Source organism: Geotrypetes seraphini, chromosome 2, assembly GCF_902459505.1.
Source record: "Geotrypetes seraphini chromosome 2, aGeoSer1.1, whole genome shotgun sequence".
Lineage (NCBI taxonomy): Eukaryota > Metazoa > Chordata > Amphibia > Gymnophiona > Dermophiidae > Geotrypetes > Geotrypetes seraphini.
Window position 1 is genome coordinate 76,671,742 of NC_047085.1, and position 243,793 is coordinate 76,915,534.

General features: G+C 45.9%; 1 protein-coding gene across 5 annotated transcripts; it reads left to right on the forward strand.

The window, feature by feature from the left end:
- The first annotated feature begins 57,483 nt into the window (after positions 1 to 57,483).
- On the forward strand, positions 57,484 to 238,396 carry LOC117355126 (RNA-binding protein 12B-like). 5 transcript variants are annotated; one of them, XM_033933223.1, is made up of 3 exons: positions 57,484 to 57,502; positions 131,373 to 131,416; positions 160,592 to 163,016. In XM_033933223.1, exon 3 carries the CDS (start codon positions 160,617 to 160,619, stop codon positions 162,297 to 162,299), a length of 1,683 nt encoding a protein of 560 aa, XP_033789114.1. In that variant the 5' UTR covers positions 57,484 to 57,502; positions 131,373 to 131,416; positions 160,592 to 160,616; the 3' UTR covers positions 162,300 to 163,016. The 5 variants fall into 5 exon arrangements, 4 of the variants coding, with proteins under 4 accessions (XP_033789114.1, XP_033789112.1, XP_033789113.1 ...); XM_033933221.1 differs by lacking the exon at positions 57,484 to 57,502 and adding an exon at positions 57,886 to 57,959; XR_004538296.1 differs by lacking the exons at positions 57,484 to 57,502; positions 160,592 to 163,016 and adding exons at positions 57,887 to 57,959; positions 237,787 to 238,396.
- Positions 238,397 to 243,793: the final 5,397 nt, after the last annotated feature.

Here is a 243,793-nt window from a genome sequence, read left to right on the forward strand (position 1 = left end):
GGCTCCATCCACTTTTTCCTCCTGTCTTTGTGGCGTGCGCTCAGTTTCTTTTCCCCTGCACCCTGATATAAGCGTTATCCCAGGACAAGCGGGCAGCATATTCTCACATGGGTGATGTCACCAGAGCACCGGTACGGACCACTTTAAAAGTGCATTGCCACTTTTAAGACTATAGAAAGTTCACGATGGCCTGAACTGAGCTGTGCATGCATGAGTGCCTTCCCACCAGATGTAGGGCGTGTGGTCCCTCAGTTTCTTAGTTTCCGCGGCGCTAAGAAAACGCGTCTTTCAATGGCTGCTGAAATTTTTTCATTCATTGCCTTCATGCTCTCGCGGATTTCTGACTTTTCAGTCAGTTTTTCTTATTTGTTTTTTGTTAAAAAAAAAAAAAAAAGGACTAAATTTCTTTTCCCTTTTGCAGGTTCAACCCAGCAGGGCCTGTTCGTCCACCTTGGCCTCAGGGTTTGATTTAGCCGAGGCCGTTTTTCCATCAATGTGCTGGCCACAGACAGGTTTAAAAAAGTGTGGACGTTGTGCTCGGCCCATCTGTCACTGATCCACATCACTGGTGCTTCCAGTGCTTGGGCCCGAGCACCGTCCAGAAACGTACTCTCTTTCCTCCCTGCAGAAGAGAGCCCTTAAAAACTGCCTCAGCAAAAACTACTTTTGGTGTGAGCATCGAAGGAGACTTGACATCGATTTCAGCATCAGCAAAATCAACACCACAACTTTTGACATTGGGGGAGCACACCTCAGTGGGTAAGCCGGTTAAGAAGCCTTCCCCCCACCTCTGAGTCTCAGTTAAAGCAGCAGTGAGTCAAGTCCTGCTGACCTCAGACCTAAAAAGCACTCCGCTCCGATATCGGTGAGTGCCTTGACATTGGCCTCCTCATCGCCGGAGCGCAGAGCCACAAAAAAGCCGATGGTACCGGTGCTTACTCTTAAAGCAGCAGATTAAGGAATTGCTGCAAGAGGAATTAAGGGAACAGTTACAACTGCTGATGCCAACTATGCCTATGTCAACATCGACACCCCCCCTCTGTTGCCAGTCTGTTCTGAGCCCTCGACACAGTTAGCACCTGCACAGGAATCTCTATCGGTGCCACCACATCTCATGAAGGAACCGACACTGATGAGCCGCCGACACTGGTCCTCTGACGTCACCTGAAATGGTGTGGTCCGGGAAGGCCCTGAATAAATTAAAGCATCTTGAGCCCTCGACACCGACCCCAGACAATTCAGGATTCAGACCTATGGGGAGATTCTGAGCAAGAACCCAATTTATCTGAAGAGGAGGGTTCTTCAGAAGATGATTCTATTCGCCACTCTTCTCAAGAGGCTCCTGTTGTGTCTGAGAAATCATCTTTTTCCAGATTCAGGGAAATGTCTGAAACCTTAGCTAGTCCCATGGAAGCTGACTAAAAAATCTAAAGAGTTTTTAGATGCCTTGGACTATGATCAACCACCCAAGGAACTTCTGAAACTTCCCCTTCATGACATTCTGTGGGAAACTTTTTTTTTTTTTTTGTAAGAATCTGGAGACACCTCTTACCATTCCTATAGCTCCATGTAAGCTGTATTCTCTCTAAGGTAGTCCCTAGTCCCAGTTTTGACAAGCCACAGCTCCCCCATTAATATATCCTGGTGGAATCAACATTAAAGAAATCTTCAGGGTCCAGTGTGTATGCCTCTACCCGCTGGCAGAGAGGGCAACGCTATGGACCGATTTGGCAAAAGGTTATATCAGAACACAATGTTGGCTAACCGGTCCAGCAACTACACCTTTCATTTATCATTCTATCTGAATGATGCCACATTACAAAAATATCTACCTGAATGTAAGCTTCGGCCAATCTATTACAAAATTTATTTTCCTAAAGGCCAACACTCCCACCATCCCATTTCTGTTAGCTTGGAGGACACCCATGTGTGAGAATATACTGCCTGCTTGTCCTGGGATAAAGCATAGTTACTTACTGTAACGGGTGTTATCCAGGGACAGCAGGCAGATATTCTTATAACCCACCCATCTCCGAGGTCACGTGATGTGCTGAGCCGAGCGGGACGTGCCTTGCTCGTGCTCCGGGGCCCCGGGTCCCTTTGAACCTGTTCCGGTGATTTTCCAGGCTCGGATCTTACCTGCCCGGTCGGGGGAGTGCATGGACAGGTCTCCCCTTGTGTCTAGCCCGGCCATGAGCAGCAAATCGTGCCGTTCTACCAGAGACAGGGAGACCAGATCGGCGCGGCCGGACCTCAAGATGGCGGCGGGTGATTCCGGTTCCGCGCTCCCCTTGTCGGAGGCCCATATAGCTGCACTGTCTGCTTCGGTCGTGCGGGCCTTGGATTCCCGCTTTGACCAATTATCTGGTCAATTGACATCGTTGGAGACTCTTTTGGGGGAGACCACGCGGCGCACAGGCGAGCTGGAGCACCGGGTCTCACAGGTAGAGGATGCCCACTCTGCTTCTTCTGTGGATCTGGCGGCGATGCAGGCGCAATTAAAGCGGCAAGAGGACAAGCTGGAAGATCTTGAAAACCGCTCAAGAAGAGACAACTTGCGCATGATTGGCCTCCCGGAAACGGTTCCTGAGTCCCGCCTGCTCGCTGCTTTGGAGTCCTGGCTCCGGACGGAGTTCCCTCTCCCGGCTGGTGTGGGCCCTCTGCAACTTGATCGGGCGCACCGCCTGGGCCGGCGATTTGATGGCAGTGATCGAGCTCGGGTCACCATCTTTAAGATCCACAACTCAGCCGTGAAGGCTGAGTTGATGAAGCAATACCGGCAAAAGAGGAATACGCTGCAGTATGATGGAGTACCGGTTCGCCTGTTCCAAGATTACTCTCCGGCGCTGCAGGAGCGCAGGCGGCGCTTCTCCCGAGTGTGCTCAGCTTTGTTTGATCGGAAGCATCGATTTCAACTCCTCTACCCGGCGCAATTAAAAGTTTGGACTTCTACAGGATGGAAGGTTTATGCTACCGCAGAGGAGGCACAGCACTACCTGGATTCTCTACCGGGAGAAGCGGGACCCTCTTCGGCCACCTGAGTTCTGCAGCAGACTGGTTGATTGGTGCTATTCTCCCACATTTGAGTGGCTTTCCTCTGTTGGAGCTCTTGTTAGCCCCTTGGGCATTGTTCCAGATTACTTCCTTTTGGCCTTTTGGCCTCTTGGACTTGACTGTTCTTTGGCGCCCAGAGTTTGGGCTGGTTTTTAGCCCATTCTTGTTGTATTTTTTGCTTTTACTGCACCTGGTCACTCTGGAGGTGTGTGCCTGGATTTGCTGTTTTGTACTTTTCCTGTTTCTGTTTAGGGCATTTTTAGGTGTCCTTGGTAGGTGTGGATGTGTTTAAAGGGTAACAGGGTATTGTGTGAATGAGGGGGAGTTGGTTTCCTGCCTGAGTTGTGGGTCTGTTTCTTTTGGGGGGATAGACGTCTGTTTGTGGGAGCTTACTTTGTTTGGGGTGGACAAGTGAGAGTATTGCTGGGTATGTGTGCTGGGGGGGAGTGTTTGTGTGCCAGGGGGTTGATGTTTGTTCACTTTAGCATTGTGCCAGTGGGGTTGACCGTATTCTGATTGTTTGGATTGCACGCCCCTTGGGCAGCTTCTTGGTGCTCCTTTAGGCCAGCTGGCATTGGACTGTGTTACTCCCTGGGTTTGGGGGTTCTTTTGTTTCTTGATTTGCTCTCCTCTGGCTCCTTTGGAGTATGTGCTGGATGGATGGGATGTTCTGCTTGTCTATGATAGGGATGGGTTTGAGGGATTTGGGGCCCTACCTACATCTTTGTGACTCTATCTTTGTTCCACGAGTGTGGGACGAGGGTTTCTTTCTGGAAGGGTTCTTGGAGGGTTTGTTTCTGGGGGGTGGGGGGGGGTTTGGGGACCGGGGGGTGGGTTGGGGAGGGTGGGGCTTGGTATTTGGGGGTGGGGGGTCCTCCTTCACAGGGTTTGCCTCAATTTTGCTGTGCTCCTTTGCTTCATATGTGTTGCCTTGTTTTTCTTTGGTGGTCACTGCTACTCTGGGGGGGGCTGGGCCCTTGGGGTAGTGTTCTTTTGAATTCCTTTTTCTTTTCTTGCTTCTTTCCTGCCTTTCCGCTGTGAGTACCCCTTTTAGACTTACATCTTGGAACGTAGGGGGGATTACGTCGCCTGTTAAGAGATCTAAAATACTGGCAGCTCTACAGCGATATCATTCAGATATTGCATGTCTTCAAGAAACTAGACTAACCGATGCTGAACATCTTAAGTTGCGTCGGTCCTGGGTGGGAGAGGTGCATTTTGCTTCCTCATCGGGCCGTCATGGGGGCATTGCTGTGTTGGTCCGCAAGTCTTCTCCCATTGGTGTCCAGGTTCTGGATAAGGAGCCTGATGGCAGATCCCTGCTCTTACGTCTTACCTTGGGTGGGCGCTCGTATCTTTTGTTAGTGGTCTACGGCCCCAATTCTGGTGAATCAGCCTTCTTGCAGCGGTTGCTCCAACTTTGTTCTCGTTTCCCTGGTGATCCTCTATTTCTTCTGGGTGATTTTAACTTGGTCATGGCTCCTGATCAGGATAAATCCGGATCTCCTGTTTCTTCCTTGGGTTCTAAGGGTCACCTTCTGTCGGATTTTTGTGACTCTCTTTCGGTTGTAGACCCTTGGCGCCTCCTACATCCGGAAGTCCGTGATTACACTCATCTTTCTCGTGCCCATGGCTCTTGGTCTCGCTTGGATTATATTTTCTTGTCTTCCTCTTTGTTTCCTTCCGTTCAATCGGCTGAGATCGGACCTCTGTCTATATCGGATCATGCCCCTATATGGATAGATGTTTTCTTGGATTCTTCATACCTTCGAGCGTCGTTCTGGCGGTTTCCCTTTTATCTTGCACAGGACACTGAATTTCGTACCTTTTTGCAGGCCCAATGGGATGACTATTCCGAGAATAATGCTTCCCATTTGGATGATCCTATTTTGTTCTGGGAGGCTGGGAAGACGGTGATTCGAGGCCATATCATCTCTTTTTTGTGTGCCCGTTCCAAGCGTATTAATCAGGGGATTGTTACTCTCGAACGGGCCTTGCGCTTGGCGAAGCGGTCCTTTTCTCTTCACCCTTCCCAAGAGACTCGTGACTGTTATCTGTCTACCCAGGTGGCCTTGAACTCCCTCCTTCATTCCCGTTTCCAAAAATGTAAAGCTTTTTACCAGCATCGTTTTCATCGTTATGGGAATAAACCTGGCCGCCTCATGGCTCGTTTGGTTAACGCTAAGACTGGGAGGAAACCAATTTTGACTTTACGGACCGAGGGTGGTGGAGTGGTGTCCCAGACTTCTGCAGTCTCCGGGGTTTTATTTGATTTTTTTCGTCAGTTATATGACGCTCCGGAAGATGCTTCTTTGGAGATGGTGACAGACTATCTTCACTCTTCTGGGCTCCCTCGTTTGTCGGAGTCCTTGATTTCTTCGCTTAATAGTCCATTCCGGGCAGCTGAATTGGAATCAGCTATTAAATCACTTCGTTCTGATCGGGCGCCTGGCCCTGATGGGTTCTCAGGTGATTTCTATCGGATCCTTTCTCCTTCTCTTTCTGGACCCTTGTTGGCATATTTTAATGAAGCTGTTGCCCGGGGTTCGTTTCCGCGCTTTGCGAATGAGGCACTTATTACCTTACTCTTGAAGCCGGGTAAAGAAGCGGACTTGCCGGGGTCCTACCGCCCCATTTCTTTAATAAACGTTGACCTCAAGCTCTTTGCACGTATGCTGGCTGATCGTCTTGCTCCTCACTTACCACTGCTTATACATGAGGATCAGGTTGGCTTTGTTAGGGGCCGTCAGTCTGTACACAATGTCCGTAAGGTCCTTCTTGCTCTTGCCCAGTGCCAATCTCGCCAAATTCCGACCTTATTTGTTAGCCTAGATGCCTCCAAGGCGTTTGATAGTATTCATTGGTCGTTTATGTTTCGTACCTTGGAGTATGTGGGGCTCGGGGGATTCTTTTTAGATGCGATACGTTCCCTTTACTCTAATCCGCATGCCTCTTTGCTGGTTAATGGGACCCGCTCGGATTCTTTCCCTATTCTTCGTGGGACCCGACAGGGTTGCCCTCTTTCCCCTCTTCTGTTTCTTCTTTCTTTGGAACCCTTGTTATGCACTCTTCGGGGATTCGCGGAGGTTCGAGGTCTCTCGGTTGGCGATTTGGAACTTAAGACTCTGGCGTATGCGGATGATCTGTTCCTCATTCTCACCCACCCGGAAGATTCTCTCCCGGCAGCTCTGGATCTCATTTCTGAGTTTGGGTTTTATTCCGGGCTGTCTCTTAATTTGGATAAATCCATGGCCTTGCCTTTTCCGCCGGATTTGCGCACTTCCTGGAGGGGCGCGTTTCCTCTCCGTTGGGCTGGTGCCGCCTTAAGGTATCTAGGGGTTACGATTCCGTTAGATTTAGCTGATTTGTACAGGTTAAATGTCACGCCGCTGTTTCAAGCTTTACACAATAAGTTGCACCTCTGGGAATCTCTTCCTTTCTCGCTCTTGGGCCGGGTACACTTATATAACATGCTCTTGGTTCCCTGTTGGCTTTATGTGTTTCAAGTCCTTCCCCTTTATTTGACTTACCAAGATGAGCGTAGAATAGAGCGCCTGGTGCAAAAATTTCTTTGGGCGGGTAAGAGACCTCGTTTATCTTATAAGAGGGCGGCGACTCCCTGGTATAGAGGGGGTTTGGGCTTATTAAATCTTCGTTATTTGACGATTGGTTGTGGCATGCGACATATTAATGACCTCTTTCGGGGTACTTCAGCTTTCACTAACACTTCTCTAGAACTTTCTTGTTTTTCTTCTGCTCACTTTAGTGCCTATCTGCATTCTGTCCCTTCTCTTCTACCTGAATCTCTTTCTATGAAAGTATTGCATCGACCCTTGAAGAAGGTTTGGCGTTGGGTCTGTAAATTTCACACTCTTTCTTCCTCTGTCTCTCCCTTTCTACCTCTTCGCTTTAATGGTTCTTTTCTGCCTGGGATTGATGGGCCGAGCTTTGTTCGGTGGGAAGCAAAGGGCATTCACTATCTATTTCATTTGGTTAATGATGATGGTACACCTAAATCTTTTGCTCAATTGCGAACAGAATTTGATATTCCCCCTTCCGATTTTTTTGCTTACATGCAAATCCATCATTACATCTCTTCCTTACCTCCTAGTTCCTTACAAGCCTCGTGCCAGGAGTCGTTGTCTACGGCCTTTACCATTGGTTCGCAGGAGCCGGTCCCTCTCAGGTTCCATCATCGCCACTTGAAAGATGAATGCCCTTTGTTTGACCATTCTCGGCTGCGAGATGCTTGGTCTTGCGATCTTGCTGTAGACTTGCCTTCGGACATACTCCTGCAGGCTGTCCGACGTCTGCCAGCATTTCGAAAATATACCACCTTTTGGGAGCAACATTTTAAGTTGATTTTTCGTTTATTTATCTCTCCTAAAAGAGCTTATTTGGCTCATTTTCGTTTAACCGCTGCCTGCCTTCGTTGTCAGGCTCCGGAAGCCAGTTTGGGACACATGTTTTGGACTTGTCCTCAGGTACAGCATTTTTGGACAGCTATCTTTGCTTTTGTTGAGACTCTTTGGCATGTTAACATCCGTAGTTCCCCTTTGCTTTTGTTTGGGACTATTCCTCACTACTTTCCACGTTCCAAAGGGGTTGCAGCTTTCCTCAAGTGGTCTATCCTGATTGCTTTGAAATGCATCTTGCTGAAATGGCTGGAAGTTGAAGCTCCGGACTATTCCCTTTGGAGGAGCCGCATGATTGCTCTCTTGATGTGGGAGCGACGGGATGTGACTGATTTGTCCTCTCGTCAGGGCCGCATTTTCCAGGCTACTTGGGAACCCTTCTGGACTACTTTGACCCCTCTGGCTCGTAGCCGGATACTCAATTGAGGTCTTTTGTACTGATAATTCTGTGCTTACTTTTGTGTGGAGTTTATTCTTTCTGTACTTTTGGTAATTGGAAGGAGGACCCAGGGGTGGGATTGGGTGGGGGAGGGTGGCTTGGGTTGGGTGGTAGGGAGGGGGGCTATTTGGGGGGCATACTTTAAACTTTTTTGAGCTAGTCTTGCTCTTGTTGTAACATTCTGTTGTCTTTCATGATTGCTCAATAAAATATATTTGAACATAACCCACCCATCTCCCCGGGTTTGCTTCTTAGCTGACTTATCTTAACTGAGGGACCACCACGCCCTACGTCGGGTGGGAAGGCACTTGCGCATGCGCGATTTGGGCTATCGTGAACTTTCTAAAGTCTTAAAGTGGCGATGCACTTTTAAAGTGGTCTGTACCGGGGCTCCATCAGTGGCGTCTCCCATCTGTGAGAATATCTGCCAGCTGTCTCTGGATAACACCTGTTACGGTAAATAACTGTACTTTCTGGTCTCGGAGCAGTTTGACTCTCCGGAGGGTGCTCTTAACATTGCTGGAGCTATATCACACTCATATCAGCTGGCACAGAAGTGTTGACAGCTTTTGGGTCAGCCCAGATTGGATTCTTTGTGCAGGCACCAGTGAGAGTGCTGTATTGCTAATGGCTAAGCAGAACTGCCTTGTGGCCGTGGTCCTCTGGAAACTGACACAACTGCTTTAGGCATCCATACTGCTTCATGAGCTGTTAGGATGGGAGGACATAAGAGAAGTGGAAAGACAGTGGTCTAAGCTGAAAGGAACGATAAAAATGGCTACGGACCTTTATGTGAAAAAAATCAATAAAAACGAGAAAAAGGAAGCTGATATGGTTCTCCAACCTAGTGGCTGAGAAAATAAAGGCGAAAGAGTTGGCGTTCGTGAAATATAAAAAAAAACCAAGAAGAGGAGAGCAGAAAGGACTACAGGGTGAAACTGAAAGAAGTCAAGAGAGAGAGACGTCTGGCGAAAGCACAGGCAGAAGAACAAATGGCTAAAAATGTAAAAAAGGGAAACAAAAATTTTTTCTGATATATTAGTGAAAGGAGGAAGATGAAAAAATGGAATTGCTAGGCTAAAAGATGCTGGGAACCAATATGTGGAGAGTGATGAGGAGAAAGCAAATGTGCTTAACAAATTCTTCTGTTCTGTGTTCACAGAAGAAAATCCTGGAGAAGGACTGAGATTGTCTGGCAAAGTTACACGAGAAAATGGAGTAAATTCTGTGCCGTTCACGGAGGAGGGTATTTATGAGCAACTTGAAAACCTAAAGGTGGACAAAGCGATGGGACCAGACGGGATCCATCCCAGGATACTAAGGGAGCTCAGAGAGGTTCTGGCGAGTAAAGACTTGTTCAACAAATCTCTGGAGATGAGAGTGATTCCTGGGGATTGGAGGAGAGCGGATGTGGTCCCTATTCATAAAAGTGATCACAGGGATGAAGCAGGAAACTACAGGCCAGTGAGCCTCACTTCAGTTGTTGGAAAAATAATGGAAGTGTTGCTGAAAGAAAGGATAGTGTACTTCCTTGAATCTAATGGGTTACAGGATCCGAGGCAACATGGCTTTACAAAAGGTAAATCGTGCCAAACGAACCTGATTGAATTTTTTGATTGGGTGACCAGAGAGCTGGATCGAGGACATATGCTAGATGTAATTTATTTGGATTTCAGCAAAGCCTTTGATACAGTTCCTCATAGAAGGCTGTTGAACAAACTTGAAGGGCTGAAGTTAGGACCCAAAGTGGTGAACTGGGTCAGAAATTGGCTGTCGGACAGACGCCAGAGGGTGGTGGTTAATAGAAGTCACTCGAAGGAAGGAAAGGTGAGTAGTGGAGTCCCTCAGGGTTCGGTGCTCGGGCCAATCCTGTTCAATATGTTTGAGTGACATTGCTGAAGGGTTAGAAGGAAAAGTGTGCCTTTTTGCAGATGATACCAAGATTTGTAACAGAGGAGACACCGAAGAGGGAGTGGAAAATATGAAAAGATCTGCAAATGTTAGAGAAATGGTCTAATGCCTGGCAACTAAAATTCAATGCAGAATAATGCATTTGGGGATTAATAATCGGAAGGAACCTTATATGCTGGGAGGAGAGAAGCTGATATGCACGGACAGGGAGAGGGACCTTGGGGTGATAGTGTCCAAAGATCTAAAGGCGAATAAACAGTGTGACAAGGCAATGTCTGCTGCCAGAAGGATGCTGGGCTATATAAAGAGAGGCATAGTCAGTAGAAGGAAGGTGTTGATGCCCCTGTACAGGTCATTGGTAAGGCCCCACTTGAAGTATTGTGTTCAGTTTTGGAGACCGTATCTGGCGAAGGACGTAAGAAGACTTGAGGCGGTCCAGAAGAGGGCGACGAAAATGATAGGAGGCTTGCGCCAGAAGACGTATGAGGAGAGACTGGAAGCCCTGAATATGTATACCCTAGAGGAAAGAAGAGACAGGGGAGATATGATTCAGATGTTCAAATACTTGAAGGGTATTAACGAAGAACAAAATCTTTTCCAGAGAAAGGAAAATGGTAAAACCAGAGGGCATAATTTGAGGTTGAGGGGTGGTAGATTCAGGGGCAATGTTAGGAAATTCTACTTTACGGCCAGGGGGCGTGTTAGACCTCTGGAGGGGGTAAGGAGAACTGTTTGTTGTGAAAGCTCTGTAAATTTGATATCTGTGCCTATGATGGGTCTATGATGATGGGTCTATGATGAAGTTAAACTGAATGTATTGTGGTTGTAGGGAGGATGCTGTGTATGTTGAAGATGGTTGCTGCTGACCATTTTGTTTTCAATGTATTTTTGTATGGTTTAATTGTTTATAATGGTATTTATTATGTTTGTTCATTTGTCCTTCGCTTTGTATAAGGTGAATAATAAACTACAAAAAAATACAGAGGCACAATGATGCTAGGCCAAGGGATGCCCTTCTATGGATAGGGGGCAGGCTTCGGCATTTCTTCTCACCTAAATTCACATTACATCCTACCAGTGGGTCTTAGACATTATTCGGTCGAGCTGCAAACTGGAATTTGCCCTGCCTCTCATGGATTGGTTTGTGGACTCTCCTAAAGGTCGCATGGTCAGAGCGCTCAAGGTTCAAGCCACTGTTCAGTGTTTGCTGGATATTCAAGCTATAGAGCCAGTACCGCCCAAACACTTGGGCTCGGGCAGATACTCTATATACTTTATCGTGCCAAAGACGGGCTCTGAAGATTAGAGGCCTATTCTGGATCTTTAGCACCTGAATGCGGCTCTTGAGGTTCCACACTTTTGCATGGAGATTGTGCATTCAGTCATTGCAGCAGTGGCCCCAAGAGAGTTTCTTGCCTTTCTGGATCTCAGAGGCATACTTGCACATTCCTATTTTTCTAGACCACTGCATATTTTTGCGGTTTCATGTTCTGGAACAGCATTACCAATTCTTGGCTCTGCCTTTTTCAACTGGAAACCGCGCCCCAGACCTTCAACAAAGTGATTGTGGTTGTAGCTGCTTACCTGCAGAAAATGGGTCTCCAGGTTCACCCTTCCTTAGACAACTGGCTGATCAAAGCTCCCTTGTCCTAGGGACAGTAAAAGGTGGAGCAGGTGCTCCAGGTGCTGGAGGACTTGGGCTGGATTGTTGACTTCTGTAAGAGCAATCTGACACCCATGCAATCACTGGAATATCTGGGAGTCCTCTTCGATATGACTGCGAGCCACGTCTATCTACCAGAATCCCCCATGCAGAAACTGCCTAGATTTCTTCCTTTCTAGAGCAACTGGCTACTTCGGCATGCAAGTTCTGGGATCCATGGTTGCTATGGATGTGGTTCCTTGGGCAAGGACACATATATGTCCTTTTCAGCATGCTTTGCTCTCTTGCTGGGCTCCGCACAGGGATGCCTTACAGGCCTATCTTGATCACTGGAAACTCAAGCAGGCATGGACTGGTGGCTTCTCCCGCAATTGCTCCACAGGGGCATACTGCTACACATTACCTCCTGGATTGTAGTGATGACAGGTGCCAGCCTTAGGGGCTGGGGAGCCTACTGCAATCATTCTGTTCAGTGGTGGTGGATGCCCTCTCACCAGAAATGATTAATTAAGTTTCAAGTTTAAAGTTTATTAGCATTTTATGAATCGCCTATCGAAATATCTAGGCGATATACACTCTAAAAGCCACAGATAGTGGATTCACATATAATTTTGACAGATTAGACATATTACAGACAATTTAAAACAGTATAAAAATTTTAAGGAACAGTCAATACAATACATTTAAGGTCAAAGAATAACATGACTAGGCAGGAAAGAAGGGAAAAGTTACATCATTTTTATCTATTGAAATTTACATGAAAGGGAAAACACAATACGGGGCGAGGGGATTTGAAAAGTCCAATATTTGTAATAAAAAGTATAAAAATTATGTGTGTTATATCGTGTTCAAATGCATCTTGAAATAGAAATGTTTTTAAAAGTCTTTTAAATGTTTAAGTCTTTTTCTATTCTTATGTAATTTGGTAATGAGTTCCATAACGTGGGTGCCATAACGGAAAATATGTTGTTTCTTCTTATGCCAATAATTTTCAAGGAGGGGATAGATAATAAGTTCGAAGCCGATGATCGTAAAGAACGTACGGAATTGTATGGAATGATCATTTTAGAAATAAATTGCGGTTCATTGAAAGTCAAAGTTTTATGTACTAAGAGTATAATTTTGAAAGTAATACGGTGGGAAATGGATTAACTGGTTAGCTCTGATGTGATTGCATTAGACTTTGGAGGGCCAAGTGGTCAGTGTCTTCTCTGACACTGTGATGGCAGTAGTTTGTCAATCGCTAGGGAGGGACCAAAAGTACCCCACTTCTTTTTCTTTGAGTAGAATGTCATCTCCAAAAACTGATGGCAGCACATGTAGAGGGAGTCGTCAATGTTCAGGTAGATTTCCTCCGCAGCCAGACTGGATCCGGGCAAGTAGACTGTCCGCAGTAGTATTCCAAGCCATAATGTGGTGCTAGGGTCTGCTGTGCTTCAACTTCATGGCCACAGTGAGAAGAAAGTGGATTATTTATTCGGTCGAAGATCCAAGCACGGCAACGAGGGGTTGAACACTCTGGTGCAGATGTGGCCTCAGGAGATTTTCCTGTATGACTTTCCTCCTTGGCCAATGGTAGACCAGATCATTCAGCAGATTGCGGTTCATCCAAGCTGCGTCATTCTGGTGGATCCAGATTGGCCTCACAGACAGCAGTACGCAGATCTGATGCTTCTGCACAGGGGTTTCAGCCTTCGACTGAATGCCCATCCAGACCTACTCACTCAAGGTCTGGTCTGCATGGAGGATCCGGGTTCACTATATTCTTCCAGCAGGCTCTTGAGTACGTAGCCAAAAGATATTGTCCTATGGTTATCGATATTCTTCTTAAGTCTAAGAAATCATCCACAGTTTTAGGGTGAAAGATACCCTAAAAAAGGACTTGGAGGTAATAGTGGACAAGACAATGAAGCCGTCCGCACAGTGTGCAGCAGCCTGTAAGAAGGCGAATAGAATGCTGGGTATTATCAAGAAAGGTATTGCAACCAGAATGAAAGTAATCCTGCCGTTGTATTGGGCAATGGTGCGCCCGCATCTGGAGTACTGCTTCCAATATTGGTCGCTGTACCTTAAGAAGGATATGGCAATACTCGAGAGGGTAACAGAAAAGAGCAACGTGATTGATAAAGGGTATGGAAAACCTTTCATATGCTGAAAGATTAGAGAAACTAGGGCTCTTTTTCCCTGGAAAAAGCGGAGACTTAGAGGGGACATGATAGACACTTACAAGATCATGAAGGGCATAGAGAAAGTGGAGAGGGGACAGGTTCTTCAAACTTTTGAAACTACAAGAATGAGACAGCGTTCGGAAAAATTAAGAGGGGTCAGATTCAGAACCAATGCTAGAAAGTTCTTCTTCACCCAAAGGTTGGTGGACACCTGGAATGCGCTTCCAGAGGGTGTGATAGGAACAGAGTACGGTATCGGGGTTCAAGAGGGGATTAGATGATTTCCTGAAGGAAAAAGGGATAGAAGGGTTTAGATAGAGGATTACTATACAGGTCCTGGACCTGATGGGCCGCCGCGTGAGCAGACTGTTGGGCATGATGGAACTCTGGTCTGACCCAGCAGAGGTACTGCTTATGTTCTTATGCCTTCTAACACTGGTGCACCTTGGACCAGGTGGACCCTTGTTCAGCTTCAACTCTATGATGCTCGCCTTTCTTCAGGCTGGCCTGGATAATGGTTGCACTGTGGCATCTCTTCAGGTTCAGGTGGCCAGGCTCTCTTATGTTAGATTCTGGGATTGTTGGCCCTCATTGGTGTTTCATCCTGATGTCGCTAGATTTTTAAAGGGGGCTCTTCATGTCAGGCTGCTGGTTAAGCAACATTTCCCTTCCTGGGACTGTAACTGGTGCTGTCTAGCCTTACCAATGCTCCTTTTGAACCCCTTCAAGAGGTTTCTCTCTTGGACTTGATGCTTAGGACCATTTTTTTTTTTCTTGTTGCCATTACTTTGACGCAACGTGTGTCCAAACTACAGCCTCTTTACGGAGAACTGTTTCTCCTTATCTCGGAGACTGGGTTTTCCCTATGGACAGTTCCTTCCAGCCGAAGGTGGTTTCAGCTTTCCATGTTAATCAGGAAGTGCATTTGCCTGCCTTTCAGTCTACTGGGTCCAGGACACAAGATTGCCTGTTGAAGAAACTTATCTGTAGGTCACTAATGAGGTTCGTCTCTGACTATTTGTGCTGACTCATTGGTTAGACGGGGTGCTCCTGCTTCCAAGGCTAATTTACAGATGGATCTGTAGGGCCATTTTGTCAGCCTACATGCTTTCTGGGAAGCTGTTCTCTGTTTCTGTCAAGGCGCATTCTACCAGGAATGTGGCGGCTCCAGGGGCTGCAGCTGGAGCTGTCTCCTCTATGGTGATTTTCAGGGCAGCAACGTTGTCTTCTCTTCACACAATTGACAAGTTTTACAAAGTGGTTATGGCAGCAAGACAGGTTGGGGTCATTGGTCTTAAGGGTTGGCACAGCCTTTTGGGGACTCCTTTTGTAAGTCCCATCTGTCTAGAATGTCTCACCTATTGCACTGGAAAAATAGATTATGTACTTACCCTTGTCAGCTCTTTTCCAGTAAAGAGGTGAGTCATTCTACGCTCTCACCCAGTCTTTTCTGTGGCTGTCTACTGTTTCAGTTGGTTTATGCTTCTCCAAATTGATTCTTGGAAGTCTGTCAGCCCTTGGGGGTTGGGAGGAATACTGTACATATGTTTCAGTTTTATATGGTATGGTTCTGAGCTCCTTTTGTTGGCGGTTGAAATTACTGTCTGATTCTTGAGCAGAACCTGTTGCTACAAGTGTTTCTACTTCACGTGTATTGGATGGCTCTTGACTCTTGGCTACTTAGGTGGAGCTAAGGAACCCGGTGAAGTACAGCAGAGGCAAAGTGAAAAATCCGGAATGGATTCCTTCTGCAGATGCACACGGCTATAGGGATATCTGTCTAGAATGTCTCTACTGGAAAAGAGCTTACCAGGGTAAGTACATAATCCTTTTATAGAGAATCTTTGCTGGAATTTGAATTTATTAGATTGGATAATAGTTAATCATATTAAGCTTTTTCTTAGTTGACTTTGTACTTGTTAATTTTGAGTCTCCTTACTGTTGTCTGCTTCTCCATACAGTGCTCTAAAGAAGAGAGATGTTATACATTTGTAGGGGTTTATTTCTCTGAGTTATGTAACAAGAGATGTAACTTATGATTTAAATTTGAAAGGCTCAATAAACATTCAAAAAAAGGTTAAGTAGCAGTCACAGTACAAACCCTTGGAGACCCCCACTAGTTACCCTAGAGAATATTGATCATTTAACCCTACTTCCCATTTCCCTATCTTTTTAACCAATTTTTAATTCACAATGGAATTTCCCTATGCTTTCCCATGAGTTTCTAATTTCCTTAGATGTAGAACTTGTTCATTTGAGGAAAAGAGTATTTTAGAAACGAACTTACTAATTTGTTACACCATTGACATTTGCCAGATACAATTTGAATTAAAGATGTTTTTTAATTTAACATTTATGTATTAATTCTTCCTTTCCTCTTGATGACTGGGCCTCTGCAGAATCAAGCTGCACCCTTCTGTTCTATTATGATTTTGTAGTTCCACCCTATATCCTCACTTTCATGTCTCATCACACATTCACAACACTATTACACTTTATTAGAATATAAGCCATGTAGCAGTTCTTGCCCTTTGAGGGGGGGAGGGTACTAAACTTGGAAAGAGGGTAGACACTATTCCAAGTACTCCTTTGTTGAGAAAAAAAAGATGAGAAGTTTGCCCTGTCTTTGATCTGAGGACTTTGCATAAACATTAAACAGAAATGTATGTGTTCTTACACTCCTTGATAGCCAGTCCCCTTGTTGGATTAGTGGTATCGTCTTTGGACTTGTGATGCTTATACTCGCATGGATACACTTAATTCACAGGAAATGTCTAAGATTTGTCATAAGAAAACACCATTACCAATATTGTGTTCTGTCAGTAAGCCTCTCACCTGCTCCTTCCATAGCTACCTAAACTGGGATTACTTGGGTTCTCCTTTGGCTGGTGAAGTACATAGCTTGTGAGATAGCAGAAAGCTTAGTGCACTTAACATTCAGATACTGGGTGTTAATCATAAACTAGACCTGGTCTCATCTCAATACAATTGGAATTCAATGGGGCTTTATGAGCCATGACTTGAGCCAGTATTTTTAGAAAAAAAGCAAAGGAGTAAGGGTGTGACATTTTGTCTTCTGGCCAATGTAAAGTTTAATTAGGTCAAGACAATATGGAACTGTGTTTTGGTAGACATTCGCCTGCAGCACGAGTCTCAAATTATATCATGTAAAAATTTAAAACTCAATAAAAACTGCAAAACCAATTTGAAAATCTCTCACTGTTTCATACCTTGCCTTTGGTGTTGGAGGAAGTTTTTCTGATCCATGGTAAATGCTGAATTCTCAAAACTTGCTGGTAAAAATCCAGTGAGTCGACGGAGTGATTTTTATTTTATAGGTGATTCTTAGCATAATTGCATGGAAATTCTATGTACACTCTGAAGAATTGCTGGTAAAGAACAGGAGGAACTGTCCTGGCACAGTAACTGCAAAGCACAGCTCCTCCCTGCCCTGATAACTGAGCTGCAAGTCTCCCTGAATCCTGCTTCAGCTGATTAACTGGCAGAACATAAGAATTACCGCTGCTGGGTCAGACCAGTGGTCTATCGCGCCCAGTAGTCTGCTCACGCGGCGGACCCCAGGTTAAAGACCAGTTCCCCAACCGAGACCAGCCCTACCTGTTCCGGTTCAACAGGAACTTGTCCAACCTTGTCTTGAATCCCTGGAGGGTGTTTTCCCCTATAACAGATTCCGGAAGAGCATTCCAGTTCTCTTATCACTCTCTGGGTGACAAAGAACTTCCTTACATTTGTACGGAATCTATCCCCTTTTAACTTTTAGAGAGTGCCCTCTCGTTTTCTCTACCTTGGAGAGGGTGAACAACCTGTCTACTGAGTCTATTCCTTTCATTATCTTGAATGTTTCAATCATGTCCCCTCAGTCTCCTCTTTTCAAGGGAGAATAGGCCCAGCTTCTCTAATATCTCACTGTATGGCAGGGAGAGCAGGTGAAAAAAGTACACCACCACCCTGTACAAGATAGGCATAAGAAATGTCCACTCCTTGCTGCTGTTGGGGTCCATTTAAATTGAAAGACTAGAGATGCCACACCTGCCAGGATTCCTTGCCCCCTGACAATCTGCTTCCTATGTATCTTAAATTGAAAGAGGACAGGAGGGTTCCCACTGCCTCTTGCTGGTGTCCTCTACCCCCCCCCAAAAAAAAAAAAAATCAAGTTTCAAGTTTATTTATACATTTGATGAATCGCCTATTAAAATTACTAGGCGATGTACATAATCCAAGTTAAAAAACAGAAACTAACATATTAACAATATAATTACATAAAATACATACTTGAGGTGGGAGGAAAGAAATTAAAAAGTTACAATTTTGAGTTCGGTAAAAAAGGTAAAAACAAGAGGTAAGGGGTTAAAAAACCAAAGCACAGTTTAAGAAGTATCCCTAAAGCAAATAAAAATTTCAAGTATTAAAAGCATCATTAAATAAATAAGTTTTTAAAAGTTTTTTAAATCATGGCCTTAGGCCCCTCCCATTGCATCACAGGATGTAGAGGAAAAAAGGCCTAGCAAAAAAAACCCCGGATACTGTGAAAAACCAATTGGATATAATGACAACACTTTGGATGTATGAGACGTGTTCAGCGTCCGATTAAAAGTTTTGGTGGGAGACTTTACACCCTGAGGTAGCTGAATAGTGAAACGCTGGCCACTTTAGTGTACCGATCAATTAAGATAAGTTGAAATTTTCATCTATCTCGCAGTATAGACTTATTTTTCATTACATTTTGAAGCAGTGCAGTGTCTTTTTAAACTAAGGAGGTTTTTTTAGCGCCAGTGAGGTGAACGCTCTACTACCATTATTCCACTATTGTGGAGGTGGGAGGGCCCTTGTCTGAGGCTTTTTCCTCTGTTGAGAACTGACAAAAACCTGCACTTTGATTTCATTACACCATCAGACAATGTGCATTTGACCATTGTGAAAGTGTTGACAGGAAAGAAGGCCTGCCATTTTGAAAAGGTGGGTGGAGGAAGTAAACATCCATCCTGCTGTCCTTCAATTCCAAGGTATAGGGAGGGGGTGATGGATGATACCAGTGATAGGAGGGGAATGGACATCCCTCATGCCTCAGTTTAAAGGTACAGGGGTGGTGAGCATCCCTCCTACCAAATGGGGATAGCGCATCGAATGGCCCTGGGTGGATGTAGGAGGGAGGAATCGGCATTGGGGGGGGGGGGTTCAGCTGTCAAGTGCTCGGGCACTAACTGGAAAATAAAGCTACAACAGCTTAGATACTGCTGGCAAATTTTGCCCACAAATATGTCAATGACAGTGGAGAATCACCCAGTGATAAAGAATTGCCCAGAGTGGTCGTTTAAATATTTGACCTTGTACTACATTTGCATGGCAGTCAGGCTGCTAGGAAACTCGGAAAAGACAATGATGAGCCTTTAAGTTCAATTTATTTCATATACTGCAAATATAAAACCAGGGTTAAAATCTAAGCAGTTTACAATGTCATTAAAAAAGGAAAGGTAGGAATACAAACCACATGCAAATACAGATTGCAGTAGACATGCAAACTGCAGGAACATGAGGATAAGAATGGACTGGTTACATTAAATTCAGGAAAAAGGGAGAAGGGTAAAATGAGGTATAGGATTTAAAAAATCATTTTTTTAAATACCTGAATTATCATAAACTTGAATGTTTGAGAAAAATATGCCTTCACTTTAGCCTTAAATTTTGAAAACAAGCTCTTGGTGCAAAGATAGTAAGGTAAAGAATTCCAGAGTGTAGGTACCATAACTGAAAATGAAGAATTCCTATGAACATTGAGAAACAGTTGCCTGAAAGAAGGAACAGTTAATAACTTGTGAGGCTCAGAGTGTTCTTTGAGGCCAGTAAAATACTGAACAAAGGAGTTCCTGGAAAACCCAGGCAGGATCTCCCACAGTTCACAGTCATTTGCACGTGGGACAAAGCCGCGCTGACATTTGAGCCCAGACAATTGGGTGCAAGACTCTGCACCACTGGAAAAGTTAATTTTAAAGAGCTCTGATGGGGTGTGAGGGGGAAACCCCCCCCCCCCCAGTTTACTTAATAGTGTCGTTGGGGGGATTGGAACCCCCCATTATAGAGGAAACAAATTTTTCCTTTTTTTTTTTATTAAGGAAAAAGTTAAGTTTTCTATATAATGTGGGGGGTCGCACCCCCCATACACCCTCCAACGGCAGCGTGAACAGTATTAAGTAAAGTGGGGGATTCCTCCCACACCCCCCGTCAGAGCTCTTTAAAATTAACTTTACAGCGGTGTGCTGGAGTCTTGCGCGCAATTGTCTGGGCTGAAATGTCGGCGCAGCTTTGTCTGGCGCACTTTTGTCCCGTCACCATCTCCCACACTGCCAAATATGGAGATTTGGGTCTCATCGCTCCACACCTTACACTGCTCCATGGTTTAGCTGGCATACTGTAGCCCAGTTCAAACTTTTATGATGCTGAACTGTTGAAGGGGTTTTTCCTGGGAATTTTTGCTCGCAGGCTTGCTTTCACCAGTATCATGTCCCAGTCCAACACCCTTGTTTCAGCCAGTGACATTCATGTCAGCTAGGGTTACCACATTTTTCCACAGAAACTTGGACACATGGCCCTGCCTCATTCCACCTCCAGCCTTGTCTGGGGCTGCCTCCAGCCCCACCCCCTCAAAGCCTCATATTTTCTGACCTCTGGGCTGCATCTGGAGAGCCTTTGAGCATGTGTGGATGCATGCAACATCATCTGCACATGTTGGGAGGCCCTCCAGATGCAGCTGGGAGGTCGGGTCTTTCCAAAGCCTGGCAAACTACCGGGTGTTGGAAAGTCTGGTCTCCTGGACAGTCTGGGTTTTCCCAGATGCCTGGTAACCCTAATGTCAATGACAGTTCATTTCTGATGCGGTAGAACCATTCTCACTATTAGTCTGAGGTGTAACCTTTTTATCCTAGGACGGGTGGGCAATTCCAGTCCTTGAGAGCAGGAGCCAGGTCAGGTTTTCAGGATATCCACACTGAATATGTATGAGATGGATTTGCATGCACTGCCTCCTTGAGATGCAAATCTATCTCATGCTATTGTGGATATCCTGAAAACCTGACCTGGCTCCGGCTCTTGAGAACTGGAATTGCCTACCCCTGTCTAGGACAAGCAGGCAGATAATTCTCACATGTAGGTCACATCATCCACAGAGCCCCAGTATGGACATTTTAAAAATGCATCACCACTTTTAAGAAACTTAGAAAATTTCCGATAGCCCGCATGTACAAGTGCCTTCCCACCTGGCATACATGCATGGCTCCTCAGTTCTTAGTTTTACTCGGAGTTAAGTTGTATTTTTCAACATTCGTTGAATTTTTTTTTTTCCCTTGCCTTTCCACTTGTGTTTATTTCTTTGTTGATTTTGTTTATATATTTTAACTTTTTTAAAAAAGTTTTTTTCTTGAGCTGTCCGGTGGGTTTACCAGTGGGACCCTGCGTATCACCTTAGCCATCAAATTAAATTTAGCTGGGGTGGTCTTTCCATCTGTCACGGCCGCTGATAGGTTTAAAAAAGTTCAGCCAGTGTTCTCTCACTATTTCTCTTAAGGACCCTCACAGTTGATGCCTTTAGTGTCTGGGTCCGGAGCATCAGATACAAAACTGTGTGCGGTGTTCACTCTTCAAAAGCGCACCATAAAAAGTCATATCCTTCAACAGGAAAAGTTGTATGGTGTCAGCATGGAAGGAGAGACATCATCGACACTGTCAACATTGAAGGTACCGATGAGACAATCACTGACACCGCCCAATGCACTATCATCAACTCCAGTATCTCATGTCATTGCTCCATCTGGTAAGCCAGCTAAAAAGTCATCAGCTTCCCAGACGGGATTGCAGGCCACTAAAGCATCAAGTCCATTCATGCTGGTCAAGCGAAAACTCCTTAAGCGACTAGTTTCACCATGATGATAACTTCTGAGTCATCCTCTCTGGACTATGTTGCAGCACCAGTGGTACCAGCGAGCAAGCCAAAGGTACCAGTGCTAACTTTCCAACAGAGGCTTGATGCTTTGTTCCAGGAGCAGTTGACTCCTCTGGTACCGGCCCAGACAGAGTCTAACACAGCATGGCCTTCTGGTACGGTTAATGCTGTATCAACGCACCAAGATTCTCAACACTGGTCCATCCAGTTCTGCATTGAAGCATCACTCATCTAAACATTGTTCTACTTCCTCAAAGCATTAGTCTTTGTCGTCAAGACAGTCTAGTATACATGTGTCTTAAGGCACGCAGGCTGAATCTGGCCCACCTGGCTGGCCCATGGCAGTGCTCCCAAAATTCCCCTTCTCACAGCCCAGCATGCCTTCCCTCCTGCGCTGAGCCAATGTCACCATCACGTTGAAAAATCTGCCGGCCTCAGCAGCAATTCAACTATGTCTATGGCTCCCCTTCCTGCTTTCCATCTGCCATAGTCCACCCAGGCAGAAACAGGAAGTTGCACGTCATTGTAGACAGACCATGGCAGACGGAAAGCAGGAAGGGGAGCCATGGACAATGTTGCTGAATCACTTCCAAGGCCGGCAGATTTTTCAGCTTGAGGGCGACATAAGTCTGGCGCAGGAGAGAACACATGCTGGGCTGTAAGGAGAGGGACCATCGCGGGAGGGGAAGACATGCTGAGAGGGTCCGGCACAGCAGAGACATGCTGGGCTGTGACAACAGAGATGAAGGGAGAGAGGTTGGACCTGGAGTGGGGTGGAGGAAGACGGCGGACTGGAAGATGGTGAATGTTACACCGATATTCAAAAAAGGTTCGAGGGGAGACCCGGGAAACTACAGACCGGTGAATCTGACCTCGGTACCGGGAAAGATTGTAGAGGTGCTGATAAAGGACTGCATCATCACCTTGACGGACTTGGTCTGATAAGGGCCAGTCAGCACGGTTTCAGCAAAAGCAGATCTTGTTTAACAAACCTGCTGCACTTCTTTGAGGGAATAAACAGGCAGATAGACAAGGGAGACTCGTCGACATTGTATATCTGGACTTTCAGAAGGCATTCAACAAGGTTCTGCATGAACGACTACTTCGTAAAATTGTGAGCCATGGAATCGAGGGTGAAATACTCACATGGATTAAAAACTGGCTGGAGCATAGGAAACAGAGTGGGGGGTAAATGGACAATACTCGACTGGAAGAGCATCACCAGCGGAGTGCAGCAGGGCTCGGTGCTTGGACCCGTGCTCTTTAACATCTTTATAAATGATCTGGACATAGGTACAACAAGCGAGGTGATAAAATTTGCGAACGATACAAATTTATTCATAGTGAAGATGCAGGGGGATTGCAAAGATCTACAACATGACTTAATCGGGCTTGAGGAATGGGCATCGACATGGCAGATGAGGTTCAACGTGGACAAGTGTAGTAAAGTGATGCAGTCGGTAACAAAAATCTCATACACAAATACAGGATGTCCGGGGCGGTACTTGGAGAGACCTCCCAGGAAAGGGTCTTGAGAGTTCTGATCAACAAGTTGATGAAGCCATCTGCACAATTTGTGGTGGCGGTGAAAAGGGTGAACAGAATGCTAGGAATGATAAAGAAGGGGCTCATGAACAGATCAGAGGTTATCATGCCACTGTACTGGGCCATGGTGAGCCCTCACCTGGAGTACTGTGTACAGCACTGGTCGCCATATATGAAAAAGGATACAATACTACTCAAGAGTCCAGAGAAAAGTGACTAAGATGAATAAGGGGTTGGAGGAGCTGCTGTACAGTGAAAGATTAGAGAAACTGGGCCTCTTCTCGAACAGAGGAGATTGAGAGGGGACATGATCGAAACATTCAAGGTACTGAGTAGATAAGGGACAGGTTGTTCACCCTCTCCAAGGTAGGGAGAACGAGAGGGCACTCTCTAAAGTTGAAAGGGGATAGATTCCGTACAAATGTAAGGAAGTTCTTCACCCAGAGAGTGGTGGAAAACTGGAACACTCTTCTGGAGTCTGTCATAGGGGAAAACACCCTTCAGGGATTCAAGACATTTAGACAAGTTCCTGCTGAACAAGGACATATGCTGGTAAGGCTAGTCTCAATTAGGGTGCTGGTCTTTGACCAGAGGGCCGCCGTGTGAGCGGACTACTTGGCATGATGGACCAATGGTCTGACCCAGCAGTGGCAATTCTTATGAAAGAAATACTTGAAGGGAGAACTGTTGAGAAATGGAGAAATGGTGGACCTGGGGGGGGGGGGGGGGGGCAGGCAGAGGGGGGGGAAAGATGGGATGGGGCAGTTGGGAAGAGAAAGGGAGAGAAGTTGGATCTGGGGATGGAAGGGAGGGAGAAATGTTAGGTCTGGGGGTGGAAGGGAGAGAGATCTCTAAAAACAAAATGACCAAACAACAAAAGGTAGAAAAAAAAAATTTTATTTTCTATTTTGTGATTACAATAGGTCAGATTTGAAATGTGTATCCTGTCAGAGTTAGTGTTAGCAAGCGTGAACTAGGACCTAAAAGAGAGGAAAAGTCTTATTTATTTTGTTTATACCACAGAGCCAGCGTGGAGTTGGAGAGGTTGTATCCCTATACTTCTACTAAGACTAACTATTGTAATAAAAAATTTGGCCAGCGACATAGCCTATCTTTTAGATTTCGGCCCCTTATGTGATTTGAGTTTGACACCCCTGGTCTAGTAGGAGCTCATCCAAATCAAAACATGGTTCCACAAAAACATAAACATTCAACCTTCAACACTGGACCGGTACAAGAATCGTTCTCCTTCAGTTTTAGTGGATTCTGACCTACAGGACAATTCCAATCCAGAATCTTTTTCTACTAAGGAGGATTCCCCTGCTTTCAAGACTTTCACCTGGAAGGGCATCCTCTCCTATAAAGAAGTTTTAAATCACCCGCTTTATTCATCAGCTGGGAAAAGATCTTTCAGTGAAATTGGAGGCAGATTCTAAATACAGTGCAGAATTTTTAGAAACTTTGGACTATGAACATCCTCCTAAAGAGCTCCTTAAACTGCCTTTGCATGGCATCTTAAGAGAAAAAACCCTCTACAAAAACTGGGATCGCCTCTTTCTGTGCCTGTGGTTCCAAAGAAATTAGACTCTCTCTAAAATTTCCATTCCTAGGTTTGACAAACCCAATTACCTCATCAGTCTTTAGTGGTGGAGTCAACTCAAAAGAAGTCCACTCCATTCAAAGTCTATGCATTAATTCCACCTGACAGAGAGGGGAAGATTATGGACAGGTTTGGGTGCTGTCTATCAAAACTATGTTGGAAAACGGCCATAAATTAAAATTTTTATTTCCCCTGCTATCTGAAACATCTTATTAAACAATTTCCTGCATCTCAGAATCAGAAATATCACTTAAACAGGCTTCCAACAGCTTGTGTCTACTGTTACTCAGTTAAGGAAGTATTTGGATTGCTTAGCTTATGTTTTTGAGCTCACTTCCAGAGTCTCTTCCATGTTTGTGGCCATGAGAAGGTGTGGCTCAGAGTTTCTGATATGGATATTAAACCTTCAGGACCACTTAGTGAATGTTCCTGTCTGGGGGATGAGCTTTTTGGAAATTCTAGATACTGGAACTCAAAAGCCTAAATCCAAGCCCTCCACTTCCAAGCCATTCAGACCGTCTTATCAGAGACGATTTTTGGCAAAGTCCTCTGCTCTTCTTAGACCACAGAAGAAGCAGAAGCAACAGCATCCTCAAAAGTCTCAACCAACTGCTCCTGTTAAAGCTTCACTCTTTTTTGACCGCCTACTAGAGAGCATAGTTGCAATCCCACTGACTCAATCTCTTCCTCAGCCAATCGGGGGTCATCTCCAACTTTACATTCATCATTGGCAATTGATTACCTCCAACCTCTGGGTTCTACAGATCATTCGAGAGGCTTACTTTCTTCATTTCTCACCATCCTTCCAGATCATCCTTCAAATGAGTCTGCTTTCAATCAGCAACATTCCTCCCTTCTTCAAGAGATTGATTCACTTCTCTCAATGCCATCAAGAGAGTCCCTGTGGATCAACAAAACCGGAGGTTTTACTCCCACTTTTTTAATCCAGTAGACCGGAGGTCTCTGACCATTTTGGATCTCAGAGCCACCAACAAATTCCTTGTGAAGAAGTTTTGCATGATGTCTTTGGCCACTCTGTATCCCCTTTTGACTCAACAATTGGCTATGCTCTCTAGATATCAAGGAAGCCTACACTCGCATCCCAATTCACCTGGCTTACAGACAGTACCTCAGATTTCAAGTGAGTTCTCACCACTATCAATACAAGGTCCTACCTTTCAGCTTTGTGTCCTCTCCCAGTCTCTTTACCAGTAGGGGTGATTGGACAGAGTATGATATTGGGCTTCAAAAAGGGATTGGATGACTTCCTGAAGGAGAAGGGGATTGAAGGGTATAGATAGAGGGTTACTATACAGGATAATAAATGATTAGGGAATAAGAGGTTTAGGTAAAGGATCACTTACAGGTCTTGGACCTGGGGGGCCGCCACGGGAGCGGACTGCTGGGCATGATGGATCCCTGGTCTAACCCGGCAGAGGCAATGCTTATGTTCTTATATTTTTATGTGCCTGGTAGTGGAAGCGGCTCTGCAGTCTCAGAATCTTCAAATATTCCCTTGGACGACTGGCTCATCAAAGACCTTCTTCCCATGGTGACCTTCTGGTGACCAATTGGACCATACTGTTTCTTCAGAACTTTGGGTTCGAAAACAACTTTCCCAAGTCACAACTTCATCCATCTGATGCTTCAGTTCATTGGAGTTCTTCTCAACACTACTCAACAGGGCGTTTCTACCACAAGACCATCAAGAGGCTTTGCTTCACCTTTGCCATCAAATGACCCAGCTTCAGACAACATCGGCCAGGCGAATGATGGTCCTTATAGGTCACATGGCTTCCACAGTCCAAGTGACTCCTTTGGCGAGGCTTCATCTCAGGTCGTCTCAATGGGCTCTATCTTCACAGTGGACTCAAGCAACCAATCCACTCTCGCAGCACATTTCTGTCACTTCATCTCTTCGGTCGCTTCATTGGTGGATGATCTCTTCCAATCTATCCAGGGGTCTTCTTCTCCAGATGCCTCCTCCTCAAAAGACTCTGACAAGGATGCATCAATTTATGCTTGTGGGGCTCATCTGAATGGCCTTCAAACTTGGAGTCACTGGATATCCAGAGAGTGACAGTTCCATGTCAATCTGGAGCTCAGAGCGATGTATTATGCCCTCAAATCTTTTCAGCATCTTGTAGACAATCAAGTCCTCTTGCTTTGCACAGACAATCAAGTAGCCATGTACTCTATAAACAAGCAAGGAGGAATAGGTTCCCTTCTCTGCCCGAAACATCTTCCTCAAGGCAGTCTACATTCAAGGGAATAGAATTTCTTAGCAGACAAGCTCAGCAGAATTCTTCAACCTCATGAATGGATGCTCAATTCTGCAGCTCTCCATCCCATCTTTTGTCAATGGGAAACTACTCAAATAGATTTGTTTGCATCTCCCCACAACCACGAGTTGCCCCAATTTTGCTCCAGACTATACTCTCCCCATCATCTGGAGGCGGAGGCATTCCTTCTGGATTGGACACACAACTTTATGCCTTTCCACCCATTCCTCTCATTCAAAAGATGCTTGCCATGGTCAAGCAGGAATCGGCCACCATGATACTCATAGCTGCTCGGTGGCCAAGGCAGCCTTGATTCTCTCTTCTACTTTAACTCAGTATCAAGGAGCCAATACCTCTGTCAATTTTTCCTTCACTTCTCACACAGAGTTAAGGATCACTTCTGCACCCCAGCCTGCAGTCTCTGCACCTGACAGCTTGGAATCCTTGGGCTGTGTTTTACTGATCTTTGTTTGATTTGATATTAGAAGCTTCCAGAAAATCAGCCACTCAACAACATCAACAAAAGTGGTCATGCTTTTTGCCTGATGTCTTCTACATCATGATCTGAAATACATTGCAGTTTCACTAGTTTTGGATTGCCTTCTTCATTTATCTGATTCTGGTCTCAAATCTACATCTATCAGAGTCCATCTCGGTGCTATCACTGCCTTTCATCAACCAGTGGATGGTAAACCTCTCACTGTTCACCCATTGGTTTCCAGATTCATGAAAGGACTTTTCAATGTTATTTTTATTTATTTATAAATTTCAAATTAACAAATCAAGATAAATCTATGGCAAGAAAGGACTTTTCAATGTTAAAACACCTCTGAAGTCACCTCCAGTGGCATGGGATTCAATGTGGTTCTTGTTAAGTTGATGAAGCCTCCATTTGAACCAGTATCTAAGGCTCATCTCAAGTATATTACCTGGGAAGTTGTTTTCCTCATCTCTCTCACTTCTGCCAGAAGAATGAGTAAACTTCAAGCGCTAGTGGCGGACCCATGGTTTACAGTGTTCCACCATGACAAGGTTGTACTTCGAACCCATCCAAAGTTCTTACCAAAAGTTGTCACTGAATTTCATCTCAATCAATCGATTGTACTTCCAGTATGTTTTTCCTAAGCCTCATTGTCATCCAGGAGCAACAGCTCTTCACACTCTGGATTGCAAACGGGATTTGGCCTATTATCTCAACAGCATAAAGCCTCATAGAACATACTGCTCAACTTTTCATCTCCTTTGATCCTAATAAGTTGGGGCATCCTGTTTTCCAAGACAACGCTTTCCAACTGGTTGACTGCTTCCCTTTCTGTTATGCTCAGGCTCGGCTGCAACTGAAGAATCAGGTCCACAGCCCATAAAGTTAGAGCTATGGCAGCTTCAGTAGCATTCCTCCATTCTACTCCTATTGAGGAAATCTGCAAAGCTGCTACTTCATCCTCTGTTCATACATTCACCTCATTGTCTGGCATCTTTTTCCAGATGGAATGGGCACTTCAGCCAGCAGTCAGTATTACAAAAAAAATTTTTCCTAAAAGATCAACACTCCCACCATCCCTTTTTTTTGTTAGCTTGGAGGTCACACACATGTGAGAATATGCTGCCTGCTTGTCCTGGGATAAAGCACAGTTACTTACCATAACAGGTGTTGTCCAGGGACAGCAGGCAGATATTCTCACAACCCACCCACCCTGGTTGGCTTCTTAGCTGAGTTACTGAACTAAGGAGCCACGTGGGCTATTGGCAAACTTTCTAAGTGGTGATGCACTTAGGGGTAAATTCTCTATTAGTACGTCTAACATAGGCGTGGCTTTAGACGTCCGGCAAACGCAAGTGTCAATCAAACGGTACATAGGCGTGCGGTAGACGTCCCTATAACCTCTTCGCGCAAAATAGACGCAGGTTTTCTGAAACGTCATTAAGACGTCTCCAATGGACCCGTGATAGACGTGGGTATGGTTTGTTTTTGTTTTTTTTTTTGGATTATACTTTATTTATACTCTTTATTATCACTCATTCAGCATTGTAAGTATAGGATGATGAAAAAGATAACTAAAACACAGTATACCATTTTGTAAACTATATATTAGTTGATCTAGCAATATCAGTGAGGTAGGGAATGGCAGACAGAGAACACTGCTGTGTTGTATCGTTTTCCTCTAGGATATCAGAATTGTACAGTTTACCATTAATACAAGGAAAAAAAAATATGTTATGTTTCAAAGGAGAACTAGAAGATGAAAACGTACCGAGTGGGTGTTGAACTTACATTATCAGTATGGAAGGTGGGAACCGGTAGATGTATGCTACACAGAAAGCTGTACAGAAATGTCATACTCACCTCCTATTAGAAGTGGAAAGGATAGGACTTTGAACACCATAATAAACTTCGTTTAAGTTCCACAAAGACTGGCAGGAAGGCACCCTAAGTCGTCCAATAAGCTTTCTCTCGATTTCCCAGAGACATTATTTCAGAGAGGATAGTTTAGAAGTGATATCTTGCTCGAAAGAACACTCTCCTGGTCTTAAAACATTGCAACAATCAGCTCATTCTTCAGAACAAAGGTAAATCCCATTAACTTACACTGGCCCAACTTAGAAACAGAATCAAAACACAGATTAGACCTGAATGTGGCTTCTAGTTCACAGGAAGAGGAAGTAGCAAGCAGCACAATGCTGATCTCATTGTGACATCATCAAGGTGCACCTGGAAGGTAGATATGCCACAAGTAAAAGACAAGCCGGGAGTTGAACTCACAACCAACAGCTGATCAATATAGTGCCTTTACTCACTGACCTACATCTGTGTCTCTGGTTCCCCTGTCATAGCATACCTTAGTGATGTGCTAAAGTATACTCTACTTAGCTATCATATCACAGTCAGTTGAGGCAAAAGACTGGTAGCTCAATGGTGTAAAGCACCGTTGTCACGGATGCAACACCCATATTCTTAAGGACTGGTTCAATAAATGTAATACAGAGTCAAAATTATGCTGTTTATTTTATCAAACCCAAGCTCAACTTTGTGAAATGAGATGCGATAGGTGTATATCCTATATAATAAAACCCTAGCCGCGCATGCGCACATACCTGCGTGCTTCTGTGATCTCTGCTCTGTGATCAGTAGGTCTGTGGCCAGCAGGAGTGCAGATGCAGCAGCCAGGCGACTCCCCCCTCCCGCCCTCACTCACCACCAAAACCACCACCGCCAAAGCCTCCTCCTTCTGCCCAGCTGGGAGGAGGGCTCCGAGTCGCTGAAGACTGTCCCAGATCAGCTTACACAGTCCCTCAAAAATTAACCTTTTCATCTGAGGCGCGAGGCTGCGGTGACCTTCCTCCCCCGGCTCACTAAGGTTTCATCTTAAGAAATTCAAATGCATTGTTGAAAATGCAAGTGACTATTCTCTGTCATATCCTAGACACCCCTGCAACACCCCAACAACACACTCCTGCAGCATAATCAAGTAAAAGTTATAATCAAGTAAAAGACAAGCCAGGAGTCTCACAACCTATGGATGATTGGTACAGCGCGTTTACTCACTGAGCTACTTAACTGTAGCCCTAACCCTAACCATAAAGTAGCATCTGACGTCATAGAAGCCGTTAGAATTTTGAAATCGTTTTGGACTTTCATTGGGTGTTCTCAGATCAAATACACCTGTAGATACTTGCAATGATTACCCCTTGTCAAAGCTTGTACCTAAAGCCATTTCTGGAGACTCCCATTCCTAAATCCCCAACATAGCTCAGTGCTTAAAAGCACTGCATGTATCTTCCAAACGTCAGGGGTTCAAGTCCTGATTAAGGTTACCAAAGACATAATATTCTTTTTATTTTCCACCCACCCAAACATGCATAGCTAAGCTAAAATATGTGAACCTCACTTCCCAATCTTCATTTATTTAATTTATAACTTGTCATTGTGTTTGGGGGAGGTGAAGTTTCATTAGGTTTACATGGTAAGCTTCTAAGCGTTCTGCTATACTTTTTTGTATAACAGCGATATCGGCGTGCTTTAGGATGTAATCAACAGTGTTGATGTAGCGCGGAGCAGCCGCTGCAAGCACGCCCAAGCGGCACAAAAACTTCATCGCGTTTTTTTGCATTGTGATGTCATAGAATCACCCATTCTTCATACGCAGTTATTTCTCCTAAAGTGGCTGCCAGGAGACAGCCAAACTTCAGTACTGAGGACTTCAGGCTGCTGGCCAGGCTCTTTTGGTCCATGAGCACCACTTTTTTAGAGTGGCAGGCCATCGCAGGTCATACCTGCAGTTCAGGAACTCCTGGACCCGCTTGACCCGGCGGTATAACAGAAGAGCCTCATGTCCCAGGGAAGTAAGTATTCCAAGTCAGGCCCTCACAAATAATCATGTAATGATGATGGAAACCTGTCTCAATCAAATTGGTCATGTTATTGTGGGTAAATCTTGATTCCTTTTTTTTTTTTTTTTTAAATATCTTTATTCGTTTTTACATTATGCAAACAAGTGTACAATAATTCAAGTCATACTATACATTCTTCACTTGAAACTCTACATTCATTTTATACCATAAACTATCTCCCCTCCCTCCCTTTCCATATATTACCCCTCATAATGTCATAAAACCCACCCATCCCTCCTCCCCCCTACATATATTTAATGGGGATAAATATAATTATTTATTTATTATAATACTCAATTAATGGTCTCCACACCTCTTTAAATTTCTTATAATAACCTCTCTTGATTGCCAATGTTTTTTCCATTTCATACACCTGACAAACCGAACTCCACCAGAAACAATAATTCAATCCTCTATAGTCTTTCCAGTTATGTGTTATATGTTGGATGGCAACTCCTGTTAAAAATCATTAACAGTTTGTTATTATTTGATGAAATTTGACTTTTGGCCCTCATAGACATTCCAAACAAAACTGTGTCATATGATAGGGCCACAGGATTCTCTAACATACAATTTATTTGACCCCAGATCAATTTCCAAAAATTATTAATAAAAGGACAATAAAATAATAAATGATCTAGAGTTCCAGCCTCAAGATGACAATGCCAACATCTATTAGACTTGGAGCAATCCAATTTTTGTTAGCGAACTGGGGTCCAGAGTGCTCTATGCAACAGGAAAAACCATGTTTGCCTCATAGACGCAGACATTGTACATCTTATCCTCCAAGACCAAATACGTGGCCATTGAGATGCATTAATTTGATGCTTAATCTCAATGCTCCAAATATCTCTAAGTACAGTCCTTGGTTTTTTATTTAAATATCCAGATAATGTTTTATACCACTGTGCGGCCTGGTGACCCATAAAATCTGCCTGGAAGCATAAGAATTCTAGAGTAAAATGAGTATTTAAAGACTTCCATTCAGGGAACCCTGCCTGAATAGCCTGCTTCAATTGCAACCACTTATAACTTTGTTTTTTATTAAGTCCAAATTTATGTTGCAATTGTGAAAACTCCAGCAGCTTACCATCATTAATAACATCATCTAAAGTACGTATTCCTGCTTCAATCCAATCCTTCCAGACAATCATAAAACCGCCTATTTGTATCTTGGAGTTCAGCCATATATTTTGACAAGTAGATTTTTGAATAGTAATAGGAGTAAAAACTACAATTGTGCATAATAAATCTTTTACATTGAATACTGAAATTAAAGCACATCCCAAAGAAGCAGTAGTAGGATTTTAAATGACAAATTCAGCTCCTATAAGGCATCTATTCCATTCACAACATGCACACAACTAATTTTTGGGTCATGAACATCGCATTTGTAATAGAAAACATCTTGAAATCAACTTTGCCAAAGGAAAACAAATATATTAAAGTGCTGCTATGTCATTTCAAATACCTTCAACTTTCCTGTATCAATCTGCTGGTCTAGGGAGATAGTGGCATGACGTTTAAAGTGACAGCGTCAGTACCCTGACGTCAGGGGTTTCAAGCCACGCTGCTCCTTCTGACCAAACTAATTTATTGCCCCTGCTGCATGATTGTAAGCTCACCAGGACATGCTGTAATGTGGGGCAGTGCTGATAGGCTACAGCCTCAGCACCCTGGCATTGTGAGTTCAATCCCACACTCCTCCTTGTGATGCTGGCCATGTCACCTCACACCCCCCCCCCCCCACTGTCCCAGGTACAGTAGAGAGATAGCGATGCCTCCAGCACAGAAAGGGGAAAATGCTGGAGTACGTGAATACATTCATGTAAAACATGTGGCAGAAGTGGGTGGAGGCAGGCAGCAAAGCGGATAGGGGCTCTTGGAGGGCAGCGTACTCCATTTTTATGTGCTTATAGAGGTCAATACTTAAGTAAACATGTTATGCCACAGTGCTAGATGGCACTCATCATATCCCTCCCTCTCTGTTCTTTCTCTCTCTCTCTATTATACAGGTTGAGGATCTCAGGAAAAGGGGGGCGGCTGCTGAGGCGCCAGGAGCGGGCCTTCCTTGAGGGGGTGAGGGAGGAATTGCGCGCTGAAGCCGGTGAGTAATGAGTCCAGCGTGTGTTTCTTTGTGATCAGCCTACCAGAATAAATAGATGAAAATGCTTGAGTAGCTGTAAACCATTCTTAATCATAAAATCTGCAGTAAAGCTGCTATTGTGATATCATGTCACAATGGCGTTATGGTGTTCTACTTGCCTCACTTACTTACGCTACATTTTGATGTTTACAGTGGAGTAGGTGCTTTGCATCCTGTTATTAGCATTTGAAGAAAATAACGTAGTAAAGAATGTCATGTTCAAAAGTGTTGTGGACATATCTGACTGTATCCTATTTCTCTCTTGTCAAGCAGCAGCACAGGCACCCCCTCAGGAGGCCCCGCAACTAATGGAGGGAGCCCCACCCTGGTCCTTGGCGGAGGAAGAGGATAGGGAAGAGGAGGAGGAGGCCTGGCAACCCTCAGGACCACCCACACCGCCTGCCCCACCACTGCCCCCTGGACCTCCACCACTGCCCCCTGGACCTCCACCGCCTGCCCCACCACTGCCCCCTGGACCCCCACCGCCTGGCCCAGCACTACCTCCAGGACCACCACCGCCTGCCCCACCACTACCTCCAGGACCACCACCACCATCCCCTGTTGGACCTTCCCCTTCCCCCACCCATAGCCCTTCCCCTCACTCTCCTGCCCTTCCTGTTCCCATCCCATCCCCTTTCCTTGCTGTTCCCCCCCCAGGAGCAGCCCGACCAGCCTCAGGAGGGGGTGGTCAGGGAGATAGAGCCCTACTCTGCCCTCTTGGAAGAGGTGCAGGTATTGAGAGGGTGTGTTGAGAGGATGGAACATGCCCTCTTGTGGCTGGTAGCCGAAAGAGGGCATGGTGCCAGCAGCCATACACCCTCTCAATAACTGCACCTCTTCCGCCCCCCTCGCCTGAGGTAGCTCAAGCTGCTCTTGGGGGGCACCCACCCTCTTTCCCTGCATTATGTGTTATGTAAATAGTTATTTTGTTCAAAATTTTAAATTTTAAAAAAAGTTTTATTTGAATAAAAAATTTTTTTATAGTTTAAACTTTCCTGTGTGGTTTTAACCTTGTAGCATCAGCAGTTTAGTGGACAGAGTCCAAGGTAGATAGGGGTTCAGGAGGGACTGCTGAATGGGCCCTTTTCAATATAACAACAAGGTGACATATAGAAAGTTTGACAATCTTTATTGGGGTCTGTCATTCATTCTATTACCTGCTAGCCACTCTGATGTCAAATCATTGCAGAATCTAGGAAAGAAGCAAGTGAATGCAAGGGTATATGCAACTGTAGGTAGATGACGACATCCCAGCTATGATGTGCAAAGTAAGCCAGTCCCTGTTCCAAAGTAAATGGCTACATAAGGAAGAGAATATAAGTCACTGTGGTAGATTTGTTGTTGAGGAATAGGGTTACTGCTAGTAAGAGTTGGCTCCACACCAGGAGAATCCAAATGAGACATGTGGGTTTTTCTTCCTTTCACGGAAGGTGATGGAAGTAAAGGCCACATACTTCATCTATCCTCCTGGTTCTTGAGCTGCACTATTTTGGTTAAGCAGGTGTGGAAACCACAAAGATGCTCACAGCTGCACTGCTCTCAGTAATACAAAACTCCATCTGACAATACTGCAGTTGCCCTGTCTAAGACAGTGGTTCCCAACCCTGTCCTGGAGGAACACCAGGCCAATTGGGTTTTCAGGCTAGCCCTAATGAATATGCATGAAGCAAATTTGCATGCCTATCACTTCCATCATATGCAAATCTCTCTCATGCATATTCATTAGGGCTAGCCTGAAAACCCGATTGGCCTGGTGTTCCTCCAGGACAGGGTTGGGAATCACTGGTCTAAGACACCTGAAAACAGAAAAGAGGAGAAGCTGGTTTACACAAGGTTCACAAAACAGGGGGTTCAACCCCCAAGGTCCATATCTGTCCTCCCTTCCCTGAAGCAATGTGTTAACCTCATTTATGTTGAGCTGCTTAGATGTCACCGTGGTATAGTTGTTAAAGCAATAGCCTTAACTCGCTGATGGTGTGGGTTAATATCACCTGTAATCCTCCACTGCTACTGTTTAGAACTCATGTGAGGGAATAGACTAACTGAAAACAAAAAGTTTGTGTGCATATAACGGCAGGGATGTGTGCCATGGTGTTCTATGAGGCCAACATTATCAATTTACTATTGTTCCTGAAAGTCATCAAGGATACCTGTGTGAAGAGAACAGTAGAAGTGTGAAACATGTTAGCTTTGTGAACATTTATTTCACTCATCAGAAGAGTGACTCAAGTGAAGAATAGTAGAGTAAGCAAATAAAGGTTACCATATATCATTCTCACCTACAACTGTTTAGCTAGGTGCAAGCTGGTGTGCTGAGCTGCTCGTCTGGTCTCTCTCTGGCAAACACATAGGTGATGAGCAGAGTTAACCTGAAATGAAGAATAGAGAGAAACTGTTAATAAAGACCTATGTCTCCAAAATTAAACACAGAAGTTGTGGCAGAACACACACCTAGAAGTAACAGAGCTGCTAACATACCTTTAGACTCCTTATTAAAAATGGCAGCCATTAGGCACTCATTAGGAGTTTTCCACCTGAACCATGTACACTGATTGGATGTCCACTGAATGGCAGTGTTTCCCCCCTCCCCCAACACACCCAACCTATTTTTATCAATGAGTTAGTACACAGAACCATTCCTCACCTGATTTTTTACTTGCCTGTAATTTGATTCTACAAAGAATTAACTTTAGCTCTATGAGTAAACCCTCTCAGATGTGTGAACACATCCATTTTACTTACATATCCATTTTTCTACCAGAAAAATTTCTACCAGCATGGTCTTTATCAGTCTTATCAGTCATTTTTGTCAGCCCTGTGGAATGGAGAGTAGGAGATATCAGAAATAAAATAACTATTATAAACAATAGCACACAATGAAAGCCCATAAAGAGAAGTCAGTTTTTCTGGTTGGTTTCTTTAGTTCTATCATAAGGACACCTAAGTAGCTTACAAAATATCATTCTCACCTGGACTTACTATCTGAGCTGCTTCTAGAAAAGATAAAACAACATATAAGAATGACATGGAGCTTGTTAATGGCTCTGTGGAATAGAGAGAAATGGGAGGCAGAGATAGGAAAAAAAATGTAAAAGACTAAGGCAGAGTAAAGTCTCAAACATCTGCATAAGCAATAGGACAGAATAGAAAGGAAACACTACTCACCTGGACCTTCTTATACCCATGCACGCCTATGTAGCGTCTGACGTCAGTAGGGCGGGAAAACTTTCCCAATGCCTATTGGGCGCCGTTCGGGCGTGGTTGCTTATCCCGCTTCCTAACTACGCCCATCACACCTCATTGGCTGTCCTATGGGGGTGTGTTTGAACGTGTTCTACAAGTAGCCTGAAAAGATGGCTTCACCTTACAACATGGCTCCAAAACGGAAATCGAATTTCTTGCATGGAGAGTTGCAGATATGGAAAATGGAGGTGGGGCAGACCATGACATTATGAAAGCAGGGAGAGTGGTGGGTGTGGGCATATGTGTGTAACCTGGCCTGGCCCCTTCTTTTCCCTAACAATTGATTCCCCTTCACACTTAACACAAAACCTAAGTCCTCAACAATCCCTCACACCAACACCCAGAAAAATCCATAAACTAAAGAAATACAGATAATGGGGGTGGGGAGGAGTGTCAAAGGTAGAAGGGAGTATAAAGGAGAACAGCCAAGTCATAGCACAAAGTTTCATCATTGAGGAAACGGAACACCACAAATACCAACTCACATGAGGGGGTCCTACATAGGAAAAATGGCTGTGCCAAAGCTTTCTATATACTATGCACGCCTAATTAGCGGCTGACATCATAGGAACCGTTAGGATTCAAATCTAATTGGATGTGCATTGGATGTCGTTTTGCCATATACAGCTGTAGTGACGTTGTAGTCATTTCCTTCATATCTCTAAGCTTTGATACGAAGCTCTATGTTCTAAACAAAGTTACCTCTATAGCTCTATGCCTTAAGGCATTGCTTTTCATCTTCCATACATCAGGAGGTTCAAGTCTTGAGTAAGGTTAGCAAATAGTTTATATTCATTTCTCAGCCAGGACACCTGGTAACTCTTTAGCCTTGCCTTTACATATCAATATTTTGCTTCAGCTTTTATTATGTGCAGCCATTGTCTAATATTTAATGCAACCTGTTCTCTCTCATGCTGAACACCCTCCCCCACCAAAAACATCCCCCCCTAACTGGATCATTCTTCAACACCTGTCCAAGCCCTCTGAAGTTGATTTAACTCATAGCTGTTGGCCAATATTGCATCAAAAGAAATACATTCCTACTAGAATGGCTTGTAGTTAGGAGTAAATGAAAGTATCTCATGCACCTGTGGCTGCAGAATGCTGAGGAGAAACAGCAAATTCCACCACTTCTGAGAACTGTTAGGATGCAAGGAAACAAAAGTGAACAACAAACAGCACTGCAATCGGCTCTCTTTTGAAAGCAAAGAAAAAACAGCACATATTATCAGCACTTAAAAAGAGAATAAACAGATACACACCTTAACATTCAAGCTTCCCTCATTGCAAAATGGAGGTCTTCAGTTGCACAAAACTGACCTCATTGTGACCTCATCATTCTGCACCTTCAAAGTAGTATGCCACAATTAAAAGATGTGCTGGGTGTAGAACTCACAACCTCTGGATGTTAGGAGCACAGGCTGGCTCCTAACACATAGAGCTACAGCTGCTTCTACTTAGGTCCATCTCACCACCCTTTCATATCATACTTGACTGAGCTGTCTATGCTCATTAGCTATCATATCAGGATGAACTCAAATAAGTTTAAGCAAAGGAATGCCTAAAGATTTGGAAGGTTTTCAAGTAGAAAACAAATATCAAATATGTATTAAAGAATTGCAGCACAAATGACGCTGATCGGTAAGGGCAAAAAAACACCACTTTTCCGGTATGACGCCTAAACGGAACAGATTACTTACAGTCATATATCCATTAGTACAGTGCTTAGAATGAAGATTAGCGTGTGAGAAAAATGGAGCTTCACCTCACATGCATTCAAGCACACTTGGGAATATGGGTTTGGGGCTCAGTGAAAGCAGCGCTTTTAACCATTGAGCTACCACTCTTTTGTCTCAGCCTACTATGACATTATAGCTAAACTCCTTTTCCCTTAGCACTTCACTAAGATATGATATGACAAGGGAGCCAGAGACATTGGAGCAAAAGTTGCTGTAGCTCAGTGAGGAAAGGCACTCTCTACCAATCTTACGGGCTTTGAGGGTTCAAATCCCAGCCTGTATTTTACTTGTGGCATATCTACCTTCCAGGTGCACTTTGATGATGCTTTCCACTTCTTATAGGAGTTGAATATAACTGTACAACTTTGCTGTGTAGCAGAAAAATAAACTTTTCCCCCTTCCATGCTAAGAATTTGAGTTCAACTCATCTTATATTTCTCCTTTTAAACATGGCATACTTTGTTAGTTTATATCATGGTAAAGTATATATGAAATGGTGAAGAAACAATAATATACAACTGCAGTGTTTTGTATCACCAAACTGCTATAAGCACAAGAAAGCATTTGTAGCTCAACACGGTAATGCTCCTGTTCCGAGCTCTGACCTCTGAAACTCCCCAATTCAACTCCCACCTTTGCTCATTTTAATAAAGTCCTAGTTTTTTCCTATTAGCTCTTATAACAGGGTCTACATGGTGGACTTTGCCATTTGTAAGGTGCACATTTCCCTTTCCAGGCAAATCTATTTTCAACTTACCATGGCTCGGACATCCTAAGCAGTGATGAGAGCACATTAACCAGGCGATCCACAAATGTCATCTTGCTGTCGGAGGAAAGGTTTCCTCTCATCACTGCTTAGGATGTCCGAGCCATGGTAAGTTGAAAATAGGTTTGCCTGGAAAGGGAAATGTGCACCTTACAAATGGCAAAGTCCACCATGTAGACCCTGTTATAAGAGCTAATAGGAAAAAACTAGGACCTTATTAAAATGAGCAAAGGTGGGAGTCAAACCGGGGAGTTTCAGAGATCAGAACAGGAGCCTTACCGTGTTGACCTAGTAATGCTTTCTTGTGCTTATAGCAGTTTGGTGAGACAAAACACTGCAGTTGTATATTATTGTTTCTTCACCATTTCAGAAATGTATACTTTACCATGATAAAAACTAACAAAGTATGCCATGTTTAAAAGGAGAAATATAAGATGAGTTGAACTCAAATTCTTAGCATGGAAGGGGGAAAAGTTTATTTTTCTGCTACACAGCAAAGTTGTACAGTAATGTTATATTCAACTCCTATAAGAAGTGGAAAGCATCATCAAAGTGCACCTGGAAGGTAGATATGCCACAAGTAAAATACAGGCTGGGATTTGAACCCTCAAAGCCCGGAAGATTGGTAGAGAGTGCCTTTCCTCACTGAGCTACAGCTCCAATGCCTCTGGCTCCCTTGTCATATCATATCTTAGTGAAGTGCTAAGGGAAAAGGAGTTTAGCTATAATGTCATAGTAGGCTGAGATAAAAGAGTGGTAGCTCAATGGTTAAAAGCGCTGCTTTCACTGAGCCCCAAACCCATATTCCCAAGTGTGCTTGAATACATGTGAGGTGGAGCTCCATTTTTCTCACACGCTAATCTTCATTCTAAGCACTGTACTAATGCATATAGGACTGTAAGTAATCTGTTCCGTTTAGGCGTCATACCCGGAAAAGTGGTGTTTTCTTGCCCTTGCCGATCAGCGTCATTTGTGCTGCAATTCTTTAATACATAGTTGATATTTGTTTTCTACTTGAAAACCTTCCAAATCTTTAGGCATTCCTTTGGTTAAACTTATTTGAGTTCATCCTGATATGATCGCTAATGAGCATAGACAGCTCAGTCAAGTATGATATGGAAGGGTGGTGAGATGGACCTAAGTAGAAGCAGCTGTAGCTCTATGTGTTAGGAGCCTGTGCTCCTAACATCCAGAGGTTGTGAGTTCTACACCCAGCACATCTTTTAATTGTGGCATACTACTTTGAAGGTGCAGATTGATGAGGTCACAATGAGGCCAGTTTTGTGCAACTGAAGACCTCCATTTTGCAATGAGGGAAGCTGAATGTTAAGGTGTGTATCTGTTTATTCTCTTTTTAAGTGCTGATAATGTGTGCTGTTTTTTCTTTGCTTTCAAAAGAGAGCCGATTGCAGTGCTGTTTGTTGAGAAAAAAAAGGGGGTTGTAAAAAAAGCCATGTGTAAATTATATTATTGTTTGGGCAGAAATGTGGTTTGTTATCCATGCAATATAATGTGTTCCATTGTTATGGTGTCATTATATTTATTAGGACAGAGAAAAGATGAAAATTACCTATTCAAACTCACTTGGAATTATTGATGAAAAAACACAGCGGACGTCTGCCTCGCGTCTAACAAAGAGCCGCAATTACGATAGTTGAAACGGCATTGAAATCCAAGTTAGACCAGGGTTTCTTACGTCTACATAATACACGATATTTAGACGCAGTTGCTCGCTCAGGTAGCGCTCATCTAGTGTCCCCATTTGGCACGCCCACGGAACGCCCACGTCCAGAGCTGGAGACGGGACTATGCTTTCTATAGATGTCAGTCCGTCAACGTGTCGTTTATTTCCCAATTAACATTAATTAAGACCCTTAACTCCGTAATTATTCACTTACATCGGACGCCTAAAGCAAGCCTAAAATAAACGCAGTAATAGAGAATTTACCCCTTAGTGTCCATATTGGGGCTCCGTGGATGATGTCACCTACAAGTGAGAATATCTGCCTTCTGTCCCTGGATAACGCCTGTTACTGCAAGTAACTGTGCTTTCTGGCTTCTTCCAGCCTTGTTGTTTTTTGTTTTTGTTTTTTTAATGCTTCTAGTCTCTACCCCTGCCAGTGATACACCAATCTCCTGGTAATGGTAGCCTTTTCTTAAGTGCCCTCTTTTTGCATGAAAATCAAGTCTCCTGCAAAATTTAGCATACAACTAATTTTAGTGTATATAGACAATATTCATTTAATTTAATTAAATTACAATGAAAAATAGCTATTCAAATTTTCATATTGCACAATGGTCCTTTAGATCAGTGTTTTTCAACCTTTTTACACCCGTGGACCAGCAGAAATAAAAGATTTATTTTGTGGACCGGCACACTACTAGGACTAAAATTTAAAAACCCCTTTTCCGCCCCATCTCTGTGAGCTCGGTCACCACAGTAACTATAGAAAATAGACAAATATAGTGCAAAATATAGACAGCAGATATAAATTCTCAAAACTGACACATTTTGATCACTAAATTGAAAATAAAATCATTTTACCTACTTTCATGAGTCTCTAGTTGCGTTTCTTTCTGTCTGTGTATCCTTTCATTTCTTTCTTTCTGCACTCAGGCCCAACAATTGTCCATTTCAATTCCCTCCCTCTTTCCTTCCCATGTCCCTCTCATTGCCTTCCACACTTTGTCCCACCCCCGAAGCCAGCCTGTCTGCCTGTCTACCTCTTTCCCTCCCTTCCTGGCCAAAGCTAGCCTGCTTGCCTGACTACCTCCTTCCCTCCTTGCCGGCAAAAGAAAGCCTCCCTCCTTCCTTTCCCCTGCTCTTACCACCCTGTTGCTGCTGCTGCTAAACCCGACAGGAAATCTTCTTTCCGATGTCAATTCTGATGTCGGAGAGGACGTTCTGGGCTAGCCAGGCAGCGATTGGCTGGCCCAGATCGTCCTCCCCTGTTGGGTTTAGCAGCAATCTTGCTGGCCATCCGCGGACCGGCAGAAATTTCCTGCGGATCGGCGGTTGAAGAACAGTGCTTTAGACAACAACTACAAGCTGTGACAAAAGCAGCATCAAAGTGAAACATAACATATTATACTGTATGCACTCAAAATCTAAGCAATATGTATTAAAAGAAACACAACAGCTTGCTTACCTTTTTGATGTCAAATCACTAAGGCCCAGATTCTCTAAAAGTGCGTCCCGATTTTAGGCAGCTGTAGGCGTCCTACAGCTGTCTAATCAGCCAATCGGGATGCACGTTTTTTTAAAAAAAAATGCTCCCCAGGCCCGGGAGAGGCGTCCTATTCAGAATCGGCCTAAACTAAACCCCGATTCTGTAACCGGCGTCCATGTTACAGACGCGGGTTAGAGAATCGGGTTAGATTAGACACGGCCCGCTACACTTATCGCGGCAAGGGATCTCTCTGCCGCTATAAATATAGCGGGCCGTGGCCCCCTGACCGATCACTGGCAGGAGGGTGCCCAAACCCTCCTGCCCGAAGACGCACCCCCCTCCCCGACACTACCGACCGCCCCCCCCCCGACACTACCAAACGCCCCCCCCAACAATATCGGTCGCTGGCAGGAGGGTGCCCAATCCCTATTGCCCGAAGACGCACCCCCCCCCCGGCGCTAACAACCCCCACTCCACCAAACCTGTTCTTACAGATGGGTCTTGCACGTCGAGCAAGCAGGCACGCCTCGTCGAAATGAGGCGGGCCCGCCCCTTCCCGGCCCATCCCGCCGAAGCCTAAGGCCTGATTGGCCCAGGCTCTAGAAGCCTGGACCAATCAGACCTTAGGAATAGCGGGTCCGCCCATCCCTACTAAGTCTAAGGTCTGATTGGCCAATCAGGCCTTAGATTAAATGGGGATGGGCGGACCCGCTATGCCTAAGGCCTGATTGGTCCAGGCTTCTAGAGCCTGGGCCAATCAGGCCTTAGGCTTCGGCGGGATGGGCCGGGAAGGGGCGGGCCCGCCTCATTTCGACGAGGCGTGCCTGCTTGCTCGACGTGCAAGACCCATCTGTAAGAACAGGTTTGGTGGAGTGGGGGTTGTTAGCGCCGGGGGGAGGGGTGCGTCTTCGGGCAGGAGGGATTGGGCACCCTCCTGCCAGCGACCGATATTGTCGGGGGTGGATCGGTAATGTCGGGGGGGCGGTCGGTAATGTCGGGGAGGGGGGGGTGCGTCTTCGGGCAGGAGGGTTTGGGCACCCTCCTGCCAGTGATCGGTCAGGGGCCACGGCCCGCTATACTTATAGCGGCAGAGAGATCCCTTGCCGCGATAAGTATAGCGGCCGCGTTTACTTACAATGTAGACCAGCATTTTTCTGGCCTACATTTTTAAGCTTCTCATCTACTAGGGAGACGCGTAGGGCCGCCTAGGTTCAGCCTAAGGCCCGCCTAAGGCCCTTAGACGAGCTTAGGCATCTTGCGGGTCTCCCTAGGCTCCCGGAGGCGCCTTCAGGCCTGCCTGGGGAGCATTTTTTTTTTAAAAACGTGCATCCCGATTGGCTGATTAGACAGCTGTAGCACGCCTACAGCTGCCTAAAATCGGGACGCACTTTTAGAGAATCTGGGCCTAAGTTCCTAACCACAAAATAAAATTACTACACGAATATTACCAGTAATATTTATAAACAATCAAAAAATGTTTATAAACATATGTTGCGGGATTAAATACTTAACACAACTCCTACTAACCAATATAACTTTATGCCCTCTTTTTTTTTTTTTTTGTAAATAATTTTTATTGAGAAAGCAGTTAATACAAACAACAGAGTCCAGGCAATGGACCAAAGAACTGGTGCAGGGTTTGCCCACCTTGTGCTCCTGCACAATTGCAGCAACCAACAATTTATAACTCCATTACTTTTAACAAAAACTAGGGCTCATAATTGAAACGAAAATGTTTAAAAACCCACGTCATCCAAGTGCCAATAATGGAAACAGGTTTTTAGATGTATCTAAGAAACATGACGGCAGATAAAGACCAAATGGCCCATCTAGTCTGCCCATCCACAGTAACCATTATCTCTTTTTCTCCCCAAGAGATCCCACGTGCCTATCGCAGGCCCTTTTGAATTCAGACAGACTGTCTCCACCACCTCTTCCTGGAGACTGTTCCACGCATCTACCACCATTTCTGTAAAAAAGTATTTCCTAAGATTACTCTGGAGCCTCAAGGCTCCCCCCTATCGCCCACACTTTTCAATATCTATATCGCCTCCTTAGGTCACCTCCTACAAACAAAAACTAAACTTAACACACTACATTTACGCAGACGACATATCTATTCTAATCCCCCTAAACGACATCACAAAAGAAATTGTAGACAACCTCTCAAACATAATGACCGAAATCGATAAATGGACCACCAATTTCAAACTAAAACTAAACGCAGAGAAAACAAAAGTCTTTCTGGCTAGTCCTAATGACAAAATTACGAGAACATCGATAAAAATAAACAATCACGAATACCCAATATCCAAAAACATAAAAATACTCGGTATCACTCTAGACACACACCTAACTATGACTGACCACATAAACTCACTAGTGAAAAAATGTTTTTACACGCTATGGAAACTAAGGACCATAAAAAAATACTTTGACCCAACATCATTCAGGTTGCTGGTTCAGGCGCTGATCCTATCCATTCTTGACTACTGCAACATCATCTGGGCATCCCTCAAAAAACTGAGATTAATACAAAACACCGCTGTTCGCCTAATTTTCGGACTAAGAAAAAACGACCACATCAGCCCCTACTATAAAAAGCTGCACTGGCTTCCAATAGAAGCGCGAATACTATTCAAATTTGCTTGCACTTGTTTCAGGCAAGCCTGGGGACTAGCACCTTCATACCTGCAAACTCACTTCATCCTACACAACCCCACACGAGCAACCAGAAACAAAAACATCTTTGCATACCCAAAGATTACAGGCTGCAGATTCAAATCATTCCTGGATAGAACCTTTAAGTTCCAAGCGAACAGACAGCAAGTTTGGCTGTAAAACTACATAAACGAACCCAATCTGTCTTACAGTGCATTCCGCAAATCGATCAAAACCGCCCTATTCGCAAAATTCATTGACTAAAAGTGTCCCCTCCCTCACTAGGACTCCCCTCCCTGTAAACGCCTTTTCTTTCTCTCAAGAAGCTCCTCATATATTCAAGTATTCTCTACCCATAAAACTCCAATTCATATGTAAGTTCTAAAGCATTCAGGTATTCATTACCCATAGAACTCCAATTAGTACGTAAGTTTCCCATTTTGACTATTGTATTGTATTTAGACTCGTATGGTATTGTATTTAGATTTATTGTATTGTATTTAGACTCATTGTATTGTATTGCACTGTATTATACTTAGACTCATTGCATTGTATTGTATGTAGACTTATTGTATTGTATTAAGACCTTTTGTTATTCGCTGAATGTCCAGCCTTCTTATAATGTAAACCGCCTAGAAGTCGCCTGACTGTGGCGGTATAGAAAAATAAAGTTATTATTATTATTAACTTCATCCTATGCGTTCTCATTGCAGTTTCCTTTCAAATGAAAGAGACTCGACTCATGCACATTTATATTATGTAGGTATTTAAATGTATGCACATCTCTATGAACCTCCTTCCCTCCCTCCATGTACTTCTACACCAGGGTCCCCCCCCCCGAAGGCCTGCATCCCCTCTTTGAAGGCCAGGCCCCCCCAGTCTTAATTGCAGCAGCAAAGCAGCCTGCAGAGAGGATCGCTGCTACTGTAGCGATCCTTGCAGGCTGCCATTGGCCTCCACAGCTGTTGTTCCCGCTGCTGCAGTCCCGCCCCTCCTCTGACATCAGGGGCAGGATCTCGGCAGAGGGAACGACAGCTCCGGAGGCTGATGGCAACCTGCAAGGATCACTACAGTACCGGCGATCCTCTCTGCAGGTTGCTCTGCTGCTGTAATTAAGTAAATGTAACAGCGGGAGGCCAGGGGGGAAGCCGGAGGACAGTGACTGCTGCACTTCCCGACAGACCTTCCCCACTCACCCCCTAAAGCAGGAGCAGTAGCGGCTGGCCAGCAGGAGGCAGCGCTGCACTCTTGCTTTAGGGGGCGAGGGGGAGCTTCAGTCACCGAATCGGGAGGCTGATTAAAAAAAAAAGGCTGCATAAGGGATGATAGGGGCCATGCCAGGGAAACATATAATAGGCAGCAGTGATCAAAGGACTAGAGAGTTGCGTAGGGACAGAAATCCAACCCATCCCTGCCCGACCCTGCCAGGATCCCCTCCGTCCCCACACGTCCCTGTCAGGATCCTCTCCGTCCCCACCCATCCCCACAAGGAATTACCTCAATCCCCGCCCGTCCCCATAAAAAGCAGCAATTACTTCTGACAGGATATCAATTCCACAGTTTCTTTTGTGTATGTGCTGCTGTTTTCCTTGTGGAATCTCTTTGGTAGAACCCTTTTTTTGTTTTTTGTTCAGGTAATTAACTTATAAACCCCCTCTTTTACTAAGGCTGACGTGTCCATTATATTATATGGACGAACTCTGTTTCCAAAACCTTCCATTCCTGTGGGAGTCCCGTTGGCTAGAAGGGGGTCCCCATGGGAGTCCTGTGGGCCAGAGGGGGGGTCCCCGTGGGAGTCCTGTGGGTTAGAGGGGATTCCTGTGGGACCCGCAGGATTCCCACAATCCCCACTCCCGTGCAGACCTCTACAAAGGACAAGAGGCCTGAGTATATACCTGGCAAGAGGAATTCCAGACAAGACAATTGAGGCCATAACAGAATCCATCAAAAGGGAAGAGTGATCCAGCTTGCGTTCTGTAACATAGAAACATGATGACAGATAAAGGCCAAATGGCCCGTCTAGTCTGCCCATCCACAGTAACCATTATCTCTTTCTCTGAGAGATCCCAGGCCCTTTTGAATTCTGACACAGTCTCTGTCTCCACCACCTCTTCTGGGAGACTGTTCCATGCATATACCACCCTTTCTGTAAAAAAAAAGTATTTTCTTAGATTACTCCGGAGCCTATTGCCTCTTACCTTCATCCTATGCCATCTCATTGCAGAGTTTCCTTTCAAATTAGAGACTTGACTCATGCACATTTACATTATATAGGTATTTAAATGTCTCTATCATATTTCCCCTCTCCGCCTTTCCTCCAAAGTATACAGATTGAGATCTTTAAGACTGTCCCTATACGCCTTATGATGAAGACCACATACCATTTTAGTAGCCTTCCTCTGGACAGACTCCATGCTTTTTATATCTTTTTTGAAGGTTCGGCTTCCAGAATTGTACACAATACAGTATTCTAAATGAGGTCTCGCCAAAGTCTTCTGCAGGGACATCAATATCTCCTTTTACCTACTGGCCATAGCTCTCTCTATGCAACCTAGCATCCTTCTAGCTTTCGCAATCATCTTTTCAACCTGTTTGGCCACCTTAAGATCATTACATACAATCACACCCATGTCCCACTCTTCTGTTGTGCACATAAGCTCTTCACTCCCTAATCTATACCGTTCCCTCGGGTTTTTGCAGCCCAAATGCATGACCTTGCATTTCTTAGCATTAAATTTTAGTTACCAAATTTCAGACCATTCTTCAAGCTTCACCAGGCCTTTCTTCATGTTGTTCACACCATCCAGCATATCTACTCTATTGCAGTTTTTGGTATTATCTGCAAAGAAGCAAATCCTACCCGACAATCCTTCAGCAATATCGTTTATAAAAATATAAAAAAGAACAGGCCCAAAAACAGAACATTGAGGCACACCACTGGTAACATCCCTTTCCTCGGAGCAATCTCCATTGATCACTACCCTCTGTTGCCTTCCACTCAACCAGTTTTTGATCCAGCCCGTCACTTTGGGACCCATCCTGAGGGCACTCAGTTTATTTATTAGACATATGTGTGGAACACTGTCAAAGGCTTTGCTAAAATCTAAATACACCATATCCTCTATCCAATTCTCTGGTCACCCAATCAAAGAAATTGATCTGATTTGTCTGACAAGATCTACCTCTAGTAAATCCATGTTGCCTCCGGTCCTGTAATCCACAGGATTCCAGAAACTTGACCATTCTCTGTTTTTAAGTGTTTCCATTAATTTGCTTATCATAGAAGTCAGACATACTGGCCTGTAATTCCCCACTTCTTCCTTACTTCCATTTTTGTGGAGAGGGACCACATCCACCCTTCACCAGTCCTCTGGTACCAGTCCCGACTCTAGAGACTCGTTGAAAAGGTCAGTCAGGGAAGCTACCAGAACTTCCTAAGTTCTTCAGCACCTGCAGGATGTACACCATCCAGCCCCATTGCTTTGTCTAACTTTATTTTAGTTAGTTCCTCAAGAACACAACCCTCTGAAAATCAATCAGGGTCTATTACTCCTCCATCCCTATTCATGTTTGTCTTCTGCAGTCCCGCTCCTGGTGCTTCAGCCGTGAACACAGAACAGAAATATTTGTTAAGCAATTTGGCCTTTTCTTTATCAGCTTCTACATATTCCTCCCCTTCACCTTTGAGTCTCACAATTCCACTTTTGCACTTCTTCCTATCACTAATATATCTAAAAAAGTCTTGTCTCCCCGTTATACCGTTTCAGCTATTTTTTTCTTCCATTTGCATCTTTGTTTTCCTGACTGCAAGATGAGCCTCTCTTAACTTTTCCAGATATTTTTGCCTGTCTTCCTCTTTCTGCAATCTTTTGTAGTTTATGAAAGCTAACTTCTTATTCCTTACCTTCTCAGCTATTACTTTTGAGAACCAAAGTGGCCTTCTTTTCCTCTTACTTTTACATACTTGCTTCACAAAAAGGTTTGTTGCCCTTACAATCGCTCCTTTCAGTTTGTCCATCACACTTCCACTCCTTCTGTTGTACCAAGTCCAGTCAGAGCATGAAAAAGTAGAAATGTTGTGCTTATAGTTCCCTATGGGGGTTGAGCCACCTGTACAGTTGATGCAGTATGGGGCAGAAGGGTGTGAAAAAAGCATGTAACCTGGCACTATCATTTAGAGCAGGGGTGTCCAACCTGCGGCACGAGGGCCATGTGCGGCCCCGTGAAGTATTTTGTGCGGCCCCAGTCGAGGGCGATGCAGTGTTTTCCTCTGCTGCCCCCGGGTGTTTAGCATCTTGCTGGCTCCCTCCTCTGTCTTGCTGCATTGTTTGCGTGTTTGTGTGGACCCAGAAACATTTTTTTCGGCCAATGCGGCCCAGTGAAGCCAAAAGGTTGGACACCCCTGATTTAGAGAGTCCTGTGACCTAGTGTTGTCTGATTCAGGAAAAAAAATTTCGATTCGATTCAGCCTATTGAATCGATTTTTCGATTCGATTTTCCTGCCCAATTGGGTGTTTTTTCAAACATCCTGGTGGGTTTAATTTATAGTCTCTTCACCCACCCCACCCCCTATGCTCTCTCCTACCCATACTGGTGCTGTGATGTAAACAAAAAAGACTTTTTCTCTCTGTTAAATGCTAGCTCACGTTCGCTGTCTAATACCAGCTCTGGCAGGATACACATTTCAAATCTGACACATTGTAATCACAAAACAGAAAATAAAATTATTTTGTCCAACTTTTGTTGTCTGTCATTATTCAAATCAGATAACTCGCTTGCCAGGGTCTCCTGCCTATTTGTTATTTTCTTCTTTCTCTGTGCTAATCATCCATTTTCTATCTCTGTCTTCCCCTTCCATTTTCTTTCCCTCCCCCAGAGGTCTGGTATCTTTCCTTTTTTTCATCTCCATCCCTGCAGCTGCAGTGATGGACCCCACCATCCCCAGATCCACTATCTGTCCTTTTCTCAACTAACCTTTCATCAAGCATCTCTCCCTTCTTCCCCACCACCCCAGGGTCCACCAGCTCTCCTTTTCTCTTTCAAACTACCCTCCTATCCAGTATCTCTGTCCCCCCCCCCGCACCATTCCTTATGTCCAACTTCTCTCCTTTTCTGTTTCTTCCTCCCTAAATCCCATTGCCACCATCTCTCTCCCTCTCCTTTGTTTTAGACCCATTATTTCTTCCCTCCCCCCAATCCAGCATATGCATGTCTCTTTGAACCCCCCTTCCCTCCCTCTGTGTACTTCTACACCAGGGTCCCCTCCCCCCAAAGGCCTGCATGTTCCCCCTTCTTTGTAGTGCCCTCTGGCTTCCCCTCTGGCCTACAGTCTCTTGCACTACAAAATTCCAGACACAGGAGGGGATGACCACACAACAAACATGGGAGATAACACAGGAGCAGTAAAGGATACCGTAAAGGAAACTGTAAGGACAACCAAGAGTAGAAAGTCCATAAAGGTAACACGAAGGGAACTTAAATGCATGTATACAAATGCTAGAAGTCTAGGAAACAAAATGGGAGAACTAGAGACGATAGCAAGACATGAGAACATGGATATCATTGGCATAACAGAAACATGGTGGAATGAAGAAAACAAATGGGACACCGTACTGCAGGGATACAAACTATATAGAAGAGATCGAGTAGGGCAGAAAGGTGGAGGTATTGCCCTATATGTTCAGGAAGGAATAAAATCTGTTGAAGTGGCTACAACGGAAACAAAAGAGAAGCTAGAGTCCCTCTGGGTCAAGATTCCTGGCCAAAACAGCGCAGACACGAAAATTGGCCTTTATTATCGTCCCCCAGGACAGGCGGAGGAAACTGACTCAGAAATGATAGAGGAAATCAAACAAGAAAGCAAAACGGGCAATGTAATAATATTGGGAGACTTCAATTTCCCGAGGATAGACTGGAAACTAGGAACCTCCAACTGCGGCAAGGAGGCCAAGTTCTTGGAGGTGCTAGGGGATTGCTTCCTGGAACAATTGGTAAAGGAGCCGACAAGAGACAACGCCACCCTGGACTTGGTACTAAATGGCCTCACGGGACCGACAAAAGAAGTAGAAGTTACGGTACCGCTGGGGACGAGCGATCACAATGTGATCAACTTTAAGCTTGACATCGGGAATAGAAAACGTGCCAAAACCTTAACCAAAACCTTTAATTTTAAAAAGGGCAAATACGATCGCATGAGAGCCATGGTGAAACAACGACTCAAGAAAAAGGTGGACAAACTTGAAACGGTAGACCAGGCATGGTCCCTACTGAAAAATACTATCTCAGAAGCACAAAATCTCCACATTCCAAGGATCTCCAAAGAGGGGAGAACAAAAGGTAAGGGAGAACCGGCATGGCTTACCAGACAGGTGAGGGTAGCCATAAAAGAAAAGAAGGACTCTTTCAAAAAAATGGAAACACATGAAAACAACCAAAGCATGGAAAATACATAAAGATGATCAAAAGAAATGTCACAAGGCGGTGAGGGATGCCAAAAAGGACTATGAGGAAAAAATAGCGCAAGAAGCCAAAAACTTCAAACCCTTCTTTAGATACGTGAAAGGGAAAAAACCCGCAAAAGAGGCGGTGGGACCCCTGGACGACCAGGGAAGGAAAGGGTACATCAAGGAAGATAAACAAATTGCTGACAAACTAAATTCCTTCTTTGCGTCCGTCTTTACGGAGGAGGATACCGCTAAAATACCAGAAGCAGTGAAAGTGTTTAGTGGAGTAATAGAAGACAGCCTCACCACAGTTGAAGTGGAGTTGGACCAGATATACTACCAGATCGACAAACTTAAAAGTGACAAATCCCCTGGACCGGATGGAATTCACCCGAGAGTTTTAAAGGAATTGAAGGTTGAAATCGGAGAGCTATTGCAGAAACTTGCCAATCTGACAATCAGAACTGGACAGATACCAGAAGACTGGAAGATAGCGAATGTCACGCCAATTTTCAAAAAAGGATCGAGAGGGGAACCGGGCAACTACAGACCTGTGAGTCTTACGTCTGTCCCTGGAAAGATGGTTGAAGCACTGATCAAGGATAGCATAGTCCGGCACCTAGATACACACGACTTGATGAAACCCAGTCAACATGGGTTCAGGAAAGGGAAATCATGTTTGACGAATTTACTTCAATTTTTCGAGACCGTGAACAAGCAAATTGATAGTGGAATGCCGGTGGACATAATATATTTGGACTTCCAGAAAGCATTCGACAAAGTTCCACATGAAAGGCTTCTCAGGAAACTACAAAGCCATGGAATAGAGGGAGATATACAAAGGTGGATAGGCAAATGGTTGGAAAACAGAAAGCAGAGAGTGGGCATAAATGGAAAGTTCTCAGACTGGGAGAAAGTGACTAGTGGTGTGCCCCAGGGCTCCGTGCTTGGGCCGATCCTATTTAATATTTATATCAATGACCTGGAAGACGGAATATCCAGTGAGATCATTAAGTTTGCAGACGACACAAAGCTATGCCGGGCAATCAGATCGCAGGAGGATAGCGAGGAACTCCAGAGCGACTTGTATCAGTTAGAGAAATGGGCAGATGAATGGCAGATGAAGTTCAACGTGGAGAAATGCAAAGTAATGCATTTAGGTAGTAAGAATAAGGAATACGAGTATAGAATGTCAGGCGCAACTCTGGGTAAGAGCGAACAAGAAAAGGACCTGGGTGTACTGATAGATAGGACCCTGAAGCCGTCGGCACAATGCGCGGCAGCGGCAAAGAAAGCAAACAGAATGTTAGGCATGATAAAGAAAGGAATCACGAGTAGATCGGAGAAAGTCATAATACCGCTTTATAGAGCAATGGTCAGACCACACTTGGAATACTGTGTCCAACATTGGTCTCCCAACCTAAAGAAGGATATAAAACTGTTAGAGAGGGTGCAGAGACGAGCAACGAAGTTAATAAGAGGTATGGAGAACTTGGAATATGAGGAACGACTCAAGAAACTAGGACTGTTCTCCCTTGAGAAGAGAAGGCTGCGAGGGGACATGATCGAGACGTTCAAAATGCTGAAAGGCATCGATAAAATAGAGCAGGAAAATAAATTATTTACATTGTCCAACACGACACGGACAAGAGGACATGGTTTGAAGCTAAGGGGGGACAAGTCCAGGACAAATGTCAGGAAGTTCTGTTTTACGCAGCGAGTGGTAGACGCCTGGAATGCTCTCCCAAAGGAGGTTATCAAGGAATCCACTGTGCTGGGATTCAAAGGCAAATTAGATGCACATCTCCTTATGAGAGGCATAGAGGGATATGGGTGACTAAAACTACATCAGGTGTATACCTGACTGGGCCTCCGCGTGTGCGGATCGCCGGACTTGATGGACCATGGGTCTGATCCGGAGATGGCAGTTCTTATGTTCTTATGTTCTTATGTATGTGGCAGCTGCTGTATTCTGCACACTGCAAAACTCCAGAGGGACTGGTTTGAAACCACGAGCATAAGATGTGGACTGCGAAAATCATTTTATGGTCACTCCATCATTGTCTAGAAGTGAGGCGATCCCAAATACAATGAATATCTTGGTCAAAACCTGAAGTGGAAACAAGCAGTAGCCTTCCTTATGTTTCACAAAACCAGAAAAGGAAGCCAGGAAAGATCAACCTCATGCAATCCACAAGAGTAACTAAAGAAAGCATGGATTGTTTTTTGCATGATCCTACAACTTTGATTAAATCAGCGCATCAATGTAATTCCACTCTGGTTCTTGCAACCCACCTTTGTTTCCCAGCTGCTGTGGAATGAGGTTTGAACGGACCCTCCAGCACACATACACACTCTATCTGTCCCTCTCGAGAAAAAACTTACCCCCTCCCCATTAGGTGTCTTCCACCACCCACTCCCCTCTCTCCACAGAGTATGATTAAGCGATTAATCAAGAAACCTAATAAACTTGAAACTTGATGTATGTATATGTGTGTGTATATATTAACTGACGTACGCTTAGGTAGAGTTGACTACCTAAGTGTACGTTGGTTAAGCACATACTTCAGTTTAGTGGCGTACCTAGGGGGGGGGGGCGGATCGCCCCGGGTGCACGCCCCAAGGGGGTGCACAGGAGAGAGCTGAACGGGGAAGACGGGGGACCCGCAGGGTTAAATATAACTTGATCCGCGAGGCTTGTCTTCTGCTCCTACTGCCTTGCCGCTCACATATAGCCGATCGGAAGTCTTCACCGATGTCAGCGCTGACGTCGGAGGGGGGCTTAAGCAAAGTCTGCCCTCCGACGTCAGCGCTGACATCGGGAAAGACTTCTGGTCGGCTATGTGTGCGCAGCAGGACAGGCAGGAAATAGAAGACAAGCCTTGCGGCTCGAGCTCCATTTTGATGAGAAAGTTGCTAAGATGGGCTGGGAGGCAAACGCGGAACACAAAAGGGGGGAGGGAGTGCGTTTTGAACACAAGGCATGAACTTGGGAGAGAGGAAGGGAGAGAAAGAGATTCTGAGGTGGGGGTTGGAATGGGTTTTTGGACACAGAAGGCATGAACTTGGGAGAGAGGAAGGGAAGGAAAGAGATGCTGAGGTGGGGGAGGGAATGTGTTTTTGGACACAGAAGGCATGGACTTGGGAGAGAGGAAGGGAGGGAAAGAGATGGTTGTGTACACGGGGAATAGAAGAAAGGAGAATTTTTGGTCATAGGAAGAGAGTGAGGTACGGACAGTGGCATACCAAGGTGGGGGTGGGGGCGGTCCACCCCGGGTTTACGCCCCAAGGGGGTGCACAGCTGGCCACCTTCCAATGTTCTCCCTAGGCTGGCAAACTGTGTCTCTTTAGCCACTTGAGTGCCACCGCCGCCATCGGGAACAGGCCGGCGCCGAGTTCTCCCTGCTTTTCCCTGTGGGGCCGACCAACTCTCGCCACCCGCATCAATTCTGACGTCGGAGAGGACGTTCTGGGCCAGCCTATCCTCTCCGACGTTAGAATTGACATCGGGTGGCGAGAGTTGTCGGCCCCGCGGGGAAGAGAAGCAGGACGAACTCGGCGCCAGCCTGTTCCCGATGGTGGCAGTGGCAGCCTATTCCCCAGTGGCGGTGGCAGCATTTTCCCAATGGTGGTGGCATAGGGGAGGGCAGGGAGAAAGAAAGAAAGGGGGGGACAGGGAGCCAGAAAGAAAGAAAGGAGCAGGGTGAAACAAAGAAAAATGGGGCACGGAGAGAGAGAGAAAGACAGACATACAGAATGAAAGAGGGCATAGAGAGAGAAAGAAATAAGGGGGCAGGGTAAAACAAAGAAAGAAATGGGGCATGGAGAGAGAGAGAGAAAAACAGACATACAGAAAGAAAGGGGGTATGGAGAAAGAGAAAAAGAAAGAAGGGGGCAGGGTGAAACAAAGAAAAAGTTTGGGGAGAGAATGAGGTCTGGAGGAGAGGAAGCATACAGGAGGCTGAAAGAAGGGAAGAAATATTGGATGCACAGTCAGAAGAATAAAGTGCAACCAGAGACTGATGAAATTACCAAAGGTAGGAAAAATGATTTTATTTTCAATTTAGTGATCAAAATGTGTCCGTTTTGAGAGTTTATATATGCTGTCTATATTTTGCACTATGGCCCCCTTTTACTAAACCACAATAGTGTTTTTTAGCGCAGGGAGCCTATGAGCGTCGAGAGCAGCATGGGGCATTCAGCGCAGCTCCCTGCGCTAAAAACCGCTATCGCGGTTTAGTAAAAAGGGAGGGAGAATATTTGTCTATTTTTGTATAGTTGTTACTGAGGTGACATTGCATAAAGTCATCTGCCTTGACCTCTTTGAAAACCCGCGGAATATAAATGATAATTAACATTTTCTCTGTGTACAGCGTGCTTTGTGTTTTTAAAATTTTATTGTTGGTAGATCATTTTGACTTGGCCACAAAGGTAAGGGGGGGGAGGGAGGGGAGCTGCTGAAAGACATCTAGTAATCCTTGCAGGCTTTAGTGTACAGGGAATTATTTTTGTAAAATCATGTTTTGTTATGTGACTGGCATTATTTAGACTTTAATTTCTATGAATGAATAGAATGAAACTGATATAAAATTACTTGCTTGTTTTTATGTGTGTGCGCTGAAGGAAAGTGGAGAGAGAGTGGGCTGAGGATGTTGAAGGGAAATGGGGAAGAGAATGGGGAGAAGATGCTGATTTATAAATTGACAATTGTACAGAATATTGTTTCTTTTTATACTTTAATATAAACAATTCAAGGCTTGTGTGGATGGAATCAGGTGGTTTGCGGGGTTGGGGACCGAGCTTACGGGGATTAGTCCAATAAAATGGTATTTTTTAATTTCTCATTATTTGTTTTATTTTTATTTGTTAATTTGTAAAGTGGTGATTGTTATGTATTAGTTTTTGCATATTTACATCTACTGTCTTTATATTTTGCACTGTATTAGAGGACATGTTATTGTTTTTGTGGTGTTGCATTGTATCCAGGGTTTCTTTGCGGTTCAGTTTAACTTTTGTCTACATATTTCTATTTTTAGTTTGTGATTATTCCATATTGTGCGTGTATCTCTGTTCTGTGTGTATGAAAAGAACTTAGTTTTCAGTTGGCATTGACTACAGGATCAATTGACTGTGTGGGATCTGGCTTGTTTAGTTTTACAATGTATGTGTTGGTGTTCTAGTGCTCACTGCAGTGTTTAAGATGCTGCCTTTTCCTAGGTACACTCTTGTTGTGCCATATGTGGATTGTTACTAAAATTCATATTTTTCATATAGATGGGGGAGGGTGTCAAAAAATGATGGGCGGTGCCACATACCCTAGGTACGCCACTGCTTCAGTTATCCGCAGCCTTACCACCATGGTCCTGGTTTTTTTTTTTACATTAAACAATCAGCTTATGCGCACTGTGTGTGTGTATATATGTGTGGGTGAATTTATTTGCAACGCCCATAAAATTGCATAAACGAATGTTTCTGCTTTGAGCGGGGGAGACACAGGGAAGACAATTAAGACTACGGGGATGAAAAATGCACGCCACTGTGGGAACAGTGAAGAAATGGGAATAAAAATGTAGGGATGATGAGGGGATGGGGATGAATTTTTGTCCCCAGGTCACTCTCCTCAATATCTCTGAATCATCCCCACAAAATCTGTTCTTGTCCCATTCCTGCAAGCTCTGCCTTAATCAGACACACTGAACACTATGATTTTAAAGTGTTGGAAGCTTGTGCAGGAATGAGGCGGGGGCGGGGACGGGGCGGGGAAAATTTGTCCGTGTCATTCTCTAAAAACCCTTTAAGACAACTCCCCACCCCAAGTGGCAATTATAATACAGACTGCCTGTTGCCAGCTTTGTTCTGTTCCATTCTAGCCTTCAGCACCTACTCAACTTTTACCTCTCTAGAAACCCGTGAGGTTGGTTTTATTTATTTTTGCCTCTTACATATATGTCATAAACAAAAAGCTAATTCAGTTTGGTATTTACCATAGCGCATACATACATGGGTTTCCTGTTTGATTTTCGTAGGAAACAATATAGAAACCAGATCCACAAGCCAAAGCATTACAAGTAGCAACTCTGGTGATACATGTCATATTAAATCAGTTCAATAAAGGATAACAAATTACAAAACTGAAAACCATTTCTTATTTGAAGTTAGCACATAATAGTCAATAAGAAGCTCACTGTATATCTCTTCCTTGTTTCCCATTTACTATTTCATTCGTGCATAGAAAAATTAGAGGCGCTCCGAGCTAAATATAAAGCGCATGCGCCTTTCAAGCTTTTAAGTCGTTGGACTTCCTTTCTGCCAGCCGAGTTCCGCCATTTTTGATATTGGGTTTCTAGCGAGGAGAGTATTCTTTTGAAACTGTACGTGAGGCTGCTTGTAGTGATTCTTCTCATTCCTTACTTAATGCTAAGTCTTATACTTCTTATTAAATTTTGCCTGGGAATTTAAAGCCAGGGAGCTTGCGGCCTTCCGCAGGCGAAGCGGAGGCGGCGGCGGCGGTGGCGGTGGCGGTGGTGGTGGTGGTGTATTTCGGGGTGGAATTGAGCAAATATGGGCTTTCTGTTATTGGATGAAAAGTGTTTTATACTTGTGAAAGAATGGGCATCGATTATAGGGTATTGGGTTTTCTCGTGTTTTGTTGTAGAACGTAGTCTGCTTGTTTTCTCATTTAAAAAAAAAATGCGTTTTGAATAGGACGATTTTTTTTTTACTGTTATAAACTACTGAATAAAAAATGATTGTTGCTTAAAAACCCCTAAAAACCCCCAACAACAATTTAGGAATGCCTTCTTTGTTAGTCCATTTGAATATACTGAAGAAAAATAATGGTAATTAAAGCGGCCTTTCCCCTTTCCCTCTGGCTTGGTACAGCAGAGAAAAAAATTGGAGTGTACTGTAGCTTTTCACGCTTGATAATTTTGGTCTGCGAATTTTGTGGTTATTTTTTTATGATAGCCTGCTGTTATTACAAGAAATTGGGGATATTCATGGTCCTCTCCAGGGGAGCTTTCTTAGCTGCCTTGCATGATGATGGGATTTGTATGCAGAAAGTTGGGTCGTACTAACTGAATCATTAATGTTCTTGTTTTTCAGTGATGACTTCTATAATTGATGGTAGAGAATGACACGGGACAAATTTTCCCCGTCCCCTGCGAGTTGTTTTCCTATCCTTGCCCCATTTCTGCAAACTCCATCCTCATCTGCACAAGCCTCAAACATTTAAAATCATAAATATTTGAGGCTTGTGCAGTTAAGGTAGAGCTGACAGGAATGGCAACAAAACTCATGGGGACGGGACGGAGAAAATTTGTCTCCGTGTCATTCTCTAATGAGTCTAATTGATAGCGTGATCGAAGTTCTGTAATTTAGACAACTTTTATGATTGTCAACTACCGTAGTACAAAATAGTTGGTACTTGATAGCTAGTGAAAATAGGTTTTAATATTTATATTGTTAAAATTTAAAGGGATAGAAGGTTATTTGGAAAATCTCGTTAAAAATATTGTTTTAATAGTTCATACTAGACAAAAAAAGTTTGATTGTAGTATGGCCTGAGCAGTTAATTCCTGATGCTCTTCATTTAACTTAGCTGAGTCTTTAACACACAGATGGTGTGTCCTAAAATAAATGTTTCAAATTTTTATGCACCTTGTTATATGGAGGAGACTAACTATCTTGAAGTGTCTTGAGTTTTAAATGGTAAGGGTTTTTTTTTTTTTAAATTAATTTTTTCAAATCTGGGTTCTTTGTACTGCTAAGTAAAATTGTCCCCTTTTAACCAATATTGCTTATGTTTTAGTTTCAGAATTCACCTTTGCTTAGGGTGAAGAGAATAGTTCTGATTTGAGAGTGGGATAGGATGCTTCTCCAGGGATTATTCTGCAGTTACCCATGTTGAGATGAAATTTCTTGTATGTAAACGAGATGTTGAAATAGCAATAGGGATTATGTCTCCCTTACCCCACCTTTCTCTCCTTTTGCTTTGTTATATCTTGGACTCTGTCCTGGGACCTCTTCTTTTCTATTATTTAACTCAAACACAACCCCACATAGAACAAACGAACATGCTCAGCAACGCTAGAAGTGTTTGTGAAGTGGAGTTTTTTTGCCAAATGAAGCAGAACTGAGGCTTTTTTCTCCACTTATTTTGTTTTTTTGGTTTGTTTTGTTGTTCTCCTGCTGTGGTTGGCTGTATGAGTGTGTGTTAAGCCTTCTAGCGTTGCTGAGCATGTTCGTTTGTTCTATGTGGGGTTGTGTTTGAGTTAAATAATAGGTATAAATCACCCTTCTTTCCTTAGTTTATAATTTTAGTACCTCTTCTTTTCTCCCAGCTGCACTTCTTCACTTGTTGCTCTAATTTCCTTCCATAACTTCTGCTGATGACACGCAAATCTATCTCTAAGCCTGAAATTTCTACAGTAAGCCAGGCCTGCGTCTCGGCCTGTCTATCTGACATTGCTACATGGATGTCTTACCACTAACTAAAGTTAAACATGGCCAAGACTGAACTCCTTATTTTCTCTATTTCAGTGGATATCGCTCCCATCCTCCCTGTTTTGTTGGCTTGCAACCTTGAGGTCATCTTTGACTTGTCTTTGTCCTTTTTGCATATCCAACAAACGCAAAAACTTGTCGCTTCTTTCTATACAACGTTGCTAAAATCTGGAGTTTCCTTTCTGAGCACGCTGCCAAGACCATTATCCACGCTCTTGACACTTACCTGGATTACAACAACGTGCATCTTGCGGGTCTCCCGCTAATTCATCTCTTCCCCCTTCAATCTGTTCAGAATTCTGCTGCATGCCTCATATTCCACCAGTATCATGTTCATGTTATCACCTTCTCAAGTCGCTTCATTGACTCCTGTCCACTTCCACATACAGTTCAAACTCCTCTTGCTGACCTCCAAGTGTATTTCAGTGCAATGGCCATGTTCCATCTGCAGAAGGAATCTACTCTGGATTTTTTCTCCGACTCTCCTCTACTTCACTGGGGAACTCTACTGCCATCTGTAGTTTTTCCTTTTGTATGTGATCCTGAAGGTGTGTTTCTGTTTTGCTCTTCCCTTTTTTCTTATTTTCTTTAGTGTTTTTGGTTCCTTTTTGGGGTTTTCTTTGTGCTGGGTGCATTTTCTTCAGCTCCACCTTCATAGAAAAGTAGCAGACTCTGGTCTGCAGCTGACAGGCCAATCCCTGGTACCTGTTGACCAGCCTGCATTTGTTTCTTTGGAGTTCAGGTCTGTCACCGCTTTTTCCTCACCTACTTTTTAGCAGGGGTTCAAGTGCAGGCTGTCAGGCACCCTTAGGAGACTCAGCGGTGTATTGCAGGGTGCCATCTGCGTTTTTTGCCTCCACCCTTCCCTTAGCATTTGTCGATCCACGGGGGTGGAGGTATGGTCAGGCACCATGTCTGACTGGCAGCCCAAACATTAGCGTCGGAGGCCTGCCCAGCATGAGGCAGTGATTTCTGATTTCAGCTACTGTAAGAGTTGAGGCAGACTGCAGTACTTTTCCAGCACAGGTCACACTCAGTGAGTAAGGCTGTCACATCTTGTGAGGTGAATCAGGGTTCAATGTTTTAAAGGTTTCTGCATGTCCCCCTGTGTTCCCCAACCTGAAAAATCCTAAAATCACTGGTTTTAAATTTTGCTGACTGTGAAAAATATTGCGATTTTGGTGTGAATTTCTTAGCAGCAGTCAGCTTGGATTTTAGTGATCTTTTTTCTCAGTAGCTCTATGCACTTTCAAAACTCCAATATTTTGCCTCGGAACTTCTTGGGATGAGGTCCTTGGGCTTTTCTACTTCAAATCCTTGCCAAGATTGCACCAATTTAGCGTCTCCGGAGCGACCTTATGCCATGTGCTGTGTGGAGTGGGCAGGAGAGGTGGCAGTTCCATGCTTAACCTCTCCCCTTTCTTGAGCAGGTAAAAAAACTTGTGATTAGCCCTTTGGGGCGGCCATTTCTTATTCGGAGCTTGGTAAGGTTGAATGTTCTGTGGGAGAGGATGTGAACACACTGCAACCCAAGAAACGCAAGGTCAAGTCATCTAAGACTGACTCTACTCCCCAGGGACCTGATGCCTTCTCAGAATTTATGAAATATTTGTGAGCTGCTTTTCAGGATAGCCAAGCTTCACATGCGCAGTCCCGCTCTGCCTTGGACTTGTATCTCAGCGGTTTTGCATATTTAGGCACATCCTCTTCTCAGTCAGATGCTGTTCCTGAGTTAGCTGACCGTGACTTGGGTGATACTTTTATGATGATGATTATCAGTTTGCGGACCCCTTGTTTTCCGGGGATGCTTTTCCTGTGGCGGGGGACTTGGGACGGTATACTGGATTATTGGATCCTTCTTTGGCTTTCGAATCTGGGGACGATCCCACAGTTCTGTTTTTATTTAAGTCTGCTGCTTTGCCTGATCTCATTTTGGAGTCTCTGCAAGAGTTGACTTTAGTCGTTCAGCCTTATTTAGCCAGCTCTTTCTACCTCCTCTGTGGAGTGTGAGCTTAGTCCTACACTTTTCCCCGACATCCTGATACAGCATTATCCCAGGACAAGCAGGCAGCATATTCTCTACATGTGGGTGACGTCACCGACGGAGCCCCCTAGCGGACGTTTTCGCAAGCAGACTTGCTCGAAGACCTTCAGGCTTGCGATTGACCCGTGCATGCGCGCGTGCCCCTCCCACCCTGCCTAGTGCATGCGTCTCCTCAGCGTGTCCTCAGTTCAGTGTTTTCCGCGGAGCCAGAAGCACTGCTCCCTTACTTCGCGCGTTCTCTTTGTCCGTCTTGCACCGCAGCTTATTCCGTTTGTTTCCTTTGAGTCGCTGTACTCGCGTCTTTTATTTTCTTTATTTTCATTTTTTTCCGTACGTATAATTTTGACCAGGTTCCCGGTCTTCCTCAGGCGCGGCTTTCTTTTTCTTATGTCCCGGCCTTGTTTCGGCTTTAAAACTGCACTAAGTGGAACCGGGTTATCTCCATCACCGATCCTCATCGTTGGTGTGTGGAGTGCCTGGGTGCAGAGCACTGCGCTGAGTCGTGTCCCCGTTGTGTGACCTTGCAACCGCGGGCTCTTCGTCGGAGGGTGGCCAAGATTCTCCAACTCTTTGGCCCAATGGATCCTTCGGGACAGGCTTTGAGCTCGGCCTCGGCACCCTCGGTGGGTGTCTCGGCCTCAAAGTCTTCAGCCTCGAAGTCCCCGTCGGCCTCAAATGCTCTGGCCTTGGCCCCTCCTGCTACCCCGGCCTCGGGTAAGTCTCCACTTTCTTCCTCAGATGTGCCGGCAAAGAAGCCTTCCTCGGAGTAGAGAGTTGCGCAGGGACAGAAATCCCACTTGTCCCCACCCGTCCCCATGAGGAATCCCACCCGTCCCCGCGAGGAATCCCCTCTGTCCCCACCCGTCCCCGTGAGGAATCCCCTCTGTCCCCACCCGTCCCCGCGAGAACATAAGAAAAGCCTTCACCGGATCAGACCGAGGTCCATCCAGTCCGGTGATCCGCACACGCGGCGGCCCATTTAGGTGCTCCTGATTGGAGACCCAGATATACCGTAGCCTTCAATATGATTTGCAAGAAAGTGTGCATCCAACTTGCGCTTGAAACCCAGAACAGTAATCTCTGTCACAACATCCTCCGGGAGAGCATTCCAAATTCCCAGCACTCTCTGTGTGAAAAAGAACTTCCTGACATTCGTCCTGAACCTGCTGCCTCTCAGTTTCAGTCTGTGACCTCTTGTCCGTGTCACCTCCGAAAAAGTTAATAAAGCTTCTTCTTGGTCCATTTTATCAAATCCCTTTATTAATTTAAAAGTCTCTATTAGATCCCCTCTCAGTCTTCTCTGCTCGAGGGTAAACAGTCCCAATTTCATAAGGCGCACTTTGTAGCTCAAATTCTCCAATCCCTTGACAAGTTTCGTGGCTCTCCTCTGTACCCCCTCCAGCAGAGTTATATCTTTCTTGAAGTATGGAGACCAGTGTTGTACACAGTATTCCAATTGCGGTCTAACCATTGCTCTATAAAGTGGCATTATTACATCTTCCGATCTACTTGTGATCCCCTTCTTAATCATGCCCAACATCTGGTTTGCTTTCTTTGCAGCTGCCGCACATTGTGCCGAAGGCTTTAGGGTTCTGTCAATCAGTACCCCCAAATCCCTTTCTTGTTCGCATTTTGCTAATGTCGCCCCCAGCATCTTATATTCGTGTTCTTTGTTTTTTTTTCCTAGATGCATCACCTTGCATTTGTTTATGTTAAAATTCATCTGCCACTTTGATGCCCATGCTTCCAGCTTCTTCTGGAGTTCCTCGCAGTCCCTTTGAGAGTCAACCGCCCGACATAGTTTTGTATCGTCTGCAAACTTTATTATATTGCAAGTTGTTTCCTCTTCCAGATCGTTTATAAAAATATTGAACAAGATGGGCCCAAGAACCGAGCCCTGGGGCACGCCGCTAGTCACCCTCTCCCAGTCTGAGAATTTCCCATTTATGGTAACCCTCTGCTTTCTGTTCTCCAACCACTTGCCGATCCATCTGTGCACTTCTCCTCCTACTCCATGGCTTAGTAGTTTCTTCATAAGCCTTGCATGTGGAACCTTGTCAAACGCTTTCTGGAAGTCCAAGTAGACTATGTCCACTGACTCCCCCACTATCCACTTGTTTGTTTACTTTCTCAAAGAATTGTAGTAAATTTGTCAAACATGACTTCCCTTTCCTGAAACCGTGTTGACTAGCCCTTATTAGGCTGTGATCATCCAAATATTGTACTATGTTGTCTTTAATCAGTGTTTCAATTATCTTCCCAGGAACCGAAGTGAGGCTCACAGGTCGATAGTCTGTCCCCTCTGTCCCGCGAGGCGTCCCCGCCCGTCTTCCCCATGTCCTTTCAGCATCCTTTTCCCCCCAGTCTTCCCCATGTCCTTTCAGCATCCTTCTCCCCCCCATCTTCCCCATGTCCTTTCAGCATCCTCCTCTCCTCTCAGTTTTATCCATTTCCCTTAAGCGTCTTTTCCTCTCCACTCCACCTTTCCTCCCTTTCTCCCTCCCTGCCTCTTACTTTCGTGGCGCTTTCCCCCGACCGACCGACAACAGGCCTGGTCCGACAAACCTCCCTGCCCTGAATCCAGCTGCTGTAAGAAGGTAATTTAGATTCGCGGCTACAGGGCAGGGAGTTTTGTCGGACCGGGCCTGTTGTCGGGGGAAAGCGCCACAAAAGTAAGGGTATCTGGCTAGCTCTGCACCCCCCCTAAGGCTGCCCCGGGGCGGACCGCCCCCCCCCTTGGTACGCCAGTGCCTTGAGTTTTTCCTACCTGCCCTGCCGCAGCACACAGCCGACTGGAAGTCTTCCCGATGTTGGAGGGAGGGCTTTGCTTAAGCCCTCTCTCCGACATCAGCACTAACATCGTGGAAGACTTCCGGGTCGGCTGTGTGCTGCGGCAGGGCAGGTAGGGAAAGAAGACGAGCCTCACGGCTCGAGTGAATCCAACCCCGCAGGAACCCAACCCCGCAGGAACCCTGCGATCCTAGGGGGCGTCCCCGTGGGATTCCCGTGACCCAAAGGGGGAACCCGCGGGATTCCCGTCGTCCCCGTTCCCGTGCAGCTCTCTACCTCGGAGTCTCATGTCAGCGCTGCCTCATTGGCGTCTTTGAGACATCACTCTAAGCATGCCTCCTCACGTAGGGAATACTCTTACTCGAGGTCGCCCCCGAATGAGCGCACTGCTGCACCTCCGACCCACTTGCCTTTGGTCTCGATGTTCGAGGACATGCTTAAGGCTATTATTACCACACAGTTTTCCTTGGTGGTCAGCCGACTAGTCCCTACCTCGACGCCTTTGACCTCGGTCTCGACCCAGTCGCGGTTTGACCAGCCTGAGCGTCCTTGTCTTTCGAGGCTTTCCTCGTAAGACCCATCGGGTTCCCTCGAGCGAGTCGTCCTCCCCTGAGTCACCGGTGACTTTTCGGGGATCCAGGCCGGGGACAACATTTTCCCCTGCTACTGCAGCGAGGCTCGCCTCTTCTAAAATGCCCCAGGCTTCTCTGCCCTGTCGGGGCAGGTCTCTGCCCTCGAGACCCTCTCGACACACGCTTGTCCTCAAATTGGACTCTAATGTCTGTTCCCCTTCGAGGCGTTTACTGGCTACTCAAGGGCCTCCTTCAAAGCCATGTGGGGAATTTACCTATACCCTTTCTTCTCCGAGGCTTCCCCAGCGTTTCCTCGAACTCCGGGGTTTTCCCCAGTCCATCTGGCACAGGGCCGTTCCTCGACGCCCCTTACACGCCTTAGTCGAACCGCTTCGGTCTCCCGTTCATGGGACTCTGAGGCCCCAGCTTACTATTCAAAGGAAGTTTCTCCCTTGTTCTCGGCTGCTCCCCGATCTCGGTCGGAGTCTTCCCTGGAGGATGAGTCTTCTCGAACTTTCTCGTTTCATCTCTGACATGGGCAGAGCTCTGAACCTAGATCTTCAATCCGACTCCCGCTTTACTCAGGAATACCTGGCGGAATTGGGAGTTGACAACACGCCTCCCGTTACATCAGGTTCTCTGGCAGATGTTTCTCCTGAACCTGGAAACACCATATGCTGTTACGGCTATTCCCTCTAAGTTGGAGTCCCGTTACTGGACTGTCCCGGTAAAAGGATTTGAGAGTGCTCAGCTTTCCACCAGTCCTTGGTGGTTGAGTCTTCCTTGAAGAAATTGAACCCCTCGAGGGTTTACGCTGCTGTCCCTCCAGGCCAATCTGTTTTGCAACATCTATTCTCCTAAATTGCCAACTCTCCCTCCATCCCCTTTTTAGATAGCTTGGAGGTTTCCCACATGTAAACAATATGCTGCCTGCTTGTCCTGGGATAAAGCACTGTTACTTACCGTAACAGGTGTTAAACAGGGACAGCAGGCAGATATTCTTACAACCCACACACCTTCCCGTGGTTGGCTTCTTTGCTTGCTATCTGAACTGAGGACACGCTGAGGGGACGCATGCCCTAGGCAGGGCGGGAGGGGCACGCGCGCATACGAGGGCCAATTGCAAGCCTGAAGGTCTTCGAGCAAGTCTGCTTGCGAAAACATCCGCTAGGGGGCTCCGTTGGTGACGTCACCCACATGTAGAGAACATCTGCCTGCTGTCCCTGGATAACACCTGTTGCGGTAAGTAACTGTGCTTTCTGATCTTGGAGCAATGAGACTCTTTGGAATGCTCTCTCCTTGCTGCACTCTATGATATAGGAGTGCCAGCAGCTTTTTAGTCAGCCTAAAGTGAACTCTTTGGTTGCACAGGTGATTAAGTGCACCTCCTTTCCCAGTGAGGGTAGTGTGGTGCTCAAGGACATGCAGGACCGCCATGTGGATTAGGTTCTCAGGAGATTCTTTGAGGCAGGGGTTTTGGGAATCAAAACTGCCTCAGCAGCATCCTTTGTCACGTGTGCTTGTTTGTCCAGGCTGTATACTCTGAAGAGTGAGGCCGTGGAGCTACCTCCTCAGCATCGCTTGGCTGGAGTGGATTATGTTGCTGACGCTCTGTAAGACCTTATGCAGATCTCAGGTAAGGTGTCGGCGTATTTGATTTCTGCTTGCAGAATGCTCTGGATTAGGCAATAGGCCTGTGATTCCAACTCTAAGGCTACTTGCTAGGCTTCCTTTTAAAGGGCAATTGTTATTTGGCAAGGAGCCTGGATGATCTCGACTCTGCCTGATAGCAGACACAGACCCTCTAGAGAAGTGGTCTCAAACTTAAAGTCCACAGGCTGCAAGTTGCACACCAGGTACTATTTTGAGGCCCTCGGTATGTTACCATTGTTCTGGAACATTGCCCACCTCAAATGCTGTAACCTTACGCAAGTGCTTTCCTGCGTCTGTATGTAATTGTGAGGTGGAGTGGAGAGGGCAATCTCATACAGAGGCAGGAAAGTGCTTACAGGAGGTTACAGCAGTGGGCCGGGCAACATTCCAGAACGTAAGGTAACCATTGGAGGCAGTGCAGCTTGTGTGTGTGTGTACGTAATCTCGTGAACTCTTGCAAAATTCGGCACCTCTTCTGGCAGTGACTGCTTGATGTAAGATGATGGTTGTGCCAGTGCTGGAGGAGGTGAGAGCTGAAGGTGGTTGTGGATGTGATTACTGGACACTTAAGGCACAAGTTTTCCAGGCACAAGTTGGATATTGATTCTCCCCTCTACAAAAAAGCCTAGAGGACTACACCAAAATCTTGTCTTTTGCAGTTGATACTTTAGATTAGAATCTAAATCACAATTTTGCATGAGGTAAAACTCTTTTATAGTTTATAAATCTTTCCTTAATTGCTTCTGATAATTTCAGCTATACACAGCTGAAAGCAGTGCAACATATAGAAAGTGAAAAACCTGGGTGACGTCACTGACCAAGATGGAGGGTTAGGGACTTAGCTCTGACTCTCAGTAGCATATTGCCTTGTTTTTCCCACTGCTTTGCCCACATACTGAGTGCGTTGGAGAGCTGGGGGTGCACGACACCGAGCGCAGTTGAATCATGCCGTCCCTGAAGAAGATCTATAAGAGGAGACAGCTGGAGAAGGGAGGCCTCTGCAATGTGCAGGACCTCCAGCGTGTCCACGTGCGAGTCGGGAGACAGCGCTTCTGAGGACGAGTTGGAACCGGTAGCTTCCCCGTGGCTGTGGCGCACCGGATCGGCATCAGCTGTTACTAAAGCCGATTTACAGCAGTGGGCTTCTGACATCAAAAACGAGGTGACAGCTGTAAAGGGCAAAATCAAAGATGTGGTCAAGGAGATCCGGCAAGACTTTGCGGATCTGCTGGGCAGGGTGAAAGACGCCGAACGGCGGATTGGGGAGCAAGAGGAAGCAGTGCAAGTGATCACTGTCCAGATAGGTGCTGTCCAAAATGATCTCCTGGATTGTTGTGCGCGAGTGGAGGACCTGGAGAACAGGTCCCGGCGGAACAAAGTGCGGATCTGGGGAGTTCCGGAAACAGCGAAGTATGGGGACGCCATGGCTGTGGTGCAGGAGCTCTGTAAGTTTCTCTTTGCTGAAGAGGGGGAATCTGTCTCTGACCTAAGCACCCTGAAAGTGGCTAGGGCTCACCGTACGCTGGGTCAGAAGAAGGGGGATTTCCCTAGAGACATTATTGCATACATTCATCATTTTCAAGATAAAGATTGCCTGCTGAAGAAAGTGAGAGATCTGGGTGTTGGAAACATCTGAAAGTGGAGATATTCCAGGATCTCTCTGCTATCACCTTGCAGAAGCGGAAGGAGTTTCGGACGCTCTTGGATGAGCTGAAAAAGAAAAATTTGCGCTACTGCTGGCTTTTTCCATTTGGCCTTTTGGTGACTCTTAATGGGGAGCACAAGCGAGTGATGACAGTGGCGGAGCTGTGGGCATTACTTCAGAAGGAGGGCCTGGTGACACCGGGAGATCCTGTCCTAGGCAAATTATTGGCTCAGAAGTTGGAGTGCTATCAATGGAAGGTGGCACCACCATGGCGGAGAGGGCGGAATATTACATGACCGAAGGGGGCAGAGACAGAGACGAGCGCGGCAGCTTCACATGACACCTGAGCAGCTGGCTGAGACCTGTTCCTGTTTGTTTTGAAAGGGATCTGGACCTTGGTCGAGATCCCTAGCTGACATTGGGAGTGTGACTGGGGATTGGACAGTGGGGGGCTTTTAAATATGGGCAGAATGGATGTGGGGCAGGGAGGTATATTGGAGGTGACATTGGGAGGAAGTAGAGTCACTTGAAGCCATGGTGGAAGTTGGGTGCGAGGGTGTGTGGGACTGGTGGGGAAGATGGGGAGTTGGGGGGGCTGAGAGGGGGAGGGGATCTGATGTTGGGTATGTTTTCTCTGGTTACTGATGGGGGGGATAGTAAATTACGAGTGGGGAGCTTGAATGTTAAAGGGCTCAACATTCCTCGTAAACGTCGACTGTTATTGAAGGAAGTTAAGCGCTTATGTTTTGATATTTGTTTTGTTCATGAAACTCATTTTGTAAAAGCAGGGGAAAACTTATACAGTTCCAGGACTATCCCTTGCGGACCTGGGCTTCTAATCGGTTGGAGAAGAAGAAGAAAGCTGGGGTGAGGATTCTATTTTCTAAGAGGTTGAAGGTGGTACCTGACCGGGATGAGGGGGGGGGGGAGGTGGCTTATTTGGACAGGGGTTATCAATGGGGCTCAGGTGACGCTGGTTAATTTATATGCATCTAATTCTAAACAGGGCCAATTTTTTTGACACTCTTTTATCCAAAATTCTATCAGTACAGGCTGGGCACTTGGTGGTTGGTGGGGACTTTAATCTGGTACTTAACCTGGTTTGGGACTCTATGGGCAAGGGTGGAGATAGACTTATATATGATAGACATGTATTACCTCTACAAAATGCATTATCTTCTGTTATATGTAATAACTTCTGTGATAAGTATTATCTTCTGTGAACTTGAGGTATCATAACTCCTTACTATTACTGTAATATACTCCTATCTGAAATGTAACTCTACTGGAACTACCCAGATATCTTCTAAAATGTAATCCGCCTAGAACTGCAAGGCACAGGCGGAATAGAAGTCCCTAATGTAATGTAATGTAATGTAATGATAGGAAATGCTTGAAGAGATTTATGGACATACTTAATGTAGTGGATGGGTGGCGGGTGCAACATTGGATGGGACGGCATTACACTTATTATTTTCCAGTACATGAAGTATGCACTTGAATAGACCTGCTATGTGTGGATAAAGGATAGGGGGGCAAATTGCTAGATATCAAAATTGATAATATTGTTTGGTACGATCATGCCCCTTTATAGATGGATCTGAGATGGGGAGGCCTCCAGGTGGGGGATACTTCTTGGAAGTTGAAGCCTGCTGAGGGTCTCCAGATTGTTCGACAATAGGAGAGGAGGATTTATGATTTATGATTTCCTGGACCATAATAGTATAGATCAGTTCTCTCCCATGACGATCTGGGAAAGTTTAAAGGTGGTGTTAGGTGGGGAGCTAATTTCTTTGGCAGCCTATAGGAAAAAAATCCGGCAGCGGGAGGAACTACAGTTGAGGGAAACACTTCTCAAATTGGTGGAACAATATAAGAGGGGGCAAGGGGGAGCGCAGCATCAGTTCCGGCTTCAGGAAATTGGAAGATGAAGAGATTAAATTTAATCTAGATAAATTGCGGCTTAAATATTATGAGTCGGGGAATCGGGCGGGCAAACTATTGGCTCACAGAGTCAAAATGCTGCAAACTTAGGATAATATCGTGTCTTTTAAGGCTAATGATGGCATTCTTGTGTTTGAGGAAGCAGGGATACAACAGAAGTTATCCCAGGACAAGCAGGCATGATATTCTCACATGTGGGTGACGTCAACTTGATTGAAGATTTAAAGTTTGCTCTGCTGCTCCACGCATGCGTGCCTTCCTGCTCCACTAGAGGGCGCATCTCCCCTTCGTGGTCTCCAGTTCAAATTTTTCCGCTGAGCTTAGAAGACTCTGCCCCAACTGCCTTCTAGCACCGCAAATTTTTCTTGTTTTATTGATTTAGTTGCTGTGCGCGTTTTTTTCTGATTTTTATTTCTGTTCCTGCTTCATTTTGACCGACCCGGAGGCTTCCGGGTCGCCGCGGCCGCGTGGCTACTTGGGCCGCGGCCAGTTTCGTTTTCTATATCCCGGCCTTTGACCGGCTTTAAAAAGTGCACCCGGTGCGAGCGGCTTCTTTCCATCACAGACCCGCATCGCCGGTGCATCCTCTGCCTGGGGGCCGCCCATCCAACCGACTCCTGCCCCCAGTGCGCTACTTTTCAGAACCGGGCCCTCCGTCAAAGAAAAGCCCGCATGGCGGACCTTTTCACCGCCGACCAACCCACTACCTCGGCCTCGAGGTCGGCCCCGGCCTTGACCTCGGCCCCGAATACCTCGGCACCACCTCGAGACTCGAGACTCGGGACAGCAAAAAGCCTCGGCTCCGGGTAAGTCTCCTCTTCCTTCTTCAGGTTCCGCACCAGCGAAGAAGCCAGCCTTGGGGACACCGGCGACGCATGGTGGAAGCCCCATGCTTTCAGCCCCGGCGAAGCCTTCCAAGCCTTCGGGCCATGTCTCCACCACACGGGAATACTCTGATACGAGGTCGCCCCCGGTGGAGTGCACCGAGGCATCGGACATGCCCTCGATGCTGTCCGTGCCTGTTTTCCAGGACCTGCTCCGGGCGATGATCTCGTCGGAGCTGTCCGCTGCGCTGGCCCATCTACAACCGGCCCCGACCTCGACCTCACGTGCGCCGGACCAGCCTGAGCCTCGCGTCGAGCCCCCTCGGGGAAAAGTGCGCCAACTCCGCCGCATTCCATCCTCCTCGGATTCCTCACCGAGGCGCCCAAGACGCTCTCCCCCCACGGACCGCCGCGGGGCAAAGCACGCGCTAAAACGACCGAAACCTCAAACCGCCATATCTCTAAGAAGGCCCGGAGTTCGCCCACACTACGAGGCCGTTCACCGACGCCCCGTACAGGACCGCTGAAGGTGACTGAGTTATCACTCTCCAACCCTCACATCCTCCTAACTCCCCCTCGGACCGGAGCTCCGAGCCGAGGTCCCAGGTTTCGCCGAGGGAGTCCGGGTTGAGGACATCGATCGGTACCCCGTACCCCTGCATTGTCTCCGAGGGGCTCCTCGAGACGACGTAGGTCCTCAACCCCGGAACACTGCCACAGTGTTTCCCCGGTCTCGGAGCGCGGGTCGGAGCATGAACCTCGATACTCGAGGGAAGCCTCCCCGTCCTTCTCCGCCCGACGGAGGTCTCGTTCACCGTCCCCACATGGGGCCCCGGGAACGTCCCGCCCCTCCTTCACTCGCTTTGTCCAGGACATGGGCCACGCTCTTGGCTTAGACCTCCAGTCCGACTCAAGATACTCTAAAGAGTACCTGGTGGAGCTGGATTTGCCGTCACCGCCCAGAGAGTCCCTTCGCTTACCGCCCAATCTGGTACTCCAACAGGCTTTCTTCAGGAATCTGGAGACCCCCTATATGGTATCAGCTGTCCCCTCCAAAATGGAGTTCAAGTACCGTACAGTACCATACCCCGGGTTTGAGCAACCACAGCTCTCCCACCAGTCGCTGTTGGTAGAATCTTCCCTGAAAAAGGCTCACCCCCTCCCGGGTCTCAGTGGCGGTCCCTCCAGGTCGAGAGGGTCGGACCCTTGACAAGTTCGGCAGAAGACTGTACCAGAACTCTATGATGGCCTCTAGGGTACAAAGTTACGCTTTCACCTTCACGTCCTACTTGAAACATCTCATTGGACTGTTGGGAGCCTTTGCGACCGACCTACCGGCCTCACGCCAAGGAGCCTTTAACCTGCTCCTGGAGGTTTTCTCCAACCTATGCCTCCATTTATTTCACTCGGCCTATGATGGCTTCGAACTTTCCTCCAGAGTGGCAGCCTTCGCTATCGCCATGCGCCGCCTAGCCTGGTTACGCCTCGTCGACATGGACCCCAACTTACAGGACCGGTTGGCTAACCTCCCCTGCGTGGGCAAAGAACTTTTTGATGACACTATCGAGGCAGCTACGAAACGCCTTTCGGAGCACGAACGTTCGTTTGCCTCCCTCGTTCGGCAAAAGCCTAAACCGCCAGCGTCCAAGGCCGTTCAGGGCCCCTCCACGCCGCTGCCTTCTCACGGCCTCCACCCCGACGCCCGCAAGCTCACCATCGGGCTCCGCCCAAGTCCCAGCCGCCTGCGACCGCCAAACCATCCCCGTCCTTTTGACGGGATAAGCGGATGGGGGCTGGCCCCCTCCGCCACAGCCCCAGGCCTCCTTCCCATCGGGGGACGCCTCAAAGCCTTCTACCCGCGCTGGGAACAAGTCATGTCGGACGCATGGGTCCTTGGCGTGATCTCATCAGGATACTCTCTCAACTTTCGGGAAAACCCTCCAGACAATCCTCCAAGGGTGTGCCCTCCCAACCAAACTCAGTTACCCCTCCTCCTCTCAGAAGCTCGAGAACTGCTTTACCTACGGGCAGTGGAGGTGGTTCCCCCCGACCAACGGGGGAAAGGGTTCTACTCCCGTTACTTCCTGGTACCGAAGAAGACGGGAGACCTGCGCCCAATTCTAGACTTGAGGCGACTTAACAAATTTCTGGTGCGGGAAAAGTTCCGGATGCTTTCCCTACCAATTCTCTACCCTCTCATCGACGAGGGCGATTGGCTTTGCTCCCTCGATCTGAAGGAAGCCTACACACATGTTCCAGTGCACCCCGCTCACCGCAAGTACCTGCGCTTTCAGGTGGGGGACCTGCACCTACAATACCGAGTCCTCCCCTTTGGCCTGGCGTCGTCACCCCGAGTCTTCACGAAGTGCCTCGTGGTGGTCGCAGCTGCCTTGCGCGCGCAGGGCCTCCAGGTATTCCCCTACCTGGATGACTGGCTGATAAAAGCCCCGTCCAGGGAGGGGGTTATCTCAGCGACCCGACAGACCATTATTTACCTTCAAGGCCTGGGGTTCGAGGTAAACTTCCTAAAATCCCAGCTGCACCCCTCTCAGTCCTTACAGTTCATCGGGGCCGTGCTGGATACGGTTCGACTCCGCTCCTTCCTTCCCCCTCCACGTCAAGAGGCGTTAGTAAGTCTGAGTCGAAGGATTTCGCTGCTGACCTCGGTATCAGCTCGGCAGATGACTCTTCTGGGCCACATGGCCTCTACCGTCCACGTCATACCCTTCGCCCACCTCCATCTGACGATTCCTCAATGGACCCTGGCCTCTCAATGGCGTCAGGACCGGGACCCAATTGACCGTCCCGTGACAGTGACTCCTTCCTTGCAACGATCGCTCCTCTGGTGGGCCGACTCTTCAAATCTGTCCAAAGGTTTACTTTTTCTCGCCCCTCCACACAGCAAGGTACTCACCATGGATTCATCGGAGTACGCTTGGGGAGCTCACCTGGATGGCCTATGCACTCAGGGGATGTGGTCAACAGAGGACCGCCGCTGCCACATCAACGTGCTGGAGCTTCGGGCCATCTATCTCGCCGCTGTGGCTTTTCAACATCTGCTCCATGACCGGGTGGTTCTCGTCCGAACCGACAACCAGGTAGCAATGTACTACGTAAACAAGCAAGGGGGGACGGGGTCTCGGGCCCTCTGTCAGGAAGCCCTGTGCCTCTGGAAGTGGGCAATCTCCAACAACATCTTCCTTCGAGCGATGTACATACAAGGAGAGCGGAACTGTTTGGCAGACAGACTCAGCCGCCTCCTCCAGCCACACGAGTGGTCGCTGCACGCTCAAACCTTACGACAGGTGTTTGAGAAGTGGGGGACTCCTCAGATAGATCTGTTCGCCTCCCCCCTTAACTACAAACTCCCTCAATTCTGCTCCCGGATGTACTCCCCGGACCGCCTCGAGGCCGACGCCTTCCTCCTAGATTGGGAGGGAAAGTTTCTATACGCGTTTCCGCCTTTTCCTCTGATTCTGCGGACGCTGGTCCATCTCAAACCAGTGCGAGCCACTATGATCTCGATTGCTCCTCGGTGGCCACGCCAGCCTTGGTTTTCCCTTCTACTTCAACTCAGTACCAGAGATCCACTGCCTCTGCCTCTGTTTCCCTCTCTGCTATCGCAGAGCCAGGGTTCGCTGTTGCATCCAAATCTTCAGTCTCTTCATCTGAATGCTTGGTTTCTCTCCCCCTGACTTCTCTCCCTGTGTCGCAATCAGTCAAGGAAATACTGGAAGCCTCGAGGAAGGCCTCGACTAGAACCTGCTATTCCCAAAAGTGGACCAGATTCTCGTCCTGGTGCTCCTCGCACGACCAGGACCCGGTGTCGGTCCCAGTCCCCTTGGTCCTGGAGTATTTGCTCCATCTTTCTCACACCGGCCTGAAGACCAACTCCATTCGGGTACATCTTAGTGCAATTGCTGCCTTCCATCAACCCCTGGAAGGAAAAGCCCTTTCACTCCACCCCTTAGTTTCTCGTTTCATGAAAGGTCTTTTGAATGTCCACCCTCCTCTCAAACCTCCCCTGGTGGTTTGGGACCTTAATGTGGTGCTGGCTCAACTCATGAAACCCCCCTTTGAGCCATTAGACAAATGCCATCTGAAATTCCTCACTTGGAAGGTGATCTTCCTGCTCGCACTCAGTTCCGCTCGACGGGTTAGCGAGCTACAGGCTCTGGTGGCGGACCCACCTTTCACTGTATTCCATCATGACAAGGTGGTCCTCCGCACTAACCCTAAGTTCTTGCCTAAAGTGGTGTCTGATTTTCATCTCAACCAGTCCATCGTCTTGCCAGTATTTTTCCCCAAGCCCCGCTCTCACCCCGGAGAGACGGCGCTAGAGAATGACACGGTGAAAAAATTGGTCCCCGTCACCGCCCCGTCCCCGTCTCACCATCCCCGTCACCGCCCCGTCCCCGTCTCACCAACCCCGTCACCGCCCCGTCCCCGTCTCACCATCCTCTTCACCGCCCCGTCACCGCCACTGCCACCCCATTCACCGCCCCGTCACCGCCACTGCAATCCCATTCACTTTTCTTTATTTACGTATAAAGGAAACATTCTTTAAAACTTTAAAACTTAGTTAAATATTAGTTAATAACTATACAAAAACAAAACACGCAGAGAAAAAATTAATTAATAAAAATTCTCAAAACTGACACATTTTGATCACTAAATTTAAAATAGTTATTTTTCATACAGTTTTTCAATCACTAATCACCCAACCCCTCCTGCTGGACCCCCCCCCCCCAACGAACCCTCCCACCCCGGAACCCCCTTAGTCTTACTTTTCAAGTTGGACCGGACAGCTCCTCGCTCGTCTGGCCAGCAGGCCTGCCTCCGTCCAAATGAGGCGGGCCCGCCCCTCCCCTCCCCTCCCCTCCCCTCCCCTGCCTCCCAATGGCCTCCCCTAAGATCGCCGGCAGGAGGGTAACCAACCCCTCCTGCTGGACCCCCCCCCCAACGAACCCTCCCACCCCGGAACCCCCTTATTCTTACTTTTCAAGTTGGACCGGACAGCTCCTCGCTCGTCTGGCCAGCAGGCCTGCCTCCGTCCAAATGAGGCGGGCCCGCCCCTACCCTGCCCAACCCACAGGATCCTAGGGCCTGATTGGTCTAGGCACCTAAAGCCACTCCCGCTATAGGAGGGGCCTTAGGTGCTTGGGCCAATCAGGCCCTAGGATCCTGTGGGTTAGGCAGGGGAGGGGAGGGGCGGGCCCGCCTCATTTGGACGGAGGCAGGCCTGCTGGCCAGACGAGCGAGGAGCTGTCCGGTCCAACTTGAAAAGTAAGACTAAGGGGGTTCCGGGGTGGGAGGGTTCGTTGGGGGGGGGTCCAGCAGGAGGGGTTGGGTACCCTCCTGCCGGCGATCTTAGGGGAGGCCATTGGGAGGACCGGCAGGAGGGGTTGGGTACCCTTCTGCTGCGATTGGCAGGAAGGGTTGAAATGACAAATGAGGAGCACGGTGAAATAGCGGTTCCTAGAAGGGGGTACATTGGCCCGCGGGGACAAACCTGTTCACCGTTTCCGCGGTCGGTGAATGGCCTTGTCCCCGTCACCGCAGCGACTGCTATTTTTCTTCCCCGTTTTCGGCGGTGACCCGCGGCTTAAATGCGGTGGCCGCGGGTAAACCGTCACCGTGTCATTCTCTAGACGGCGCTACACACGCTTGACTAAGAGAGCGTTGGCCTTTTACCTCCAACACACTCAGTCTCGTTGGACAGTCCCACAATTGTTTTTGTCCTTCGACCCTAATTGGCTGGGTCGCCCAGTTTCCAAGCGCACCTTGTCCAACTGGTTGGCTGCTTGTATTTCTTTTTGCTACGCTCAGACTGGTCTCGCGCTGCATGGTCGAGTAACGGGACATAAAGTCCAAGCGATGGCAGCCTCCGTAGCTTTCCTCCGGTCCACACCCATTGAGGAAATCTGCAAGGCTGCCACGTGGTCTTCGGTTCATACTTTCACCTCCCACTACTGCCTGGATACATTGTCCAGGAGCGATGGCCATTTTGGCCAATCGGTATTGCGTAATCTATTTGCTTAAATTGCCAACTTCCCTCCACCCCTTTTCAGTTAGCTTGGAGGTCACCCACATGTGAGAAGATCATGCCTGCTTGTCCTGGGATAAAGCACAGTTACTTACCGTAGCAGGTGTTATCCAGGGACAGCAGGCATATATTCTCACAACCCGCCCACCTCCCCGAGGTTGGCTTCTTTGCTGGTTAAGTGAACTGGAGACCACGAGGGTGAGATGCGCCCTCTAGTGGAGCAGGAAGGCACGCATGCGTGGAGCAGCAGAGCAAACTTTAAATCTTCAATCAAGTTTGCTTGAAAAAGCTGTCCGCATCGGGGCTCCGTAGATGACGTCACCCACATGTGAGAATATATGCCTGCTGTCCCTGGATAACACCTGTTACGGTAAGTAACTGTGCTTTTCGGGAATTCTTTGCGATAGTGCTGTGAACAAGTCTGCCCTGTGAACTTTTAAAAGCTAAGTTATTCAGCATTTCATATTCTGATCTTTTCACTGTTTTTCAGCATTATATCTGCTTAATTTCTCTTCTCCCTGTTTCTTACTTAAAAAAACAAAAAAACACCAAAATATACCCTTCTCTTTCCTCTGTTAAATCATATTTCCTCTTCATAGGAATAAGGGTAAGACTTATAATATTAACACTAATTAAATCCTGTTGCCTGTGGCACAGGGTGACTAAAGTAGGGAAAATCCTGTGTTTTGGGGTAGCCACTGATCTGGTACAGAGCCTGCATTTCTGTTTAAAATCCTGTGTTTTGGGGTAGCCACTGATCTGATACAGAGCCTGCATTTCTGTTTAAAATCCTGTGTTTTGGGGTAGCCACTGATCTGGTACAGAGCCTGCATTTCTGACCTACTAGTTTTCAGCCATTGTGTCTGCTGATTAGGTGTAGAAGGGAGGGGCTCTGATTTATTACTAAGGTTAACTGCATTATCTTTGGGACAGTGCTGTGAACAAGTCTGCCCTGTGAACTTCTAAAAGCTAAGTTACTCAACATTTCATATTCTCTTTTCACTGTTTTTCAGCATTATATCTGCTTATTATCCCAGGCGAAGCAGGCAGGTATTCTCACTAGTGGGTGATGTCATCCGACAGAGCCCCGATGCGGACGTCTCACAAGCATACTTGCTTGAAGAAACTTCAGAAGTTTCGAGATGCCCGCACCGCACATGCGCGAGTGCCTTCCCGCCCGATGGTCCGGGCGTGTCTCCTCAGTTCTTTTCTTTCCGCGGAGCTGAGAAGTTTGCTTCAACTCTCTGCGCTGAGTGAACCCGTGTTCTTGCCTTCTAGTGCCGCGGTTTTGAGTTATTTTTCTCTTAATCGTGTGTTTTATTCTGTCGTTTATTATTTAAAAAAAAAAAAAAAATTTCTACCGGAAATTCGACCGGGTCGGCCGCGTGGCTCAAGCCCCGCTCCTTCGATCTAGCGGCAAAGCTTTTTCGGCCTATGTCCCGGCCGATTACCGGTTTAAAAAAGTGCATCAAGTGCCAGTGCGCAATTTCGCTGACGGACCCGCATCGATGCTGTCTGCAGTGTCTTGGTCTGGAACATCTTCCGAAATCGTGCCGGCCTTGTTCCACTCTAACAGCACGTGCATTTAAGCGCCGCTGTTTCCTGTGGGAGTCGATGTTCAACATGGAAGCTGCTAAAGAACCTTCGGCTTCGACTTCAACCAGTGCTTCGCCTGTTCCTCCGAAGTCGTCTTCGGCTCCTGCTGCATCGGGTCTTTTGAAGCCGGCCTCTTTCGTCCCGGCTTCAACCACGCCTCCTGCTCCGGTGCCTGCTTCGATCTCCTCGGATCAGGTACCTCCTCCGACCATTCCCCCGGTGGTTATTAAAGTACTGAAAGCTTCTAAGGCTAAGCACTCGACCACTCGGGACCGCAAAGACCGTTCAGGAGGTCCCACTTCGAGTGCGGCTCTCCCCTTGTCGGCTTCGCTGCGGTCCATCATGGAGGCTCAATTCATTGATATCATGTCTGGGCATGTCTGGGCATGTCTGGGCATCCAGTCTGGGCAGGCAGTCCCTCCTCGGGGGGGGGGGGGGGGGTTTGAGCCGCTCCCTCCTCCTCCCCCCCCTCGCCGCTCGCTCTCGCTGCTGGGGGAGGAGGAGGGGCGCTTGGCCTCCAGTTCATCGAGGCTTGCTTGGTTTAGTGACATGCCACCTCTGGAACCTATCCCCGTTCAGGGCGAAGAAGTTTGGAATGTGCCTTCGGGTGGTCGAAGCCCTGGCCGTCGTCAGGAGGAATTCTTCCGCAGTCCCTTCCATTCCAGACCCTCCCTCGACCCATGGAATGTGGCTCGGGAGACGGCAGCCCATCCTCCTCTTCACTCTACAGCCTCCAGCCCCATCTATTCCTTGGAGGCCTCTGGGGAACCATCTAAGCATCGCCGATCCAGATCTCCTTCGAGACACAGGGAGGGGCATTGTTCCAGGCATTCCTCTAGGCATTTTACAGTCTCGCCGCAGAAGAAGCTTCCTCGTGTGGGGTATTCGTCTTCAGATGTCTCCCCTCCTCCGGGCCCGGAATACGAGGATGCCTACGGCTCTTACTCTCCTCCTGTACACCCAGTATGCTCTATCTCCCAGCAGGTTTGGAAGCTATCCTTCTAGCTCCTGGATTCTGGCTGTGCCTGGGGCAAGTTCTGAGGATTAATCATTTCTACTGTTGAGATTATTTCTCTTCAGCTAGACAGGGGTGACTGGCTGAGCGGTGCCAGCTTTGGAAGTTACACCTGGGCCCCCCCAGGTCCCTGCTCCACCCTCCCCTCCAGTGGTTTGAAGGGGTTATTTGGGCTCTCAAATTTTTTCTTCTTTCCATACAAAAAAAAAAAAAGAGAGCCTCACAGTGTGGAGCTGTGCTGTTCTTCTGGTCAGCTTACAACTGCCAGCCATAACTTCTCTGCTTTAGTTTTGGGTGAGTAGATTTTCTGGCTCTGAGTGTTTGGTGCGGTTAGACTGGTCCGTTGCGTGTGTGTCGTGGTTTGTTTGGTGGGATTCCTCTGAGCTGACTTGTGTTTTAAAAAAAAAAACAAAACCCCACGAAGGGAATCGATCCGATGGCGGCAGAGGCAGTTAAGCAGTGTTTGCGCTGTGGGAAGCGCAGAACACCACCGGGTCTGTGCACGGCCGGTTGCTCGGACGCTCCGAATGAGGAGTCCATGCTGCTGGCGGGTGAATTACAATTTTCCCGCGCTGGGGAAGCGCGGGCGAGCGCTTCTTCCCTCGCAGTCGGGCTTGCCACGATTTTGAGCGCGTCAGCATCGGGGGAGTGTTCAGCGGCTTCTGGCGCTTCGGAAGACCTCGTGGCAGATGCTGTGTCTTTGCTGCCCACGTTGCAGGCTGAACCAACAGGATTGTTGCAGGGCACTTTTTCTCCAGAGTTTGTAATGCTGATGCACCGTGCATTTTTGTTACAGGGCTCTAAGGCAGCACTGTCCCCGAATTTGTCTAATTCTTTGCTCCCTCCAGCTGCTTATGTGAGTCTTTTACCTCAGGGGCAGTCTCAGGCGGCGAAGCGTCGCAGACTGGCTGCCGCAAATGACGGGGACCCTACCTCAGTCTCCCCCTTGTCTTTGCCTATTTCTGACTCGTTGGAAGAGGGGGTGGTGACGGACGTGGATGCGGAAGAGACGCTGGGTAGGGATGTGGATGATCCTACCGCACTCCGTCTTTTCACAGGGAGGAACTTTCCTCATTGATTTCAAAAGCGTTATAAGTACCTTTCTTATTTCTAATCTTAATGTATATTTTCTGTAAACCGCTTAGAACCTAACGGATGTAGCGGTATATAAGAAATAAATTACATTACATTACATTACAAACCCGCTTATGGCTAGTACGCGAAAACCGCCTAGATCCTTTCCGGTTCATGAGGCTATGCAAAAGCTTATTACGATGCAATGGGACACGCCGGAGGCCAGTCTCCGGGTGTCGAAAGCCATGCGGCAGTTGTACCCTCTTGCTCCAACTGAACTGGAGAAGTTTAAACAGCCTAGAGTAGACACGTTGGTGGCCGCGGTCACGAAAAAAACTACTTTGCCGGTTGAAGGGGGTGTTGTGCTGAAGGATGTCCAGGATAGGAAGATTGAGTCTTCGCTTAAGGTGTCCTTTGAGGTTGCAGCGGTTACCTTACAGGCCGCGGTTTGTAGTTCTTATGCTGCGCGTGCTTGTCTGCAATGGTCGCAACTGATGGCGGATAATATGTTGGAGTCCGGAGTTTCGGTTCCCTCCGAATTGGCGGATATGGAATCAGGTCTAGCATATTTGGTGGATGCCTTGTATGATATTATTCGTGCTTCTGCGAAACAAATGCCTGAGACTGCCCCTGAGGTAAAAGACTCACATAAGCAGCTGGAGGGAGCAAAGAATTAGACAAATTCGGGGACAGTGCTGCCTTAGAGCCCTGTAACAAAAATGCACGGTGCATCAGCATTACAAACTCTGGAGAAAAAGTGCCCTGCAACAATCCTGTTGGTTCAGCCTGCAACGTGGGCAGCAAAGACACAGCATCTGCCACGAGGTCTCCCGAAGCGCCAGAAGCCGCTGAACACTCCCCCGATGCTGACGCGCTCAAAATCGTGGCAAGCCCGACTGCGAGGGAAGAAGCGCTCGCCCGCGCTTCCCCAGCGCGGGAAAATTGTAATTCACCCGCCAGCAGCATGGACTCCTCATTCGGAGCGTCCGAGCATCCGGCCGTGCACAGACCCGGTGGTGTTCTGCGCTTCCCACAGCGCAAACACTGCTTAACTGCCTCTGCCGCCATCGGATCGATTCCCTTCGTGGGGTTTTTTTTTTTTTTTTTAAAACACAAGTCAGCTCAGAGGAATCCCGCCAAACAAACTCAGAGGAGCTCATGAGTGGGGAACAGGCTGAAAAATTAGAGTACATAGAGGTAAGTAGGGAGGATGTCCTCAAACAGATAGACAGGTTAAAATGCGGCAAATCACCGGGCCCGGACGGGATCCACCCAAGGGTGCTGAAAGAACTAAGACAGGAAATAGCGGGCACAATACAACATGTTTGCAACCTATCCTTGAAAACTGGTGAGGTGCCAGAGGACTGGAAATTGGCAAAATGTCACACCGATCTTCAAGAAGGGATCGAGGGGTGACCCCGGGAACTACAGGCCGGTGAGCCTGACTTCAATAATAGGGAAGATGGTGGAAGCTATGATCAAGGACGGCATTTGCGAGCACATCGAGAGGAATGGCCTACTGAGAACAAGCCAGCACGGATTCTGTAAGGGAAGGTCGTGCCTAACGAACCTTCTGTACTTCTTTGAGGGAATAAGCAGTCGGATGGACAATGGGGAGCCCATAGACATCATTTACCTCGACTTTCAAAAGGCTTTCGACAAGGTGCCACATGAAAGGCTACTTAAGAAACTGTGGAGCCACGGGGTGGGAGGGGATGTGCACAGATGGATCAAGCACTGGCTGTCGGGTAGACTGCAGAGGGTTGGAGTAAAGGGCCAATATTCTGACTGGCGGGGAGTCACGAGCGGTGTGCCACAGGGATCGGTGCTGGGGCCTTTACTCTTTAACATATTCATCAATGACCTGGAAAAGGAGGCAAAGTGTGAGGTTATAAAATTCGCAGACGATACCAAACTGTGCGGCAGAGTTAGGACCAGGGAGGAGTGTGAGGACCTACAAAGGGACCTGGACAAGCTGGAAGACTGGGCAAACAAATGGCAAATGCGCTTCAACGTGGACAAATGCAAGGTCATGCATATAGGGAAAAAGAACCCGTTGTTCAACTACAAATTGGGGGGGGTATTGTTGGGAGACAGCAGACTCGAGAGAGACTTGGGTGTGCTGGTGGATGCATCACTGAAGCCATCTGCACAGTGCGCAGCAGCCTCGAAAAAAGCCACAGGATGCTGGGCATCATAAAGAAGGGCATAACAACCAGAACACGGGAAGTCATCATGCCATTGTATCGAGCGATGGTGCGTCCGCATCTGGAATACTGCGTTCAGTATTGGTCGCCGCACCTCAAGAAGGACATGGCGGTACTTGAGAGAGTCCAAAGGAGAGCAACGAAAATGGTAAAAGGGCTGGAACACTGCTCATACGCCGAGAGGCTGGGGCTCTTCTCTCTGGAGAAAAGGAGACTCAGGGGAGATATGATAAGAGACCTTCAAGATCATGAGGGGCATAGAGAGGGTGGATAGGGACAGATTCTTCAGACTGAAGGGGACAGCAAATACGAGGGGGCATTCTGAGAAACTGAAGGGAGACAGGTTCAAAACAAATGCAAGGAAGTTTTTTTTCACCCAAAGGGTCGTGGACACTTGGAATGCGCTACCGGAGGAAGTGATCAGGCAGAGTACGGTACAGGGATTCAAGCAGGGATTGGATGGATTCCTGAGGGATAGAGGGATCGTGGGGTACTGAGTAAACCAACCTGGTCGTACATGTGCAAGACCGGAGGGCTAGGACTTCGATAGGAGGGCAGAACTTAAATGGGAAACCAAGGTGGCAAGGGAGCCCCTTCTGATGATTCAGACAGGCCTTGACCTGTTTTTGGCCGCCGCGGGAGCGGACTGCTGGGCAAGATGGACCTGTGGTCTGATCCGGCAGAGGCACTGCTTATGTTCTTATGTTCTTATGTCTCTTTCCGTGGTTTCTCGCTGATCTTTGTGACTCCGAAATTGGGCGGCGGACGCGACATCCAAGCTTAGGCTCGTGAAACTCCCTTTTAAAGGTCGTCTTTTATTTGGTGAGGATTTGGATAAGCTGGTGAAGGATTTTGGTGATTCCAAAACTCAGCGGTTGCCGGAGGATAGACCTAGACCGCCTTTGAAGTCCTCTGCCCGACCTCGTTTCGGGGATGTTCGGAAGTATAGACCGGGAAAGCTGTCTTTTCAGCCCTCTTACGGTTCTTTCTCTAATCCTAGGCCTCGCTTTTCTCAGAGGACTTCCTTTCGTGGAGCGAAATCTCCAGCAACTCAGCCAGCCCGTGCTCTCGCATCTCGCAGTCAACAATGACGGGGTCTCGGCCCCTTCCACCATTTCTTTGGGAGGCGGCTGTCTTCTTTTCTGGCGGAGTGGGCCAAGATAACGTCCGATCAGTGGGTATTGGACATTATTCGAGAAGGTTACAAATTAGAATTTTCCTCTCCCGTCGCCGATTCTTTCTTGGTGTCCCCATGCACCGGGGCCGCCAAGCGAGACTCGGTGCGGCTCACCCTTCAGGTCCTTCTGGATCTGGGGGCGGTGGTTCCGGTTCCCCTGGAGGAGGTGGGCATCGGCAGGTATTCCATTTACTTCATGGTGCCCAAGAAGGGGGGATCGGTCAGGCCGGTGCTGGATCTCAAGAAGGTCAACAAGTTTCTCAAGGTCCGTCATTTTCGTATGGAGACGATACGCTCCGTCATTGCCGCGGTTCAACCAGGGGAGTTCCTTACGTCCCTCGATCTGAAAGAGGCTTACTTGCATATTCCAATCTGGTTTCTTCGGTTTGCGGTCCTAGGCCAGCATTATCAGTTTTGAGCGATGCCCTTTGGTCTCGCCACGGCGCCGCGCACCTTTTCAAAAGTGATGGTGGTGGTGGCGGCATTTCTTCGCAAAGAGGGGATTCGAGTGCATCCTTACTTGGACGTTTGGTTGATCCGTGCGTCTTCCCGGCAAGAGAGTGTGGTGGTAACACAGAGGGTGATTGCTCTTCTTCAGTCTTTGGGGTGGATCGTCAACTTTCCAAAGAGCTCTCTTACCCCGTCCCAATCGTTGGAGCATCTGGGGGTGCGATTCGACACTTGTCTTGGGAAGGTGTTTCTCACCAGGGACCGCGGAGTGAAGTTACAGTCTCAGATTCGCCAAATTCTCCAGTCGCCCAGACCAAGGGTTTGGGATTATTTGCAAGTTCTGGGATCGATGGTGGCGGCTCTAGAGGTGGTGCCGTGGGCTTGCTTCCACATGCGGCCGTTGCAGAAGTCTCTTCTATCCCGGTGGTCCCCGGTGTCTCAGGACTACAACCAGCGTCTTCGATGGGACTCTCGGGCTTCCCTCAGCATGCGTTGGTGGCTCGACGAGGCCAATCTGTTCAAGGGCATGCCGTGTGCGACTCCGGCCTGGGTCGTGGTTACGACAGATGCTAGTCTTCTGGGATGGGGGGCTCAGTGCCTTCAATCCTCGGCACAGGGTGTTTGGTCTCAGGAGGAGGCCCAGTGGTCGATCAATATGCTAGAATTGAGGGCGATCAGGCTCGCGCTTCTGGAGTTTCAGGCCATGGTTCGGGACCGGCCGACGAGGATCTTCTCGGACAGTGTCACGGCGGTGGCACACATAAATAGGCAGGGAGGTACCCGAAGTCCCCAATTAGCGAGCGAGGCGCAGGTCCTGTTTCAATGGGCGGAGGTTCATGTTCCTCTTCTCTCGGCAGCGCACATTGCGGGTCAGGCAAATGTTCAAGCAGACTTCCTCAGCAGAAATCTTCTAGATCCCGGAGAGTGGGAACTATCCGCTCAGGCGTTCGATCTGCTGCTGAGAAAGTGGGGTCTTCCGGAGATGGATCTCATGGCGTCGTCTCACAACGCGAAGCTACCTCGGTTCTTCAGCAGATGCAGAGAGATGGGGTCAGAGGGCGTGGACACGTTGGCTCTTCCATGACCTCTGAACTGTCTTCTTTATGTGTTTCCTCCTTGGCCGATGATAGGTCGGGTGTTACATCGCATCTCTCTCTTCCCGGGCAGGGTGATCCTAGTGGCTCCGGATTTGCCACGTCGTCCTTGGTATGTGGACCTGATCCGGCTGTCGACGGGCGACCGGTTGACGTTTCCGGTGACTCCGTACTTGCTTGTTCAGGGTCCGATCCACATGGAAAATCCGTCCCGCTTTGGTCTTGCGGCCTGGCTCTTGAACGGTCGCGGCTGAGGCGTAAGGGTTTTTCAGAACAGGTCATCTCCACTCTTCTTCAAGCCAAAAAGAGATCTACCTCTGCCTCCTATGCTCGAGTCTGCAGGTCTTCGAGTCTTGGTGTGCTGCTCAGGGTCTTTCGCCCATTCAGGCTTCTCTGTCTCAGATTCTTTCCTTTTTGCAGGAAGGTGTCGCCAAGGGATTGGCCTATAATTCTCTTAAGGTCCAGGTGGCCGCTATTGCTTGTTACAGAAGCCGGGTGTTCCATTCGCCGCTGGCGTCTCAACCTGATGTTGTTCGTTTCCTGAAAGGGGTGCAACATATTTGGCCGCCTTTTAAGAGAATCTGTCCAGAGTGGAGCCTTAAGGTGGTACTTCGGGGGCTACAGAGGGCCCCATTCGAGCCATTGTCTCAGGCGACGCTGAAGGATGTCACGTTGAAGACGGTGTTTTTGGTCGCAATGGCGTCGGCCCGACGGGTTTCGGAATTGCAGGCCTTGTCGTGCAGGGATCCTATTTTGTGCATTTCTGAGGCCGGTGTGTCTGTTCGGCAGGTCCCCTCCTTTCTTCCTAAAGTGGTGTCTTCCTTTCATGTGAACCAATACCTATTCCTTCCGGCTTTTGGGCGGGAGGATTGGGGGGAGCGCTTCTCTTCCTTGCGTTGCCTTGACGTGCGCAGGATTATTCTTCATTATTTGCAGGTAACGAACGGGTTTCGTAGTTCCGACCACCTCTTTGTGTTGTTCACAGGCCGCAACAGGGGTATGGCGGTGTCCAAGGCTTCCATCGCTTGTTGGGTCAAGGAGGCCATTGCTTCGACTTACTTGACGGCCGGGAAACCGTTGCCGGACCTGCTTCGTGCTCATTCCAAGCGAGCCATGGCTACGTCTTGGGCGGAGTCCAGGGGTCTTTCTTTGGACGAGATTTGTCGGGCAGCTACTTGGTCTTCTAAGAATACTTTTTCTAAGCATTACCGGCTGGATATGGCCGCTCGGGCGGAGGCTACTTTTGGTGCTTCGGTAATTGCGGAGGCTGCGTTTGCTTCCCACCCGGTTTGAGTTGTGCTTTGCTACATCCCACTGGTCTCTGGATTCATCTGCTGCTGTGATAAGGAAGGAAAAATTATGTTCTTACCTGTTAATTTTCTTTCCTTTAGTAGCAGCAGATGAATCCAGAGCCCCACCCTTTCTGCTGATACTCGGTTCGTTGGTTGGTTGCCAGTTTCAGTTTGGTTATTGTTGGTAGTTGTTTTCTGAATTTTCTCTATTGCATTTGATTAATGGAAAGAAGTTTTTTGACATGCTCATTATTTCCTGGTACCGGATGCTTGGGCAAGGAGCGATATTGGGTGTACAGGAGGAATGCCAACCTATAAGACCACCTGTTAATCAGTTTCTCTATCTCCACCTGCTGGTCGATGTGTGCTATCCCACTGGTCTCTGGATTCATCTGCTGCTACTAAAGGAAAGAAAATTAACAGGTAAGAACATAATTTTTCCATGATGCCTTCGAGCTCTCGGCACGGGCTGCCCCTATTCCGTGGCCATGTGTCGATTGGCCTGGCTTTGAACCATTGACATGGACCCGAACCTCCAGGACAGGCTTGCCAACGTCCCCTGTGCGGGTGTGGATTTGTTTGATGAATCTATTGAGACCGTGATGAAGAAGCTGTCGGACCATGAAAAATCTTTCCAGTCCATCCTTCAAAACCTAAACCTGCTCAGTCTCGACCTTCTCGACCGCCCTTGATCTATCAGCGGTGTTATAATCCCAGGCAGGCTCCTGCTGCGAGACAACCAGCAAAGAGACAGCCACCACAGAAGGCTCAACAAAAACCTCAGCCTTCTGCTGTTCCCAAGGCTCCTCAGCCTTTTTGACTCTCTGGTAGGGAGCATAACCAACACCGTTATGCTATCCCCTGTCTTTCCAATTGGGGGTCGCCTCCATCATTTTTACCATCGATGGATGGCTATAACCACCGACCTTTGGGTCCTTACCATCATCAGAGAGGGATACTCTCTTCAATTCCATCGGGTCCCCCCGGACCATCCTCCAAGAGAGTATCCTTCCAACTTGACCCAGACCGCCCTTCTTCTTCAGGAAGCTCAGGCTTTGCTCCGGCTTCGGGTCGTCGAGCCGGTCCCTGTGGACCAACACAACCGGGGTTTTTACTCCCGGTACTTCCTTGTTCCGAAGAAGACGGGTGACCTGCGTCCAATTCTGGACTAGGATCCTCAACAAGTTCCTGGTCAAGGAGAGATTTCGCATGTTGACCCTAGCTTCTCTCTACCCCCTCCTCGAGCAGAACGACTGGTTATGCTCTCTGGATCTAAAAGAGGCCTACACTCACATTCCCATTCATCCGGCCTCTCACAAATTCCTCAGATTTCGGGTGGGACATCTGCAACTGCAGTATCGAGTGCTTCCATTTGGTCTGTCCTCGTCTCCCAGAGTCTTCACGAAGTGTCTGGTTGTGGTGGCCGCTGCACTTCGGAACCTTGGTCTTCTAGTGTTTCCCTACCTCGACGACTGGTTCATCAAAGCCGCCTTGGCACAAGGGGTCATCTCGGCGACCCAACAGACTATCTGGTTCCTGCAGAGTCTGGGATTCGAAATCAACTTTCCAAAGTCTCATCTGCAACCGACCCAGTCTCTCCCCTTCATCGGGGCAGTTCTCAATACCATTCAGCTCAGAGCTTTCCTTCCTCCTCAAGTCTGGATGCTCTGCTTCGTCTATGCCACTCCGTGTCTTCTCGCCAGTCCATCTCAGCGAGACACATGATGGTTCTTCTGGGCCACATGGCCTCTACAGTTCATGTGACTCCTTTTGCCAGACTTCACCTCAGAATTCCTCAGTGGACTCTGGCTTCTCAGTGGACGCAGGTGTCAGATCCTTTGACTCGTCACATCCAGGTCACTCCTGCTCTTCTGCAGTCTCTGTGTTGGTGGATGATCTCTTCAAATCTATCCAGAGGTTTGCTGTTTCACACTCCTCCCCACCAGAAAATTCTCACGACCAATTCCTCGACCTATGCCTGGGGGGCTCATCTGGACGGTCTCCGCACTCAAGGCTTCTGGATGAGTGCGGACCGGCTGTGCCATATCAATCTTCTGGAACTCAGGGCGATTTTCCATGCTCTTCAAGCTTTTCAACATCTGCTTCACGACATGGTGGTCCTCATTCGCACGGACAACCAGGTAGCCATGTATTATGTTAACAAGCAGGGGGGCACGGGATCGGCCTCCCTCTGCCAAGAAGCTCTCAGAGTCAGGGATTGGGCGATTCGCCACAACACCTTCCTCAAAGCTGTCTACATTCAGGGGAAGGACAATGCCTTGGCAGACAACTTAAGTCGTCTCCTCCAACCTCACGAATGGACTCTCCATTCCAAGTCCCTTCATCAGATCTTCTCTCAGTGGGGGACGCCTCAGATAGACCTCTTTGCGGCTCCCCACAACTGCAAACTGCCTCAATTTAGCTCCAGGATCTACACTCCTCATCGCCTCGAGGCAAATGCCTTTCTTCTGGACTGGAGGAATCTCTTTCTCTATGCATTTCCTCCGTTCCCTCTCATTCAAAAGACTCTTGTCAAGCTCAAGTCAGACCATGCCACCATGATTCTGATAGCTCCTCGGTGGCCCAGACAACCTTGGTTCTCCCTTCTACTTCAACTCAGCAGCAGGGAGCCATTCCTTCTTCCAGTGTTTCCTTCACTGCTTACTCAGCATCAAGGATCTCTGCTCCATCCCAACCTGCAGTCTCGCCACCTGACAGCTTGGTTCCTCTCAACGTGACTCCCCACCAGTTTTCCCAGGCGGTGAGGGATGTTTTGGAGGCTTCCAGGAAGCCTGCTATTAGACAATGTTACTCCCAAAAGTGGACTAGATTTTCTTCATGGTGTGTTTCTAACCGTAAGGAGCCTCAACGAGCCTCCCTCTCTTCTGTTTTGGATTATCTTCTACACCTGTCTCATTCTGGCTTCAAGTCTACATCGATCAGAGTCCATCTGAGTGCAATTGCAGCTTTTCATCAGCCTCTGCAAGGGAAACCTCTCTCTGCTCATTCTGTGGTTTCCAGATTTATGAAAGGACTTTTTCATGTCAATCCTCCTCTCAAACCTCCTCCAGTGGTTTGGGACCTCAATGTTGTCCTTTCTCAACTTATGAAACCTCCTTTTGAGCCTCTCAACAAGGCTCCACTGAAGTTTCTCACTTGGAAAGTGGTTTTTCTTGTTGCCCTCACTTCTGCCCACAGAGTCAGTGAGCTTCAGGCCTTAGTAGCGGATCCTCCTTTCACAGTATTCCATCATGACAAGGTGGTCCTCCGCACTCATCCGAAATTCCTGCCTAAAGTGGTCTCTGAATTTCATCTCAACCAATCCATTGTACTTCCAGTGATTTTTCCAAAGCCTCATTCTCATCCTGGAGAATCCGCTCTTCATACTCTGGATTGTAAACGTGCTTTGGCTTTCTAGCTGGATCGCACCAAACCACACAGAACTGCTCCTCAACTTTTCGTCTCCTTTGATCCGAACAAGTTGGGACGCCCTGTCTCGAAGCGTACCATCTCCAACTGGATGGCGGCTTGCATTTCTTTCTGCTATGCCCAGACTGGATTACCCCTTCCCTGTAAAGTCACAGCCCATAGGGTCAGAGCGATGGCAGCCTCTGTAGCCTTCCTCAGATCGACACCGATTGAGGAGATTTGTAAGGCTGCCACTTGGTCCTCGGTTCAAACATTCACCTCTCATTATTGTCTGGATGCTTTCTCCAGACGGGATGGACAGTTTAGCCAAACAGTATTACAGAATTTATTCTCCTAAGTTGCCAACTCTCCCACCATCCCATTGAGATTTGCTTGGAGGTCACCCACTAGTGAGAATACCTGCCTGCTTGTCCTGGGATAAAGCAATGTTACTTACTGTAACAGTTGTTATCCAGGGACAGCAGGCAGCTATTCGCGCGTCCCACCCACCTCCCCTGGGTTGGCTTCTCTGCTAGCTACCTGAACTGAGGAGACACGCCCGGACCATCGGGCGGGAAGGCACTCGCGCATGCGTGGTGCGGGCATCTCGAAACTTCTGAAGTTTCTTCAAGCAAGTATGCTTGTGAGACGTCTGCATCGGGGCTCTGTTGGATGACATCACCCACTAGTGAGAATAGCTGCCTGCTGTCCCTGGATAACAACTATTATGGTAAGTAACATTGCTAATTCTCTTCTCCTCCTCCGTGTTTCTTACTTAAAAAACAAAAAAAAACCACACAAAAAATAAACCCTTCTTTTTCCTTTGTTAAATCTTATTTCCTCTTCATAGGACTAAGGGTAAGACTTAATGTCCCACCCACCCCAGGGACCTCTGTTCATATATAGAGACCCAAATAATCAGGACTACTCAAATCAAGTCATTTCACAACCAATCAAGATGACCTTTATTCTATGCAATCACTGTGGTGCTTTAATTACAAGAGACACTATTTGTAGGCTTAAGACTTGCCCCATCTGTCTCCAGTTTGCTAGTATTAAAGAGGAGCTCTGCAAACTTAAACAGGAATTGAATACAATTAAAGCAGCTTCCATCACTCCACAAAATCATACCAACTTACCACCTCTACCTCAAAGAATAAAACAGCCCAGGAATAAATGGGTCACAGTAGGCTCAAGAAGACTGCGACATGTAACACAGAAACATCCACCTTCACTAATATTACCTCTACAAAATTCCTTCGCTCCACTAGTGCGCTGTGATACTCAAGAAAACAGAAGAAAGGTGGGACTGGAACCAATGAAGGTAACTCAAGAAAACAGAAGGGAGGTGGGACTGGAACCAATGAAGGTAACTCAAGAGAACAAGTGCACTCTAAGAACAAATAAAAAAGCCAAAAACAGAAAACTATTACTGTTGGGGAATTCCAACATCAGAGGCATTAACCTTGGAACACAAGGCGAGGAGACCAAAATAGTGAAATGTCGTCCAGGATCCTCAGCTACCAGGAGTTCTAGGCAAATACTGTCTATAATTAAGGAAGAAACTAAGGATTTTAACACTGATATTGTTATCCATCTGGGAACAAATGACCTGGCCAACAACTCCACACTTGCAGCACAGAAAGTTTTTCGGGAGCTTGGTGAGGACTTGAAACCTTTTGTAAAGACTAGCTTTTTCTGAAATACTGCCTGTATATGGAAAGGGAGAGCAAAGAGTGAAAAACACAGAGGACTTTAATAGATGGCTCAAAGCCTGGTGTCATCAAGAAGGCTTCAGGTACATAGGAGGATGGGGAAATACATGGAAGGACAAGAAGCTATATTGCACTGATGGGCTACATATTGCTACAGCAGGAAAAAGAAACTTTGCAGAGAAATTTAGACAATATGTTTCTAGGCTTTAAACTAGAAGGTGGGGGTGGTGTATGTATGAAGGACAATTATAGAGACCACACCCGGCAAAAGAAAAGATGTGATAGTAGTAAAGATTGCAACATAAATAATATCTGCAACTCATTTCTTAGCATTGCAATGGAAAGTGAAACAAAACAAAAATCTATATGAAAAAGGAGATTACTGCTGAAAAATAGCTAGAAAGCGATGACAACAAATGCTCGCAATCTAAGCAACAAAATTCATGATCTGCAAGCCCTAATGTTAAAGGCAGATCTAGATATTGTCGCTATCACAGAGACGTGGTTTAGTGAATCACATGGATGGGATGCAAACATACTGGGATATAATCTTTTTAGGAAGGACAGAGATGGTCAAAAAGGTGGAGGAGTAGCTCTCTATGTAAAGATCAATATCCAAGCGACCAAAATGCAAGGGACCTGGGGAGAGGAAGAAGCGATATGGATCGCTCTGAAAAGAGAAGATGAAACTTCTATCTACGTGGGTGTAGTCTACAGACCTCCGACTCAATCGCAGCAAATTGATAAGGATCTGATTGTGGATATCCAAAAGTTTGGAAGGAAAGAGCAGGTGCTGCTGTTGGGAGATTTCAACCTGCCGGATGCGGACTGGAATGTTCCATCTGCGGAATCGGAAAGAAATAGGGAGATTGTGGATGCTTTTCAAAAGGCTCTGCTCAGACAAATGGTGACGGAACCCACGAGGGAAAAAGCGATATTGGATCTGGTATTCACAAATGGAGAGAGTATCTCTAATGTTCGAGTGGGTGCTCACCCTGGAAGTAGCGATCATCGAACGGTTTGGTTTGATATAACGGCTAAAGTGGAGAGCAGCCGCACGATACTTAAAGTCCTAGATTTCAAATGTGCGGACTTTAATGCAATGGGATAGTACCTGAAGAATGAGCTGTTAGGATGGGAGGACATAATAGAAGTGGAAAGACAGTGATCTAAACTGAAAGGAGCGATAAAAATGGCTACGGACCTTTATGTGAAGAAAATAAATAAAAACAAGAGAAAAAGGAAGCCGATATGGTTCTCCAAACTATTGGTGGAGAAAATAAAGGCAAAAGAGTTGGCGTTCGTGAAATATAAAAAAACCAAGAAGAGGAGTGCAGAAACGACTACAGAGTGAAACTGAAGGAAGCCAAGAGAGAGATGCATCTGGCGAAAGCACAGGTGGAAGAACAAATTGTTAAAAATGTGAAAAAGGGAGACAAAAATTTTTTCTGATATATTAGTGAAAGGAGGAAGATGAAAAATGGAATTGATAAACTAAAAGATGCTGGGAACCGATATGTAGAGAGTGATGAGGAAAAAGCAAATGTGCTAAACAAATACTTCTGTTCTGTGTTCACAGAAGAAAATCCTGGCGAAGGACCGAGATTGTCTGGCAAAGTTACATGAGAAAATGGAGTAGATTCTGCACCGTTCATGGAGGAGAATGTTTATGAGCAGCTTGAAAAACTGAAGGTGGACAAAGTGATGGGACCAGACGGGATCCATCCCAGGATACTAAGGGAGCTCAGAGAGATTCTGGCGAGTCCTATTAAAGACTTGTTCAACAAATCTCTGGAGACGGGAGTGGTTCCTGGGGATTGGAGGAGAGCGGATGTGGTCCCTATTCACAAAAGTGGTCACAGGGATGAAGCAGCAAACTACAGGCCGGTGAGCCTCACTTCGGTTATTGGAAAAATAATGGAAGTGTTGCTGAAAGGATAGTGTACTTCCTTGAATCTAATGGGTTACAGGATCCAAGGCAACATGGCTTTATTAAAGGTAAATCGTACCAAACGATCCTGATTGAATTTTTTGATTGGATGACTGAAGAGCTGGGTCGAGGACATATGCTAGTTGTAATTTACTTAGATTCCGGCAAAGCCTTTAATACGGTTCCTCATAGGAGGCTCATGAACGAACTTGAAGGGCCGAAATTAGGACCCAAAGTGGTGAACTGGGTTAGAAATTGGCTGACTGACAGATGCCAGAGGGTGGTGGTTAATGGAAGTCGCTCGGAGGAAGGAAAGGTGAGTAGTGGAGTCCCTCAGGGTTCGGTGCTGGGGCTAATCCTGTTCAATATGTTTGTGAGTGACATTGCTGAAGAGTTAGAAGGAAAAGTGTGCCTTTTTGCAGATGATACCAAGATTTGTAACAGAGTAGACACCGAAGAGGGAATGGAAAATATGAAAAAGAATCTGCAAAAGTTAGAGGAATGCTCTAATGCCTGGCAACTAAAATTCAATGCAAAGAATTGCAGAGTAATGCATTTGGGGATTAATAATCGGAAGGAACCGTATATGCTGGGAGGTGAGAAGCTGATATGCATGGACGAGGAGACGGACCTTGGGGTGATAGTGTCCGAAGATCTAAAGGCGAAAAAACAGTGTGACAACTGACAAGGCAGTGGCTGCTGCCAGAAGGATGCTGGGCTGTATAAAGAAAGGCGTAGCCAGTAGAAGGAAGAAGGTGTTGATGCCCCTGTACAGGTCATTGATAAGGCCCCACTTGGAGTATTGTGTTCAGTTTTGGAGACCTTATCTGGTGAAGGACGTAAGACGACTTGAAGCGGTCCAGAGGAGAGTGACGAAAATGATAGGAGGCTTGCACCAGAAGATATATGAGAGACTGGAAGCCCTGAATATGTATACCCTAGAGGAAAGGAGGGACAGGGGAGATATGATTCAGACGTTCAAATGCTTGAAGGGTATTAACGTAGAACAAAATCTTTTCCAGAGAAAGAAAAATGGTAAAACCAGAGGACATAATTTGAGGTTGAGGGGTGGTAGATTCAAGAGCAATGTTAGGAAATTCTATTTTACAGAGAGGGTGGCGGATGCCTGGAATGCGCTCCTGAGAGAGGAGATGGAGAGGAAAACGGTGACAAGAGTTCAAAGAAGCGTGGGATGAACACAGAGGATATAGAATCAGAAAATATTAAATATTGAACTAAGGCCAGTACTGGGCACACTTGCTCGGCCTGTGTCTGTATATGGTCTTTTGGGGGAGGATGGGCTGGAGAGGGCTTCAATGGCTGGGAGGGTTTAGATGGGATGGAGTAAGTTTTAACTGAGATTTCGGCAGTTGGAACCTAAGCACGGGTAGAGCTTTAGATTTTTGCCCGGAAATACCTAAGAAGAAAAAAATTTAAATTGAATCAGGTTGGGCAGACTGGATGGACCATTTTGGTCTTTATCTGCCGTCATCTACTTTGTTACTATGTAACATAGTAACATAGTAGATGACGGCAGATAAAGACCCGAATGGTCCATCCAGTCTGCCCAACCTGATTCAATTAAAAAAAAATTTTTTTTTTTTTCTTCTTAGCTATTTCTGGGCGAGAATCCAAAGCTTTACCCGGTACTGTGCTTGGGTTCCAACTGCCGAAATCTCTGTTAAGATTTACTCCAGCCCATCTACACCCTCCCAGCCATTGAAGCCCTCCCCTGCCCATCCTCCTCCAAACGGCCATACATAGACGCAGACCGTACAAGTCTGCCCAGTAACTGGCCTAGTTCAATCTTTAATATTATTTTCTGATTCTAAATCTTCTGTGTTCATCCCACGCTTCTTTGAACTCAGTCACAGTTTTACTCTCCACCACCTCTCTCGGGAGCGCATTCCAGGCATCCACCACCCTCTCCGTAAAGTAGAATTTCCTAACATTGCCCCTGAATCTACCACCCCTCAACCTCAAATTATGTCCTCTGGTTTTACCATTTTCCTTTCTCTGGAAAAGATTATATTCTACGTTAATACCCTTTAAGTATTTGAACGTCTGAATCATATCTCCCCTGTCTCTCCTTTCCTCTAGGGTATACATATTCAGGGCTTCCAGTTTCTCCTCATACGTCTTCTGGCGCAAGCCTCCTATCATTTTCGTCGCCCTCCTCTGGACCGCCTCAAGTCTTCTTACGTCTTTCGCCAGATACGGTCTCCAAAACTGAACACAATACTCCAAGTGGGGCCTCACCAATGACCTGTACAGGGGCATCAACACCTTCTTCCTTCTACTGACTACGCCTCTCTTTATACAGCCCAGAATCCTTCTGGCAGCAGCAGCCTGATAGAATGTAATTCTATCAGGAACTCTATACTCCAGAGCATGAGGGCTCTGCTGATGCGATTCGGACCTATTAGAAGGACTTGGGGTTGCAGACTCTGTCTGACATTGATGCTCAGGGGCTGTATGGGGACATCACCGTGGAGGAGATATTGTGAGTTATTAGACATCTGAAGCCAGGAAAATCCCCTGGGTTAGACGGGTTTACGGGGCTGTTTTATAAGAAGCTTTCACCCTCGGTAGCACTGCTGCTGACTCGGTTTTTCAACTCCCTGAAAGAAGGGGAGCAATTGCCTTTTTATATGAGATTGGCGGGGATTACGATACTCCCTAAACCAGGGGAGGATGCTATGTATGTGGGAGTTATCGCCCTATTTCCTTGTTGGATATTGATACCAAAATTTTGGCTCACATTTTGGCTGATCGGATGTCTGCCCATATGCCAGCGCTTATCCATCCTGATCAAGTTGGGTTCATTGGGGAGAGGCAGGTGGTGGATGGTATTCAGCGGGTGCTGAATTTGATTTGGGAGGCGTTGCAATGGGGGGGGGGGGGGGTCTTCATGGGTGGCCATGCCATGGATGCTGAAAAGGCTTTTGATTGGGTGGATTGGAAGTTTATGGAGGCAGTCTTGCGCCAGATAGGTTTCGGTTCACGCTTTATCTCCTGGATTCTTACTTTATTTATTTATTAATTATTGAATTTTCTATATCGTTCTCCCAGGGAAGCTCAGAACGGTTTACATGCATTTATTCAGGTACTCAAGAATTTTTCCTGTCTGTCCTGGTGGGCTCACAATCTATCTAATGTACCTGGGGCAATGGGGGGATTAAGTGACTTGCCCAGGGTCACAAGGAGCAGCGTGGGTTTGAACCCACAACCCCAGGGTGCTGAGGCTGTAGCTTTAACCACTGCACCACACTCTCTTCCTATATATATCATACCCTGCTGGCCTGTCAAAATTAATGGGGCCTATTCCAAGCCCTTTGAGCTACATAGGAAAACGCGACAGAGGTGCCCGCTCTCACCATTGTTGTTTGCTTTGGTGATTGAGCCTTTGGCACAACGTATTCGCCAATCCAGTCTAGTGCGGGGTCTTCAGATACAGAGGGTGGAACATAAATTGTCACTGTTTGCGGATGATATTTTGGCCATCGTGGAGGGATCGGAGCAGTCACTTCTGGGTCTCCAAGACCTTATGCTGGATTATGGGCGGCTATCTGGCTTCAAAGCTAATATGACAAAACTGAGATCTTGAACCTTTCGGTGCCAGCTTTGGTTGCCCAGGAGTTGCAACATAGGGTTCCCTTTCGTTGGATGACGGGTCCTATTAGATATTTGTGGATTCAGCTGTTGGTTGCGGCTTTGCGGCAGGACCTTACTAGATGGGATAAATTGTATCTTTCTTGGATGGGTAGAATGGAGGTAGTGCGCATGATGGTCCTTCCCAAATTTCTATATCTTTTTCAAGTCTTACCTATTGAAATCCCCAGAATGTACTTTCTCCGTTGGCACAGGAGCATTTTGCGATTTATTTGGGGGGGGGGGGGTTTGGCATCCCAGGATAGCGAGATATGCCATGTTCAAATTCAAGGAGGAAGGGGGCCTAGGGATACCCAATTTGGAACAGTATTATTCTACTGCACAGCTTAGGGCAATTGTTGACTGGCATGCCACTCCAGTCAAATTATGGGTTCGGGTGGAACAGGGCTTATTGGGGGGACCTTTATCATACATACCGTGGGTGGAATTACGGGATAAGGAGGTGGCTGCCCTTTTCTAATCCTTTTACTAGGTGGATGATGCAGGTGTGGAAGGGGGCATTTGGGAAGTTGGTGGATAAAATGCAGGGGCTCCATTTTCTTCCTATTCTGTATGTAGAGGACTTCCAACCGGGTAGGGAGGGGGGCACCTTTAGATGCTGGGAGTGCAGGGGTCAGCATTGTTTTGGCCAGCTGTTGGAGGGGAAGCAAATTAAAGGGTTTCCTGAGGTCCAAGCTCAATTTCAATTGGAGCAACGATATTTATTCCCATACTTACAGGTGAAAGATTGCTATGCAAAGTGGGGGGGGGACTCTTAATGCTTTCCGGTGCTCGAGGTTAGAGTCGTTGGGGGATCCGGTGCGCAGGGGGTGTATATTGATTTTACATCTCATTTTGCATGCTGCTCCTGATCAGAAGACTTCTTATATGAAGGCTTGGGAGAAGGATTTGGGGCTTACTTATATGGGAGAGGAATGGGAACAGATTGCCTTACGCAACCACCATTTGGCGATGGCCCCGCAGTTGGTGGAGAATGCTATTAAACTCCTCGTGCACTGGTGTATCACACCTGCAGTGCGTAGCAAAATGTATACTTCCTGTTCTGGTGAGTGTTGGAGAGGGTGCGGTTTTTCCATATGTGGTGGGAGTGTCCTCAGATTCTGGGTTACTGGAATCAGGTGTTTCGCTATGTGGGGCGACTTCTTCAATGCAGGGTGGACCATAGAGCAGAAACTGCATTATTGGGGGTGATCCCTGGGGGAGTGGAGGCCACTCAGGATAGTTTGGCATGCCTGGCTTTTACGACAGCCCGGTTGGTGCTGACATCTCACTGGAGGAGTCCCACAGTGCCCACAGTGGTGATGATGCGGAAGAAATTGGGCTGAATGTGTGAGAAATTTAGGCTTTTGGCTCTGTTAACAAGCCGATGGCAACAGTTTGAGGATCTTTGGGGTCAGTTTCTGGAGGTGGAGGGCAGGGTTTTCCTGGGCTCATAGACAGTACTTGGCTAATGGTGGGTCTGGTACTTTTTAGGGGCTTGGTGTTCTGACCCCGTCATTTTCCTGCCTTACCAGGTAGGGGACTACAGTGCTTTTAGGTGAATGGGCATTCCAGCTGGTTCTTTGGGGGGTGGGCGGGTAGGGAGGTGGATGGCAGTGGGATGGGAGTGGGGGGTGGTCAGGCTGGGATGTGGGGGGATCCTTCGTTGGGGAGAGTTTGGAAACTGTTGTACACTGTATTATTGCTTCCATTGTGGGTTCTGTGGTGCATCTGTGTTGTGCACTGTACTGTTCCATTTTGTTGTCTGTGTGTGCACAGTGTTTAAATAAAGAATTACAAAAAAGAAAGTAAAAAACCTATCTAAACTTTACTTTCTGCATGTTGCATTGCTTTCAGCTGTGTATAGCTGAAATTATCAGAAGCAATTAAGGAAAGATTTATAAACTATAAAGAGTTTTACCTGATGCAAAGTTGTAATTTCTTTAATAAGACATCAACTATTTTTTCTGTGGCCCTCCAAGTACCTACAAATCCAAAATGTGGCCCTGCAAAGGGTTTAAGTTCTAGAGCTTCAGGTCGCTCTGATTTTTGTGGCTCTAGGCATTCCTGCTCATATTCCAGCTCCACATCTTAACGATTTTTCCAGGACTACAGGCAGAGGTTCTCTGGCTCCTGGCGTAACCAGACTTCCGCCTCTCCCTCTGCCAAAAAGATGCAATGACACCAGGCCGAGGCAGACTCGGTGTTCCTGCAGGTCTGGATGCAAATTTTGTCTGACCAGTGAGTTCTGGACATGGTAGCGCTATAGAAATAATTAATAGTAGTAGTAGTAGTATTATTCAGTCCGGCTACAAGCTGGAATTTGCCTGGCTTCTGACAGATTAGTTTGTGGACTCTCCCGCAGGGCAACCGGACAAGGCAGTCAAAGTGCAAGCCACTGTACAAAGATTGTTGGATATTCAGGCCATAGAACCAGTGCTGCTCGAAGACTCGAGCAAATACTCCATATACTTTATCGTTCCAAAGAAAGACTCCAACTATTAGAGACTCGATTGGAGACCAATCCTTGACCTTACACACATAATGCTGTGCTTAGGATTCTGCGCTTTTGCATGGAGACAGTGCGGTCTGTCATAGCAGTGGTGGCCCTGGGGAGAGCTCCTTGCCTCTCTGGATCTTACAGAGACTTACTTGCATATTCCAATTACAGGCGCACCGGAAATTCCTCCGGTTTTATTTTCTGGAAAATTATTACCAATTTTCAGCTCTGCCTTTTGGCCTAGCAACGGCTCCTTGTACCTTCACCTAGGTGATGGTTGTTATGGCAGCTCACTTGAGAAAAACGGGGCTGCAGGTACACCCTTACTTGGACGATTGTCTGATCATTTGCTGTTGGTTGGCGCACAGTAGATCAGGAGGTCCAATTCCTGGAAGATCTGGGTTGGATTGTGAATTGCAGGAAAAGCAATTTGACCCTGATGTAGTCCCTGGAGTACCTTGGTGTCTTGTTCGACATGGCAGCTCTCTGCGTCTGTCTTCCAAAGGCACGCAGATAGAAACTCTGCTCTCAGATTTTTTTGTTTCCTGGACAAAGCAGCTTCATGGGCGTGGGACTCTTTCCAGGTTCTGGGGTCCATGACGGCCACAATAGATGTTGTTCCTTGGGAAAGGATGCATATGCGTCCTCTCCAGCACGCATTGCTCCTGCGCTAGGCTCTGCAAACGGAAGCATTGCAGACAGCTCTTCCTTTGACTCTGGAGGCCCAGGTCAGCATAAATTGGTGGCTTCTTCTGCAGTCCCTTTCCAGGGCCATGCCGCTGCGGATTGCTTATTAGGTGTTTGAGACGACAGATGCCAGTCTCTTCGGCTGGGGAGCCCATTGCAACCATTGTCCCATTCAGGGGCATTGGATGCCCTCCCAAAAGAAATGGTCAATTTACTGGTTGGAACTGCAGGCCATTAGCTTGGCTATGGTGAAATTGCAGAGACTCTGGAAGGCGAAGTAGTCCAGAGTCTTCGAGAATGCGACAACAGTGGCATGGCAATCACCAGGAAAGAACCAAGAGTGCTTCTCTGGTTCAGAAAGCCCACCTGCTCTTTCTCTGAGCGGAGTGTCATCTCCATGCCCTTTCGGCAGCGCATGTGGTGGGAGTTGACAATGTTCAAGCAGTTGTCTTCAGCTTGACAGACCTTGGATCCGAGTGCGTGGATGCTGTCCTCGACAGTGTTTCACGCCATTGTGTGGCGTTGGGGTTGGCCTCACTTTGACCTAATGGCAACAGTGAAGACCTCAAAAGCAGGCAGATTCTTCAGTCAAAGATCCAAGCCCACAGGCAAGGACTTAGACGCTCTAGTACAGCCATGGCCGCAGGGAGTTCTGCTCTGTTTTTCCTCCCTGACCCATGATAGGTTGGGTCCTTCGACAGACTGCGGCTCATCAGGGGAGTGTCATTCTGGTGGTTCTAGAGAGGCCATGGCCTCCAATTACAGTTGCATCTGGACCTGCTTTCACAGGGTCCAGTTTGCATGGATCACTTTGATCTTACGAAATTGCTAATGAGCACGAAGCATTATAACGGAAAAGATATTCTGATGTAGTCATTTCTACTCTTCTGAAGTCTTAAGAAGTCGACTACAGTCTGCCTACGTTTAGGCATGGAAAACTTTCCAAAATTGGTGCAACCAGGAAAGAGTGGAACCGTATTCTGCTCCTGTTTTAGTGGTGCTGGCCTTTCTCCAGGCGGGCCTTAATAAGGGCCTCAATGTGGCTTCTCTTCTGGTTCAAGTCACTGGGCTCTCTTATTTCAGAGCCTGGGACCGTAGTACTTAGCTTGCATCTCACCCTGATGTGGCCAGATTTCTGAGAGGTGCTCTTTGCATTAGACAACCTCTGTTCTCTTTGTGGGATCTTAACTTGGTTTTGTCTGGCCTTACCAAGGTTCCATTTGAGCCTCTGAAAGACTCTTCCCTCTTGGACCTGAATCAGAAGGCAGTTTTTCAGGTCACCATTTCCTCAGTGAGATATGTCTCTGAACTCCAGGTTCTGTCTTGTGAAGAGCCTTTCCTGTGGCTATCAGTCTGGGATCTCTCTCCGCATAGTTCCTTCATTTTTGCCGAAGGTAGTGTCAGCATTCCATGTTAATCAGGAAGTGCGTTTGCCTGCTTTTCAGCCTACTAGTTCTAAGAAGCAGGACCACATTTTGAGGAAGTTGGATGTTGTCGCCACAGGGGGCTGAGGACCCAGTCTGGCGTGCTCCCCAATAGGGGGAAAGCCCTACAAAGATCTTATCAGTGCACTATTGCCAAAACCCAGTTTATAAAGTTTGCTTTCATTGCACACTACTGAATTAAACAGTCTTGTAGATCAACTGGTAATGTGTCTTATTCTTCAACACAAGCAGGCATGTGCAGCATTGCAGTCAGGCAAAGAAAGATATGTGCAACATTTCCAAAGGCAAAAATAAACATAGTTCATTGGGGATATCCCTTGGTTTATGCAGAAAGGTCATGCGTTAAGCTCACTTTTGAGCCCAGGTTTTTCTGATTTCAAACACTCAATTGGAAAAAAATATCCATTAACTCAGTCCATTATCATTGCTTCATAATGTCTATTTAATGTGCTCTGGTTTCCAACAATATGAGCTTCCAGCACCAAAGAGCTGGGCAGGGAGGATTTCTTCATCTGCTTACAAAGGCTTCCTAAAGCTTCCATGAATCCCTCCCAGGGATATAATAGCAGATTCCTCCCAAACCAGTCCTCAGCTTCTTACTTAGCCAAACAAAACAGCCTAAAGAAAAAATAAACTTTGCACTTCAGAAACCCCAATTGTTCAGCAAAGTCTGTGCCAATTCCCCAATATGTGCAGCAAACACTGCAATAGCTGTCCTTTACCTTTCCCACTTCAATATTAGTAGACTTGGTAAAAACAAAACCAAACCCTCCAAAATACAGTCTAAACATTTTAGACAAAAAGAACCACTCAAGACTTTAGGTAGGGTCTTTGTCAAGGCAAAACAATCAGCTGTCCTAATTCAACACACTTCCATGGACTCCACTTCCCTCTCTCCTGCAGCAAGCTGGTCTGCAATCTCCATGAGCTCTTCCAGGTTTAGAGCTTCTACCTGAGAGCACTGAGGAGCTTCTTCAGCCTCTACCATTTCCTGATGATTACCTTGTCAAGCTGGGTTCACTCCTCTGGAATTCTCTCTCCTCTGCCTCTCCCTGTGGAATTAAAGTTCCCTGCTTCTGAAAGTGTGAGCCCTGCCCAAACCTATGTGTGCCTGGCCTGGGACTTGGCTCACTTGGTCATTCTGCAGATTGCTGAAATGCCTAAATACAGGGCGTTTCTGCTTTCTAGGCCAAGGTTTGTCTACAGCTGTTTTCTGCCTAGGCATATTTTCAACCTCACTATCACTCATGTCACCTTTCTAAGGTTCCTGCTCTGGGATGGACTTATCAGGATAGGCAGCTAAATCAGCCCGGGAATGTGAGCTGGGCTTTTCTCATTCCAGCATTCTTTTGATTTTTAAAGGGGACCAAAGCAGGCACAGAGCCTGGTTGGTCACAGGGTCCGCAGAGTTGTTCTGTGTTATCTAAAGGTCCCAAATGAGTTTGCCTCTCTGACTATCTGTTTGTGCTGACTTTCTTTTCTAAGTGGGGTGCTCCCGCTTCCAAGGCCACTATTTCCAGAATGATCTATAAGGCCTTTTTGTCAGCGTACATGCTATGTGGTAAACAGTCTCCTGTTTCTGTTAAGGCACATAAGTATGGCCGCTTAATGGGCCGAAGCTAAGGCGATCTCCCCTGTGGAGATTTGTAGGGCAGCTACTTGGTCCATGTTGCACGTGTTTGCCAAATTTAAAGAGTGAATGTGGCTGCAATGCAGGACTCTGCCTTTGGGTCCTCAATCTTGAGGTTCAGCACAGTCAACCTGCCCTAGGTGTTTGGGACTGCTTTTGTACTTCCCACATGTCTAGAATAACTTGCCTATTGCACTGGAAAAGAGATTATCCTTACCTTGATGATATCTTTTCCAGTAGATAGGTGAGTCATTCTGGATGCCTGCCTACTGTCTCATTCTGCTTATGCTTCTCCCAAATTTGGTTCTTGGATGCCAGACAGCCCTTTTTGGACCTTGAAGAATTTTATATATATGTTCAAGGTGCATCCAGGGGTACTTCCTGAGTTCTTTTGATGCTTTTGTCTGTTTGTTGTTCTAATGTTTTTTGTTTAAGAAGAACAGTTGATTCTTGGGAAAGCTCCCATGGGTGACCCTACTTCACATACGGTTGATGGAGCTCTTTGTGCTTGAGTACCAACTACAGGTGGCAGTAGAGCTCCTAGTGAAGTAGAAGAGTCAGAGAAAAAATCCGGAGTAGATTCCTTCTGCAGGTGGCTTGCGGCCATTGGGAGATAACCCACATGTTTAGAATGACTCGCCTATCTACTGGAAAATATATTATCAAGGTAAGGACATAATCTCTTTTTACTCTATAGCTCCTCAATATCTCTCCCTACGCTCTGATCCGGAAACTGTTGTTCGGGTAAGTCTCTCTTGTCTGTACCCTTCTCCTCTTCTGCAAACTCCTGAATCCATCCCTTCTGCCTTGCTGCGCAGTATGCCTGGAACAACCTGCCTGAATCAGTACGCCAGGCTCTATTTGTGGCAGTATTCAAATCCAGGCTCAAAGCCCACTTTTTTTTTTTTAAGCTGTGATTAGATCCTAACCCTTCCACTTTGTAATATAGTCCTTACCCTCTCTATTTCTTTATCCCTTTATATTTCCTTTCATGAGCAGCATATATTGGTTCACCTTTTGTCCTTTGTGTCTGTCATAATTACATTGTAAACTCTTTTAAACAAGGACTCTCGTATGTTTAATGTACAGCACTGTGTGCATCTGGTAGAGCTATAGAAATAATAAATAGTAGTATAACTCTTTTTTGCATCTCTCCAGCACAGGCTCCCATAGTGCATTATCTGAAACCTACCTTTGGTGTCAATTTTGGCTTGCTCCTATAACCCCTGAGGGGGTTATGAGTAAAGAATTTGTCCTTGCTCTAAATATCACTCTATGGTGCGACATCACCTGGAGTATTGAGTTCAGTTCTGGTCTTCTTATCTCAAGAAAGATATAGCGGCATTAGAAAAGGTTCAAAGAAGAGCGAAAGATGATAAAGAGGATGGAACTCTCATGAGGAAAGACTAAAAAGATTAGTGCTCTTCAGCTTGGAAAACAGAAGTCTGAGGTGAGATATGATTGAAGTGTACAAAATCCTGAGTGGAGTAGAATGGGTACAAGTGGATCGATTTTTTCACGCTGTCAAAAATTACAAAGAATAGGGGACACTCAAAGTAACAGGGAAATACTTTTTAAACCAATAGGAGGAAATTTTTTTCACTCGGAGAATAGTTAAGCTTCAGAACACATTGTCAGAGGTTGTGGTAAAAGCGAATAGCATAGCTGGTTTTAAGAAAGGTTTAGACAATTTCCTGGAGGAAAAGTCCATAGTCTGTTTATTGAGAAAGACATGGGGGATGCCACTGCTTGCCCTCGATCAATAGCATGGAATGCTGCTACTCTTTGGGGGTTTTGCCAGGTACTAGTGACCTGGATTGGCCACAGTGAGAACGGGCTACTGGGCTTGATGGACCATTGATCTGACCCAGTAAGGCTATTCTTATGTTCTTCTTATGAGATATGGCCAGAACTGCACACAGTATTTAAGTTGTGGCTGTAGGAAGACCCCTTTCTTGCAGGAGCTTCAGGCTGCTTCCTGACTTGTGGTCTGGAGAATGATAATTTTCTGGATTGATACAATGTGCTATGTGGGGGAAAAACTTGCCTGGGTATAGCTTGTGAGGCATAATACAGTAAAGAATTGCACCTGGCTGAGTTCCTTCCTCTTTCTGGCAGGAGAATAGAGATGGTTTTGCTTATTGTTCATGAGGCCCTCACTGCATTATTATTGCCCACCTAATCTACTAGGTAGCCTCCTGAGACATTTCTACCTTCCTCATAGTTTAGGCGATTCATTAACCATCTGGCTATCTACTTACAGAACAATGAGAGTAGCAGCTATTGTTACTCCAGCCCTGTTAGGTATCCCCGGGCATCTCAGCTTCTGTGTCCATGAATCTGGACTAATAGCCACACATTGGCACTGCAAGTGCAGTGAAAGAAACCTCTGAAGCAGCATTGTTTGTTGGTACTTCCTCAAGAAACTAAGTTGTTGCCACAATGGGACATTGGTCTTGCATTTACTCACAGCCCTTCTCCCAGATTGACTCCTATGGACTTCTTTCTCAGTTAGGAGCTCCTTCTTCTCCAAGAAATTCAGTTGCTATGATGGCTCCAAATTATTATAGTTGAAAGTAAGCCAACCAAGACTGAGTTTTTCAAGCAGCCATTAGACACTGCTACCTGTTGAGCTAGATGACCAGAAACAGATGCATCAAGATTCCTCTCTATTAAGAGCCAAGACACCTGGGGGCGTCACGTGCCTGCATCCAAGATGGCCGCTTAGCACGCTTCCTCCGTTATAGCCCGGCATTAAATCAGCGATTTCAGCACCGCAAAGAAATTTTTCAGGTCAGAATTGAACTCCCCCCGATATCGGAATGTCTTCTAAATCTAATAAAGCCGACGCTGCACCGCCCGCGCCCTCGGCGGCCGCGCATCCGGCATCCAAGCGTTCGAAACACGAACCGCCCTCCCCGGTGAAGGCCTCTCATGCATCCACCTCCGAAAACAGCGCTTCTATTTCTCAGGATCTTCAAATCCTGAGGGACCTAATGCATGAGAATCTTGCCGCTACTGCCGATATTAAATCCGAAATGAGTAACATAATGACTCAACTAAAGCAGCAAAATGCACGGATTGATCTCACAGAGGAGCGCCTCGATGCGCATGACTCACAATACCTTACAATCCAGCGTGATCTTCAGAAAGTTAACATTCTTCAAAAAGATCTGGAAGATATTTCTAACAGAATGAGGAGAAGTAATGTGCGTCTCATTGGGCTCCCTGAATCAACTGAAGGATCAGACATGCTGTCTTTCTTACACTCTTTCTTACTATCCACATTGAAGCTCACATTTCAGCCTGTCTTGGAAATTGAAAGGGCACACAGAGTTCCCTCGGGCCCTCCAGCCCCATCTAAACCACCAAGACCCATAGTAATGAAACTCCTGCGTTATACACAGGCTATCCAAATCATACAAGCAGCCAAATCATCGCCTGCTCTGACAACAGATGGCAAACGTTTACTGTTTGTTCCAGATGTTTCTAAATCCACGGCACAAAAGAGAAAAGCCTTCCTGGCTATGCGGCCTCAGTTAAAAAATATTGGAGCGCAATATGGATTGTTCTATCCAGCAAGAATGCGGGTGACGTATCACAATATTACCAAAAACTTTGATGAACCCACTGCCCTGCAAAAATATCTGGATGAAACTGTGGGAGCTATGACCTGAGCTAATCTGAATGAGTTCGCCATATCTCATGTCACCCGGATGCTTTACTTTCATTCATGTTTCAAAATGCCGGGCTACTGAGAGGAAGAGGCTGAGATCCTCTTGACAGCATGGGATCCCAACTCTGGTTCTTTCCTTATTACTTGTATGTTCACAAACTAAGTATGAATCATCCTTTTTCCTTATTTTTCTTCATGATTTTTCAACATTTTTATGTTTTTTTGGAAGCTACATTCTGACTACTCCACCACCGCTCCTGCTATTCTACTACTTTAGCTAATATGCAGACCTCATTTCTATCTCCAAATGGTTAAATTACATCTGGTGACCCTTAATGTCAAGGGAATAAATAGCCCCATCAAACAAAAAAAAATCTTGCACTATTTAAAGCATCTCAATGCGGACATATGCCTACTTCAAGAGACCCACCTCACTGGGGAGGAAGCTCAAAAACTCTCAGGTGGCTGGGTCCAACATTGCTTTGCGGCTCCCGCCTTACATAAGAAAAATGGAGTAATTACCCTGATGAAAAAATCATTGAACTTTCAACTCTCCTCTCACCTTTTTGATCCTAATGGCCGATGGTCTCTGGTTGAGGGTACTATTTCTGGGAAACCACTGAAGATACTTAATATTTACGCTCCGAATTCTGATGACCCTGCTTTTTTCCATAATCTACGGACTATAAACTCTTCTTCGCTCTCTTCAGACACGATTGTCGCTGGAGACTTTAACTTCCCACTAGACCCATTTACTAACAGATCTTCCTCTTGCCGCCCTGCCAAACTTAGAGTACGATCTGAAGTTATCAACATGATGGAATCTTACGATTGGGTAGACCTGTGGAGGATCCTTCATCCCACTGATAAAGACTTTACTTTTTATTCAGCACCACATCATTCATTTTCCAGGATCGATTATATATTGGGTTCCAAAGATATAGTCAATCTTATCACCTCATCACAAATCCATGACATCACTATCTCAGACCACGCAGCGGTCTCCTGTACCTTTAACTGGGTCTCCTCATCCAAACCTAGACATTGGAGACTGAACAACTTTTTACTTCAAGATGAATCATTTCTTTCTCACATTAATAAAGAATCAAGTTCCTTCTTTGACATAAACATTTCTCCGGATATGGAGTTTTCCATTGTTTGGGAAGCGTACAAAGCTTGGCTTAGAGGCGAAATTATTAGCTTCTCGGCTCATCAATTAAAGAATAAAAAATCCACCTTGCATCACCTGGAAACTGATATTCATTCCTATGAGACTCGCCTTTACGACCATTATGACCCCTCCCTATACAAACAACTACAACAACTTAAATTTCAGTACAACGAAATCTTCAGTTCCCTTGCTTCAGCTTCGATATTCCGCCGTTCAGCCACCTACTACGCCTCTTCCAATAGAGCGGGCCATTTACTGGCCACCTACCTCAAGGGCCGTCGCTCCAAACACAGAATCTCACACATCAAATCAAACAATGGACTTCTGCACACATCTACCAAAGACATCTTGGAAGACTTTCGCATCTTTTATGCTGATCTTTACTCCTCTGACTTCACATCGTCAACCGAAGTCATACATGAATTTCTTCATACTCTTGATCTACCCACCCTAACAGACGATCAACAGAAGTCTCTTTCCCGACCGATCTCATCTGAAGAAATCATCCGAGCCATCACTTCACTTCCATCTGCTAAATCTCCTGGTCCGGATGGCCTCACAGCAGAATTCTACAAATCATTCTCTCCTCTCTTGACGCCTCATCTTCTTTCTTATTTCCATAATTTACTGGAGAACTCGTCTCAGACTCATCGTTTTCTTGAAGCGAACATTGTTGTTCTGCCAAAACCAAATAGAGATCATCATCTAATAAAGAACTTCCGCCCTATATCATTATTGAATTTAGACTATAAATTATATGCTAAATTCTGGTTTTTCGGATGGAAACAGTTATCTCCAAACTTATACACAGAGATCAAGTTGGTTTCATTAAGGGTCGATATGGAGCTGATAACACCAGACTCTTATGTCATGTACTCCATTCCACTCTGTCGAATACCAGCTCATCAGCACTAGTTTCCCTTGATGCGGAGAAGGCGTTCGACAGGGTGGAATGGCCTTATTTATTTGCTGTTCTTTCAAAATTTGGTTTTCCAAAACCTTTCATACATATGATATCCCTTTTGTACAACTCTCCCACTGCTAGAATTATAGTTAACGACGATACCTCCCCTTCATTTACACTTTACAGAGGAACTCGGCAAGGATGCCCCATATCCCCACTTTTATTTAATCTTGCATTAGAACCCTTGCTTGCGGCCATTAGGACTTCACCAAATATTAAAGGTATTTCCATAGCAAATATAGAATTCAAATTATCGGCTTATGCCGATGACGTATTATTATACCTTTCAGACCCAGAATCCTCTATACTTGCTCTAATTCAATTAATCAATTTCTTTTCTACCTTTTCAGGGTACAAAATCAACTGGGACAAAACTGAAATTATGCCTTTAAATGACTCATGTGCCCCGTTTCAAATCCCCTCGCAACCGCTCACCTGGGTCACTTCGGGCATTAAATATTTAGGACTAACATTTGATAGAGATTTGAGATCTACTACACAAATAATTACCTCTAAACTCCTCGCCCAGATCAAATCCACTCTCTTGATGTGGTCTCCTCTTCACTTATCTTGGTGGGGCAGGTTAGATACTATTAAAATGATGGCAGTCCCCAAAATTACATACATATGTAATATGTTTCCCATCTTGTTTCCTCCATCATTCTACAAACAGATGGAATCCATATTATCTCATTTTCTTTGGAATAATAAACCTCATAGAATTTCCATTCAAAAGTTGAAAACTCCATTTTGCTCAGGAGGTGTCAATTTCCCCGATCTCCTATATTATCATAAAGCATTTCTCCTCCGTCAGGGAGCTGAATGGATTTCCTCCTCTTTTTCTCTAGATATACCCAATTGGTTACGATTAGAATCTTCTCTTATATCCCCCTTCCCCTTCTTGAGATTGATTGGTACATCTAACCATCCCCGACTGTCCACAAACCCTATATTGTGGGCCACTTATAAAGTTCTCACTGATTTTGATCAACTATTAGAAATTCCATGGAACAAATCTGCCTTTTGTCCCATTTGGTTTAATAAACTCATCAAAATTGACGGTCAACCCGTCTCATGGCCTTTTTGGTACAATCAGGGCATCTGGGACATAGGATCCATTTGTCACAAAAATGGGACCTTTCTTACTTTTAGTGAACTGATGTTTGATTTTGCAATAAACGAGAAAAACTTCTTCCGATGGCTGCAATTAAAATCTTCTGTGAAAAAAGCTGGACTCAGCTCAGTAGCGCTTATACCTATCCCTACACTGCTCACTCTTTCCAAACAATATTTAGCATTAGGTCACACAGCCTCTCATTTCTATAAACACCTAAAATCTCTCATGCCATCTTCATTGTCCTCCTTGCGTTCCTCATGGGAATGCGATCTAAATTCATCAATTTCCGATGAAGCATGGACATACATATTTAAATCAACCTTTCACACCTCACGCTCCGCCTCTATTCTGCAACAATCATTCTTTCTTCTTCATAGAGCAACCTGGACCCCTACGAAATCCCATCGTATCAACCCCTCTTTCTCTAAGAATTGCTGGTCCTGCAAGATATCTGAAGGCACTCTGAAACACCTCCTCTTTTCCTGTCCCCATGTCAGCTCTTTCTGGTCTTCTGTATGGGATACGATTTGTTCTATATTTCATATAGATATTCCCTTGACATACCAAATGCTTCTACTGAAGTCTTTCTCAATTAATGACATATTGCCTGAATCTGCTCATTTTCTTTTCAACCTTTCGATTTCTTTAGCTCTTAAAGTTCTCCTATCTTCATGGAAAGACTTATCTAAAGTTTCGTATAACCAATGGTGGAATTTGGTTTGCTATACCTACCGAACTGAAACATATTTAGCTAAAGCTTCCAACAGGTTCCTTCACTCTCAATCCAAATGGAACTTGTTAAAATTTTATCTATACCCAGCTCAATCCTGATATCCTTGCTTCCATACAGTATATTATATTGTTTTTCATTTAATTTCTTTTCTCTTTTCTCTTTAATTCAATTGTTTCTGGGTATTTAGCGCTTTTATATTGTTTTATAGATATTGTATTATAAATATTGTTTCATAAACACTGATTTATTTATTTAGATCATATTGCCATTTGGCGCTTTTGTTAATTTACTTTGATTCATGCTTGTTAGTATTCCTGGATATTGACGCTGGTCATAAGGTACACTTTTATGCTGTTTAGATATTGTTCATTGTAAGAATGGCTTTTAGCCACATTGTCATGTACTTGTTCATTTATTGGTTGTACCTCATATTTATCATGATTTGTCATATATATCCATGTTTTGTATTTTGAAAAATTCTAATAAATAAACCTTGCCTAAAAAAAAAAAAAAAGAGCCAAGACACCTTTAATATAGGTCAGGAGAACTGCCAGCAGGCTGAAAAGGCAATGCCTGGTTCTGAAAAAGAATCCACCCTTTGATTGATGTACAACAGAAAACAAGAAACCACCTAGTCCTTTTGAAGGTGGAGTCAAACACTGGTTGGATCAAACACTGGTTGGCAGGCAGGAGACAGAGGGTTGGAGTGAAGGGTCACTACTCGGGCTGGAGGAAAGTCACGAGCGGAGTTCCGCAGGGGTCTGTACTTGGACCGCTGCTGTTCAATATATTTATAAATGACCTGGAAACGGGGACGAATTGTGAAGTTATAAAATTTGCGGACGACACTAAACTCTGTAGAAGGGTTAGAACTACGGAAGAGTGTGAGGACCTACAAAGGGACCTAAACAAACTGGAGGAGTGGGCGAATAAATGGCAGATGAAATTCAATGTAGGGAAATGCAAAGTCATGCATATAGGGAGAAAAAACCCGATGTTCAGCTACCAAATGGGGGGATTAGTATTAGAGGGAAGTAACCTTGAAAGAGATTTGGGTGTACTGGTGGATACAACAATGAAGTCAACGGCGTAATGCGCAGCAGCCGCGAAGAAGGCAAACAGAATGTTGGGTATTATTAAAAATGGTATTACGACCAGAACAAAAGAAGTCATCCTGCCGTTGTATCGGGCAATGGTGCGCCCGCACCTGGAGTACTGTGTTCAGTATTGGTCACCGTACCTTAAGAAGGATATGGCAATACTTGAGAGGGTCCAGAGGAGAGCGACACGAATGATTAAGGGCATGGAAAACCTTTCATACACTGAAAGATTGGAGAGGCTGGAGCTCTTCTCCCTGGAAAAGCGGAGACTCAGAGGAGACATGATAGAAACCTACAAGATCATGAAGGGCATAGAGAAAGTAGAGAGAGATAGATTCTTCAAATTTTCAAAACATAAAAGAACAAGAGGGCATTCGGAAAAATTGGAAGGGGATAGATTCAAAACAAATGCTAGGAAGTTTTTCTTTACTCAGCGGGTGGTGGATACCTGGAATGCGCTTCCAGAGGACGTAATAGGGCAGAGTACGGTACTGGGGTTTAAGAAAGGATTGGACAATTTCCTGTTGGAAAAGGGGATAGAGGGGTATAGATAGAGGATTACTGCACAGCTCCTGGACCTGTTGGGCCGCCGCGTGAGCGGACTGCTGGGCACGATGGACCTCGGGTCTGACCCGGCAGAGGCATTGCTTATGTTCTTATGATGATTCTGTTGGGACCACACCCACTCACGATCCTTTGGGAGTAGAAAGTAAGATACTTTCCATATCTTATTTTGTTACAGATAAACTGAGGACCAGTTGGCTGCACAGTGCCCTGTATACGAAAGGGCTTACAAGCATTTCTTCTGTCTCCATTTGGTAGGAAGACATAACCCATATATCTGGAGTAGTCTGGTAGGACCCGAGAAAAGAAAATAAGCAGCTAAAAATCTTAATTTTTTTCATTTTGTTTTAGAAATTGCAATAATCACACTTGCATGGAGAGACACTGTTTGTCACAGAGATGAAATGTGTAATTGACAGTATCTTAGGATTCCAAATTAAAATACTTATGCAAGAAAAGCATAAATCACATCAGACGCTAGCTGCAGAATTTCAGGAAAATAGATGTAAGCTATGAGGAAACAACTTATACCAGAAACATGACATTGACCTGACTCGCCATATGTGGGCATACTGTTATGTCCCTTCCAGATTTCATACGCTAGGTATTCAATCCCAACCCGCAATCCAGGAGTTACAGATATCCAACACTTTTCTGAGCATATGCTCTCCCCCCCCCCCCCCCCCCCCCGGTAGACTGAGAGCCAGAAACATATCCAGTTTCAATTTCTGCAAGCAATCCATACAAAAAGTATTTTGCAGTGGCTCTACTTTTTTGTTGTTGTTTAAAGTTTGTTTGTTCGGTGGCTTCAGTGCCTTGAAATTCCTTCCGGTGGTCCACTGTCGGAGGGAAAGATGCAGTCCGGCTTCACAGAGAAACTCTGGTGGATTTGTGGAGCCAACCTGCTATGTACCAGCCTTCTTAGAATCAGGGTTCCTTCCCCTGTGAGTTTGCTTGCCTGCTGACCTTATCACGGGTTTTAAGTGCAGGCTGTGTGCATCTGGAGAAAACCCCCCAGGTTTCAAGGCACAGGCTGCTTTTCTTACCCCTGCCTGCGTGGACTAGGATCTGTGGGAGTGGAGGTCACAGTCTATGTCCGGCCAACTGGCAGTCTGAAGAGTCTGGGCTATTTGGAGCTGTTACTGAGGTAGAAATTCCTTTCCCTCCATTTTAATGCTGTTTAAAGCTGCTGACATTTGAATCTGAAAAACAGTGAGAATTTGCATAAGTGCATAAAGCCATATTTTTTGGATGGTCATATCTTCAGCTTCACATGATTGTAAAAGCTCATATTGCAAATCTTGGAAGTACCTCATGGTACATGTATGCTGGTAAAGTTGTACCCTCAGCTGACTTACCTACCAGTAGCGGTATGGAGCCAAACTTTGCCAAAAATTTTTGTTCGTGAATTTTTTTGCCCACTTTGCTGATCTGTAGAAATGGAAGCCCGTTTGCAAAAGATTTCAAACTTGGCACAGAAACTTGCCCCAAGGTGTTGTACCAAACTTCAAAATTTCAGACTCCTAGGTAGATCTTCCTGTTTTTGAGCCCTCTCGTCCGACACTGACAGAGTTTGATTGCAGTGGTTGCCATTCAGATATGCTTCTTCTGTCTTCTGACACTGCTGCTGTATTGGATAGGGCTGATTCCCTTGCCGGGACTAGTCACCTCGGCCACCCCGATAGTCTGGATTTGGGTGCTGTTCCTTCTATTCACAGCCCTTTTAAGAGTGGTTCTGTCCACCTTTTTATTGCAGATGTTCAGAAAGAGTTTAATTTGGATTCTTCACCTTTCACGTCTCAGGTTTTGGTCAAGGACCATTCTCATGTGCCTTTTTCATCCCATCCACAGCTCCTTGGTCTGGTTACAGAACAATGTGATACCCCAGAAAACTCTTTATGACCTTCTCATGCTATATCTAAGCTTTATCCCCTGGTTCCTGATTTTCAGCAGGTTTTGAACAACTTAAGGTAGGTTATTCGGTGCACAGCCCTCCCTAGTGTTGGGGGAGTGATGCTTAAGGACTCTTGGGATCGCAGGGTGGATATTATGTTTAAAAAGAAAAAGAAAGCTTTTGTAGTGGCGTCTTTAGGTATCAAAGCGGTGGCGGCTGCTTCCTTTATGGGACGAGCCTATCATACCAGACTGCGCAGTGCGTCCCCTGTGGAGGTGCATGCCTGTCCTCTGCTGGTGATGGATGATGTGGATTATGTGGCGGACACCCTTTATGATCTCATTTGAGTTCTTAGTAATGTCTCTGCTTATGCAGTGTCTGCGCGCTGGACTCTTTGGATCCATTTTTGGGCTGGGGACTCTGCCTCAAAGGCCCCTTTAAGCAGACATAAGAACATAAGAAGCGCCATCTCCGGAACAGACCCTAGGTCCATCAAGTCCGGCGATCCGCACACGCGGAGGCCCCGCCAGGTGTACCCTGGCATAGTTTTGGTCCCCATATCGCTCCAAGCTTTTCGTAAAGAGAAGTGCATCTAGCCTACCCCTACCCATGTCACTTCATGCCACTCATAAGGAGATGTACATCTAACTTACCCTTAAATCCTAGAATGGTGGATTCCGCAATTACCGTATTTTCTCGCATATAACGCGCGCGCTATACGTGGTTTTTACAAACCGCGCATACCCTTGCGCGTTATACAAATTTTTTTTTACATAGTTCCCCCCCCCCCCCAACGCCCGATTCATCACCCGGAAGGAGCACTCGCACTCCCACCCCGAAGGACCGCTCGCACCCCCACCCGAAGGACCGCTCGCACCCCCACAGCCTCCCCCCCTCCCCCATGGAGAAGCTGTCTACCTTGTTTCCGGATGCCAGCCCAGCTGCTTCCTCTGCCGGCGGTTCTGCTCCTTCTCAGAGCCCTGTGCTGCGCTGCTTCCTCTTCAGGCGGTCCCGCCCTTTCTCTGATTTCAGAGAAAGGGCGGGACCGCCGGAAGAAAAAGCAGCACAGCAGGGCTCAGAGAAGGGGGCGGGACCGCCGGCAGAGGAAACAGCTGGGCTCGCTGGCATCCGGAAACAAGGTAGACAGCTTCTCCATGGGGGAGGGGGGGGAGGCTGTGGGGGTGCGAGCGGTTCTTCGGGTAGGGGTGCGAGCGGTCCTTCGGGGTGGGGGTGCGAGCGGTCCTGTGGGGGGGTGAATCGGGGGGAGGGGGCATCAGGCTTTCAGGGTAGGGACAGGACTTCAAGGAGGAAAGGAGAGTCGGGGCGAGGAAAAGGAGAGTCGGGCAGCATGCGCGGTATATGGGTGTGTGCGGTATATAAAAATTTATGTACATAAATATGTGTTTTTTGCGCGCTATACCCATGTGCGCGTTTTACACGGGTGCGCGTTATCTATGTGAAAATACGGTACCTCTTCTGGGAGAGCATTCCAAGTGTCCACTACTCGTTGTGTGAAGCAGAACTTCCTGATATTTGTCTTGAACTTGTCCCCCCTTAGCTTCAGCCCATGTCCTCTTGTCCGTGCCACATTGGACATTGTAAATAACGTTTTTTTCTGCTCTATCTTGTCGATTCCTTTCAGTATTTTGAATGTCTCGATCATATCCCCTCGTAGTCTCCTTTTCTCAAGGGAGAACAACCCCAGTCTCTTAAGTCTTTCCTCGTAATCCAGGTTCTCCATACCTTTCACCAACTTTGTTGCTCGTCTCTGCACCCTCTCTAGTAGTATGATATCCTTCTTTAGGTATGGAGACCAATGCTAGACGCAGTATTCCAAGTGTGGTCTGACCATCGCTCTATAAAGCGGCATTATGACTTTCTCCGATCTACTCGTGATTCCCTTCTTTATCATGCCTAGCATTCTATTCGCGTTCTTCGCTGCCGCCGCACATTACACCGACGGCTTCAGTGTCCTATCGATTAATACTCCCAGGTCCTTTTCCTGTTCAGATTTTCCCAGAGTTGCACCTGACATACTATACTTGTGTTCTTTATTTTTTCTGCCTAAGTGCATCACTTTGCATTTTTCTACATTAAACTTCATCTGCCATTTATCTGCCCCAATTCCTTTCAAGAGCCAACTCATTTTTGGTAAAGGTCTAAATAATCTCATCACTGGTGTTGCCTAGCACCACCCTAAGTCTCTCCCTGTGAGTAAGTTTTGCTGGATGGTTGGGAGTGAATTGTTGTGCTTATCGTTCCTCCCGCAGGTGTCGTCAGGGATCCGCAGGTTCTTCCTCCCAGAGAAATTCTCAGGGCTACTGCCCCCTTTATAACAGTTCCAATTCCAGGCATTAGGCCTCAGGATCCCATGCAGCAGCTGCACCTACAGTGCCCTGATGACTCCAGGGGTCAGGCGGGGCTTCCTCATATTGGAGGCCAACTTCTCAGTTTTATCAGGAGTGGACTCGACTTTTCTCGGATTAGTGGGATGCTGGACATCGTTTGGGAGGGGCACAAGTTAGACCTCCTTTGCCTGCCTTCATATTTGTTTCTGGACTCTGGCAGGTTAGCTGGAAAAGGAGTCCAGGGTCCCTGATACTCTGCAATGTCTCTTAGACATTGGAGCGATGGAACTCGTTCCAGAATTGGGTTTAGGCTGATTCTCCTTATGCTCCATCATGCCCCAGAAAGGCTCAGAGGATTGGAGACTAGAGAGTTGCACGGGGACAGAAATCCCACCCGTCCCTGCCAAAATCCAACCCGTCCCCACCAGTCCCCGTGAGGAATCCCCTCCATCCCCGCCCATCCCTATAAACTTCAGAAATAGTTATTTCATTTAATTATGCTATTGAATTAAATACTCAACTGATGAGGACCCCAAAGCTGTCAGCTGAGGACTTCATCTGCAGTTGGCTGGGGGTCCCTTTTGGCAAGTTTGGCAGGCAGCAGTAGTGTCCTTGAGTCACAGATGCTAGCATCTCAATGGCTCATGAATGCTGCCAGCGACTGCTGCGCTTGGTGGAGGGGAGTTCTGGCCATCTCTGCTGGCGGTGCTTGGGGATCTCTACCAGCCATAGCAAGGGTCAGCAAGTACTTCAGAAATGCATTTCCTTTTCTTTTGAACACAATACAAAGACATCTGCTATATACATTTCTCAAAGCTAACCTATTTTAGTCAATAAATTCCGTTTTTTACCTTTGTTATCTGGAGACTTATTTTTCCATCAAGTTGGTCCCAGTTTCTTTTTTCTGCTTTCCCATCTTCTGTAAATTCTTCTGTTGCTGTCCATTGGTTCCTCCTATCATGGTCCAGCATTTATCCCTCTCTCTTCCCCCGGACCATGTGCAGCATCTTTCGCCCCTGCCCACCAACCCAGTGCCCAACATTTCTCCAGCACCATGCCACATCTCTCCCTCCATTCCCTTCACCACTATGTCCAACATTCCTCCCTCTTGCATCCCTTTCAATCTGTTCCACTGTTCCTTTTCCACCACATTTCTCCCTCTCATCTGTACCTCACTCCCTCCCTATGACCAAAAATTCTCCTTTCTTCCATTCCCTATGTACACAATCATCTCTCTTTCCCTCTTACCGACACACCCAATTCTCCCTTTCTATTCCCACCTCCACCTCAGAATCTCTTTCCCTACCTTCCTCCATACTCTCCTAAGTTCATGCCTTGAAGTTCTGTGTCCAAAATCACACTTCTTCCCCCCTTCTGTGTCTCACATTTGCCTCCCACATTCGACCCCTTCTGTGTCCCGCATTTGCGTCCAGATAACAGCAGGGGTTGGAGGCAGCTCAAGCTAAGAGGCTCGCTGTCTTTTCCTGCCTACAGCACGAACATGTAGCCAACCAGAAGTCTTCTCACGACGTCGGAGGAAAGACTTTGTGTCAATCATGTGCAGGGCCTATTTGGAAATACTGAGCACCCATGAGCTTGTTCCTGAAAACTTTCTTTGAACAGCAGATCCGTATGATCTCCACAAGCCACAAAATTGAGGATTTCTCCCCCCAAATGTGTTTGTTTGTTTTTTGCAGTGATTTTTTTTTTGCTCCGATTCACCTGTCCCTGGCGTCTGGCACCGTCCTGCCTCTCCGCTGCTACCCTTCCTGAAATGTTGGGTGGTGTGCCAGTTCCACGGGGAAAGGGGCATCTACATCCAGGACCACAGCTTCTGCCAGCCTATCTCCATCCCCCTGTGCTGGACATCGCCTACAACCAGACCATCATGGCCCTATATATTGAGCATTTTTCCATAACTGGCATCATCAAAATAAAGCAGTAAAAGCCCAAACAAACCAAGTATGGTTGGATTTCAGGCTAGAAAATTCTCTGGTGCCTTTCCAATTACTGTTACCTGGTAATTAACTGGAACTGCTGGGCCACAAGAACCAGGAGAACGCCGACCTGGAGGTACACTAGTTCTACCAGCAGGTGAATGTGCATTGCTCATCAGAGCTCAAGTTTTTCCTCTGCTCCATGTATGCCCTGGTGTGCATGGTGCTGGAGCAGGCCATCACGCCGTGGTGGTCCATTGGCGAATGGGTGCAGCAGGGATGAACACATTCTGCTTCCAGTGGGCAGAACCATTCGGAAGACGGGGGGGGGGGGGGGGGAGGCGCTGCTCTCCAAAGCTCTCAACCAAAGAACTCCCACACTTTCAATTGCCAACCACTGCCCACCACAGAGACCAAACCACACACATTTGACTTCCTTCACCCTTTAAGCACCCTCTTCACCCTGTGGTCTACCATCTCTTCCCAGCCTGCCATCCAACACAGCCGCTTTAATCTCATTCCCTCCCCCCCAATCCTACCTTCTTACTCTTGCCTGAAATCACCTGCCGTTTTTCTTCTCCAGCACCCCGCTCCCTCCAACACCACTTCTCGCCTTGGCTCTCCCTCTGCCCTGCCGGAGAAACAGCAGAAAAGGCATCAGAGGGAGTGAGAGACTGGAGAAAGACAGTTGTGTGCAACAGGTTGGAAGAATTGGGAGGGGGGGGGTTGTTGAACTGCTGGTGGGACAGAGGCTGAGGGTTTGGATTTGAGAGAGAGGGGGACCTCTCACCATCCATACCAAGAGTTCTTGTGTTGAGATCTGTCTGGAGGAAGGACTTGGAACCCATCCTTGAAGAGCTTTTAAGGAGAGCTTCTAACTCACCCTATTCCCGAACTCAGTTTGCGTCTTTCTAGTAAAGGGTGTCTTCACCACTGCTCCCCTGCTCTACAGAGCGCCCAAGTACGCCACCTCCGACCAGCCATTCTACTGCTCACTGGCGCTCAAGGTTCCCGCCTACCTCAACTACTGGTTCTTGGAGGAGAAGAACTGCGCGGCCCCCCATGAGGTGGCCAGAGGCGACAGTTACGTGTTCTTCAGCCAGGAAGAGGTCTGCCTGCTACCCTGCATGTGACTGACATGGAGTCTTCTCTCTGACGCCTGCTCTGATGTCGGGGGTTAGACTTCGGTCGGCTACTTGTGTGAGCAGGTAGGAAAAGAAGAGGAGCCTCTCGCTGCCTCCAACCCCGTGGGATCCCCGCGACCCGAGGAGGCATCCCCACGGGATCCCCATGACCCAAGGGGGGAACCCAAGGGTCCCGCGGGATTCCCACTCCCGTTCCCATGCAGCTCTCTATTGGAGACACATTCTGGATCTAAAGTTGGTCAACCGCTTCTTGTGGATTTCTCATTTCTACATGGAAACAGAGCACACAGTGATAGCTGCTCTCTCTCCAGGAGAGTTTCTAGCATCCTTGGATCTCTCAGAGATCCATATTCTGATCTACGTGGAGCATCATAGGTGTATGCATTTTCCATGTTCTGTAACAGCATTTCCATTTCGCAGTTCTGCTCATTGGTCTCGTGATGGCGCCCTGCACTTTAATCAAGGTGATGGTAGTTGTGGTGGCTTTCCTCTGCTAGCAGGGGGTCCAGGTCCATCCTTTCTTGGACAACTGGTTGAACCGGGATCTGTCTTGTCACGAGTGCGAAAGTGCCTTGGAGACCGGGGTGTCTCTGCCTTAGGCATTGGCAACTTCAGGAAGAGCCGCTTGATGCCCTCCCAGTCCCTGGAGTATCTAGGCCTTCTCTTTGACACCAGACAGTCGTGTTTTTCTCCCCGAGGCACGCAAACAGAAACTTCAACAACAGATCAGAGATCTCTTGGACTGTCCAGTTCCCACAGCCTGGCTTTATATGCAGGTTCTGGGATCAATGCCAGCCTTGGAGGCGGTCCTGTGGGCCAGAGCATACGCATCCTTTACAAGAGCCCCTTTCTGTGGTTCCGCAGCGTCATCTCCTTCAAATGCTGCTCCTCTGGATGGTGCCAGCTTGCAGCAGCTTGAGCTGGTGGCTTTAGGGGGAGGCTCTCTGCCAGGGCTGGCTTCCTCAGATTTCCAAGTGGATGACTCGTATGACAGATGTCAGTCTGTTGGGTTGAGGTGCTCACTGTGGGGATTGCTCCATTCAGAGACAGTGGACTCCTCATCCGAAACATTGGTCAATCAATCGTCTGGCACTTTGGTCGATTCGGTTAGCGTTACTTACTTTCCAGTCTCTTCTGAAGGAAAAGCAGTGCAAGTATTCTCAGACAAAATCTCAATGGTGACGTATATAAATCATCAAAGGAGCACAAGAAATGCTTCCTTGGACCAGAAGGTTTGCGTGCTGTTCTGCTGGGTGGAAGTGCATATTCTCTTATCTCTTATGCTGGGGTTTCAAGTTTCAAGTTTATTTAACTCTTGATATATCGCCTATTTAAATATTCTAAGCGATGTACATAATATCGTAAAACATAGAAACATTAATAAACATTTAAAAACAGTGAATTTCAATTTTCAATAATGACTAACAGGAAAGCGAGGGAAAGGGGGCAAAGTTACAATAAGGGTTTAAGAAAAAAGGGAAAAAACGAAAGGTTGGGTAATTTGTTACAAGGCACTCAAAGAGAAAATTAATTTTAACAAAGTAAATCCATTAGGGCTTTAAAGATCGTAGGCATCCCTAAACAAATAGCTTCAGCAGAAAACTCAAAGGCCAGGCGCTTTTTCAGTCAACAAACTTGTGTGAAAGCCTAGAGCCGGATGCCTTGGTTCAGCCCTGGCCGGTTCACAAACTCCTATATGTGTTCCCTTCTTGGCCTCTGGTCGGTCAGGTCCTCCGCTGGATAGCAACATATCCTGTCCTGGTGATTCTAATAGCTCCAGACTGGCCTTGTTGCCCATGGTATGCGGATCTCTTCTCATCTTCAGCGGGATGAGAAACTCCCTCCCTCTTCATTGATATCTTCTCAGTCAGGGAGAACCCACAGTGCTTTGGTCTTATGACATGACTCATGAGCGCTCAGCCTTGATGAATCGCAGTCTTTCAGATGTAGTTATCTCGACTCTTTTGTGCTCGATGAAACCCTCTACTATGGCTTCTTATGCCAAAGCGTGGAAGGCTTTCTAACAGTGGTGTGCTAAGGATCAAGTGGAGCCTGATAGGGTTCCCATTTCGGTGGTCCTGGTTTTTCTTCAGGTGGGCCTAGAAAAAAGGTTTAGCAGTGGCCTTCCTTAAAGTTCAGGTTGCAGGCCAGACGCCAGAGGGTAGTGGTAAATGGAATTCGCTCGGAGGAGGGTCAGGTGAGTAGTGGAGTGCCTCAAGGCTCAGTGTTTTGACCGATTCTGTTCAATATGTTTGTGAGTGACATTGCTGGAGGGTTAAAAGGTAAGGTTAACCTTTTTGCGGATGATACCAAGATTTGTAACAGAGTGGACACTCCAGGGAGAGTGGAAAATATGAAAAAGGATCTTCAAAAGTTAAAAGAATGGTCTAGCAACTAACATTCAATGTGAAGAAGTGCAGAGTGATGTATTTTTGGGGGTAGAAATCCGAGGGAACCGTATGTGCTGGGAGACGAGAGGCTGATAAGCACAAATGGAGAAAGGGACCTTGGGGTGATTGTCTCTGAGGATCTAAAGGCATCTAAACAGTGTGATAAGGCGGTGGCTGCAGCCAGAAGGATGCTAGGCTGTATAGAAAGAGGAGTAACCAGCAGAAGAAGGGAGGTGTTGATGTCCATGTATAGGTCATTGGTGAGGCCACACTTTTTGGAGTTTTGGAGGCTATATCTTGCGAAGGATATAAAACATAAATAGGGAAATGTACCAAAACTATTTGGTGGTGTGAATATGTAGAGATCAGAAAAATGTTTCAAACACAGATACAATGATCTCTAAGAGAAAATTTCAATATAAATACTCAATACTAATAAAGATATTATACATACACTCAGAAATTTATAATCTTGCCAAGGACTGAAGTCCTTATAGCCAGCCCCACCATTTGATCATTGTGCATGAGAAAATATTAGTGGAATTCTCAAAAGCGTTTCATTTATATAGTGCATGTGCCTTTTATAACATGCATTGAGAGCCTTAAAGTTTCTTTTCTCTATGGGTGCCTTGACACAGATTTTCAAAATGTGGTCTGCGTCGGGACCCTCATAACCCCGAGAGCTAAGTTTATTTTTTTTGTTTAAATCTAGTTTTTATGTTATAAAAGGCACATGCACTACATGAATGAAACGTTTTTGAGAATTCCACTATTTTCTCATACACAATGATCGGATGGTGGGTCTGGCTATAGAGATTTCGGTTCTTGGCAAGATTACACATTTCTGAGTGTATGTATAACATCTGATTGTGGCGGTATAGAAGAATAAAGTTATTATTATTATTGAGTATTCACATTGACATTTTCTCTTAGAGATCATTATATCTGTGAGGGATATAAAAAGACTTGAAGCGATCCAAAGGAAGGCGATGAAAATGGTAAGAGATTTGAACCAAAAGAAATATGAAAAGAGAATGGAAAATCTAAATATGTATACTCTGGCGGAGAGGAGGGACAGAGGAGATATGATACAAACGTTTACGGTAAATACTTGAAAGGCATTAATATAAACCCAAATCTTTTCCAGAGAAGAAAAAATGGTAAAACTAGAAGGCATAATTTGAGGTTACAGGGAGGAAGACTTAGGAGCAATGTTAGGAAATTCCTTCACGGAGAGGGTGGTAGATGCCTGGAATGTCCTCCCGAGTGGTGGAGAGGAAAACAGTGATGGAATTCAAAAAAGCATGGGATAAAAATAGAGGATATCCAAGTAGAAAATGAAGGATGTAAAGAACTAAGGCCGGTATTGGGACAGACCTGCACTGTCTGTGTTTCATATATAGGGTGGGCTGGGGTAGGCATCAATGTGAACTCCACTAATATGGAACAGGAGGATGTTACTGGCCAGCCTTTTCGGTAGATGTCCTGCAAACAACGGGATGGTTGGATAGGCAGGAGTGAGCTTGGACGGCAACTTCAGCATTTAAAATGTAGGACAATACCAGACTTTACAGTCTACGGCCCAGAAATATCAAAGAAGACAAGATAATCTAATCATGTGTTTTTTAATGAGTTTAACTTATGGCAGACTGGATGGACCGTTCATGTCTTTATTTGCCGTCATTTACTGTGTTTTTTAATGAGTTTAACTTATGGCAGACTGGATGGACCGTTCATGTCTTTATTTGCCGTCATTTACTATGTTACCATGTTTTAGAGTGCGCAGAAGCGCTAGTTTGCTTACTGCTCATCCAGTATGAGAGGGGCACTTTATTTGCGACCTCCCTTGCATCTTCCTTTCCCTTTGTATTACAGAAGCAAGAGTTGTCCTCCATACTATTCAGTCTACTATGAAGGTATTGGGTGTAACATTAGACCAGTGCTTAACCATGAAGGACCAGGTAGATTCCTTAATCAAGAAAGGGTTTTTTCACTCTCTGGAAACTTCGATCCATTAGAGCATATTTTGATATGTCAGCATTTAGAATCCTGGTACAGTTCCTCGTACTGAGTCAACTTGATTACTGTAACATCGCCTATTTAGCAATTTCCCAAAAGAATATGCAACGATTACAATTAGTGCAAAATGCAGTGGTCAAACTGATTTTCGAGCTGAAGAAGTTTGATCATGTGACACCTTACTACCGACAGCTGAAGGCACGCGTAAAGTTTAAGTTCGCCTATTTCTGCTTTAAAGTACTTATGCGGTCTAGCCCCTAAATACATAACTGACCTTTTCTCCTTTTCAGCCAACAGACATGAGAAGCTCACATTTGAACTTCGTTTTCCCTCCAATTAGAGGATGTAAACTCAAAAGACACCATCAACACCTTTTCTCACATCAGGCAGCATTATGGGGTAAAGATCTAGAACAATTGCTTACGCCTACTACTTATGGGGAATTCAGGAAACACCTAAGAACATATCTGTTCCTGAAGTATCTAGGCAGCTGACCCGTACAACTCTTTCTCCTCAATAACTGATCCCTTGAGCTGTTAATCACTAGCTTCCACCCTGTTAAGTTCAATCAATTTGTGCCATCTTTTAATCTTTGTAAACCGCATAGAACTTCACGGTCCTGCGGTATATAAACTGATATTATTATTATTACAGTACCTACCTTTCTGCCGAAGGTGATATCGACCTTCCATGTCAACCAGGAGGTTAATTTGCCTGCGTTTCATTCCACAGATTCAGAGTGCAAAGATCAGATCTTATGCAAGTTAGATGTCTGGAGAGTCTTGCTCCACTATTTGGAGAGGACTAATGATTTCAGGTTGTCTGATCACCTTTTTCTCCTGACTGCTGCGCTTTGCTGTGGTTGGCTGGCATCCAGGCCTTCGATCGCACAATGGATTTGAATGGCCATTTCGGCGGCTTACATCACATGTGGCAAGCAGCTGCTAATTTTGCTTAAAGCCCACTTGACTGGAAGTGTGGCTGCGTCGTGGACGAAGTCTTGCACGGTTCATCCTCATGAAATTGGCAGGGTGGCTACTGGCCATACTTTTACCCAGTTTTGCTGAGTGGCTGTGGTGGCTTGTTCTGATGCCGCTTTTGGGAACTCGGTGTTGAGAGCAGGCTCTTCTGTCCCTCCCTAGCTGTTCCCATTGCATTGGTACATCATCTAGTTTATGGAATCTGGAAGGGACGTAACAGACAAGATTAGGTTTCTACTTTCTATAATCTTCTGTCAGTCCCTATAGGATTCCATATGACCTGCCTTCTCTGTATGCATTTGGTTGTTTCTACCTTGGTTGCTTCTTTCTACCTTGATTGTTCTCCTTGCAGGCTTGAAGTCTCTTCAGGCAGTTGATGGATCCTGTGAGTAGTTTTCCACTTCTGTGAGTATGATTTACTGAAGGCTCTCTCGTGGGTGCTTTTTGCATGCAGCAGGTTAGTTCTACATTGTTTCTCAATGTTTTGCTGGATTGCCTTTGTGCCTATTTATTATTTGTTTCATGTTTTGCAGAGCAGACCAGTTCATAAATTATGTTGCTGGGGATCTTCCCCATACCCCCTTGTCATGGATTTGTTCAGGTTTGTTACATGGCTTTGGGACTCAACTGAAACTGGATATATTTGTAGCTCTCAGTCTAAAAGGCGGGTGGGGGATGTGGGAGGAACATGCTTAGAAAAGTGTTGGATTTCTGCAACTCCCAGATTGCTGGTTAGAATTGAACACCTAGCGTATGGAATCCTACAGGGACTAACAGAGAGGTTTATCGAAGGTAGAAACCTAATCTTCCATTCTTTCAACCTAGAATGAAGCTGCATTCTAAAGAAATATTCAAGCATTCTCCAGTATACTTATAATCATTATAGACAGATTGTTTAATAATCCTTCCTCATCCTATATAATAAAACGCTAGCCGCGCATGCGCACTCATACCTGCAAGATCTGTGATCCGTAGGTCCGTGGCTAACGCTCCCTCTCTCGCAGATTGCAAGGTGTTGTGCATTCTTGCCGGCTCTGGCTCCCTTATTTTAAAGTTCACAGCGGCGGCGGCGGCTCCTCTTCTGGCTCCCTTACACTTAGAGCGCCTCCTGCACCACCCCCTCCCCTCTCCGGGACGAACCGAGAAATGGAGCCGGGCCGGCCTCCGCGACAGACCAGAGGAGTCCGAGTCCTTTGCCACCCCCCTTCCCTTCCCTGCCTGCGGACCCGACTACGAACCTGGCGATTCAAGCAGCGTGTGCAGCAGTCTTCACACGCTGCTTCAGGCCCTTCTAAAGCCCTGATTTGCTCTGCCGCGTCTCTGATGATGTCATCAGGGACGTGCCAGAGTAAATCAAGGCATTAGAAGGACCCGAAGCAGCGTGTGAAAACTGCTGCACATGCTGCTGGAATCACCAGGTTCGTAGTCGGGCCCGCGGGAAGTGAAGGAGGGGGCGGCAAGGATTCTCTATCCGAGTAAAGAACAAACTCCGGGGAGAACGGCAGAGACTGGGCCTGTACTAACTCACCTGGACAGGGGGAGCAGGAAGAGGTGCTGATGGACAGGGGGAGGGAAATGAAGGGAGGCTTACTGCTGGACAGAGGGAGCAGGAAGAGTTGCTGAAGGACAGGGGGAGGGGGGAGGAAATGAAGGGAGGCCTACTGCTGGACAGGGGGAGCAGGAATAGGTGCTGATGGACAGGGGGGAGGTAAAACAAAGGGAGAAGGGCTGCTGCTGGATAAGGGGAGCAGTGAAGGGGTGGTGGTGGACACAGGGGAGGTAAAAAGAAGGGAGAATGGACAGGGGGAACACGCAAGGGGTGGTGGTGGACAGCCAAAAGAAAGAAAGACAGAAATACAGAAAGCGGCTTAGGAGACAGAGAGAGAAAGAAATAAAGACAGACACACACACACACATATTCTAGCACCCGTTAATGTAACGGGCTATAAAGCTAGTAAGCCAAATAAAGCAAATCTTATATTTCCCTATAAATATTATGGAGATTAGGGTTCTATCATTTTTTTTGTCTAGTGAGAGATTTGTTTTGATGAACCAGCTTTATCCTTCAGTAACCTGAAATGTGTTTATTTTTTATCAATAATTTTTTGCTATTTAAATAAACCCCTCCCCCCAAAAAAAATCTGAAGGAAGACATATTATATTTGTCATTGAATCATGAGCTCACTTGCACAGATGAGTTGAATTTGGACTGCTCATTAAGCTCCAGTTCTGAATTGCACATGGAACAATTGTTAGCACAAATGAAGTACCTGAAATTCAATAACGTTTTTCTTTTTTGTGCTTAAGGTTTTTTTTTTGTTTTGTTTTTTTGCATTAAGAGTTGGGTTTAATTTTCAAGGTGTACGACAGTGAAACCATATTACTTATAAGCTTTGGACTGCTTTTGAGGCTATTAAAATGGTATTCAAGTAAATGATTTTAAGAATTTAATATTTTAGTGTAGAAAAATGTGTTGCTTGTTTGTGTCTGGAATGAAAGCATTTGTGAATATATTTGCAGATAACGTTCTTCAGCCTATGGACACATGCCATCCATAACATTTTTAGTAACTATTTATATTTTCTAAAATAGCAGTAGAAATTGATGGACTGATTAACTCAGTATCCCAAATTCTCATGGACCTTAATGAATTTAAATACACTGCATGAAAAGCAAAATCTGGATGTTTATTTTACTAGATTTCAGCAGCTCATTTGTTTTGATACTCGTCATGTGTATTTGGGGAGAAATGGGGTTAATTATTTATTTGTGTAGAGTTGATGTCCAAGATGAAGGATTTATTGGAACAAATAAATAATCCACATAAAAATGTATAATCCACATAATAATGTCTAGGGCCTGAGCCACTGGAAACATATGGACCCAACACGGTCCGTGTTTTGACACTGTTGTCTTCCTCAGGGGTCCCTATAGATCCTATACGAAGGCTTGTGGATTAGATAATAATTAAACCAAGTGATAAACCTCTGCACTAGTCAAAATGCAATAGTCAAAATGTACCATATTTTCACATAGATAACGCGCACCCGTGTAAAACGCGCACACGGGTATAGCGCGCAGAAAACACATATTTATGTACATAAATTTTTATATACCGCGCACACCCATATACCGCGCATGCTGCCCGACTCTCCTTTCGCCCGCCCCGACTCTCCTCTGGAGACCCTGACTCTGTTTTCGCCCGCCCCGACTCTCCTTTCCTCCTTGAAGTCTTGTCCCTACCCTGAAAGCCTGATGCCCCCCCCCAACGTCCGATTCACCCCCCCGCAGGACCGCTCGCACCCCCACCCCGAAGGAGCGCTCGCACTCCCATCCCAAAGGACCGCTCGCACCCCCACCCGAAGAACCGCTCGCACCCCCACAGCCTCCCCCCCTCCCCCATGGAGAAGCTGGTCTATCTTGTTTCCGGATGCCAGCGAGCCCAGCTGTTTCCTCTGCCGGCGGTCCCACCCCTTCTCTGAGCCCTGCTGTGCTGCTTTTTCTTCCGGCGGTCCCGCCCTTTCTCTGACATCAGAGAAAGGGCGTGACCACCTGAAGAGGAAGCAGCGCAGCACAGGGCTCTGAGAAGGGGCAGGACCGCTGGCAGAGGAAGCAGCTGGGCTGGCATCCGGAAACAATGTAGACAGCTTCTCCATGGGGGAGGGGGGGAAGCTGTGGGGGTGCGAGCGGTCCTTCGGGGTGGGAGTGCGAGCGCTCCTTCCAGGTGATGAATCGGGCGTCGGGGGGGGGGGGGGAAACTATGTAAAAAAAATTTTGTACAACGCGCAAGGGTATGAGCAGTGTGTAAAAACCACGTATAACGCGCGCGTTATATGCGAGAAAATACGGTACTTGATAGTGAAAGTACATTTTGACTAGTGCAGAGGTTTATTGCTTGGTTTTATTATCTAATGCACAAGCCTGCATATAGGACCTATAGGGACCCCTGAGGAAGTCAATAGTGTTGAAACACAGACTGTGTTGGGTCCATATGTTTCCAGTGGTTCAGGCCCTAGACATTATTATGTGGATTATACATTTTTATGTCGATTATTTATTTGTTCCAATAAAGCCTTCATTTTGGCAATCAACTCTCCACAAGTTTCTTGTTTCGCTTGGGCTCCTTTTTATGGAGTGATCAGGGTCAATTCTTGTTTTGGTTATTTATTTTTCTTCATTAATCTTAATTCAGGCACAAATCTTAATTCAGGATATCAGGATGGGCTCTCTAAGTTGCATTTTACTGATTCTTTCTCTGGAATAAGGAAAAGCATTGATGTACGTGAGACTGGATCTGTGTAAGGTATTTCTTATTCTGTGTAGCTGTTGCTACGGTGACAGGATAATTGCGCGCCAGACACCAGCGCGCATAATTTGGTGCAAGAAAGAAGCGCGCCGCGGGGAAACTTTGTTTTAAAGAGCTCCGGGGGGTGTGGGGGGGAAATCCCCCCACTTTACTGCATCATGTTTGCGCTGCCGTTGGGGGTGTGTTGGAGTGCAACCCCCCACATTATAGAGAAAACTGAACTTTAAAAAAAAAAAAATTTGAAAAAGTTTCGTTTTCTCTATAATGGAGGGTTCCAACCCCCCCAACAGCAGCGCGAACACTATTCAGTAAAGTGGGGGGGTTCCCCACTCACACCCCACTTCGGAGCTCTTTAAAATTAAGTTTTTGCATAGCACGCTTCTTTCTTGCGCCGAATTGTCAGTGCTGGATTGTCGGCGCGCTGGTGACTCGCACGCGACAGACTATGAACCGTTGCTATTGATATACAGTACTTAAAGTACTGGCCACTGTATAGAGCAAAATGTAGGTGTTCATCATTAATTTTGTTTCAATTTCTTTTCACAGTTATTTTGGTTTTACATGATTATCAGTTCATCGCACTAGATAAGGTAAGTGTTTAAAAGCTGAATCTGTTCTGGAAATGATCAGAAATTTTCTGTATAAAATGAGTGAGATAAACCTTGCTGTGTTCAACTGAGTAGCATGAAGTATTATAAAATTCTAAATTGCAGTTCCTTAGCAACAGCAGCAGATGAATCCAGAGACCAATGGGATAGCACACATCTACCAGCAAGTGGAGATAGAGAAACTGATTAACAGGTGGTGCTATTGGTTGGCATGCCTCCTACATTTTCAGTATGCTCTATTGCTATTCACCTAGCTCCTGGATTCTGGCTGTGACTGGGCAATTATTTTCTCCAATTGAGGCTTCTCTTCAGTGAGATGGCAATTCTATTTCTCCGGTTGAGGTTTCTCTTCAGTGAGGTAGGGGTGTCCGCCTGAACGGTGCTGGCTTTAGAGGTTACATTTGGGGGCCCCCACCAGGTCCCTGCCTCACCCTCCCTCCAACGATAGAGGGTCTGACTGGGTCTTGATTTTTCTTCTTTCCCTTCACTATAAAAAAAAAAAAAAAAGAGACCACAGTGACTGTTAAACATTTTTGCCCTCATAATGCTGAGCAATCGGCATCTTCTGGCACTATCAACAAAGTTGTGAGTAGGGGGCGGGGCTTGTCCGACATGGCGACCAGATGCGCTAACTGAGTGCTCTCCGAGGCGGCAGGCTACTTACAGTGATAACATTCCTCTCAGTGATCTAAATCATTGCAATCTAATTTCGGAGTGTCTTCTCACTTTTACAACTTTACCATGTCACTCTCCAAAAGCAGCAAAAGAGAGCAATCGCTGACTGCAACCCCAGTGGCAAAGGCCTAAACATGAGGCTCCTTCGCCTGAAAAACAACCATCGAAAACAGTGGATTCACAACTAGAATTACTCCTTACTGAGATGCGTGCCTTTAAAAATATCATGACAAAACAGGTGGAAGAATCGCAATTAATTCGGGTGGAAATTGAAGCCCTAAACTCGCAATTCACCGACGCTAGGCACAGATTAGATGCGCTGGAATCTTTTCAAGCAGCACATGTTCAAAATGTCTCCCTTATCCCTAAGCACGACCGGGATATTACAGCTTTAAAAGCGGATCTGGAAGACCTCTCGAACCGGAGCCGTCGGAACAATGTAAGAATCTTGGGAATTCCGGAATCAGCCGAGGGAACAGATGCACGGGCATTTCTAACATCTTTGCTTCCTTCCTTGCTGGATCTAAATTTTGACATACCATTAGAACTGGAGAGGGCGCATCGTGTTCCATCGCGTATAAATCCTGCTCAAAAAGCGCCTCATCCCATCGTAGCGAAAGTACTGAGATACCAACATGCGCTACAGATTCTCTTAGCTGGCAAAGAGAAGAAGCAGATTCTTTACCAGGGAAAAAAAATTCTCCTGGTACCAGATTTGGCGAAATCCACGGCGGCCCGAAGAAAAGCTTTTCTGCAGCAGAGACAGGATCTGAAGGACATTGGTGCCCGATTTGGCCTACTTTATCCGGCCAAAATGCTGGTCACACATCATAATAAAACTTCCTATTTAGATCCGATTGAGTTACAGAAATACATTGATTCTATTAAGATGCAATGAGTTTATTTTGGTGATTATTGTTCACCTGTATGCTTTTGCTGTGATGTGAATGTTTTCTTGATATCATTATGTTTTACTTCCATGTTTCCTGCCGCTCTTGGAGAGCTCGGTTGGGGGCGCTGTTCAACCTCTATAGGTTTCCAGCCCACCCGGTTTCACTTTAACTGGTTTCAAATGTCATCTCTCTGGCACTGTTTGCCTTGTTTTGAGATGACATTTTGGTTATTATATCAGTTCCAAAGGTCAATATGTTTCTCAATTCTTTTATCATATCTGTGCTTCTATAATGATAATTTGTTTTTTCTACTTGATCTACTGTATGTTGTTTCCCTGATGTTCCATGACTAACTTACATATTCTCTCCTTTAACGTCAATGGTTTGAATCATTGCATCAAACGTAAAAAGGTGACCAATTATCTGCGTTCACTCAAGCCAGATATTATTATGTTCCAGGAAACACATCTCTCACATGCTGATAGCGCAAAAACTATGATTCCTGGTTATTCTACACCCTTTTTTTCTCCTGCATTGAGGAAAAAAAACGGGGTCTCGTTATACTTTAAATCATCTCTCCAGTACTCCATTATTGCTTCTGAATCTGATTCAGAAGGTAGATGGTGTTTAGTTTATATGACTCTACATAATAGACCCATATTATTCTTAAATATATATGCCCCTGTGTCTGACATTCCTGATTTCTACCGCTCCTTGCAAAACATTCTGTTGAAATATCCGAATGCTCCAATTGTTATAGGGGGAGATCATAATCAACCTCTTGATCTTCTTTTAGATAGAACATCCAAATGCAGACCGGCCAAGTCCAAGACTCTAGTAGAAATTAAAACCCTTATTAAAAATTTTAACCTTATTGATCCCTGGAGAACCTTACATCCAAAAGAACGTGAATATACACACTTTTCCGCCCCTCACAATACTTATAAGAACATAAGAAGTTGCCTCCGCTGAGGCAGACCAGAGGTCCATCTCGCCCAGCGGTCCGCTCCCGCGGCGGCCCATCAGGCCCATTGCCTGAGCAATGGTCCCAGACTATCCCTATAACCTACCGCTACTCTTATCTGTACCCTTCAATTCCTTTATCCTCTAGGAACCTATCCAAACCTTCTTTGAAGCCTTGTAATGTGCTCTGGCCTATCACAGCCTCCGGAAGCGCGTTCCATGTGTCCACCACCCTCTGGGTGAAAAAGAACTTTCTGGCATTTGTTTTAAACCTGTCTCCTTTTAATTTTTCCGAGTGCCCCCTTGTACTTGTGGTTCCCCGTAATCTGAAAAATCTGTCCTGTCTACTTTTTCTATACCCTTCATGATCTTGAAGGTTTCTATCATGTCTCCGCTTTTCCAGGGAGAACAGCCCCAGCTTTTTCAGTCTGTCAGTATATGAGAGGTTTTCCATACCTCTTATCAGTTTAGTTGCTCTTCTCTGGACTCCCTCAAGTACCGCCATGTCCTTTTTGAGGTACGGCGACCAATATTGGACACAGTACTCCAGATGCGGTCGCACCATTGCACGATACAGTGGCAGGATGACCTCCTTTGTCCTGGTCTTGATACCCTTCTTAATGATACCCAACATTCTGTTTGCTTTTCTGTGCACTGTGCCGACGCCTTTAAAGACGTGTCCACCATCACTCCCAGGTCTCTTTCAAGGTTACTTACCCCTAGCAGTGATCCTCCCATTTTGTAGCTGAACATCGGGTTCTTTTTCCCTACATGCATGACCTTGCATTTCCCTACATTAAAGTTCATTTGCCATTTTTTGGCCCATTTTTCTAGCGTCGTTAGGTCCTTTTGCAGATCTTCGCAGTCTTCCATGGTTTCAACCCTGCGGTAGAGTTTGGTGCCAGATTAGATTATTTTTTAATATCCTCTTCTTTCTCAACAAACATCTCCAAAGCTATTAACCATTCTATAATAATTTCCGATCATGCTCCAATTTCGCTTTTTCTCTCAATCTCCTCGTTTCCATGTATCAAGCGTAACTGGAGACTTAACAATAGTGTTTTATCTGATGATTCAATTGTTACTAAATTAAAAGAATTCACTAATAACTTCTTTATCACCAATTCGGATCCTTCCATGTCACAAGCCACTATTTGGGAATCTTACAAAGCCACGGTACGGGGTGAACTCATTAGTCTTATGGCTTGGAAACGTAAACAATCCAATTGAATTCCCTCGAATCTGATATATCAAGTCTTGAATCCCAATTTTTTTCTGATCCTTCTGACATGATTTCGCATGCCCAACTAATGAAAAAGAAATATGAATATAATAACATAGCGTCTGCCTTAGCAAACAACGATATTTTCATTTTAAAATCTGGGCATTATATTGGAGGCAACAAGATGGGTAAGGCCCTAGCTCATTATTTGGAAAAGAAAAATGAGACTCATCACATCTCCTCTATCACTAATTCCCACAATCAATCAATTACTGATTCACTGGGTATTAGTACGGAGTTTGAAAAATTTTACTCCAAATTATTCCAATCAGAATCGGAATCTTCACATGAGGAAATAACAAATTACTTAAATACAATTGCTCATCCAACTTTGCCATCCCATCTCAAAGAGGAACTAGAGAGTCAGATAACCGTGCAGGAAATCCAATCCACTATCCGTACGCTTCCATCTAATAAATCTCCAGGCCCGGATGGCATTACTAGTGAATTTTACAAAGTCTTATCCACACAACTCAGCCCCCACTTACTGAAATATTTCAGTTATATACATTCACATCCCGATTTACAACGTAACTTCACGGAAGCCAACATAATAATATTCCCTAAACCAGACAGAGATCCCACTAAAGTGGGAAATTATAGACCAATATCTTTACTTAATTCGGATTATAAAATACTTGCAAAAATTTTAGCTAACAGAATAAATAAAGTAATACATCTACTCATAGCTCCTGACCAAGTAGGCTTTATCAAACAACGCTATATAGGAGACAATCTACGCATTTTTCACAATATCTCTGGGTGTGCAAAAGTATTAGCTGAACCTGTGGTAGGACTTGCAATAGACGCTGAAAAGGCATTCGATAGGGTCGAATGGCAGTTCCTACTACAGGTTCTTAAGTGGTTTCATTTTGGTGAAGATTTTGTGGCTTGAAGATTTTGCGCATTATACTGGAAACCACATTCTAGAATTTTAATCAATAACTCACTCTCTAATCCAATTCCTTTACATAGGGGAACAAGGCAAGGCTGCCCTCTTTCACCTCTCCTTTTTAATCTTTCGTTAGAACCCTTGATATCTGCAATTAGACAATCTCCTTCCATACAAGGAATACCTTCAACACCCCAAGACGTTAAAATAGCAGCATATGCCGACGACATTATGCTTTTTCTTAAAAATCCTCAAGATTCTCTGTCTGCACTCATCCCCCTAACGGAAATATACTCTTCTTTCTCAGGATATAAAGTAAATTGGAGCAAATCAGTCATCTTTCCGCTTAATGACCACGCTTCATACTCTGACATACAAAATTTTTCATTCTCATGGTCCACTTCGCCTATAAAATATCTTGGTGTATATGTTCATAAAGACCCTGAAGTTGTTATGGACTTCAATATCGCTAAATTGAAAGAAATGATAAATAATACCTTATCACAATGGTCTCCACTTTATATTACTTGGTGGGGTCGTATTTCCGCAATCAAAATGATTCTATCCCCTCAAATTCTATTTAAACTCATCATGCTTCCAAGCTTATGTAAACCACAATTGTACAAATGGATAGACAGTCAATTAACTTCTTTTATATGGCAGCATAAAAGACCTAAAATAGCGCTCAGCAAATTGAGAGCAGCAAAATCCCTAGGGGGGATAAATTTTCCTGATTTTTATGAATATCATTTAGCCTCCTTAGCCAAATATGGTTCCTACTGGATAACATATAGAGCATCAGATGATCCTTTTGTAATCCCTTCTTGGTTAAACTTGGAAGTTTCCATTAGTAAACCAATTCCTATATATGCTCTTCCTACTATGACTATGCCTAAATGTCTCAAGAATTTCCCTCTCTTCCCAGCGACTCATACTGCACTTCGAGCATTTGATAAGGTAGCAGTACATTCCATCTTTTCCCACATGGATATGACCCTCTGGAACAATATGTCATTGAAACTAAACAAACGATGTTTGAACTGGAAGAAATGGAAAGATGCAGGTGTGTGGCAAGTTCGGTCCCTTTATAATGGATCTGAGTTACTGCCCTTTTCCAAATTCTGTGAATCCTTTCCATCTCTCTCAACTAAGAAACATCAATGGTCAACTCTGTCCTCTCTTCTATCCAATATACACTTATCTGATACCTCGTCCATCTATATATGGAGTACTACGACTATAGATATAGGAAAAGCTATGTCATTTTATTATAAGATCTTAAGAGATTTCTATTATAAATCATCCCCGGCCATTGTTGACAAATGGTCCAAAGATTTAGATGGAGAGTTGACTGATACGGAATGGTGTAGATTATGGTCAAAAATTAACAGACCCTTATTATCAGCTAGTATGTCTCAATCACTTCTATTTGTAATGTGGAGAGCGATATGGACTCCTTATAAAAAGAAGAAAGCAAACCTCTCTACTGATGATAATTGCTGGCATTGCTTACAATCGCAAGAATCGCTTAGTCACATGTTATTCTCATGTCCTCTTATTAAACCTTTTTGGATGCAGATTTGGTCCTTTTACTAAATGTACAGCTGATCTCTCCTTTGATATTATTGTTAAGCGCTCTCATCATCCCTGCTTTAAAACCAGTCTTTGCGAAGACAAGCTGATTGACATTATGATTTCAGTAGGCATTCAACATGTCCTTCAAAATTGGAAGTCAGCGTCTCGTCTGAATTTCACCTTCTGGTGGAATTCCTTATGCCTATATAAAAGATTTGAACAATATGCAGCTGAAAAAATGCCACAACGACAGAAACTATCGACCCAATCTCTTTGGGCTCCCATTGATGTTTATATTCAATCTTTATGATATTTTCAATATGTATATTATATTTTGCTTGTGAATATCTGATTTGTTTGCTATATTGTACCTCAGTTTCTCCATGACTTTTGTGAACTGTACAAGTTGATGTATGTTTTCTATATCTGTATGATTTTATAATAAACAGATTGGAACTAAAAAAACAAAGTTGTGAGTATATGTTTTATTTGAACTTCTTTTCTGGTTTCCAGTTGTGGTGGAGCTGCGGGTTCAGTTTGAGTCTACAGATGGAATATGTTTTTTTATCAAACGCTGTCTTTTTTGTAGAGTTGTGGAATGGTTTAGCGACTGACAAGTAAATTTACAATTGTATGAAGTTTATTCAGTAAAGGCTTCAGGTGTATGGATAGAGATCCGTTGACAAAACTGGTGCCTTCCCGTGTGTTGTAGGTGCGAGCTTGTTTTCATACTCTGGCAGCAGCGCCACAGCGGTACTGGGATTTTTCCCTGAGGCGGACTCTGCTTGACAGTTTCCGTGAATATTTGGACGGCTCTGGGTGTGCTCCAGGATCCCTGACTGAGCTCAAGAGGCGCTCACTTATTTTCCTAAGTTGAGGAGAACGAAGCAGCATTCATTTATTTCACTCTAATGTTCATTTTAAGCATTTTATGCCATGACAGTGGGAAAAATATTTTAATGGTTGGCTCTGGGTAGGTTTTAACTCACTTTTGCTAGAGCCAGCTCATTTCAGCATGAAACAGGCACGTGCTTTGGTCTCCTGCGCTTGCGGGAGCATTGCAGCGTTCACAGGGTTTATTTTGCAGCTGACTTAGGTCACTATCCTGCGGCTTCCCTGTTTTCGGGGTTCTACGCGTCAAGGACAAAAAAGTATCTTTCCGGAGATGGAAAAAGGACCCAACAGAGGAAAATCACCAGGCGCACAGGAAATGCCAAAAGGAATGCCACCGGGAGGTTAGAAAAGCAAAAGGGAAATACGAAGAGGGGCTGGCCAAGGAGGCGAAAAACTTCAAGGCATTCTTCAGTTACATTAAGGGGAAGCGACCAGCGAGAGAGGAGGTAGGGCCGTTGGACGATGGGGACAGGAAGGGAGTGATTAAGGAGGATAAAGAGGTAGCTGAGAGGTTGAACACGTTCTTCTCGTCGGTTTTCACGAGCGAAGACACATCTAATATACCAGACTCAGAGGAGCTCATGAGTGGGGAACAGGCTGAAAAATTAGAGCACATAGAGCTAAGTAGGGAGGATGTCCTCCAACAGATAGACAGGTTAAAATGCGGCAAATCACCGGGCCCGGACCCAAGGGGATCCACCCAAGGGTTCTGAAGGAACTAAGACAGGAAATAGCGGGCACAATCCAACATGTTTGCAACCTATCCTTGAAAACTGGTGAGGTGCCAGAGGACTGGAAATTGGCAAATGTCACACCCATCTTCAAGAAGGGATCGAGGGGTGACCCCGGGAACTACAGGCCGGTGAGCCTGACTTCAATTATAGGGATTTGCGAGCACATCGAGAGGAATGGCCTACTGAGAACAAGCCAGCACGGATTCTGTAAGGGAAGGTCGTGCCTAACGAACCTTCTGTACTTCTTTGAGGGAATAAGCAGTCGGGTGGACAATGGGGAACCCATAGACATCATTTACCTCGATTTTCAAAAGGCTTTCGACAAGGTGCCACATGAAAGGCTGCTTAGGAAGCTGTGGAACCACGGGGTGGGAGGGGATGTGCACAGATGGATCAAGCACTGGTTGTCGGGTAGACTGCAGAGGGTCGGAGTGAAGGGCCAATATTCTGACTGGCGGGGAGTCACGAGCGGTGTGCCACAGGGATCGGTGCTGGGGCCGTTACTCTTCAACATATTTATCAATGACCTGGAAAAGGAGGCAAAGTGCGAGGTTATAAAATTTGCAGACGATACCAAACTGTGCGGTAGAGTTAGGTCCAGGGAGGAGTGTGAGGACCTGCAAAGGGACCTGGACAAGCTGGAAGACTGGGCAAACAAATGGCAAATGCGCTTTAACGTGGAAAAATGCAAGGTCATGCATATAGGGAAAAAGAACCTGTTGTTCAACTACAAATTGGGGGGGGGGGGCATTGTTGGGAGACAGCAGACTTGAGAGAGACTTGGGTGTGCTGGTGGATGCATCACTGAAGCCATCTGCACAATGCGCAGCAGCCTCGAAAAAAGCCAACAGGATGCTGGGCATCATAAAGAGGGGCATAACAACCAGGACGCGGGAAGTCATCATGCCATTGTATCGAGCGATGGTGCCTCCACATCTGAAATACTGCGTTCAGTATTGGTCGCCGCACCTCAAGAAGGACATGGCGGTACTTGAGAGAGTCCAAAGGAGAGCAACAAAAATGGTAAGAGGGCTGGAACACTGCTCATACGCCGAGAGGCTGGTTAGGCTGGGGCTCTTCTCTCTGGAGAAAAGGAGGCTCAGGGGAGATATGATAGAGACCTTCAAGATCATGAGGGGCATAGAGAGGGTGGATAGGGACAGATTCTGAAGGGGACAGCAAATACGAGGGGGCATTCTGAGAAACTGAAGGGAGACAGGTTCAAAACAAATGCAAGGAAGTTTTTTTTCACCCAAAGGGTCGTGGACACTTGGAATGCGCTACCGGAGGAAGTGATCAGGCAGAGTACGGTACAGGGATTCAAGCAGGGATTGGATGGATTCCTGAGGGATAGAGGGATCGTGGGGTACTGAGGGAGGAGTTGGGATGTAACACAAGAATAGGAAGTTAACCAGGTAATGAGTATAAACCAACCTGGTCGTGCATGTGCAAGACCGGAGGGCTAGGACTTCGATAGGAAGGCAGGACTTAAATGAGAAACCAAGGTGGCAAGGGAGCCCCTTCTGATGATTCAGACAAGTCTTGACCTGTTTTTGGGCCACCGCGGGAGCGGACTGCTGGGCAGGATGGACCTGTGGTCTGACCCGGCAGAGGCACTGCTTATGTTCTTATGTTCTAAGTGTTTCATCAGCTTTTGCCACTGTTGCGGTGATATACCTTGTGTGTTTGTTTCCCCACTTTCTCTACTTGAAAAGACTTAACTACTTTAATCGGGACTGTACTGTTACGCCTCACTGTGCTTAAGAAAGAGATTCTGCCTTGTTCTCAGCCACCCAATCTCGTTTTTTTGCTGTTATGGGTCGGCAGAAGGCAAATTGCTGCACAGTGATGTCAACGGCACGAGAGTACCTTGTGTTTCATACAGGTATCTTGTCTCTCTCGAGGTCCCTGAAGGGTGAGTCTATGGAGGTTTAGAGGCTTTCTTATTCTTTGTGCCTCTGTGCAGCGCTGTGTGTGTTTGGTAGCACTAAAGCGCTGTGTGTGTCTGGTAGCACTATAGAATTGATTCCTGAACGTAGTACGAATAGATTACGAATTGGGGGAGTCTCTAGGGTCATAATTGCACTTCACATCTTTCTGTGGGCAAAACTGTCTTTTCTATTTCTAGGGTGCCAGGACCGCAAGTTTCAAAGCTTCTCGCACAGATTTCTCAGGTTGCCATCTTCTCATGGCACCTGCTAGACAGTCCATCAAACTGGCAGGAAGAGCTGTGTGACTTCTTCTAACCAGGGACAAGTTACCTATTCTCCCAAACCCACAGAATAGCAAACGCTATGTGGCTGTTGGAATCATCCCTGATGTGAGCTTTGTTTGATAACAATTAGGGTGCAGATTGTTTCCCATGGGGCGGTCAATGCAGCTTCTAGATTACGTCTAGTACGTCTTCACTTTAAAGGCAGTAAGTTTTTGGCTAACATTGCATGGAGTTAGTACTGTTTTCAGAATTCCAACATACTCCATCTTATATTGCAAAGCTGGATTTTTTTTGTGGGAAAGTTCTTTCTTCTTCCAGAATTTACAGTTCTCGTCCAGCTGTTCCTCGACTGACTGCTCTTCATTCTGAAGGGGTCTTATCTTCCTCTGGTAACTCTATACTTTCTAGTGAGGTGGGAGACACTATGATGTCAGGTCAGGGGATTTGGGCATTTTACAGGATGCTTGCAACTTGAATCCTCCCATTTCAGATTCTTTCTTGGAGTCACCATGTATTGAGTTTCCAAAGGTTACGTTCGTGTGAGACCCCTTTTAAGTGTTACTGGCAGTTTTAGTTCTTCTGGAACTAAGGGAAGTTATTACATTTATTTCATAGTACCTAAGATAGGGGAATTGGTCAGACGGGAGCAGGATATCATTCTGGTAAATTAGTTTCTCAGAGTTAGACATTTCCGGAGAAAAACTGAGAATATTTATAATTTTCCTATGGACACCAAATTAGCACTATCTTCGCTTGGCTCTCATCGAACAGCGCTATCAGTTTTGGCAGATGCCATTTGGCCTAGCCACGGCTCCATGAACATTTTAGAAAATGAGGGTAATAGTGGCATTTTGGCCCCAACAGGAGATTCAGGTACAGTGTTCCCCCAGTCGTTCACGGTCGGCGGTCCCGGTCATTTGTGGTATTTTCTAACCGTGAACAGCCAAAAGGAGAAGGCAGTGGGAGAGGCAGAAGAGAGCAGCCGGAGTGCCGGCGAGTGCAGGAAATCACTCGCTGTATGCTCCGACCGCCTCTTCCTGCACCAAGTCGGGCCTTATCCAATCAAGAGCTGCTCCGGCTGCTCTCTCCTGCCTCTCCCGCTGCCCTCTTCAGTCTCCCCCATGAAAAACCGTATTCGTGGTTTTTCAAGATTGGCTGGGGTTCCTGGAACGGAACCCCCGTGAATATCGGGGGAGTACTGTACTTTCTTTCTTAGACAACTACTTGATTCGGATGTCTTCCAGCCAGATCAATTTATCAGACACAAATGGATGATTTCTTTTATTTGAACTTCTTTTCTTCAATTCTTTGGATGTGAATCTTCAAATTTCCAAAGAGCTCTTTTCTCCTGTACTAATTATTGGAATATCGGGGGATGTTCATGTAGTAGAGGAATGTGTTTCTTCCCAGAGACTGGGGTGACAGGTTAGTCTCAGGTTTGTCGTCTTCTTCAGTCACCAAGAACAAGAGTATGGGATTCTGTTCAGGGTCTAGGATCTATGGTGGTGACTCCACTGGGAACTCTGGCTCGCTTTCAAGTGAGAACGCTACAGCAGTTGCTTTTGTTCCTGTGGTTCCCGGTATCTCAAGGCTCCAATTGTAGTATCTAGTAAGCTCCTCAAGTATTGCTCAATATAATTTGATGGCTCAGCGAGATTAATCTTTTCAAAGGCATGCCTTGGTCTTTGCTGGACTGGCTCATAGTCACCGAACATCCCAGGCTGTTGGGTTGGGGGGCTCAGTGCCTTCAATCCTCAGCGCAAGGAGTCTGGTATTAAGAGGAGACTCGTTCATTCTTCTGGACTGAAGCATGGTCAGGCTACAGTTTCAGAAGTTTCAGACCATTCTTCCGGAATGACGATAAAGGTCTTTTAGGACAGTGCTATGACGGTGGTATTTCTCTACAGCCAGGAAAGTACATGATGTACTCAATTGGTGAGTAAAGTAATGGTTCTACTTCAATGGGTGAAATCTCATCTTCCTCTTCTGTCAGTGCATCATTTTACAGGACAGGAAAAGGATTTAGATAGACTTTCTCACCACAAAATCTGAGCAGGGACCGTCTATTGTATGTTAAAATGTACAGCGCTGCGTACGCCTTTCAGCGCTTTAGAAATAATAAATAGTAGTAGTAATTAAATCTTTTACATCCTGAAAATTGAGAACTATTAACTCAGACGTTTCAGCTCTTTGTATAAAGGTGAGATCTCCTAGAACTAGACCTCATGGCCTCGTCTTGAAATGCAAAGCTTCCTAGCTTCTTCAGCAGACGCAGGGAGTGTCAGTCAGAGGGGGTAGCAGCGTTGCTTCTTTCTCGCCTCTGGTTTCTCTTTAAGTGTTTTTCCCTGGCTGATGATTGGATGGATTTGCCATCTCAAGCTTGCTTTCAGGGCACAGTAATCAGAATTCTCCAAATTGGCTATGCAGATCTCATGAACCTTTCAACAGCTGAACTGTTGAGATTCCCGGTATCTCTGATCAACATGGATATTTGTCCTACTTTGGTATTACGACCTAGCTTTTGAAAAGTCATGGCTGATGTGTAAGGGTTATGTGCAGCAGGTTATTTCTTCTCTTCTCCAGGCGATACAGACGTCTTTACCTGTGGCTTTTGCTACCGTTTGGAGGCTTTTCCTTTCTTGGGTACTTCTCAACATTGGCACCCTTCCTGACTTCTATGTTTTATATTCTTTCTTTTTTGGCACAAGCTTATTGTCAAGGGCTTAGCGTTCAATTCCCTTCACCTTCAAGTGGAATCTTAGCTTGTTATAAGGGCTAGGTTTCTCGCTCTTCGCTTACTTCTCAGCTTCATGTAGTTCAGTTCCTAAAATGAGTACAGAATATTTGTACACCTCTTAAGCCCTGTCCGGAATACAGTCTTAAGGTACTTCACAGTTTACAGAAGGCTCTGTTTCAACCTTGTATTTTGATACTATAAAAGGCTGTGACGTTGAACACGGTTTTTCTTGTGGCCATGGCTTCAGCTCGGTGGTTTTCTGAGTTGCAGACCTTGTACGGTGGGGATTCTTATTTCTGATTTACAAATTATGGGGTGTCGGTTCAGACAGTACCACAATTTCTTTCTAAGGTGGTTTCATCCTTTCTTTTATGCCGCTCTCACTTTTCCTTCCTTCTTCCTGGGAGAAGGAATGGGGAGGCAAGCTCTTCTTCACTGCGTTTCTTAAAAGTGTGTAGCATTCTCCACAATATGTAGGTTTCTAATGCCCTTTAGTCGTTTAGATCACCTCTTTCTATTCTTCAAGGGACACGACAAATGTATGGCAGTGTCCAAAGCCTCCATCGCTCACAGGGTCGAGGAGGACATTCTTTATGCTTGCTTGATGGCAGGGAAGTGGTTGGCGGAAGAACTTCATGACTATTGAACCAGAGAGATGGCTACTTCTTGGACTCAGTTCAGAGGTTTTTTTCCTTGGAGGAATTTTGTCATGCGGCTACTTGGTCTTCCAAGAATACTTTATCTCAGCGTTACCGGTTGGATGTGGGGGTGCATGCGGAGGCTGCGTTTAGTGCTTCGGTTGTTGCGGAGGCAGCGTTTGCTTCCCACCCAGATTGAGGATTGCTTTGCTACATCCCATTGGTCTCTGGATTCATCTGCTGCTGTTGCTAAGGAAGGAAAAATTATGCTCTTACCTGTTAATTTTCTTTCTTTTAGATGCAGCAGATGAATCCAGAGCCCCACCCTTTCTGGATACTGACTGTTGGTTTTTTCTTTTGCAACTTTCGAAGTCTATTATTGATGGTTGTATTCTAGTTTCAAGTTTTATTAGGATTTTATATACCGCCTATCAAGGTTATCTAAGCGGTTTTTACAATCAGGTACTCAAGCATTTTTCCTATCTGTCCCGGTGGGCTCACAATCTATCTAACCTTTTGAAATTTGTTATGGGAAATAATTTTTTTACATGCTATGCATATTGATGGTTACGGATGCTTGGGCAAGGATCAATATGGAAGATGCAGGAGGCACCACCTGTTAATCAGTTTCTCTATCTCCACCTGCTGGTAGATGTATGCTATCCCATTGGTCTTTGGAGTCATCTGCTATGTCTAAAGGAAAGAAAATTAACAGGTAAAGACATAATTTTTTTCCTTCTGTTACATATACACAGGAATCCATACATTAGATGATCTATCTGTGCTCGTACATTTGCAGAATGGTGTCAAATTGCATCTTTCAACTGCTCCTTCTTCACCAGTGGAGTATAATTCCCTATAAGCAAACCAAGAAAAGGTGTTCTGATCTGCTCTGTTGGGTTTTATTAATCCGTTTTGTGAGGCTTCGGTGCCAGATCTCATTTTTGGGGCTACTTTGCATAGGAGAGGATGTAGACTCCAAGAGGGTGAACTGCAGCTTGCAGGGCAACCCCTAGGTGTATCTGATAAGCCAGCCTGTTTTGTGGTAATCCGAGACTGAGTTTTTTTTTCCCCTGGGAGCCTGCTCACTTTCTGATTAATATTATTAAAGGCTTGAGTGCAGGCTGTGGAGCCCCCTGTGTGATTCCCTTTGGATTTCAGGCAACTGGCTGCATTTTAATCTCTCCCCCCACCATGCTGCAAGGATTTTTGAGGTTGAGCTTTCAGTTGGTTCTGGTCTGACTGGCAACTTAAAGATCTCCCAGGTCTGGATTGTTCCTGAGGATTTGAGGCAGAAGTTTTCTCCACTTCAGTCAGGTTGAAGCAAAGTTGACAAAGTTGGACAGCAGTATTGTGAGCATAACCCATTATCCCAGGACAAGCAGGCAGGTATTCTCACTAATGGGTGACGTGATCCAACGGAGCCCCAATGTGGACGCTTCTTTGAAGAAAAACTCAAAGTTTCGAGTCGACCGCACCGCGCATGCGCAAGTGCCTTCCTGCCCAGACCAGGGCGCGTCTCCTCAGTTCTTACTTTTCTGCGGAGCCGAGAAGTCCGTCTTCGACTCTCTGTGCGAAGTTTTCTTCACTTGTGCCTTCTAAGTCCGTGGTTTTGGTTTTATTTGATTTTAATCGCTGATTTTCGTCGTGTTTTATTTTTTTTAAAAAATTTCTTTGTTCCGTTCGACCGGGCAGGCCACATGGCCGCAGCCCCGCGGCTTCGATCTTGCGGCGGAGCTTTTTCGGCCTATGGCCTATCACCGGTTTTAAAAAGTGTGACAAATGCCAGCGTGCGATTTCGTTAACGGACCCTCATCGACGCTGTGTTTGGTGTCTCGGGCCTGAACATCTCCCGAAATCGTGCCGGCCTTGCTCTACACTCACCGCACTTGCTTTCAAGCACCGTTGCGTTTTGTGGGAATTGCTGTTCATGGAGTCCTCGACGGAGCTGTCGACCACAAAGGGACCTTCGCCTTCGACATTATCCGCAACTCCACAGCCGACCACTTCTGCGGTGCCGAGTCTCATCAAGCCCGCCTCGTTTGTCCCGGCTCAGACTCCGGCGCCTGCTGCGATGCCTTCCTCAACCTCCTCAGGTCAGGTAGCCCAGCAGCCCATTCCCCCAGTAGTGTTAAGTGTCCAAGGCCTCGAAGTCCAAGCACTCACACACTGCTCCGAGGGAGTGCGAGGTCCGCGCAGGTGGTCCCATTTCAGATGCGGATCCATCCTTGATGGCCTCGTTCCAGACCATGCTACAGAAGCAATTCATCGAGCTCTTTACCACGATGGGGCCTCAGCTTCTTTCCCAAATCCAGCCTGGGCTCATGGAGGCCTCCTGCGAGGTCGAGCCCCCTCCAGTGCCTCAGCAGGGAACACACTCTCAACAGGGAGCAGAATCTCTGCGAGTGTCTGGTCTGGCAACAATGCATGCATCGCATGGAGCATTGGAATCGATGCACTTGATGCAAGGAGCAGAGTCTTTGCGAGTGCCTCCGTTGGAACCGATTCACTCGATGCAAGGAGCAGAGTCTTTGCGAGTGCCTCCGTTGGAACCGATTCACTCGATGCAAGGAGCAGAGTCTTTGCGAGTGCCTCCGTTTGAGCCGATTCACTCGATGCAAGGAGCAGAGTCTTTGCGAGTGCCTCCATTGGAGCCGATAACCCCGACGGGATTCGAGCCTCTATGGCAACGACCCCTGCTTCGATCGACCGCTTCCAGCCCCATCCACTACTTGGGGGCCTCAGCGAAGACCTACTCGCCTCGCCCATCGAGGCCGACCTCTCGACACAGCCCGCATCACGGATCGAGGCACTTGTCCAGGCAGGGCTCGCCTCATCAGAAGCAAACATACCTGGAGTATTCACCACCGACCACTACTCCTCCACCGATGCCAGAGCTCGAGGACACAACTGGATCCCACTCACCGTCTCGATCCCTGTCCCCAATGGATCCGGAGGCCTCGACCTCATCGAGCCCATCTCGAGGCCCTGCAACGGCCGACCAACTGTCCTTCTCCTTGTTCCTTCGACAGATGGCTGATGACATGGACATCCTCCTGGATACGGGGTCCAAATTCTCGAAAGAATACCTGGAGACTATGTGCCTCCCTCAACCACCGGCGGAGTCCCTAAAGCTTCCCTTACACAAGCTATTGGACCAGACCTTTGCACGGTGCCTCGAGACACCGTATTTGATCCCCGTGATGCCAGGTAAACTGGACACCAGATACCGCACTGTCCACCGTAAGGGGTTTGACAGCTCTCCCATCAATCCCTGCTAGTGGAGTCCTCATTGAAGCGGTCCCACCCCTCCCAGGTCTACGCCTCTGTCCCACCTGGTAGAGAGGGAAAGACCATGGACCGGTTCGGCAGAAGAGTCTACCAGAACTCCATGATGGCCTCAAGAGTCCTGAATTACAACTTCCACTTCCACTTCACAACATATTTGGAGTTCCTCTTGTCTATACTCCAGAAGTTCACGCCCTACGTGGATACTAGGGCACAATTCGAGTACCAGGAGGCTCTGGCTTCCTTATCCCAGCTCCGGGTGCAGCTTATGCAGTCCTCCTAAGACGCCTTCGAGCTCGCGGCTCAGGCCGCAGCATGTTCGGTGGCTATGCGCCGGCTGGCGTGGCTGAGGACAATCGACATGGACCCCAACCTCCAGGACAGGCTTGCCAATGTTCCATGCGCTGGCACCGACCTCTTTGAGTCCATCGAGGCGGTAACCAAGAAGCTCTCGGACCATGAGAAGTCATTCCAGTCCATCCTGTGTCCGAAGCCCAGGCCTCCTCCTCATCATCAATCACGCCCGCCACTGATCTACCAGCGGCGTTACCCCCCGAAACAGGCTCCCCCCTTCCGGCAGCCTGTGAAGAGGCAGCACCCGCAGAAACATCAGCAAAAGCCTCTACCACCTGCTGTGTCTAAAGCGCCTCAGGCCTTTTAACTGTCTCAAAGAGAGCATAACCTCTGTCGTTCTACCTCCACCTATCGGAGGTCGCATCCACCATTATTTCCATCGATGGACAACTATCACCACCGACCTCTGGGTCCTCTCCATCGTCAGGGAGGGATACTCCCTTCAATTCCACCAAGTTCCTCCGGAACATCCTCCAAGAGAGTATCCTTCCAACTTGACGCAGACCACCCTTCTTCTTCGGGAAGCCCAGGCCTTGCTGCAGCTCGGGGCTGTCGAACCGGTCCCTCGGGACCAACAGAACAAAGGATTTTATTCCCGGTACTTCTTTGTGCCGAAGAAGACGGGCGATCTGCGGCCCATTTTGGACCTCAGGGTGCACAAGTTTCTGGTCAAAGAAAAGTTTCGAATGCTGACCTTGGCATCCCTGTACCCCTTCATCGAGCAGAACAACTGCTTATGCTCTCTGGATCTGAAGAGCCCTACACTCACATCCCCATCCATCCGGCCTCAAGCCAATTCATCAGATTCCGGGTGGGACATCTTCATCATCAATACCGAGTGCTCCCCTTCGGCCTGGCCTCATCCCCCAGAGTCTTCACCAAGTACCTGGTAGTGGTAGCCGCAGCACTCAGGAACCACGGCCTCCAGGTGTTCCCTTACCTGGACGACTGGCTCATCAAGGATTCCACATCTCAGGGAGTCGCCCTCGTGACCCAGAAGACAATTTGGTTACTACAACATCTGGGATTCGAAATCAACTTCCCAAAATCCCACTTACAGCCCTCCCAGTCTCTTCCCTTCATTGGGGCGATCCTGGATACTACCCAACTCCGAGCGTTCCTCCCTCCCCCATGCACAGAGGCTCTTCTTCACCTCTGCCATTCAGTGTCCTCTTGCCCTTCCATCTTGGCGAGACTGATGATGGTCTTGCTGGGCCACATGGCCTCTACAGTGCATGTGACGCCATTTGCCAGACTTCACCTCAGGACGCCTCAGTGGACCTTGGCGTCTCAATGGTCCCAGACGTCCGACCCTCTGACTCACCACATCCAGGTCACTCCTGCTCTACAACAATTAGAGAATGATACGGTGGCGGGCCGCGGGTAGCCCGCCGAAACGGGGAAGAAAAAATAGTGGCCTCTGCGGGACGGGGACAAGGCCATTCACCGCCCCGTGGAGCGGTGAATGGACTTGTCCCCGTAGTGAGTCAATCAAGATCGTGCGGTCCCCGCCATCTCCCTCCCTCCACCTCACCTTTGAACTGAAGAGCAACCGCCGGTTGAATTTCTGCCGGTCTGCGCAAAGAAAAAAAAACAAAAACCTCTCCTTTTCTCCTGCTCTTATCGCCATGCTTCAGCTACTAAAGCCGACAGGAAGTCTTTCCTATGTCAATTCTGACGTCGGAGAGGACGTTCTGGGCCAGCCAATCGCTGCCTGGCTGGCCCAGAACATCCTCTCCGACATCAGAATTGAGTCGGAAAGACTTCCTGTCGGCTTTAGTAGCTGCAGCATGAGCATGGCGGTAAGAGCAGGGGAAAAGGAAGGAGGCTTTTTTTTTTTTTTTGAGCGGCAGGGAGGCAGCAGGCTGGCTTTGGCTAGGGAGGGAGAAAGGTAGGCAGGAAGGATTCGGGGGTGGGGGTGGGACAAAGCGTAGAAGGCAGTGAGAGGAGGCACTAAAGACATGGGAAGGAGGCACTGGGGGCACTAAAGACATGGGAAGGAGGCACTGAGGGCACTAAAGACAGGAAGGGGCACCAAGAACATGGGAAGGAGGCACTGGGAGCACTAAAGACAGGAAGGGGCACTAAGGACATGGGAAGGAGGCACTGGGGGCACTAAAGACAGGAAGGGGCACTAAGGACATGGGAAGGAGGCACTGGGGGCACTAAAGACATGGGAAGGAGGCACTGGGGGCACTAAAGACAGGAAGGGGCACTAAGGACATGGGAAGGAGGCATTGGGGGCACTAAAGACATGGGGAGGAGGCACTGGGGGCACTAAAGACAGGAAGGGGCACTAAGGACATGGGAAGGAGGCACTGGGGGCACTAAAGACAGGAAGGGGCACTAAGGACATGGGAAGGAGGCACTGGGGCACTAAAGACAGGAAGGGGCACTAAGGACATGGGAAGGAGGCACTGGGGGCACTAAAGACGGGAAGGAGGCACTGGGGGCACTAAAGACAGGAAGGGGCACTAAGGACATGGGAAGGAGGCATTGGGGGCACTAAAGACAGGAAGGGGCACTAAGAACATGGGAAGGAGGCACTGGGGACACTAAAGACAGGAAGGGGCACTAAGGACATGGGAAGGAGGCACTGGGGCACTAAAGACAGGAAGGGGCACTAAGGACATGGGAAGGAGGCACTGGGGGCACTAAAGACAGGAAGGGGCACTAAGGACATGGGAAGGAGGCACTGGGGGCACTAAAGACAGGAAGGGGCACTAAGGACATGGGAAGGAGGCACTGGGGCACTAAAGACATGGGGAGGAGGCACTGGGGGCACTAAAGACAGGAAGGGGCACTAAGGACATGGGAAGGAGGCACTGGGGGCACTAAAGACAGGAAGGGGCACTAAGGACATGGGAAGGAGGCACTGGGGGGCACTAAAGACAGGAAGGGGCACTAAGGATATGGGAAGGAGGCACTAGGGGCACTAAAGACAGGAAGGGGCACTAAGAATATGGAAAGGAGACACTGGGGGCACTAAAGACAGGAAGGCACTAAGGACATGGGAAGGAGGCACTGGGGGCACTAAAGACAGGAAGGGGCACTAAGGACATGGGAAGGAGGCACTGGGGGCACTAAGACAGGAAGGGGCACTAAGGACATGGGAAGGAGGCACTGAGGGCACTAAGGACATGTGAAGGAGGCACTGGGGGCACTAAAGACGGGAAGGAGGCACTGGGGGCACTAAAGACAGGAAGGGGCATTAAGAACATGGGAAGGAGGCACTGGGGGCACTAAAGACAGGAAGGGGCACTAAGAACATGGGAAGGAGGCACTGGGGCACTAAAGACAGGAAGGGGCACTAAGGACATGGGAAGGAGGCACTGGGGGCACTAAAGACAGGAAGGGGCACTAAGGCCATGGGAAGGAAGCACTGGGGCACTAAAGACAGGAAGGGGCACTAAGGCCATGGGAAGGAGGCACTGGGGCACTAAAGACATGGGGAGGAGGCACTGGGGGCACTAAAGACAGGAAGGGGCACTAAGGACATGGGAAGGAGGCACCGGGGGCACTAAGGACATAGGAAGGAAAGAGGGAAGGAACAGAAAGGGACAATTCTTGGGCCTGAGTGCAGAAAGAAAGAAATGAAAGAAAGGATACACAGACAGAAGGAAACGCAACCAGAGACTCATGAAATCAATCACCAGACAGCAAAGGTAGGAAAAATGATTTTATTTTCAATTTAGTGATCAAAATGTGATTTTCAATTTAGTGATCAAAATGTGTCAGTTTTGAGAAGTTATATCTGCTGTCTACATTTTGCACTATATTTGTCTATTTTTCTATAGTTACTGAGGTGACCGAGCTTGCGGAGTTGGGGCGGAAACAGGGTTTAAAAATTTTAGTTCTAGTAGTTTGTCGGTCTACATAGTAACATAGTAACATAGTAGATGACGGCAGATAAAGACCCAAATGGTCCATCCAGTCTGCCCAACCTGATTCAATTTAAATTTTTTTTTTTTTCTTCTTAGATATTTCTGGGCGAGAATCCAAAGCTTTACCCGGTACTGTGCTTGGGTTCCAACTGCCGAAATCTCTGTTAAGACTTACTCCAGCCCATCTACATCCTCGCAGCCATTGAAGCCCTCCCCTTTCCATCCTCCTCCAAACGGCCATACACAGACACAGACCGTACAAGTCTGCCCAGTAACTGGCCTAGTTCAATCTTTAATATTATTTTCTGATTCTAAATCTTCTGTGTTCATCCCACGCTTCTTTGAACTCAGTCACAGTTTTACTCTCCACCACCTCTCTCGGGAGCGCATTCCAGGCATCCACCACCCTCTCCGTAAAGTAGAATTTCCTAACATTGCCCCTGAATCTACCACCCCTCAACCTCAAATTATGTCCTCTGGTTTTACCATTTTCCTTTCTCTGGAAAAGATTTTGTTCTACGTTAATACCCTTTAAGTATTTGAATGTCTGAATCATATCTCCCCTGTCTCTCCTTTCCTCTAGGGTATACATATTCAGGGCTTCCAGTTTCTCCTCATACGTCTTCTGGCGCAAGCCTCCTATCATTTTCGTCGCCCTCCTCTGGACCGCCTCAAGTCTTCTTACGTCTTTCGCCAGATACGGTCTCCAAAACTGAACACAATACTCCAAGTGGGGCCTCACCAATGACCTGTACAGGGGCATCAACACCTTCTTCCTTCTACTGACTACGCTTCTCTTTATACAGCCCTGAATCCTTCTGGCAGCAGCCACTGCCTTGTCACACTGTTTTTTCGCCTTTAGATCTTCGGACACTATCACCCCAAGGTCCCTCTCCCCGTCCGTGCATATCAGCTTCTCTCCTCCCAGCATATACGGTTCCTTCCTATTATTAATCCCCAAATGCATTACTCTGCATTTCTTTGCATTTAATTTTAGTTGCCAGGCATTAGACCATTCCTCTAACTTTTGCAGATCCTTTTTCATATTTTCCATTCCCTCTTTGGTGTCTACTCTGTTACAAATCTTGGTATCATCTGCAAAACGGCACTTTTCCTTCTAACCCTTCAGCAATGTCGCTCACAAACATATTGAACAGGATTGGCCCCAGCACCGAACCCTGAGGGACTCCACTAGTCACCTTTCCTTCCTTCGAGCGACTTCCATTAACCACCACCCTCTGGCGTCTGTCCGACAGCCAGTTTCTGACCCAGTTCACCACTTTGGGTCCTAACTTCAGCCCTTCAAGTTTGTTCAACAGCCTCCTATGAGGAACTGTATCAAAGGCTTTGCTGAAATCCAAGTAAATTACATCTAGCATATGTCCTCGATCCAGCTCTCTGGTCACCCAATCAAAAAATTCAATCAGGTTCGTTTGGCACGATTTACCTTTTGTAAAGCCATGTTGCCTCGGATCCTGTAACCCATTAGATTCAAGGAAATACACTATCCTTTCTTTCAGCAACACTTCCATTATTTTTCCAACAACTGAAGTGAGGCTCACCGGCCTGTAGTTTCCTGCTTCATCCCTGTGACCACTTTTATGAATAGGGACCACATCCGCTCTCCTCCAATCCCCAGGAATCACTCCCGTCTCCAGAGATTTGTTGAACAAGTCTTTAATAGGACTCGCCAGAACCTCTCTGAGCTCCCTTAGTATCCTGGGATGGATCCCGTCTGGTCCCATCGCTTTGTCCACCTTCAGTTTTTCAAGTTGCTCATAAACACCCTCCTCCGTGAACGGCGCAGAATCTACTCCATTTTCTCGTGTAACTTTGCCAGACAATCTCGGTCCTTCTCCAGGATTTTCTTCTGTGAACACAGAACAGAAGTATTTGTTTAGCACATTTGCTTTCTCCTCATCACTCTCCACATATTTGTTCCCAGCATCTTTTAGCCTAGCAATTCCATTTTTTATCTTCCTCCTTTCACTAATATATCTGAAAAAATTTTTATCTCCCTTTTTTACATTTTTAGCTATTTGTTCTTCCGCCTGTGCCTTCGCCAAACGTATCTCTCTCTTGGCTTCTTTCAGTTTCACCCTGTAGTCCTTTCTGCTCTCCTCTTCTTGGGTTTTTTTTATATTTCATGAACACCAACTCTTTCGCCTTTATTTTCTCAGCCACTAGGTTGGAGAACCATATCGGCTTCCTTTTTCTCTTGTTTTTATTGATTTTCTTCACATAAAGGTCCGTAGCCATTTTTATCGTTCCTTTCAGCTTAGACCACTGTCTTTCCACTTCTCTTATGTCCTCCCATCCTAACAGCTCTTTCTTCAGGTACTTTCCCATTGCATTAAAGTCCGTATGTTTGAAATCTAGGACTTTAAGTATCGTGCGGCCGCTCTCCACTTTAGCCGTTATATCAAACCAAACCGTTTGATGATCGCTACTACCCAGGTGAGCACCCACTCGAACATTAGAGATACTCTCTCCATTTGTGAGGACCAGATCCAATATCGCTTTTTCCCTTGTGGGTTCCGTCACCATTTGTCTGAGCAGAGCCTCTTGAAAGGCATCCACAATCTCCCTACTTCTTTCCGATTCCGCAGACGGAACATTCCAGTCCGCATCCGGCAGGTTGAAATCTCCCAACAGCAGAACCTCCTCTTTCGTTCCAAACTTTTGGATATCCACAATCAGATCCTTATCAATTTGCTTCGATTGAGTCGGAGGTCTGTAGACTACACCCACGTAGATAGAAGTTCCATCTTCTCTTTTCAGAGCAATCCATATCGCTTCTTCCTCTCCCCAGGTCCCTTGCATTTCGGTCGCTTGGATATTGATCTTTACATAGAGAGCTACTCCTCCACCTTTATGACCATCTCTGTCCTTCCTAAAAAGATTATATCCCGGTATGTTTGCATCCCATCCATCTACAAAATAATTTTTTTATTTCTGCCGGTTCACGGTTGTAAAAAGGTTGAAAAACACTGATGTAGAGTATGCCGGCTTTCTTTTTCGCCCAGCCGCACGCGTTCAAAAAGCAGCGCTTGCGCGGCTGCTCGAGTTGATCAATCTTCTCCTCTCTTACAACTTCCTGTTTCCGGTTGCATCAGAGGAGAATATTGAACAAATGAGCACCCGCACGTGTGGCTGGGCGAAAAAGAAAGCCGGCATACTCTACATCTAAGGTGAGATGGAGGGAGGGAGATGGCGGAACGCTGCAATCGGTCGGGTGTCTGCTGTTTTTGTATCACTGCCTGCCTGCGCTCACGTTCCAGATACACCTGCATTTTTAGTGTGCACAATTGACCTGATTCGAGCTATAGGTGAACATGGGGGACACGTCATTGCAAGGGAGGACAAGTCCATTGATTTATTTTATGTTCTGTTTTTACTACAGGGCAGATGCACTGAAACAGATTTTCAGTGCAGTAGTAGTAGTGGTGTTGGCAGGATTCTCTTCTGTCTTCATGGTGTTTCGCAGTACTGAGGCTTATGTGGATGCTGCGGGGACGGTGACGGGGCGGTGAATGGGATGGCAATGGCGGTGACGGGGCGGTGAAAGGGATGACGGTGACGGGGCGGTGAAGGGAATGGTGGTGACGGGGCGGTGCAGAGGATGGTGGGCCGGGGACGGTGCAGTGACGGGGACAGATTTTTTTCCCCATGTCATTCTCTAACAACAGTCTCTTCGCTGGTGGATCCTTTTTCCAATCTCTCCAGAGGCTTGTTGTTCCAAACCCCCCGCCATCAGAAAGTCCTCACGACCGACTCGTCGACCTATGCTTGGGGGTCTCATCTGGATGGCCTCCGCACCCAGGGTCACTGGACCAGCACGGACCGCCAGTGCCACATCAATCTCCTAGAACTCAGGGAGATCTTCAACCTTTCAACATCTCCTTCACGACCAGGTGGTCCTCATTCGCACAGACAACCAGGTCGCCATGTACTATGTGAACAAGCAGGGAGGCATGGGATCCTGGACTGGACAAATTGCTTTCTATATGCTTTTCCTCCATTCCCTCTCATTCAAAAGACTCTGGTCAAGCTGAAGTCGGACCATGCCACCATGATCCTGATTGCTCCACGGTGGCCCAGACAACCTTGGTACTCCCTTCTACTTCAACTCAGCAGCAGGGAGCCATACCCTCTACCAGTTTTTCCATCTCTGCTTACACAGTATCAGGGATCTCTACTTCACCCCAACCTGCAGTCTCTACACCTGACAGCTTAGTTCCTCTCAACGTAACCCCTCTACAGTTCTCCCAACCTGTGAGGGATGTCTTGGAAGCTTCAAGGAAGCCTGCTACCAGACAATGCTACCACCAAAAATGGACTAGATTCTCTGTTTGGTGTGTCTCTCAGCGTCAGGAGCCTCAACATTCCTCCTTGCCTTCAGTTTTGGACTACCTTTTGCACCTGTCTCAGTCTGGCCTCAAGTCTTCCTCCATACGAGTCCACCTCAGTGCAATTGCTGCTTTCCATTAGCCTCTACAAGGGAAACCTCTGTCTGCTCATCCGGTGGTTTCCAGATTCATGAAAGGACTTTTCCATGTCAGTCCTCCCCTCAAACCGCCTCCAGTGGTTTGGGACCTCAATGTTGTCCTTTCGCAGTTTATGAAACCTCCATTTGAACCTCTTCACAAGACTCACCTGAAGTATCTCACTTGGAAAGTGGTGTTTCTCATTGGCCTCACTTCCGCTCGACGGGTCAGTGAGCTCCAAGCCTTGGTCGCGGACCCACCTTTTACAGTCTTCCATCATGACAAGGTGGTCCTCCGCACCCATCTGAAATTTCTCCCAAAAGTTGTCTCGGAATTTCATCTGAATCAATCCATCGTTCTGCCAGTGTTCTTTCTGAAGCCACACTCTCACTCTGGGGAGTCTGCTCTTCATACTCTGAACTGTAAGTGTGCTTTGGCTTTCTACCTAGAACGCACCAAACCTCACAGAACTGCTCCTCAAATTTTCATTTCCTTCGATCCGAACAAGTTGGGACGCCCCGTGTCCAAGCGCACCATCTCCAACTGGATGGCGGCTTGCATCTCATTCTGCTATGCCCAGGCTGGATTGCCCCTTGACAAAAAAATCACAGCCCATAAGGTCAGAGCTATGGCAGCTTCTGTAGCTTTCCTCAGATCGACACCGATTGAGGAGATTTGTAAAGCTGCCTCGGTTCATACCTTCACTTCTCCCTATTGCCTGGATACTTTCTCCAGACGGGATGGATAGTTTGGCCAAACAGTATTACAAAATTTATTCTCCTAAGTTGCCAACTCTCCCACCATCCCACTATGGTTAGCTTGGAGGTCACTCATTAGTGAGAATACCTGCCTGCTTGTCCTGGGATAAAGCAATGTTACTTACCGTAACAGTTGTTATCCAGGGACAGCAGGCAGCTATTCTCACGTCCCACCCACCTCCCCTGGGTTGGCTTCTCTGCTAGCTATCTGAACTGAGGAGACGTGCCCTGGTCTGGGCGGGAAAGCACTCGCGCATGCGCGGTGCGGGCGACTTGAAACTTCAAGTTTTTCTTCAAAGAAGCATCTGCATCGGGGCTCCGTTGGATCACATCACCCATATGTGAGAATAGCTGCCTGCTGTCCCTGGATAACACCAGTTACGGTAAGTAACATTGCTTTATTTCTCATGGGGAAAATTGGGGGGGTATCTGAAAAGTTGAATTTAAGGGTTTCTTGGGACAGAGTTAGGGTCCCCCATCTCCATAACCCCTTTTTTCTGAGTTTAAAAAAATTTTCAGGGAAGCCCCCACAGGCTGTTTTTGGTGTGATTTTTCTGATGGTGGCCATCTTGGATTTTAAACTGTGGGTTTTTTTTCTAAAGTCTGAAAGCCTCCATCTACCTCAAAACCCCTTGATTTTGGCTCAAAATCAACTGAGGTGGACTCATCAGGCTGTTGAACCCCTATATCATGCCAATTTCACACTGGATGGTTGGTGAAGAGCATCTGTGTACTGCGTTCGGCGCACGCAAGGAAGAGGGAAGCCTTGGACTTAGCCTCCTCTGAGTCCTCTAGAGCTGGAGAACCACAGCGGGGCCTAGTGGTAGGGAGAAATGAACCTGTGGATCCCAAAAGAAGCCAAGCTGAGGTCCTGTAGGGGTCCTTGGAGCCTTCTGTCCAAAAATTTACTCCAGAATTTGTGAATTTTCTGTAGAAAGCTTATTTGATGGACCTAGGATGCCTTGTGCTGCCTGAGAGTGCTGGGGAAAGAGGCCTCTTCAGGAGTGCTCTCTGCCTCGTTGGAGGCTGACTCCCAGCGTGTGTGACTAAGTTGAGCAGGATTGGGAGGGTGGGAGATCGGACTCAATGCCTTTATTATCCCAGGGCTTGGCTTTCTTTCTTGAGGATTCTGGTTTCTTGTCGGGGACCAGGAGTTGAAGCGATCATTGCTCTCGTCCAGGAAGATGATACATCGGTTCAACGACCGTTCAAGTCGGCTTCTGTCCCTCATGTCATTCTGGATATGCTTAGAGAGTTGACTTTGGAGCCTCAGCAGCCATCTACCACACAGTGCACTGTCTACATGAGCGACACAAATGCTCAGACCACCTTTTATACCTCGCATCCAGACATTATCTTGCTGGTCACTGAACCAATGGGAGACTTCCAGAAGGTTCCATGAAGGTGGCCAAAACTATGTCCAAACCTTTTCCTATGGCTCCAGAAATCTAGCAGCTGTTTAGTCAGCCAAAGGTGAAGTTGTTGCAAAGTCCATAGAAGAGCCAGCCTTCACTTATCTACATAGGGACTGGGCCATTACCCTGCTTAGAGCTGGAAACCTCTTTAGGGGAGAGAGGCTTGTTCCTCTCCCTAACCTCTGCAACAGCCTAGAAAAATCTACTGGCTTTTCATGTTGGGAGCCACGCCCTGCCTTGGCTGATCTCACCTGGGTCTCTCTCTGGCTCATCTGGTGGACACTAGGGAAGTGACATTGCTCCCTATTACCAGGAATAGGTTTAAAACCTATGTTTCTAGCACTGCTGCCAGGATTGTAGTGACTGGGTAGGGTCTCCCTGTCCTTCCATTCTGGGTCGGTGGGATCATCAAGCTGATCTGTCTGGGATTGTGAGTTGGTCTTGGGAATACCTTTTTTAGGTTTCCTCTCACCCTTTCTGCCAGCTTTAACAGGGACCACAGCAGGCACGGGGCCTGACTTGTCAAAATATGCAGCAGAATGAAAGATTAGGGCCTTACCAGGTTAATCTTATTTCTGTTAATATACACAGGAGTCCATACAGCCTGCCCTGTGCATTCTGCAAGTCGCCTGCTTTCTGCCTTGGACAACTTTATGGCCCAGAACTGAAATTCTTCTGTCAGTTGGATGAACATGTATGATTCACTTACTAATTACGTAATGAGCTATTGAGCTTTGGTGTTATGTTTAGTGCTAGTTGCACGGAGCAGGTTGGTTCATTGATACACATGTTGCAAGTTCATGCTAATAATTGTTGTTTTTCATGAGTTACAAAGCAGAACAGAAATGTACCGTATGTTGTCAGGGAAGCTCCCTTTGTCCATCCTTCTCTTTTCTCATGTTACATTGCAGCTAGATAGCTTTAAGAGGGAGCTATACTTCACAGGTGAAGGAGGAGGAGCAGAAAGATGTGATTGATATCCTTCTGCAAATGGTTCAAGAGCATGGATTGATCATCTAATGTACAGACTCCTGTGTATATTAATAGAAACAAGATTATCCAGGTAAGAACCTAATCTTTCATTGGTAGACACATTACTGTTTTAAAACATTATTGTTTGGACAAATATGCATTCTAAAAAGCAGATATCTAACTTCTAGAATTCTTATTGATGTATGTCGGTCTGTTTTAAGATTTCTTTTCTTAATGAGCTGTGTATTTGGTGCATTATTTACATGTGACACGCTTGATATCATTTAAGTGGAAACTTGCATATAAGAAAAGATACAGCAGATCAAATTTTCTTTACTAGATGACTGTTTAAGCAGCCATAGTGACTGCCCACAAATTATTCTTTTTTTTTTCCCTCAAAATAAGAAACTTGCGTAATGGGCATAATCTTTAAGCACAGGTTAAATATTAAGACGGATGAATACTAAAGATTTGATATCACGTATACCTTTCTGTCTGCAGGTGATTACTGTTGGTTGAGTTCAAGATGGCTGTAATCATCCGTTTACAGGGGCTTCCTGTATCTGCAGGCTCTGCAGCTATCCGCCATTTCTTTACAGGATTGCATATTCCTGATGGAGGCGTGCATATATTTGGTGGAGAGTTGGGGGAGGCATTCATAACATTTGCCACAGATGAAGATGCCAGACGTGCAATGAACCGATCAGGGGGGAGTATCAAACAATCAGCTATAAAATTATACCTTAGCAGCAAGACACAAAAACAAAATACACTTGAAATGAATCGAAAAAGAAATGAACATGGAGAAAGAGAACCAGTGCCTGGAACAAGACGTCATAGATCCAGGATCCCTAGTGCTTCAAGAGATGAAACATTTTTAGACTTGGTTGCATCAGATAAAGAAATAAATAAAACAGATGCAAGTCCTTCAGATTTTTATAGTCATAAAAGAAGAGATGAACATCATGATTCAGATAGATGTTATTTGTTTGTACGTGGACTACCTTATAAAACAACTGCTGAGGACATAGAAGAGTTTTTTCATGGTCTTTGTGTGGTTGGAGTCATCTTTTCATTGCATCAAAGTGCTCCTAAAATTGGACTTAGAAATGGAAAATGTATGGTTAAATTTGCTTCTAGTAAGGATGCATTAGAAGGACTTAAGCTTGACAAACATTTCTTAGGTTTAAGGCTTATTGAAATTTCACATGCTACTAAAAGCCACTGGGATCGATTGAACAGTGAAAATATGATTGCTGATAGGTTTTTCTTCAAGAATGAAGAGATTACTCATACTCTGAGTGGGGAGCGATCACGATCTTTGGAACAAAATTTTGTGCATTCAAAAGACAAAAGAAGATCAAGATCTCCAAGGAAAGAGAGATACAGGTCTCGTTCACCTCAGAGCCCAGCATTTTATATACACATAAAAAACCTATCTTATAATGTTAAGAAGAAAGATATAAAACTCTTTTTCTGTAATTTAAATTTGTCTTATGATCAAATTAAACTCTTAAAATACAACAATAAAAACAGAATAACAGATGGATTTGTTAGGCTCAAGAGTGCAAGAGATTATAGCATGGCTTTGAGCTATCACAGGTGTGTACTTAAAAATAATAAAGTTTATATTTATCCTATTGATCAAAAATTAATGTTGGAACTTTTTGAAAAAGTTGAAATTACTGAGAGAGCAAGATTGGAGTATGTGCCAAACAGCAGTTGTCAAGATATTGCTTCAAAGCCAAGGCTGTACATGTATGTAAAAAACTTTCCTTTTGACGTGACAAAAGCTGAAATGCAGAAGTTCTTTGCAGGGTTTTCACTTAATGATGATGATATTTACTTGCTTTATGATGAGAAAGGAGTTGGCCTTGGAGAAGCACTTGTGATGTTTAATTCTGAAGAACTTGTATCACTTGCTGAAAGTTTAAATTGCCAGAAATTCTTGGGAACACAAATTCTGTTGCAACGAATTTCTGAGGCACAGCTAAAGAAATTTGGTGTAAATGCTTTTCCAGGAGAATCCAGTGACAAAATTGACAGTTCATGTGCATCATCAGTACAGTCATTTGAGGTGCCTCATCTCGGACATAGCTCTGAAGAATCCAGGAACCTACATTCTACCAAAATTCATACGAGTAGGTTTGATACGCAAATCGATGGAAGTGAAGGTAATCCTGAAGAAAGGATAAGTGTTTGGTGGTAATTCCAGTAGTAATTCGACTGAAGAATATTCCTTAAACAACCTTGGTGAAATTTTGGACTGGTGGTAATTCGACTGAAGAATATTCCTTTTACAACCTCGGTGAAATTTTGGACTTTTTGGCTATCAGGTGATACCAGATTTAGTTTCAATACAGCATGAAAGTGGGTTTCCAACTGACATTGCTACAGTTGTTGTGGAAAGCACTGATGAAGCAATTGCTGCTGTTCGTGAACTGCATGGTAAACCAGTTAGTCGACATAGAGTAAAGTTAAACTTGGCTTAAATGTAATTCACTGTATTTAAACTACACATCTATGTACGTAGTTACTGTAGAGAGTTGCAGTCCAATAACTGCTTTACATTTCTGCAAGCTGTTTTGTTCAGTATTTAGATATTTAGCTCTTATTCTGTTATACATCTGTAAGTGGTTTCTTTTTTAAAGAATTGATAGTTTATTTTAGCTTTCATGAAACGTGATTTTTTTTTAAGCTTTTACTAAATGTATGATACATGGGTTATTACATGAATAAATGAGAATATGGAGTTGAATGAAATTCTTAAGGGACTTTAAGATGCTATTTCCTTATACTTCTACATTTTGCAATAAGTTTATTCATTAATAAAACCAGTTCAAATGCTACATCATCTTGTAACCAAATCTAGATAGGTATATCAAGGTATGTGTGTATATTTATAAATAAACTTTACATAAACATACTTGGAATGCATTTGATATGAATTCCCTGTATGCAGAAACATCTGTTCCTTTCTATGTAGGTGATTTTGGTATTTAAGTAAAAACTGTTAAGAGTTGATTTTGAGGTTTATTTTAAATAAAGACTCCAGTCTTTATTACAATTTTCTGGTTCTTTTTTTTTTTTTTTTTTGTATTAGGAATGTTACATGCATAGCATCTAGACCTACTTTTTATTTAGTGATTTATGGTTTAAAAACTTAAGGTTTTTTCAAGATAATCCTTTATCTCCCCCTCCACCCTTGGCAGTATTTTATGATTCCAGAATTTGGGAGTTTTGATACATTCAGCAGAAAGATTAAATATTTTCAATGAAAGCAGGACTGAGGAAACATTCTATGAGAGGTGTTCAATAATTTATCTACTTGACTATGAAAGAAAGTAGCAAGTGTGTTGAAATAAGTCTGTGCATGTTGTGATGTGTCTCAATGTTAAATACATATACAAAAAACCATTAAAAGAATCAAAAAGGACTGAAGACTCGAGACTATAATGATACTTAATACTTAATTGATAATTTAGTTTAAATTTAATTCAAAGTTATATTAGGGACAAGCCTCAGATAGTGGAGTACATCCTTCCATACTGGGATATCTTCAGGAGAAAGAAAACATCTATTCTCCAACTCCTATAACATCACCGGCTTAGTCCTACCTCCCTACCAGATTAATTACCAATAATTAAATTGCTTCCTAAAATTCATCTATCTTATTTTAAATACTCTCAAATTTTATTTCATCCTATTTTAATATCTAATTAATAATTTATTATATAAAAAAAATCTCAACTCTAAAATATATATGGCTTGAAATTTGCTCGGAACCAACAGTGGTGTGCAGTGACTTAGACAAGTGTTGCTTAAACTATATTCCTGACGAAGCGGGTTGTAAGCCTATCCCGTGAAACGCAGGCCTCGTCGGAAGACTGGAATAAATACAAGCAACGGCTGTGGTTTCTAAAAAGAGCAACTTTGAGCTAAGTACTTTAATTCTTATGAATCGTATGAAAATGAACTGAGCAATGAATTGCAGTTAACTACGAATTGAAGGAATTGTAGCACTTGAGCACTTTCAATCGTTTAGTTCAGGGATCTCAAAGTCCCTCCTCGAGAGCCGCAATCCAGTCGGGTTTTCAGGATTTCCCCAATGAATATAAATGAGATCTATGTGCATGCACTGCTTTTAATGCATATTCATTGGGGAAATCCTGAAAACCCGACTGGATTGCAGTCCTCAAGGAGGGACTTTGAGACCCCTGGTTTAGTTGGACTAAGCAGTTGAAAAGATTGATTGAATTGAACAGGAATGAACTGAACTGAGCTGAATTGTATTGAATGGAAGCGTAAAATTAACTGAATTATCAAGAATGCAAAAGCACCTATAAAGCACTTTAAGGCATTAGTGCACTTTATTTCTACAGTACACTTTCTCTGTTGGTTTTGAGTATCAAACTGGCTTGACTTTTTAGAGCTAAATGAATTTCATGCCATATATATTATAGAGTTGAGATTTTTTTATATAATAAATTATTAATTAGATATTAAAATAGGATGAAATAAAATTTGAGAGTATTTAAAATAAGATAGATGAATTTTAGGAAGTAATTTAATTATTGGTAATTAATCTGGTAGGGAGGTGGGACTAAGCCGGTGATGTTATAGGAGTTAGAGAATAGATGTTTTCTTTCTCCTGAAGATATCCCAGTATGGGAGGATGTACTCCACTATCTGAGGCTTGCCCTAATATAACTTTGAATTAAATTTAAACTAAATTATCAATTAAGTATTAAGCATCATTATAGTCTCGAGTCTTCAATCCTTTTTGATTCTTTTAATGGTTTTTTGTATATGTATTTAATCGATAGACAGCCATTTAAATTTTGATTTTTTTTTTTGTTGTTGTTGTATCTGAATGTTACTCATGTACAGTTGCTGCTCAGTGCGAGTCTTAACATTCCATGAGACAGGGTATCGGGAGAGTCCTTTTCTGAATCAAGTAAGAAACTGCTATATTTGGAGCATTATTCAGTAATAAAATTTCTCACAAAAGAAGGGGAAAAAGCCAAAGGAGATTCATGAACACATGACTTCATTTTATGGTAAGTGTGCATCATCATCCTGCAAAGTAAAATTTTGGAGCAAGCAGAGGAGTAGAGAGTCTATTGAAGATTACCCCTCACATTGGATAGCCTTGGAAGCAACTTCCACAGAAGTGTGCAAGAAAGTTGAGGATTTAATTTTGTCAGACAAACAAATCAAGGTTTCCCGAATAGCTGAATAAATGGGCATCTCGGCAGGTACAATTTGGAAAATAATTCATGAAAAGTTGGACAATTCCAAGATTAGTGCAAGATGGATTCCAAGAATATTGCGCCATGTCAGAAGGCCACCAGGATCCAGTGCTGTCAGAAGAACTTTGAGATGCTCAATGAAGACCAAGTGAATTTTTTTCATTGTTTGGTGACTGGAGATGAAATTTGGATCTATCATAGAGATCCTAAGTTCAAAATGGAGTCAATGCAGTAGAAGCACAAGTCAGCTCCCACCCTAAAAATGTTCAAGAAAGAAAAGGCAAAATCATGTCTTCTGGGATGATGAAGGACTTGCTTCTGGAGTTCATGCCACACAAGACAACCATAACTGGGGAGTCAATCAAGGAGAAAAGACAAAAACTTGCAGCAGCTATGCTGCTGTTTCACGACAATGCACTGGTGCACATATCACGACAATCACAGACCCCCATCTGAGAATGGGGGTTTCAGCAGTTGAGCCATCCACCCTACAGTCCTGACTTGCCTCCCTCAGATTATTTCCTGTTCTGAGTTTTGAAGAATTCTCTCTGTGGACATCAGTTTTCAAGTGATGAAGACCTCAAAGATCTCCTGGTTTGATGGTCAAACAGAAGAATCTTTTTCAAAGGGATTAAAAGCCATTGCAGTAAAGGGGATGAAGTGTATAGAGCTATCAGGGGACTATATGGAAAAATAAAACAAAATGTTAAATGCCTACTGAGGTAGATAAATTATTGAATGCCTGTCGTAGTATTGTAGAAAATCAATTCCTTGTCAACAGCAGCAGATCCATGTATCAGCAAGTGGAGATAGAGAGCACAAAGTTGAGCTCTGCCATATATGTGATGGTATGCTCGCTGGTGATTCAGTATTCTCCATCTCCGCAGGTGGATGGATGGTTTCTCCCCTGCTCATGGTTCTGCTGCTAAGCTTGGCCTGTAAGCGGTGTCTTGGTACAGCTTCAGGTGCAGCTAAGCTCTTGTTTTGACTCAGTTGAGCTTGGGGATTAGGCTTACTGGGTACCTATTTTAGGGTAGATGTGGTAGTGCCAGGTTCCTATCCATCCCCTGCAGCTCCTCTGGGATTGTCCAACACGTCTAACTCTCTTCTCCCAAAAAGAAAAAAAGACTGTTAAACCCAAAGGCAGTGCAGTGGATGGTTGGAACTTTCTGTTACAGTTTACTGCGTTTATCCCAGGACAAGCAGGCAGCATATTCTCACATATGGGTGATTTCATCCACGGAGCCCTGTTATGGACACTTTAAAAGTGAATTGCCACTAAGAATTTAGAAAGTTTGTGATAGATCACACCACACATGTGTGTCTTTCCACTCAACATAGGCGCACAGCTCCTCATGCCGTTTTTTTCCGCGGAGCATTGAAATTGTATTCTCCAATGGTCTTCATTTTTTCATACATTTGCCTTCCTGTTCTCGCGTTATTTTTGTCTTTATTTCTTCTTGTTGTTCTTTCTCGTATAAAAGTTTTTTGTGATTTTTTTTTTTACATGAGAATTTAAACTTTTTTTTTCTTTTTCAGCTGTCCGCGGGTTTCTTCCTGATGGGGCCTTTATTCACGCCTCAGCCATCGAGCTTAATTTGGCTGAGGCAGTGTTTCTGTTAATGTCATGCCTGCTGACGGTATTTAAAAAGTGCGGTCGGTGTTCTCGCACTATATCGCTAACGGATCCTCACAGCTGGTGCCTGCAGTATTTGGGTCTCGAACACCATGTACAGTCTTGCAAATGCTGTTCTTTGTTGCTGAAGTGCACCATAAAGAATCAAATTCTCCAACAGGAAAAACTCTTCGGTGTCGACATGTAGGGAGATGCACCGACGACACCCTCTATGTCGATGTCATTGGCATCAAAGACGACACCGATAGGTACCACCATCGACACCGGTGTCGCAGCACATCGAGCCCTTGGGTAAGCTGGCTAAGAAGCCATCCCCTTCCCTTCCAGGGGCGCAGATCACAAAGGCATCGAACCAATTCATGCCGACCAAGCATAAGTCCTTATAGCGACTGGTTCCATTATTAAGGGGTGCTTTGTCATCAGAGTCGTCTTCTCCAGAATGTGTCATAGCACCTGTGGTACCGGTGACAAAGCCCCATGTACCAGTGCTTACTTTGAAGCAGAAGCTAAATGCTTTGCTTCGTGAGGAGCTCGGGGACCAATTTCAGTTGCTTCTCCCAACACTGGGTCCTCCGGTACTGGTCCAGTCTGAGTCTAACATTGCCAAGACCTCCGGTGCTGTTGATGCTCCATAAGTGCGTTCCAAGGACTCGCATTGTCGATCCAGTCCTGCCACTCCGGCATCGAAGCATCTTTGTTCCAAGCACCGGTCTCCATCTGCTCTACGTCATTTGTCATCTTCCAGACATTCTGACAGGAGCTCCATGAAGTCCAGAAAAGTGTCCCGAAAATGAAAACATTCGGAGACTACGACACCGGACCAGCACCAGACGAAGCACCATCTCTGCTGCCAGACTCTGATTTACAGGATGATTCTGATCCCAAACCATCACCTTCTACCGATGCTGATGATTCTACTGCATCAAAATCTCCAAGGCATTCTCCACCTAGAGCTTCTCCAACTGAAAAGCTTTCCTGTACTTGATTCATATGACAAATGGAAAAGGATCTGTCTGTGAAATTTGGTGGCTGATTCCAAATAACAGTGAGGAGTTTCTCGAAACTTTAGATTATGATCACCCTCCTAAGGACATGCTCAAGCTTCCTTTGCATGGGATTTTGAGAGAAATTCTTTACAAAAGTTTGGAATATCCTCTCTCTGTACCGGTGGCACCCAAAAAATTGGATTCTCTCTATAAGATAATTTCCCTGGATTTGATAAACTTCAACTCCCTCATCAATCCCTTGTAGTGAAGTCTACTTTGAAAAAAATCTACTCCATCAAAGGTTTATGCATCGGTTCCTCCTTGTAGGAAGGGCCGTACTATGGACAGATTTCGGCGAAGGTTGTATCAAAATTCTATGTTGGCTAATAGAGCTGTTAACTACAATTTCTACTTCTCGTGCTATTTGAAGCACCTCATGAAGCAGTTCCTTGCATATCAAAAATATATGCCCTCTTGTAAGTTGGAAGGTTTTCAACATCTAGTGAGCACTGTTCTATAGTTGAGAAAGTATCTCGTTCGTTCAGCTTATGACATCTTTGAACTTGCGTCCAGAGCCTCTTCTATGTCTGTGACCATGAGGAGGCTAGTGTGGCTCAGTCTCTGACATGGATGTTAAGAACATAAGCAATGCCTCTGCCGGGTCAGACCTGAGGTCCATCGTGCCCAGCAGTCCGCTCACGCGGCGGCCCAACAGGTCCAGGAGCTGTGCAGTAATCCTCTATCTATACCCCTCTATCCCCTTTTCCAACAGGAAATTGTCCAATCCTTTCTTAAACCCCAGTACCGTACTCTGCCCTATTATGTCCTCTGTAAGCGCATTCCAGGTGTCCACCACCCGCTGAGTAAAGAAAAACTTCCTAGCATTTGTTTTGAATCTATCCCCTTCCAATTTTTCCGAGTGCCCTCTTGTTCTTTTATGCTTTGAAAATTTGAAGAATCTATCTCTCTCTACTTTCTCTATGCCCGTCATGATCTTGTAGGTCTCTATCATGTCTCCTCTGAGTCTCCGCTTTTCCAGGGAGAAGAGCTCCAGCCTCTCCAATCTTTCAGTGTATGAAAGGTTTTCCATGCCCTTAATCATTTGTGTCGCTCTCCTCTGGACCCTCTCAAGTATTGCCATATCCTTCTTAAGGTACGGCGACCAATACTGAACACAGTACTCCAGGTGCGGGCGCACCATTGCCCGGTACAACGGCAGGATGACTTCTTTTGTTCTGGTCGTAATACCATTTTTAATAATATCCAACATTCTGTTTGCCTTCTTTGCGGCTGCTGCGCATTGCGCCGTTGACTTCATTGTTGTATCCACCAGTACACCCAAATCTCTTTCAAGGTTACTTCCCTCTAATACTAATTCCCCCATTTGGTAGCTGAACATCGGGTTCTTTCTCCCTATATGCAAGACCTTGCATTTCCCTACATTGAATTTCATCTGCCATTTATTCGCCCACTCCTCCAGTTTGTTTAGGTCCCTTTGTAGGTCCTCACACTCTTCCGTAGTTCTAACCCTTCTACAGAGTTTAGTGTCGTCCGCAAATTTTATAACTTTGCATTTTGTCCCCGTTTCCAGGTCATTAATAAATACATTGAACAGCAGCGGTCCAAGCACAGACCCCTGTGGAACTCCGCTCGTGACTTTCCTCCAGCCCGAGTAGTGACCCTTCACTCCAACCCTCTGTTTCCTGCCTGCCAACCAGTATTTGATCCATCTGTGTACGTCCCCTTCCACCCTGTGGTTCCACAGCTTCCTAAGTAGCCGCTCATGGGGTACCTTGTCAAAGGCCTTTTGGAAGTCAAGGTAAATGATGTCTACAGGTTCCCCTTTGTCCAACTGGCTGTTTACCCCCTCAAAGAAGTGCAGTAAGTTTGTTTGGCACAATCTTCCCTTGCAGAAGCCATGTTGGCTCGCTTTCATCAGCCCATTTTTTTCGATGTGCTCACAGATGCTGTCCTTTATCAGTGCTTCTACCATCTTGCCCGGAACCGATGTCAAACTTACCGGCCTATAGTTTCCCGGGTCTCCTCTTGACCCCTTTTTAAAGATAGGTGTAACATTTGCTATCTTCCAGTCCTCCGGAATCTCTCCAGTTTTCAAGGATAGGTTGCAAACTCGTTGGAGTATTCCCGCTATCTCATTTCTTAGTTCTTTTAGTACCCTAGGGTGGATTCCGTCCGGGCCTGGTGATTTGTCGCTTTTCAGTCTATCTATCTGTTGGAGGACATCCTCCTGGCTCACCTCTATTGCTGACAGTTTTTCTTCTTGGTCACCATGGAAGATCACGTCGGGTTCTGGTACACTGGATGTGTCCTCGCTTGTGAAGACTGACGAGAAGAATTCGTTTAACCTGTCGGCTACCTCTTTTTGCTCCTTTATCACTCCCTTTTTGTCTCCATCATCCAACGGTCCTACTTCCTCCCTTGCCGGTTTCTTCCCCTTAACATATCTGAAGAATGATTTGAAGTTTTTTGCCTCCCTGGCCAGTCTCTCTTCGTATTCTCTTTCGCTCTCCTAACCACTTGATGACATTCTCTTTGGCGTTTCCTGTGTTCATTCCAGTTTTCCCCAGTTTGGTCCTTTTTCCATTTCTGGAATGATTTTTTTTTGTCTCCTATCGCTTTCTTCACCTCATTGTTTATCCATGCGGGGTCTTTTGTTTGGTTTTTTTTGCACCCTTTTCTAAATCTGGGGATGTGCATATGTTGTGCTTCTTGGACTGTGCCCTTGAATAGAGACCAGGCTTGCTCTACAGTTTCTGTTTTCCTTGAGCTGTTTTTAAGTTTTTTTCTTACCATTGCTCTCATAGCATCATAGTTCCCTTTCTTGAAGTTGAACGTTGTCACTGTGGTTCTCTTCCCTTTTGCTGTACTTACTCCTAATTTGTACTGGATCATGTGATCGCTGTTTCCTAGTGGTCCTACTACTTCCACTTCTTTTGCAGGTCCCCCTATTCCGTTGAGGATTAGGTCAAGAGTGGCATATCCCCTTGTTGGTTCCTTGACAAGCTGATCCATAAAGCAGTCCCTCACAGCCTCTAAGAATTCTGTTTCCCTCGCACAGTTTGAGTTTCCAATATTCCAGTTTATCCCAGGGTAGTTAAAATCTCCCATTACTGTCACATTCCTGTTGTTGCCTTCCCGCCTCAATTCTGCTGCCAGTTCTTTGTCGTTTGCTTCCGTTTGTCCAGGTGGACGATAGTATAGACCCAATCTTATGTCAAGGCCACTTTTTCCTGGTAATTTGACCCATAATGACTCCAGGACTAGTCAGCGTCCCTTGCTTAGGCGATGAGGTTTTTGGAGACTCTGTAGATAACAGCAACCCAAAAACTCTTGGCTGATGAGACTCGATGGGACACCTTAGTTAAACCTAAGTCCAAACCCTCATCATCGAGACCTTTCAGACCTGCTTCCTCTTATCAGAGGCTTTTTCAGCCAAAGCCTCTGCTCCAGTAAAGCCTCAGCAGAAAAAGCAAAGGCAGCAGCGCCCTCCAAAGTCTAACCTGCAGACGAGATGGACTATACATGTCTTTATTGCAGGACAAGCAGGCAGCCTATTCTCACATGTGGGTGACGTCATCCACGGAGCCTGGATGTGGACAGCCTCACAAGCAGACTTGCTTGGAGAAGCGTAGAAGTTTTGAGTCGGCCACACCGCACATGCGCGAGTGCCTTTCCACCCAGCACAGGGCAAGTCTCTTCAGTTCTCAGTTTTCTGCGGAGCCGTGAAGTCTGTCTTTGACGCTCTACGTGAAACTTCTTTGCTTCATGCCTTCTCTTCACCACGGTTTGTCTTAGTTCTTTTGCGAATCACTGTGTTCATTTCTTAATTTGTTCGTTGACTTACTGGCAGGGCAGGTCGCACGCCCGCAGCCTGTGGGCTTCGACTTTACAGCGGCAATCTTCCCTTCTATGTCCTGGCCAGTAACAGGCTTCAAGAAGTGTAGCCAGTGCCAGCGTGCGATTTCCCTCACGGACCCACACTGCTGGTGTCTTAAGTGTCTCAGTCCTGACCATATTCTGAAGTTGTGCCCGCGCTATGCTACTCTTCAATCTCGAGCCCTTAAATGTCATCGAGTTCAAGTGGAAAAACTGTTCAGGATGGACTCTTCAGCTACACCCGCGACCTCGGGCCCTGACTCTGTCCAGACTTCAGCCGGGAGTCCTCCTGCTTCCATGACTCTGACCTCGAGTCTCATTGAACCTTCCTCGTTTGGTTCGTCTTTGGCCTTGAGTATACCTACTTTATCTTCCCCTGAGCTTCCCTCAGGTCAGATACCTAAACAGAAGGTTCCTGCAGTGGTCCTCAAGTTATCCAAGCATCAGTCCAAGCCAAAGCATGCTTCTACTGCAACCTCGGAGCCTATAGCTTCAGCAAGTTGTCCAGTTTCAGACTCGGATCCACAATTGCAGGCTTCTCTCCAGACCATGTTAGAGCAGAAATTTGTTCAGTTACTGACCAAATATATTCCTGCCTTGACTCTGTTTCCTGCAGTCTAGCCTGAGCAATCAGCAGTCTCTCGTGAGGTCGAGTCCCTGCCTGTGCCTCGAGCTGAGTCTACACACTCTATACAAGGAGCCGAGTCTTTGCGAGTATCTCGATTGGAATCTTCGCGCTCTATGCAAGGAGCCCATTCTTTGCGAGTGTCTCGATTGGAATCTTCGCGCTCTATGCAAGGAGCCCAGTCTTTGCGAGTGTCTCGATTGGAATCTTCGCACTCTATACAAGGAGCCCAGTCTTTGCGAGTGCTTAGAGATTACTCGATCCAAACCACAGAGTCAGGAGTTTCGATCTATAGCTTCTAGCCCTATTCATTCACCAGCGGCACTACCCATCTCCAGGCATAGGGCGAAGTTCTTCGATCTCAACCGAGACCTACTTCCAGACAGCACTCTCGTCATAGATCGAGGCCCTCATCGAGGCATCCATTGAAGCACAAGGCTTCTGCAGAAAAGCCTTCCTCGTCCAGGGTTCAGTCCAGACATTCCAGCTCTTCGAGGCCTCCAACCCATCGACTGAGGTCTCCACTTCCAGACTCCTCTGATTCCAATGCCTCGTCCAAGTCTGTGTATTCTTTGGGTTACCAGTACTCTAGAGCGGCTTCGCCTTCCTTCTCCACTCAAGGCACCTCGAGGTCATGTCCTTCTCGAGGTCATGCTCTAGCAGACCAATTATCTTTTTCCTCCTTTGTCAAATGGCCGACGACCTGGAAATTAAATTGGACGCTGGTTCTAAATATTCTAAGGAGTATTTAGAGGAAATGCATCTGCCTCAGCCTTCTGCGGAGTCCTTCAAGCTTCCTCTTAATAGGCTTTTGTCTCAAACTTTCAAAAGAAATCTATAGACTCCTTATGCTATACCTGCTGTTCTAGGTAAATTGGAATCAAGGTATAGAACACTACAAAGCAAGGGATTTGAGAATTCACAGTTACCTCACCAATCCTTTCTTGTGGAATCTTCATTAAAGAGGACCCATCCTTCCAGAGTCTATGCCACAGTGCCTCCTGGAAGAGAGGGAAAAACCATGGACAAGTTTGGCCATCGCCTTTACCAAAATTCTATGATGGCCTCTAGAGTCCTAAATTACAATTTCATCTTCACGACTTATTTGAAGTTTTTGATTGACCATTTTCCAAGTTTTATGAAGAACTTGGATGAACATAGACATGTGGAGTTTCTGGAGCTTGGTGCTACCATGGCGCAACTCCAACTACATCTTCTCCAGTCATCTTACGATGCATTTGAACTATCTTCCAGGGTCACTGCTTTCTCAGTAGCGATGCGCCTCCTGGCCTGCCTTCGCACCATTGATATGGACCCTAATCTTTAGGATCATCTGGTTAATATTCCTTGTGAAGGCAATGACCTCTTTGAGTCCATAGAGGCCGCCACCAAGAAGTCTGAACATGAAAAATCTTTTGCTTCCATTGTCAGACCAAAGCCTAAGCCAGGTCCTGCAAAGCCTTCTCAACGTCTTGCAACTTTCCAGAGGCGTTATCCTCCAAGGGCAGCTCCTTATACTCGAGCACCGCCAAGAAACAACAACAGCAGAAGCAACAGAAACCTCAACCTTCTGCTGTACCTAAGGCTGCTCAGCGTTTTTGATTGTCTCACACAGAGATAACGTCCATCGTTCTGCCTCTGTCCTCCCTTCCTCCATAGGAGGTCGTCTCCATTATTTTTACCATCGATGTGAGACCATTACATCCAACCTCTGGGTGCTGTCAATCCGGGAAGGATACTCTCATTTCTCTCAGATTCCACCAGAGCTTCCTCCAAGAGAGTATCTTTCCAATCCATCCCAGACCGCCCTTCTTCAGGAAGCTCAAGCTCTGCTTCATCTCCGTGCCATCGAGGAAGTTCCATTGGAACAGCAGGGCAGGGGGTTCTACTCCCGTTACTTCCTACTTCTGAAGAAGGCGGGCGATATGCGATCCATTCTGGATATCAGGGTACTCAACAAATTTTTAGTCAAAGAATAATTTCGTATGCGGTCCCTGGCGTCCCTTTATTCCCCTTATAGATCAGAACGATTGGTTATGTTCTCTAGATCTCAAGGAGGCCTACATTCACATCCCCGTTCATCCGGCCTCCCGTCAGTACCTCAGATTTCGGGTGGGGAATCTGCATTTTCAATACAGAGTGCTACCCTTTGGCCTGGCATCATCTCCCAGAGTGTTCACCAAGTGCCTAGTGGTGGTAGCAGCAGCTCTAAGTAACCATGATCTTCATGTGTTTCCCTATTTAAACGACTGACTCATCAAAGATTCAACATCTCAGGGGGTTATTGTAGCGACCCAATGGACTATGTGGTTCCTACAAAGCTTGGGATTCAAAATCAACTTTCCCAAGTCCCAACTTCAGCCCTCTCAAAATCTACTGTTCATCAGAGCTGTTCTGGACACTATCCAACTCGGAGCATTCCTTCCTCAACAACGTCTAGATGCTCTTCTTCAGCTCTGTCACAAAGTGTCTTCCCACTCTTCACTCTCAGCGAGACACATGATGGTATTACTAGGTCACATGGCCTCCACAATACACGTGACTCCTTTTGCCAGACTTCACCTCCGAATTTCTCAGTGGATCCTGGCATCTCAGTGGATGTAGGCTTGCGATCTACACATTAGTCATTCCTTTGTTGAGACAGTCTCAACGCTGGTGGATGCTGTGTTCCAATCTCTCCAGAGGATTACTGTTTCAGACGCCACCTCATCAGAAGGTTCTCACGACAGATTATTTGACCTATGCTTGGCGGGCTCACCTCGACGGTCTCCGTACTCAAGGCCACTGGTACAGCATGGATCTTCAGTGTCATATCAATCTGTTGGAACTCAGAGCGATCTTCAATGCTCTCAAAGGTTTTCAACATTTTCTTCATGACCAGGTAGTCCTCTTCCGAATGGATAACCAAGTCGCCATGTACTATGTTAACAAGCAGGGAGGAACGGGATCTCTCCCTTTGTCAAGAAGCTCTGAAGGTTTGGGACTGGGCAATCCTCCACAACACCTTCCTGAAAGCTGTTTACATCCAAGGAGTGAAAAACTGGGGACAAATTGAGTCGTCTTCTGCAACCTCACGAATGGACACTCAATTCTTCACCGCCTCTTCACATTTTTTCTTAGTGGGGAACTCCTCAGATAGATTTCTTTGCATCTCCTCACAACCACAAACTGCCTCAGTTCAACTCCAGGATATATTCTCCTCATCGCCTTGAGGCATATGCTTTTCTACTGGAATGGTCAAATCTCTTCCTGTATGCATTCCCTCCATTCCTTCTCATTCTCAAAACTCTTCTCAAGTTGAAGAACGATCATGCACCATGATTCAGATAGCTTCTCGGTGGCTGAGACAACTCCCTTCTAATTCAACTCAGCAACAGAGAGCTATACCCTCTACCAGTTTTTCCGTCTCTGCTTACATAGTCAAGGATCTTTACTTCATTCCAATCTGCCTTCCTCTTCAGTTTTCTCAACCTGAAAGAGACATTTTAGAGGCTTCTAGAAAGCCTGCCACTAGACAATGCTACCACCTAAAATGGACTTGATTTTCTACGTGGTGCATCTCTCATGACATGGAGCCTCGTGGATGGTCTTCAGACCCAAGGCCATTGGTCCACCAATGAGCAGAAGTTCCATATCAATCTTCTGGAACTCAGAAGATTATGCTCTCAAAGCTTTCCAACATCTCATAGACAATTAAGTCCTCTTGCTTCACATGGACAATCAAGTAGCCATATATTTTATAAAAAAGCAAGGAGGCAGGGGATCTCTCCTTCTTTGCCAGGAAGCTGAAAAGATTTGGCTTTGGGCGACTGCTTGGAACATCTATCTCAGAGCAGTCTACATTCAGGGGGAACAGAATTACTTAGCTGACAAGTTCAAAAGAATTCTTCAACCTCACGAATGGATGCTCAACTCTGCAGCTCTCCATCCCATCTTTGCTCAGTGGGGCATTCCTCAAGTGGACTTGTTTGCATCTTCCCACAACAAGTTGCTCCAGTACTGTTTCAGACTTACCTCATCGTCTCGAGGTGGATGCTTTTCTCCTGGATTGGACACGCAAGTTTCTCTACATATTTTCACTCATTCTAAAGACTCTTGTCAAAGTCAAGCAGGAGGCCGCCACCATGATTCTTATAGCTCCTCAATGGTTCAGGCAGCCTTGGTTCTCCTTTCTACTTCAGCTCAGTGTCAGGAAGCCAATGCCTCTACATCCCAACCTTCAGTCGCTACACCTGACAGCTTGGTATCTCTCGGGCTATATCCAGTTGATCTTCCTTTTCTCAGCCTGTTCAACTTATTCTAGAAGCTTCCAAGAAACCAATCACTCAGGAATGCTATCAGCAGAAGTGGACTCGTTTTTCTTCCTGGTGTCTTTTTCATCATTATGATCCAACATCCATCTCAGTTTCACTAGTTTTGGATTACCTTCTTCATTTGTCTGATTTGGGACTCACGTTTACATCTATTAGAGTCCATCTCAGCGCTATCACAGCTTTTCATCAACCAGTTGAGGGTGAACCTCTCACTGCTCATCCTCTTGTTTTCAGGTTCATGAAAGGGCTTTTCAATGTTAAACCACCTCTCAAGCCACTTCCAGTAGTCTGAGATCTCAATGTGGTACTTTCCAGATTGATTAAGCCTCCATTTGAACCAATGTGTACAGCTCATCCCAAGTATCTTACCTGGAAAGTTGTTTTTCTCATTGCACTCACTTCTTCTAGAAGACTGAACTTCAAGCATTAGTAGCAGATCCACCTTTCACTGTGTTTCACCATGACAAAGTGGCTCTTCGCACATATCCAAAGTTCCTGCCGAGAAGTCATCACTGAATTTCATCTCAATCAGTCGATTGTGCTTCAAGTGTTTTTTCCTAAACCTCATTCTCACTCAGGAGAAGCAGCTCTTCATAGTCTGGATTGCAAGCAAGCTTTGGCTTATTATCTCAGCAGGACAAAGGCTCATAGAACATCTCCTCAACTTTTTGTCTCCTTCGATCCTAACAAGTTGGGGCATCCTGTTTCCAAGAGAACGATTTACAACTGGTTGGCTTCCTGTATATCGTTCTGTTATGCTCAGGCTGGACTTCAACTGGAGAGTCGTGTCGCAGCCCATAAAGTTAGAGCTATAGCAGCTTCAGTAGCTCTCCTTAGATCTACTCCTATTGAAAAAAATCTGCAAAGCTGCTACTTGGTCCTTGGTTCATACCTTCACTTCTCACTATTGTCTGGATACTTTCTCCAGACGGGATGGATACTTCGGCCAGCCAGTATTACAAAATTTGTTTTCCTAAATGCTAACTCTCGACACCATCCCATAGTAGTTAGCTTGGAGGTCACTTATATTTGAGAATAAATTGCCTGCTTGTCCTGGGATAAAGCACAGTTATTTACCGTAACAGGTGTTATCCAAGGACAGCAGGCAGATATTCTTACAACCCACCCACCCCCCTGGGTTGGTTTCTTAGCTGTCATACTGAACTGAGGAGCCACGCGCCTACATCGGGTGGGAAGGCACTTGCGCATGCACGGTTCGGACTTTCGTGAACTTTCTAAATTCTTAAAATGGCGATGCACTTCTAAAGTTTTCATACCTGGATGACGTCGCCCATATGTGAGAATACCTGCCTGCTGTCCTTGAATAACACCTGTTACGGTAAGTAACTGCTTTTTGTGCACATCCTTCTACAGCAGTGAGTATGTTGCTTCTGTTACACTATTCTGTTTCTTTTCCTCCTGGTAGTTTGCAGTGGTTTTGATTTCCTTCTTGTGACATTGACACTCAGCGGAGGAGGAGTGGAGAGTTCTGAGCTACAAGTTGGGCCTGTTTTGTTTGAGGCTGCATCCTGTTTTCTGTTTCAAGCAAGCTCCCTCTTTCTGTCCTTTCTGACCATCTAGTAGTGCTGACTGCGCTCATGTTTTGCTTTCCGTGTTGGGTGTTTTTTGGAGTTGGGGGAGAATGAGTGCTTCTTGGTGGGGGTGCTGGCAGAAGTCTGGATCTGCCTTGTGGTTCCTGTGATGTTTGACTCGGAGGCCTGAGCCTGTCCAGCCCTGTCTGTGTGCTCTCTTGGGGGAGTACTGCGCCTGGCAACATCTGGAGCCGCTGCACAGTTCGTGTATTGCACCCGGTATGGTTCCTGCACTGTTGGAGTTAGAGGCCCGAGCCTCTTCGGCCCTGTGTGTCTCTCTCAGATTGCTGCAGCCCCTCCACTCCCCCCTTCTCCCCGGTGACTCCAGAAGCTGCCACTTGACTCAACAGCAGCTCAGCTTTTGGTAGTAAGGTATGTCTCTGTCTCCCATCCTGCTTCCAGCAGCTGCTATTTGAATTCTGATGGCAGCGCAATTTGGTGGGAATAGTGTCGGCTTTCTACTTCAGGTCACAAGAATGTTCCTATGCTCAGATGTGTTTCGCCTGCTTCTGATGGTTGGACCCGGGGGTGGAGAAGGAGTTCTGCATTTTCTTGCTGTCCATCTCACCTACAGCCTTGAGTTCTGGCGGAGCTGGATTCGCTGGAATTGTGGGCCATGCAATGCAAGCTACAGTCATCGTGGGGCAGTGGGGCTTTTTGGGGCTTGATCCATTATGTTTGGGTCCTTTCAGTGGCTATAGCACTTTCCCACTCTGCTTGTTCTTCAGCTATTATAGGCTGGCTATGGCCCATTTTTTTTCCACAGGGTAGATGTATACTCCTACTCTTTGCTGGGGTCCTATATCTTCTGTCCTGCTTCTCTGAGGGGGCACATCTTTCGGTTGACCATACTTAATGCACTGGAGTCTTCTGGGAAGGTATTCTGAATTCCTTTTGATCTTTCGGACCACTAGCACCTCCTGCATAGGTACTGCTGTACTCCCTTCAATAGGTCCCCTTCCATTTTAGTCAGCTCTGAGGTACTGATCTTGGTCTCCATGGATCATGCTTTCTCCCATTAGTGCTGTATCCTTCTGCACAAGTCTTCCAGTAGTCAGTGTCTCCCTTTTCCTCTGGGTGGTACCTTACTTTGACTCTGCTGAGGTCCTTTGGGTCCTTCTGACTAGTCACCTAGCCCACTGAAGATCTCTGCACCTTCTCTAGCTTCAGGGAAGTACCAGATCTCCCTTATTAGCTCGTGCCTGCAGTGCAGTGCAAGGTTGGATAGACATTGGTGGACATTGGATCAAGTCTGACCCTGAGACTTTCATTCCAAATTCTACCTCCTCAAAATATGTTGACGACAGATGTATCCAACTTGGGAAGGGGAGCCCATGTAGTCAGCTTAGGATATAGCCCCAGGCGGTTGATGTAGAGTACTAAGGGCTATATGGAATGCACTAAAGGCTTTCAGAGATTGTCTTTTTAATGAGAAACAATTTGATTCTGTTGCTAATCATGTTGCAGTGTTTTAGTCAAGATTAATTTGGCTTGTCTCCGCTGCGGTGACTGATCCCTGTGGAGGGATTTTAGCCACAACTAGTCTGGATCTCTTAAGGGCCCGCCCAGGTTACTTGCTGTTTCGTCATTCTTTGGCAGTAACTTCCGGTGTTTAACTTACTTTGCATGTCAGACTTTCTCCTGTGGGGACAAGCTGTGGGGCTGTCTGGGGCACGTTTGATACTTTCTTTACAAACAGTGTAGCCATTGGGTCTTAATCAGAGAGTGGAGTGACAAGCATTTTTTAAAGGTGGAAATCATTTACATTGTTGCTTTTTCTTTTTTTGCTGTTTTGATTTTCTCCAATCAGTTGAGTTTGATAAGAGCTGAGCTGAGTGCTGATTGGTTGATTCGGACCGGAAGTGAGGTCTGTGTTGGAGGGGAGGGCTTTAAGTGATCTTGTCTGTTTCCTTTGTTCTGGGGCTGGTCTCAGCATGGCTGCACTTTCAAAAGCTCTATTGTTTGTTCCCCTGATGAGCCAAACATTGGTGAAACAAGGTCGCTTGTTGGGAAGATTGGAGAAGACGTGGCAGCATTGAAGCTCAAGTCGTCGTCTTGTCAGCTAAGTTCTTGAACCTGCCTCCGGGTGATTTTCCCTTTTCTAAACCTGAGCTGTTCTGTGAGGGAGTTTTTTGCCAGTGAAAGTATCAAAAGCAGTTTTGATTTGTACCTTTTGGTTCTGTACTGCTACATTAGTCTGAAGCTTTTTCTCCCTCTTTTTGGGTGCATGCTGGGTTTGAAGAGGAAGGGGTACATCGGTGCCACGATCACACAACAGTTTGAATCATCATATGAACATATATGTTGTGCGTCCTCGTATAATTTGTTAACACATCTGATACAATACGTCATTAATCTCATTGTCATTAATCAGGCCATTTTCATGTCAACAAAAACCCATTACCATGTAGGAAAAACCCAAACATAGGCACCAGAACTAGATGTGATCAGATGTGATGATGTTGTTGCACACCATAGAAGATGCATAAGTCATCAATAGTGCATTACATAATAGAGCATATTTGAACCCATTCTGCGTCTAAAAGCCATGTCCTTTCTTAGTTCCCTGTTCTCTTTCTGCATTGCTTTATAACCCTTGTTCTCTTTAGCCTCAAGGTTTGTGCAGATGTCCTGGATGTGCATTTCATAAGCAAGCAGTTTTACAGAGCAATGAAACTGTAAACAATTTAATCAACCTAACATATCATTCTCGGGGCCAATCAAGCTGTAAGCATATCATTTCATTGCCAAGGATTTGATTCCATAGCAAAGCTCTGCTCTCATGTCTAACATTTCACAGTATATGCAAAACTGCTCTTATAAATTTCCTCAAGGCTCAACGCTTTTCAACATCATCCTGGAGAATCAATTCTTCATACTCTGGACTGTAAACGTGCTTTGGCCTTCTACTTAGAACGCACCAAACCACACAGAACTGCTCCTCAACTTTTTGTCTCCTTCGATCCGAACAAGTTGGGACATCCCATCTCTAAGCATACCATCTCCAACTGGATGGCTGCTTGTATCTCTTTCTGCTATGCCCAGGCTGGATTACCCCTACACAGTAGAGTCACAGCCTATAAGGTCAGAGCAATGGCAGCTTCAGTAGCTTTCCTCAGATCTACGCCTATTGAGGAAATTTGCAAGGCTGCTACTTGGTCCTCGGTTCATACTTTCACTTTTCACTATTGTCTGGATATTTTTTTCCAGACGGGATGGCCAATTTGGCCAGACAGTATTACAAAATTTATTCTCCTAAATTGCCAACACTCCCACCATCCCATTCTGGTTAGCTTGGAGGTCACCCATATGTGAGAATAGGCTGCCTGCTTGTCCTGGGATAAAGCACAGTTACTTACCGTAACAGGTGTTATCCAGGGACAGCAGGCAGCTGTTCTCACAACCCACCCACCTCCCCTGGTTGGCTTCTCTGCTAGCTATCTGAACTGAGGACGATCCCTATGCTTGGCGGGAAGGCACTCGCACATTTTTGATGCAATCGACTTGAAACTTCTAGTTTCTTCAAGCAAGTATGCTTGTGAGCTTCCGCATCTGGGCTCCACTGATGACGTCACCCTTATGCGAGGATAGCTGCCTTCTGTCCCTGGATAACACCTGTTATGGTAAGTAACTGTGCTTTTTTTTTTCTGGACGGTCCTTGGCTGTGGGCTGACCAGTTCTGCTTGGGATATAGTGGTCACCTGTATTATTCCTGTTGCCAAACTCTTTGTTCTGACAATAAGTGGTTCCTTCAATGGCAGGCGCCTATGCCCTTACTAGGCAACTCTGCCTCGCATGTCTCTGGCTCTAATGCTCCAGTTGTTGCATGTATGTTCGGTTTTTTTGCTGCCTTGCCAGTTCATCGGCTCCAGGGCATGGTGCTTTACGTCTATATGGCCTTATTTCAGTTCGGGCTCAGCCCCATCTGCCTGTTTCATGTGGCACCATTGCTGGCTCCTCCACAAGGAATCTGAAACAGATGTCTTGCTTGCAGTACCTATGGCTCGGCCCCATTTTTTGAGGTACAGTAGGAGTGCTTTCAGCCGGTGCTGCAGCTCCTTCTATGTTTTCCCCTTAGTTCTGGAGTTGCTTCTGGTGCCTAGGGCTGTTCCATCTCCAGATGCAGTGTGTTGGTGCCTAGTGCCTTTCAGGGCAACTTCATGTTTCCCCCCCAATTCTGGAGTTGTTCCTGGTGCCTAGGGCAGCTCCAAGTCCAGATGCAGTGTGTGGGTGCCTAGTGCATTTCAGGGCAACTTCATCTCCAATTTCAGAGTATGGAGCCGTCAGCCTGTTTGACACAACTCCGCTGGTTGTGACATTCCTTTGGGGGTGCATCATTGCCACACCTTCGCTGGAGTGTATTGTCACAGACATGGTGCAATCGCTGGATGTAGGGTGTGCCTTTGTCAAAATACAAAGTAAAAATTCTTTCAATATCAAAAGGGAGATACTCTCATTCAACTAAACACTTTGCTAAATCTATTAAATAACAAGGTGTAAATAGTGAGGGTCCTCAGTTTTCACAACTCAACACAGGAACCCCTATGAGAAAAGAGTTGTTAATAATCATTCACCCAAAAGGGTAATTTATTGTGAAACATCCCTGGACCTCACGGTATAAGTGCTTTGAATAAAAAATGTGATAATGATATGTGAAAATCCAATAGTATATCCCACAAAGTCCATGACACTGTCCCGTTCATAAGAAGTATTTCAGTTCAGCATAATCCAAAAATAGTTAATACAGAGTACTTATTTTAGTATGATCAAATCAATAGTGTGCCAGCTAACAATGTGCTCAACAGAACTCTATTTCGGAGGACTCTCCCTCCTTGATCGGGAGCAAATGCACTGCTTCAGTCTCAGAAGTCATCTGGATGAAAAAGATACGGGAAAAGAAAATGGTGCTATAGTGTGAAAATGCCCTCAGTGACACCAGCAGATCAAGAGTAGGTGTACCGACCTCAGTAAAGTTCGTAATGACAAAAAAGATGACAAAAATTCACCATGTTCAATGAATAATGAAAAAGTAAGATCTCTCATTTACAGAAACTACCATACCATAAAAAACTATTCAGTTAATAAATATATCAGTTTGTAAATATTTTATTAATCAATGCCCTCTTTAATATAAATACTCATGTTTACATAACATACAACTAATGACACACAGAAGCCCCTAATTCATACATCAATCACTCATAAAATCATAGTAGTCCACCATTCAATAGAAAAGTACTTGTAATTCCCATGTCGTTATTCAAGTCATAAAACTTGCAGTTCATTCCTATTGTAGTTCCACTTGATAGATGCTAAAACATTACTCCCACAACCTGTTCAAATTGTGAACGAAGATGTAATTCCCCACAATCTGTTCAAAGTTGTTCCATTTTGTGCACACAGAAGTATCGGAACACAAATTGCAATGTTCACAGGCAGAATATGTTGTCCTTGGCTCTCCTGAATTTTTGGTACAGAGAAAAATGCAGAGTGAACCACCTGATCAGAGATATTTCTGGGATGAGTGTAGGCGATGCAAGGAGGTTCTTGAAAAATAGGCAACAGTTTCATCACATGCCAGTGCCATGGGCACAGCGGCAGCCTTTAGTGTGGCCAATTTATATGTCACTTATTTTGAAGAAATGTACTTATATAGATCAGAGTGGTTTCAATACATTCAAATCTGGTTGCGTTTTATCGATTTTTGCTCTGGACAGGGACAGAAACAGCTCTATCTATTCTTGCAATGGATCAATTCCTTGGATATTCATCTTAGATTTTCAATGGCTAAAAATTATCATCAAATTCCATTTTTGGATGTTTTAGTATTGAAGAAAGTACCAACACTGGAAACAACAGTATATAGGAAGACAGTGGACACCAATAATTATGTAAAATACAGCAGTTGTCATCCAAAACTAAAACAGTCTACTGATTAGTCAAGCAACAAACGGCACTAGCATGTGATGCAACTGTCCCTCTGGGTAAACCTGGCAAGAGGCAGAGAAAAATGCCTGTATCTAGGTGTGATATACAGACCCCCAAGACAACTGGAAGACATGGACGCAGAATTAATTGAAGACATAGAGAATATCACTCTACGATGAGAAACTGTACTGCTACAGGACTTCAATATGCCTGATGTAGACTGGAACTCATTTTCAGTGACAACCAGCGGTAGCAAGAGGCTCTTAACCTCCATAAAGGGAGTACGTCTCAAACAAATGGTAACGGAGTCCACTAGGGCCCAGGCGATCCTCGACCTGGTACTCACCAACGGGAAAAGCGTCTCAGAGGTCTCAGTAGGAGATACGCTAGCCTCCAGCAACCACAACATAGTATGGTTCAACCTTAGGAAAGGCTTCCCTAGATCAAACACGAAAACAAAGGTACTCAATTTCCGGGGCACAGACTTCGCACGCATGGGAGATTTCGTCCATCGGATGCTGCAGGACCAAGCGGAGATCGATGATGTAGAAGCTAAGTGGTTAACACTGAAATCAACCATACATGAAGCAACTAGCCGCTTCATAAAATCAGTAAATAAACGACAAAGAAACAATAAACCCCAATGGTTCACCGTGGAGATCTCACACCTCATTAAAGAGAAGAAAAAAGCGTTTCTCTCCTACAAGCGCACGGAGAAAAGAGAGGCAAAGGTAGAATATAGGACCAGGTCTACAGCGGTCAAAATGGCAGTTAGGGAGGCAAAACTTTGAGTGGAAGAAATTCTGGCAAAAAACATTAAAAAGGGGGACAAATCCTTCTTCAGGTATATAGACAGAAAAAGGAATACAGGCGGGATAGTACGCCTTAGAAGACCGGACGGAAGTTACGTGGAAGCAGATTTCGATAAAACTGAACTACTGAATGAATACTTCTGCTCAGTCTTCACCTGTGAGGCACCGGGACACGGTCCGCAGTTGAAGGCAACACAAAGCACAGAAGACCCGTTTCAGAATTTTGAGTTCACACCAGGTGAAGTTTACAGTGACTGGCAAGACTCAAGGTGAACAAAGCCATGGGACCAGACAATTTGCATCCAAGAGTGCTCAGAGAATTGAGCGATGTCCTGGCGAAACCGATGGCTGAGCTATTCAATCTCTCCCTAAGTAAGGGGAAAGTTCCCCTGGACTGGAAATTAGCTAATGTCGTTCCTCTGCATAAAAAGGGTTACAGGGCAGAGGCTGCGAATTATAGACCGGTGAGTCTCACATCAATAGTGTGCAAACTCATGGAAACACTAAATAAAAGCAAATTGGACACGATCTTGAATGAAGGGAATCTTCGGGATCCCAGTCAGCATGGATTCACCAAGGGTAGGTCCTGCCAATCCAATCTCATCAGCTTCTTTGACTGGGTAACAAGAAAGTTGGACTGCTTGGGAGAGTCTTTGGACATCGTGTACCTGGACTTCAGTAAAGCTTTTGACAAGTGTCCCACACCACAGGCTGCTAAGCAAGATGGAATCGATGGGGTTAGGAGAGACACTAACTGCATGGGTCAATGATTGGCTGAGTGGCAGACTTCAGAGGGTGGTGGTTAATGGTACCCTCTCTAAAACATCGGAGGTGACCAGTGGAGTGCCGCAGGGCTCGGTCCTGGGTCCACTCCTTTTCAACATATTCATAGGGGATCTGACTCAAAGGCTTCAAGGTAAAATAACACTATTCGCCGATGACACCAAACTATGTAATATAGTAAGTAAATGCAGTTTACAGAATTATATGGCGCAGGACCTGCTTACATTGGAAAGTTGGTCCTCAACCTGGCAGCTAGGCTTCAATGCTAAGAAATGTAAGGTCATGCACCTCGGAAGCGGAAATCATGCAGAACATACTTTTTGAACAGAGAAACTTTAACTAGGACTTCAGCAGAACGAGATTTAGGAGTAATCATCAGTGCAGACATGAAAACTGCCAATCAAGTGGAGAAGGCTTCATCTAAGGCAAGGCAGATATTGGGTTGTATCAATAGAAGTTTCGTCAGCCGAAAGCCTGAAGTCATAATGCCATTGTACAGGTCCATGGTGAGACCTCATCTGGAATACTGTGCAATTCTGGAGGCCACATTACAGTAAAGATGTGCGCAGAATTGAATCGTTTCAGCGGACGGCCACCAGGATGATCTCGGGGCTCAAGGGTCTCTCGTACGAAGAGAGACTGAACAAATTGCAGCTCTACACTCTCGAGGAACGTAGGGAGAGGGGAGACATGATCGAAACATTTAAGTACCTCACTGGACGTGCTGAAGTGGAAGATGATATTTTCTTTCTCAAGGGACTCTCGGCCACAAGAGGGCACCCTGCTCAAACTCAGGGGCGGAAAATTTCATGGCGACACCAGAAAGTATTTCTTCACAGAGAGAGTGGTTGATCATTGGAACAAGCTTCCAGTGCAGGTGATCGAGGCAGACAGCGTGCCAGACTTTAAGAATAAATGGGATACCCATGTGGGATCCCTACGAGGGTCAAGATAAGGAAATTGGGTCATTAGGGCATAGACAGGGGGTGGGTAAGCAGAGTGGGCAGACTTGATGGGCTGTAGCCCTTTTCTGCCGTCATCTTCTATGTTTCTATTTTTTCAAGAACCTCCTTGCATCGTCTACATTCGTCCCAGGAGCATTTCTGACTGAGTGGGTCACTCTGGCAAGGACAACATTCTGCCTGTGGACATTGTGATATGTGTTCCAATACTATTGTGTGTATACAATGGATCAATACTGGCACACAAAAAATATACATTTTGAGATCAATAATGAACTGCAAATCTCCTTGGGTGATTTACATCATAGTGTGCCCATGCGCCCTAGTTTATGTGGGATGCACATAGAGTTATTAGGACAAGACTCATCAAATACAGAAGCAGAATTAATACGCAGTCTTCAACATCTCCTATGGTTCCTTATTGTCAAAAATACTACACATTCAATGATCTTAAGTGGCTTAATGAAAAATTTTCTGAGGATTACCATGGTAACAAATTGGAATGGCTCCAACTTCGGGAACAGTATTGGATATATGAGCTCTGAAAAACTCATCCTCAAAGTTTAAATGATTTTATAGAGTGATATTCCACTATTTGACATGCTATTTATCTCTAGTTTCTATGAATGAGTTTTCCTGTGAATGAGAGATCTTACTTTTTCATTATTCATTGAACATGGTGAATTTTTGCCATCAGTACAAACTTTACTGACGTTGATACGTCTCCTCTAGATCTGCTGGTATAACTGAGGACATTTTCACACCATAGCGCCATTTTCATTTCCCGTATCTTTTTCATCGAGATGACTTCTGAGACTGAAGCAGTGCATTTGCTCCCGATTAAGGAGGGAGAGTCCTCTGAAATGGAGCTCTGTTGAGCATATTGTTACCTGGCACGCTATTGATCTGACCCTCCTAAGATAAGTACTCTGTATTAACTACTTCTTACGAACGGGACAGTGTCATGGACTTTGTGGGATATACTATTTGATTTTCGTATATCACTATCATATTTTTGATTTAAAGCACTTATTCCGTGAGGTCCAAGGATGTTTCACAATAAATTACCCATTGGGTGAATGATTATTAACAACTCTTTTCTCACAGAGGTTCCTGTGTAGAGTTGTGAAAACTGAGGACCATCGGTAGTTACACTGTGTTACCGTGTTTCCCTGAAAATAAGAGTGTCTTTAATTAATTTTAATCCAAAAAACGCACTAGGTCTTATTTTCGAGGTATGTACATGATCATCTCTCCCATTCTCTTCTTCACCCCAATTCTTCCTCTTTCCTTTTTCTCCCCCACATGTGCAGCATCTTTTCTCCCCTCCCTCTCATCCCTCGTGCAGCAGGACCCTTGCCCAGCTTTTGTTCTTCCCTCCCTCTCATCACTCGTGCAGCTGGATCCTTGCCCAGCTTCTATCCTTCCCTCCCTCTCATCCCTCGTGCAGCAGGACCCTTGCCCAGCTTCTGTCCTTCCCTCCCTCTCATCCCTCGTGCAGCAGGACCATTGCCCAGCTTCTGTCCTTCCCTCCCTCTCATCCCTCGTGCAGCAGGACCCTTGCCCAGCTTCTGTCCTTCCCTCCCTCTCATCCCTCGTGCAGCAGGACCCTTGCCCAGCTTTTGTCCTTACCTCCCTCTCATCCCTCGTGCAGCAGGACCCTTGCTCAGCTTCTGTCCTTCTCTCTCTCCCATCCCTTGTGCAGCAGAACCCTTGAGCGAGCTTCCCCCACCCCATAGCCAAACCTCAACCCTTCCCTTCCATCCAAACCCTGCCAACCGTGAGTGAGCCCTACGTACCTCCCTAAGCAGCGTCGGGCCGGCAGCACTCTAAACAGGATGCTTCGGCCTTCTCTGCCCGTGAATTCACTCGGCCACGTTACTGATGTTCAGTAACGCAGCAGAGTGAATTCACGGGCAGACAAGGCCGAAGGGAGGGAAGGGGAACTGCCAGCGAATCCTGGGACTAGGGCTTATTTTTGGGATAGAGCTTATGTTAAGACCTATCCCGAAAATCCTGATATGGCTTATTTTCAGGGAAGGTAGGTCTTATTTTCAGGGAAACGCTGTATTTAATAGATTTAGCAAAGTGTTTAGTTGAATCTCCTTTTTAATATTGAAATCATTTTTACTTTGTATTTTTTTATCTTTCAATTTTGGGGTTTGTTGATTGAAAGTATTTGTCAAAATCAGGTCTGTGGAGTTGGAGACATTTTTGAGTACTGGGGTTGGACTTGGAGTCATGGGTACCAGAAACCGAGGAGTCGAAGGATTTATCTACTGACTCCACAGCCCTGGTCAAAATACAGCATGCTTTCATCTGCCTAGTTGGCCCTAGCTCCATCATTGAATGTACAGTGTTCGGATGCTTCTGCCAGATTGGCTCAGGCCCCATCTCTGGCTGTGGAGCGTGACTCCGTCTATCGGGGTAACCTCAGCTCCCACTCATTATTGGCACTGCCCCTCTGCTAGATGTACTACACCAGTAGGTTCTGCTCTATCCCTGAATCTGCAGAGCGATTTTTCTTGCTGGTCTAGCTTAGATCCTTCTCTGCAGGTGGTATGGTTTCACTTGTCTGCTTGATGTGTCTCCATCTTCGCACGTAAATCGCTGCACTGGATGAATGCTTCACGCATATGCACTGGATGGATGCCTGCTTCATCGTCGGGGATATGATATCATTGTGGATGCCAGCTTATCTCATCTCTCACTGTTCTGGATGCCAACTTTGCTACTCTTCATCTCTGACAGAAGACAGAGAAAGGGAGTCCAGAAATGCAACAAAAAACACCCACAAAGTTGAAACTGCCTCCAGAACTGAGATAAAAACTGTTTGATCAAGATGAGTGACCTGACACTTACAGTGTTTTGGCTCTTGCCTACCTCAGGGGGTCTGTGATGAACATATGAGGCTACACGATGATCTGCACCTTCAGAGATACAAAATCATTCTGGGGGTCAGTTTATCGCATCTCCCACTGTTCTGGATGCTGACTTGCTGCTCCTCGATCTCTGGTTGTAGTGCACAGCTCTGTGAGGCTTCCTGATGAGCTTCCATCTTCTCAGTCACGGTGCTGTGCTGATTCTTTTCAATGTTCATCTCTTGCTCGATTTTGAACGACCACTAGGCGATCTAGATGGTGGGGTAGAGAGCTGTCGACCGCTGTGCATTTTTTATAGTCTGTACACAGCACCATGTAGTTCTCAGTATGGTAGGGTAGCACGTCCTGTATGGCCTGCTTTGCGTCTCCTTGGAGCAGCTTTGGATCTGGACTGGCATGCGTGCATGCATGGGATGTTTTGCTTCTGGCGCCCTTCGGGGCTCAGGGGCGACACTTTCACTTAATAAAAGTACGCTTTCTCCCTTGCATTGCATGTGGCCTGTTTTGATCTTTGGCTAGTTTTGGGGACACAGCACATCTCTGTGGAATTTTTTTATGTTTTTCATTTCAAACCATAATTACAATAAAAACCATTGAGAAATCAAATCCCTACCCATAACAAAGCGCGAAATTCAAGCTAAAGTAATAACATCTTTAACCTTTTCCTATCGTGTGTCCCGGCTGACAGGACATTCCAAAAATGCCATTGCCATCGTATGTCCCATGGCATGGGACATACAGTACACGACAGGAACACAAAATATTTGAATTTATAGACTTATGACTTATTTACATTATGTTTACAATAGCCGTAAATGATAACGGTAAAAAATACAAAATTTTGCTAAAATAATTACGATTGGAAGCAGCGTAACGTAAAATTTATTACGATAGGGAAAGATTAATATAGATAAGTACAAAATAGAGTATTACAGTACCCTACAAAATACTCTGCCCCAACCCCTCGTCCATAGATAACTATGCCCAAAGATTAAGTTAATCTAAGCCAGATCTCCATGTGGGTTAACTGTCCCAAATTTTATGAAAAACAGCAAACCTACCATATTTATAGGCAGTTAATTTAGACATCAAACAGATAAAAACCAAATCTAGAGAAGGTATCTGGGCTTGTTTCCAATGCTGTGCCAAAACTAGCTTAACAGCCCCCAGGGGGGTTCAAAACGGGGTTATCAAAGGGCATGACCACCAAATATGAAGAAATGTACCCCGGTGACACAATTTGTCTAACAGGAGGGTAGCCAGGGATCATCATAGATAGGCGAACTGGGGTAATATCATTGGTGGAAAATGGCTGTAAAATATTTTACCAGAGGCAATTACAGAGACCTGGAAGCGTGATCTTATAAATACCAGACCATTGTGTAGGAGAATATGAATGCTCTTAACTGCCTCTCCCAATGAGAGGTATAGTGCGCTGCAGGAACCCTCTGGAGCAAAAGGGCATGGTAAAACCTACCCAGGCTGCTTCTCCATTTGGATTTATGTAGAGCTTGTTCTAAATAAGCTTCCCCCAACATAAATTCCTCTTGCCTATGAGAGTGCAGGAAATCACATAGTTGATAGTAATGATAGAGATCTCTGGAGAAGAGACGATATTCACTGACTAAATCCTTGAAAGGGAGTAATGTATCTCCTATCCATAGTTTTCTTAAAGTCCTAATAAATAATTTAGCCCATTCCAGAAAAGTTCTATAGACTTGATTAGGAGGGAAAGTCGGGCAAGAAAGAAATTGGAGAAAAATGGAAATATTTACATTCTGGAAAAAGACTCCGATGCAAATGAATCCAAGTACTTCGAGGCATTCTCATAAGGGTAGGAAGTCCCAATAGGAGCTGGTGGAATCTATCCATGGGCAACCATGAGAGAGCCCACAACGGTATAGTAGGAATCTGCTGCGGTTCGAATCAAATCCAGGATTTATTTGGACTCTCCACCCAAGCAGTAGATATGTGTATTTGGCTGCTTGATGATATAGTGCAAAGTGGGAAACCATCCCTCCATCTCACCTGGCATAACAATGCCCAATCCACGTTTAGGGGTTTTCATTTCCAGATATATGAAAAAATCTTGTGATTTTAACAAGTGAAAAAAACTGCTGAGGAATAGCAGTTGGCAAAGCTGTGAATAAATAAAGAAATTTCGGTAGGACCACCATGTTAACTGCACTAATATGGCCCAACCAAGAGGTACTCAAGCCCTTCCATTTATCCAAATCTGATAATACTCTAAATTTAACTGGGAAATTATGTTTATACAACTCCGAAATTTTGCTGGTAAGGTTTATACCAAGATATCTAAGAAATTTGGAAGCCCAAAGAAAGGGTAACATGGCTTACAGACTAGATACCTCTGTAGGAGGGAGGGTTATATTAAGAATCTCAGATTTAGGTTAATTTTAAAACCTGAAACCAAGCTATAGCCATCAAGAATATCCAGGACCACAGGCAGGGGTACAGCCGGTTTGCTCAACATTAAGAGTATGTTATCAAAAAATAGCAATATGTGGTAGTCCACAGAACTCAATGTAATACCTTGTAATTCCTTAGATGACCTAATCAAGCATGCCAGAGGCTGCCACGAGACAACTCAAAGGTTTCAAGGTATTGACCATTAATTTTCAAGGTCAAAAGGGGGTGGCGATACAGAGCTTGGTTCCAGCTCAAGAAGGTTCCCAAAATTTTCTCACATTGCAACACCACCATCATAAAGGGCCACGATACCCTATCAAATGTTTTCTCTGCGTCCAAAGAGAAAGATAGATACAGCTCAGGTAAATAATATTCCTGCTATCAAATGTAAAGCTCTACGTATATTGTCTGAGGCCTTTCTCCCTAAAATAAAGCCCAATTGGTTAGGGTGTACAATTGACATGAGCAGCCTTTGTAATAAACAACTAAGATCTTTTTATAAATCTTATAATCATAGATTGGTCGATAAGAACTTCAGCTTTGAGGATCTTTTCCTGGTTTAGGTATCAGGGTAACTGTAGCCATTCTCCATGAATGTGGAAGTACTATATGCTCATCTATTGCGTTATACACCCTGACTTAAGAGAGGAGCCAGGTAGGTAGCAAAGCTTTTATAAAACATTACCAAACCCATCAAGGCCGGGTGTTTTTTAATGGGGCAAATCCTTTATTGCTCAGATTGGAGATTCAGCCTTGGCCAAAAAGGAAGAAATCTTCACCTTGGCCAAAAAGTTATCAATGAGAGTATCACTGGGGGAGTCCTTTGGCGTGTAAAAATTCCAAAAATAATGCAGGAATTCCTGTTGTATCAAATGTGTGTCTGAGGATCATACACCCACAGCATCGTGAATCCCAGTAATATAATGCTCTCTAAGTTTCTGGGTTTTACACTTCTCCCTCCCTATTCGTGGGGGTTGGGGGCAGAGCAGGCCCGCGAATAGGGAAAAATTGCGAATAACTTTTGGCCGGCTCTGACCCACCCCCAGACCTTACCTGGTGGTCTAGTGGTGACACGGGGCAAGAGCGATCTTCTACACTCCTGAGTTCCCATGGTCTCACGAGACTACAACAGGAACTCCCTGTTGTAGTCTCGTGAGACCACGGGAACTCGTAGCAAGGCTCTTAACAGGGCAGGAGTGTAGGAAGATCGTTCCTGCCCCGCATCACCTCTAGACCACCAGGTAAAGACCATGCTCCGATCGCCCCCCCCCCCTGCCGCCTCTAATCGCCTCCCTCCAAGTCCCGGGGCCATTTTTTTTCGATGCCAACGAGCAATTCTGAGGGGGGGGGGCTTGGGGAAAAAACGCAGATAATCGAAACTGCGAACATCAAAACCGCGAATAAGGAGGGGGAAGTGTATATGCTAATAAGAACATAAGAACATAAGAAGTTGCCTCCGCTGAGGCAGACCCTAGGTCCATCCTGCTCAGCGGTCCGCTCCCGCGGCGGCCCATCAGGCCCATTTCCTGAGCAATGGTCTATACCTATCTATACCCCTCAATCCCTTTTTCTTCTAGGAATCTATCCAAACCTTCTTTGAAACCATTTAATGTTTTCTTGTCTACAACAGCCTCTGGAAGCGCGTTCCATGTATCCACCACCCTCTGAGTGAAAAAGAACTTCCTAGCGTTTGTTCTAAACCTGTCCCCTTTCAATTTCTCCGAGTGCCCCCTTGTACTTGTGGCGCCCCTTAATTTGAAAAATCTGTCCCTGTCTACTTTTTCTATGCCCTTCAGGATCTTGAAGGTTTCTATCATGTCTCCTCTAAGTCTTCGCTTCTCCAGGGAGAAAAGTCCCAACTGCTTCAATCTTTCGGTATATGGAAGTTTTTCCATTCCCTTTATCAGTCTAGTTGCTCTTCTTTGTACTCCCTCAAGTACCGCCATGTCTTTCTTGAGGTACGGCGACCAGTACTGGACGCAGTACTCCAGGTGCGGCCGCACCATTGCACGATATAGCGGCATGATGACTTCTTTCGTCCTGGTTGTAATACCCTTCTTAATGATACCCAACATTCTGTTTGCTTTCCTTGAGGCCGTGGCGCATTGTGCTGATGCCTTCAGTGTTGCATCTACCATCACTCCCAGGTCTCTCTCCAGGTTGCTGACCCCTAGTGATGTTCCCCCCATTTTGTATGTGAACATCGGGTTCTTTTTCCCCACGTGCATGACCTTGCATTTCCCCACGTTGAAGCTCATCTGCCATTTTTCGGCCCACTTTTCCAGCTGTGTTAGATCCTTTTGAAGATCTTCGCAGTCTTCCCTGGTTTGAGCCCTGCTGCATAGTTTGGTGTCATCTGCAAATTTAATGACCTCACACTTGATTCCCGCCTCTAGGTCGTTTATGTAGATATTGAACAGGAGCGGTCCCAGCACCGACCCCTGCGGAACTCCGCTCGTGACCCCTTTCCAGTCTGAGTAGTGGCCCTTTACGCCAACCCTCTGCTTCCTGTTTGCCAGCCAGACCTTGATCCATCGGTGGACCTCCCCTTGTACCCCGTGGTTCCATATCTTTTTAAGCAGTCTCTCGTGTGGCACCTTGTCGAAGGCTTTTTGGAAGTCAAGGTAAATGATGTCTATAGATTCCCCTTTATCCACCTGACTGCTCACCCCCTCAAAGAAGTACAATAAGTTAGTGAGGCATGACCTACCCTTGCAGAAGCCGTGTTGACTCGGTTTTAGCTGCCCATTTTTTTCGATGTGCTCACAGATGCTGTCTTTGATCAGTGCCTCCATCATCTTTCCCGGGACTGAGGTCAGGCTTACCGGCCTGTAGTTTCCCGGATCTCCTCTTGCGCCCTTCTTGAAGATGGGCGTGACATTTGCTATTTTCCAATCCTCCGGGATCTCACCAGTTTTTAAGGATAGGTTGCATATCTGTCGAAATGGCTCCGCTATTTCGTTTTTTAGCTCCTTGAGTACCCTTGGGTGAATGCCGTCCGGACCTGGCGATTTGTCTGCTAATTTTATTAAATTCAAAATAAGTATGTTTAAGCCTATTCAGGTGTTCAGAAATATCAGCTAACTTGAGATATAAATGTTTCACCTCTTTTAGTTTTGCGCACAGCTTAAGCTTGTCACCCGTATTTCTAATCTCTGCCTCCACAAAAGCAATTTTGGCTCTCAGTTGGGATTCATGAATCCATCTATTCTTAGATGGGCCTGTAGGGGGAAGTAACATTACCCCACATGCCTGCTTTCAGTGTCTCCCATAAAACACTAGGGAAAATCTCAGGTGTATCATTACTCTCCAAAAAAAGATTTCAACTGGACTTCTAAAGAGGAAACATTAGTTGACACTAGCAGAATTGCCTTGTTTAGCTGCCAGTAGTGCCTACCAGGTGGAGGGATACCAGGTGAGAGAGTCTTAGTAATGGAGGCATAGTATGACCATGGGGCCTGGTGTATGGAAGTATTTGATATAAATCCCAACAACTTATAATTATATTTTTTAACTTATAATCATATATTTTATTTTTTTTTCTTTTTATCTTAATCACCCTACCTGCTGTTTTTACCATTTATGTATTCTTTCATATATACAATTGTAGTTCTGCCCTTCCTTTCCTTATGTATCTGTTAGTCTGTATGTTAGTATGTTAAACCTATTTAATCTATTATTATTAAACTAATGTGTACACCTCTTTCTTTTTATTTGTAAATCGCTTAGCAAATTAAATTAAGCAATTCAATAAGTTAAAAATAAACTTGAAACTTGAAACAATGAAGGGCCCCCTAGCCAGAAATCAATGCGAGAGAAAGAGGAGTATTTAGGTGAGAAATATATATAATCTTAGGACCCCCCCCCAGTGAGTCAAAAAGCTAAGAAATTGAACTCTAGCCCTCTGGGCATATTGAACAGTAACGGCTGAGTTATCTAAATTCGAGCATAAGGTCAAGTTGAAATCTCCACCCACCATCAGGGTGCTCTCTACATTAGCAGCCAGTATTTGAGAAATATGAGTAAAGAACTCCCCTTGTGTGATATTTGGCACATAAACATTTAGAAAAGTATTCTTTGATTAAGTTGTGCCCTAATCCAAAATATAGCATTGATAACACTTAAGAGCCCTGAAGAAATCGGCATATTATGAAATGATGGATTTGGCTTTTATTGACTCAGAAAGTAGCAGTCACTTTAATGCAAAGATAAGTGCTGCTTGTTTTTTGTACTGTTTCTTAAAGCATAATACAGGGGTTTTTCACCAATGATAGAAAACTGAAGGGGAGTTAAAAAACAATTTAAGCTCCCTTTCATAGCTCCAAAGCAATGTTTGCTTTGCAGCAACTGAGGCGTTTCCCCCTATTCAGCTGTAGTTGCTTTAAGTCTAGTGTTGTAAAGAGGTTAAGACATTGAGCATTTTTGCCACCAGTTCATATTTAAACTGGAGTATACTATTTGATTTATGTGAACATTTTTTCTCCAATTCCTCCATTTTTTTTGTTGTTTTGACATACCTAAATGCGCGCATCAATGCTTTACACTGCTCTGAATTACCCATCCCTAAAATAAAAAATCATCTAAATAATGCACGATAGAATCCTCCCCGCTCACTTCTTGAACTACCCAATGAATAAATGTGGTAAAAGCTTCAAAATAGGTGCAAGATATGGCACAACCCATAGGCATATATTTGTCAAAATAAAATTTCCCTGAAAACTGAGCAAGTGAAAATCCTTCGGGTGAACAAGCAATAACCTAAATGCCGCCTCAATATCTGTCTTTCCCATTAAAGCCCCCCTACCCAAATGTTGTAAAAGCACCACTGCATCATCAATTGAAGCGTACGGAACCGAACAAAATGTTGGGTCTATAAAATCATTCACACTGTAACCCTCTGGATAAGATAAATTTATGAATTAACCGAAAAGACCCTGGTACTTTTTTTTTTGAATCACCCCTAATGGTGACACCACAAAGTTTTCCAAAGAATGAGATGAAACAGATCCAGCTATATGCCCCCAAACCAAATTCTTTATCTTGTCTCTAACCACCTCAACATGAGACACCACCATCAAAGAATTAGGAGCAGACCGCCACAAATGAGGACCTTCATAAGGGATTGGGAAACCTCCTGAGAACCCCACCCATAGTAAATAAGCATCACCCTGATTAGGATAACGTCCCAACCAATCTTGCAAAGAACACAACCTAATGGGGGCTTAGTGAACCAATCCCCCAGAGTTACCTGCTCCCCTGGAAGGAAAAACCTCTGCTGCCCCTCCCAACTCCTGGACCACAGAAGGCTGGATGACTTCTGGCACACACTACAGGAATGCCGAAAGTGACATGCTGGCCGTGCACATCTCCCGGCGTTGAATTGAAAACGGAAGTTACTGAGGGACTGACTCCTGGCAATTCCTGTCGCAATTCTAGATCCTGTTGCCATACCTGACTTATATCTTCCTGTGGACTGTACCACAGGAGATGACCCCCCAGCTGCCGAAAATCCAATGGAGGAGGCCCCATATCGAAAGGACCAACCTCTATGCGGAGTCATCTCTGCCAACCAAAGGTCTACATTCTTCATCCCCACACATCCCTAGCTAAATTTTTTCTGAATTGCTCATCAAAATTGAGCCAAGACCAGCCCCCATAGGTCCTATAAGCTCGCAAAATTAAATCCGAATACCTTAATAAACCCGGATTTGCCTCACCTGAAGTAGATGCCGAAGTACCCTCCATTCCCACTTGTCCTCCAACTTCTCTATTCTCCAAGGAGGACAAAGAGGAGGCATCCAAAGAATCCCAGGAATCAGATGATTCCCAAACCCTCATGGGATCCCATCGCTGTTGCTTTTCAGAATGCATCTGCTTTACTACATGATGTAAACGTTAAAATAAAATTTTATCTCGCAAACTAGACAACAAAGACTGGGTGCCTATCTTCACCATTGTGGGATCCCCTGCCTGGGAGTCCGCGATGGGTTTTGGACTGACTGGCGCTTAGCGCTTTTCAGACACCCACTCGACTGGGTACTGTTTTCTTGTGTGTGAGGGATGGTGAATGCCTGGTGTGTGTGTTTTGAGTGTTTGGGTGGTTGGGTGGGGTGCTGTTGGGGGTGCTGGGTTCGTGGGGGGTTTTGGGGGTAGGGTGGGGGATGGGAGTATTGTGGGTTTGGATTTTGGTTGGGGGCAGGGTGTTTGGGGTGCTTTGGTTGGGTATGGGCTTTCTTTTTTTTGCACTGACTGATTTTGCACTTCTCTTGCCTTTTGTCTCTGTGGGTGGGATTGTTGGCGGTGGCTGATCATGGGAGCCTTGCTTCCTTGAGCGATATCATGTTGCTGGATGCTGTAGGCTGGGACGGCATACTGGCGACCATTCCTATTTCTTCTTACATTTTTGTAATTTTCTGATCCATTTTTATGATGGTTGAATGGTGCGCCTAGTTACTTGGAATGTGGGAGGTATTAATTCTCCTGTTAAACGAACCAAAATTTTACAAAACCTACAGGAGACACACTTTACTGACTTAGAGCATGCTAAATTGCGGAGGGATTGGGTTAAACTGTGGCTGCTGTCGGGAAAAAGCGGGGAGTGGCTTTCCTTTTTCGTAAATCCGTGGCCTCCCAGATTACGCCGGTGGCCATTGACGCGAATGGCCGCTATGCCTTTTGTATTGTGGTGATCGCTGGATTTATGGTGTTGGTTGGCTATGTTTATGCTCCCAATACTTATGATAAATCTTTCTATGCTTGTTTGAAGGCTCTCTTGCAAAGTGCTCATCTTCCGATGGTCTTGGGAGGGAATTCAGTGTAGCTTGGGACTCTTCTTTTGATAAATCTTATTCTGCTCTGGGCGGTGTGGTGACTGAGGCTAAGAGTCTCCCCCAGTTGTGTCAGCTTTTGGATGTTTGGCGACTCCACCTCAGTGAGCGGGATTATACCCATCTATCTGTCTCGTGCTCACTCCACTCAATCTCATATCGACTATGTATTGTTGTCTCGGTCTCTTTTCTCTAAGGTACGATGGGCAGAGATTGGACCCTATGCGATTTCAGATCATGCTTGGGTGTGGATCAACTGGAGCTTGGACGTTGGGCCCTGCCCCCCGAGGGTCCTGGGCCTACCCTTTATGGCTCCAGGAGGATCCTAATTTTTTGCCTTATCTCATGAAGGAGTGGAAGGATTACCAATTTCATAATAGCCAGCATGTGGAGGATCCAGTATTATATTGGGAAATGGCAAAGGCGGTCCTTCGAGGTGCTATTATTAGCTATGTTGGTAGGGTTTGAAAAGCACGCGATCGGGAGTTGCTTCGTTTGTCTGACCAATTGTTGAAAGCTCGACGTGCTTTTTGGTGTACAGCCTACTCTGATTAACAAACAGAATTTATTGTCTTTGCAAACGGCGCTTAATGATAATCTGCACCGACGGGCTTTGCGGTCTCTTGCCTATTATAAATACCGTTTATATGTTCATGGCAATAAGGGGGGGACACTTTTTGGTCCGGCTGGTTTCCCAGAGGGAGCTTTGTAACAAGATCTTGCACCTTCGTACCGAAGGCTTAGATTGGGTTATGGGTGATGCTGACATCTGTGAGGTCTTTCGCCATTTCTATGCCAACCTTTATGCTCCGCCCCCCGATTTGGGGCTCCCTGGGGACCTCTATTCCGAGGGCATTGACCTACCTTATCTCACTGAGGAGCAATTAGCCCGATTGAATGCACCTATCGATGCTGGGGAGGTGGAGATTGCTATCTCTCAAAGTTCTACTCTGAAGGCTATGGGCATTGACGGGTATCGGGCTGAGTTTTATACACTTATGAAACCTGAAATAGTGTCGCTCCTGGTTAATATGTTTAATGTGATGGTTAATGCTGAAGCGATGCCTGAACATCTTAATGCGGCTCAAATTATAGTTCTTCCGAAACCCGGGAGGGATCCTACACTCCTGGGATCTTATTGTCCTATCTCCCTGTTCAACTTTGATGTCAAACTCTTGGCTAAGATCATGGCCATTCGGTTGGCCCGGCTCTTGCCGCTTCTTCCTCATGAGTCTCTGGTGGGTTTTGTTAAGGGTCGTTAAGTGGCAAAAAATGTGCGGAAGATCTTGACCTCTTTGGAATATAGCACTTGAATTGCGTCGCCCTCTCTACTTATTAGCTTTGATGCTGAGAAGGCGTTTGACCGTGTTTGGTGGGATTATTTGTTTGTTACTTTGACCAAGTATAGTTTTCAGGACTGCTTTGTCTCCACTATTCATGCGCTCTATGCTACCCCCAAGCCACTTTGTGGGTTAACGGCTGTAGATCCTCGTTATTTGAGATTCACAGAGGAACCCATCAAGGCTGTCCTCTGTCCCCTTTAATTTTCATCCTGGCCCTTGACTCGCTTCTTCGTGATATTTACTCAAACCCGGATATTAAGGGGGGTCACTCGATTCTGAGAGTTTTAAAATCGCAGCTTTCGCAGATGATCTTTTGGCTCATCTGACAGACCCTAGGTGCTCTTTGCAAGCTCTCTTGGAAACTGTCAGAGAATATGGGGATTATGCCGGTTTTCAATTGAATTTGATTAAATTTGAGGCTTTACCATCTTCCTTGGATTTAAAGGCTCAATGGGGAGCTTCCTTTCCCTTGCGGTGGGCTGAGGGCTCTCTACAACACAACTTTATTCGCTTAATATTTCTCAGCTTTTGGCTGATACTAGGGTTCAGCTTGAGACCTTGAGTGATCTCCCTTTATCTTTGCTGGGCCGTATCGCTTTGATTCGCATGGTGATTTTCCCCTGTTGGTTGTATGTGCTGCAAACTCTGCCCCTTCGCCTATTGAGGAAAGATGTATCCCATTTGAACCGGTTATTGTCCCACTTCTGTTGGCAGTCTCATAAGCTGAAGGTGCGCTTTCCTTATTTAGTGGGTGAATGGACGCAGGGGGGACTCGAACTTCCTGATTTTGGTCTTTATAATGAAGCTTGTTTGCTTAGATACCTGAAAGACTGATTTCAGGGTACCCAACAATATACTCCCTTGGATTTTGAACGTGCTTTTTATGCACCTCATTCTTTCTCTAGTCTTTTACATTTGCCTGCTAAGGAGATTCCTGCCCTGTTTCGTCCCAGTGTTCTTTTGTGATCTATGCGCACTCTGTGGGAGTTTGATCGGTAGATTAGGAGGAGACCCCCAAGTGATGAATCAGTTATCCCTCCGTAAGAATTCGGCTTTTCTGCCGGGCCGGGATAACCCTACTTTCTTAGTTGGGCTGCCCGAGGCATTACTCTAGTCTAGTGGAACACTTATTGACTAAGGAAGGGAGTTTGAAACCTCTTGCTGCTTTTGAAGATCGCTTGGGTGGGTGCTTGGGTGATACTTTTGCTTATTGTCAAGCTAAGCACTATGTTCTTTCTCTCTCTCGAATCGTGCAACCGATGGTGAGTACGCCTTCGGGTTTTCTTTGCTGGGGTGGAGATCTATTCTACCTCGGTGTCACAGTTGTATAGAGCCCTTTCTGGATTTGCCCACCCTAAAGATGTCTCATGGATACAGGGGAGTTGGGGTAGGGAGCTCCATAAAGACCTTAGCCACTGGGACATTCTGCTTGCCCTGCGGGAGGTCCCTCGCTTAATAATGGGAGTGATGTTTAGAGAATGCTGTTAGTGATTTATAGAGCCTATTATACTCAGGTTCTCTGAAATATGGCCGGGACCCCAATTCTTTTGTTCATTCTTTTTAGGACTGTTGGACCGTTCAAGTTTTTTGGAACTCCATCATCTGGTATTTTCAGGGCTTATTTCAGGGTCCCATTTTGGGTACTGTAGAGCAGTGTTCTTCAACCACTGGTCCGTGGACCGGTGCCAGTCCACAGAAATTTCCTGCTGATCCACAGGGCCAGCACGTGCATCTTGCCCAAAACAGTGTTTTTCAACTGCCAGTCCATGCTGTGATCGATGCGGCGTTATCTTCGAGCCAGCTCCCTCTTCCTCACTGATTCAATGCACAAAGCCATGGGGAGTGGCTCCATGTGCCTGAACCAGAAGCCTTCTCTCTGACGTAACGTCAGAGGGAAGGCTTCCAGATGAGGCATGGGACGCGCAAGGAGCCGCTGCCGGCAGCTTTGTGCACTGCATCAGTGAGGAAGAAGGAGCCGGCCTAAAGATAATACCGGGGGCGGCATAAAATGGCCAAGCAGGAGCAGTCCAGAAGGTAAGGCATAGTATTGAGGGAGGAAGACAACAAAGGTAAGGGGGAATGATTTTATTTTTTAATTTAGTGAATGAATTATGTCAAGTTTGAGAATTTATATCTGCTGTCAGTGTGCTTTGTGTAGTTTAATGCTGCTGTTAACCATTATGTGTTGTTAATAAGATTATATTGTGTATTTGTGAAAAATGAATGGAAAAAATAGTTACAATTAGTACTATTATGGGGGCAGGGTCTGGGGTGGAGATTGGGTAGAGATGGGTGGGGTCTGGCCCACGACTTAGCCCAGTGTTCTTCAACCGCCGGTCCTCATACCTATGCCAGTCCACAGAATAATTTTTTTATTTCTGCTGGTCCAGAAAAACACTGCTGTAGAGCACTTGGTTTTAGATTTCCCTGGGGCTTTTTGAGGCCTACCCAAGAGGGGGGGGGGGTCCCCTATGGTGTCTTAAGGTGTGTCTTTTTGCTTGTAAATGCATTTTGCAATCATGGACTGTTTCTGAGCCTCACTCCTATTGGACTTGGCGATCTATGATGCATAATTTAGCCGCCTGGGAGGCCTGAGAGGCGGTTGGTCGCCCTCGCTGGCGGTGCAGATTCCTGCTGATTTGGGGAGCCTATCTGGATTCCTTACCTTCTATAGGTCATAGCCTCCTTTTAAATCCTCTTGCCTAGCTTTGCTAGTGTTCCATGTACTTGCTCCCATGGTCAGTCACTGCCTGCCTCTTCCCTTTTTTTTTTTTGGGGGGGGGGGTTCCCACCTGATGTAACCCAAGGGCCACAAGAATACGGGCCTTTGGATTATGGGTGACCTTTTGGTCCGTCTTTTGTATATTTTCTGGAGAGAGACTCGGGGGGGGGGGGGGGGCTGGTGATTGGGTAGGGTAGGGGTGTCTGGGGGATGGGTTTGCTACTTTGGTTGTTTCTGAAACCTGTGTATTGTTGGATATTGACTTTGATTTTGTTGTATTTTTTTTATCTTTGTACTTTTCACATTCACAATAAAAAGATTTGAACATAAATAAAAATTTTCACTAAGCCTTGTAGCTAGGGATTATCATCTGTGAGAATGAGGCTTGCATGTCCTTAGTGAAAGTGAAGTTATCTTTAGCAGGTGTTCTGAGGACAGCAGGTCGAATATTCTCACATACCCTCCCACTTCCCCTTGGTATTGTGTTCTTTCTGTTGTATTAGACTGAGGGACCTATGCTTGCATGTTGGGTGGGAAAACATCCACACATGCACAGTACAGAGCTGCTGGAAGCTTCTGCATATTTGTAGGCTAGAAATCTCCGTGCCAGGCTCTGTTGGATGATGTCACCCAGCTGTGAGAATATTCAGCCTGTTCTCCTCTGAGAACACCTGCTGCAGGTATGTGTAACCATGCTATTTCAATAAGTAGAACATAAAAATATTAAAATTAAACCACCTGCTTAAATGAAATCGATTTTAAGTCTTGATTTAAATTGCTGGTCAAAATGATCACGTAATGCACTGAGCCAAGGCAGAAGCAGGCTGCCTGAGCTCCCGGGCCCCGAGTCCTGAAGCGCCCTGTTACTAGCCTTTGGAGGTGAGCCGGGAGACAGCGCTTTGCAGCGCTTGCTGTGCACAATATACGGACAGATTTCTGTCCTCTCCTGCGTCGCCAATGTCCACCCGCACTCAAAAAAAGGATCGGGACTGCCCGCAGCATGGCGCTGACAAAATGGCACCGGTCACCTCCACAGCCGCGATTCAGCAAATAGCGCCGGAGGCGCTGACGGCCCTTACTCAAGCAGTAACAGTGGCAATGCAGCCCAGCATAGAAAAACTTTCTGAACAGCTCCAAAAGCTTGAAAATCTACTTATGGAGACTACTAGCCGCACCACAGCGCTGGAGACTCGGGTTTCCAGCGTCGAGGATACACAGCAGGCACATGACACCACGTTACAGGAACTGCAGGCTCTGACTCAAAAACAAGCAGAAAGACTGGATGATCTTGAAAATAGATTCAGAAGATCTAACTTACGTTTTATCCCAGGACAAGCAGGCAGCATATTCTTAACGCATGGGTGACGTCACCGACGGAGCCCCGGTACGGACCTTTTTAACTAGAAAGTTCTAGTTGGCCGCACCGCGCATGCGCGAGTGCCTTTCCGCCCGACGGAGGAGAGCGTGGTCCCCAGTTTCTTCGTTTCCGCGGAGCGAAGAAGACGCATGTGTTTTCAACGGCCGTTGAAAAATCAATTCCTGCCTTCCCGCTCGCGTAATTTTTCGTTGTTTTTCTCTTTTTTCCCTTCGGGTTACTTTCCCTTTTATTTAAAAAAAAAATAAAAAATCGTCGGATTTTCTTTATTTTTCAGGCCGGCCCCGGCGGGGCCTGTTGCCACCATACAGGCCTCCGACTTTGATTTTGCGGATGCCGTGTTTCCCTTCATGCCCCCTCAACCGGGCTTTAAGAAGTGCCAGTGGTGTGCACGCCCGATCTCTCTTACCGACCCGCACAATTGGTGCCTGCAGTGCTTGGGTCCAGAGCATCGGGCGGACACCTGCACCCGCTGTGCTACACTTAAAAGCGCACCTTAAAAAATCGGCAGATCCAGCAAAATATTCTATTCGGTACCGGATCTGCCATGGAATCTGCCGCGACGTCGACGGCACCGCAAAAGTCGACACCGACTACTTCGACTCCACCGGATCCTTCTTCGGGGTTGCTGGCCCCAGGTAAGCCGGCTAAGAAGCCTTCCACTTCCCTTGAGCGCCCTCCTGCCACGGTTGCGACACCGGCAACCCCGGCACCGCATTGACCCCGCAAATGCTCCGCTCCGATATCAGTGAGTGCCTCGTCATCGGCCTCCTCATCGCCGGAGCGTAGAGCGGCACCTATGGTACCGAAGAATAAAAAAGCGGTACCGGTGCCTCCCCTGGATGACCGCATCGCGGCCATACTCCAAACACAGTTACAGGAGCAGCTGCAACAACAGCTCCAACAACTGTTGCCGGCGTTGCTGGCACCGCACCTTCCGGTACGGGACCGGTCTGAACCACGCACCGATCCATCGGTGTCGACCCCCTCAGTACCGCTCAACACTTCCATACCGGTCCTCTCGGCTGAGCCACATCTTTCCCAACCTCCGGTATAGACCCGCTCTGAGGCCGATCCTCCTCGGTACCAGGTACGGCACCGGTCTTCCTCACCCGGTACCGCCTCGGTCCGCTCTGGCAAGTCTCTCTCCAAAACCCGCCATGCCGAGCCCTCCACACCGATGTCCCGCCGTGCGCACCCCAACATCAGGGACCCAGACTTATGGGAAGAATCCCCACACGGTACCGAGGAAGACGCTTCCTCCACGGACGAGGAACCTTCAGTGACTGATACCGTCTCAAAACCTGAACAGTCCTCGTTCACCAAATTCCTTAGGGAGATGTCTGCTGCTCTTTCCATTCCCTTAGAGTCCGACTCTAAAAAGTCACAGGCCTTTCTCGATGCCTTAGACTTTGACCAACCTCCTAAGGAATTCCTCAAGTTACCCGTACATGACATCCTACGGGAAACATTTTATAAGAACTGGGAGAACCCCCTCACTGTCCCGGGGGCCCCTCGCAAATTGGATAGCTTGTATCGGGTCATTCCCATCCCAGGGTTTGACAAGCCTCAATTGCCCCATGAATCTCTCCTGGTGGAGTCCACCTTAAAGAAAACTCAGGGCTCCAGTGTCTATGCCTCCACCCCTCCTGGCAGAGAGGGAAAAACTATGGATAAGTTTGGCAAGCGCCTTTTCCAGAATGCAATGCTGGCCAACAGGGCAAATAATTACATCTTTCACTTCTTCTACATGAAGCATCTGGTGCAACAACTCTCCGCCTTACAAAAATACATCCCTGAACGTAAGGTGCCTCTTTTTCAACAACAAATTTCCAGTCTGCTCCAACTCCGGAAATTCATGGTGCGCTCCATTTATGACTCGTTTGAGCTGACCTCTCAAGCGTCTGCCATGGCTGTTGCCATGCGGCGTCTGGCCTGGTTGAGAGTTTCTGACCTCGACATTAACCACCAAGACCGCCTGGCTAATGCACCTTGTCTTGGTGATGAACTCTTCGGGGAGTCCCTAGACTCAACAACCCAAAAACTCTCGGCTCACGAGACCAGGTGGGACACCCTGGTGAAGCCTAAAAAGAAGACCCCGCCTGCTCGCCCCTACAGACAGCAGTCTTCCTACCAACGCAGGTTCTCGGCTAGACCTCTCATCCCGCCTCAACAGCAGCCTCGCCGACCTCGTCAACAGCATCAAACTCAGGCTCGCTCACAGTCTCACCAACCTGCCAAGCCTCTTCCTCCGTCAAAACCTTCTCAGCCCTTTTGACTTTTTCCTCCAGGGCATAGCCAGTCTCCCACCATCATTGCCTCTTCCTCAGCCTATCGGAGGTCGCCTCCAACTCTTCCTCAGCCGTTGGGAGGTCATCACATCAGACCAATGGGTCCTCAATATCATTCGTCACGGCTACTCTCTCAACTTCCAGACTCTTCCACCAGACAACCATCCCGTAGAGTCTACTTCTCACTCCTCCCAAACCCCCCCTCCTCCTGAGGGAGGTCCAATCCCTCCTTCTTCTCAATGCCATCGAAGAGGTGCCTCCGGACCAAAGGGGTCAGGGATTCTACTCCCGCTACTTCCTGGTTCCCAAGAAGACAGGAGACCTTCGTCCCATCCTCGATCTCAGGGACCTCAACAAGTGTCTGGTCAAGGAGAAGTTCAGAATGCTCTCCCTTGCCACGCTTTACCCTCTTCTCTCTCAACACGACTGGCTATGTTCCCTGGACCTCAAAGAGGCCTACACTCACATCCCAATCAATCCGACTTCACGTCGCTATCTACGGTTTCAGATACAGCACCGTCACTATCAGTACAAAGTGCTACCTTTTGGCCTCGCTTCATCGCCCAGGGTGTTCACCAAGTGCCTTATTGTGGTGGCGGCCTTCCTCAGGTCTCACAACCTCCAGGTGTTCCCCTACTTGGACGATTGGTTGGTGAAAGCACCTACGTCTCCACTTGTGCTACAAGCCACTCATCACACCATCTCTTTCCTCCATCTCCTGGGGTTCGAGATCAACTACCCCAAGTCGCATCTGCTTCCCACACAGCGACTTCAGTTCATTGGAGCAGTTCTCGACACCACACTAATGAGGGCGTTTCTCCCCTCCAACCGTCAACGGACCCTGCTCCACCTCTGTCGTCAGGTGCTCCTTCATCACTCCATTCCTGCCCGACAGGTGATGGTCCTCCTGGGCCACATGGCCTCGACAGTCCATATGCTTCCTCTGGCGCGACTCCACCTCAGGACACCTCAATGGACTCTTGCCAACCAATGGTCACAGACCATGGATCTTCTTTTTCATCCCATCTCTGTGACATCGTCTCTTCAGCAATCTCTGCAATGGTGGTTGAACTCCTCAAATCTTTCCAGGGGTCTACTCTTTCATCTACCCCCTCACTCCATGATCATAACCACGGATGCCTCCCCCTATGCGTGGGGAGCTCACCTGGGAGATCTACGCACCCAGGGACTCTGGACCCCTCAGGAGCGTCAACATCACATCAATTTCCTGGAACTCAGAGCCATGTTCTATGCTCTCAAGGCCTTCCAGCACCTTCTCTGCCCTCAGGTTCTTCTCCTGTGCACAGACAATCAAGTCGCCATGTACTACATAAACAAGCAAGGCGGCACCGGATCTTGCCTCCTTTGTCAGGAGGCTCTCAGCATCTGGACCTGGGCCACGGCCCGCAATCTCTTCCTCAAGGCTGTCTATATCCAGGGCGAACAGAACTCCCTGGCCGACAATCTCAGCCGCATCCTTCAACCTCACGAGTGGACTCTGGACCCTTCAACACTCCACTCCATCTTTGCTCGCTGGGGCACTCCGCAGGTGGACCTCTTTGCAGCGCCTCACAACCATCAGCTGCCCCTGTTCTGTTCCAGACTCTTCTCTCCTCATCGTCTGACCCCAGATGCATTCCTGCTCGACTGGACGGATCGGTTCCTCTATGCCTTTCCTCCACTACCTCTGATGTTGCGGACGTTATCTAAACTCCGCAGGGACAGGGCCACCATGATTCTCATCGCTCCTCGGTGGCCTCGCCAACACTGGTTCTCCCTCCTGCTTCAGCTCAGCTCCAGGGAGCCCATTCCTCTTCCTGTGTTTCCTACTCTACTTACGCAGCAACGTCAGTCTCTACTGCATCCCAATCTGTCTTCGCTCCACCTGACAGCTTGGTTTCTCTCGGGCTGACCTCTCCAGAGAATCTGTCTCAGCCTGTCCGTCGCATTTTGGATGCCTCCAGGAAACCGGCCACCCTCCAATGTTACCATCAGAAGTGGACCAGGTTCTCCTCTTGGTGTCTACTGCATCATCACGATCCCACCTCATTAGCGGTGGAAACTGTACTGGACTATTTGCTCTCTCTGTCCGACGCTGGCCTCAAGTCTACCTCAATCAGAGTCCACCTCAGTGCCATCACTGCGTTTCATGAGCCTATCCTCGGAAAACCTCTCACGGCTCATCCACTGGTTTCCCGGTTCATGAGAGGCCTCTTCAATGTCAAACCACCTCTGAAGCCTCCTCCTGTCGTCTGGGACCTGAATGTGGTTTTATCAGCCCTCATGAAACCCCCTTTTGAGCCTCTTGCCACAACTTCGCTCAAACTTCTAACATGGAAGGTGCTTTTCCTCATTGCCATCACCTCTGCCAGGAGGGTTAGTGAGATGCATGCACTGGTCGCCGATCCACCGTTCACTGTTTTTCACCATGACAAGGTGGTTCTGCGTACCCATCCTAAATTTCTTCCCAAGGTGGTCTCGGCTTTTCACCTCAACCAGTCCATTGTGTTGCCTGTCTTTTTCCCTAAACCCCATTCTCATCCTGGGGAACAGGCGTTGCACACGCTGGATTGTAAGCGTGCCCTTGCATACTACCTTGACCGTACCAGGGCTCACCGCTCGTCCCCTCAGCTCTTTCTGACCTTCGATCCTAACCGTCTAGGTCGTCCTGTCTCTAAACGGACGCTTTCCAACTGGCTTGCTGCCTGTATTGCGTTCTGTTATGCTCGGGCCGGTCTCTCACTGGAAGGTGCTGTCACGGTCCACAGGGTCAGAGCTATGGCTGCTTCTGTGGCTTTCCTCCGTTCCACGCCCATTGAGGAAATCTGCAAGGCTGCCACTTGGTCCTCAGTTCACACATTCACTACTCACTACTGTCTGGATGCCTTCTCCAGACGGGATGGACACTTCGGCCAATCTGTGTTACAAAATTTATTTTCCTAATGGCCAACTATCCCTCCTCCCTCTCTGTTAGCTTGGAGGTCACCCATGCGTTAAGAATATGCTGCCTGCTTGTCCTGGGATAAAGCACAGTTACTTACCGTAACAGGTGTTATCCAGGGACAGCAGGCAGATATTCTTACGTCCCACCCTCCTCCCCGGGTTGGCTTCTTAGCTGGCTTATCTTAACTGGGGACCACGCTCTCCTCCGTCGGGCGGGAAGGCACTCGCGCATGCGCGGTGCGGCCAACTAGAACTTTCTAGTTAAAAAGGTCCGTACCGGGGCTCCGTCGGCGACGTCACCCATGCGTTAAGAATATCTGCCTGCTGTCCCTGGATAACACCTGTTACGGTAAGTAACTGTGCTTTTTGGGGATTCCGGAAACAGTACCCGGTCCTAAGCTCCTGCAGGTGCTGGAGGCCTGGCTGACCAGTTCCTTTCCCTTGAAGGAGGGCCTGGGGCCTATTCGACTGGAGAGAGCACACCGGCTAGGCCGAGAACAAGCAAGAGAGGCGAGGCCTCACATGGTAATAGCCAAACTTTTAAACTATAACCATAAAGTGGAAATCTTGCGCAAATATAAACAACTTCGGGAGACTTTAGCATTTGAGGAGTCTGAGGTGCGCATTTTCCAGGACTACTCTGGCCCTAACGGAGCGCAGGAAGCAATTCTACCCACTTTGCTCCTCTTTGGCTGAAAAAAAAATACGCTTTCTCTTTTTGTATCCAGCCACTTTAAAAATTTACCATCAGGGACGCTGGCAGGTATTTGAGGCCGCGGCTGAGGCGGCCCTTTATGTGAACACTCAGGTGTTGCCCCAGTCGGACCTTACATGAAAGAGCACATGGTGTGCTTCCTTCTTTGTCACATGCTCCTGTGTGCCTGTGGCATTGTGGATGCACCGGGATCTCCTGGTTTGGGGGAAGCCTGGATCTCAGATAATATGGCTGTTACTTGTTATTCTGGTTTAAGTTTGTTTACAATTTTGTGTTTTTTCCTGTTCTAGTTCAGAAATTGATATACTGTATATTTGAGCTCATCCTAACGTTCATTTGCTCTGCAGACTGCTCTTATGACTATTATATTTACTGTATGGGAACTCGGGGCCTGGAGTGGCATTGTTTTGTGATCTTTCACACCTTTGGGACCGCCTAGGGCGAACCTGAGGCTGTGACCACAACCATGCAATTGGGGAGAAGGTTGGGAAGGGAGGGGGGTTGGGGTTCTAAGGGGGGGGGGAGTCTTTGGCCTACTTGGTTGCTGATGGTATTCTTTCGATTATTGGGAAGGGTGGGATCAGACCCTGTTGCGAGACTCTTGCACCTGACATTTACCATGGTACTGGTGCTGCTCGGGCAGGTCCTGAGCGTCATGTGGCTGCCCTGGGTATGGCTGGGAACCCGGGTGGATTTTTTCTGCACTTAGCATTTTATATGTTTGTACTAGCCCCTTTTGTACCTGCTGGCTAACACTTTGAGAATAGTATCTGTAGTAGGATTTATGGTTCACTTAGCAGTATTATAAACACGTTACGTCTCTGTTAAGTTGTCTAGGGAAAACCATAACCTCTTATCAGGTCCAAATATCATGGTCTAATTATACGACACAAAACTCAGGCTAATGAGAAATATCTTTATTATGAAAATAGAAAAATATAATTCACAAGCCAGCTGCAAAATCTAAATATTGTTCAAAAACATCTGATTACACAAATGAAACTCACAATCTAATGGTTAGACAATTGAGTAATTCTACTTGTTAAACACACACTAAACAATTCCTTATAATAATAATCCCTGATTAGCAAATGATTATATTATCACCAATGGAGCTTTTCAACCCTTATCCTTTATCACAAGTGATCCTTATCTAACCCAGCTGATAAGAGTGTAAATCCCGTATTCTCACCTTAGGGTCAGCCGCTCAGACGAAATTAGGTGGAAGGGAAAACTTCTTGGTAGCTTTAGAAGACGTCGGGAATCCTGTTGTTAAAGGTACACGTGTTGACAATCCTTGATGAGGCTATAAATCATCCGCAAACAAGTCCCGTTCCGTGCTGAGTTCAGAGCCGTTTTAAATGTCTGAATTTCTCTCTCTTAGGCAGAGAGTCACACGAGGTATCTTACAGGTCTAATTATTTAAAGAAAAAGTTTACATATAGAACATCTGTGAGCAGATCTGAGCTTCCCCGGACCTTATCACAGACTAACTAATTAATTAATTAGCCGTCTTTCTTGTATCTCATCAGATGACCTCCTTGGACCAATCCAGAAACAAAACTTGGATGAATAGCCTTTCTGTGGAAAGTATCATATAGGCTGCAAGACCCAGGGCTGTTAGACAGATAAGAACAGGATAATTTCTTCAAGACTCACACCGTCCCATTATGAAGACACAGATGAATGTCCTTGAATAGTATAACATTCTGGTACATACCCATAATGCATCAGGCAGAAACAGAAAAGCTGTGTACTTCTTTCTTCTTGCAAAATTCATGCTGGAAAGTTTCTTGTGCTCAGCAGAAAGATATCTTGAGAATGGTTCAGGCTTTGATGACATCAGAGAGGCCTAACCCACAGGTGTGAATACGGAAATATCCCTACATATCCTGGAATGTTTCGGACATTACCTCTCCCATAAAACGAACAAAAATTTTAACACAGCTCAAACGACATAAGGTCGACATAGCCTGTCTGCAAGAAACCCGACTTACAGACTTGGAACATCAGAAATTGAGGAGGTCCTGGGTAGCCGCAGTGCATGCAGCATCTTCAACTCATAAGCGGGCAGGGGTGGCGATACTGATTAGTAAGACATTGCCTTACACTGCGAAAGTAGTAGCCTCGGACCCACAGGGCCGCTACCTCTTGCTGCAGTTGTCACTAGGCACATATTCCTTTTACTTGATGAATGTATATGCACCTAATACCTATGACCATTCCTTCTTTGAGGGTCTCACTGCCATGCTTCTTGGGCGGGTTACTGATCCGGTATACATTGCAGGGGATTTCAATCAGGTGTTTGACCCGACTTGTGATCGTTCTCAGCCGGGACCTGGTGCGAGTATATCTCATACCAGAGGCCTGCCCTATCTTTGCGCCACTTTAGATCTGGTGGACCCGTGGAGAATTCTCCATACCACTGAACGGGATTACACACACCGCTCCAGAGCACATAACACACAATCTAGGATAGATTACATCCTTACCACGCGCAGAGCATTTCTAAATGTAGATGCAGCGGTAATAGGCCCGGCGGTGATTTCAGATCACGCGATGATCTGGCTAGATGTGAATGTGGGCTTCGGTTTACGCGGACCTGGACGTTGGCGTTCCTCTAGTTATTTATTTTCTGATGACTATTTCAAAACATACCTAACGACTAAATGGGGTGAGTTCCTAGACTTTAATGGTCAGCATAGCAATGATCCGACACTGTTTTGGAGCACGGCTAAGGTGGTGCTCAGAGGAGATTGTATAGCTTATGTAATAGCGCGTAATCGCCGTTTGTCCCGGGGAATACTGCGGTTGGAAAAAGAACTAGCAAGCGCTAAGCGTCAGTATACCCTGTTCCCGACCCGCCATGCTAGGGAACACTTAGCTTCCATTGAAACGACCCTCAACTCAACTGGAAAATAGCAAATGTCACGCCCATCTTCAAGAAAGGCTCAAGGGGAGACACAGGAAACTACAGGCCGGTGAGCTTGACCTTGGTCCCGGGAAAGATGATGGAAGCGCTGATTAAAGACTACATCTGGGAACACATCGAAAACACTGGGCAGCTGAAGCCGAGCCAGCATGGCTTCTGCAAGGGCAGGTCATGCCTCACTAACTTATACTTCTTTGAGGGGGTAAACAGCCAGGTGGATAAAGGGGAATCTATAGACATCATTTACCTTGACTTCCAAAAAGCCTTCGACAAGGTACCACATGAAAGACTGCTAAGGAAGCTATGGAACCACGGGGTGCAAGGGGAGGTCCACCGATGGATCAAAAACTGGCTGACGGACAGGAAAGGGCCATTACTCAGACTGGCAATGGGTCACGAGCGGAGTTCCACAGGGGTCGGTGCTGGGACCGCTCCTGTTCAATATATTTATTAACGACCTGGAAGCAGGAACAAAATGTGAGGTTATTAAATTTGCGGATGACACCAAATTATACAGCAGGGTTGAAAGCAAGGAGGACTGCAAAAATCTCCAAAAAGATCTGACAGCACTGGAAGAGTGGGCCAAAAAGTGGCAAATGAGCTTCAACATAAGGAAATGCAAGGTCATGCATGTAGGGAAAAAAACCCCGATGTTCACTTACAAAATGGGGGGATCACCGCTAGGGGTGAATAACCTTGAAAGAGACCTGGGAGTGATGGTAGACACATCATTGAAGGCGTCGGCACAGTGCGCCACAGCCTCAAGGAAGGCAAACAGAATGTTGGGCATCATTAAGAAGGGTATCACAACCAGGACGAAGGAAGTCATCCTGCCACTGTATCGTGCAATGGTGCGCCCGCACCTGGAGTACTGTGTCCAGTACTGGTCGCCGTACCTCAAGAAGGACATGGCAGTACTTGAGAGAGTCCAGAGAAGAGCAACTAAGCTAATAAAGGGTATGGAAGACCTCTCATATAATGACAGACTGAAGAAGCTGGGACTTTTCTCCCTGGAAAAGCGGAGACTTAGAGGAGACATGATAGAAACCTTCAAGATCATGAAGGGCATAGAAAGAGTAGACAGGGACAGATTTTTCAAATTACGGGGAACCACAAGTACAAGGGGGCACTCAGAGAAATTGAAAGGGGAAAGGTTTAGAACAAACACCAGGAAGTTCTTTTTCACTCAGAGGGTGGTGGATACATGGAACGCGCTACCGGAGGATGTGATAAGCAGGAGCACGCTACAGGGCTTCAAAGAGGGTCTGGACAGGTACCTGGAGGACAAGGGGATTGAGGGGTACAGTTAGGAGTAGAGGTAGGGATAGGATTAGAGGCAGTTACAAAATTAGTCAGGGACACTGTTCAGGCAATTAGGCCTGATGGGCCGCCGCGAGAGCGGACCGCTGGGCAGGATGGACCTCTGGTCTGCCCTGGCGGAGGCAACTTCTTATGTTCTATATACATGAGCGCACGGTGAAAATGCTCTTGTATCAAAAATTTCACTACCATCGCTATGGAAATCGGGCAGGGAAGTTATTAGCCCGCTTGACTTCCCAGGTGCGGGGTCACCGTTATGTTCTGGGATTGAAGGATAGTACGGGCCAATTTCACCACACTACTGACGCCAAACTAAGTAATGTAGTGGGCAAATGCACAATAGATGATGTTTCAATGCCCGACAACATTTTGCACGACCTACTCCTACTGGAGCGCTGGTCTAGGTCCTGGCAACTCAGCTTCAATGCCAAAAAACGCAAAGTTATGCACCTGGGCAGCCAAAATCCATGTAAGACTTACACTCTAAATGGCGAGATCCTAACAAGAACTGAAGGAGAACGTGACCTAGGGGTGATCGTCAGTGAGGACATGAAGGCTGCCAATCAAGTGGAGCAAGCTTCATCCAAAGCAAGACAAGTCATAGGTTGCATACGCAGGGGTTTCGTCAGCCGAAAGCCGGAAGTCATTATGCCATTGTATAGATCCATGGTGAGGCCCCATCTGGAATACTGTGTGCAATTCTGGAGGCCGCATTATCGCAAGGATGTGCTGAGACTGGAGTCGGTTCAGAGAATGGCCACCCGGATGGTCTCAGGACTCAAGGATCTCCCATACGAGGAACGGCTAAACAAATTGCAGCTATACTCACTCGAGGAGCGCAGAGAGAGGGGGGACATGATCGAGACGTTCAAGTATCTCTCGGGCCGCATAGAGACGGAGGAAGATATCTTCCTTTTCAAGAGTCCCACGACAACAAGAGGGCATCCGTGGAAAATTAGGTGAGGGAAACTACGAGCTGACACCAGGAAATTCTTTTTCACAGAAAGGGTGGTTGATCGCTGGAATAGTCTTCCACTGCATGTGATCGAGGCCAGCAGCGTGCCTGATTTTAAGGCCAAATGGGATCGTCACATGGGATCTATTCACAGGGCGAAGGTAGGGGAGGGATCTATTCACAGGGCGAAGGTAGGGGAGGGACATTAGGGTGGGCAGACTGGATGGGCCTTGGCCCTTATCTGCCGTCTATTTCTATGTTTCTATGTTACTGAACACATTGCACAACTTTTTCAGTCCCACTTCGGGAAGATATATGGGCACCGGGACTTGGGAGCTGAACCCCTTATTAAGGACTATTTCACGTATTCCGGTTTACAGCCGCTCTCTGACTCGGATGTTAGGTTTCTTAATGCACCCATCACCCCTAAAGAACTACATAAAGCTATCCACAATCAACGAAACTTTTCGGCTCCAGGGCCGGATGGCTTTACGGCAGAATTTTATAAACTGCTCTCAGGGCAGCTTAGTCCTTTTTTGAGGGACTATTACTCCCAGGTAATCCAGGATGAACATTTCCCTGGAGAAGCGAATGAGGCTTTAATCACGTTGATATTGAAGCCTGGCAAAAGACAGTTCTGCTCCCGAGTCCTATCGCCCAATTTCTTTGCTGAATGTAGACATCAAAATTCTGTCCAAAATCTTAGCTGATAGTTTAGCGACCCTTCTCCCCGATTTGATTGCATCCACACAAATCGGCTTTCTCAAGGGACCCTCGGCCACAAGAGGGCACCCGTACAAACTCAGGGGCGGAAAATTTCATGGCGACACCAGAAAGTATTTCTTCACAGAGAGAGTGGTTGATCATTGGAACAAGCTTCCAGTGCAGGTGATTGAGGCAGACAGCGTGCCAGACTTTAAGAATAAATGGGATACCCATGAGGGATCCCTACGAGGGTCAAGATAAGGAAATTGGGTCATTAGGGCATAGACAGGGGGTGGGTAAGCAGAGTGGGCAGACTTGATGGGCTGTAGCCCTTTTCTGCCGTCATCTTCTATGTTTCTTTGTTTCTATAACGTACGTAAAGCATCGATAGCCTTGGCGCACATGCAATTCCATCACACTCCTATGCTTCTACTCAGCTTGGATGCAGCACAGGCGTTCGACCAGGTCGATTGGACGTACCTCTTTGAAGTGTTAAATTATATGGGGATATCTGGCTAGTTCGCCTCGGCATTACGCACTTTATATTCCACTCCAACAGCAAGACTACTTGTCAATGACATTATTACTGACCCAATACCTATTGAGAGGGGAACTCGACAGGGCTGTCCCCTGTCACCCCTCTTATTTCTATTGTACCTTGAACCCTTTCTTCGCACAGTGTCTCAGGACCCCGACATAGTGGGTGTGGATTTCGGGATTTATTCACTCAAAGTGTTGGCCTTTGCAGATGACCTATTATTTTTGCTAACTGACCCCGCTCATTCTGTTCGATATTTATTGCAAGCGCTTGACGAATTCAAATGTTATTCGGGATTTACGTTGAACTACCAGAAATCTATGGCCCTAGCTAGCCCCATGACACTACAACAGACAAGGAGCGGTCACTTCCCATTTACGTGGGCTCAGACTTCAATTCGCTATTTGGGGGTACAGATCCCTCGAGACCTTACGACCCTGTACACCAGCAATATCACCCATTGCTTCAAAACACCTCACAACATCTACAGAATTGGTCCACTTTTCCCTTATCGGTGGCGGGCCGGGTAGCCCTTTTTATGTTCAAACAATTTTTATTGAAGGAAAAGACATATACAACAGGTACCCACAGAGTAAGACATGCCATTCACAAATAAGAGTTTGCAATACGCAGGGCCAGAACTCTGAAGGCTCCACTTCTTCAAGCTCTACATACAACATCATTCCTTCAAAATTTATATCTTATTATCAAATAACCTATGTCAAACCCACAAACAAATAAACCATAATAACAGGAGAAAATAATCAGGTACAGGTCATCAAATCCCACAGTCCCACCCAAACCACCCCCACCCCAAAACCCCCTGGTCCAAAACAGACACAAGGACTCCTTGCCAAAACAGAAGTAAATGCCCCCAGGGATAGAAGAAGGAAAAGAGATAAGAAAAGAAAAGAGAAGAAAGAGAAAGGAAAGAACACCTGGTGCCTCCTCAAAGATGGAACATGCCCGGGCCTCAGAAAGAATTACAAAGAATTCAAAATGTCACTTCGAGCCCTCGGAGATAATGAAAAAAGGTAAGAATTCCAGACTCGAAGGAAGAGACGCTTTCTGTGTAAGCTGAAAGACGCATCCTTCCGCTCCAGCAGCAGCAGAGCATGCAAGCGATTCCTCCAAGCCCAAAAAGAGGGCAAAGTATCTCCAATCCAAACAGATAGAATTACCTTCTTCCCCAGCACCCCCACCCGTCTCATAAACTGCCGCTGCCCCGAATCAGGTAAACAAAAGGCCTCATATTTATCCAGCAGGAGACCGGCTGCCGAAAAGGGAAGCGTCAATCCCAAAACACGCTCCACATAAGATAGAACCTGCCTCCAAAAACGCTTGATTTTCACACAAGACCAAAAGGCATGAATAAACGAGTGAGGTTGCTGGAGACATTTGGGGCACAAAGGAGAATCCGTAAAACCTGAATAATACAACTGACTCTTCGTGAAATAGCCTCGATGTATAACCCTAAACTGACACTCCCGAAGATCAGCATTGACAGACACTCCTGGTAGTCTAGCAATCAAGGAAGAAAGATCCAAAGCGTCCTGAGCTATCCCTAGATCTCGACTCCAATGATCCTGTAATACGGTACGATCAGTCGTTCCCAACCAACGCCTGAAATCTCTATAAAGGCCAGAAACCGTAAATCCATTTTCCAAATAAGGATCTAAAAGTGTTGTAAATTTGTCCTCAATAGGAAATGCTAGCGCAGCTCGGGGGAGAGAATGAATATAATGATGAAGTTGTCGAAACGCAAAGAAGTCACCCACAGCAAAAACCCCAGACCGGACCAAAGCATCCCAAGACATTAAAGAACCATCAACTTGAAGCACATGGGTAAGTAACGTAAAATCCCGGGACGCCATCTCACGAAAACTAGCATTCTCCATGCCGGGGCTAAATTGCAGATTTCCCTGAATAGGTAAGTATCTAGTAATCGTGGGAGTCCCTTTCCAGGAGTCCAGCACAAAAGACCAGACGATGCGTAGAGAATGCAACAACAAACTTCCCCGAAGTGACACCGGTAATTGAGAGCGAGGGGCCTGTACCAAGGACAAGATGTGCCAAGGGGCAAAAAATTCCTTCTCATAGGGTTTCGGAGTAAAATCCTGGCGGTCCGAAAGCCACTCACCCAAATAACGCATCAAACAAGCAGCATTGTATAACCGAAAATGCGGTAGCCCCAAGCCCCCACCCTTCCAGTCACCAAACAGGTAACGCAACGCCACCCGCGGACGCCGTCCCCCCCAACAGAATCGAGAAAGCATAGAATGCAATTTAGTAATATCCCGTTTCAAAAGCCATAACGGGAGTAACTGCAAAGTATAAAGCCATTTAGGAAAAAGAACCATATTAAACAAATGAATCCTGCCCGACAGGGACAAAGGATATGGAGCCCACCGAGCAAAACACTCAGCCGAAAAACTTAACAGGGAGTCGATGTTAACACGATATAACCCAGAGGTACACGGTGTCAGTATTATCCCTAAGTACCGAAACGAAGAGGAAGCCCATTGAAGGGGAAAGGACCCAGGCCAAGAGTCCCGTATTGATGAAGACGTGGCCAACGCTAAAGATTTGTCAAGATTAAGCTTAAACCCTGAATAATCTCCATATTCCTGAAAAGTGGCCATCAAATTGGACAGAGAGACAACGGGGTTCGAGATATGAACCAGGAGGTCATCCGCAAAAGCCGAGATTTTAAATTCAGAGGAACCAATGCGAATACCGGAAATAGTTTTATTAATCTGAATATCCCGAATCAAAGGGTCCAACGACAGAGCAAAAAGCAATGGGGAAAGAGGACAGCCCTGACGCGTACCACGACATATGGGGAATGAAGAAGAACAATGTCCATTAGCCCAAACAAAGGCTGTAGGGGAATGATAAAGTACCCGAACCGCATCCTGAAAAAAACCCGTTATGCCATACCTAGTCAAAACCTCAAATAAAAAGTTCCAAGAGACCCGATCGAAGGCCTTCTCAGCATCAAAGCTGACCAAAAGGGAAGATATATTGGTTCTTTCCACAAATTCCAAAGAGGCCAATATGGATCTAATGTTTTTCACACTAGTACGCCCCTGCACAAACCCCACCTGCGGGGAAGCAATCAAATCAGGGAGAACACAGGCCAGCCTGTTAGCCAAAACCTTGGCGAACAATTTAGCCTCCACATTCAGCAGCGAAATAGGGCGATAAGAGGAAGAAAGGGTAGCATCTTTCTGGGGCTTCAAGAGCACTATTATTTGAGCAGAAGTGAGAGAATCCGGGAGAGCACCCCGATGAATGGCGGCTGTGAAAGTATCCGCCAAGACTGATGCTATCGAAGGGTGTAGGAGTTTATAAAATTCCATCCTGAAACCATCCGGTCCAGGGGCCTTCAGTAAAGAACCCTTCTGTATGACACCGGACACCTCCTCAGCCATAATAGGGGTATTGAGGTTAGCCACCGCCTGAGCGGATATACACGGAAGGGTAATACCGTCCAAATACATAGAGCCCTCCATTAAATCAGATGGTTGAGAATAGAGCTTCCTATAATAATCATAAAACACTGCATTAATCTCGGCATCCGTCCTGACCATATCCCCCCTTGCCGAGCGGAGCTGTAAGATATGAGTACGACCCGTAGATCGACGGACCACCCTAGCCAAGAGTGCCCCCCTTTGATTCCCATGTCTGAAAAATTGATACTTATAATAAGCAAGCGACTTGACTGCCCTAGCATGCAACAGCTCCTGAAGTTGACTCTGGGTGGCTAAAAGCCGAGAACGCAATGAAGAAGTGTGAGATTGACTGTAAAGCCGACGGAGGTCACCAACCCTACGTTCCAATTGCAAAATTTCCCTATCTCGAGCCCGACGTTGATGACTGGAATAAGCCAAGATCTCACCGCGGAGCACTGCCTTCGCTGCCTCCCAGAAGAGAGTAGAATCATTCCGATGTTCAATATTATGGAATTGATAGTCAGACCATTTCTGAGTAAGAACTCCTGAAACTTCGGGTCCTTGTACAATCGAAGCGGAAATCGCCAACGGAAGGAGCCCGGGGAAGAGATATCCAAATGTAGGGTTAACAAAAGCATGGTATGATCAGAGACGTCAAAGGAGCCAATTGTAGCCGATTCAATTTGAGAAAACAAAGAGCTAGAAGTCAGCCAGTAATCAATCCGTGATAAAGAGGCATGAGCCCTAGATATGTGAGTATAGTCACGCTCACCTGGATGAAGTGTCCGCCAAACGTCAAGAACATCTAAAGAAGAACAAAGTAAAGAAATACCCCTCGTAGGCTGCATCCGGTCCTGAGGAGCCGGGAGCGACTTATCCAGCAAAGGATCATGAACACAATTGAAATCCCCTCCCACAAGTAATGGTATATCAGAATGTTGGCCAAGAAGACGAATAAGTGAGGAGAAAAATCGAGATTCATAATTGTTAGGCGCATAAACATTACAAAGAATCAGGGGTTGACGATGAAGAAGCACCTTAGCAATGATATACCTACCCCCCGGGTCTGCCCACTGCTCTTGGATGACAAAGGGTAACCCCTTCCGAATCAGAATCAGAACCCCCGCCTTCCGATCGATCGCCGGTGCTCCCAAATGCTGACCGACCCACCAAGTTTGAAGCTTAGCATGCTCTGCCGCTGACAGATGTGTCTCTTGCAAGAAGGCTAAATCAGCCTTCTGACGGTTCAAGGCTCGTAAAATTTTTTGTCATTTAATAGGTGAAGTGACACCATTTATATTCCAGGAAATACATCTAAGAGGCTTCATGAGAAAATGTAGAAGGATAATGAGCCGGTACAGAACCAGAAATAAAACCGAGAGCAAGGTCGTCCCAGCCAGCGACCCGCTCCCAGCTCCTCAATCCAGACCCGAGTTTCCACCAATGGACAGAAGGCCAAATACCAGGTTTCAAGAACACGAAAGAAGAAGAAGAAGAAAGAAGGAGGAAAAAGAGAAAGAGAAAAGAAGAAGAGGTAAGAACAAGAGGAGAGCCCAGCACACCCTCCCCCCCACTATCCCTCCCCCCCACCACCATCCCCACCCCGTCCCTCATATGACCCACTAGTGGTCTAAGGGCCCTGTGCAGCAACTCCCAACCCCCTCCCTCCGCAGACTATATCTGCCAACCTCCAAAGCGGGAGAGAGAAGGAGTCACGCACAAATGTGAACAGGGCCCCGAGTCCCCCCAGTCCCAAACCTTCTATCCCCATACTCCTCCCGCCTAGATCACAATCCACATAAAGAATCCCCGGAATAGTTCACACCTGACCATCCCACTGTACCCATCCAGAACCAACCATGAGCATATGATGGATATAACATCTCAAGTAACAAGCAGAAGCATAACCCAACCCAAGTAGCGCCACCAGACATCCAGTAATAGAAATGCGTCTCTCAAGGTACACAGAAAGAAGTCCCTGAGAGTCCCCTACAGACACCCACTGAGACACACATACTCCTTCAATGGCACTGTTTTCACCATCCACTCCCAAAAGGTCAAATCCAATATAGACATTCGTACCATAACCCCAGCCCAACACCCATCGTCCATCCATACCCCCAACACACAGGACCAAACCGCATCCATACAGAACATAATAAAGGATTGTTCATCCAGAGAGTCCTGCGATTCAAAAGAACGAAGAACCAAAGTCTCGAATTTAACCACCGGACCCAGCTCCACAGGTGGATCCACGCCAGGTGAAGTCTGCATCAACCCAATCCGAAGCAGCACAAGTCCTGGCCAACGACTAATCGCCAAGCGTTCAGATTATGCAGCAATAGGGGGCCATCCGGAAATACCCCGGTTATTCAACAGCAGCAGAGGCCAGAGGGGCAAAAGCCCGGACCCCATAAACAGGACTTCAAGTGCATGCAGAACCATCAAGCTGGCCCTCAAACAAGGATCCACAGGATAGAACAAGCAACAAGCCAACAAGGAACAATTGTGAATCCATGTCTAAAAGGAGAAAGCCGCTCAGCATCCCGCCCTCTGGTCAGCCAGGAAAAATCTAAGGTCCTTGCTCAAGCAGCGCCAGGACACCACCTCAGTAGCAGAAATACCAGCACAGAAAGGAAAGTTTCAGGGGACCGAGGAAGGTCCAGCCTCCCCAGGCAAAGAATCCAAATATGCCTGAGCATCGTCCGCTGATGTGTAACTTTTCCATCCTGTAGCAGTCCAGATCCGCAATTGTGCCGGATAGAGCAGCTGGAACCTTTGCTGACGATCAAAGAGAGCGGAGCAGACTCTAGAAAACCGCTTCCTTCGCTCCTGCAGTGCTGGAGAGTAATCCTGGAAAAGACGAATCTGTGTTCCTTCAAAGGTAAGATGGTTGCGCTTTTGACGGTACTGTTTCATCAATTCCACTTTATGCGCAGAGTTATGGACTTTGAAAATAGTGACCCGTGCTCTGGTGTGGTCTTCACTGCGCCTCCCCAGGCGGTGGGCCCGATCCAGCCGCAAGATGCCCATACCTTCAGGAAGAGGTAATGCTGTGCGAAGCCAGGATTCCAATGTAGTGTGCAGCCGGGAGTCAGACACCGTCTCAGGTAGACCTATTAGACGAAGATTATCCCGTCTCGAGCGGTTCTCGAGGTCTTCGATTTTATCTGCCTGTCGAGCAATTAGCGTTTTAAGTGAGGTCAGATCTGCCGACGAAGCAGAGTGGGCCTCCTCCACGTGCGCCACCCTGGTTTCCAGTTCTCCGGTCCGGCGCGTTGTTTCCGTGACCAGGGACTCCAAAGAGGAGAGTTGACCCGACAGCTGCTCAAACCTGGCATCCAGAGCCCGCACCACCGAAGCGGAAAGAGCAGCGATATGCGCCTCCGACAGCGGGAGCTCAGGACCCGCGTCTGGTGTCCCGGTCGCCATCTTAAGTTCAGCGCGGTGCAGTCGCGCCTCCCGATCCTTCGCTCCCCGGGTCACTTTGCCGCTCATTACAGGGCTTACAGGCTGGGCAAAACGGTCCATGAACTACTCCCACCAAGACACAGCGAAATCGCAAGAAAATTTGCACTCGTTGGGACAAAAGAGGACCCGGGACCCCGGAGCTCGAGCAGAGCACGTCTTGCTCGGCTCAACACATCACGTGACCCCCCCGGGTAGCCCTTTTTAATATGGTGCTCTTTCCCAAATGGTTATATCGCTTTCAGGTTTTACCTCTGCTGCTGTCCTATGCCCATAACATTCGTTTAACGAAAGAGCTACAGCGTTTTCTATGGGGTGGTAAGCGACCATGTGCCCTTGCTACGGATGTGTCTGTCCAGGGATAGGGGGGGCTATGGTTTATTAAAAGTACGTTGGTATGCTATGGCTTGTCAGATGAGACATATTAATGATTGGTTTAGAGAAACATCTGATTTTTCTGCTACACCACTGGAGCTATCTTTGCTGGTTCCGTTCCATATGAGCTATTTTCTACATGTGGCGGATCCGAGGATGCGTCCTTTGGTGTCTCACTACCCCATTTTTTACGCCGGCCAGAAGGACATGGAGATGGGTCTGTAAAACAGCCAAATTGTCTCCTAGGGTGTCTTTATATTTGCCTATACAGGGCAATGGAGCTTTCCAGCCGGGCATGCAAAATGCTACCTTTCTTAGGTGGCAAGCACAAGGTCTACAATATCTTTTTCACCTGTTTTCGGAGGAGGGGAGCCTGGTCACATTTGCCGAGCTGCAACGGACTTTTGACCTACAGGCTAATGATCTCTTCGCCTATTACCAGATCCGTCACTATGTTCAGTCCCTCCCAGTGGCTACCCTTACTGAAGTCTGTAGGGAGGCGCTATTGGAACTCTTCAGCCTTTCAGCACAACAGAGGATTCCTCTACGATTTCATATTGTGGGGATCCGGGATTGCCAACCAAGTACGAATCTGGATATATTAGCAACAGTGTGGGCTGAGGACTTGCATTGCCAGTTGACTGCTCAACAGTTACAACGGGTCCTGAAGAACATTCAGAAGATGTCACCCAATATTACTCACTGGGAAATGCAATTGAAAATTGTTCTTAGACTTTACATTCCACCGGAATGTGCAGCCCGGATGGAGATTACTGCGTCACATTCTTGCCTGAAATGCAATCAGGCTCACGCATCTTTGAGTCACATGTTTTGAGCCTGCCCCACAATCCAACAGTTTTGGAGACATCTGGGCCTATATACCACATCGCTTTGGGGACGGCGATGGCTTCCGCAACCGAGGGCGTTATTTGGATTTTATAATATAGCCTCGCCCAAACCCAGGGGAATGTCAGCATTTATCACCAGAGCCCTTTTGATGGGAAAAAAAGCCATCCTCACCAACTGGCTCTCCCGTGATCCCCCGTCATATGCACAATGGAGATCCCTAATGATAGTGCACGCAACACTGGAGAGACGCATGGTGAGAGACTTGACTCTTGGCCCGGGTCGCAAATTTTGTCAGGTGTGGGAGCACTTCTGGCAGGACCTCACACTGCGTGCTCGCAGTAGACTTTTAAATCTTTAAGATTTTATTCCCACTCTCAGCTGTTGGACTGGCTATGGATTCTTGGGGAGGGGAGGGGAGGGGGGGATGGGAGGGGAACTGATTATAATGTTGAAAATGTTATTTCCTGAATGGTACTACTGTTTGTATTTGCTTCTTACTGCTGGAATAATAAAAATCATTTAAACATAAATTGCTGGTCAAAGTCTTGTTCTAGTGCAGTGTTGAAATGGTATGCTGAATCTTAGGGTTATCCATCTGCTTGCGAGCATACTGCAGATGTCAATCACAGCTTCTCAACTCCTTCATAGTCTCCTGCCCCCTTTAGTTCTTCCTTCTGCAAGCAAGCATGAATATATCTTTATCCCAGGACAAGCAGGCAGCATATTCTCACATGTGGGTGGATGACATCACCCACATGTGAGAATATCTGCCTTCTGTCCCTGGATAACACGTGTTATGGTAAGTAACTGTGTTTTCTGATCTGCTCTGTTTTATTTTTTTTTTTATTGTATTGCAGTGTTTTTTCAGTTTTCTGACTTTGAGGATTTTTTGCGCAGCTTATAGGGACTGCTTTGCTTACTTTGAGAGGAGCAGACAGTCTGCAGTTTGTAGGTGAATCATTTGGGGACCTGTACAACCAGCCTCCTGAAGATTTGTGGAGCTCAGGAGCTTGAGCACAGGGTATTAGGCATCAATAGCGTTCCTTCAGGGTGCTCATGATGCTGGGTGCAGCTTCGCACCCCCACCCCCTTTTTACCGTATCAGTCATGGCCCTGGGTGGTTGAAGATCAGTCTGACTGGCATCCCAAAGATCTTGGTGTGGCAGCTGACTGGCAGCTTGAAGCAGAGAACCCCTTGATCCAGCTATACTTTAAAGGAGCTGAAGCAGGCTGCAGCATCATTTCTTCAGGATGTGTACAGGATGTAACAGCCAATGGGGTGAATCAGGGGTTCTTAACTGTTTTGTTTCTGCAGTTAGGTCATTGGTTCTCCTCCTCTAAAATCCTATTTAAAAATTCTTGTGGGTCAGCCCTGAAGCATTTTAAAGCTGGGTTTTTTTGTGCCAAAATGCTGCCTTGGTGGCCATCTTGGATTTTCAGATTTTTTTCCAAACTTCTCCAACTTCTTCAAAACAACTCATTTTGCATCAAAACTGATAGAGATGGAGTCCTCAGACCCCAATACTCCTATATCATACCTTGTGCTGGATGGGAGGCTGAAGAGCGCGCTTGCGCTCGTGTTGCATTGCATGTGATGAAGGGACAGGAGCTTTGGACTTAGTCCCTCTGCAGTTCTCTAGGGCTGGAGAAAGGCAGATGATCCTATTTGGGGGAAATACACATTTTCTGGAGATCCAGGACAGCGGTACTGCTCACCTTAAAGGCGTAGATGCTCTGCTGCCCAAGAAAATGTAACCACTTCATCTAAGGGGGAAGGAAAGTTTCCCTCATGGGCCTTTATCCCAGAGTTCATTAATCTTCTGTGGCAGGCTTATGCACAAAGCTGAACTCTGCCTATAAGGTCTGCTGGTGAGTCGTCCAGCATGTGGGTCCCTCTAAATGCTCAGAGCATTTCTTCCCTGAAAGTGGAGGCTAATAGGGATGAGGGTTCAAATTTGATTCCTTTACTGATCGAAAGTGAGACTTGCCTGGTGGGAGAAGCAGCCTTTCATATGGAGGACCAGGAAGTGATGTCATAGACCAGGGAGAGGACCCCTCCTTTTACCAGCTCTATAAGTTCTGCATTGCTTGACATCATTAGAGTCTCTTCAAGAGCTGAAGATAGACCCTCCACAAACTTTGTCCTCTTGGTGTTCTCTTCTGAGTGGGGTCCAGGCTCAGCCCATGTCCTGTCCGTGATATCCGGACATGAGGAGCTTAGTCAGAGCCCTAGGAGACCCCTGAAGGCTCCCTGAGTGTGGTTAAAATAATGATTAAGCTATATCCCATGGATCAGAAATTTCAGCAAATGTTTGCTATGCCAAAGGTGGATTCCTTGGTAGCCCAGGTGACCAAATGCAGTTCTCTGCCAAGCGAGATAGGCATGGTTTAGCAGAACAGATATGGTCCTCAGAAGGCAGTTTGAGGCTCTAGCTTTAGAGATTAAGGCTGCAGCCATGACCACCTTTGTGGCATGTGTCTGTCATTCTAGGCTTTGCAATTAAGACCTGGCAGAGTCTGAGTTCCTGTTGCAGCTTGTGTTAGCTGGAGTAGACTATGTAGCAGATGCACTTTAATATAGTCAGAGTCATTAGGAAAATCTTAGCATATTCTATCTCTACCCATCGTGTGCTTTGGACCAGACAATAAGCGGGTGATTCGACCTTTAAAGCAAGGTTGAGCAAGCTCCCATTCAGGGAACAGATGCTGTCCGACAAATCTTATGGCCAGTGTACAAGATCATTATCAGACAGCAGACCTCGAGCAGCCGGAGGCTCAGAGCTGGGAATCCTTTCATGGGTCATGGTGCTCTCGCCAGTACTCCAGAGGAGACTTTGCGCAGTGAGCCTTTTCAAATTTCCAAGTGTATTAAAATCTTACTATCCCATGCCATTGGTAATCCTGAGTGGTTTACAATTTAAAATTCTATAGTACAGTCAATAAACAGATTGAAACAAATCACATATACATGAGTCCAAGGTTAAAATTGAAATACAATTTGTTTTTATAAACTTAATCTAATCTTCCATTTGTGAGTCGCAACATACCTAAACAGGCTCAAGGCGACAGATCAAAGAGAACAGGGAAAGAAGGTTAGGAGGACATGGAGAGATAAGAAGAGGGACTTAGACGTAGGGGATGCTATACAGAAACTAAGATAGTTGTCAAAAAGGTGAGGCTTCAGGTTTTTCTGAATCTAGTGTAGTTTGTCTCTTTCCTGATAGCATCTGGTAGGTCATTCCAGATTTTTACACCCAGATAGTTTCAAGTTTAAGTTTCAAGTTTATTAATTTTTAATATACTGACCATCAACGAGTATCTAGCCGGTTTACAATAAAATGCTATAATAGTGATAAAAAAATGATTCTTAAAGAGATCTATAAAAAGGAAGGGGAGTGTACATTAAAGACAACGACAAAACAAACTTGAGAGTGATGATTAGAAGGGAGGAGGGGGATAAAGTTACATTGTTAGAGGTAAAATAATAATAATAATAATAAAAAAGTAGGTTAGCATAGAGTGGAAAATTTGTTTGTAATGGAGGTATTTTGTGGATGGTAGGTTTAGTTGGACTCTGTTAAGGATTCTTTTTGATGTTGTCCAAACATTAGAGAATAATTGGATGAGAGGGGCTGCTGAGCTTCCGTATAGGATCTGGTGTAGGATACATGATGATTTCAAGATTATGTGGGATGATATTGGGAGCCAATGTAGTTGCCTGATGAAGGTTGTGATTGAGTCAAATTTCTTTAATTTGTAGATTAGTCTAAGGGCTGTGTTCTGGATGAGTTGTAGTTTGTGGATAAGAGCGATGTTGATGCCAAGGTAGGTGGAGTTGCAATAGTCCAGTTGGGGTAGGACCATCAACTGAACGATCAGAGCAAAGTGGTGTGGATGGAAGTATGGTCTTGTGAGTCGTAGTTGACGCATAGTGTAGATGGTCTTTTTCTGAAGGTTAGATATTTGTGGTTCCATTGTGAGAGTGTCGTCTAAGATGCAGCCTAGTTCCTTGGTGGATTTTTCCATTATGAGAATGATACCTGATGAAAGAGTGAGGTTAGGTATGACATTCTGTTGTGCGGTGCAGAAACCAATGGCTTTGGTCTTAGTGGCGTTCAGTTTCAACTTGTTCGTTGCCTAGGTTTGAATTTTATCTATATTGTTTGAGATTTTTTTTCGGCAATATTGGGATGGTTATGGGGATGAGGAGGAGGATGTCGTCAGCATACGATAGTATTGTTTCATCTTCCATTTTGATGTGGCCCAGTGAGCTCATGAATAGATTGAATAGGATTGGGGATAATGGGGAGCCTTGTGGGACGCCACAGTAAGCCTTCCAGGGGTTGGAGTATGATTCTTTATTACCATGTATTCGATTTTATAGGAAGTCTTCAAACCATTTCAATACAGTTCCTGTTATTCCGATTTCTGAGAGTTTGGTTAGTAGCAATTGGTGGTCCAGAGTCGAAGGATATATCAAATTGGAGTAAAATGGCCGGATGACCCGAGATTAGCAATTATTTAATATTAGTGATTAAAGTGATGAGGAGGAGCTCGGTGCTGTGCTGTTTTCAGAAGCCATATTGGGATGTATGAAGGCAGGAATGTTGCTGTATGTATGAGGCTGTATAACCAAGAACTGACTATAGTATATACCAGTAAAGAGAGAGCAAAAATAGCTCTAAAAATATGCTCAGAAAAGTGAAACTCTGAAGGGGGAGTGAGGACCCCCTCTTAGGAAAAGAGTTTACTGTCCAGTCATTGCATGTACTTGTAAATAATCGCTCTCCGAGAACTGGTAAAATTGTTTGTATTGATTATTAAAAATCTCTTGATACTTTCAAAGTTGATGTGTTTCTAATTCTCTTATTGCAGTAAATCTCGCCGGAAAAAATGATGCAATGCACTTATCTTGTAGATATAAACTTTTAGGGGTCCCAACGTGGCCCCGTTTCGTGATCTGCTTCAGGAGACCCAGATACACTCATTTGGATACGCTATGAAACTGTAGTAAATTTCCATGAGATAATCATTTGCAAAATTGAATCAAAGGTTCCAAAAAATAGCAGCCCTAATGTGTTCATGTACTATTTCTCGATATGTTGGAAATGAGAGAAGATTTTGAGTTCCTGATCTCAATGGACTTAATGGTATATATGGAACTAGCAAACGCATGAGATATGAAGGTTCTCTTGTGTCTAATATTTTAAAAGTGAGCAAACGAATTTTATAAATAATTCTATGATTTACAGATAGCCAATGTGCTCCTTTCAAAAAAGGCACTATATGATCAAATTACCGTAAATTGTAAATCAATTGGATTACTGTATTTTGAATTATTTGAAGCCTTTGAATATCTTTCTGGCATATAACCACATAAAGTGAGCTATAGTAATTGATCTGCTGAATCAGTAAAGAATATATTAATATATTTAAGGCTTCTGGAAAAATTAATGAGCAGATTGACCTAAGTCGTCTTAGTTTGAAAAATGATCATTTAACTAACTGTGAAATCTGAGATTGATAAGATAATTTGGAGTCCAAGATTACTCCTAAAATCTTAGTAGATGATAACATACGGAATAGTTATATTGCATAATTGAATTGGTGTAGGTGCTTTTACCTGTTCTTGCGATGTGAATAGTATAGATGTTGATTTTTGTGGGTTTGTTTTCCGTAACCAATTTGTAATATAAACTAGATTCTGATTAACTGTTGCAATCTCAGAAAAAGAATCCAAGCTATATAGAATTTGGATATCGTCCGCATAAACAAACATTGTGAAACCTTGATTTGTCTCACAGTCAACAATGATACAAGAAAAATGTTAAACAAAAGTGGTGATATCGAGCCTTGTGACACATCAGTTTCCAAACTAAATGGTGTCAATTTTAAATCCTGTGATTTTACTATATTTGAATGATTTTCTAGATATGAGCCAAAATAACTTGTGAAAACTATCAAAAATCCAAATTAACCAAAATGTAAATTTATAGTGGAAAAGATACTATCTGTTCTGAATTGCTTCTGATATTTATTTTATATCATAGCAAAACTGGGAAAACTTGGGCGTTTGAGGTCTTTTCTAGGTATAAGCCAAACCATTTTAGCACTATTTCCTTTATATCTAGTTCTTGTAACTGTAGAAATAGCAAAGAATGAACCACGATGTCAAAGGCAGAGGATAAATCTAGTGATATCATCAAATCCTTTTTAAAATTGTCAAAAGCTCGATGTATATAAGTGGTAATTCCTTTCAAGGCAGTTTCTGTGCTACGATAGTGACAGAATGCCATCTGATGGGGATATAGTGAATGGGTTTAGTCCACAAAATCCTGAAATTGTGTTTGTACTATTTCTTCAGTGATTTCCGATAAGAATGGAAGATTAGCAATTGGATGATAATTACTAGGATCTAAACCATTTAAAGACACGTTCTTAAGTCTTAGCTTCAAAAATGTGTGTTTCCATTGCTCTGGAAAACAACCTGACTGTATACTATTCACTACCATATAATGTATAAAAGGAATCAGTGATGGAAGTGATCTTTTAACTTAACAATATTGGAATTGGATTTGCTGGAGTTGTACTTGTTTTTTAAGATGTGGTATAATTATCAAAAGCTGATCTAATGATGGTAAATTAAAATTGACAGACAAAAATTCTCTGGGACCCAGAGGAACCAAGGTCAGCTAAAAAGCCCCAATGACGCCAACCCTCAAGTTGCTCCTCTGAAGATTGGAAGTTGGCTCTCGGGCTATCCTGGAGGCCTGGGAACAGATAATGACCAATCGCTGGGTCCTGGAGATTACCAGAGAAGGTTATAAGATGGTTTGTATGCCCTCACTTCCGCCTGGTTCGTGGATTGGCTGGCCAGAGAAGATAGAAAAGGTCTGAGCAACATTACACAGGTTTCTAGATATTCAACAAAAAAACCAAGGAAAGATACCATGAAGAAATTGGGGGTATGGAACTGTATACATCAAGTAGGGATACACAAGTAGATTAATATTTATAAAAAGATAAGTATGTCAATAAAACAGTCTTTGAATTAAATATTGATTGCAGACCCGACACAGTCCATGTTTAAGTTTTTGAAAGCCTGACTCAGGGATACAAAGACATCTAAAACATTTAACACACATTTGATAATGTCAAACATAGAAAAATGCATAATTTTGTTGTAGCCAGAGATGATAGAAATCAAAAAATGGACTAGCAACTTCAAACTGAAACTAAACACAGAAAAGACAAAAGTCTTTTTGGCAAGCCCCAATGACAAAATAACCAGAACATCGTTAAAAATAAACGACCACGAGTACCCAATCTCCAAAACCATAAAAATACTGGGTATCACACTAGATACACACTTAACCATGGTTGACAACACAAACTTACTGGTGAAAAAAATGCTTTTACACGCTGTGGAAACTAAGGACTATTAAAAAATACTTCGACACAACATCCTTTAGATTACTAGTGAAGTCGCTGATCCTATCTACCCTGGATTACTGCAACATCGTCTACCTGGGTATCCTCAAAAAAACAGTACAAAAATTAAGACTAGTGCAAAACACTGCTGTTCGCTTGATCTTCGGACTGAGGAAAAAAGACCATATTAGCCCCTACTACAAAAAATTGCACTAGTTGTCAATGGAGGCGCGAATACTGTTCAAGTTTGCATGTATCTGTTTCAAACAGGTCTGGGGACTAGCACCTTTCTACCTGCTACCATACTTCACGCTACACAACTCCACACGAACAACCAGAAACCAAAACATCTTTACATACCCAAAGATCACAGGCTGCAAATACAAATCCTTTCTGGACAGAACCTTCATGTTCCAAGCAAGCAGACAGCAATCCTGGCTGGGAAACTACATAAATAGAGCCAGGCAGACCTACGGCGCATTCCGAAAATCAGTTAAAACCGTTCTATTCGACAAATTAATCGCCCAAACAGACCTTCACTCACTATGATATTTCCTCTTTGCAAACCTGATGTAATTTCTCATGTAACCCCTATTTCTTATGTAGCATTTCAATTCGCTGATTGTCCAGCCTTCTTTCAATGTGAACTGCCTAGAAGTCATTTGACTATGGCGATATAGAAGAATAAAGTTATTATTATTAGATTTTAATTAGATTTTTATGTATTTTTATGTGAATTGTATTTTTTTCACTGATTGTACAGTTCTTGATGTGAACCGCCTAGAACTATGGTGTGGCGATATATAAAAATAAAATTATTATTTGTGTTAAAATATGGATAGTGCTTCATATCTTTGTGCTCTCCAGAGACATGTGCACATTCATGCCTCTTTCCTTGTATATTCTGCGCATGTGCTGGTCAGTGACTCGACGCATGTAAATTGAGTGAATCTCCCCTGCTGTCTGCCAACATCATTTGCATGCGAGATTTTTTGAGAATGTCTCGCATTTTAAAATTCGCTCTCACAATGGCTCTGTTTTGTTACGCGGATTTTTAGAATCTTGCCCTCAGTCTGCTCTCAGTCTCCAGCAGGTAGTGGTAAGCTGTTGCAGTCTTCCCTGGTTTAGTGAAGGGCTGTTGGAAGTTGTTTAGTGGCCTGGTCCCCATCTGGTGCCGGACTGAGCTTGGAGGTACCCTTTCGGGGGGCCCATCTGACCTCAGGGGTGTCGCACTCGACGGGTTGAGTCTCTCCCCCCATTTCTTCCAACTCCCCCAAAATTTTTTCTAGAAGTGCCTCAGCTGTAAGCCTTGCCATCAATACCCCACTTTTCTTTTAGCTGACTCGTCAGGGCCGGATTTTCCTATAGGCTAACTAGGCTTCAGCCTAGGGCCTCAAGATCAAGAGCGGCCTACATTCAAATTGTTAGCAAAATTAAAATTACACTATTCTAAAAACAGTGAACACTAAAACACTGAACCGAAAATAAGGAGAAATTCTACGCTTCGGGATCGGAACCGGCTCCGGCCGCAACGGATCGCCGACTTGGCTTCTCCCTTTCTTTTTCTCGCCCTGGGAGGAGGATCGGGGAGGGAAAGACATCAGTCCGGAAACAGCTGGGCAAAGCCCAGCCCCGCAGGGAGAGAGGCAAAATGTGGATCCGTCGGGACAGGGCAGCCCAGACTGGCGTTGGGGGGGGGGGGTGTTTCAGTGGAAGGGGGATGGGAGGCAGGCGGGCATCGGAGGGGGGGTGAGGTGAGGAAGGACGCACTGGGGGCACTATGGACATAGGAAGGGGCAATGTTGTGTGTTATGTTTGATTAGTTATTGTTACAAGTACTATATATGGTGCTGAGAATAAATGTCCAAATAAGTGTTCTTGACTTTTTTTTATTTATTATCCGTGTCACATTTTTTATAAAGGTTAGTACCAATAACATGTTTCATTTAACATATTGATATATATCACAGTAATGATGCATTTTATTATCTCATGTAATTTACAAACTTAAAAATGGGAGGTGAAAGGGCCTCATAAGTTTAATAGCCTAGGGCCTCTTTTCATCTAAATCCGGCCATCAAGTGGTGGGGAAGCCTCGTGTTTCTCTCACCGCCCACATAGGGATTCACCCAGCCACTGATAGGGAAATAAGGTTTCCCTTACTGCCGATAGTGCTGGGAACTCCCTTACTGCTGCTTCTTGCTTTCCTGCTTTAGCGGCTGGGGCGGTTCAGGCCTTTCTGCCGCTGCAGGCCTCAGGGGAGTGTCTTTCTGTGGGTTTTGCGCCGGTTTTGGGGAGAAGATTCTCCATCTTGTCTTAAGTCAGGTGACCTTCCCCCTGTATCTGCTGGGTCTCCTGCTTTGGCAGTGAGTTCCATTGTGCTGCCAAGGTTTTTTCCCCCTGAGTTAGCCTTGTGCAAGGCTTATCTTCAGGCGTCTGGGAGTCCTGCTTCCGCCCTGGGAGTCTTGGGTCTTTTGGGGGGTTTTCTCCTTTCATGTCCACCCCTGCTTGACCCTCCTCTGTGCTGGTTTTGGACCCATCCCCCAGTTTCGTCCAAGTGGCCAAGGGTCTCTTGGGATGAGGATTTTTTGTTTGGGAAGCAGTTTTCGCTTGAGAGTGCCTGGACACCTTGATGGACCTCCAGGATCCTCTCGGGGGATGGATGCTGCTGGCGGAAGATTTTTGGAACTGCCAGCTGGCGAGGATGCATCTGTGGTGTGCATTTTTCAGCGGGATGAGCTCCAGGAGCTTATTCTTTAAGTTTCCCTGGTTTTGCATTTCGAGGACGCAAAGGAGCTCCCACGTGTGGTGGACCCCCTGCTTCGGGGGATCCACTCAGCCTCCCACTCTTTTCCTATGCATCAGGATATTTTATGATATTGTGCTGGTGCAATGGAAGGCATTGGAAAAGCCTTTTTGTTTTGCACGGTCTATGACCCACCTATATCCCATCCCAGAGGGGGATAGGGATACCTTGAAGTCGCCAGTGGTGGATACGGTGGTTTTGGCCATTGCGAAATGGCATACGGTACTGGTAAAGGGTGGCACGGCTTTGCGGGACTCTTAAGAGCATAGATTGGTCCCTTCTTAAACAGTTTTGATGTGACTGCCCTTGCGGTCCAGGCAGCGATGTGTGGCGGTCTGGTAGCTTGGGCTTGTTTTCAGTGGTCCGAGCGTGTCCTTGACCAGGCGTCTGATGACTGGTCCTTGGTGGATCAGGAGTTAGCTAAGATTGAGATGGGTGCTTCTTATCTCTCTGTTACGGGCTTTGGCCAAGTCCATGGCTCTCGGTGTGACTGCGAGCTTGTTGGTGGATGCAGCGGCAAAGGCAAAACTTATGAAATTTGCCTTTCGAGGGTCTTTCTTGTTTGGTAAGGATCTGGACAAGTTGGTACAGACTTTGAATGACCGTGCTTGCCCACCTGTGTGGGGTGGCATTGCCTACCTGCATGGGGTGGCGTTGCTTGTGGCATGACTTCTTTTCCTTCCACTGGATCTCCCCAGGGCCATTTCTTTCAGCGCATGCAGTCCTTTTTTTTTTGGGGGGGGGGGCGTGATTCCGCCACAGATTCCTCTGCCGCGCACTCCCCCATGACTCCTTGTGGGCTCTTCCCTTGGTGCCAGAGGGAGCCCAGTTGCAAGAGTTTTATCAGGGGTGTGCCATTTGTTGGCGTCGGGTGTCTGGTGCCATATTTAATAGTTTTATGGCATCGGGCAGTGGCAGGTGGGCGGGGGCATCCCTCCTGCCATTTGTTTGCAGCGGCTGGTATCTGGAGGCAGGAGGGAGTGGGCATTGCCCCTGTCATTTTTTTGGTTCAGGAAGGGAGCACTTTGTCAGGAGAAGGAAGGCTTTTTTTCTTTTTTTTTAAATTGGGCAGATGGGTTTTAGAATCGTAAAACCCAATGCAAAATAGCCAAGCAAATGTTAGTTAATCAATTGCTTGGCTATTATGCATGGAGTTTTACAAATTTGCATGGCTGGATTGGGAAATGGGCGATTTGAGGGGGAAAACACGCAGTGGGTCGTTTAGTGAATTGGGTCAGTTAGTAGCGATTGTGGCTAAACCTGTGAAAACAGGTTTAGCGACGATTGCTGACTTTAGTAAATTGGGGCCTAATTACTCCCTGGTCAAAAGGAGCAGGGGTGTGGATGTAAGGTAAAGGAGCTTTTAGAGTGAGATCCTTACACAGTGTCTGTTTTGTGAAATAGAATAAGAAATTGAGGCCCAGATTCTCAAAAACCCGTGTTAAAAAGCGATGGTCTGCTAACGCAGCCGTTTTGATACCGAATCTAAAAACCCAAGACATTCTTAAAAAATCGTGCATGCAAATAAGGTCGGTGGACAGCAGTGAGGATTTCCTAATTTGCATGTGTATAGGAGGGGCTTAGGCGTCCAGGCCAATCAGAGTCTTAGGTCCCTTCACGATGCATTTGGGGAGGTGCCTGAGGCTCTGATTGGCCCAAGTTGTTTAAGGCCCCTCCCATGGGGCCAGGTATATTTGATTTAACATGGCATTAAAGTAGAATGTTGCAGGATAAAGGAAATCTGAGAGAATTATTATTAGAAGGTGTCACACCCTTAGTAATACAAACGGAAATAGTTGCAGTGCATTAGAAGGACTCTGGTATAACCTCAATGGGGAAGTTATGTGTTGCTCAAATTCACTTAATGCTATGGGTCCAAAACTTACATTCTACCATGTATGAAAATGCTGCCACTCTGATGCATGATTTATCTCCCCAGGTATGGCATCATGATATTAATAAAATTATGACCCAAATTTTAGTTAAATGTGAACTATGTATTAAAGTAAATCACCAAGGGACACACATTATGCCTGGAACCATATCTATTCCAGAGGGACCATTTAAAAAAAATGGCATATTGATTTCATTCACATAATACACCCATGTAAAGGGAAAAGGTTCTTGTGGTATGTGTTTGCCTTGCTTATTAATGCAGAAAGGAAACAGCAGCAAAGATGGCTTGTTTGTACCCACTGAATTGATATGCAAATATGGTACAACAGTGCAAATTGTTAAAGAAATCAGCTATTAGAATTATTAAGTAAATCTTTATTGATTAAACACACATTTATTACAGTGTATTGATCTCAGTCTAATAGTTATATATATAAAAAAAGCAAATGATTAAAAGTGCCTTAAAGAAAGTTATGCCATTATCTAAGGACTAGCTGACTATGTTACCAGCAGCATTGTATATAGCAAGGAATCGTTATCTGACAAAATATTCTATGACCCCTTATCTGATTGCTCAGGAAGGAAAATGCCTGCATACTTTTTGTTACCAGGACAGTTACCATTAAGTTTTTGTTTTCTGATTATATTGCAGCCCTGCAAACTTGGTAGTAGAAGTCTGAGTTCAGAGAGGTTTAAATACAGCTTTCAAGGGCATCAGTGGACCCTTCAAATTTTATACAAATCAATGGGGTTCTCATTACAAACAGGACAAAGCTTAAATAACTGTCCTATATTTGACTGGTCATATACCTTGCCCTGTTCAGAAGATGGAGAAATGGGGATAACTAGGAAACGACAAACAGCATTAGCTGAAGTCCAAAGTCAACGAGGACCATCAACTCCAGACACAGGCTTAACAGTTGTCTACAAATTTACTGGACTCAGCAATATTCCTATGGACTCTTTCAGATAGAGACTGTTCATTTGCTGTAAGATTGAAAGGCTATTCACATGTGAAAGATGAAGCCTGCTCCTATACTGGAAAAAGACTGAGTATGCCAATGTACCTGTTTGAGAAGTCCCAAATATGAGAGGAATTTCAGGTTTTCAGTATTCATGAGCAACCTGGACAGATTGTTGTCTTTCTTTTGTCTATTTCTTTTTTCTTCTGACTTTCGTTTTGGTGATATTCTGGTTTCTTTACTAAATAGTTTATGATTATCTGCAAAACCTTTTAGATTAAAACATTAAAATTGTCTTTAGTATAGAATTTATAACACATACTTAAGAATTTATATACCAATGTGTGGAAATGCATGTTTGTTACTTTTATTAGTGCTTTTACATTAGTTTTAACTGCATGGGATTTTAATATTCCTTAACATGGTCACTTAAATATAGATGAACAAATGAAATTTGAAGCTGCGGTATTAGCTAAAGCTATTCCTTGTTGAGTGTGCACCCAACTTCCTAACCATGCTGATGGCCTCCCTTTTAAGTTTGTTGCTTGGAATATTTCCGTTATGTGTTATTACTCTATGTATCTAATGAAATCTACAAGGCTTGTGTTACCTCAATTTAACCATATAGGCAAATTGTTCCACATTGCTTAAATCTGCTGTACTATATTTTATCCCAGAACAAGCAGGCAGCCTATTCTCACATATGGGTGACGTCATCCACGGAGCCCGGATGTGGATAGCTTCGCAAGCAGACTTGCTTGTAGAACTTTATAAAGTTTGCGACTGCTGCACCACGCATGCGCAAGTGCCTTCCTGCCCAGTGCAGGACGCGCGCCTTCTCAGTTTTTCACGGAGCCGAAAAGTCCTATTTCGATGCTCTGGGCTAGACTCAGTTCTACTTCATGCCTTCTCTCACTGCGGCTCATGTTTTTTTTTTCTTTTTAGGGTCGCTGTGTTTTTCTTACATATTTTATTTTAAAAAAAAGAAAATACTTTTATTTTTCTTATGGTCACAGCAGGGCCTGCCTCGCAGCCTCAGCCTGTGGGCTTTGACCTAGCTGCGGCTATTTTCCCGTTTATGTCCCGGCTGGTCACAGGCTTCAAGAAGTGTAGCCATTGCCAGCGCACAATCTCTCTCACTGACCCACATCAGTGGTGTATTCAGTGTTTGGGACCTGACCATTGTCCGGAGTCGTGTACCTGCTGCACTACCCTTCAACCTCGTGCCCGCAAATGCCATCGAGTTCAGGTGGAAAAACTCTTTGGAGGTATGGATCCACTTGCCCCGACCTCGAATCCGGTCAAGCTCACAGGGGTTCCGCCTTCTGCCTCGACCTCGGCTTCAACCTTAATCAAGCCATCCTCGTTCGGTGGGTCCTCATCCTCGAGCAAATCTGCTAAGTCTTCTCCTGACGAGACGCCTTGCTGCCTCCCTCAGATCAGGTACCAGCAGTGATTATCAAGCTGCCCAAGAAGCAGGTCTCCAAGTCAAAGTCATTCTTTCTCGGAGACTTTAGCCACACCAAATGTACCAGACCCTCAAGTCTCAGTCTCACATTTGGAGGCTATGATCCAGACCATCTTGGATTGTCAGTTTGGTAATATGCTTGCCATACTACTGCCTCAACTCTGCTTCCTGCAGTCCTGCCTGAGCACTTAGCAGTATCACAAGGAGTCGAGACCTTGCCCCGAGCTGATCCTCCTCACTCTATACAAGGAGTCGAGTACTTGGAGTGCTTCGAGAGGATTCTACACACTATGCAAGGAGTCGAGTCTTTGCGAGTGTCTCATCTGGAGCATTAGCACGCTAATCAAGGAGCCGAGTCCTTGTCAGTGCTTCGAGATACCTCAACACCAGGCATTCAATCCCTTTTGGTGTCTCGATCTCTAGTCCTCCCTCCTCGTATAAGGCATCGCCCTTCCCGAGGCATAGGGCAAAGACTCCTCGACTTTCTTGTCAACGAGACCTGTCTGGTTAGAGGCATAGTTCTCCGCATCAGTCAAGGCATCCATCAAGGCACAGATCCTCTTCTCGAGACAAGCCTCGTCTCTCCAGACCTTGAGACTCTTTGATGACTCCAATTCCGATGTTGAGGACACCACCTCCACCTCTGCTTCTTCTGCGAGGGATTCTATACTTTCTCTCAGTGAGTCGTCTATACCTGCATATTCAGGCATCAGGTATCAGTACTCCAGAGAAGTTTCACCTTCATTCTCTGCCTTGCGAGGCATCTCGAGGTCACCTTCTTCTCCTCGAGGTCAATCTTCCTTGGAGCAGATATCTTTTTCTTCTTTCCTATGTCAAATGAGTAAGGACCTCAGTATTACTTTGGACTCTGATTCCAAATACTCTTAGGAATATTTAGAAGAAATGGATATGTCTCGTTCTCCTGCGGAGTCTCTCAAATTGCCCATTAATAGACTTCTTTCTCAAACCTTTAAGAGAAATCTTGACACCTTATTCCATTCCTGCTGTGCCAGGAAAGCTGGAGTCTCGTTACAGGATGGTCCGCTGCAAGGGCTTCAAGAAATCTCAGTTATCCCATCAGTTCCTTCTTATATTCTCTAAAAAAGACCAACCCTGCCAAAGTTTATGCCACTGTACCTCCTGGAATAGAGGGCAGGACCATGGACAAGTTTGGTCGCCATTTGTATCAAAAATTCTCTCATGGCAACTAGAGTTTTGAATTACAATTTTGTTTTCATTTCTTACTTCAAGCATTTGGTTGACACACTGCCTGAATATTTCAAATATATTACTCAACACCGTCTTCCAGGGTTTCAGCAGACAATCATCACTCTGACTCAACTCTGCATGCATCTCCTTCAATCTTATTATGCTTTTGAACTTTCCTCGAGGGTCGCTGCCTTTTCAGTGGTGATGCGCAGGTTTGCCTGGCTCCGCACTATAGACATGGACCCTAAACTTCAAGATCATCTGGGCAACATTCCTTGTCAAGGCAATGAATTGTTTGATGACTATCAAGGCAGCTACCAAACGATTTTCTGAACATGAGAAATTGTTTGCTGCCATCACTCGTCCTAAGCCTAAGCCTTCTACCTCTAAAGGCTTCAGACCTCTTCCATCTTACCATAGGCGTTTTCCATAGAAAGCAGCTCCTTATACAAGAGTGCCTCCTAAGAAACAACAACAACAGAGGCAGCAGAAACCTCAGAATCCTGCTGTGCCTAAGGTTCTCAGCCTTTTTGACCATCTAATACAGAGCATAACCTCCATCATTCTGCCTCTGTCCTCTCCCCTTCCCATTGGCGGTTGTCTCCACTGCTGGGAGATGATTACATCAGACCTCTGGGTGCTGTAAATCATCAGGGAAGGATATTCTCTTCAAATTATTCAGATTCCTCCAGATATGCCTCCAAAAGAGTATCTTTCCAATCTATCCCAGACTGCCCTTCTTCTTCAGGAAGCTCAAGCTCTGCTTCGTCTCCATGCCATCGAGGAAGTTCCCCCGGAACAGCAGATCATGGGGTTTTACTCCCGTTACTTCCTAGTTCCGAAGAAGATGGGCGATCTGCAATCCATTTTGGACCTGAGAGCCCTCAACAAATTTCTTGTCGGAGAGAAATTTCGGATGCTGTCTCTGGCATCTTTATATCCCCTTCTAGATCAGAATGATTATGTTCTCTAGATCTCAAAGAGGCTTACACTCGCATTCCCATTCATCCAGCCTCTCGACAGTTCCTCAGATTTCGGGTGGGGAATCTGCATTTCAGTGCACAGTGCTACCTTCCGGCCTGGCTTTATCTCCAAGAGTTCACCAAGTGCCTGGTTGTAGTAGCAGAAGTTCTGAGGAACCATGGGCTCCAGATGTTCCCGTACCTGGACAACTGGCTCATCAAGGGTTCAACATCTCAAGGGGTTATTGTAGCGACCCAATAGACTACGTGGTTCCTACAAAGCTTGGGGTTCAAAATCAACTTTCCCAGGTCCCAACTACAGCCCTCTCAGACTTTGCAGTTCATCGAAGTTGTTCTGAACACTGTCCAACTCAGAGTATTCCTTCCTCAACAACGTCAGGATGCTCTCAATCAACTTTGTCACAAAGTGTCTTGACTACAATTTCAGCAAGACACATGATGGTTCTCCTAGGTCACATGGCTTCTACAATTCCCTTGACTCCTTTTGCCAGGCTTTACCTCAGAATTCCTCAGTGGACCCTGGCATTTCAGTGGGTGCAGGCTTGTGACCCACTCAACACATCAGAGTGACTCCTTCGTTGAGACAGTCTCTCCACTGTTGGATGCTCTCTTCTAATCTCTCCAGAGGTTTACTGTTTCAAACACCCCCTCATCAGAAGGTCCTCACAACAGATTCTTCGACCTACGCTTGGGGGGGCTCATCTCAGTGGTCTCTGAACTTAAGGCCATTGGTCCAGCATGGATCATCAGTGTCATATCAGTCTGTTGGAACTCAGAGTGATTTTCAATGATCTCAAAGCTTTTCAGCATCTTCACGACCAGGTAGTCTTCATTCGGACAGACAACCAAGTCGCCATGTACTATGTCAACAAGCAGGGAGGAACAGGATCTCTCGCTGTTTTCCAGGAAGCTCTACAGGTGTGGGATTGGGCAATCTTTCACAACACCTTTCTCAGAGCTGTCTACATTTAAGGAGAGAAAAACTGGCGGACAAATTGAGCCGTCTTCTACAATCTTACGAATGAACACTCAATTCCCCGCCTCTCCATCACATTTTTTCTCAGTGGGGGGACTCCTCAGATAGATCTCTTCATCTCTCCCCACAATAACAAACTACCTCAGTTCTGTTCCAGGATATACTCTCCTCACTGACTGGAGGCAGATGCTTTTCTACTGGAATAGATGAATCAGTTTCTCTATGCGTTCCCTCCATGCCCTATCATTCTCAAGACACTTGTCAAACTCAAACAGGAACATGCCACCATGATTCTGATAGCTCCTTGGTGGCCCAGACAACCTTGGTACTCCCTTCTACTTCAACTCATCAGCAGGGAGCCACTGCTTCTACAAGTTTTTCCCTCTGCTTACACAGAGTCAGGGGTCTCTACTTAATCCCAACCTGCAGTCTCTACACCTGACAGCTTGGTACCTAAACTAAAGCTTAACTTTGTATACTGAGTCATCATTTTGAGAAGGCTCGACTCGGTTTACAGCAATTAAATAAACAGGGAATGATTTAGAAATGATAAATAGAAGATAAATTGGAATGAACTGGAACTCCTTAAAAAAAAAAAAGGGGAGATCATTCCAGAGTTGAGAGAATTTGAAGACCAAAGATTTGTCTGAAGATCTTGACTCATTTAATCCCTTTTTTAGAAGGCAGGGAGAGTTTAAATTGTTGGATACCTCTTGCAAAGGAGAATCGGTAAACATTCCAAAATAAATGAATAAGAGGATTAAACATACCATGTAGAATTTTAAAGGAAATACAAGCGCATTTAAATTGAATTCTAAAATAAACCGGGAGCCAATGAAGACTATGAAGCAAAGGGGTCACATGGTCAAATTTACGTTTTCCAAAGATCAGCTTCGCAGCAGTATTCTGAATTAATTGTAATCTGTGAAGACAAATTTTTGTAATACCGAGGTAGATAGCTCTCAACTGCCAATCTACAGTTTTCTCAATCTGTACAGGACGTTTTAGATGCTTCTAGGAAGCCTACCACTAGACAATGCTACAATCAGAAATGGACTAGA

Coding starts and splice junctions, on each gene's coding strand:
- LOC117355126 (XM_033933223.1), top strand. CDS start 160,617: ATGGCTGTAATCATCCGTTTACAGGGGCTTCCTGTATCTGCAGGCTCT.